The 238,265-nt window shown below is 38.3% G+C and overlaps 3 protein-coding genes and 2 long non-coding RNA genes across 25 annotated transcripts; 4 read left to right on the plus strand and 1 right to left on the minus strand.

Moving 5' to 3' along the window:
* The first annotated feature begins 8,712 nt into the window (after nt 1-8,712).
* Nucleotides 8,713-29,462, plus strand: LOC134534695 (uncharacterized). The gene is made up of 3 exons (XR_010075523.1): nt 8,713-9,567; nt 15,301-15,394; nt 29,345-29,462. It is a non-coding gene; the product is annotated as an uncharacterized LOC134534695 (long non-coding RNA).
* Nucleotides 29,463-47,028: 17,566 nt separating this feature from the next.
* LOC134534689 (uncharacterized) lies at nt 47,029-100,318 on the plus strand. Of its 11 annotated transcripts, XR_010075510.1 has the most exons (12): nt 47,036-47,163; nt 49,658-49,762; nt 49,871-50,000; nt 50,152-50,326; nt 51,331-51,412; nt 51,904-52,013; nt 53,507-53,787; nt 55,472-55,631; nt 57,032-57,157; nt 66,716-69,663; nt 74,072-74,257; nt 95,133-100,318. It is a non-coding gene; the product is annotated as an uncharacterized LOC134534689 (long non-coding RNA). The 11 variants fall into 11 exon arrangements; XR_010075518.1 differs by lacking the exon at nt 53,507-53,787 and having other exon boundaries at nt 47,029-47,163; nt 69,470-69,663; XR_010075515.1 differs by having other exon boundaries at nt 53,507-57,157; nt 64,025-66,841; nt 69,470-69,663.
* Nucleotides 100,319-108,169: 7,851 nt separating this feature from the next.
* Nucleotides 108,170-156,534, plus strand: LOC134534687 (mitochondrial ribonuclease P catalytic subunit). 10 transcript variants are annotated; one of them, XM_063373154.1, is made up of 6 exons: nt 108,170-108,419; nt 128,233-129,282; nt 129,707-129,962; nt 145,919-146,055; nt 150,692-150,887; nt 156,238-156,534. In XM_063373154.1, the coding sequence occupies exons 2-6, from the start codon at nt 128,246-128,248 to the stop codon at nt 156,379-156,381; spliced, it is 1,770 nt and encodes a 589-aa protein (XP_063229224.1). In that variant the 5' UTR covers nt 108,170-108,419; nt 128,233-128,245; the 3' UTR covers nt 156,382-156,534. The 10 variants fall into 10 exon arrangements, with proteins under 10 accessions (XP_063229224.1, XP_063229226.1, XP_063229225.1 ...); XM_063373151.1 differs by lacking the exon at nt 108,170-108,419 and adding an exon at nt 124,675-126,722; XM_063373160.1 differs by lacking the exon at nt 108,170-108,419 and adding an exon at nt 124,675-125,184.
* Nucleotides 130,249-142,875, plus strand: LOC134534688 (uncharacterized). Of its 2 annotated transcripts, none has more exons than XM_063373162.1 (2): nt 130,249-134,924; nt 137,157-142,875. In XM_063373162.1, the coding sequence occupies exon 2, from the start codon at nt 141,031-141,033 to the stop codon at nt 142,570-142,572; it is 1,542 nt and encodes a 513-aa protein (XP_063229232.1). In that variant the 5' UTR covers nt 130,249-134,924; nt 137,157-141,030; the 3' UTR covers nt 142,573-142,875. The 2 variants fall into 2 exon arrangements, with proteins under 2 accessions (XP_063229232.1, XP_063229233.1); XM_063373163.1 differs by lacking the exon at nt 130,249-134,924 and having other exon boundaries at nt 140,489-140,543; nt 140,901-142,875.
* Nucleotides 156,535-164,277: 7,743 nt separating the features above from the next.
* Nucleotides 164,278-171,782, minus strand: LOC134534690 (uncharacterized). The gene is made up of 2 exons (XM_063373165.1): nt 171,250-171,782; nt 164,278-169,720 (listed from the first exon to the last, which is right to left on the minus strand). The coding sequence occupies exons 1-2, from the start codon at nt 171,317-171,319 to the stop codon at nt 167,646-167,648; spliced, it is 2,145 nt and encodes a 714-aa protein (XP_063229235.1). The 5' UTR covers nt 171,320-171,782; the 3' UTR covers nt 164,278-167,645.
* Nucleotides 171,783-238,265: the final 66,483 nt, after the last annotated feature.

Genomic DNA, 238,265 nt, shown 5'->3' on the forward strand with positions numbered 1-238,265 from the left:
GCCCAGGTAAAACCTGCACAGACACACAGGAAAATAACCTTTGGGCACAGAAATTGGGGGAGCCATAGGCATGCATTAATAGTGTTGGCGAACACAGGACTCTGCGATGTTGCACGAGCGAGCAGGCGAACTTACGATATGTTCGGGGACTGTCCGGGGGTTCAGTGAATCTTAGGCTTTCACTGGGTCGACGGCGTTGTGGTAATGGCTGGAGAGAGACGGGGAGAGAGAGAGAGAGAGAGAGAGTCACTCACCTTATCACGCAGTTCTTCCCGGCTCGTTCGCTGTCTCTCTCTCACACAGGGAAAACACCATGAACAGGCGCCGCGACGGGTAAACTGAAAATTGTTTTTTTGTAAATGTAACTGACATACTGCTGTAAAATTAATGATATTTTTAATATGTTCATTTATTCAAAAAAAAACCTGCATCACTAGAAAATCGTGTACGCAGTAATACTGGTTTCGGATTCCTATCCGGGCATTTATGCTTTGTGTTGTCCCAGTACCTTCAATAGTTAAAGTTATTTTTAAACCATTCCCTGAACAGCTTTTCAGTATTAGCAGTGCACATAATAAGCATGGAACAATAAAATAAAAATCAATTGTTGAGTATTCGATTATCTTTTCAATGGTTAAAAACATATATGCTTGAGCGAAATATCCATCACTACATAGTATAAAACAAAGTCGCTTCCGAGCTCTCTGTCTGTCCCTATGTATGCTTAGATCTTTAATACTACGCAACGGATTTTGATGCGGTTTTCTTTAATAGATAGAGTGATTCAAGAGGAAGGTTTATATGTATAAAACATGCATAATATAGTAGAGAAACACTGATAATTTTAGAGGTTTCTTATGTGATGTCGTAAATAAACACTTTTTTTTTGCGCTTACATTGCAAACGCTAGCTGAACCCTACGAGATAGATCAAATTGATGTACTACAGTATTGCTTCTTAATTCTTTGAACCCGTCTGGACTCCCTCCTCGTAAAATGGTGTTGAAAGTAGGTTGTCCTGTTATTTTATTAAGAAACCTTAATCCACCTAAACTTTGTAATGGCACGCGTTTGCTGGTAAAATCACTAAAAACTTTCATAATAGAGTGCACAATACTCACCGGATATGGTACCGAAGAAGATGTATTGATTCTCCGAAATCCTCTGATTCCATCGGATTTACCGTTCCAAATTAAACGCCTACAATTTCCGGTAAAGATATATTTTGCAATGACCATTAATAAATCGCAGGGTTAAACTTTCAACGTTGCAGGCTTAGATTTGAGCGTTGAGTGTTTTTCACAAAGCCAATAATATGTCGCTCTTTCAAGAGTAACCTCTAAAGAAAACATGTTTGTATTGTCTAATGACAAAAAAACTGTGAGAGTTGTATATAAAGACATTCTGTAGTATATTCAGTATCAGCATTGCACCCGCGCGAAGCCGGGGCGGGTCGCTATAGTTAATATATAAAGTTAAGCGCAAATTTGCGTAAGAAATACTCAGTATTATCTCGAAAAACGTATTTCATGTATGAAAAAATAACTATATTAGTGTGTTGTGCAAAATTACAATATATTTCTTGCGGCAATAAAAATTATTTTTTGGCAAATGGTTTCCAAAGGAGGTTTTTTTTTTTTGTAAAAATTACATAATTTTCTTTTTCCTGTGTAAAGCTCGATTACCGGCGGGGATAGCCCCCAATGGCAGTCCTAGGGGAGGGGCAATGGGAGCAATGAATTTCTCTCCCAAATAAACCCCATAGTAACAATTAACTTGATAAATGAAATTTTTTTTCCAATGCGTCAGAATTGCGTTAAATAGCTTACTTTTCCAATTTTCGGACTCCCCATTCAGCTGGGTGGTATTCCATACTTTTTTCTGTGATTAAATAAATATATGTACTATAATAATTTTATTTCTTAAAAAATTTAATTCCTTGTATAATTATATTTCAACAGATTCTCTATTTTTTTACTACTATAACCCTCGTAGTTGTGGTCTAGTTGTATCTCGAAACATTAAGATAAGTACTGATGGATGCGAGGGGTGGGGGGGGGGGGGCCGGATATGACAAAAAAACATTTGGTCCTCCGCTCCCCCAATCCCCTCCTCCGAAGGTGGGTCCGCCCCTGCCACGACCCGCAGGTTCTCGCAGGTGGGACTCGTGGCCTGACGTTGCCACGAGCTGGCGGGCTTTTCTCCTGAGTGATTCCCGCCATTCTGTTGAAACAGCTGCCAAAAATCAGGGGCCGTGATTGTTGAGTGATGTAAAAGCCAATTGAGGTATTTCGAAGAAAACACTGAACTAATAATTAAACAAAAACAGCTGCAGTGTAACTTGAAGCACATAAACGTGAATGCTTAAACAAACCATACGTATTATCATTCACAAGAGAGAAAAATGTACTCGAAACTTCATTTGTGATGAATTATTATTTCTCATAAAACATAACTAGTTAATTAAAGGACGTTTTACTTTAGGTCAAAATTTAGCACTTAAAATGTGAAGTTTGTGTTATAAATATGGAAATCAGACAGCACGTTTAACAACTGCCCACACTTACATCAACATAAACACAACTACTTACTACCCATCAATGCTATACATGTAGGCTATGTATTCCAGCGGTAAATCAGACATGTTTCCAGTGACTGTGTCTTGTGGCGTAGTGTCTAACAGAATTGGAACGCATTCCTCACACTTTTCTTGCTAAATTTTGTGAACTGTGATACCTAAAGTAAAACGTCCTTTGATTAACATGTTATGTTTTATGACAAGAAATTGTCTTACAAATAAAGGAACGACTACAATTTTTCTCTTATGTTTGCTGACACGTATGGTTTGTTCAGCATTCACGTTTAAGTACTTTAAGTTATATCTGTAGCTGTTTTAGTTTAATTATTAGTTCAATGTTTTCTTCGAAATACCTATTTCGGCGTTTACATTACCTAACAATTAGGACCCCAGATTTTAGGCAACTATTTCAAACTGAATTTTGTGAGTGTTGCACACCTTCCAGACTTGGAAGTATTTCGTTCTAAATTTAATTACAAGTAAAACAAGAAAACCTTTTTCGTTATTTTTGACATTTAGATTAATAATATTAATTTTTGCAAACCACGTTATTCTTCCGGGTCACAACAATAACTGAAAAAAAAGGTGTTAAACTAAATTATTTCAATGAAATAACCTTACTTCAGCGACAGGATTTGCAGTGTTTGTAGAACTTTGTTCAGTTAGACATTACGCACACGGTTGGCGCTTCGTCATAAATAGTTTCTGTGTAACTGCAACTTCAAAGGCGTATATCAGTCTTGGGACACTTCTGAGGGCTACGAACACATTTTCATTGGGTGAACCCAGAGGTATGAGAGGTAGGGGTGACATGGCAGCGGGAGTGAAGTGATGGGAGAGAGCCTGGTGGCGATACCGGTGGATTCTCGGAGCGATGTATGTGAAGTGAAGTGAAGTGAAGTGAAGTGAAGTGGCGAGCGATAGACTGAACAGTAGCGGACCCACTGTCGAGCCCAGCTCCAGTAGGAGAAGTAAATAGTGTATTCATTAAAGTGTCATTAGTTTGTGGAAAGTCGTTCAGATTGTTGTAAATGAAGTACTAGTGTAATGATTTGTTGATAAATAAACTTAAGTTTATTAATTTGGGCTTTCCTTTCCAGAATAGTATTACCCTAGTAACACTAATTATTTTCCCTAACGGTGGCTAAGGCCTTTGCAACACGAAAATGAAGGAATCACAGACATAAGTAATGATGCGCAAGTGTTGGATGATTCAAGTTTTTTTTTGTCTCTATGATACATGGGAAACTGCGAGATCAGTATGGTGGGACCGGGTTTATGAACCAGGCTGCTCCCAAATATGTGTCCAAAATTTAACTGTTGCGACAAATCGCTCGATGGTAAATGTTTCGAGATTCACCATCTACTACTTCGGTTGTCACCATACGCAGAGAAACGTTTCGAACAGGAAACATGTGGCTGATAACGCCGTTTTCTTATCTCCGTGCGGTTTAACTTGTACGCTTGCACTTCAAGCAAAAATTTACCAGAGTATAGGAAAAGCGTGCGCGACGCATAAATTTAAAAACTATCGTATTTATATTCTAATAATGTTTGACAGATTAAAGTTACAGCGTGTATTAGAATTATGATTTATCCTGGCCGTCGAAAACGTAAGCCAAATACGCAATAAAATTGGAAATGTAACCATATTTGCGTTGCGCTATTGCACCTTGCGTAGTTTACCAACCGGTACTGAAAGGCTCGTTCTACAATGGCACGGAAACAGAGACGGATCACGTAAACGGAGACACATCTCCCGGAACATTGCACTATCGCGTCTGCTGCTTTCACAATGCACGGGAACGTAACGAATGACAATCATTGAGATTGCTTTTAAATGTTGAAAAATATTAATTTTACTTAAAAATATTTATATATGCTTTGAAGTCATATCACGGGCAGAATTGGGCTGTCGTCTCTCGAGGCGCGCGCATCTCTCTCGCGAGCTGTTGGCCGGGATGTGCCCTGAGACCTGCTGGGTTACCGGGGGCCGGCGGTGTAGCTGCCTGGGGGCGACTTGGCAGTGCCATCTGCTACCGACCACGTCCCGCGTCCCAGCCCGAGAGTTGCAGTCTCGCTGGAGGGACTGCGAATAACCAATAACCACTGGCCGGCCTGGCTGAGTCGTTATTACGGTTATTGGCCGTGAAAGGTAGCCTGGATGCTGATCGGCGCGCCAGCTGGCAGCAGTTTCGTCTGCGAAGGCACCGCCTGGGAGCTCGATGTGCCCTGGCAGCGAAGTGTAGACGAACTGCGGGCTGGAACTGGTGGAGCTGCGGAATTCTGCGCGCGTAACGTAACTGAAAAGCATCGGAGAACTGAAGGAAGAGACAGCGGTGTCTTCAAGTTGGGGCCCTGTTGGAGCCAGCGGTAGCCCCGGGCGGCGCATCTTGCAACCGACCTGGGGAATTTGGAGGACAAGAGGGTCTGGATTGGAAGACTTGCCCCCACGCTGGTACGAAAGATAATGCTGTTGACTGGAAGAAGGGAGATGAAGATGGAGCATCGCCGGGCTGCCTGGATCCTCCGGCCATCGAGCCAGGCCTTAGCTGCCGGCGAAATAGTGGGTTTACCCGCTTGCAGGGCTTGCCTTGCCGCCTTCTGCCGCCGTGAATATTGCTAGAACCGAGGCTGTCCCGCTGGCCTATCCACGGCTCCGTGGCTAGGGGAAGGGAATATTTGCAGCAGCCCATTTCTTTTTACAGGCAGATGACTGGCAGCGATCTGTGTTGACGAGTGAAGTCGCCCACCCCCGGTACCGCAACTCAGGATTGCGCAACAGATTTAAATGCGGTCCGAAATGACCAACTTTCCAACCCTCGCATGGTTGATTTTTCTGCCCCGCCCAATTCTTCTTGCCTGGACCTTCTTCCCTTGTCCAGTAGTTACCTGCATGTTAATTGATTCCCGCATGACCCGGTTTAGGGATTTTCCCTGTGTCTATGAAGGTTTTACCTGGGTAACATTAGCTAGCTTTTAGCTAAGATGTATAAGGGGTGTTAGTCATGGCATCAATTGCTGCCATTGCTGACCAATAAACCGCTGTAGCACATGATGCATGTGACCTTTTCCCGCATGGTAAACACAACATGAGTAAAGTTTATAGGCTTTAAGTCTGAGTCAAACTTAGGTACTCACCTAACCTGGACCCTCCCGCACACTTCAGATTTAACTTAGGATAAGAAAAAATCGTTTAGAATTTACACATATAGTAAAATCAAACGACAAAGTAATAATAGAACACTAGATATTCTTCTTGTACTTGAAACCGATTTTAACGTATTTAGAACTTAAACATGGCTACCACCGCAGCCAAGTACTCGGCTTCTATTGGTTGCACGCAGCAACGTAAACGGAATAGCTCATAACTGCCAAGTTCGTCCGTACAGGTCCGACTCCGTCTGCGTGCTGTTGTAGAAACTATGTTCCGTGAGAGCGGTCTCCGTTTCCTTATCATTGTAGAACTGGCCTAAAAGGTGATTTCTGAACATTTCGTATCTTGCGTTTCTTGCGCTGTGGGCTCGTGCGTCCCGTCAAAACACGCTAGTCCTCGCGTCGCGAAGGTAAACGCGGCGCAGGCGGTAAACAGGAAAGTCGAGAGTGAACTTGTTTCCCCCGCGGGCTGTTCCGAGAAGCCGGGGCGTCACACAATGAGCGGTAACGAACCGGCAGACCGCAATCGGGGTCATGTCTCAACCCGCGGTGCTTCCCCGGCTCGTTTGTCGAGCTCACGAGTGTGTGAGTGTGTGAGTGTGTGAGTGTGTGTGTTGCGTATGTGCCACGGGACAGGTCGTTAGCTCAGAAGCCCTCCACCACGTAAACAGAACATTTTATTTTTTCCGCGGCGTGATGGCAGGATATTAAGAGGTGGTGGGGGGAATGTGGGTGTACTTATTTACGCGCGTTAGAAGCGTTAGAATTTAAGACACTGGACTATTTTGAAATTTATTCCAACAAAAATTATTAAATTAATAATTAAAAATAATAAATTATTAATAATTAAAATTATTAATATAAACATGTGTATAAAATTAATCATTTAATTTAGTATAATAATTTAGATGAATTCAAATGATAATGAAAATCAATCAATATGCTACATGTTTATTCTTCTATTTTATTAAAGCACAATTTATAATTTCCACTTTTCTGTAATTTTTAAAAAGTGAAAGTTTTCTATTGCCGAGTTTCAAACCACGATTGATAAGTTTATAATTTGCGCGTTTCAATCACTGTCTGTTACGATACCTAACAAACGAATGGAAGAAGAACATTTATTGAAATAAATTGTAATACCAGCATACTTGAGTTTTTAAACCTTAAAATTACTCTTTACTGTGACTATGTATATTAGTTAACCAAACATATTCCAGAATAGTTCAACTATCATCATATAGTTTCATTTGGCACACAAATACGTTTGGTATATACCCTGATTTTTATGAAAGTGACCATATATGGGTTTATGTTCATACACGTGGGTTCGCCATCTTCCTGTGAAAAGTTTTCTGCATGGTGCGTGCGCAGCGTAAATATTCCCTCTCGTCATTTTTCCATGACGCGCCTAAAGAAATATAAACTCCAAAAAAAAAGTTTTTGAATTACGTAAGAAACAGTTGTGAAAACATTTGCGTATAGTCTGTTGTAATCAATTAAAGAAAGAATTTAGAAGTTTATCGCATTGTTAACGCTTAAGAAGCCAATGTAGCTGGCTTCACTTCTTTTTTTTTTATTAACACATACTTAGATAATCTTAAAAAAATCTGTAGGCACAAATGGTTCTAAACTGTTTTATTCAAGTGACCGCCAGTCGTACCAAAGCTTCAGCGCTTCCAAGATAAAAAAAATTGAGGGTATATTGTAGCCACCATATTAAAAATATAATTTGTACAGTCTTAACGGTCTGGTTTGTTTGGCCTCACTTTCGCTAGTGCGTGCATGCTTCATCTGAACTATTCCAACGGCCCTTGCATGGACCACATTAGCGCGGAGCTTCAGCAATCAGGGCTATGGTCTGCTTTAATTACGTTTCTCGTGTATGACAGTTTCCGCAAAGTGTTAGTTGCCTGGTACCCATTCCCCAACTGTTACTTGTACAGCATCGCATGAATGTTCGCTTACTGAACTCCGACAACCAAAAAAGGTGTTTGCAAACAGAAGGATCTGTAGACCGTTGGTGCTGTACTTTTGAGAACTGTAGAATTCGAGACTGGCAGCATTACACAGACCATACTTAAAGTCCGTGTTGACGGAGTGAACTGACGCAGTGGTGGACGACCTCCGTAGCGCAGTCGGACGCACACCGGTTTCCGGTGTATTTGTATCAAGTTGTGATTGTAAAAATTGGTGTACTACACACCAAAGTCAATTAAAATTAAAAAAAAAATTGTCTGTAATAAATCACAAAGGGGATGGTTGGCTTAGTACTAATTTAAAAATCACAAACCAGCTAAGAATTTTAGTAATATATAAGTGTTGGTCCAGCGGCAGAGTTCATGGCGAGGATTGAGACTGTGTTATCCATATTTGATTGTGACTTTACGACTATTTTGAATGACCTTGACCTTTAACCTTGACCTTAAAATTTTGCCTAACATTCTCCAAAATGGTGTACTAACAGGAAATAATGCCAAGTGTTATTCGAGGTGGGTCTTATTACCTGCCATTGGTTTTAAAATTCATTACACTTCACATACATGAATTTAAATTATTAAAAAATTTAGAGTTTAAAGGAAATAGGTATATGACATAAATATCTCATCACTAGCCGCAAGGAAATAAGTTTCTTGTTACTGGCCACACATTTTATCATCTGCAACATGCATAGAAAATAACTTATAACCAACACTTATTGTTTGTTGTAACAAAAATAAAATTATTGTTCCAGATTATTGAAGAATGGGCAAGAAATGCAGAGGACTTAGAGCAAAGTGGGACCAATCTACGATGCAAGAAGCCCTGAGGTTGCACCTATCCCTCACTTAACACATATTCAGGTTGCGCGGATTCATTTAGTGCAATGTGAATTTTACTGCCCCAATCTTGAATAGCATGTCTATAAATTTCAGTTAGCACGAAATCTCAGCAGGCAAAAAAAAAAAAATCGAGCACGACGCCACGAAGTCTGTTTCAACTTCTGTAAACAACAGATGTGCCGTGGGATACAATTAGCCAAACAAGGGAGGAAGAGATGCACGCGCAGGTCTGTCTACGCTATCGGCTGTTGTACAAACATCAGCTATGGCAAGTTAAATTGCGGCTATGGAGTGTAAAGAACTAAATATTTTTACAGCACGTGTGCCGCCGTGCTGTACCTTTGTCGCCTGTAACTGTACGTGCTTGATCACTCATAATGCATCGTGTTCAAGTATTTGTATTTGAAACAAAACTAGAAGTATTATGGCACACAGATTGTCATGAAGGCCACGCGTATGTTGGTTTCACTTTAGTTTTAATCAGTCAACTGTGCGCACAATCGTACGAAATAAGGACTCTTACCATGGGCGTATATAAGGGGAGGGTTCAGGGAGTCCGGAACCCCCCCCCCCCCCTTAGCATAAGACATAATTAAAATTAGCAGAATATTGATGACGAATAATATAATCTGTGCGCCACAAAATATTAGCACGCATCACAACAATGAACTACCTGTAAATGCTACGTGGACACTGCGCCATCCACATCCCCCCTCCCGACTTCTGCGCACCATTCATACTGCGCATGCGCAGCACCCGCCTCCCACGCGACGCGCTTACTGCGCATGCGCACAACAGTCGAGTCTCGCGACCTTGATAGAACCACGCGCTTTCGCCAGCCAACATGTTTTTTCAAGCCATATTTTGTTACTATTAAATGTCTACTCTTGAATAAAATTTTATTATGAAACGGTCATCAAACCAAGTATCACTTATAGATTTTTTTTGCAAGAAGAAGTAGATGGAGCGGACGCGGGCCCGTCCACAAGCATTAACAATGAAGCAAAGAATGGTAAGTCTTACAGTTGTAGCTATGTACTATATTTATCTGTAATTAATAACAGTTAACACCTAAGTATATACAGTGCAACCTAATTTTTATGTTACTGGGATTAACGAATTCTCGTAATTTACTTTTTTTTTTACTTGCATCGTAATTTTCCCTATAATATTAATGCATTGTTTTCCCGTTTTTACCCTTTCATTGACCATGAGAGTACATAACTTGATGCATGCTTTAAACCACATGAAGAAACAATAGAAGGGATTCAAATGCTTCTGCCTGAGATGGTCAATAAGGACTCCAGAATAAGCGAAAGGCTTAAAAAGAAATAGCACTTATTTTTAGGAGAAACTGAGGCAAATCAATTTTCGAGTGAGTATGAAATATGGCAGAATCATTGGGAACATATGGTGAAAAAACCATGCACCGCACTAGAAAGTCTAGATCAGTGCGAGAATCAAATTTTCCTACTATAAAAAATCTGCTTACTATTTTGGCCACACTCCCAGTGTCCACAGCAACCCCAGAAAGATTGTTTTTCAACCCTAAAGAGGTTAAAAAACTACTTGAGAAACAGCATGGGAGATGAACGACTAACTGGGCTTGCGTTGATGAGCTTTCATCGTTACATAGTTTCTGAACTGGATTCAGATGAAATCATAAATATGTTGGCCATAAGATGTAAAAGGCTAAATTTAATACTTTGAAGTTTTCAATTTTTTTTTACTTTTTACCTCTAATTTATTATTTTATTTTGAAGGCTTTTTTTATGCCAAATGTTTTAATTTATTGTAGTCTTTTTTATGTCAAAATGTTTTATGTTGATTGTGCAATATGGAAATAAATAAAAGCCGAAGAATCACAAACAAAGATAGAATAAAAACATCTATGTAGTTTTAAAAAAAATATTGATATACAATATTATGTTTATGTAATCTATCTTCTACTTTGTTACTTTTATGATAGTTAAATAAATTCTTTACGGACATTACTTACAAATTTTATTTTAATGTACTTAAAGTGACTATTGTTTGTATGTAGCTTAATTGTATGTAGCTAAACTAGTGTGTACCCATTTCATGTTTAAGTAATTGCTAAATGACTATGATTTGAGCGTTTAGATTTTTAGCTTTTACCCGCGGACCTCCCCCCCCCCTCCCTCATGTGAAAGCTATTGCTACGGCCGTGACTCTTACCAAAAGTTTATCTAAGTCTGGTGTTATTGGTTGTACTAGCGGGAATGTATTTGACATTAGATACCGGAACAGAAATTAACAGATTATTCACGTGGAAAAGGTTGTTCAATGGATGTTGCAATGAAAAAGATAAGCATTGGCCTGACAGGATTGGTGTGAACCACGTGGTGATACGCGAATAAGCACTTTAATTTTTGAAAAATTAAAATGTAATTTTCCAGACAGTAATATCGGTTTCACTGTCAGTAAAGGATTGTTTGGAAAGGTACGCGACGTGAGTTGAAGGTCACGCCCAGGCAGGCAAGTCAGCCAGCCGACTGACGATAAAGTACATAACCACGTATCTCTCGTTACATGTGGTGTCGTATTTGTCATACAAAGTGCGATGGGAAGCATGTAAAGATAAATGGTGTAACATATTTATAGTTGAGTGTAATTCAACGCAGTTATATTACGTAAAGTAATGGTTAATTTTTTTTAAGTTTTTTTCTCAAGTTCGGTGTCTTTAACTCCCAACCAAGTTGGATGTTAAGATCAGATTAAATTCAATAATGCGCACATACACATTTTGTCCGCTATGAATTTTATTTGAGTAGTCCTGATTTATAATTTTTATCCTTATGTTTACATTTTATTTGTCAAACCAATGTAAATATATACAAATATTTCTGCACTTATAAGTTTTCATTCTGATGTTATACATGTGGGCCTTATTATATGCTGGTACAGATAATATGGCCCAGTTACACTTATCTACATTTTTTCTTACATAATTTCCATTATCTATGTTATAGTCAATTTTGTACAACCCTCATGTAGCAATATAATCTGCGAACGTTTTTTATATGAAATATTTTTCTAAATATCCAATATTAAAATAGTTACAAGCAGTTATTTTGTACGTGGGCCTTATTTGCCCCTCCTACCTTACCTACCATACACAGAGACACGTGCTCTTCCTCTCTCTTTCTTTCTCTCCCCCTCCCTTTTCACAGCAATTATCAAACGATCATAAATATGCTACCTAATATTGTATATATTTTATACATTTGAAAAAAATTTCTTTGCAGTTGGTAGGTTAAGTCGAAGTGGTGACTCATCAGACCATAAAGATAAATACAATGCTCAGAAGTAAGGCCTCTATGGCAGAGATTAGAAAGGGAATATTAGGCACCCAATTCCTCACTTTCAGACAAAACTTAGAGAAGCTAAGCTACAGTGCTGATTTTTCAGTTATGCTGAAAACTATAGTTTCCTTTATAAAAATTCAACTAAGTAAATACAAATTACGAACATTCGAATTACATTTAATAGTGTTACTTAGTTTTTCGTATATTAGTATATAATATTTTGAAACAAAAAAAAATTGTTTCATCGAATTAATATTCCCAAGATTTTAAATAATATGTTCTTATTACTTAAACAATTACATCGTCACATACTAAATATATTGTCGACCTGCCACCTTCTGCTGCTGAAATGGTGATCGAGATGATGTTGGTTGCTCTAGGCACCAAAAAGTAGTTATGGTTATGCCTTTGTGCTAGTTCACAGCATGTTCGAGACCACTTTTTCAGGGTGTGACTTCGATACGTGACTGGAGGGCAGCCGGTGTTGATACCACAGAAAAACCACTGGCTCTTGTAGCCACCACGGATGCTATGTTAAATGGTGATCTAGTCTGTTACGAAATCAGATGCTCGGCATTCTTCTAAGATTGCCTTTATTGAATATAAGCATTCTTACATGTGCTCCTCAGTGCATGGCCTGGTTACTTTCGAGCCAGAGCTGGATGCGACATGCTTTTTACGGTCATGTCCCACATAGCATGAAAGCTTGCAGCAAGCTTGTCTGTTAGCTTGAATTTGGCTTGCTATGCAAGCTTGAAGCATCAAGCTTGATTCAAGCTTGATTCAAGTGCTCTGTCATCCATTGCGACCTACACTTGTTTTCGGCAAGCTTGACAAAGGCATGAATTAAACTTTCCATGCAAGCTTGACGCATCAAGATTGATTCAAGCTTGATGTAAGTCTTCTGTGAGCTATATCGATCCTTTTTTTTTCGGTAAGCTTGCCGAAGGATTGAATTTGACTTGCCGTGTTGCAGCCCTGTTGCATCCTGGGAGTTTAGTATTTTTGTTTCCGTTTCCATGTTCCTTTATTTTTTTCTGGCCAGATCTTAAATACTCCATATTACCGAAGTTGAATAAGGCTATAATATCAAGGTAAGTTACTGTGTAAATTTATTACTTTCTTAGGCAAATATATTGTTATTTTTTTTATAGATGTGTTGTGTTAATGCTTATTATGATCTACCATTCGTTAATTTAATTGAATACAATTCTTGTTGTACTTAACATGTGTTTATTCGAAAATAGGTCTGTTTTATAAATATTGTTTTTTTAGATTGGATGGTCGTTTTGTTTGAATTCCATTCATTTTATTTAAAAAAAAAAACAATTTATTAATGAAATAATCGTTTGACTCGTTTACACTAAAAATGAGCAAACCATACGTTTTAGGTCTTCAATTTTTTTCTCTTTTAGAAACCAATTTTGGGTACGGTTATAGAAGTTATGTTTAAAAATAATGCAGGTTACGGCTTTTTTGTGTTGAATGGCTAGGCTATGGGCATCTTAATTCGACACATGATAGCTAAATTAATATGATTTAGATTTATCCTTCCTTATGATAGTTATACCGATAAACCGTTACTTATCAAGGCACTAACACATCGGCCTAGCCAAAGGTGTTACAAGCTTAACCCCCATGAAAGGGTACCTATTACGATAGGCCTGCTTCAATTCGTTAACAATTAGTTTACTGTTTTAACATAAGTTTTTGTACATTAGTACTAACATTAAATTAAGATAATGGTTAGATAACTTCATTAAATACTGAAATCATTAAAACTTTTTGTTAGGGAATCAAATGAAGTGATTTTATTAATAACAATTTTTTATATAGGTAGATATGTATGTGGTTAATGAGAGTGGGTTATTGCAGATTTTTTAAAATATATTTAAGCATGAAGGCTTACTTAAATGATACTATGTAAAAAAAAAGTTACTTCCATTTTCTTACTTCTTACTACGTGTTTAATGATAATTTTGTGAAAGTTCATTGCCATTTATATTAAGTATGTTTATACATAGTTGTTTACCCTTGTAATAGTTGTTAGTTACATTCATAGCATTAAATTGTTTAAAAGTTGGCGAGGTTAGGAAATCTATGGAAAAAAAAATTCTCAAAAGTAGTGTTGAAGGTTATGTTAGGTGTATTCATTTAAAATAGGTAATACTTAACTTAAGTTCTCTAATAATTTAACAGTATTTCTATTAATGTATCTAACCTAACATCAGTTAGGCTAGGTTTATAAACTACACAGTGATTGATGCAACTCCAACTAAAGCCCGCTGCACACGACACAATTTTTCTTATAATATTGTACAAGAGATGTTATCACGGCTTGCTATAAGTTTTGTCACTTAAAAACTTGCTGGCTACGAGCAGCCCTGAGAGATCGGCTACTGGTTTAGCCTAATCTCAGTGTCCTATTTTTCATACGAGTTTCACTACAATATTTAAGCAGTGGCCAATCAGAATGAATCAAAACAATATTAGAATTTGGCGCGCAAGATTGGGAAACATAAATATGGAAGGAAAGAAGTGAACGAAAGACCAATTAACAACATTAATAAATTTTTACATGGAAGTTCTTTGTTTGTATGTGGTGAAAAGTAGTAATTACCACAATAAAAATGTTCATATTGCAGCTTTGAAAAGAATTGTTTTGATAACTTATTGTTTTGAAAATGCTCAGACAAAAACCATCAAAGTAGCCAGTATCATGTGCAGCGAAAACTTCTAGCATGGAAAGGGAAAGTACGTCATCTTGGAAACTTGAAAACTATCCAATACTAAAGCTTGTAAAAAACATTTTGTCGTGTGCAACAGCAAAATTATGGTTGTTTATAATAGTCAAAATCCAAGGTGTTAGGCCTATGAATTTTACGACATGAGATTCTATAAAAAGAACTCTCTATCGCTCGTTGGGGGCTAAATACATGCACAATTTCAGTAGCAACTTAAACATCATAGAAACATTTATGTTAGATTCAGTAGCAAAAAAAAAAAAATACATCGATCAATGAAGAGAGCAAAACTTGCCCAGTATTTGCGTGTTATTTTGTCTATGGCCATGGCTTGCAAATTCTATATAATTCCAATCCTGTCTCCCTAAGTTTCCTTACGAGGCAAAGATACCATTATAATTATTAAATGAGGGCTAAGAGACATAACTTTAGAATTTCTTGGTCTTTTTGAATAAAAAATTTATTAATGCATCTGTTGGACGTTAGAAAAGAGGCATTGAAGTAATTAGCTTTACAACTTATAATTGACCAAAATTGCACAGCTTAATTAAAAGTGCAGTATACTTGGAACTTCTCTTGCTAGATATAATTTAAAATTTTGGGGATAAAGTGTCTGAATTCATCTTTATTGTGAATATGGCTGATATGTTATTTATTTATTGGTTTTTGCAGATGATGTCCTGAAACTTCATAAAGTTACCCATATTGAGGTGAAGGAAACAATCTGCCTGTGGCTGCAACAGAGCAAAAAAAGAGTAATGATGAGGTAAAACTTTTGTTATTCTAATAACTTTATTTTAACAACTTTTTATTGTAACATTGAAAGTTGTCCATGATTGTATTTTTGGCTAGTTGCCTTTTGTATACAAAAAAATTAATTTTGAATTTTATTTTACAATTTTCAATTCTGATAATGGAATTTGGATTTCCAGATTTTTGTCTTATAAAAAATTAAGAACTACAGACTTTCATTACATGATATTTCTCATCTGTGTATTTCTGCAACAAAAATTAAAGTAAAATACATCTGGTTTTCGATTCAGTACTGCTTAATTTAACACTTGTTGAATTTTATTTGGAGCACAGTTTGAATGTAATCTTTACATAACTATGTAGTTTCTTTTTCTGCAATGTGATGATAAATTTACGTATGTGTTAATACTAGACTAGGATACAATGAAACCCCTTATTTGTACTGTTCGTGGGCACAAAGTAAAAAATGGGAAAATAAGGGAAATGTATGGAAAATCATTTTTTGGTCATATAACTGTCATATTATACAACCTAAACATATTGCACTATCATATAAACATAACTATTCCTTATTATGAGTGTCTGAAGCATATCTAAAAATAATAATTGACATTTAATCTTTAATCTCTTATTTACATTCTGTAAAGTGTAGGTAAGCATCTTTAAAATACATACGTACTTTCATACTGTAGTTGGCAATTAATATCAGATGTTTGCAGATTAAGAATATTGATAAAAATGTCAATACATAAGGATAGTTTACTAAAGCAAAAGTTACATTAAAAAAAACATACAGCAAGTTTTACAAAAACCTTATTTCAGTATTTAAAAAAAATTCGGTAAATATGTAGTGTACGGATTAGCGTCAGAAAAAAATTTTAAAAATCTGAAATAACTTTCATTATATACTCTTTTACGTCCTCTTTTCATTACAGCCTGCGGAGATAAGAAATTCCAATTACTTTTGGAGATAACGCCGTTCTTATTTTGCAATACAAGACCTATGTAATCATTCGACCGTCGCCATTTTATATTTTGCCGTGACTGCGTAAATGCCTAAATAAAAGAAATTTTCCATTAGGTAAGGTTTGTTACATTAAAAAATACTTCAAAATAAACGGAAATTAAAAATAATATCAATTAATTTTACTTGTTGTATAGTTTTAAGTATTTATAATGTAACTGACCTGTCCTAACAAAAAGGGACAAAGGTAGATTAGGTCAGGTCAGCTACATTATAAATACTTTGAAACTGAACAGACATTCAAAATAAGAAAAGTAATTTTAATGGTTGTTTAGTTTTAAAGTATTTATAATGTAGCTGACCTAACCTAACAAACCGGGACAAAGGTTGAACAGTAGGAACTCACGTAATTTTCTGTTTATATGATGTAGTCGTTCACCTACGTCGCGAAAAAAAAAATCATACTTGTAAACAAGCAACAATGTTGAATGCCGCATGAGTGCACAGGATGAAAATTAAAAAATTCGATATCTCCTAAAGTATTTGGAATTTCTTATCTCCGCCGGGTTTAATGAAAAGAGGGAGTTAAAGAGCATATAATAAAAGTATTTTCGGAAGTAGTATGTAAATGGGGCTCCGAGATCAGGGTCCAGGGGGTGGCGCCGAGAGCCGAGCCACATCTCTGACGTCACGTCCATCTCTGACGTCACGGCGGCCATCTTGGATGAGCGTAACGGGACAAGTATATCACGGCGGCCATCTTGGATCCGCCATTTTTGATGACGTCATTGTGTTCTCGAACATTCCGGCATTTTGTTTTCCGCCATTTTGAATTATGACGTCACCGTTGCAGTTTCCGTTACGGCCGCCATCTTTAAAATCTTTATTTATTATCCGATTTTAATGAAATTTTTTTTAAAAATTATAAAAAAATTAAATAATAAAATATAATAAAGTTTTTATAAAAAAACAAACATTTACGACACGGAGCTCGGAGTCCTCGGTTCGAACTCGGTGAGGGCAAAAAAAAATAAAAATGGCGACCGATCCTTCCCTTGTGGTGGATGCTGACAGACTGACTCCCACTACTTTTTTTCAAAGCATATATAACATCATCTAGTATGACGCCATGACCGCCATCTTGTCTTCGATGCTGGAAGCCATCATCATCATTGTATCGTCGGCTAGAGTGCGCTGATGACATTTTAGTTTGATTCTTATCCGCTAGAGTGCAGTAATCAATTATTGCTGTGACACCCGCCATCTTGTAATTCGGCCACCATTTTGAAATCATGTAATAATGTAGCTAGAAAAGCGGGAAAAAATCCAAAATTTCATTAAATAAATCACTCATTAACTTACATATCGATTCGTTCCGCTCCAGTCCTTGGTTCAATCCTCGATCGATGCAATAATGTTTAATTTTATGAAAAAAAATAATAATTTCAATAAACCATGTTCAACATTCGTAAAGAGACTCTAAATCCTCTACGACCACCATCCTATCAGACATCAAGACCACCATATTGGAAATGCGTAATTTTAATTCTAGAGATTCGAGAAAAAGTTGAAAATTCATTAAATAAATTTGTAATCTATATACTGATAGATTAGATCGACTTAGGTCCTTGGTTCGATCCCTGGCCGATACAAAACAACTTTAATATTTTAAAAAACTACCACTAAAGTGGCAGGTTTGAGAAAATAAAAAACACCACAAGTTCTTTTAAAAAAACTTTTATTACATACATACTACACTACTACAAGTACAAAAAAAATACACAGACAAATACCTAAAGCCTTGTGGATTCCTTGATTCAAACAGTCTTCTTAATAGATGAAGTAAGTCTTTTACATGTTCGTAAATGTCTATCCAGTCTATCAGGTCGACATATTGGTACACCACAATTTTCACACAAAGACGAATTATCGACTTCATTAAAAGGACAGTGTTATATTTCGTGTCGTTGTGCACTTTGAATATTTGCCAATGTTTTGTTACAAAATATACAGCTTGATTCCGATGAATGTACAGCCAGTCTATCACAATTCCTGAGGTGCCGTTTTAATCTTCCATATTGTACAAATTTGCTTAAACATCTGTTGCACTGATATTTAATGCGTTCAGAGTTATTACTACAATTGTGTATTACATAATCCCGTAATTTCAAGTTTTTGATCTTCTCACAGTACGTGCAGTCGGGTGATGGAACACCGCTGGATACTCCTTCCTTCATCAATGTCACTGGAACTGTTGACAACCATTGTAACACTGCTGACATGTTAACTTCTGAAGCCTTTGAGGTCTGTTCTGCGGAAGATGTTGCACGCGTCGAAATCTCCTGCTGTGCTGAGAGAGCAGGTGTAGCTGTAGACGTCGTTGTCATCGTGCTCTGCACTGATGATGATAGACCTTCGATCCAGGTTGCTGTAGATAGTGTAATGATGCCATCGAGTTCTCAAGAATAGCTAGATACAGGTCTATTATGTTATACAAGTCTAACTATCCGATCCGTTCATCACCGCAGCCAGAGACGGACTGAAGTCCATATCACCAGGGTCTCACTTATATAGTCTCATCAGCTGGTACAACACATGAGTCAAAACAATAACCAGGTTCATTATACTCGCACTTTACTTTCTCGGAGCATTTTTCATAATGAATATGTAAGCTATCAAGACGTGAAATTAGTTTTTTGCACTTATTGCACTGAAATTGTATTCTTTTAACATTATTAGAACAACTGCTTCTTTCATGTCTGCGAGCATTTGAGGTGATAGTAAATGATGCGTCACAGTATTTGCACTGACGCAATGTACGCTCTTCATTAGTTGAAGAATCCATTGCTGATGATGAAACTTCAGCTGATGGTGGAACAGCACATACCGAAGTCTCCTCCAGTGTTGTCAGAGGCGTTGCCAACGGGATCTGCTCCAACATCGTCGGCGCTGACGTCATGGTTCCCGTAGTCGATGGTACATCCTCCATCGAGTTCGACGTTAAAGTCGGTAAAGATGCCATCGAGGTCTCAAGAACAGCTAATAGACACGACTCATGCACCAGAAGAAACAAACTAGGCGATCCTTACACCGCCGACGTCAGTAACAAACTGAGCATCCTGTTGTCTAGGACTCGCTTATATACATGCACCGTATGGAATAATACGCTAGTCAAATCAAGAACCATCTACAATAACACTAGAGTCAAAACAACATTAAAAATAGAAGGACCATCAACGAAAAGGCAGCACATTTGGAAGCACCGTCAACGAAAATGCAGCACATTTGGAAGCACCGACAACGAAAAGGCAGCACATTTGGAAGCACCGACAACGAAAAGGCAGCACATTCGGAAGCACCGACAACGAAAAGGCAGCACATTCGGAAGCACCGACAACGAAAAGGCAGCACTTTTGGAAGCTCCATCAACAAAAAAAAAAGGCAAAAAGGAAGCACAAGTTACGAGATCTAAGTCTTAGTTAGAAATCAGAATACAAGAAATAAAAACATTAAATTCTTATAATTTAAATTATTTATTTTATTTCTTTACATTAAACAAATGCAAGTAAAACAAACCATTATTGTATGTAGCCAGCTTTCCTCAGTTCCATGGATCTACGAAGCTTCTAGAACAAAAGTTTACGAGACTGCGAGAATACAGGACTACAAGTCTACACGAGTACTTGACTACTTCTTAGCTCCAACAGTTCCAAATGTCTCCAGCAGCTCCAAATGCTCCAAATGGCTCCAACAGCTCCAACAGCTCCAAATGGCTCCAACAGCTCCAAATGGCTCCAAATGCTCCAAACGGCCTCCAAATGGCTGCAACAGCTCAAACAGCCTCTAAATGCTAAACATAGCTCCAAATGGCTCCAAATGCTCCAAAAGGCCTCCAAATGCTTGACAGCTCCAAATGCTCCAAATGGCTCCAACAGCTCCAAAAGGCTCCAAATGCTTCAAAAGGCTCCAAATGCTCCAACAGCTCCAAATGGCTCCAACAGCTCCAACAGCTCCAAAAAAAAGGCTACAAATGCTCCGACAGCCTCCAAATGCTTAACACAGTTCCAAATGCTTCAAAAGGCTCCAATTATCGCATCTGTCTTCGTCGGCATTTTCTCTTTTGCTCCCACTGCTCCAGCAGCATTATGTTATATGATTCCATGGATACTTTGTTACGTAGCTACAGGTCTACGAGGTTCCAATGCATCATGTTTACGAAGCTTCCAGAACACAAGGTTACGAGACTGCGAGGCTACAGGACTACGAAGCTTCCAGGACACGAGGCTACATGGCTACGAGACTACATGACTCTAACTGATTACAATAGCACCACTCAGTGGTGAGAGTTAGGTTATCTAATGCAAAGCAAATTGATGCAAGTAGTTCTGGCTGTCATCAACAGATGTAGCCACGTGTTGCTTGCAGGTAAATATTAATTAGTTATTTTATGTGGGATGCGGGATGCTCACTAACGATCGCAAAAGAAGGAGGGCTTCGCTAGACACCAAGGAGAAGGAAGTTCGTCTTACATGTTAATGCTTCGCTGATGTCTCATGGCATATTATTTGACTGAGTAATGGTTGTTTATTTCTTTAATTCCACCTGGTAAAAATATTGCAAGTTTCAATTTATTAGCAGAAATTCACTAATTAAATGTAACTCTGAATAAAATGACATGACTTATTAAGTAAATATCCTTCATGCAGAGATCGATTTCACACAAATAATCAGCAGCACTCGGAGAAAATCATTAGATGTCTAGCCAGGAATAACCAGAAGCACTTGGAGAAAACCATCAAATTATTAACAAGAATAATCGTGAGCACACGGAGAAAACGTAATGACAAGAATAATTGGGAGCACACGGAGAAAACCATACACATATTGAAAAGAATATTCATGAGCAAACATAATAACAAGAATAATCGGGAGCACACGGAGAAAACCACCACACGTTTTCTTTGATATCATAAAATTACACGGAAAAAATTTTTTAATAAATAATAAAAAATTTAAAATGTAAAAAATACAAAAATACATAAAACTCTGGCTTGTACTAGAACTCTAATTTTGCTCAACAATGAGAAGTTCACAAGCTAGAATAATCTGTTTATGTATTTTTGTATTTTTTACATTTTAAATTTTGTATTATTTATTAAAAAAAATTTTCTGTGTAATTTTATGATATCAAAGAAAACGTGTGGTGGTTTTCTCCGTGTGCTCCCGATTATTCTTGTTATTATGTTTGCTCATGAATATTCTTTTCAATATGTGTATGGTTTTCTCCGTGTGCTCCCAATTATTCTTGTCATTACGTTTTCTCCGTGTGCTCACGATTATTCTTGTTAATAATTTGATGGTTTTCTCCAAGTGCTTCTGGTTATTCCTGGCTAGACATCTAATGATTTTCTCCGAGTGCTGCTGATTATTTGTGTGAAATCGATCTCTGCATGAAGGATATTTACTTAATGAGTCATGTCATTTTATTCAGAGTTACATTTAATTAGTGAATTTCTGCTAATAAATTGACACTTGCAATAATTTTACCAGGTGGAATTAAAGAAATAAACAACCATTACTCAGTCAAATAATATGCCATGAGACATCAGCGAAGCATTAACATGTAAGACGAACTTCCTTCTCCTTGGTGTCTAGCGAAGCCCTCCTTCTTTTGCGATCGTTTGTGAGCATCCCGCATCCCACATAAAATAACTAATTAATATTTACCTGCAAGCAACACGTGGCTACATCTGTTGATGACAGCCAGAACTACTTGCATCAATTTGCTTTGCATTAGATAACCTAACTCTCACCACTGAGTGGTGCTATTGTAATCAGTTAGAGTCATGTAGTCTCGTAGCCATGTAGCCTCGTGTCCTGGAAGCTTCGTAGTCCTGTAGCCTCGCAGTCTCGTAACCTTGTGTTCTGGAAGCTTCGTAAACATGATGCATTGGAACCTCGTAGACCTGTAGCTACGTAACAAAGTATCCATGGAATCATATAACATAATGCTGTTGGAGCAGTGGGAGCAAAAGAGAAAATGCCAACGAAGACAGATGCGATAATGGGAGCCTTTTGAAGCATTTGGAGCCTTTTGAAGCATTTGGAGCCTTTTGGAGCTGTTGGAGCCATTTGGAGCATTTGGAGCCATTTGGAGCTGTGTTAAGCATTTGGAGCTGTTGGAGCCATTTGGAGCTGTTGGAACCATTTGGAGCATTTGGAGCCATTTGAATCTGTTGGAGCCATTTGGAGCTGTGTTAAGCATTTGGAGGCTATTGGAGCTGTTGGAGCCATTTGGACCTGTTGGAGCTGTTGGAGCCATTTGAGCATTGGGAGCTGCTGGAGACATTTGGAGCTGTCAAGCATTTGGAGGCCATTTGGAGCATTTGGAGCCATTTGAAGCTGTGTTAAGCATTTGGAGGCTGTTGGAGCTGTTGGATCCATTTGGAGGCCGTTTGGAGCATTTGGAGCTGTTGGAGCCATTTGGAGCTGTTGGAGCTGTTGGAGCCATTTGGAGCATTTGGAGCTGCTGGAGACATTTGGAGCTGTCAAGCATTTGGAGGCTGTTGGAGCTGTTGGAGCCATTTGGAGGCAGTTTGGAGCATTTGGAGCCATTTGTAGCTGTTGGAGCCATTTGGAGCTGTTGGAGCTAAGAAGTAGTCAAGTACTCGTGTAGACTTGTAGTCCTGTATTCTCGCAGTCTCGTAAACTTTTGTTCTAGAAGCTTCGTAGATCCATGGAACTGAGGAAAGCTGGCTACATACAATAATGGTTTGTTTTACTTGCATTTGTATAATGTAAAGAAATAAAATAAATAATTAAAATTATAAGAGTTTAATGTTTTTATTTCTTGTATTCTAATTTCTAACTAAGACTTAGATCTCGTAACTTGTGCTTCATTTTTCCTCTTTTTTTTTTTTTTTTTTTTTTTTTGTTGATGGAGCTTCCAAATGTGCTGCCTTTTCGTTGTCGGTGCTTCCAAATGTGCTGCATTTTCGTTGTCGGTGCTTCCAAATGTGCTGCCTTTTCGTTGTCGGTGCTTCCAAATGTGCTGCCTTTTTGTTGTCGGTGCTTCCGAATGTGCTGCCTTTTCGTTGTCGGTGCTTCCGAATGTGCTGCCTTTTCGTTGTCGGTGCTTCCGAATGTGCTGCCTTTTCGTTGTCGGTGCTTCCAAATTTGCTGCCTTTTCGTTGTCGGTGCTTCCAAATGTGCTGCCTTTTCGTTGTTGGTGCTTCCGAATGTGCTGCATTTTCGTTGTCGGTGCTTACAAATGTACTGCCTTTTCGTTGTCGGTGCTTCCGAATGTGCTACCTTTTCGTTGTCGGTGCTTCCGAATGTGCTGCCTTTTCGTTGTCGGTGCTTCCAAATGTGCTGCCTTTTCGTTGTCGGTGCTTCCAAATGTGCTGCATTTTCGTTGACGGTGCTTCCAAATGTGCTGCCTTTTCGTTGATGGTCCTTCTATTTTTAATGTTGTTTTGACTCTAGTATTATTGTAGATGGTTCTTGATTTGACTAGCGTATTATTCCATACGGTGCATGTATATAAGCGAGTCCTAGACAACAGGATGCTCAGTTTGTTACTGACGTCGGCGGTGTAAGGATCGCCTAGTTTGTTTCTTCTGGTGCATGAGTCGTGTCAATTAGCTGTTCTTGAGACCTCGATGGCATCTTTACCGACTTTAACGTCGAACTCGATGGAGGATGTACCATCGACTACGGGAACCATGACGTCAGCGCCGACGATGTTGGAGCAGATCCCGTTGGCAACGCCTCTGACAACACTGGAGGAGACTTCGATATGTGCTGTTCCACCATCAGCTGAAGTTTCATCATCAGCAATGGATTCTTCAACTAATGAAGAGCGTACATTGCGTCAGTGCAAATACTGTGACGCATCATTTACTATCACCTCAAATGCTCGCAGACATGAAAGAAGCAGTTCTAATAATGTTAAAAGAATACAATTTCAGTGCAATAAGTGCAAAAAACTAATTTCACGTCTTGATAGCTTACATATTCATTATGAAAAATGCTCCGAGAAAGTAAAGTGCGAGTATAATGAACCTGGTTATTGTTTTGACTCATGTGTTGTACCAGCTGATGAGACTATATAAGTGAGACCCTGGTGATATGGACTTCAGTCCGTCTCTGGCTGCGGTGATGAACGGATCGGATAGTTAGACTTGTATAACATAATATACCTGTATCTAGCTATTCTTGAGAACTCGATGGCATCATTACACTATCTACAGCAACCTGGATCGAAGGTCTATCATCATCAGTGCAGAGCACGATGACAACGATGTCTACAGCTACACCTGCTCTCTCAGCACAGCAGGAGATTTCGACGCGTGCAACATCTTCCGCAGAACAGACCTCAAAGGCTTCAGAAGTTAACATGTCAGCAGTGTTACAATGGTTGTCAACAGTTCCAGTGACATTGATGAAGGAAGGAGTATCCAGCGGTGTTCCATCACCCGACTGCACGTACTGTGAGAAGATCAAAAACTTGAAATTACGGAATTATGTAATACACAATTGTAGTAATAACTCTGAACGCATTAAATATCAGTGCAACAGATGTTTAAGCAAATTTGTACAATATGGAAGATTAAAACGGCACCTCAGGAATTGTGATAGATGGCTGTACATTCATCGGAATCAAGCTGTATATTTTGTAACAAAACATTGGCAAATATTCAAAGTGCACAATGACACGAAATATATCACTGTCCTTTTAATGAAGTCGATAATTCGTCTTTGTGTGAAAATTGTGGTGTACCAATATGTCGACCTGATAGACTGGATAGACATTTACGAACATGTAAAAGACTTACTTCATCCATTAAGAAGACTGTTTGAATCAAGGAATCCACAAGGCTTTAGGTATTTGTCTGTGTATTTTTTTTGTACTTGTAGTAGTGTAGTATGTATGTAATAACAGTTTTTTTAAAAGAACTTGTGGTGTTTTTTATTTTCTCAAACCTGCGACTTTAGTGGTACTTTTTTAAAATATTAAAGTTGTTTTGTATCGGCCAGGGATCGAACCAAGGACCTAAGTCGATCTAATCAATCAGTATATATATATTACAAATTTATTTAATGAATTTTCAACTTTTTCTCGAATCTCTAGCATTAAAATTACGCATTTCCAATATGGTGGTCTTGATGTCTGATAGTATGGTGGTCGTAGAGGATTTAGAGTCTCTTTACGAATGTTGAACATGGTTTATTGAAATTATTATTTTTTTTTTCATAAAATTAAACATTATTGCATCGATCGAGGATTTAACCAAGGACTGGAGCGGATCGAATCGATATGTAAGTTAATGAGTGATTTATTTAATGAATTTTGGATTTTTTTTCCCGCTTTTCTAGCTACATTATTACATGATTTCAAAATGGTGGCCGAATTTCAAGATGGCGGGTGTCACAGCAATAATTGATTACTGCACTCTAGCGGATAAGAATTAAACTCACATGTCATCAGCGCACTCTAGCCGACGATACAATCATGATGATGGCTTCCAGCATCGAAGACAAGATGGCGGTCATGACGTCATACTAGATGATGTTATATATGCTTTGAAAAAAAGTAGTGGGAGTCAGTCTGTCAGCATCCACCATGGGGGAAGGATCGGTCGCCATTTTTATTTATTTTTTTGCCCTCACCAGGTTCGATCCGAGGACTCCGAGCTCCGTGTCGTAAATGTTTGTTTTTTATAAAAACTTTATTAAATTTTATTATTAAATTTTTTTATAATTTTTAAAAAAAAATTCATTAAAATTGGATAATAAATAAAGATTTTAAAGATGGCGGCCGTAACGGAAACTGCAATGGTGACGTCATAATTCAAAATGGCGGAAAACAAAATGCCGGAATGTTCGAGAACACAATGACGTCATCCAAAATGGTGGATCCAAGATGGCTGCCGTGATATACTTGTTCCGTTACGCTGTGTCCTGTTACACTATGTCCCGTTACGCTGTGTCCCGTTACGTTCATCCAAGATGGCCGCTGTGACGTCAGAGATGTGGCTCGGCTCTCGGTGCCACCCCCTGGACCCTGATCTCGGAGCCCCATTTACATACTACTTTCGGAATTTTAAAATTTTTAAAAAAAAATATTGCCCAAATATGAAAATTAAAAATTTGATATCTCCTAAAGAATTTGGAATTCATTATCTCCGCAGGCTGTAATGAAAAGCGTACGTAAAAGAGTATATAATGAAAGTTATTTCAGATTTTTAAAAAAAAATTTGACGCTAATCAGTACACTACAAATTTACCAAAAATTCCAATGGTCATTTAGACATTTGAAATTGTCAATCCAACCAATGAATATATGAAAATCATCAATTCGGAGCCATGTAGCTAAAATTGCGCCTTTTGTCTAATCAAAACACAGTTTATGGGTCATTCCAGGGCCCTTGCACCCACCAACCATTACTTCTAAAGTACTTTAATTTCCTTATATTTTGATTCACGAGTGTATTTTATATGTATTAGAAACACCACAACTGGGATGCAGTTTCTTCAATCATTTCGCGATTTTTTACAATTTTGTTCAGAGTGGAAATCGGCACGCCTAACCTTTCAGTGATTGAAACACAAGTTTCTGTGTCATCGTTCATGCACTTAGTTGAGTTTTTCATCAATCTAAAATGTTTTCCTTGTTTTATACATGCTACCATCTTGTAAAAAACGTACAGATAAAAGTCAAAAATTTTTCCTTATTTACAATAATTATTTATTGCTGAAAAAGTTAGACGTTGACTAAGATTAACACCAGAAATAAATAATGTCCATAATTCTGTATGTATAAGTACTAACAAACATAAATAATTTCTATAAATTGTAGCTCTAGCGTCATGTGCTAATGTTTTCTCGAAGCCTGCCTTTACTAGGCCGGTGTTGGCAACTTGTAAATGCAGTTTTTAATTTCACGTTTCACGTTTATTCTCGGACAATTCTTTTACAGTTTCATCATAATGTATGGCGATTGCACCAAGTTGCTTGTGTGTTACGTGTTACATGATTTAACTAGCAAGATGGATGCAATTTTTGAGATGTAATTCACGTGAAAGTATTGTATTGGACTAAATGGGAGCCAAACGGGACCTGAAGAATATTGTGCTAAAATTGGGAATTGTAAATAACGGTAATGTAAATAAGGGGTTTCGCTGTAGTAAAATTCATAACAAGCTACATGAGTGTGCACAATTTAAAGATGTGCTAAGTGAGAGATTGGTTTAACTACATGTGTATTAATCACTTTGGCTATTATGTTACTAAATAAAAATATGTCTTTGCATCACCCATTTATTGTGTACTCAGAATTGTACACAGAATTTTAGCATGATCTCATTATTTTAGGTTGGCTCTTGTGGACATTGAGACTGTGTTTGGCATTTCATATGTGTTGGAGAAATCTTAGAAATAATATGGGATATATTTGGTAGCTAAATATGCCAAATCTAATTTGTGGTTCCAGTATATATCTACATGTCAATATATAACTGGCTAAAACAGTATCATAAAAGTACCGTAGACTATTGGTCTGTATATAGGGCGACCATTTTTACCTAAATGAGAGATGTGAAAATTGGAAGTCGCCTTATTTTCGCACGCTAGACGAGACAAGTGGTACTTCAGAGAAAGGAAGTAGCTCTGAAAATGACCAGAACTTTATTATGGAAAGTACGTTTAATTGAAAATAGAGTACACCAAAGCACACAAATCCATTTAAATTAATAAGTCGTGAAACTAAAACATATTATGATCAACTTAAAATAGAAAAACAAAAAACCTAAGTATTTCAAACTAGAGGCAGAATTTAATGCATAATTATTGTCGTAAGTCTTAGTACACACTAAGAAATAGTGTGACAATGCGGGCTATGAAATGTAGTTTACTCGGAACGAGATCGCGCACACTGCAACAATCGGCGAGCTATCGATAGTGGTCGGCGACGAAGATGAGACGTGTAAAAAGTTATATCTTTTGAAAACATCTTTTAAAAAATTGACACAATAAATTAGTAAGCAGTGATATTTAAACTAATAATAAGTTTTGGGTTTAAAATGCATTGTTTCTTACGGGACTAGAAACTTAATGTTAACAGCTTTTAAAAAAAAAATAGTTTGTCGTACTAAGAAAATGGTGGGACCAATTCATTCAACCATTTTGGACGGGAAATCGTAGTCATTGTGCAATTTAAATTTTAAATGAGATTCACTATAATTTTAATTACTGTACTTTCTGATTATAACTACTAAACTGCCTGACAACAACTTGAAAACCGATTCTGTTTCTCGTTGTTTTATCCTGTCATGTTTACTATTTACTACCTACACAAAGCACCGGGAACCGAACAGCTGGGCCAAAAACATCATGCAACGTTTATGTGAAATAAATTTTTCCAAATTTTAACGCCCTAGCCCTAAAATAACAGTGCGACAATTACACATGCGCGACGATTATATGATAAAACACAGTAAATATTTTGTAATTGTTTTCTTTTGACTTTTGGGGTAGGCCATTCAAACTTTTTTCAAAAAAGTAATGAGATGAATAGACATAATAAATTGTTATACATCAGTCAACACAGATAGGATTTGTCACACAAAAGTAATGACTAATGAATTTTTACATTTGTTTGGCCTCCTGAAACTGCAGGTTGCCTGATATTAGGGGGTCGCCTTACATTCGGGCCAATACGCACATATTTTGTTTTAGAGTATGTAATAGCATATGTATTGTCTGCCCTATTTTTATACTAGCCATGTTGTTGATTGTTAGTATGTAATTTGTGTAGTAAAATGTTAAAACCTTATGACTTAATCTGAAAACAACAGATATTTATTGAAATGCCAATAATAAGTAGAAGCATGTGTCATTGTTTAAATTTTTTTTTTGTAACAGGTATTTGCAAATGTGTTGGTTAATGTGATGCATCAATTTCAGTGTTTTATATATATATATTTTTTTGTTCCAAAGGAAACAGAAACCAGCAACAAGGACCAGCTGAAAATGATCCAGGCCACTAAAATTATATATGATACTATAGTAGATTGCTTATTGTATAAATTATAATATTAATAAATTTTTAGTAACTGTAATATGCTTTGACTTATTTCTCCTTTTGTTTGTCATCTCTGTTCTTACGTTATTTAATTTTGTAATACAGTAGACCCCTGGTTATCCGGTGTAATGACTGGCAAGGGGTCAATGGATGATTGAAAAAAAACTGTTAAAGTGATGTTTGGGGAAATATTTTATCCCGACCTCAAGAGAAACTCTGTAACACCCGTCCCTCATAGTTACACCCCAATTTGTTTTAGGAAAACAGTTTACTAATAAAAAACTGATTAAACAACCTCAATTTAAATTCTAAATAAAAATATAACTGTCTGGCTTTATCAGCAGAGCTGCTGTTGACACGCAAAATCTCAGAATGTAAAAGTTGGCTAAACACTCGATTTTTTTTAAAATAGACAATAAAAGAAGCAAATAGGTATTAAGGAAAGAGCAGAATACTTTTTGTTGACATTGTCACATTTACCTCCGACATTTACTTTGAGAAATTCCTTGTGAAAGTTGTATAAGATTTAGGCTTAAGTTTAATACATTACCAAATTACATAATACTATTAAGTTAGGTTATTGAATTCTTACAAGCTGTTTTGCTATATTTGTGTTGCACACATTTCAATACATCTCATAAGGTCCAGAACTTTATGTAACTTAAAAGGTAGAGATTTAATGAATGATGTGGTTTCTATATTCACATGTCTGTAATTAAATTATTAGTAGTAAAGATCATAACAATGAAGCAAGTGTATGTCTAGCATACACTACTTAAAACAATGTGTATTCTGAACCAGCAATTGAGTGGTCATCTTTCTTTTGAAGTATTATATCAATGACAGCAATTTTATAGTGTTAATGCAAGAAAACTTTGTAACTAGGAAATATGGAGTATGTTTTGAAGTGATAAAATGGCACTGAATCTGAATTGTTTGCATTATTGATATGCAACATTAAAACTCAATTATTTTTTCATTAAATTTTCTTCAAAATCTTAATATGTGCAATTATCTGGTATCCATATATAGTTTACTATGGTTTTAATAAAAAAAATTACAGTGTGTGTTGTTTTCTGAAACACCAAAATACAACAGAAAGTTTTGTAAATTATTATCTTTTGCATACACCTTTTGTGTCTCAAGCCTAAATCCTTTTTATTTCATCAACTTACCTAGCAATTGTTTAAGCTAGTATTACCACACAAATTGTAGTTGAATTCATTGCAGCTGACTCTGGGTAATATTCATTTTGGATATTGTTGACTGAACAATATATAAGCGAGATTTTAGGTTGTATTCTTTTACCCTTGCCTACCCTTGCCTTAAGGATATCATGGCAAGACTGGCACAAGTTTTTCGCGACAAACCTGGCGCAAGCTAGTCGCAGAAAGCATTATGCAAGCTTGTCGCGGCAAGCCTGCCACAAGCTTGTCGTGGCAGGCCTGCCGCAAGCTTGTCGCGGCAGGCCTGCCTCAAGCTTGTCGCGGCAAGCCTGCTGCAAGCTTGTCATGTGTAAACTAGCTTAGCTTGAATCAAGCTTGATTCAAGCTAACACACTTGTCGTGACAAGCTTGATTCAAGCTTGCAGGCTTGACATGGGAAGCTTGATTCAAGCTTGAATCAAGCTTATTTTGCTATCTGGGGTTAACATGACTACGCAGAGTTATGTGTTAATGGTGAATGTTTATTTATGGGCTCTCTATACTTCTACGATTTGATAGGACACACACGTTTGGCTTTCTGCATTGACTTAAAATGTAAATGTCCACACATGTAGTGCATCTCCACAACAATGACGTCGTCCCGACCATGGCCTCTAAACCCGTGCTCTGCACCGCTAGTACCAGATCCCATTTTCGGAGTGCACCCCTAGCCCAGCAGGAATGAGTCAGTCGAGCGCCTCGGGCGTGACCCCAATAGACTCAAAGAAATTTAAGGGCACAGAACCCTGGGGGCTCGAACCCATAAAACAATTAAGGGACAAGACACTAGGACATAATTATTAATTCGCAGGCATTAAACAAGTGCGTTGTAGCCACTCCGTGCGAGCACTGCATGCCCGAAGCGGACAACGAACCTCATTAACATTCACCGCGGCCACTGGCCTTAATTAAAGTGCCCGTGACAATGATCAAGTCTGATTAGGAGAAATCCCACTATTATAGTTCACAGGGAGACAATATGTTAATACATTTACAGTCGCCAACTTTATGCCACAATTCAAATAATTAAATACTCTAAAACAATTGTTAAGCCTTGAACACCCAATTACCAGGTGCTACCTTTTAATTGGGCACCTGGAACGTGTTTTTAGCTTATAATAGAGCAAATTAAGTTAATGTAAGTTGTTGGCACCGACTCACAAAGGAGGTGAAAGTTTCCCTCCCTTGCGAGGCGGCCATGTTCGGCAGTCTCCCACCACTCTGCGCCGGGTCAAGACGTGTGTCCGTGAGCAGCCTTCCACTTTGTTACACCGATCGTTCATTCTGTATTCACTTTAATATCTAAACCTTTTATTTTTACTTCATTGCTGCTCACGTCGACTAGGCGTGTATTTTGCGGACCCGGGCTTATCCCAACCGTTTTCCTTAGTGGTTCCGCACCGCGTCGCGGACCACGCCATTTACGGCACTGGCCGACTCCAGCCAACACGCTTTCGCTAATACCGCCGCGCATACGCCTGCCGGCTGCAACCACAAGTAAGTGTAAGGTGTAATTTAGGATCACGCTCACTGAGCCCCCTAAGACAGTTAACTTTCGGTACTGGCCGTCTCCATAGCACTTGTAACTGCGCCCCGCGAGACTGCCGCGGCAAATTCATTATGTTATATTAATGTCGTGTTTTGTTCTGTAATCAGTGTGTGTTAATGTAACTTTAAAACGGTTCAGACACCGCATAGCGCATTCGCATAGTGTTTGTAGGGGTTCTGCCACTCGTAAAGTACGCATAGGGAGTATCGAGTACCCATGCGTACCACTGGAGAAGTCCGTTAATTAAACGCAAATCAACATAACCAGTGTCACTTACGATTATTTCGCACCACCCTGTCCTCCACACGGCCGACCGGCCTCAGGGAAGTTCAGGTTAGATTTCAAGCCACGTACCTGGCGGGGCACGTGGGGGTAGAGTACCCACGACCCATCACCAAAGGCCTAGTGTTACACTAGCCAGGCGCCCCTCGGACAACAGCAGCAACGCGACGCCCGTAGCGCCCGCCAGGTACTTCCCGGGCCTTCTACAGAGGCCAGGTGACGGCAACACTAAGTACTGTATAACTAACGAGAAAATTGCCAACTACATAAGTTACATGCAACGACCATCCCCCAATGGTCACCCTACAACAAATACAAAAACCCTGAATACTAATGACATACGAAACGACCACTTGACACGTGAGCTACTAGTATTACTTATTAAGCAGAGAGATTGCTGTGGCATAAAACTGTAAGTTAATAACTACGCCATGTGGGTGGAACTAAATGTGGCCCCCCAGGCAGTATTAAATGAAAAGAATCGAAGCTACATTTCGCCAAAGCTGCGGCCCTGGACAGACGAAACTGAGACTGTTCTAATCGTTGAAATCTGGGTCGCGACATGCACCCTGAGCAGTTGCTCCGTTTTCCGGCACTGTACAGCATTCCTTCCCCTCCTTTCCCCTTCCCTCTCCTCCTTTCCCCTCCCTCTCCAACTTCCCCTTCCTATCCCCCCTCTTCATTTCTTCCCCGCCGCCTCACCAGCGCTCTCTGTCGAGTGTTTTACCAGGCCTATATATTCTCCGGCCCCTAACGTGCTCACGCCGAGTACTGCCCGTAGCTTTGTGTAATATTTCTGCGGTTGTATATGGGCATGCCACGGTGGCATTGGACACTTCTTGTCAAGCCGCATTATAAGTTCTTTCATGATTTTTTTCCTTCAGCTTTTTTCACCCCAGCGGTCCATATTACTTGTTTGCTACTTACTGCACTTCACCACCATGTCCGCTTTACTCTTGCATTGTTTTAATTGTATGAATGATTGTATTTATTTGCATCCCACGGGAGCGCCCTAGGATTTTCTCTATGATAATTATCAACAATTACGAGGGCTGTTTTTTTTTCAACCTCCGAAAGGCTATATAAAAAATGGAAATTTACGTAACGTAGTAATTCTACCACCAAAAGTACAGTATGGTCTTACTTATTTTAATACATAAAAGCCAAAACTATCGAGGCATTTGTCATATCGTAACACAAGCTTATCTATGCATGTTTCGAAGAAGTTAGCCGCCAGTGAATAGAGATAACAGGACAAGTGCCTTTATCTCCCGATCCCTCACGACACCACTGTGAGGCGGGTGGACTAATCGCGCGGCGCACTGGCTCCCGTGTCAAGAATTACCGCAAGAATATCAATAATGAGGCACAATACTCCGCACAATTAGTCCACCCGCCTTACAGCGGTGTCGTGAGGGAGCAGGAGATCAAGGCACTTTTCCTGTTATCTCTATTCACTGGCGGCTAACTTCTTCGAAACATGCATAGATAAGCTTGTGTTACGATATGACAAATGCCTCGATAGTTTTGGCTTTTATGTATTAAAATAAGTAAGAACCTACTGTACTTTTGGTGGTAGAATTACTATGTTACGTAAATTTCCTTTTTTATATAGCCTTTCGGAGGTTTAAAAAAAAAACAGCCCTCTTACAAACTGTAATCATTTATGTCATGTTCCATTTTGCTCTAAATGCATTTTATTATGAATAAATTATATTTTTTCTAAAGCCTTATATATTTTTGCTAAAGCACCAGCTTTCCACTGTCGTTGGGTTTTAATGTAAAAACCCCCTCCCCGCTTTGTCTTTGTCTGCTGTGGTCAGGTCGGCTACAACCCAAACAAAAATACAAAATAATTGCGTAAAATATAAAATGTCCCAAACAAGGGCACACATAGGTATTAAAATTACATGGCTGGTGAGTTCTGGCCGGCCATGCAGACTGCCTGCGGGGCCTGATGCAGAAAGATTCGAAACTTATGCTATTGAAGTGGTGAATTCAGATTACATTGGTTGATAGCACCCACAGGGTGATATGCGCCTGGTTTGCTTTAAGGGTAATGATCAACTATCAAGGCTACAGATTCCATGCAACTCCCCATCTCCATTCTCGCGAATACTTGCTGGGTGAAAAAGAGTAATGCAGGCCATGCTCTCAGACTAGTTGTGCTAAGACAGATAGTGGTCATTATTTATTAAATAATAACTAGAATTGTAATTTTATCTAATAAATGCCTAATTTAATTTTGAAAAGTTTTAATAAGGCATAAAGTAACAGTAACAACACTGGTCAATTGCCGCTCAGGCGACAATCAATACGCCAGTGGCGGCTAGTGCTCGTAGAATTACACTCGTTTGCCCTGCACTGCTCTGGCGAGGTGACAATGGGCCATAGCAGCCTATGCGTAATACATGAGCAATGACAATCGACAGCTGACCGCAGCTCTCCATAGAGACAGCCTGCTTAATGCCAAAGACTTCATAAAGGAAGCTAAAAATTTCTGGCAATCCATATAATTATAAACTTTGCCTTTTAGAAACTAATTTGAAAATTAAATGAGAGAAAAATCTTGTGGAATAAATTACTTGAAATAAATATGGCATCTTACAGTTTGACGTGTCCTGGCAACAGCGTCCAGTGCTGGAGTGGCTTGAGGTGGGGTGAAGACCCATTCGTATGCTGGCAGCTGCTCCTTGTCTCTCGGATGTTGGCACTTGTCTGAGATGCCTGCGTCCTGCCCTCTTGCTGGGCAGGGGAACAAGGAAGGGGAAAGGTCCTAGAGTGTAATCCTCGGAAGGACGATCCAGGAGGAGGGTCCTAGAGCATAATTCTCGAAAGGCCACTCCAGGGGAAGAGGGATGCTTGAGCATAATCCCGATGGCTGCTCCAGCGAAAGATTCCAGCGCGTAATCTCGAAGGCCGCTCCGGAGGAAGGAGAGAGAGAAAGAATGAGAGGACAGAAGGGGGGAGTAGAATGTATTACACCCAATTCTAGATTCCTCCTATATTTCCCCAACTTTCTCTGGGGTAAGTATCTCTGACTGGTAATTTTTTTTCCTAGCCTAAATTATTCTAAGTGTGTAGGGGAGGGTCCAGGTTAGGGGAGGACCTAAGTGTGTCTCAGGCCGAAGCCTATACACTCTACCATGCGGGTTTTTAACCATGCAGGACAAGGGCATGTGCATCGTGTGCTATTGGGGTTTACTGGCCAGCCATGGCTGCAATTTGCGCCATGACTGACACCCCATTGGTCGCCTAGCTTAAAAGCTAGCTAATGTGACCCAGGTAAAACCTGCATAGACACAGGGAAAAATCTTGGGCCGGGTCATGCGGGGATCAATTAACATGCATTAAGCAAGCATCATCTCCTGGACAAGAGGGAAGAAGGGTCCAGGTAAGAAGAGTTGGAGGGGCTGAAAAATCAACCATGCTGGAGTTGGGTGCTTGGGCCTTGCGGCCCGCATTTAAAGTTGGGTTCTCCTGGGTTATTATTAACCAGGGGCGCATTCGCCCCCAGGGGCGGGCTACTGCACTCGTCAGCCCAGCCCAGCTGTCCAGGCAGCCACAGTTAAGACAGAAGTGGGCAGACGAGCCAGTAAACCGGCTCGACCTGCGGTCGTACGGGGCGAAAGGCAGCCTGACATTGCACCATCTTCATCATCCTTCCAGTCAACAACCAACTACCTTTCAAGCTGGGTTGAGGGTAAGTCGTTCAGGCGAATGAAGTATCTTGCGAGTCGGACCCTCTTGTCCTCCAAAATCCCATGACGGTTGAAGGTCACGCCGCCCAGGCTACCACTGGCTCCAACAGGGCCCCAACTTGAAGGCACCGCCATCTCTTACTTCAGAGTTCTGATGCTGTTCAGTTCCGTTGCGCGTGTGTCAGTCCACAGCTCCGCAAGTTCCAGCCCGCAGTTCGTCTACACTTCGCATTCAGGGCACATCGAGCTCCCCTGCGGTGCCTTCGCTGACAGAACTGCTTCCTGCCACGCGCCGAGCTACATTCAGGCTACCTTTCACCCCGATAGCCGTGATAACGACTCCACAGGCAAGCCATTGGTCCGTGGACTGCTATTGGTTATTCACAGTCACCCCAGCGAGATTGCAACTCTCGAGCTGGGATCCTGTATCCGCCACCTGCAGGACGCAGTCGGTAGCAGTTGGCACTTCTAGGCCACCTCCCATTCACCCACATATCCCCCACGCACTGCCAGCCTTAGGTTACCCAATAGGGCGCAGGGAACTCCCAGCCAACAGCCCACGAGAGAGATGTTCGCGCCCTGAGAGACGACCCCCAACACTGACTGGTGCCGCCGTTTCTTCAAATGCTCGGCCGGGAGCGTGTGACAGCGATACCAGGAACTATTATGCTCCCATAACTCGCTATGTGGGAAGTCAATTCAAGATTGCGACCCCGTCACTTTATTCGAATCATTAGAAACGACGGCGGGGCGCGAAGTGTGCGATTTTAAGATTAATAGTGGCTCACGGTCTTGCAAGTAGTTAAGTAGCTGTCGCTGTGGTGCTTGGCTTTAATTTATTAAGTGTAGATGTCAGGCGGGGGGAAGGTCACCCTTTCCCCCTCAGTTAGGTGGCTAACTGATGTATGAAAGTGTCGTGATGTCTGTATTTAGAGGCTTGTAAAGTGTAGTGTCAAAAGTGGCCTAGTTAATCTCGTTGTGTGAGTGTAGTGTTAAGCTCCAAGGCCGCGCGCGGCAGCACAGTGACCCCCCAACAGGTATGTGCCCGGCCAGTCACCGAGGAGGCATATAATCGTGAATAGTGTAGAGTTCCGCTGTGGGAAAGAGGTTTGTTAAGCAGGCAACCGCGCGGGATTCTGTCAGTCCGCTCCCGCAGACCGCCAGTGCCCCGCGCGATTGCGCAGCCCCCGAAGCTGACTGTTGCTCCAGTCCCTCACCGATTCACTCGTTCAGGTTTCTCTCTCCATCAGCCGACGCGCCGGGACCTTTCATGCATGGCGCGAGGTTCCGAGGGTCACTACTCCTCTTCCCCTCCTGCCGACGATGTGCAGCTTTAGAAGTGTGTGTAACGCCCCGACTCGTCGATTACTGCTGCATCGCCGGCAGTGCCAACACTCCAGGCCCAGCGCGACGTCCAACTTGAAGTTCCGCCGTCACTCGATCCTCGGCAAGTCACCAAAGCAACCGCCCCTCCCGCCAGATGGTCCACGAGTTGGTATTTATGTATTTCCAACAAATCCAGCTGCTCATCACAGCTGGACCCCTGTATTCGCCACCGACAGGACGCGTTCGATTGCAGTTGGTCGCTGCCTCTCGGCACTTGCCATGCACACAAAATAGAGGTGGGTCGTAAAGTATTAACCTGATACTTTGTCACTGATACGCTCCTGTATCAGGTACGGCAAACGAGTAAACTTGAAAAGTATCAAGTACTTTAGTATCAGTTCAGAATTCGCCTGAAACAACACCACGGCCAATGTGCACAGAACCCGATCGCAGATGACGGTCACTTAAGCGGAGCTTGTGAAAGGGGAGGGAGCAGGAACGACGAATAAGGGATAAAGTAGGGAAATAATGTAGGGGAGGAAGCGCAGGGGAAGGCGTTGAAGGAGAGGCGCAAAGCGAAATTGTTACGAGTCGTTTGGTTATTGTCCCACATCAAAGTACGCTCATGCGCAGTGCGTGCACAGTCTCGTTCAATAATAAAACTAATGAAATTTTAATATTAAAAAGTACATTAATACAAGATATAATATTTATATTTCTGCACCTAACAGCTATTAAAAATGCAAATAAATTCTCAGTTGACACTAATAACAGATGTAATCAAAATATAGACTTTTTTTTTTCGAAAACAATTAGTAACTAGTGTTTTCATACATTAAAAGATTACGATTTTATCAAAAATAAAAAATAAAAAAAAACAGATATGTACATTAGTGAGCATACTATATCAATGTTTACGTTTCAAATGTTTCTTCAGATTAGTTGATGATGATATATAAATCAGTTTTTGTTTACACAAATTACAATTAGCAAACTTATTATTTTCCATAAAAAAATTCCACACAAATGAAAACTTTTTCCTGCACTTATCCATTCCTTATTTCACTATAAAGATACTAACTACAAAGCATGACAGCCCGCAACAATGTACATGGTGGTAATTAATACACGGCCAGGACGAACTGCAGTGAATGTTGAAATGATTGATACTGGCTGTATCAGGCGGGCATGAGAGTAACAGAAGTAGAGAATTACCGGGCGTGATGAATAATGTATCAGAAACACAGATACCTTTTTACGCTGGTGATGACAACACGGAGGATGTGTACCCTGTAACGAGAATCCTGATACCTTGTCGCTTCCTGGGACCGCTACTGCTCTGATACAAAAGTTTCAGATACTTGTAACAAAGTACATTACTGTATCAGTATCAGGTTGGAACAGATACCGAAAATTGCTGTAACAACTAGAGGTGGGTCGTAAAGTATTAACCTGATACTTTGGCACTGATACGCGCCTGTATCAGGAACGGCAAACGAGTACACTTGAAAAGTATCAGGTACTTTAGTATCAGTTCAGAATTCGCCTGGAACAACACCACGGCCAATGAGCACAGAACCCGATCGCAGATGACGGTCACTTGGGCGGAGCTTGTGAAAGGGGAGGGAGCAGGAACGACGAATAAGGGATAAAGAAGGGAAATAATGTAGGGGAGGAAGCGCAGGGGAAGGCGTTGAAGGAGAGGCGCAAAGCGAAATTGTTACGAGTCGTTTGGTTATTGTCCCACATCAAAGTACGCTCAGAGCGCAGTGCGTGCACAGAGTCGTTCAATAATAAAACTAATGAAATTTTAATATTAAAAAGTACATTAATACAAGATATAATATTTATATTTGTGCACCGAACAGCTATGAAAATGCAAATAAATTCTCAGTTGACACTAATAACAGATGTAATCAACATTAGGACTTTTTTTTCCGAAAACAATTAGTAACTAGTGTTTTCATACATTAAAAGAATACGATTTTATAAAAAATTAAAAATTAAAAAAAAAACAGATACGTACATTAGTGAGCATACTATATCAATGTTTATGTTTCAAATGTTTCTTCAGATTAGTCGATGATGGTTTATAACTCAGTTTTTGTTTACACAAATTAAAATTAGCAAACTCATTATTTTCCGTAAATAAATTCCACACAAATGAAGTCTTTTTCGTGCACTTATCCATTCCTTATTTCACTATAAAGATACTAACTACAAAGCATGACAGCCCGCAACAATGTACATGGTGATACACGGCCAGGACGAACTGCAGTGAATGTTGAACCTATTGATACTGGCTGTATCAGGCGGGCATGAGAGTAACAGAGGTAGAGAATTACCGGGCGTGATAAATAATGTATCAGATTCTCCTTCCGGTCGCACGGTCTGCGTACGCGGAGCTTTGTTGCTTCCTGGGACCGTCTGATACAGAAGTATCAGAGACTTGTAACTAGGTACATTACTGTATCAGTATCAGGTTGGAACAGATACCGAAAATTGCTGTAACAACTAGAGGTGGGTCGAAAAGTATTAACCAGATACTTTGGCACTGATACGCGCCTGTATCAAAACGGCAAACGAGTACACTTGATAAGTATCAAGAACTTTAGTATCAGTTCAGAATTCGCCTGGAACAACACCACGGCAAATGTGCGCAGAACCCGATCACAGATGACGGTCACTTGGGCGGAGCTTGTGAAAGGGGAGGGAACAGGAACGACGAATAAGGGATAAAGTAGGGAAATAATGTAGGGAAGGAAGCGCAGGGGAAGGCGTTGAAGGAGAGGCGCAAAGCGAAATTGTTACGAGTCGTTTGGTTATTGTCCCACATCAAAGTACGCTCAGAGCGCAGTGCGTGCACAGAGTCGTTCAATAATAAAACTAATGAAATTTTAATATTAAAAAGTAAATTAATACAAGATATAGTATTTATATTTGTGCACCTAACAGCTATGAAAATGCAAATAAATTCTCAGTTGACACTAATAACAGATGTAATCAACATATGGACTTTTTTTTCCGAAAACAATTAGTAATTAGTGTTTTCATACATTAAAAGATTACGATTTTATCAAAAATTAAAAATAAATAAACAGATACGTACATTAGTGAGCATACTATATCAATGTTTACGTTTCAAATGTTTCTTCAGATTAGTCGATGATGATTTATAACTCAGTTTTTGTTTACACAAATTACAATTAGCAAACTCATTATTTTCCGTAAAAAAATTCCACACAAATGAAGTCTTTTTCCTGCACTTATCCATTCCTTATTTCACTATAAAGATACTAACTACAAAGCATGACAGCCCGCAACAATGTACATGGTGATACACGGCCAGGACGAACTGCAGTGAATGTTGAACTGATTGATATACTGGCTGTATCAGGCGGGCATGAGAGTAACAGAGGTAGAGAATTACCGGGCGTGATAAATAATGTATCAGAGACACCGATACCTTTTTACGCTGGTGATGACGGCACGGAGGATGTGTACCCTGTAACGAGAATGCTGATTCCTCGACGCTTCCTGGGACCGCTACTGCTCTGATACAAAAGTATCAGATACTTGTAACTAGGTACATTACTGTATTAGTATTAGGTTAGAACAGATATCGAAAATTGCTGTAACAACCCACCTCTACCAGGAACTCTTACGTTCCCATAACTCGCTATGTGGTTGCCAATATAAATATTGCGACCCCGTCACTTTGTTCGAATCATTGGAAACGACAGCGGGGCGTGAACTTTTTTTAAAAAAAATTTTCTTAACCTAACTAATTACTAAGTGTATTTGGGAGGGGTCTGGGTAGGGAAGACGCTAAGTGCGTCTCAGGCCGAAGCCTATACGCTCTAAGCATGCAGGTTATGAACCATGCAGGAGAGGAAGCATGCATCATGTGCTAGGAGGGGATTGGCCAGCCATGGCAACGTTTTAGCCATGACTAACTCCCCTCACTGACTATTCTAAGTTAAAACTAGATAAGTTGGGCCCAGGTAAAACCTGCATAGACAATTGTGGCCGCCAGATTTTCATCTGTGTTGAAAGTGCGCGACTGTTCGAGCACTTTCTGGAAGTCAGCCAGGCCCGGTTTCGAGGCTGGCTGTTGTTGGGGCGCGGGCGGTGCAGTTGGCAGCACTGGAGCTGCGTCTACCGCCATGCTCGTCTCAGGTGCCGGGGCTACCTGCGGCCGGGAGAGCGCGGTCGTGCGCTTCGCCGGGGCTGGCGCAGCCTTGGCTGCCATGAGCTTATCCTGGGCAGGATGTCGCGGCCTGTCCGGCCCAGGCTGCTGGGGCCTGTCCTGAGTGGGTCGCGGGGGCTTGCCTTGGCCATTTTTGTGGCCCGTCGGGTGTTTTTTGAACCCCTTCTGCTGCCAGGGGTTATTTGCCAGCACTGGGTAGTCCAGCTCGTTGTAGCTGGGCTTGCAGTGCTGCTCCAGGGGCGCAAATCGGTTTCCACCTGCTTGCTGCAGGTAGTCGTTGAAGCTCTGGGGAGGAGGGTACCTCGGTAGACCCCAGGGGTTTTGCCGTGGGGGACCGAAGAAGCCCGGAGGGGCCCGTTGCGACGGTTGCGGCTGGGGCTGCATTGCAGCTTGCTTGTTTGCGCGCAAGTCGCGGCGAGACTGCTGCTCGCGCTGCTTGCGCACCTGGGGCGGGAGGTGCCTGCGGGTCTCTTTTTTATACACCTGGCATCCCTTGTAGTTGGCACAGTGCGCCTCGTGGCAGTGGGCGCACTTTTTGAAGTCCTGGTTGCCCCCGTTTGGGCAGTCGGGGGCGCGGTGTGGCCCGCTGCACCACCGGCACACAGGGACCGTGTGGCAGGCCTTGCCAACGTGATTGTAGCGCTGGCAGACGCTACATTGAGAGGGGCCTGAGGGGCGACGGTAGTCGTCAACACGCACGAGCATGCCGGCGAACTCTTTCAGGGCGTAGATGCGCTCAGAGTCGCAGCTCTGAGGCACCTCGATGACAAGTGCATCGCACTTCTCACGTCGCTGCCGATTCTCCAAGAACCAGTGGTTCTGGACCAGCAAATTCTGGGCGCTGAATTCCTCCTGGAGGAATTCGGATGGAGTGTGGCGGTGTACACCGCGCAGTACAAACTTTTTCGGTACTTCGTCTCTCTGAAGGAGGACGGAGTGTTGGGCACCGATCGTCTGCAGAGCTTTGATTGCCCTGTGGTAGTCTGGGACGGACACGACATTGATCTGTATTTCGTCACGGCCGCGGTTTTGGCACGTGAATTTATCGTGTACTGCCTGGGTGTATACCCGTGGGTACTGGTGCCCCTGGTCGAGGAAAACGAACAGGGGCTTGATGCGCGGCGCCCTCTTGGCGATATCGGTCGCGGTCGCGGTTGGTTGCTGAGGGCTGGGGGTGGGGCCCGCCTCGTCATCGCTGCTGCCCGCACCGGACACCTCCGTGTGCGGGCGCTTGGCACGCTTACCAGCGGCCACTGTCCAGCCGCTGTATTCGTCGCTGTTGCTCGGCCCTGAATGGGCCTCGCTAACTGCCATCTCGACAGTATCACTCGTCATTGTCCGTGGTCACCTGACGCTCGGGTCCACCCACTGACCGTCCCCCGGGGCTAGTTAGCCGGGTTCAGGCTAGGCTAAAGGGGATCTAACTACAAGAGTCTAGCGACAGCAATGCTACCGTCCTGCAACTGCCGATCCTCTCCGAAGTTGGCCGATCGGGAGCGCCTACCCCCTGGATGTTTGATTTCCAAGTATCTTTAATGTAACTATCCTAACCAAATCAACCGTCCACAAAGTTTTAAAGTATTTATAATGTAGCTAACCTAACCTAATTGACCATTAGTTATCATGTCCTTATCTGAAAATTACAATTTAATTAATAAATTTACTTTTATTTTCATTCATTATTCAAATATATTTATTACTTTTGAAATTATACGTGCTCGTATTTATTTTTACAAGTACAAAAAAAATTCGCACCTGCCGGCGAACCGGCAACCTTACGATTAATTGATAGCGCCGCTAAGCGCTCAGCCACGAGGCCATATTGACAAATATAAGTTTCAGATGACATATGACCATGCCGCCGGCCCCGGAACGAGCGTGAGCGGTGTGTCAGCCGGCCCCGGAACGAGCCAGTTGCCAGTTGCCAGTTGCAGGAAGGTAGCATTGCTGTCGCTAGACTCTTCTATCTAACTCCCCGGGTGTTGCCGAGTTTGTACACTTACGCCTGTGCGCATGTAGCACACAGGCACTTCTCAAAAATGCTGGGTAGCACTAAGAAGTGCTAACCACAGCTTGGGCGTCGACGATCTATAAGTTCACAGCGTCCACCTCCGCAGCGCAGCTGGAACTCTTCTTTTCAGCGTGAACTTCAGTACAAGCCAAGCTTATATACAAGTCGGTTACATTATTATTACAGTCAATATTTACCGATTTAGCCTTTGCAGCATGTTCTATAAGATTTCACTGACTGTCCTGATCATACTAATATCTGACTCTCGGGATGCTCCCAACATGAGTGGAAGCCCTTTCCTTCCTTGAGTAATGACACTATAAATCCCACTTATTTACATTCTGCAGCAGGCGCCATCTATTGGTGCCGGGTGCATCACCATCTTACAGGATAATTAGCTTAGGCATAGAGATTAGGTAAAAAAAAAACCTGCGGTGTCGGGGCAGCCATGTTTGTTTCAGGGATGAGCATGTAGCACTCGCACAAAGGGGGCAAGGCCAAATGCAGGACACGACCAGTTCTTTATTTCTCCATAAATGAAACAAAATTGAATCCGACTTATGAAAGCAGATATATTATGTGACGTGTACCTCCCATGATCACTCAGCCCAGTCCCCAATATCCATTCCTGCACATGTCCATGCAGGGTCTGTGGACAAAGGTAGGGAGAGCCCCTATAAAATCCCCCCCCCCCTTTCACAAACCTCGTAAGAATGTATATAATAAATTTTAATCTGGTGAAAAACTCCAAAAAGGGAAGTGCAATGTAAGAATGTGTGTGTCCCCTTCAGGGCATTATAGTAAAACAACAGTCATTATTTGTTGGTAATTACCACCTTCAACACTATTTGTTAGGGGAAGTTTAAGTATAAAATATTAATAGGAATAGTCCTAGCAAGTAACGAATTTCTACCATTTGACTCTAGCAGCTAATAATTATTCATAACATAAATAAACACATAAATCATCAAACCTCTTAAAATAATATTTAATTCAATTTAATTATAAAGGAATGCTGTAAGTCTACATAAAAATAGTCAAGTTTTGTTTCCATGGAATTGGTGCGAGGATGCTCCTACCCTTATCGCGCCCCTTTCCAGTCTCCAGCAGTCTGCATCCAGCTGCGGTCTGGAGTGCGCGCGGTTCGTGTCGTGGGAGAGCCTTCGGTATTGCCACTTTGATCGAGTCATTATGTTCCATGAGTAATTAAGTAGGAGCCATGTTCTATGCTAACCATCGTGGCTCCGAACCATTCCACAGTAAGAGATCAAACTTTTCAAATTACAGCTCAACCGCCGGGTGACCCTCCTGTGCGCGGTTTGCTTACTTACGAAACTGGCTGACTTCCATCCGAGATATGTGGGTAATTGTGTCGCGCACACAACCACCGACTGCACTATCATTCTATACAGCTATTGGTGTGTAGAATCCATGCCACTGTTATTCCAAGTACACGATAGGAAAAAGCCAGTCCCTTATTATTAGGGCAAGGATTTTGGTGTCCTATCCATTGCCGATCTGTGACCCAAATTCTGTGCATGTGTAGAGCTTATTTTTTCATTCATTTCGTTCAGATGGCAGACCTGCTTCTGGCGCCATTAATGCGTAGTAAATATTGCTGAAATACCAAATGTGTTGGTGTGTAAAAAGAAATTCTATGGTAGCGAAACCATTCTCGAATACAATTTGTATAATAATTGTCATAACAAGAAATAAACATAACATAAAAAGTGCTAGAGAAAAGTAGAATAACACCTTATAATTCGTGGGACGGTGCTACTATCACCATGAATTTTGCCATAACAAGTGTATTTATATTTGCCAAAATTTCGTTAGAATGCATTGGAACCAGTTTATAGTCTCACGCAGTGCACCACTGATTAAAACAGTTGCTTTTCTCTATTGGAATTGAACTCTCTCTGAAATATGGCCTGCATATCCCAAAAAGGCAGTGTTTATTCGTTACTTTCCTTAAAGGTCTTGGAATACTGGCCTAAACAGTTTATTTGATAACAAAACTGTCAAGACACAACCAATACATGACCTCGTAACAATGACGTCCCTCGCCCTGTGGTCCCTAAGTTCCTGTTGCGAATTGTCCTGAAACTCGCCCTGATTTGCCCGCGTAGCTCCAGTCGGAGAGATAGTGGAGTTCAGGCCAACGTGGCCGGGACCGGGAAACATGGGACCGGGATGGAAACTTGTAGAGGTTAGAGGTTAAGAAGAGGGTTGGAAGGAGAAGACGTTGCTGTCCGTTTTCACGAGCTACTTTATTCCGTCGAAGCCCTATCGCAGCCTGGCCGACACGTTGCAGGACGAACGTTCTCCCTCGCCGTGACCCGGACTCCCGGGAATACACTGGTAGCAACTTATATGCGACTTGATATGACTGCGGAGGCAGTCCCGTGACTAAACATGCTGGTTGCGAGAGTTCAGCCGTACAAAGTAACTCATACATGGCCTGATACGACTACGGAGACAGTCCCGCGACGAACTTGCTGGTTGCGAGAATTCGGCAGTACAAAATAACTCATACGCGGCCTGACACGACTGCGGAGACAGTCCCGTGACGAACTTGCTGGTTGCGAGAATTATACCGTACTGTGCGCGCGTCTCGAGTGGAGTGAGCGAGAGCACGCCTGCTCGGCTCGGAGTCTGCCTCCCCCTGCGTCGCTACGCGCGGGCCGCGGAGGAGGGGAAGGGGAAATAGGCCGGCGTGGGTGAGATGCGACTCGCGGCGGGCCAGGTGTGGTTTACATATTACGATCACAGCACTTGAAAATAAATACAAAATCATTTAAATACAAATTATTCAAGAGTTAAAACGACATTATAGGTAATTATACAAAAACGTAAACACAAGTTATACAGAATTATGCAAATATTACAAAATTATACAAAACGTAGACGCTCGTGAGTATTCACAGCAGAAACATAATGACACAATAATTATAAGATAGTAGAAATTATTTACAAAACATATGGTCGTTTGTGGACGTTCCAGAGCGCACGCGGGTGCGTCCCTGATCGTAGACACTGCACTGCACTTAGGTTGCACTAATTGGGAAAATACCTCCCTTAGGCCCATGTTGGTGGACAGGTACGGCCTCTACGTCGTCAACATTATGTATGATTACAATCGAATGCAAGTTCTTGATATTTATTTTTAATAATGATCTGCTTCAAATTACAACTTACGTTAAAAATTTAGGAAAAAAAAAACATTTTATCATACATCCTGACTAGTACTGGAAGCCGTGGGTCCAACTTTACTCGTATCTTTCACAATATCGGAAGAAACTCACTAATATGCCCATATTTGGTAGATATTTTTTTAGGTTTTGGGTTGGTTTATATTTCAATTTTTAAAGCAACATGTTAGTGTAAATACAACTTTATGTAATATTTGTTATCCTTTAAATTGGACCAAGATCTTCACAACGTTTTTAGGTAATAAAAATCATATCTATTAAAAAGAACGTATTTGTAGTTTTTGTACGTGATGCACGTATCTTTCTTCTATTTCTCTCACAACAGTGTTTGTAAACAAGCATCTATAAATATTTGCTATAGCATAGGTAATGGTAAATATTCTTGGACTAGGCTTTTTCAAAAAAATAAAAAAATATGGGACCTGACTGTATCCCGATATCACATTAATTAATGATTTCACTAAAATGGCGGCACATATTGGTCGTGACAGGTTAGAAGTTCTCAAAAATATCATTTTTTAGAATTAGTTTCGAGAACTATACCAAAACTAGAGTTATCCAATTTTGTAAATAAATAATGTATGTCAGGGCAAATACTGCTAAACTACATATTTACCTATGTCAGTTAAACTTGTGCAAAGATCAGGCAGTATAGGCCACATGAGTGCAGACACATTCTTAGGTAATAGTGAGTAAGGAATCTTGGAAGGGAGTGTAAGTGCTAGTGCTGTTTGTAAATCATACTAGAATGGTCACTGAAGATTACAATAGTTTCAAAGCTTAGGATGAAATGCTTTAAAGTTACTTAGTGAAAGATTTAGTAACACAACTTTTGCCCTTTTTTTAAATTGCTGCTGAATGATTTGTCCTTTGTATTCTAATTAAGGTTTATTTTTGTACTGTCACAGATCTCTGGAAAGGATTTTTTTTTTTTTTTTTTGAGGTCTGTGAACTGAGGTGAAGTTGGCTTTAACCCAGATTTATTCTGCTTCCCCTCCATTCCCCCACTCCAACTACACCAGTGGGCGGAGATAAAATACAGGATGCCACAGCAGTGGGCGGAGCTTTCCCCCACTCCAACTTCAAAGCCCGCTGAAGAGCACAGCAGAGGGCGGAGCTTAAGTACAGGGGGCCGCAGCCAGGGCCGCAACTAGAGTCTCTGGCACCCGGGGCATGAATGGATTCATGTGCCCCCCCTTTTTTGTACATACCACACCAATAAAGCGGGGGGTCCGGGGGCCCTCCCACGGAAAAATAGTGCTATTTAAGGTTTTTTTCTTACCTACATGTAACAGTTTCTGTGCTACTGTAACTTCCATGCAAAAACTTTTTTCCAGTTGCCAGTTGTAGTAGGAATTACAATGCAAGCGATTTCGGCGCCCCCACAGCTTTGCGCCCGGGGCGTATGCCCCGCTTGCCCCCCCCCCCCCCCCCCCCAGTTGCGGCCCTGGCCGCAGCAGTGGGCATAGCTTAAACACAGGTTGTCCAAAAATGTTTTAAGAATTATGACCCTCAACCATATAATATTACGTAATCACGAAATTTGGGTTATTACAATTTTTTTAAGGTAGAAAGAAAGTATGTACAAATGAAGCTGATATGCCAATATGATAAGTGAAGTGTCACCTTCACACCCAGATTTTTATTTTTGTGCAACACCCCGTACAGCACTGCCCAAATGCCTCTAAACCATTTAATATCACATAATCACGAAATTTTGGTTATTACAATTTTTTTAAGGTAGAAAGAAAGTATGTAGAAATAAAGCTGATATGCCAATATGATAAATGAAGTGTCACCTTCACACCAAGATTTTTATTTTCGTGCAACATTCTGTACAGCACTGCCCAAATGCCCCTAAACCATAATCACGAAATTTGGGTTATTACAATTTTTTTCAGGTAGAACAAAAGTATGTACAAATGTAGCTGATATGCCAATATGTTGAGTGAAGTGTCACCTTCACACCCAGATTTTTATTTTTGTGCAAAATCCCGTACAGCCTGCCCAAATGCCCTTGAACCTTTGAATTTCACATAAACTCAAAATTTTAGTTATTAAAATTTTTTTAAGGTAGAAAGAAAGTATGTAGAAATGAAGCTGATTTGCCAATATGATAAGTGAAGTGTCACCTTCACACCCAGATTTTTATTTTCGTGCAACACCCCGTAAAGCACTGCCCAAATTCCCCTAAACCATTTAATATGACATTACAAAATTTGGGTTATTACAATTTTTTTAAGGTAGAAAAAAAGTATGTACGAATGAAGCTGATATGCCAATATGTTGAGTGAAGTGTCACCTTCACACCCAGATTTTTATTTTGGTGCAACATCCCGTACAGCACTGCCTAAATGCCCTTGAACCATTGAATTTCACATAATCTCAAAATTTGAGTTATTACAATTTTTTTAAGGTAGACAGAAAGTATGTAGAAATGAAGCTGATATGCCAATATGATAAGAGAAGTGTCACTATCACACCCAGATTTTTATTTTCGTGCAACACCCCGTACAGCACTGCCCAAATGCCCCTAAACCATTTAATATGACATAATCACGAAATTTGGGTTCCACACACCAATTTACTTGTTGTATGATAGTAAGTGTCACAATAATTATTGTATAAAGAAAGCAAAGGTAATTTTAAAACTGTAAATGAATAACATTTAGCATAGCAATATCACATTTGCAAATGAATCATACTCAGCATAGTGAATATCACATTTGCAGGAGTCCAAAGGCTATATACTGTTTGGAAACAGCATGATGTTGCGCCTGGGCCAAGACATTCATCAGGCTGCCACAGGAAGGAAAAACTTCATGTATACAAAGAAGGTAAAATAATTAAAACCTGATGAAAAATGACAGTGTTGTTTCATTCCTTGTTTAAACTAATATATTTTGTGGTTTATCAAATGTCTGCTTATTTGTTTAATACTTCAGCGGGCCACAATAAACTGGGTTACTGCATCTCCGGCAGCGACCTAGCAAAAAATGCACGGACCATCGCCAAGAATAGATCCACAATAATGGGAAAGAAATTCCTGGTGATGGTGGAACTAATGATCTGCTGGTAAGTATTTTTTGTACTTACGAATAGGAAGAAAATAATATAAAAAAAGTAGATTTTCATATTTATTGTAAAGCTGTAATGACGTGTTGTCTGTTCTGTGTTCATACATATGTAGGCCTAGGCTATATTTATATATGTATTTTCCACGCAGAGACGCCCAAAATGGCACATGCTGAAGTTTAAGTTCAGGAGGATATTAAACCTCCTGCTGGAGTTAAACTGCAGCATCGTGGTCATGAAGGTTCCACCCATCCCAGCAGCGAGGCATGACCCAGCTGTGGATGAAATTAGAGTGAAGTTGAATGGCTACATCAGCCATTTAGGAGGTATGTAGTTATTATGTATGTACTAAGTTCATTTTCAATGATTAATTAGTCATATTTTTGAGGGACCATAGATAATTTTGAGAGGGGTGTTCCTTAACTCATATTTTTGAGAGACCGTAGATAATGTCGAGATGGGTGTTCCTTAACTCATATATTTTTTAGGGAGGTTATGGCCGTTTAGAAATACAAACGGAAGGTTTCAGTTTTCATTAAATTATAAGGGTACACTCACAAATATATAATAAATTAGAAACCTGGCTCCCTTGGTTGGCAGTACATGGGGATGTAGGACACCCTCCCCCTCTTTACTTGTCGATGACCCTGTTTCCATTTCGCAAGCAACACAGGAATATTGAGGTATGTAGGTACTAGTATTGATAACAACAATGCACACAAAACAATGCTGGACTAATTATGTAACCAATTGTAGCAATTACATGTACCTAAACCAGCAATGACTTAGTATTCTACCTGAAGCTACACATTTTTTCATCAAGACAAGATACACATTAATTTTTCCTATTTGTATGTTCAATTGTTGGAGACTTAAGAATTGTCTGTCAGTGTATTTGCAAATGTAATTCATGCTCTTAGTGTGTATAAGAAACCAGAGTTGTTGTTTGGTCTATGCCATTTAATAGCCTGTGCCATTGGGACTGTAAAATTTATTTGTTTTAAATACAGAAAAAAAAAGTTCTAATATTTATTTTGTACTTCATATTTATACACACTCAGTAAATGTAGTGGTACCAATATTTGCAGACATATTATTTTCCAGATGTACATGGTTGAAAGGAGATGCTAGTAATAATATTTCCTTATATTAAGTATCAGGTACTTACTTGATTTACTTTATATATTTGACTGATGTATGTTAAATGAAATTCCTTTCAATGACCTATATATATGTTTACATAGTAATGTGTACATTACTGTATAGACTCTATAAAACAAGATTTTGATTTACAAGTATAAATTTTTTTATACGTTGATTTTTGTTTCAGAGGTCTTGCACTTGGAAGTGATTGGCCTTGACCATTTGTTTGTTGGGGGAGATGGCCAAGTAAGATTGTATTACTATGAGCAGTAAGTCCTGTACCATATAATTTTCATTATATTTTGTTATGCTTATAATTTACAGATTAAATGCAACTATGTAATTTTATTGTTTTTTTTAAATGTAAGATGAAGTTTGTGTGTACAAAATTTTAGAATGAAACCTACAGTTCTAGAGATTACAGCATTTTCAATTTCAGTGTGTGTTATAACAATCCAAGGTAAACTGTAGAATTCATAGGACTATTTAGGTGATTGAATGTAGAAAACATGAAATATGAATGTCAGTCTAGAAGTTAACAATGAGACCAAAGTGAGTTAAAGTAACTATCGTAAAACTTTCTTTAAAATCAGCTGTGCACAATTCCTTGAAAACAGCCAGTGGAAAGTGATTTTTAATTAAGTTGTTTAATGTTGTTTTTGCACACGATATTTCTTATCAACTTAATAAAAATTTAATGAATTGTAACATGTTTATCTGATAAATGTTTTTAAGTGTTTTTTTTTTTATTTTTTTTTAGATATTATCCATGGACCAGGAAACCTGACCTCTTGTACTGGAACGCAAGAGGCATGTCTGCTGTCTTAGCGCACTTAGCAGATGTTCTGTGAGGCTGCATGATGACCATAGGTATGAGGCCATATGACCAAACTGTATTCTAATATGAAATTGGAAAACTTTCTATAAACACCACTAGCTACTTCACTTCATTGATTAAAGTGACCAGACTTTAGCATGATGTTTCATGAGAAGAATTTTTGCAAATCAATGTATTGATTATTCAAATGTATCAAAATGAACAGTCCGTGTTCAAATGTTGACATAGTTTTCCTAAAAAAATTTATTAGTCAGCAGTTCGTATCTTCGAACTCCTACGTAGGAGGTTTAATCTAGAACTCTCAAGAATGCTAAATATAACTATTTAGGTCAGTGTCAAATTGTATGTAATGTCAGAAGTGTGTAAATATTTTAATATTTATATACTTCATGAAATAAGAATGCTGACCAGTCTCATCCAGCAATGATTGAAGTGTAAAAAGCCATAAACATACATATGCCTAAATATGTTTATATCTACACAATGTTGATGCAGTTTCAAAGTGATATTATGCAATTATGCTTTTCAAAATTTTAGCCACATGTGCATACACATGGTTGCTACAGGACTAGAAAACCGGGAAATGTCAGGGAAATTAAAATGGTCAGGGAATTCCGGGAAATGTCAGGGAAAATTCCACGAATTCTGGAAATTTTAAAGTTGCGTATAATTCAAACAAAGCTTTGTTTTGATGCGTTCGTACCGCTACCGAAAGACTCCGCTAAAAGGCTGCTGCTTAAGGCACACGTTAACTACAACTTTTTTTTACTTGGTCTACGATTGTCCGTTGCAATAGGCCGTTACAACCACCCACCTTAACTTCTGGCCAATCCAGGCACTCGTTTGTTCACTAGCAAACCCAGGCCTTCATTTGTTCGTGTTTTGCTCCTTTTTTAATTTGCCCTTGAGACTTTGTATTATGTTCCGTTCCATGCAGTGAACTACAGAATGGGCATGGTGTTTTTTTATCTTTTGAAGGCTATTTTCACGTGGAATAAGGTGAATACAAAGCTTATTACGTGAATTTAAAGGCGTTGTTTCAGGTGAAGTTAGTTTTTGATGCGATCATGAGAAAATAAAGTGCATTTTGATAAAGAGGCAATACCAATTCTCATTTTGAAAACTACCAAGCTGATACGAAAACACGTGGCTTTTGTGTGCGGTTATGGTTTTTTTTTTTTTTTTTTTTTTTTTTCATTTTTTCTACCTATTTTTTTAAATTACTTTTTTTTTCAATCGTTATAATCCGTGAGTTCTGTTGCGTGACACTTACATTGTGTATAAAAAATATGCATAACTGAACATGTTTTTCCCCAGAATCGTTAGTTAACATTGTAAGATTGTAAGAGTATTGGAGTATTGCTTGTTGTAATGCTGCTTTTGTAATTCTCTAAGTAGGCCTGTTATATTGCTAGGTGTGAATTTGTAATAGTTTTTGTATTTGTGTAGTTATATTTTTTTAAGAATTCATAAACAATAATGTTTTAACCTAACCTGAAAATATTAAACTGTACTTTTTTTTTAGGTTAGAGATGTCGAAGAAAACTACTTTTAAGGAGAATTGGTTCAAGGAGCCACAGTTTCAGCATATCAAACCCTCTGCTAAAAACATAAATTCTGCATACTGTACTTTGTGCTACAAAAGTATTCAACTCAGCAATATGGGTTGAATAGCTCTCACCAGCCATGTCAAAGGAAAAAAACACATTCGCAATCCTGCCATCAAAATAACACAAAAAAAAACTTATTTTACCTCATGTTGAAATTTTTATATTACATTTAATCATATGGACGTTAATATTTATGGTATGTACTTCAAAAGAAAGTCAGGGAATTTTTCTCTTAAATTTCTGGAAAACAGGGAAAAGTCAGGGAATTCTAAGATTCTATTTCTGTAGCAACCATGATACAATATTCAGACTTCGCTAATGTTCATTTTTTCATATGCCTACAACAAACAAAACAAAATTACAATATGTATATTGTGATTGTTTCATGTGGAATTAGAGAGATAAGGTGATTGACAACTTTATAAAATAAATATGGCAATTTTTACACAACACTACCTACGTATAAAGGTGTTCAAAAATTTTCCTTTCACATACATTATGATTCCTGTGAAATATTTCTTGAAAATTCATTTACAATACTAAATATTAAGTATGAAAAAAAATGTACTTGGTGTTACTATGACATTAATTTAATGGTGTAATATGACTCTCACACTAATAACTACTGAAAACCCATTTAACCTTAAGAAGTTACATTATTCCAACTTACAAAAAATTTTCAGAAATTAACTGTGATACAAGCAACATGTGTTCTGTGCAACACACAAATTTTGAGCATTGTGATCATCAAAAAAGCAGTTTTAATTCTTGCCAAAAACATAGAGCAAATAGTTAATGTTATACAAGTTCAAGTAATTTAATGGTTTTCAGTGATAACAGTAATCTAAAGTAGTAAAATGATTCCATACACATTTATTGTATCATAAAGACTCCAAACTTACAAACGGTGATAGGTTTTCGCAAGAGAATAGATGCTAGCATGTTATTTGTAGCTAGCTGATGGCAATACTTAATTTGCACAATTGTAAAACCATGATACAATTTGCAGTCAACTGGCGGCATGTAATGCATCATTGTAAACAATAGGGAACTTGAAATTTTAAAGGCTTTTGAAGAATTAACCAATTTTGATTTCTTTTATTGGATTGTAATTACTATATCTAGGTATTTTCCTTCAATATCCTAAGATTGACCCATTGCATGTGATTTCTTTTTAATCAAAAATAAGCTCCACTCTGCATTACACAGCACGAGCAGAGCATCTACAGAGGGTACATTCATCCACCCGTAGCATCTTATCTATAAATACAACCATGATAATTTTTGCACATTTTTTTCACTCCAGGTTAGTACCGTTTGGATAACGTAAAATGTCATGGTTTAATGTAAAATAAGCAAATAATTACCCTCGTACAAAAAAATACAATTGTCTCTATCTTCCTGCTTAGAAAAGTGATCATGGTGAATAATACTGCAGTTTATAATTATTTTTAAAGCAGTGATTTTATGTCATGGAATATTTTTTAAAAATATGTTAAAGAACACATGCTGCATTGCTTATCTTACTCAGTAAAAAAGAATGTCCGGAGTAGCTAAGGTAACCACTTATAGTGACCCCAAACATCAGGATATTTGAGAGTTTTGTGTAATTCTACTTTTTTAGTATATTTTTTAGTGTATTTTCTTGATCAGGATAAACGAGGTAAGTAAAATTTAAAAAGCTGTACTATCATTACTACACATTTATTCTTGCAAGAAGGTTCCTTCCTTTCTGAATGTAGGCTACTTTCAAAACTTTACAAGTAAATTTAAGAGGGTTTTAAAGTGAATGGACAGTGTGATATAAAAAATGAAAGAGATTTTAGATTTTTTGCAATGTACTTTACGTAATATAAATGTTTTAACTCCCTATTTTACAGATGACAAAATAAAAGAGCCCAGTTTTTATATTCAGTACCGTTGTGGCATTAATGAGCCAAAAATTTATTAGTTTTGAGAAACATCTCTGATAGAAAAAAGATAATTTATGCAGTATTTGCAAGGCCGAAAATATGGCTCCAAAAAAAGTCTAATCCCCTGGTAAGTTGTGTCTTTTTTATTATTATTTCCTTGACATTTTTATATAACAATCTCAACACTTTATTTATTTTGATTGTCTTTGAGTAAATAATTTAAAACATGGTACTATTTAATCTGATAGTTGTAAATTGATGTGAGTTAAATTGCAAGTAGTTGTTAATGCGAGAGATTGAAAGACTGATTAAAAATCATGTGGTTAGCAGCGTGCACTCTACATTGCCAGAGAAAACCATATTAAATACATATTATTCTTTATTCACTCCAGGATTCATTGAATTATTGCATTTTAAGTTATAGGTTTTCTATGGATACGTAAGTTATTTATTCGTTGGTTTTATATTCTGCTAATTAGACACAGTAAATTTAAGTATTATTGATGTTAGTATAGGTATTATATAGTTTAATATTAATGTACATATTAATTATATAGCAGTTCGACTAGACCAAAGGGTTTCACCCTTTTGTTTGTTAACCCAGCGCTCTTAGCCACTTCGTCGCCATTGTTTGCTTTCCAAAATGCTTTACCTTCATTTCTGTTTGTATTGCTACTTGAGAATCGGTAATGCACGCGAAACTCGATAAATTGATGTAGTAGTCATACTCGCAGCAGCGCGCGCCACTACCTCGAACCCGCAAAAACTGCCATCTCGTGACTGTTAGGCCAACTACTTGAAAAGCACCCAAAAATAACGAGTGCTGTATGGGGTGTTTCACGAAAATAAAAATCTGGGTGTGAAGGTGACACTTCACTTATATTGGCATATCAGCTTCATTTCTACATACTTTCTTTCTACCTTAAAAAAATTGTAATAACCCAAATCTCGTGATTATGTGATATTAAATGGTTTAGGGGCTTTTGGGCAGTGATGTACAGGATGTTGCACGAAAATTAAAATTTGGGTGTGAAGGTGACACTTCACTTATCATATTGGCATATCAGCTTCATTCGTATACTTTCTTTCTACCTTAAAAAAAATTGTAATAATAACCCAAATTTTGTGTTTATGTAATATTATATGGTTGAGGGTCATTTGGCCAATGCTGTACGGTGTGCTTTCACCATAACCCATTTTTTTGTGATTCGATATGATGTTAAATTTTTATGAAAATTAAATTCCTGAAATTCTTAAAAACATATTTGGACAACCTGTGTTTAAGTTACGCCCACTGCTGCAGCAGCCTGTACTTAAGCTCCGCTGTGCTCTTCAGAGGGCTTTGAAGTTGGAGTGGGAGAAAGCTCCGCCCACTGCTGCGGCATCCTGTATTTTATCTCCGCCCACTGATGTAGTTGGAGTGGGGGAATGGAGGGGAAGCAGAATAAATCTGGGTTAGAGCCAACTTCACCTTTATGTCTGTGATATGAGTAGGAAAATTGTTTTGTCTTTATTTTATGCCTCCAGGAGCCGTGAGAGCGTGGGACGATATATTGTGCTACTGCAGATGGTTGAGAATGTCTTCAATGGAACACAAGGTTTCCTCTCCCTACATTGGAGGACTGTTTGTATCTCAACGTCTACACTCCTCCGGTTGGTTAAAATGTTTGTTGTCACACTCTTTATTTCAGAAAATGTCAATATCCATTCAATAAGTTTTTTTCCCTTAATACATAGTCTTTAAAGGAAGTCCAAGAAAAACAATTTGAAGTGTAAGGACATGGATTTTCAGTTAGAACACAGCATCAAAAGTATCAGAAGAGTTCATTTCTTGTTCTGGAGCCTGAGATGCAGGTGTGCCACAGTTTTTGACAGTCAGATCATTTTTTTAAATTGCACTAACCAGTGACTGTATCAGAAAAATTAATTAATATTTTGGGAAATTATTTCTTACATAAAAATTAATAATCAACTTTTTGAAATCATATTTTTACATTTAGTGATCTTATTTTTACTTTTTTTTTCCCCAATGAAAACAAGCTAGTTCTTTGTCAGGCAACAGAAAACAAAAGTATCTCAAACTTTAATCCATTCAAACTTTGATTTCCTTAGAAAGTTTGTAATGACACAGGTTACTGCCCTCCACACTTGCCACACAGTTTAATTAATGATTTAATATGTTGTCTCAGGTTCAATACTTTGGTTAGGTTTTCTGATCTCATTTAAATAACATATTTCTATTCCTTTCAAGAAGTATTATTGTGTTTGCCAATGTTTCATAATCATAATTTACATTAGTTCATGCTTTTTAATGTGTTCTGACAATTTGTTTGCTTTATGGTGAATAAGCCTCCAGGTGTTACTTTTACCCATTTGTTTATTTGTATAGTTGCATTTTTATGTGTATTCGTGTATTTAAGAATTGCTTGTTTTTGCTTTGTTCCAAAAGGAGCATTAACATAATTTTTCTTTGTACTTTTTTTTTGCCATGGTCCTTTGTCTGAAGGCAAGCAAGTGTGGTGGTTTGCCAGTTGCGTAATAGAGAAAGACAGAGAGTTCGTTAGCATTGAGAAAGTGACTGGTGTTGTTCGGGTTGCTGTTGCCATGCGCCAGTATTGGCTGGTATTTTTTCCATGTACATATTTTTTTGATTGGGTAAAAGTGTAGTCACCAGACCTTCTGATTTTTCTTGTAATTTTTTTCCAGAAAAGTCTCGTTGCGAGGGTTTGGTAATGTGTATACTGCTATATTTTGGTGAGGGCTGTGCTATGATTGGTTGGAGATGTCCTACACTTGTCACTTCCCTCGGGCGGTGTAGCCTCGTTAGTCAGCATCTGAACGAGGTACCGGAAGGTTGTGTGTCGGGCGGTGGCTCACAAATAATTAGTAATGTGAGTTAGAGAGAATTTTATGCAGCTGTGGTCTGGGTGCTACCTTATATAATCAACATTTTTTTCATCGTTTCGAACTGTAACTAGAATTTTTTGACCACAGTCGCAGGTATTTAGTACCACAACAAGGATTGAGTGAACTTCGTCTTTGTTCCGAGGACTGAGTCCTTCGGCTTGTACCATGAGTTTGTATGCATCCATGGGTCTTAATCGCGAACTATCTTTTAATATTTAGAGCCTGTCTACAATAGTCCGAACCTGTGCATGGTCCATGTCCTTATCCGAATGTGAGTGACGTCACATTGTCTCACCGAAAACTGCCCTGTCCACAATTGCAATGTCCGATGTCTGATATTGATTTCTAAATTTGTCACCAGAGCGCAGTAAATGTGCCAAACAAAATGTTTTTGTTTATTGTTTTGATGCTTTGTAGTTGGAGATTGAAATTATGAAAGTTGTGGGAGTTCAATATTATATATTTATTCAGTAAGGAAGTTTGCATCTTTTACGTTGAAAAGCGCAGGTCACAATCGGACAGCATTAATTAAAATGTCTTGCTCTTCTTGACTTACAACACCTTCCATTTCCTTCAATAACAAAAACAAACACCACGTTTTCAAACGGGAACCGTAAATTCAAATATCGTTAGTGTTTTGTTCTTTTTCTTTGTCCGAAGTACACAGGTTGGGACAAAAAGTTCAAACTGACGAATGTCTTCGGAACAGGTAGGTTCGGATCTTCGCCCACTTGACGCATGACGTCAGAGGGTCACGTGGACCAATCAGCGACGAGTTTCCTTCGGACACAATTTAGGACATTGCATTGTAGACGGGCCATTATCCTTCGGTAGTCGGTACCTGCAAACAATCACCACAATCAGTGTGTTTGTTTTGGAGTCAGTGAAAAGGTTATGTAGGACTTGCTTGTAAATGCAACATGGATTTGTTTTTGGTGGTTTGGAAATAGCGACCAGAATGACTTAAGAGTTTTCGTGAAATAATAATAAGAAAAAAAACGTTAAAAATCAGTTTGGGTCAGAGAGATGTTATTCCAGTATCCAATCATCTGCAGTAACATTTACTTGGGAACTTATATATGTTTTCATCGTCCAATTTATTTCTGCAAGTGTTCATGAAACATGTATTTTCACTCCAGGCCGAATATTTGGGCTAGCTCGAGAGGTCTGGGGTGCGACAAGTTGCTCGGTCCATATCATGCTCGTTACATTTGTCATTCTACAGCATATTTGTGTTATTGTTTTACTTTTGTATCCCATTGTGTGGTTATGGAATGAAATAGCTCAAATGTTAGTTTTATCTCTGTCTAGATTGGAGAAACTGATATTGTAAGTGCTAGGTACACTGTGTTAGTTACAGTGAGATTCCATAAAATTTTTTTTTATATAAATTTAATAAAATTTGTAGCTTTGAGACTGTTCTAAAGTTTCTTTCTGACTTTTAGTCATAAAAGATAAAAGGTTTTTTGTTATATTCTTTAGCTCATAATTATTTTGAGTAACTTAGTATGGTTTATAATTTGACTGTGTTTGCTGCCCAATCTTGATCAATTTATTTACAGTGCAAAAACTTTTTAAACTATCCAAATTATACGTCACACAGTGCTGCCATGATGCCTGTTTACTACTTTTATAGAGTAAACAACAAAACTTAAATTAATTTTTGTACAAGTAGTCCAATTCTGTTACACTTTTGTTCTTAATTCAACCATGTTACAGGAACTGCTAAATTGTTTTTATGCATCTTTCAAATGACCTATGTTAAAATTAAAATCATCTGAAGTAAAACTAGTAAGATGTTGGTTTTGCAAACAAGTGTATTTTTTATAAGCCTACTTCTGGAAATATATAATTATTTTCTTTAATTATTTAAGTTTCTTTACACTTTGTAATGCAATATCTTAAAATACATTTCAGGTTTTAATGTATGATTGCTCTGTCACTTGTGCCATGTGCAATTACCATGCCACAATTTTTGTGGTTTTATTTGCAAAAGATTTAGTGGTGAGACCACAACTTAAGTAAATATGTAGTTTAGCGGTATTTGCGAAGAAAAAAAAATGTTAAAAATCCAAAAATACTTTTATTATATGCTCTTTAACTTCCTCTTTTCATTAAACCCGGCGGAGATAAGAAATTTCGAAATACTTTAGGAGATATCGCTGTTCTTATTTTGCAATACAAGACCTGTGCAATCATTCGACCGTGGCAATTTTTTTATTTTGCTGTGTGTTCGTAAATGACAAGAGTCTAGCGGCAGCACCGCTACTTCCTGCTTTTCGCTGCAAATGCCAAGCCTTTCCGAAGTTGGCCGATCGGGAGCGCTTACCCCCTGGATGTTTTTTATTTTTAGGCGCGCGTATTTTCTCTCCAGTATAAACAAGCCACACAGACTGTTTAGTGTGTGTGCTTTTTACTAAATGTTTCATCATGTACCTATGTTTGTTTTCAGTTGTTACAGTGAGTGTTAAGCTATGAGTAACTGTAAGCAATTTGTATGTAAAGAATGTGGACAAGGGTATGATTATAAGAAAAATCTTCGCCAACACGTGCGGACGAAACATCCCGGGAAAGTTGACGACATATCTTTTTCAGAGAACAAGAAAAAAAATTGTATATTTAAGTGCAACAGTTGCGATAAAAATTTAGTCATTTCCGAAATCTAAGCTTCCATGAACGGAAATATCACACAAATCTTCAGCCACACGAACTGATGAAAAATCCCAGTAAAATTGTTGCCGTAGCTTTTAACCGGAAAAAAAAAATTTGGAATTCAAGTGCAAAAGTTGCGATAGACAATATAATCTTTTTCGAAATTTAAGTTACCATGAACGGAAATTTCACAGTGCGGAAATTGTTTCCACAAACAGTTTCAAGTGCTCATTATGTGAGTTCAGACCTAATACGAAAACGTCATTTCTGGATCTTCTGGTGTCGGAACACAGTGCTGGTGTCAAGTCCCAAGATCTCAAGTTTTCCTCTTTCGAAGATTTTGTGAAATGGAAGCAAAATGTTGAAAAGGAAACATTTTCCAGGTATGTGAAAGAACGTGGTTCAAAACGGTGTGCTGACAATTCTACTAGGCATTATTTTGTATGCCATCGTTCAAGCTATTACATGTGTCAAAGTACAGGTCAGAGGCACCTTAAAACTCAGGGCTGTAATAAAATCAATGGGACATGTCCTGCAAGCATACGAGTAATGGAATCTGAAGGTGGAATGTGTAAAATTAGTTACATTTCAACACATGTAGGTCATCAAAATTATATAGGCCATCTCAATCTCTCTGATTCAGAAAGATGTGATTTAGCAACAGACCTTGCCAGTAAGATTCCATTCCATGCCATTCTATACAGATAAGTGATTCAGTTTCTGATTCAAAACTAGAAAGAATTCACCTCCTAACCAGAAAAGACCTATATAATATCGAGCAGTGTTATAACCTATGTGCAGATTCTGTGAGACACAGAGATAATGGGACTAGCGTGGAGGCGTGGGTTAACGAGGTAAGGGCAAGTGATAAGTCGTGTGTTTTGTTTTACAAGCCTCAAAATACATTCACTGAACTGCATCCCGAGTTAAAAAATGATGATTTTGTCTTAATTATTATGAACAATGCTCAGTGTGACTTATTGAAAAAATATGGCAGTGACAGCATTTGTATCGATGGTACCCATGGTCTTAACAATTACGGGTTCGAACTGATTACATTACTCGTTTTAGATGACATGAGGCAGAGTTTTCCTTGTGCATTTCTAATATCGAATAGAACTGATCAACATGTACTATCAATTTTTTTTGAGTACATAAAAAAGAAGCTGGAATAATATGCCCCAAAGTTTTTATGTCTGACATGGCTGACTCATTCTTCAATGCATGGGTTTTAACCATGGAGTCACCGACTGTGAGACTTTACTGCTCTTGGCACATGGACACAGCAGCCTGGCGGAAAAATCTGTCAAAAGTTAACGGTAGAGAAAAACAGGCCGAAGTCTACAAACTCTCGCGAACATTGTTGCAACAACGGGACTCTGCTGCATTTGAAATGATGCTCCCTGCTGTAATAAACCGACTCAATAGAGTTTCAGACACAGCTGATTTTGGGGCATATTTAAGTGAGAACTACGTAAAAAATGTTCAGTCATAGGCATATAGTTTCAGGCTGAATAGCGGCATCAATACAAACATGCATATAGAACGTATGCATAGAACTTTAAAATACATATATTTGCAAGGAAAGACTGGATGACGTTTGGATAAAGCGATTTTTGCTATTATGAACTTTCTTAGGGACAAGCTATTTGACAGGCTAATTGTTCTAACTAAAGGCAAAGTGACCAGTAAACTTGTAAATATAAGAAGTAGGCATAGAGCGAGTCTACTTCTTAACATGGACTTGATTATCGAAGAGGACTGGTTGAAAAGTTTCATCCACATCTGAGGTAAAAGAATTGTATCACGTAAAATAAAACAGATTGGACTGCCCTTGCAAACTAGTATGAACCGAATGTGCCACATGCATCCATAAATATACTTGCACGTGTGTGGATTCCACTATCAAATGGAACATGTGCAAGCATATCCACCTGATTTGTCAAAAGAAAAAAAAAATGAAACAACTGCATTGAAAATGTTCAAGCCAGTGCTTTTACTAGCGATGGCAATTTATGTATTCATTTAGAAAATGAACTAGAATTTACTGAAAAGGAAGATATAGTTGCTGAACTCAACAAAACAAAATGTAGTACTTTCTTTAATATAAGTGGTGAACAAGTCAAACTTGAAGAAGATATGCACGAGATAATTAAAGGCATCTCCACTCAAAGCGAGGTTGAGGTATGTAATCAGACGATACACTGCAGCCATTAAAGCAACTTTAGCTGCAGTTCGTTCACAGAATGGATGCCTTTCAAACAGTCAGCAGGCTGTTCCGAGAAGAGAACAACTCAAACAAAATATAGTGCCACAGAGAAGACTGTTATCTACAAAACGAAGAAAAGTGAGTCATCGCGCTGGAATCGTGAAACCAAATGAAACAGAAATTCAAGACATCGCAATATCATTACTGCACAAGTGTCAAACTTAACTTATATCACTTAAATAATTGTAATATGCTCAGTGGTATGTTAGTATTTCTCATATTATTTATTCACTTTGTTAAGCATTTACAGTGAATTAATCTTATTCAGTATTATACTTATTATTTGAATGACGTAATATCTCAAATTATAACTATCCATTTGTTTAGGATAACCAATAAGCTTCATTTTGGTGCACATAGTTGAATAATATTTTGTTTATGATTAAAGCCACGTGTTTAGTGGGTGGCTGTTACATGTATAACTAATATTATTATATATATAGTACTTCAAATTTTTATTTTTATATTTCATTAATTTTACAAATATTTTTGATTTATTTTGTGTTTTTAAGTGACAAAATAGGTTTAAAAGTTTTTTAAATAATTTGTTTTTTGTTAGGGTGTAAAGTTGTAACGTGTGTACCTGCGTACACTTGCAAAGTATTGTACCCCTGAATTTTCTCGGCATACCACCTGCAACACAGTGAGCTGGGCAGGCTTCCCCCGAATAGACGAGACTATTCTTCTTCCAGCTCGTCAGGGAAGCCTGCAAGTATAAAAGGGCATGCGCCCAGACTATCGATAAGCAGAACAACTGGGACGTCCAGCCAGCAGGCTGCCTCGCTGCTCCGACACCGCTCGCCGGCCTACACCGTCAATCGCCGCGGAGTTGCTGACGCCCGAGGACCGACAAGACATCGACTGGGTGAGACCTCTCCGAGTTGTAACCCAGGATATAGACAGTTCATGGGGAAGCGTCGCTGGATTAAGCATAAAATCTTTCAGAACGAACATTAACTAAAAACGACGGTTCAGCCACAAGGGCAAAGAGGGCGGGCATTAGCAAACTCCGTGAGGGCCGAGTGAGCGGAAGTATTGACACAATCACGACACTATCAGGACACTATCGCGACCAGATCGCTACACAGTTTGGACACTAACTTTACCGCCGGTAACAAAGAATCGTAGCCACAAGAGACAGTGAACAAGAAAACGGACTTACGCATTACTACGAGAATGCGGAGAGAGCTTCACATGGTACCGGGGGAAGAGTAACTAAAACCAACCTATAAACTTTGACAGCGTTACATGACTAGTTGCGTGTATATAATTGTAACCTCTGGCAGTAACTATCTGTATTTGTGTTACGTGTAACATTCAGTAATATTAAGATTAGGTATGGTCCTTGTAACTTTGTAAATGGTATAGCCTTAGTAGTTGAAATTGACGGCGTTTTGATCGTTAGCTGTGACGAGTGCACGGCTCGCCACAATTAAGGGTTTTGTTTTGTTTGTTCAGGAATCGAGCACGTAGCGTTAATTTGTGCGTTTTGTGTTCTAGTGGGAACTTACCACAACAGTTCGTCTCCACGAGAACCCGACTTGTTTAAATGTTATGTCAGTTTGTGAATCTATGCTATTCCTTTTGGTGTTATTGCATTTGTCAATAAATTGTTATTGGATCGAATTTAACTTAGCAACTAATTTCATAACCACCCGCAAACGTCCCTTTTTCCTCCTTCTTGGGGTTTTCCTGTGTCCTTAGTAAAACCTGCGACAAAGTCTGTGTTAATTGGTGCAAATAACATTATATAATTATGCAAGTCATTCTCAGTATAGTTTAAAGATTAAACTTTCTTTTAAAGTGATGTAAATATTATTTAATTTTTTTAAAAACAACTCTAGAAAACAATATACTTTATAACGTTTTTTCACTACACTGGTCAGTGTTTGACAAACCTAAGTAAACTAAATTGAAAAGACTACGGTAATAACATTTCATATGCAAGTTGTTCTCAGTATTGTTTAAAGTTTCAACTTTCTTTTAAAGTAATGTTTTAAATATTATTCAATTTATTAAAATAAAACATTAGAAAACAATATGCTTTATAACGTTTTTTCACCACACTGGTCGGTGTGTGACGAAGCTTAATAAACTAAATTGAAAATACTTCAGTATAGCGTCAGATCCTGCATTAACATCATTGCACTCGCTGAACGTCCTAGCACGCCGCCGGCCCCGGAACGAGCGTGAGCGGTGCGGCATTTGCAGCCAGTTGCAGGAAGTAGCGGTGCTGCCGCTAGACTCTTGTTCGTGACAGCCTAATGAATTAAAATGGTCGATTAGGTCAGGTCAGTTACATTATAAATACTTTCAAACTAAGCGGAAATTTAAATAATGTGAATTAATTTTAATGGTTGTTTAGGTTTAAAGTATTTATAATGTAACTGACCTGACCAAACAAACCTTGATAAAGGATGAACAGTAGGAACTCACGTATTTTTTTTTACTTATTACTTGCGCAACAATATCCAAATAACCAATAAAACATTAAAATTTGAAACGTTAAAAACTCACCTAAGTTAGAGGCGGGTACAATTCCTTTGCCATTAGTAGAAAAAGATGTAGTCGTTCACCTACGTCGCGGAAAAAAAAAAATCTTACTCGTAAACAAGAAACAATGTTGAATGCCGCATGAACGCACAGGTATTGTGATGAAAATTAAAAAATTTGATATCTCCTAAAGTATTTGGAATTTCTTATCTCCGCCGGGTTTAATGAAAAGAGGAAGTTAAAGAGCATAGAATAAAAGTAATTTTGGAATTTTTAAATTTTTTTTTAACAAATATCGCCCAACTATGAAAATTAAATTCAATATCTCCTAAAGTATTTGGAATTTCTTATCTCTGCCGGGTTTAATGAAAAGAGGAAGTTAAAGAGCATATAATAAAAGTATTTTCAGATTTTTAACATTTTTTTTTTCGCATTTACCGCTAAGCTACATATTTACCCAACTTATTAACTAAGCAATTTGTGGCACTCACCGTTACATTCATTCTTCTCTCAGTACTAACGTCCCCAAATAAAAGTTGACTGAAAAAATTTATAAATAAGTTTTGGGTAAAAAGTATAGAAAATTGGTTTTGGATGAACTAATATAAGTGCTTTATTCTGTTGCATGTAATAGTTGTTGGAAATAACATGATTTATCAGTTCAAAAATTGTGAGTGTTGTTTAGAGTTTATTTCTTTTTCATCATTATTTCCTTATTTTGTTTCTCTTACTCTATTTCACATTTATACTATTTTTCTCATGTCTTCCACTCTCACTCTCTTACACTCTCACTCTTACATCATGCTCTCTTACACTCACTCATTCTCACACACTCACTATAAATTGTTGGTCTCAGCTGCCTGCAGCCATCTCCAATGCCATTCTTCCAGAGTTGGTACATTTTCACCCCGGAGGATTCTACAGCCTGTCTGGAAACAGTGGCTTCTACAGCCTTCAGTACCAGCTTGACGAGGACGTAGTGCTCATGTTTCCTGATTGGCAGACAGGAGCCTTGGGTAACATATTTTTTAACAAGCTCATTGCAGCTTATTCAAGTAGGTATTTAAAAAAAAAATTTCCTATTGTTCTATTGCTGAAATGTATATTCCAGCCATCTTTTATTTAGTTTTGTCATCACTTGTTATTGAACTAATTTTCATGATCTTGACTTATGCAGTTATTTCTTGAGATTTCATATTTGAATAGCTGTATCACTTTTAGTACTTTTAGCTTCTTGAAATGATCTTTTGGTTATTTCTTTTAGTCAGCTGTTACTAGTTTTTGTACAAATCGTTAATTGAAAAGTTTCTGGCTATATGTTTGTTGGTAACGTGTGGTCAACGATCCAATGGATGGTAGTACGAGCGTGGATGCTAGTTTAATTTTTTCGCCTTTGGTGAATTTTGAGGGTCTTCTGAGCTGGCTGCCAAACTCGATAATAAAGACTATGGGAAGATGGTTTCCTTCTAGTCATTTACGATCACGAATTAGGGCTTATCTGTCAGCACTACATCTAATCTGGTGCAATGTGAGACTTTACTGGGCAAACACCTTTTTTTTATCACCACCACCTGCAATTTGAATAAGGCCATTTATTTCGTGAGTTGTACATATCTACTTTGATTTTTCTTTAAACTCTGAGTGATCCACAGAAAGTCTTTATTGCTGCAGTAATGTCACGTTTATTTGAAATGTCGCATGATGAAGTTTGACTTCAATATTTTCAAGAAGTTTCTGAACTGACTGGAGTAACCCCGTTTAACAACTGACTTATTTCTGTTGTGTCGTCACTTCATTTTAACATTGCTTGTGGAGGCATGACTTGTAATTTGCAACTTCCAAACCACCTTTGGAAGATTGTGTGAAGTCAATTTTATTTTATGAATTAACATTTGAAAAAACATTTGTTATATCCTTTACAAGGAAATATCAACCACTTAATTTTGATTATATTTTAGAAAACTATGTAATCACGAAATGTTCAACAATTAAGGATCTTGGTGTTATTTTAGATTCTAAATTGTTTTTCCATAATCATGTAAACTATTTATACATGTCTTCCCGCAAAACCCTTGCTATGATCAAATTTATTACTTTTTATGCTACCAATTCAGACTCAATTCTCTCCCTGTATTTTGCCTTAATAAGGTCCAAATTAGAATATTGTTCAGTAATCTGGAATGACATCAAGTCGGCCGATGCAAATAAACTAGAAAGTATACAAACAAAATTAATTAATTTAATAAACTTAAAAAACCTTCCTTCACCTGCTTTAACTCCTCTTGGTGCACGTAGAGTATATTTAGATTCTCTGTTTGTTGAAAATTGTTTTAACGCTAAAATTAACTGTACTTATCTCCTGGAAACCACTGGGTTAAAAATACCACAGTTCAATTCTCGTTTATACCAAACATATTGTACTCTACATAACTTTAATGACATAATATACCGATTAGTTAGGAATCACAATAATAATCAATTGTCTAAACTTAAAAATTTATCCTCTTAACTTGTCCTCTACTCACATGTTATATTTTGTATTATCCATTTTTTTATATATTTTGTGTATAGTTTAATAATTATGTAATTAACATTTCGCTAAGCATTGTGTCATGTTATCTTGTCCTTTTGGTATTTATATCATTTCTGTTTTCATGTTTTGTGTTTATCCTGTGCTGTCTCTATTGTGATAGTGTTTGTTTTTACTTGTTTTGTGTTGTACTTGTTTTGTGTCGTGCCCACCTCTAAAGTCTCAAGACTGTCTGTGGGCATGTAACAAATTTAAATAAAATAAAAATAAATAAATGTTTTGTGATAGGTCTTAGCAAAGGTTCTGGGCTTGTACTACAACATGCACTTGACTGTAATAAATGTCCAACCTAAGTACATCAAGTAACTTTGTGGTGGAAAGAAACGTTACTTTAATTTTAAGACATATTTGAGGTATGGTTTACAGCATAGTTCAATTTTTGCTCAGCGCAAGTTTAATAATATTTAATTTCTTACTCTTGGATAAAACTTAACTGCGTTTTATGAATTTTTGGTTTTAACAATAGAGCTTTCATTGTATCATTGACATTTGTAGCTGGTTGATAACCTGTTCTTTTTTATTTTAGACGATGACAGACAATAGAATGTTTTCAAGCAAGAGTTATGATATTTAACATCTACCATGATTAAATTGGAAACGTGTTTGTTGAATGCGATCAATTATTGTTTCACCCGATTCGTCATTGCGTTTTCGAGCTATTGCTAAAATGCTGTCTTTCATTGAAGTTTCTGAACACAATTAATTATCTCTAGGTCTTTTTTTGTTCCATTATAAATTCATCGGTTATTTCTTCACTACATAAAAAAATGTTGTTTGGCCGGACTGTCCTTCCGTAAAAATATAGAATAGTTGCTTGACAAATGCTAGTGTCTTTTAGTACATCTCTTTGCATAAAGAAACATTAAGAAACCATTTAATAAAATAATTGCAATTAACTATGTAGTTTAGGGGCAACTGAATGTGTCTTTGTGCATTTTTTTATAGTAGTTCTACACAACTAACTTACATATAAAGAATCATTCCTTTTAGATTTCTTATAAAAGCTTAGTTTTTTTATTTTGTCATTTTTTCTTCAAGTTAAACGTTGTTGAAGGTTTCCTCTCCATCGAGGGGTGCAGTTCTCCCGGGGAACTACTGGGTTCAAGGACCAGGTGGCAGCGTTGTGATGGGCGAAGATGAAGAGAATCATTGCATCTTTCGGAGGCGACCCAGAGATGTGCACCATCGTGGGCTACGGTGCTGGTTCCCACAGCGTCTTATTGTGTGTGGTGTCTCCCTTGTCTGCCGGTAATGAGCAGTCGTCTTGTTTGTTGGAATCCTGTAGGGCAGTATCACTAGTGTGCTTGTTGCGCTTGTGAAACGAGGGTGTGTACTCTCTCTCTCCCACACAACCCACCTCCTTTTGTCATGATTCAAATTTATGTGCATCAGTTGTACCAAATTTGTGAAGAGCCCATTCCTTTGCATCTAGCCTCTTTGTGTAATCATGCACCATAACAATTTATCTTTTCCTTTACCTTGTTCTTGTTAGGACTGCATACATGGGTGCATGTTAATAGATAGTTTCTTGGATTTTTTTTTTTTGTTTTAGCTTTGAAGGTACAGGATTCTTGTTTGTGCTCACACCTTGCACAGGGAGCTATTAGGTGCAATGTAGTTAAAGTATTATATCTTTAGCGTTTGGTCGCAGTGGTAATGTATTACTATCATGTAGTGGTGCACCGATATGACTTTACCGATTACCGATTCGATTACCGATTATGAGAGCAATAATCGGCAGATACCGATTCAGTTACCGATTATAATGAAGAAATTTTTTTAAGTGTAATAATGCACACAAAATTTTTTATTCCCATGTGAATTTAATAACAAGATTAGGTAAAATCGAGAATACAGTTATAATAACAGTATAAAAATATATAAAATACACTATTAAGTCATTGCAAAGTGTAAATTAAATTATGTAACTTCTATTTATATTTGTTATTGTAAACAACTTGAACTACAGTCTAATAATTGTAATTTACAATGGGTAAGTTTTTGTTGCGGAAAACTAGCATTATTATTGACTATCACATAAGGTTGCATCAAGAAATTACCGTTTGACAATGTAAACATGTCGCTTTATTTTGTTCACTTGAGTTTATAGAAAAATGTTTCCACACTTCACTTTTTTTCTCCCTACTCGCCATCTCACTATAATTATATAAAAATGACTAAAAACCGATACTAGCACATGTGATTTTATTTATGTTGACTGAATATATAAAATTATAAATACTTTTTCACTCTTCACGTCATACAAATAACAAACGGATAATGTTACCAAAGACGCCCATAACGAGTTTGTAAAACGCAGTGATAAAAACTAGAAGGTATCGGGACCACGATTTTGAACCGCTACTATGACTCGAAAAGATCGATTGTCATAGAATCCACTGCAACTGTTTGTGGTATTTTGATTGCGTGCCATATATTTTACGTCTCTGGCTATAGGTAATGTACAAGGCCACTAAAAAAAAGGCGAAACGTAAATAAACGTGTAGGAAAAACGTCTTTTTTATTGTTCGACGCAATGAGATTTATTTAGAGGTTTAAAAGTAACGAAAAAATGTGTACCCGTATGTATTCGTTACTATAACAATTAGTACTCGTTACTTTCGTATCGTTACTCGTTACTTCTTATACCGCATGACATGGCACATGCTATGTTATGTAACAGCAACGAATCGAGTCGTATTTCGTACGCGTACAGTATGACGTCGCGTAAATAAAAATAAATCGAATATAAACAATTAAAAATATTTGATAATTAACAGCTTTTGTTAACCAAGAAACAATTAAATCTCATTAGAGCGGCTTTATTATAATATATCTTTTAAGATAAGAACATAAAACGTGAAAATACGCGATAATAAAAAACAAAAACATACATATTTATAATTTGTAAAAATACTTTCTTACGTTGTTTCTGTTCGAATCTAAAACTTTGTCTACACACACAATACCTTTAATAAACAGTAAAAAACTTGGACGACGAATTTCCAAATTATACTTTTATTAATAAACAAACATCGTTCTTTGTAATGAATAAGCGCGCGCATGCGTAAAACATACGAAAGATGCGAGTAACGAAATGCATTCGTGTGTAACGTTTCGTTACTCGTTACTAGATGCCACACCCGTTACTCAGTAACGAATACATACGGTTTGCTACAGCTCTAGATTTATTAAACTTAACGAAATATCTGTAATTATGATATGACGGAGTTAGATGAATTTTGTAATATATACAAATATTACCGTATTTCATCCTAAAATGTGTAACAAAATATTACACGGTAAAAACCTACTTAATTACGCCGGGACGTAAATAATCGGCAAAGTAATCGTTAAGATAATCGCCGATTACGATTAATCGGTAAGTACCCATAATCGCCGATTACGATTCATCGGTATCCGCATCGGTGCACCACTACTATCATGTGAATTCATAAAGGAACTTTCTTACATTACACAACATGAATTCAACAGAAATGAGAGACAGAATAACAAAATGAATAAAACCCACGTGACGACACATGATGACAAAGACTCAGTGGAGATTAAACATTGTAAAAATGGCAGAAATGAACATGATCACTGATCAGGAATGGGCCACTCAAAGATGTTAAGATGTGAAATTTCAGGAAGAAGGTTCTAATGAAAATACTGGAGGAATAAATTGTTAATAAAAAATTCACCAATGACAATTCTATATCTATTTTTTCTATACTTTTATTGTTCCCCAGATATAGTATTTTAATATGTAATTATTATTTTATTATTTTGTTCTAATCTTTGTTAATTTTCCCCTCTCCTCTCATGATTTATGTCCTTTACTATGTATATTATATTCTGATGGTATATTATTTGTGATATTTGGAACTGTAATTGTTTGTTATTATCTTTAATTGTATTGTAGTTTGTGTCTTTCTTTGTGTGTGCTGTAGTCCCTGCAGGCATGTAGTGCCTGCTAGTGTCAGTTGACTATCTTTTTTTAGTGCCTACCTGTTAGTTTTCTCAACGGCTAGGTTCAGTAACCTTAAGTAACAAGATTATATGATGAATTGAGATAAAACTGAAATAAAAACGAAAAGCATCATATAAGACCAAAAGTTAATACACCATGAAGCACCAAAAAGTAACTAAAATAATGAAATTAATCAGTATTTTTTGATGTGACAATGTCTAATAAATTGATGAATGCCGGCTGCACGCACAAAAAGTGTCCCATAACGCACATTGTCCCACTACGGATGTCCCACTACGGATGTGTCCTGTTATGCTCATTGTACGCATGCGTGGCATCTCTCTTCCACTCGATTGGAACAACCATCAATTTGACTTTTCAATCATATTTTCGTCATTTGAATTATATATATTATGTAATTTAACGATTGTCCACCGATTTTCAGCACAATCGGTACGGTTATTTAAAAGTAATGTTGAATTTTCAAATACGTTTTTATTAACTGCAAGGACATTTTTATTAAATCCTACGTTTAATTTCACGACGAACAAACCTTGTCGTTAAATGTGTAATTGCGAAAAAGCGTAAAACATTCTCAACAATCTTGAAGTTAGTATAAACATGGCGGCCGACTAGCAGCCGACAATATATTTTTAATTTCCCGCCTACCACTATAAGAAATAAACATGGCGAACTACATACGTTTTTAAAACTTCCACAATTTTTATAAATATATATATTTATATATATATATATATATATATATATATATAAATAACATCTGAAACAATTGTTTCCAATATGGCCTCGTGGCCGTGCGGTTAGCATCGCTGATTACCAATTCAAAGGTTGATGGATCGAATCCCGGCCGCTGCGATACCTTCATTTTTGTACTTGTAAAAATTAATACAGCGCGAGCGACACTACGAAAGTAATAAATATATTTGAACTAATGAATGCAAATTAAAGTTAATTTATCAATTAAATTGTATATTTCATTTCACTCCTTTGTATCCATACAAAATAGTGATAATTCAATAAAAATGATTCAATTTTATTGATAAAAGTATGCAGAGGTAGATATTATCATACAAAATATAGAAAAATTTAAAAAAAAATTTCTTCTTCAAAGAATATAATATTTTTGATGCCTAAATGGTTTGGTTGCAAAAACCTATTACGGCTCAGTTTCAGGCCGAATATGATATTTCATTTTCTTCTGGATCAATCATTTCATCAATGTTTTGTTATGACGTTGTCACGTTAAACTATCGTCCGTAAACCGACTTTACAGACAACCAATTTTTTTAATTAAAAGTTAATTCTTATCACAAGCTTTTAATATAGCAAATTCCAATAATGTAATTCATTTAGCATGGAGTTTGTACCAAAATGTATGTAGTAAATAGATAGATTGGAAATTTTTATCTGAGTCATTAGACATTCTTATTACAAACTAATTATATTGTGAAAGTGTATCATTTATTAGACAAAATAAAACTCTGTGAAATAAGTTTCACGAAACATTAATTATAATATTGTTGAATAAAATGCTATCTTTATGAGTAAATAGAATTCATAAAATAAAACACAGATATCTCCCATTTTATAAATGAAATTGGCTAAAAATAGAACCCAAAAATTGTGTGTTTGGTAATCTTGTGATGTTGGCCCATGCCCCAGGCTTGTTCCATAGAGCCGGCGCTGTGAGCGGTCCAGCGCTGCGGAGGAGCGTGGTAATCTGTGACCAGCTCTCCCTAGTGGGGAGGCAAGCCGTGTGCTGAGCTGCTTCGCCGACACGTCATCTGCAGCTGTATGATGTGGCAAGATGCCCAGGAGATTGCTACCAGCTCTCTCATCTGCCTCAGGGTGAGTCCATTCGTGCTGTAATTCAGCATGTAAGACGAGTATGCTTTGAGTTGGATTCACAATCTACTAACTACAGTCACTCAACTAATTCCCACTTGCAGATAACCGCCACTTGGATCCGAGTGCGCTTTACTGAGCCTTCACGCCACGCCGGAAGCAATGGCGTGGAATGTTGAGGTTTCCTCTGGAAATAAGTATTTGCCTGAATCCCAGCATTTATTGCTTCAGGACCAAGCAGCCTCTGCTGTAACTACTCTCAGTGAACTCAGGTGCTGATCGTGCTACCTGACACTGCGACACACCATTGTGCCCGAGCTGGTGGCAGACCAACTTCCCCTCCGCTGCCTGCACAGGCACTTCCCCCACTCCTGGCTTCAGTCGGCCGGCTGAAGAATACGCCACGTGAGGGAGACGCTTCACAGCAAAATAAATGTGTGGAAATTTTTTCATCGTAAGAAAATTATGAGAGTTTTTCCACCGGTACCAATTTTTTTTATATACCATATTATTCAACATTTTATACTCTAGCTGTGTGAATATTAAGTTTTTCTTATGAATTGCACACACACCATAAAACAGCTGTGTAAAACCATAATATGTTCTGAACTTTAAAAATCATTATAACATTTTGAGACAGGTTCATTCATCCTTTCCCTATCAGCTCAAAAAAAAAAACCAAATGTTTTTATCTGTTACAGGAAGCTGTAAATTGTACTACACGAAAGGCCTTACAATTATGTCCTGAAGACAGTCTTTATAGGCCTCTTAAACTTCTCATATGTATTGCTTCCAATCTTCAAAGAAACTGCTCGCTTTGCCCTGAATCTCTTTTTATGTTGGTCCTCAATCCACACTTTCAGCAGTTAAATTTCTTTCATTACAATAAAATAACCAAGAACCATTTCCAGCATTTTTAACGTACACTTTGATTTTGCTTGTACAGTAAAACCTCGCTCATACGGCCTCCGGTTCGTACGTACACCTCGCTCGTACGTACAGATTTTCAGAAACCGTGAAAAATGAGGGGGGGGAAAAATATTAACAGTGTAAGAAATACGTTAAAGTTAATTTAAATACAGTTCCAACCTGCAGCATTTATAACAAATACGGGCTACATACACATTGCGTCACAGTAAAAAATTTAAAATTAAAGGCCGCAAATTGATGGAAATTTACCGTCAATAGCGCGCCGTACGTGGAGAAAGGTCATTGTACTCGATCAGCTGTTGTTACGGCGCGGCGTAGCCACCGGCTGGCTCTCTTTGTTCTCTGAGCTGCACATGCGCAGTATAACTCATTCAACGCTCCGCCCAGACTTGTGACCTTCCATCAGCAGCCAGCCAATAGATGCGAGCTTAGCAGAAAAAAGTATAAGCTCCACCTCCCGTGTACCAGTTTTGTCCAGTTCTAATACCAGTTTATTGGTATACGCACCAGTTTTCTCAAAAGTTTACGTTCATCTTGATGTCTTGATACCAATAATTAATTATTTACGATCCCCAGAAATAAATGGTTAGTTTAAAAAATATGCGTCAACTGTACAATACTTCCGAAATTATAAAATACAGTAAAACCCCTTATTTTCACTTTTCAAGGAACCCCAAGGAAAAAGTGTAAATTGCGGGAAAGTGTAAATTGTGGGAAAGCACTTTTATTGGCAGTTAATGCTAAATTTTAGCTTAAAAAAATGTATCAGCATTTACCTATTTTTAATTATTGTGTTTAAAGTACTAACAGGAATATTCAGTTCCTTGGCCAAAACCACTCGGGTACCCACATGCTTGTCAAACTTCTCAATAATTTTAATTTTATCTTCAATAGATAAAGTATTTCGTGGAACTTTATACCTATCCATCTTCAATCAAAATCTTGCCATAAATAATATTGTGAACGATAAAAAAACACGTGCTAACCAAAACGGACGTTGACTTATGTAAACAATGAAAGCCATCATAGATATGTACTGTACATAATGCAGCACTACTAAATATACGTACTGTGTATGAGCGCTTTCCGGTAGTATCGATAGCTCAGCGCTTCGGACTATGCTCTGCTACGAGAGTGCTCTATGACACCATAAATAAAACCGTTTGTGGTTCTGCTACGAAAGTTCTCTATGGCAGCAAAGATTAAAACGTTAGTAGAGGAGAGGCACCATAGAACTTGTCGATACATCAAAACGAAAGGTTACAGACAATAGGCGAACTACTTCAAACTTTTCACATCTATGACTAACGTGACGAGTATTTACATTTTTACCGTGTTTTGAAACGTACATTCCGGATTTTTTGGTTACGTAGCGGTGTAATTTCAGGGAAAATGCAACACGAAAGTTAATGTACAATAAAACGGACCTACATAAAATGACGTTATTTGCGGGAAAACGTAAATAACGAGAACGTAAATACGAGGTTTTACTGTACGTATAAAACAGTTACCAATGTCTCGTACCAGTATTTTGGCTAAGTTGTGACATAAATACAGTATCAAAACTTACAAGCAGCCACATAATTTCATTCCCGTTATGTTTATACATTCGTGAGTTTACGTTTTTACCTCGTGCATTTTAGATTGTCTCCTGCTATAATTACTTGGACTTTTACACGCCTGGGCTTAAATTATTACAGGTTTAGAAATAAAAGCAACTTTTCATGTTATAAAATATGTAGGTATATTTTGCGATTTAAAATGTTCATTCCCGACTATAAACGTTACGTTTTTCACGATGTTTTTAGTAGGGATGTGTGAAAGTGACTTCATCCACACGAAATGAAAGTGAAAGAAAATGTATCAAGTTTCGCAAAAGTGAAACGAAAATGAATTTTTCTATGAGATAAATCTACAGTCAAACTTCTCTGAAATGACCCCTCACGGTTCCCAAGAATAGGGTCGTAATAGAGGGGGGGTCGTAATAGATGTTTTCCGAAATTTTCAGTTCATTTCAAACACCCCCCTAAGAAACCAGCCGTACAATGGCAGGATGCTGTCACTCACAATGCTAGACGGCTTCGCTTTAAACCCACTTCAACCTTCATGACAAGTCCATCGCCCTACAGGCCACCTCTAAAGAAAAGATGTCAAGACAGTTTATTTTTACTGGTTAGTTTACATGTACGTTTTCTGCTTGCCGTAGTTAAATAAACTAGAACCCCGATGTCACAAACCCCGGATTTAACGAAGCAGTGATTTTACGAATACATTCTCTGGAACCGTCAAAAAATTGGACTTTTTGACCAAAATGTGAAAATCAGAAAAAAATTAAAAAAAAAAAAAAAATGAAATGAAATGAAATGAAAGATAATTAAAATCTGTTAATTTTAACACACAGGGTATTTTTGTGTCTGCTTTAATACTTCCAATAATGTTCATGTAAGAATAACAAAAAAATAATGGGACATTTCCTTTAAAAATATGGCAGCAGTAGGTTCTGCAACGCGAGTGGGCGCACACGAAGCTCACCCGGCTGGCTGGTGGCAGCGGCTTCATGACGCATAAGCTCACCCCTCCCTCCCCTCGGTAACATTCTTCAAGGCTAGCTCATCCTGCCCAGACACACAAACCATCTAGTGTCCTCCCTCATAACACCCCAATTTCATTCTCCTTTGAAAAACCTTCAGTGAGAAAATGCTCTTTTCACCCTCCCTTCTCCCGTAAAATTGGGTTATTATGAGGGAGGGGTAAGACCATTGTAAATATTTTCGGACCCCTCCCTCCCCACTAAAACAGGCCCAAAAAAAGTATGTCAAAATATGTCACTTTTCACACCAAGTTCGAGTTTAGTCATCTCTGGCAAGGAATGTAGAATCCCGATGATGCGACCCCTCGCGGTTTCCGGAAAAACGGACTTATAAACGGAATGGTCGCAATAGAGAATTTGGGCCAATCCCCCCCCCCCCCCCCCTCTTAATATATCCAAATACATAAAATACTCGCGCTAAAGGAATTCGCGTCACGCGAGTTCGGCTATGCTAGCCGGCTGGTGGTTATTTTCGTTCAAAACGTGGCGAAGGAACTTGTGTGGATCAGGTAGAAAACATTCGGCTATATACGAACGATATAAAAACAATGCTATCTTGAAATGCTGTGACATGTTTTTGGAGTAGATAATCACAGCGACAGACCGACAGTATGCGCTCCCGCCCTTGCCGTCAGCGATGTTTATTTTGACAACTCAAGCAATTATCTTTCCCACGTCCCTTCGCAGCGTAAAAAAAAGAAGAAAACACATTGGAATGCAGATGGAACAGTAACTATGCAGTAAAATAAATATATTTACGGCCCTGCTAAATTTTTCTATTCAATAAAATTCGAGGTATTAGTGATTTTTCAGCAGAAACTGCTGTGTGACTAATAAACAAATTGCATCATAATAACTTAAACTTATAAAGTATTTATTAACGGCGAAGGACAGTCGTATAAGCCCATAAAAATATTTATTTTACCGAGAATGGACTATACAACCTGTCTTTTGTCACACGCGGTGTGGGAGGGGAGGAGGATGCTGGCCGGACGAGTTTCTTACGCTCTCGCAGAAGCTACAACAGCGGCTTTTCGTGCGGGCGAGTAAGATAACATGACAGCTGAGACGGCTTTTCGTGCGATAGTGGACGCGCCGAGCTTGGCTAGACACTGCCGCGTTGACAGTCCAACTCTCGCCAAGATAAATGTGAACACATAGCGCCCAACAAAGTGTAACAGACTTGTTTTTCAGCCGATTTTACTCAAATTTTCGACTTTCTCTGCTCAAATTTTTCACCGTATCTCAAAAAACGGTCGTATAAACAGAATGGATGCATCAGAGGGGGGTCGCATCGGCGGGATTCTACTGTACCGAATAAAATCAAGCTGCTGTCACCAAACAAAGCATAAAACGGGCCAATGCGTGGTCGCTGCGTTATTGCTTGCGCGAGAGGCAAGACGTGGAATGTTAGAAGAAAGATAAATGCGGGGGGAGACAGACGGCAGCCTGTGTGTTTCCTGCATGGGGAATAAGTGGCCTTTTTTTTTTTTCCCCCTGGGAGAAGCAACCTTTTTCTATCAACCCACGGGAGTTAAAACAAGTCGGCACTCGGCAAGAGAAACGCAGTAACACGCTACTCACCACAAGAAACTTATTTTCTGTCCGATTTTCTTAGGATTTTCGGCAATTTTTTCACGGTTCCTTGAAATCGGGTTGTAATAGAGAGGTGGTTGCAATAAATGGGGTCGCAACAAAAAGGTTTTACTGTATTCTTAACGTAAGCTAAGTGAAATTTTTTAATTAACAAAGAAAAAAAGTGCCCCAAAATTTGCTCTTCAGTAATAAATTCTATTACATAAATCATTTAGGTGCCTTTTGATGTATCTAAAAATGACAAGTTCATAAACTCATGTTTGATGACATGCTAGCAGGATACAATATAACCTCAAATGTCATTTGAAATTTTCTACAGATGACGAACCAATAAAATGCTTGTGTTACTCCAGTTTAAAGTTGAGATGCACTAAAGCTACATGAACTTGTTTCAGATTTAAAATTAGGCTTTTCTAATTATTCCATCATCTGTTCTGTTTTGGCACATCATGCCTTCAAGTTTAGACTACTCAAATTCATAAACAAACATTATGAAAATTAAAAAGGTCTTCATTTTTTGCCCTGATCCAAACCAGTGCTTGAGTTTTACATAGGTAGTTTAATAAAGTCTGCTAAGCAGATGATAGGTTTATTTTTATGAAGTTGCATTAGTAAATTAAAAATAATGCCAATAAAACAAAAATATTCATTTATATAAAACAAACATCACTGCGTTGCCTTTCTAGGACTTGCAGCCACTACAACTAATACAGTAAAACCCCATTTATTGCGACCATCTCTCTATTACAACCTGATTTCGAGGAACCGTGAAAAAATTTCCGAAAATCCGAAGAAAATCGGACAGAAAATAAGTTTCTTGTGGTGAGTAGCATGTTACTGCGTTTCTCTTGCCCAGTGCTGTACTGCCGTAGGCAGCGCATATCTAAAAATAGATACCACTTCCTGTCAACCGCTGTCAGCGCTTAACAACCCCCATTCCACGTCCCTTTGCCGGCAGGGTACAGATATTGTAGTGGCTCTCCTCTCGCACCGATGTCTCTCTTGGGTGAGAGCCAGGTATCGGGTGGAGAAGGTCCAAGCTGCTGGTCTGGCGGCAGGATTCACACTCGGCTGGTATGCAGGCGAATAGCTAGTGGGGTGAGGGATGGAGCTAGGCTATACATTGAAGAATACTGTCGGTATTTTCACGGAACTTTTATTGACCTGAATTGTAGAAACAGTTCAATTTGTTGCCTGCATCGGCTTTTACAACATACACTGAATTGAAACACACGGTACACCCTATCGTCCAGAAAGGGGAGGGGGAAGGGAGACAAATTCCCTAGGCCGAGATAGGTCCTCGGCTGACCTAACCGCGAAGGAGGGGTGCGAGCAGCAGAAAACGGATAGCCAGTAGTTCTGCTGCTCCCCCTATGATCGTCCTATGGTCAGTGGGCGGAATCCAGCCACACTGGCCGTCGGGCCGATCAACTGACTCTCAGGTGGATGACCTCGCCTTTATATAGGGAGAAATGCGCGGGAACGAAGAAAAAGAAGGGAGGGGCGAACTGACTCCTCTTTGGAAGGGATGAGATGCGCGCGCACGAATCTCGCTGAAATTTCCCTGCCCTGGTGGTGGAAGTATAAACTAGATATTAATAATTAAAAAGAAAAGATAAACGTGGCATAAATAATTATATGTAAATACATATATATTCAATCCTATGTATTAAAAAGTATTTAAACTTTCTTTCACAACTTAATTAGTTAAATTTATACTTTTATAAAATATAAATACAGTTGGTAGATCGCCGGTCACAAGATGGCGTCACAATGTACATGTTTAGCTGTGGCAAGAGAAAAATATACATTTGTTTACACAACTTGTCCATATTTACTATTATATTTTGAAGTGCATTAATATGTGTGGTTATAGCGACGTAAAAAATAAAGGACGAAGATGGTTGGTTGCTTTAATGAATTATTCTATTGTTCATCGCTTTGTTTATAACCTACGACGTCGCACAGATTCGTTGCCGTATATTACGTGAGTAGGCCTATTGCCGAAACATTTTTCCCTGAATTGCTTCTGAACTTCTTAAAACTCGTTTTGGGTTTAATTATCACGTAAAGTAACGTGATATTTAATATAGGAAGGGCGGGCACGCGTCAATATTTTGTGGCAACGTTTTTACGTTTAGATTTTTGCGAGTGTCTAGTGTGTTACGCAGTTAAGGCAAAGCTACCTGCTGGATTTCTCTTGATTTTGATTACTATTGGTGACAATGTTTGCTTAGTTTTTGAAGTCCGATTTGGTATATTTTCTGGCTTGAATTTGTAAACTATTGTTGATGACTTACGCAAGTTTTTTTTTCTTCCAATTTTGTGTATTATGACTTAATAAATAAAATATAATTAAATATTAATTACTATTAATACAATGCAGGGAAAACCCTCCGGCCGCTGCGTGTGAACATGGTAGTCGGCCGCTCGCTCGCCCTTTCTCACCCTCTCCCCGTACCGTGCGCTGCAGCCAATCTCGAATGCTGCTTGTACTTGTTAACAATCACGTTATCTGCTTAATTTTAACGAGGAGAGTAAAAATATATTAAAACTGTCAGCAATTTGATAAAAGCTTCATGTGTCCGCAAAACAGGGCACAACACTGGCCCGCCAGTTGTTTTCATTCAAAACGTGGCTAAAGAACTTGCATGGATCAGGCTGAAAACATCCGGCAATACGTGTAGGTTATAAGGAATCTTGTTATGAATTGAGATGTTATGTTTTTCGAGTAGATATACACAGCGACCGACTGTATGCACGCCCGCCTCGACTTGTTTTAACTGCCGCAGCAATGTTTATTTTGACAGCTCAAGCAATTATCTTTTCCCATGGGTTGATAGAAAAAGGTCGCTTTACCCAGCATAAAAAAAAAGCTACGCCACTTATTCCCCACGCAGTGTATTTAACACAGTGTATTTAACTACGGCAAGCAGAAAACGTATATGTAAACTAACCAGTAAAAATAAACTGTCTTTTGACATATTTTCTTTAGAGGTGGCCTGTAGGGCGACGGACTTGTCATGAAGGTTAAAGTGGGTTTAAAGCAAAGCCGTCTAGCATTGTGAGTGACAACATCCTGCCATTGTACGACTGGTTTCTTAGCGAGTAGCGGTTTGGGAGGGGAAGGGGGGGGGGGGGGTGAAATCAACTGAAAATTTCGGAAATATCTATTACGACCCTATTCCTGGGATCCGTGAGGGGTCGTTTCAGAGAGGTTTGACAACAAACACAAATAACTTACTAAAACACTAATCTGCGTGAATAAAAGTAGGTACGTTCTTTGTTTTGTGTATACGGTAAATACTAAATAGTGTACTAACAGTTCTGGAATGTATGTTTTACGAATATAGTACCTACACTACTGTTTGAAAGCAAATGAATCAGGTAATTTTTCAAATATTGAGAGATTTTGTTTTGATACCTAGGCCTACTGTAATCACGTTTGAATTTTGTTTACTTTATCGGCCATGTTTGTTCACATTATGATTTTACCATATTTTCATTATCGTGAGTTTTTTTTCATCACCAAGTAAATTAATCTTAACGGAAATATTTTTCTAATTAATGTCTTTATATGATTTGCATATGTTATTACGTTGAGGGCTACTCGGCTGTGGATCCCGACAGTCTCTGATGGAACTGGGCGCCACCACGTGTAAGGGCACGTGGACCCCGGCTAAACCTCTCTCTCAGGGTGTGACGTGACCCGAGCGAGGCGAGTTACCAGCCCTATTTCTGTTGCTTGGAGTATTGACTGACCCTGCCTAGCCCGATCTTAAGGCGCCGGGTACGCCTCACACCTAGCTATAGTAAGGAAGTACCACGTGGTCAGTAAAGAATACTCACAGTACTAGATTTTATGCCTTTTATTCCTTCCGCCCGATCTCACATACATGATTACGTTACACTGTTAAAATGCCGAGGCACGGACCAGATTAGATGAAGTTAGCTCACTCTCGTGGCTACACACAAAGTCTCTACGTAGGAAGATTAGTGAAAGTCTCTAAGCGAGAAATACGATTAGTTAAACAGCCCGCCGGTTGAGAGACGCCCCGGGGATAAAAATGAAAATGTTTTTGGAGATTACTTTACATGCCAGAATTACTCAATCAAAGTTTAGCAAGAGATGAAGTCCCCGGGTTGCAGACGCGTGCGCTCCCGACCGGTGGTGATGACGGACTGACTCGAGCGCAGCGTCGCTCGCGCTAATATCGTGCGCCAGCGATTGCGCCACGCACGGGCAGGGTTACTCAGCGGCCTCTTGCCTCGACGGTGGAAGAACACAGCAGAAAGTTCTTATACACTAAGGTGGCTCTTTCGAGACCTTTCTAGCCTTGTCCAAGTCTGTGCCTGTTCGGGTTCGCCCGGGCAGCGTCCCTAACTCCGAACAACAGCGACACAAGTGACACTGATGACACACCCAGCACTGGGACTAGAGAATAAGAATTATAAAGGAGTGTATATAAAATAAATTCAGAAAAGGGGCGTCGCACTGACTCGAAATGCCTCCTTGCAGTCTGGCACACAGTTTTAACACACACTTCCACACACGCCCATGTCCGTCGGTGGTGGACAAAAAAAGGGGGGGGGGGGGGGGAACGAAAAGAGAGGAAGGGAACGACGTCTGGCCAGGCTCAAGGGGGCGGAGCCCCGGTTGACGTCAATTGCCCCCCTCCGAAACAGCCTGGCATGGCGACGCTTCCCTCCGCTTGCACCGGCTTTGGTCACCCTCATTCCATGCGCCGTCACCCCCTCCCCTGACTGGCGGGGGGCGTGGCCGGAGATTGTACCGTGGTGCGGGTGTGGGCACTTCCGTCGCGGCGTCCGCCGACCCGCCCGCTTCTCTCTCGTCATCAGTCGGCTCTTCCACCCTCACGCTGAACGTGGAGTCCGCTAGAGAATAGTGGAGGGGCCATAGCGGTTCTTCCGGTGATCCGGGTCTACTCTCTGCCTCATCCGGTTCCCATATGAGTGGTTGCGGCCCAGCTTGGCCTCCTAACCCTCCGCCCATGTCATGGAGGAACCCCCTAAATGGAGAGACCTCGCCTTCCGAGTCCTCTAACATCTGTCGCGGCCGGGTCCCCGCCGCCACAACAGGTGCCTCCAGCCTTGCCTCTACTTCCGGGAAACCTCTAAACCCGCCCCCTTCAGTGTCCGTCGGGGTTGACGTAATCGGCCATGCGGTTTCTCCGCTCTCCGTCTCTCCTGTTTCCTCTACCCCCTCCGCCCCCTCTTGAAGCGCCGCCACTCCGCTTGCCGTCTCTTTCCCCTCCTCCGCCTCCTCTGGCCGCGCCACCCCTCCGCTCGCCGTCTCTTCCCCCTCTTCCGCCGCCTCTGGCCGCGCCTCCCCTCCGTCCTTCGGCCCCTCCGTCCTTCGGCCCCTCCGTCCCTTCAGCCCCCTCTGCAGCCAATGGCCGCGCCGCTACCCCGCTCTCCGTCTCCCCCGTCTTATCAGTCTCTTCCGCCTCATGCGCTATTCTGATATCGTCCCTATGGTATTTGGCGGCCCGCTCTGAGGGCAGTTTGATGGTGACCATCGTAGGGCCCGCCCTTATGACAGGTACGGGGCCTATCCATTTGGGCGCTAGCCCGGCACAGTAGTTCCGGTGCCCGGCGGAAAGCGGGTGCAGCCTTGCATACACCATTTGCCCTGGGTTCAGGTCGGGGGGTGGGTGTGGGGTTTCCGGCGTGCGTTGCGTCTGATATGCTGTCTGGTGCCGCCGCGCCGCGTTACGCGCCTCTGACAGCCGCTCCAGCCTGCGCTCGTGCGTTTCTACTTCCTGCCCCGCCTCCCGCTGCTGCCTCACGTGATATTCCCCGGGGAGGGGAAGGTTCCACCCCTGCACCATGTTGGCGGGTGTCTCTCCCGTTGCCGCGTTCACACGCCGCCGGAGGCAGTAAAGTATCTGGGGAATGTGGGTATCCCATTGCGAGTGGTCGTCAGCGAGACGGAGGCGTAGCTGCACCTTGATCTCTTGGTTTCTCCGTTCTGTCGGGTTGGCGCGGGGGTGGTATACGGGGGTGGTGTGTAAAATCACCCTCCACTTCTTCCCCAGCTGGGTCCACGTCCGACCAGTGAATTGTGTGGCATTGTCGGTTAGAATCACCCTAGGGTAGCCCCACCTAGGAAAAAATTCCGTCTCTAGGACTCGCGCGATGGTGCCGGCGCGGGCATTGGAGAGCGGGTACGCCTCTACCCAGCGGGTAAAGCAGTCGGTGACGACTAGAAGGAACTTTTTCCCCTTGGCTGAGCGCGGGTAGGGCCCCATCAGGTCCAGTGCGACCGTGTGAAACGGCTCCGTCGGCTGCCTCGGTACTTGCTGGGCTGTCCCGTCTGACCGGCGCGTCTTACGGCGCTGACAATGCCGACATCTGCGCACGCTGTCTCTCACAAACTTCGCCACCCCGGGCCAGTGGAACAGTCCTCGGACGTCACGAAGTGTCTGGTCCGCCCCTGGGTGTCCGGCTAGCCGGTTGACATGCATCATATCAAAGATTTCCCTCCGCGTGGGTCCCGGTGCGAACGTCCGCCATGGATCCTCTGTCCCTTTCGGGCGTGCCAGCATCTGTCCGTCAACCACTCGGTATCCCTCGCAGTTAGCCTCTCCGCATCGTCGTACGAGTTCCTGCGTCTCCGCGTCCGTCAGCTGCACCGCCTGTACGTATGCGTCAAGGTCATCCAGTTCGGCGCCCGGTGGCAGTGTCGGCGTGGTGTCGGGGATAACCGCGCAAACGGCCGCATATGGCGTGGGTGTTTGAGCCTGGTTAGTCTGGCGGGCGCTAGTGGGCGGCAACAGCTCCTCCCAATCTGCGTCATCTCGGGCGATGGCAGTGCTGTCCGGGTCGCGTGACAGCTCGTCCGCTAGCTCATTCTGTCTCCCGGGCACATGCTCTACCTCAAAGTCTAGCGACTGCAGCAACATGGCCCACCGCGTCAGCTTGGATCGTCTGCCCTGCATCGTAGCCAACCACTTCAAACACTGGCTGTCCGTGCGCAACGTAAACTTCTGTCCTTCCAAGTGCGGCCGATAGCGTCTAAGGGCCCAGACTACCCCCAGACATTCCCTCTCGTTGACGCTGTATCGCCTCTCCACGTCACCGAACTTTGCGCTGGAGTATTCTATGACTCGTGGCGCCCCTTCTTCATCGAGTTGTAAAAGTATTGCCCCTATCCCTTCCTCGCTTGCGTCCGTCTGCACGATCAAGGGCTTGGCCGGGTCGAGGCGCGCTAGTAAGTGACAGTTAGCAAACCTGCGTTTCAGCTGGTCGAAAGCCTTCTGGGTCTCGGTGGTCCACCTGAACGGCCGCTTGGGTACCAGTTGGTCCGTCAGGGGGGCGGCTACAATGGAAAACTCCGGGATGAAAGCTCGAAGCCAATTGGCTAGGCCGAGGAATTTTTGTAGCTGTTTGCGTGTGCGCGGGGGCTCTTTGTCTAGGATGACGCGCAGTTGTTCCTCTGTCGGTCTGTTACCCTCCGCGTTGACAACTAACCCCAGAAAGCCCAGCTCGGTAGTTCCTAGATGACATTTCTCTCTGTTGCAAGTTAGGCCGTGGGTAGCTAGTCGTTCTAATACTAGCGCTAAATGGTGTGCGTGTTCCTCCCACGTTTGTGACCATATGATTATATCATCTAAGTATGCCGCAGCGAACTTGCCGGAGTAGTTATCCAGGACTTTCGTCATCATTCCTTGGAAAGTAGCGGGGGCATCTTGTAGGCCGAATGGCATCGCACAGAATTGGAATCGGCGTCCGTCTGGTGAGGTGAAAGCTGTTTTAGGCCTCTTCCGGTTTTATAGGCACTTGCCAATAGCCCGATTTTAGATCCAGAGATGAAAAGATTTTTGCGTTACCCAGCCCTGCTAGGGTGTCAGCTATGCTCAAGAGGGGTGGTGGTGCGTTTATAGTGATTTTGTTGATGGGTTTAAAGTTAACGCAAAAGCGTAACTTCCCGTCCTTCTTCTCCGCCAAAACTATTTGGAAGTTATAGGGACTCTCGCTGGGCTCGATTATCCCGTCTTGGAGCATTTCTTGGATCTGTTCAAGGATGGCCTGCTTACCTACGTGTCCGTAACTGCCAGGTGGGATGAACATGGGTTCATGAGGATAAGTCGGGATGGCATGTTCAGCTAGGTTGGTACGTGTTAACGGGTCCGCGGCCGCGAACACACTGCACTGCTGATCTAGGGTGTTTTGAATGCGTTCACGGACTACCGGGGGGACCCCGTGGCGGAACTCGTCGAGACTGACCTTGGTTACTTTGGGTGGTATGGGTTGCCCCAGTCCGTAGACGCTCCGTCGTCCCCGGGTGCCGACGTGCACGCACCCGGCCCGGACGTCGATGTAGGCGTGCTGTTCGGAGAGCCATGGGAGCCCCAGGATGACATCCTCCTGCAGCTGCTCCACCACCACGGCTGTCGTTGTTGACAGCTGGTCCCGCACGTACACCTCCAACGTCGTGACGCCCTGGGTGTGACAGGCGTCCCCTGTCGTGGCCAGGTGCAGGCGCCCTTCCCTGGGTTCGAACTTGGCGGGGTCAACCACCCGCGTCGTGACGCAGTTATAGCTGGCGGCGGTGTCAACGAGCACGTGAACAGCGTGCCCGTTGACGACCACCGGGATTCGCAGCAGGTTGGCTTCCGCCGCGCCCACGTGGCCCAGGAGTGGCCCTGTCGTTGTTGTTGGTGGTGCGGGGGAGGAGAACTGCTTTAGCTCGCCGCCCCCTGTCGCCCGTTTCCCGCCTGCTGACGCGCTGCGAAGTCCGGCCGGTATTTGTTGCGCACCGGGCAGTCTTCGTGCCAATGAAACGTGCCTGCCGGGCACGTGTGGCACTGTGGTGGTGGGCCGGCGCCGATGGCGCGCGTCCGCCACGCTGGTGGAGGTTGGCTGCCCTGGCCGGCCCCGCCGCGTCTCGTGTTGCCGTCAGGGTCGGGCGTGACGTAGGGCACCAGCGCCCTAGCGTCTGCTGTGGTCGTGGTCTCGGCCTTAGCGGTAGCTGACGTAGTTATTTTGGTTGGTCTCGCGGCTTTCAAGTCCAGCTCCACGGCGCGGGCGTACTGGATGAACTCTTCCGCCGTCAGTTGCGTCACCGCGCGTAAGTGGGGGCGGATCTCCGGGCGCATCAGCTCAACCACATGTTCCAACATCTCCGTGGGTTCGCTGTCAGGGAACAACCGCTTGTACAGCCGCACCTTCTTCACGACGAAAGCTTCCGCCGTCTCCGTCTGGTGTTGTTCGAGACAGTAAAGTTCAGTGCGCGCCCTCATATCCGCCTTCACGTCTGCGAATCGCGCTTCGAAACGTCTCGTGAAGTCTGGCCACGGCATATCGTACTCATGCACGATCTGCCACCACGTCTTCGCGTCCCCTCTGAGTGCGTTCCCCACGCGGTCCGCCCACTCGTTTTCCGGCACTCCATACCGGTCCAGCCGCCCCCGGCACGTGGTTAAGAACTTCCGCGGGTCGTCACTGGTCCTGCTGGCGAACTCGGGGAGCTCCACGTGGCCTACTAGCGTGAGTCTAGCCCGTGGTTGGTCCGGGATGCGGTCCGTCGTTCCGCTGGTGTCTTGCGCCGTCTGTCTCACGTGTTGGCACCACTGACACGTGTACCACTCGTCTCGTAGTGATGTCACCTCGGGCTTAGTCAGACACTTGGTGTGTTTAAATGCTCGACAGTTCCTACACCATCCTCCCTCCCACGCCTCCCCGTCACATTCCATACTCGTGCATTTCCTGTATTCCAGTCCGTGATGTTTCGCCCGCACTGTTAGTCCCTGCACACGTGGCCCGTCATACTGTCCCAAGCATACACACGTGTCCGTCCACGAGACCCCTGCTGCCCCGCCCATCTGACGTGGTCGTGCGCAAACGGCACAGTACATGGCATTTAGTTGAAACAGTTCGCTTGCCTGGATAGGGTCCGGTCCGGGGTTCTGTCCGTGGTTGTCCGACATGGTGGTGTGTGGTGGTGAGACAGGTGGGCGTCTCTCTTCTCCTCGCTACGCGCGCGACGCGGTTGGCGGTACTCACACACACACTCACCGTCTGGGCAGCTGTTTTCGCCCGGGATGCGATCACGCGGCCGCTCGCTGGGAGTTCCGTGGGCTGTGCGCGCTCTTGACCTGGTCACGTGCCATGTGGCCGGCCGGTCCGCTATCTTCCAGGCTCCCGTGTTTCGGTGCACAACCGCGTAACTCACACGCTCTGGTCTCCGCGGAAGAGGTAACTCGCCCCGCGCTCTTGGGTGCCAATTGAGGGCTACTCGGCTGTGGATCCCGACAGTCTCTGATGGAACTGGGCGCCACCACGTGTAAGGGCACGTGGACCCCGGCTAAACCTCTCTCTCAGGGTGTGACGTGACCCGAGCGAGGCGAGTTACCAGCCCTATTTCTGTTGCTTGGAGTATTGACTGACCCTGCCTAGCCCGATCTTAAGGCGCCGGGTACGCCTCACACCTAGCTATAGTAAGGAAGTACCACGTGGTCAGTAAAGAATACTCACAGTACTAGATTTTATGCCTTTTATTCCTTCCGCCCGATCTCACATACATGATTACGTTACACTGTTAAAATGCCGAGGCACGGACCAGATTAGATGAAGTTAGCTCACTCTCGTGGCTACACACAAAGTCTCTACGTAGGAAGATTAGTGAAAGTCTCTAAGCGAGAAATACGATTAGTTAAACAGCCCGCCGGTTGAGAGACGCCCCGGGGATAAAAATGAAAATGTTTTTGGAGATTACTTTACATGCCAGAATTACTCAATCAAAGTTTAGCAAGAGATGAAGTCCCCGGGTTGCAGACGCGTGCGCTCCCGACCGGTGGTGATGACGGACTGACTCGAGCGCAGCGTCGCTCGCGCTAATATCGTGCGCCAGCGATTGCGCCACGCACGGGCAGGGTTACTCAGCGGCCTCGTGCCTCGACGGTGGAAGAACACAGCAGAAAGTTCTTATACACTAAGGTGGCTCTTTCGAGACCTTTCTAGCCTTGTCCAAGTCTGTGCCTGTTCGGGTTCGCCCGGGCAGCGTCCCTAACTCCGAACAACAGCGACACAAGTGACACTGATGACACACCCAGCACTGGGACTAGAGAATAAGAATTATAAAGGAGTGTATATAAAATAAATTCAGAAAAGGGGCGTCGCACTGACTCGAAATGCCTCCTTGCAGTCTGGCACACAGTTTTAACACACGCTTCCACACACGCCCATGTCCGTCGGTGGTGGACAAAAAAGGGGGGGGGGAACGAAAAGAGAGGAAGGGAACGACGTCTGGCCAGGCTCAAGGGGGCGGAGCCCCGGTTGACGTCAACGTTATTACTATTCATCTTCGTGGCTGTTGTGTTACCGCATGTAAAACTAGGGCTAGTTGGCATCATTCATGTTTGATTATATTGATGCCTGTATAGATTGCGCACATGTAGTTGAATATCAATATCAATAGCTCGCTAATTGCATGCAACACGCATGTTGTCTAGTGCCAAGTAAACTACATTTGATAGCCTGCACTCTTGCGTGGTTAGTGTGTACTATGACGATAGTTATGCATTAGTTCTAGCTCACATTCTGGTCATAGTTTTTGTTTTTCTATTTAAAGTTGAATTAAATATAGTTTTGTTGCATGACATTAACTTAAATTGTTGGTGTGCTTTCGTATATTCTACTTTTTAACTAAACATAATTTATTTGAACAGATTTTTTTTTACAAATAACTTTACCTTAACAATAATGCTTTTCTTGCATAAAAATTGCACTCATACTTTCCAAACTTTATTTTAGTATAAAAGATGTGACGATTATGCGATAAAACACCGTAGTTTTCCTTCACTTTATATTTAAGTTTACTATGATAACTATTACTATCTTAATGTGCTTGTTTCATTGTCTCACTTGGTAACAAAATTGTAACATTTTCTCAAATTAACAAATATTAAAAAATGGAAATTTGTATCATTGTGAACTTTTGCAATGAAATTAACACAGTTAATACTCTAAATTACTTAGATGAGCTGTCTGATTAATTTAATTTTAAAATTATAAGTAAACTATATAAAGCAAACCCAAATACCCTCTTACCCTTTTAATTTTATTTACTAGATTTTGAAACTAACCTACCTAGGAAAATTCAGCCTTGGTAACTATAAAAATCCTGTATTTTTGTTTGTAAATACCAAACCAACTTTTTTTTTCAAGTGAAGTGTAGAAGATAAAATATCAAAAATAATTTACCAGATTACATAATTTTTAAAATAAAAAGCTGCAATTTATATATATTTTCAGAATATGGTTAAATGGACAGCAAAATGTTTATCCTATCTTGATTAGCTTGCTTTGGTGGGCAACTGCATTAGCTGGTTGTCTGTAAGCATTCTAGGTACTGTGTGTATGGACTAACAAATTCTTTCTTCTATTCTGCTAAACAAACTTTTATGCCCACTTTTATACCCATCTGTATAACAGAATGTATAGCAAGATTTGGGCATTGTGTGGGGTTGGCTTAATGGCCTTATGTTTTGTAAAAAGTTGTGGTGCACCGATGCGGATACCGATGAATTATTGTAATCTGCGATTATGGGTACTTACCGATTAATCGTAATCGGCGATTATCTTAACGATTACTTTGCAGATTATCTACGTGTTTCATTTAATCGTAAGTCTTATCTAAATAGGATATTATGATACCATTTGTTGTGATTCAGATAAATTATTTGGAATGAAGTGAAACGTTTTTAATAATACGATACATACCGCATTTGTGCAAAGTGTTATCTGTACTCAGCCCGGCGTAAATAAGTAGGTTTTTACCATGTAATATTTTGTTTGACATTTTAGTACGAAATATGGAAATATTTATATTTATTGCAAAATTCATCTAACTCCGTCAGATCTTAATTATAGATACTTCATAAAGTTTAATAAATCTCATTGCCTCTAACAATTAAAAAATAAATTTTTCCTACACGTGTGTTTACGTTGTGTCTTTTGTTATGTTTCTTGTTTAGTGGCCTTGTACATTACCTACAGCCAGAGACGTAAAATAGACGGCATGCAATTAAAATACTACAAGCAGTTGCAGTGGATTCTATGACAATCGATCTTTTCGAGTTGTAGTAGTATGACAATCAATCTTTTCGAGTCGTAGTAGCGGTTCAAAATCTCGGTACCGATACCTTACTGAGTTTATCACTGAGTTTTAACAAGTGTGGAAACATTTTTTCTATAACTTAAGTGAAAAAAATAAAGCAACATGTTACATTGTAAAACAATAATTTCTCGTGGTGTTGGTAGTGGACTGACCTGTCAGCAGGGATACACTACTACTAACCTGTGAAACCACAACAAGCGAATGCATCCTGATAAATTAGTGGAGAAGTGTGCTAATGTAATCACAGATGGAGATGATTGTGTTACAGATGGGGTAATGAAATTGGCTCAAACAAAAATAACAGACATCATGGAAAAGAAAATACTGTATGATGTGAATGACACAAGATCATTAAAACTGACACAGTTAATAGCTGAAATGATTTGTGAAAATATGCAGACTTATCTGGTAGTAAATAATAATGGTTTCAGACACCTCATGGCTAAGACAGTTCCTAGGTATAACATTCCTTCCAGATAACACTTCACAAGTACTGTGATTCCAAAGATGTACCTAATCTTGTTATTAAATTCACATGGGAATAAAAATTATTTGTGCATTATTACACTTAAAAAAATTTGTTCATTATAATCGGTAACTGAATCGGTATCTGCCAATTATTGCTCTTATAATCGGTAATCGGTAGTCATATCGGTGCACCGCTAGTAAAAAGGAATCCTAGTTAATTTTTAAATATTATGTAGTAGTAGTTTTTTTTCTTCTTTTCTTTGGAAAATTATTTTATTATTTTTCAGTGACTAATATTTGAAAAGAAAAATTAATTGCTTATCATGTATAATATTTTTTATTGAATGCCAGTTTATCTAATAAATGTTCTTTCATAACACCAGATAGGTGGTTCTCTTCTAGATGTGTAGTTTGATATTGCTGATATTTGGTTTGCTGTTGTGAATGAGCTATCAGCTAAACCGTTAAATCTTTAATACTTATCATTTTAATACATACCTTTCTGGGAACTTATATATAGTAAATATATCTTAAATTTACTGTGGAATAATTACTCATGTATGCGGAAAAATTGTTGTTTATTAATGAGATAATGCAGTATATATTTTTTATCATTGAATGTTTATATAACAGCATTAACTTTCCTTTAGCATTAATGTAGTCTTGCTTGTATGTACATACTATTAGTATTTACGAACAAAACCATATCAGTGCAGTTGAAATAATGTGCATTTAATTTGTTCTTCGCTATCCTAATACTAGCTAACCTAATACTAGCTAATTGCATTGTCTTCCGCTCGAGAAAGCTGAACCAAACAGTGGAAGAGTGCCTCTGTGGTTAGGTTTTTTTCAGGTGTTTTCGTTTCCCCATATCATTGCATTCATTCACTGCACCATCTTGCCATCATTCCCAACATGTCGTGGATGACATTGATAATGGCGAGATTTGTTACTCATTCGTACATTCGTCCAACTAGTGAAACTTGTAACCTATGCATACACTCAATTTTTAAAAAAAGCTTGATTACTTGTATACACTGTTGCACACAGAAATTATATTTGGTGGTCGTCCGCAGAATGGATGGTACACATTTGATGCTACTAATAATTAAAGTCTTACGTTTTATAGATTAGGGCTCTTAAAAATATTTTTTTAATTTAGAATGAAATACAGTAGAGTCTCGCTAATCCGGACCCCGCTAGTCCGGACATCCGGTTAATCCGGACGGATCTAAAATAAAAAAAAATGATGAAAAATAATGTTGTGACAAAGGATAATAAGAAAATACATTTCTAAGAGAGGGTCCTCTTGCCCTCAGTTGCCGGGAGTCTTACCGCTAGTTTTCCGCTCATCGTCTGTTTTCCAAGAAATGACTCGCTCTATACCTGCGAGTGGTTTTGTTTTGTTCCCTTCAGTCGATGGTTACTCGTGCTGGTGATAGGTGTTTGTGAAAGTTATTTTTATTCAGCACGAGTGTTGTATTGTGTGCACTTATTAAGAGCAACGTAATGGCTACTAAACGTAAGAAGGTGAATCTTTAACTAGAATCGCGCAAAATTTAGGAATGGGAATACCAACTATTTCTGATTGGAAAAAATAATTGAAAGAAATTGAAGATTTTTTTGCCAAAATGGTGAGTAAAGACAGTCTGGGTAACAGAAGCACGTTAAAAAAAAATTAAACTTTAGACGAGGCTTTGTACATCTGGTTTTGCCAACAAGGTGAAAAAGTCGTTCCGCTGTCGGGCGTAACATTACAAGCGTTCGCGCTCAAACTCAAAAAAATTAAATGTTAATTAATTGTAATTTTAATTTATTGTATTATTTATATGTTACATACATGTGTACTTAGTTTTTAAGTACTTTATAATAAAACACAGTTGATTTTTAAGCATAAAGATTTTTCTTTAGCCTATAAAACTTATTTTTGATACATTTTAAAGTTGATTACGGTTAATCCGGACTTTCGGTGATCCGGACAGGGTCCGATCCGGACAAGTCTGGATATGCGAGACTCTACTGTACATGCACTTTCATAATAAATAGTAATTTCAGTAAATTCTATACATAATAAATAATGTTGCTCTCAGTTTGAAATTGTTTGTCTTTATATTGCTTATGTACCTGGCACTTATTGCAATGTGTTGCAGAAACCTGAGCCATGGTAACCACTCGTTGCCACTGTCCTCGCCAGAGAATCCCCGGTAAATGGAGACAACCTTGAAGATGGGGGTTCGACTGTGAGAGAGTGACACTGTGGGAGCAACTGATCCTGCTCTTCGCAGTACGCGGCCCACGCGAGAAGCAATGCTGTTGTTACTAGTGTTTACTTATATTTAAACAGCAACTTGAGGGATCGAAACTACTTTGTATTTCAGATCAATCATATTTTGTATTAAAACAAAGGAAAGCATACTTCATTTTATATGATTGTGAAAGTACTTCACATAATCAGGAATTTCATATTAAGAGTATTTGTATTAATGAGGGTTGACTGTATTTATTATTGTTCACCTACCATTCATGGTCTTAATAATTTTTTGTAATGTTTGTATTGGAATTTTCATTTAATTTATTTTAAATTTCTATTCAATTTTGTAGTGGATTTTTTTTTGTGTCAGAAATGTAAGTTTAGGTAATTTTGAACTGATAAAAGAATAAATTCACACTTAAAGAATACAGTAGAACCTCGTTACTATTAGAACTGACAATGGCGAGAAAATGAAGTCAAAGTTAAGATTCCTGAACCTTCTAAAAAGGTCTTAATTGCACATCGTAACTCGAAAACTGTGCTTTTTAGTGAAAAAGGCATTCAATAATACTTGTAGCAAATTAAATTACAAATGATGATATTTTGTATCTGCAATGGTTTTCATTTTAATCGAGAATGAATTGGTCTGATGCATGAGGGAACAATGGAACACAGCTAAGATAGCAGCTGGGGCCACAGTCGCGACGTGAAGGAGGGAAGTTAAGTTAAGCGGAGATAGGAAAATAAAAGAAGTGCAAGAAGAAGTCTGCGTAATGGGAGGGGCAAAGGCTTCCCATCCTGTGTAGGCTGGTTTATTTTTAGATTTCCCCCTATAGTCAAAAGCCAGGGCAGCAGCTAGCTACTAGGGGAGAACCTTGGCTGACATAACAACACATAGACGCTCTCTACGGTGCTGTATGCGCAGCTGTGAACGTAATCAGTTTATACTTTTATACTCGCACATAACACCACATAGAATTATATTTAACAAGCTGCAGTACCCAGCATTGCCCGGGCTGAACATAGGGTGAAGGGGAACTGTTTAGAGATCAGATGTAGTTAGTAATTGTCTTCTTAATTTGAATGTCAACTGTACAAAATAATTTATATCACTTTCAGATCCCGACAGACGTTGTTCTGCCAGTTTATAGTTATTTACCTGGTCTGTATGTAATCTAGACTCTATAAAGCAAAATATAAAAAAAAAAAACTAAAAAATAAGGGATTGCTAATATTGAAAAGATTCCAATATCTAGCTAATGCTCGGCATGCATTGCAATGCCTCATTCAGTTTTGTTTTGTAATATGTTTGAAGTAGTTACACATATACAAATAATCTATCCATGTCTCTAAATATATATTTATCTCTATCTACATCTATAGTCCTATATATCTATGTATCTCTCTATCTGTATTTATCTCTTTATATCTACATATATACCTCACACTATCTCTATGTATTCTATATGAGGGTACTGATTGCTTTGTTGTTAATATCACACGGGTGTTTTATACTTTTATGGGAAAATTAAGAATGATAAGGCATCTAGTGCGTGGCAACAATGTTAATAGGCAATAGAAAATAAACTTCTAGCGCCTGCGGCATTGTCAACACACACTTCGTATGTGTACTGCATGTTGTATCTAACCCCCTCCAACGCATTTGATTCTAAATTGGACTTTTAGTAAGGATCCCTAATGTTATTGATAATATAATATAGCCTATAGCCTTCCTCGATAAATGTACTATCCAACACTTAAAGAATTTTTCAAATCCGACCAGTGGTTCCTGAGATTAGCGTGTTCAAATAAACAAACAAACAAACAAACTCTTCAGCTTTATAATATTAGTAGTATTAGTATAGATTGATCCCAAAGTGGAAAACTCATTAGTGTTTGTTGCACTACTTTTTGTAAACTTAATATTGGCTCAATATGTGCTTTCATTAGCAAACAAATACAGTATTTTTGTTTGTATTATATGATATGCATTCAAAACTCATGTCTTTTAATCTAAACAAAATTGTCACTAGAATTTACTATGCAGTATTAAAATTTTACATTTATCATGGTGAATTAATACAAACTAAGAGAATTACACACCCTTAATAAAAAAAAATTTGTCTGGAGTCATTTGTTTTAGTTTGTTCACACTATTTTTAGTGACAAAAGTTTCAACTTGTTGCAATGTGGCTAGGTCTTCAGTTGTTGCAATTGTAGACATGTTGCACTTATAGACCAATAAAAATTGCTAATGTTATCCAAGGCTTCCATGAGCGCTGCTCGAGTAGGGATGTCACAGTCCATTCCTCAATCCCCTTCATCGTCTTCTGAACTAATTGAGTCCTTGTTCGTAACTAGATCTATTAGTTCACTAATCAGTCATTTCACTGCTGTGACAAGTCTGAGTACTGACACAACTTGCATTTTCTCTGTCAAAAATCGCAAATATTCTGGCTCTTGCATTTCACCTTGACCTCCCTCCTTCTGTTGGTTTACTTCGTCTGTCTCAAGCTCATCAACATACAATTCATTGGGGCCGTGGGGATTTTGACAAAAGCCAGCATGTCTGAAACATCCGGTGGTGGCTTCTGGCGTCACCTTACCCCAAGAAACGACTAGAGCACGGATTGCATCTAGGACGTTCCACTTGACAAGTTCTTTTTCCCGTTGATAGTTTTTGTATTAAGGAATGCACCAACATCGTACGGAAGTGATGTTTCACTCGGCGAAACACGCCCTGATATAGAGGTTGTAACACTAATAGTGTTTGGAGGTAAGAATACAATTTTAGTATTCGTAAGGGTCAATTTAGGATGTGCTGGGCAATGGTCGTAAAATAACATTATTTTTCAGTTTTTCACACCCATTCTGCTACCAAATGAGTGTAGCCACTGTTTAAAAAGTTCCGACATCATTCACGCCTTCTTGTTGGCTTCATATGTACACAGAATGTTCTTTACACCATGGAACGCCCAGGGATTTGCCAATTTACGAATAACTAATGGCTTCATTTTATCGCTGCCATCCATGTTTGCACAAAGGAGAATTGTCAAGCGTTTTTTCTGCATTTTCTCCCTTTACATTGCACACCCTTAACTGTCAGTGTTTTGTCAGGTAACAAATTATAAAACATACCTGACTCATCAGCATTGTACACATCCTGAGGTTCGTAGTGTTTCAAAAGTTCACTCAACACAGGATACCAATCGTTAACTTGGCTGTTGTTAACAGAACCTGATTCACCTGGTATTTGATGCTGAACAATCCCACGCCTTACTTTAAAACGATGCAGCCAACCTTTGCTGCACGTAAAATCATCAATCTTTATTTGGAGAGCCAAGTCTGATGCTTTTTGTTTAATCATAGGCCCACTAATTGGCAGTCCAGCAGTGCGTTGCTGTGTAAACCATTCAAAAAGAACCTATTGAAGTGCCACATGGTCGGACTCACGTAAACTTTTCCTATTTCCGGGGACGCGACCTTTCAACATTGCATCTTTTATTTTGTCCTTGTTCTGTAAGATAGTAAAAAGTGCTGACGAGCTGTCATATCATATTCTAATTTCACTCTTGCTGACGTATCCTAGTTCACACTCTTGACATTATCACAAATTTTGTGGATAAGTCTAATGCTTTACTTTTTCTGGAAGCCATTTTTTGATGCAAAACTCAACAGAAAGTAATATGTACACTATTCGGGAGAAGCACAAACACTTAACTCCAAAACCTCCCTGAGTCCGAATATTTATGGCCAGTCTCGCCTTAAACGTGGCAGGTCTGACACTTTTTTTTTTTTTTTTTTTTTTTTTTGTGAAGCTTCAGATGCTGCTGAAAATTTTCTTCGCCCCCTGCCAAATGTGCCTTTTTAATCTCCTTTGTTCAATGTCAACCTTCAACCTTCAACCTTGGGTAGAGAGAGAAAGAGACAGCGAGAGAGAGAGGACAATGCTGGGGAATAACGGAATAAGGAAAAGAAAAGCGGGGAAGTAGCCATCGCCTCAAGCGAGAGAGCCATTAGTGAGAGAGAGATCATGTTAGTCACCACAACCCCACTCACTGCCCTCCTCTTCCCCCTTCCCTGCTGCTAGGGAAAGTAGTGGAACGAGAAACAAGGCACATTGCTTGTCACCAGTCACGCCACTTCCTTCCTCATCACTCTATTAGCTGTCTTTGTGTTAACTGCGTGAACATTTTTCAAAATGTCATTCAAATCACTCATACTTACGGAAGGGCGAACAAGGACACACTCGTATTACCAGACAAATTAAGTATGATTTACGTGTAGTCAAACTGATGGTGCATTACAAAACTCTCATATCTTCAAAGGTCTTGTAGTATCCCGTACTTGTAATGAGGTTCCACTATAGTTATATTTTTTTAGGTATTTAAATTATAATTTTTAACTTCTAGAATTGTATAGTGCCACAGTTATCTATATTAATTATATATAGAGAAAGATAGATAGAGAGAGAGAGAGAGAGATGGTTTGTCTGTCTGTAAGAGATAGACACAAAAACTACTGTATAATTAGAGACAAGATCTTATGGTTTTATTTTTAGTCCAATTTCATTTTTTTTAAATTTTCTATGTTATTGTTTTTATTTTTATAAATAGTGTATTTGTATGCTGCATTTGTAATTAATTGGCCTAAAACATACATTCAGAACCGTAAAAATAATTTGGCGAGCATTTGTGGTTTGAAGAGTGATTCCATAAAAGATGCACAATAAAACAAATTAAATTATTTTTTTTATCTATGTTTTTGGTATATTTTTTGTTGCGAAATAATGATTTTTCGATTAATCTATAACATTAAAAGATACTTCTAATTTAGTGCTATTATTTTGGTGTTATTTTATCGCTATTCACTATATAATCTTGTTCCTATGTACGTATAATGTTCAAAATTTGTCACTTTTATAAAGCTGCATTATTCCAGATGGATGTAGGTTATGTTATATACCTATACACATATATGATATACTATAAAAATTTATGAATAAAATGAGAGAAAAATTACCAAAATAACTATGTTGTAGATTACAACTGTTTTACGTTGAAATAAAATAAATCTTGAAGACAACTTCCACCGTGATTCCCCATCCCTGTGCATGAAACACCGCTATGTATCTAGACTGTTCAATGGCAGCAGGCCAAGAGGACATCACGAAGAACAGTGACATTCAATTTAATATTAGTTTTGTATTATGTTTATGAAAAGAAATCTTGCGCTGTTAAAAATGTTATTTTCTATTGCCAAACTGGCTAGCACTGCTAGTTAATTTATGTTTTTACAGCACTGGAAACCTTCATTAACATTTTATCTCTTTTACTGTCCAACAATAAAATTATCTCTATGTCTAGATCATGTCATCTGATACTAGGCTTGGGCAAATATTAGTTTTTTGATGCTAAGTGAATTTAAAATTGAATGTTTAAAATAATCACAAAGTTGAATTCCAATTTAAATACTGTTCTTGACGAAACTATATTACATTTATTTTAGAAAATACAGGATTGAAGTTAAAAAAAAATTGTTAAACATATGTAATTTTTGAAATTATTAAATTATTAACTAATTGGGCCCTATTTATAACATCATTTTCTAAAAATTATAAAATAACCAAACCATGCATAATATAAATTTTGAGCATTCATAAAAACAAACAGAGTGCCATCTTTGATTTTTTTAAGTAACAAATTTTATTGACGGAAAACATATATACAACACAAAAAAAAAATATATAGGTATATTTTTAGGAGCAAATTTTAGGGTTCTAAGGTTTTAAAAGCCCTACACATCAGACATGAAGCTATGCATCACAACTAAAGCTTCAAATAAAAGGATTGGCAAATTTTGTGGAAAAGTGAAATCAAATATTAAAAATAACTTTGATTGATCTGTGTAGTCATAGTTTTGCATAGGCCTACCTACGGCTTAAGGCCTTGGATGGTAAGCACAATTACATAAATAACAAAGTAACAAACAGAAATCAATGATATTAAAACAATTGACAACAAATACAAAAAAGAGAGAAAAACAATAAGTACAGCATACAGATAACAGAAGATTGTACATGAAAAAACATAAATGTGAGATTAAGATAGTAGGATTTTTAAAGGGAAATAACTATTATACTTATTGTAATTTGAAATAGTTATGTATAAAATTTCATTAGTTTTACTTAATGTGCATAATAAAGGTCTCTGACAACTCTGTATTGTCAAGTAAATAAATACAGGTAATTTCATTAATGTAGCAGTTATAAATGCAGCATCTAATGATTCTCTTCGTGAAGATTAAGCCCCTATAAGGAAGTGAACATCAACCTTTTAAATAATATTAATGTTTTTAGTCTATAATATTGCTTAGTTTAATTCGTAAGAAGTTTCAACTTGTCACTGTCTGTTTTAGTAAGGTTATTCCAAATAACACGAGCCATATTCTAGTGTAAATCACACCAAAGCTTTATATGTAAAGACTAAATAATGAATCTACGTTAGTGTTAAAAGCATTAAAAGTAATATTTTTAATCATAGCCAACATTTTATTAGCATTAGATCCAAGTGCTTATTTGATTATGAAAGAAAATTTTATAATAAGTAAGATACTGAGGGCGTACGGTGTTATGGAGAAATTATCGGAGCAAATGAGTGGGCGCCACCACGTGAGTGGGCACGTGGACCCGGCGAGAGACTCTAACCCAGGGCGTTACGTGGCCCGTGTGCGGCGAGATACTTGGCCCTCTGGATATTGAACGCGCCGCTCTCGACCCTACCTAAGCCCGCTCTCAGCGTCGGGCACGCTTCTATCACGCAGTGGGCTCTCAGGGCGTCCCACACGCCGCCGACCAGGTTGGGGTCCCACGTGGTCCCCCGAACACAAAGACACGTAACACAGTTAATTAGTTTATTGTACTCACGATTTATCTCCGTACACGTTCCTTCACTGGTACAACTGATAAAAATGCCCGGGGCACGAATCGGCTTTTAAGTGAGGAGGCGAGCCACGCACGTGGTCGCCTCAAGGCAGCGACACGACCGCCCTCGGCTGGCGGGTGAGATAGACTGGGATGAGATCATGGTTTGCAGGTGGCAACATGGCGCCCTTCGCGCCGAACACAATGACCGTTACACACACTGCGATTCCGTGCCCCGGCGAAAGTTAAGTAAATAGTAGATTACATTAATAATTATATAGAAATTACTGGCAATTTAAAATAAATTAATGTTTACGTAGTTATTAAGAATCATTCTAAAACATTTCTACCCTCGTCCAAGTCCGTGCCTATTCGGGTCCGCCCGGGCAACGTCTATAGTTTTATATTTAATTGTAATATTTAAATTGGAGAAGCACATGATTCAACTGCAACAAGACACTGGGGCAAAAGAATAACAGAAAAAGGGTTACAATAATAATTAGCATACTTAGGGGTGCGGCACACTGCGTCTAAGCGCCCTCTTGCTGTAGTTCGTGGCGCGCAGTTTGAATCGCACACGGCTACGTACGTTACGACACAAATGCCGGGTAGGGAAGGTGTTGGGAAAGGGAACGGAGGATGATCAGGCTCGTGGGGCGAAGCCCCGGCTGACGTCAATACCTAGGTCTCTGAGACAAAACAATTTAAAATAGCTTTTATTATCAGCAGGTTTACAATCTAATAAAATACAATATTTTCTTGAGAAAGTTATGGTGGTAGTATTTCTGTAGGTAAGGTAAATAAAATTACTAACATTACACTACCTATTCAAGAACAGAAAAAATGTCACATTAAAGGTAAGTTCTGAAAAGAATTTATTTTTCTAAATATTTTTGATCTGCAAAAAGGAAGGCCAACCAAAAAATTTAATGCTTTAGTTTATATAATCATCACACACCAACATCATTATGTGGGCCCTGTTACTAAAGTCATGATGGCTTCCCCCCCCCCCCCCTTTTTTTTCTAACAGAGATAAAAATATGTTTTTTACTTTATGTATATTGTTGTTACATTTTTTTTTAACCTTTTCTCAATTATCTTTAAAACACATTAAAACTAGTTTTAAGTCAGTGTTTCGATTGACAACGTAAATTGATTTTGAATAATGACAAATAAATGAGTAAGTGTTCTGCACTGTCAACATGGTGTCACGTGAATTGGTGGTGGTTTTGTTACTCACCGTTGTAGATTCAGACACGTTCTGTACGCACAGCATATTCCGAATAATATTACTCTGGTGTAATATTTTATCGGTAATTAAATTTAGGGCTTACTGTTTAATTGTTTAGGCCCCATTGCCATAGCAACGGTAGCACCGGCCATGTGGGGGCCCTGATAATCAGTAAAGATGTTGAAAAGAAGTGGGTATAGTGTACCACCTTGAAGAACATTAGAATTTGCAACATGTAGGATTTAATATTGTTGATTGAAACAAATAAGTTCCTGTCTTTCAAATAACTTACCAAACCATGTGAAATATTGGTCACTAAATACTATATTAGACCTTTTTTTTAAAATTAATATATGGTGGATTTCTTCCATGTGATATGTTTTTCGAATGGCTTCTTCAATAGTATAATGACCTTTAGTCAGGGGTGCCCACAAGGGGGGATAACGACGCAGACTGCGTCATTAAAATTTCGGGGGGGGGGGGGGGGGGTGGTGGTTAAAAGACGAGAAAAATGTATATATTATTTACAAAATTATAGCTTCTAATGTGAAAATACGATTCTGGTGCTTTGATAATTGAAAGGGATCTTGTAAATCAAATTAGCAACCCCGCACTTTCCTCAACAAAAGCAGTTTGGCATCTGTCGGTTCAGGATGGAAATATTACCTGATATGACCAAAATTATTATTAGAAAATCAGTTTTAATTAATGCAAAATGTGATAAAATATAATACTAAAAAAGTATAATATTATAAAATAATTGAGTAAATCATTTAGAAAATGGCATAAAAAATTCGGGGTGGGGGGGGGGCGCATCATTAGATTAGGGGAGGGGGGGTGAGTCATAGTGTTTGGGGGGGGGGGGGGCACCTCTGCTTTAGTTTCATGTATGAACAAAGTTTGTTTAATCAATTTTACATTCACTTGTACCCTAAAGTTTGTTTTAGTGTCTTTTCTCAAATTTGGGACTTTTGAGAACTGTTTTTTTTTTTGGCATATGCAATTTTATTGATCATCATAGATCATTCTGCAACCACTGTACAGAGCTGCCAAGAGTGTCTCCAGTACAATAAGCCTAGGTAAGATGTAGGAGAAATAAACGGCAGATTTTAAAATTAAAAAAAAAAGAAGGCATACTGCAATCTGCAGTGCCAGGGTATGGAAGTGACTTAAATTCCCTCGTGTTGAAAGACAGACCCCCCGTTTTGTTGCAATGCGCGGTACTTCGAGGAGTCACGTGAGTACTCATGACCGTGCGACTCCTACGCCGGAGGCAACGGGAGCACTTGCCGAGACTACTGGAATATATACCACGTGATAACACAGAAACTGAGCAGATCTGCCGAACTAAAGTTTTAGTGAGCGATCAATGTTCAGTTGTGCCACCACGGACACACACTTCCAATTGGTTAAGGTGTATATTTGGTATATATACACAAAATATAAAAAATAAAATATCATTGTGAAAATAATATAAGTAGTCAATTTTTTAGTAAATTTGTAACTTAATGTTCATTTTTAAGATTTAAATAAATATAAAACCAATTACATTTCAATAGAATACATATTACTGTATTTATTTTGAAGATATAATTGTTTATTTTACATAAAACATCTTAATATCTGACCATAGAAAGTATTCCGTGTAGTTAATATTTACGTGCTAGATAGCGCAGCAAACGAACGTGGAGATGCTTGGTTTGAAACACGATAATATAGATGTCAGGCAACTGGGTAGCCTAAAATTTGTAAAAAAAAAAAAAATTGAAATATTAAGTCAATTAGTATAAACAATTCATTCCTGAACTCACGCAGAGGATTTGTATTCTATATACTATGTTAGAATACTCATAAAATGTTGGAAGATTTTGTTTTTATTAGAATTTTACCTAACTATCCGGTAAGAGAATAATATATTTCTGGTCAAATTTTTAAGTTAATTGGTTACAAAACTATGTTAGTGCATTGCACATTGTCAGTCAAACATGCTTATGTTTCAACTCTAGGTTTGTAACTAAAGTGTAAAAATTACTACCTATTAATAATGAGGGTTATTCTGTTTCATGTTGGTTGGTTGTTTCAAGAGCGCGCACACGTTTTTTTTCTTCTGGTGTTGTCCAGCAGTTGACTGCATTCAATTGAGAATATTAAAAGTAATTTTTGCCATACCTGAATGATAGAGTTGAGTAAACTTTAGAGCTGTAGCAAACCGTATGTATTCGTTACTGAGTAACGGGTGCGGCATCTAGTAACGAGTAACGAAACGTTACACACGAATGCATTTCGTTACTCGCATCTTTCGTATGTTTCACGCATGCGCGCGCGTATTCGTTAAAAAGAACGATGTTTGTTTATTAATAAAAGTATGATTTGGAAATTCGTCGTCCAAGTTTTTTTACTGTTTATTAAAGGTATTGTGTGTGTAGACAAAGTTTTAGATTCGAACAGAAACAACATAAGAAAGTATTTTTTACAAATTATAAATATGTATGTTTTTGTTTTTTATAATCGCGTATTTTCACGTGTTATGTTCTTATCTTAAAAGATATATTAATATAAAGCCGCTCTAATGAGAGTTAATTGTTTCTTGGTTAACAAAAGCTGTTAATTATCAAATATTTTTAATTGTTTATATTCGATTTATTTTTATTTACGCGACGTCATACCGTACGCGTACGAAATACGACTCGATTCGATGCTGTTACATAACATATAGAGGTGGGTCGAAAAGTATCACCCTGATACTTTGGCACTGATACGTGCCTGTATCAGGAACGGAAAACGAGTACACTTGAAAAGTATCAGAGACTTTAGTATCAGTTCAGAATTCAGCTGGAACAACACCACGGCCAATGAATACAGTACCCGATCGCAGATGACGGTCACTTGGGCGGAGCTTGTGAAAGGGGAGGGAGCAGGAACGACGAATAAGGGATAAAGAAGGGAAAGAATGTAGGGGAGGAAGCGCAGGGGAAGGCGTTGAAGCATTGAAGGAGAGGCGCAAAGCGATATTGTTACAAGCAGGGCTGCCACTCATGGGTTTTTCCACCCAGATCTGGGTTTTTCCAATGGTGTTTGGGTTTCTGGGTTTTTAAATAATGAATTCCAACAATTCTAGGTTTTTTATAATTTTAATTATTTTTATACCTAAAACAATAATAAAGGTAGTAGCTACTGTATCTGTTGCAATATCTGTTTGATAAATGCAAACAAGTCTATGTGTTTCACACACAAAAATACATATAAACACAAAACTAGTTTTCAAGAAGCTAAGTCGAATATTAAATTAGACACATTCTTCAAAGAGGCTTTCAGAACAAAACCAATGCAACAATTAACCTTCAAACCAATCTTGTAGAATCAGACTCTGAATGATGCAGTTTTATAAAAACAATTACCGGTTTAAAGGATGCAGTGATGGTGTTTGTTGTTTTGTCATGTATATATTTGTAGGTTTTTTTATGATATGTACTGGTCCAAGAATTACTTATACAGCCATTTTGCTGCAGTGTAATTTTCTTGTATTGGTTGTATTTAACCATTTTCAGTCTTGTAAGGTAATTAATTGTTTTATATTAAAACCAGTTATGTTTATATTTTTGAATTAGTACGCAAACATTTTCAACGATAGCATTTTAGACGCATCTGGGTTTTTTACCCATGTGTCTGGGTTTTTTTGTAGGTTATCTAGGTTTTTCATGAATATCAGAGTGGCAGCCCTGGTTACAAGTCGTTTTGTTTATTCTCCTACTTCAAAGTACGCTCAGTGCGCAGTGCGTGCACCGTCTCGTTCAATAATAAAACTAATGAAAATTTAATATTAAAAAGTACATTAATACAAGATATAATATTTATATTTGTGCACCTAACAGCTATGAAAATGCAAATAAATTCTCAGTTGACACTAATAACAGATGTAATCAACATATGGACTTTCTTTTTTCGAAAACAATTAGTAACTAGTGTTTTTATACATTAAAAATGCACGATTTTATCAAAAATAAAAAATAAAAAACAGATAGGTACATTAGTGAGCATACTATATCAATGTTTACGTTTCAAATGTTTCTTCAGATTAGTCGATGATTTATAACTCAGTTTTTGTTTACACAAATTACAATTAGCAAACTCATTATTTTCCGTGAAAAAATTCCACACAAATGAAGTCTTTTTCGTGCACTTATCCATTCCTTATTTCACTATAAAGATACTAACTACAAAGCATGACAGCCCGCAACAATGTACATGGTGATACACGGCCAGGACGAACTGCAGTGAATGTTGAACTGATTGATACTGGCTGTATCAGGCGGGCATGAGAGTAAAGAGGTAGAGAATTACCGGGCGTGATAAATAATGTATCAGATTCTCCTTCCGGTCGCACGGTCTGCGTACGCGGAGCTTTGTTGCCTCCTGGGACCGTCTGATACAGGAGTATCAGAGACTTGTACCTAGGTACATTACTGTATCAGTATCAGGTTGGGACTGATACCGAAAATTGCTGTCCCAACCCACCTCTAATAACATAGCATGTGCCAGGGGGGGGACACTTCATAGGGTATAGCAAACGCATTTTTCTAGTTGCTATACAGCTTTATCCAACATCTGAGCACAAAAATTATAATCAAAATACCACGTTGATTAAATAATTAATACATTTGTTTTAACATTTTATCAAATTTATGGCGTAAATTTATATTGTTGAAATGAAAATAATATATTTACTTAAAAGAAAATAAACGAGTTTTCGTTGGTACGTTGAACCACTTGTTTATTCATCAACACCATAATTAATGGCGTCGGCGTTGAATTAAGCGATATTAGGTTTAATATAAAATTTCTAAGGAAATTTTGTTTCAATCATGTTGAAATAGTAATCTCGTAAAATAATATCAATGATTTCATGAACTGCTTTATAAATCACTGTTATGAAACATGCCTGATTCAGCTACGTGTTGTGTTAACTACTGCTACAACAAGAGAAGAGATAATAATAATTAACTTTACTTTACGTTTCCGCTTGACGAAACTAGGTATGTGTAAATTATTAAAACGAAACAAAATAAAAGTTTTGTGTAATTAAAATAGTGATGAGCATTTTGTTTTCATGCCCTACAGAATTTCCTCTTTTTAGGTAGTGTGTAGTAGCACATTGAGGACAAGCACACAATACATTAATACCTAGGTACTGTTCTAAATGTCAGTGAGTCTCAAATTCTGCTCAAACTTGCTACTTATGTACTTTAATTAGTCTAAATGTTTTGTATGAATTTTATTTTTAGGTCGAGAGGGAGGTGTGGGTAAAAATTTTGTATTGCGTATCCAAGTCTATCCCTTGATACTAATGGCATGATCCTGTGGTAATGATTCTTGCTGTTTTAACATTAATTAAAACAGCAAGCATCATGTGCCACCGGATAAATCATACATGATCATGCTAGCAGGATCAAGTGATAAACTTGGATACGTGATACGGAACAATTACCGAGGTGAGGGTTGCGATAAAATGAAGTGTCTTTTAAATTTTTATGTTGAAATTAAAGTTTTTTTCCCTTAACAATTGATATACACCTGTCTTCAAGAAGTGAAGATACGAGAATGATTTGTACTTTCACCTAATCCATAAAGAATTAGATGCCATTGGTAACAGATTCATTTCAGTTTTTGTGGAAAAATTGTACAACTTAGGCAGTTAAATTTGCCAGAAATACACATTGCCTGTGTTAATGTTTAATACTTCTGCACGTTTTTTTATGCATTAGTTTTGTTTGAGATTTGTAATGCAATTCGGTAGGTACCTACGAAAATCCTAACCTTAACTTCAATCAACGTGATTCTACTAGAACAGAAATTCTTTCTTGGACATAAAAAAATGCAGCAATTTAATATAATCCGAAAATATGTAACATGTTATATGCATTTTAACAAATGTTATGATACGTAAACAAAACATTTTAAACCGAAATGAGGTTAAGGCAAACACTGTCCCGAAGGTAAGAAATTTACTTATTGTTTTAAATTTATTGCTCTCCTAAATCATTTTATGTTACGTTTACCGATATTTAGTTAAATGATTTGCTTATAAGGGAAAAAAAATAAAATCAATATTTTTATAAATATTAATGCATGCACGAAAAAAGTCACAAGCTCGCCAACATTCAGTTGAAGCTGCAAATTTCCCTACTATTCAAATTAGTGTTTTAAGCATATTAACTGCAAATTGTACTTTCTACGATCAATGTTGTATTTAAATTAAAATTTACCTATAATTTGAAACGTAAGTCTTACTCCAGAAGGTACTTTATCTCGGTTTTAAGCCATTGCAACTTCGTTTTAATGTTTGTCAAGTTTGCGTTTTTGTATAGCAACTAGGGCATTTCAGAATAAAAAAAACGTAGAACTGCAATAGCATTGAGTGTCCACTCTGTACTAGTACTTTATTTACTCTATGGCATGTGCCATGTCATGCGGTATCAGAAGTAACGAGTAACGATACGAAAGTAACGAGTACTAATTGTTATAGTAACGAATACATACGGGTACACATTTTTTCGTTACTTTTACACCTCTACTTAATATAATTGTGTTAAGGCCCCGGACACATCAGTATTAGTATTTTACATAACAGTTTAATTTTATGTATTTCAATCTGACTAGCTACAATCATATATTGTGATAAGTATTTACAGTGACTTTGTCAGTAGGCCTACAACCTAATCCAAAATATGGAAAGCCTCTGATTCTGAGCTCATTTAAGTCCTTAGTTATTATTAGACCAGTAAGAGGGTAAATGTTGAAAGTCATGGCTCATTTTTAAAAAGATCCTATAATAGAGTTTATTTAATTACTTACGTGAGTAGTCCTGTACCAAAATCACTCTAAAACTCACACTATCATTTTTTTTCCCACAGCACTGTTTTGGCTTGCACTGTTGTCGGTATTAAATACCTACTATGTTTTTCTGGTAAATATGTAGAGTCGCGGTATATGCGAAAACAAATGCTAAAAATCCGAAAATATTTTTATTCTATGGTCTTTCACTTCCTCTTTTCAAATCAACCGGCGGAGATAAGAAATTTCCGATTTTTAGCATTTTTTTTTTCGCGTATACCGCTACTCTACATATTTACCGTTTTTCTTCATTCTGTAATTCAATTGCATTGCAACATTGCATTTCACGATGTCATACATTTCCCTCTACTTTATTTCCAACCAATTGAATCCGGTATTGTGTTATGACTTGACCTATAATTAAATGCAGGATTATCCAACATGACAGTAGTAAGAGACAAAAAAAATTTTTCAGTTTTCTGTGATGGTATCCATTTGATGTTACAATAAGCCGTTACTTTTAATGTCATCCAAAAGAGAATAACTTGGAGTGAAGATAATGTGCAAAAATAATTGTGGCTCTATTGATAGATAAATGCTACAGATGGATGGGTGTACCCTCTGTGCCCGCTCCACTCATGCTCTGTAAAGCAGAATGGAGCAGATTGTCAATCAGACTCTATGGTTAAGGCTAAGATCCTTAGTTTTGCAGTCACCAAGAAAATTATTTCTGCCATGAATATCGTAGTAGATAAAAAAATATATAAACTGCAGAATTGTAAACAAAACTTTAAATTTTGTAAATATGATGATTAAAATTTTCTCAAAAAATGCTTTCTTATTTAATTTTAATTTTGAAATTTTCAAAACTAAATATTAGGTATATATTTAAACGGTACATGCCTGTTACTTTGCACACAACTTAAAGGAGGTACAATGAACAATTCTGCCGTATAATTTTTTTAATACAACGTACAGAATTTAAATAATCTGAGTACAAAATATTGTGATTTAACTGTCACTTGCCGCACATGAAAGGAACGAGTTCAACAGTTTGCCGCTAGAGCTCCGATTAGTTCCGAGTTTACTCACTAGATGCCTCGAACATCGCAAGAGTTCAGGCGGGAATATTACCGCTTCGAAACGGTCAAAACACAACACTAGTATCATCAATAGTAATCAATGAATTGAAAACCGTCTCACGTTGTCGACAATTTCTATAGATATATTTGTCAGCTTCTCAGTGATGTAAATTATAATTAATATGCTTCACTTGTCGTGACAAATTTATTCAAAGAATATTTTTGATTTAAAATCATCTAACTACAATTACTGAATTGTTTTAGTAGATAGAGATTTATTATAATAGTTGGGCGCCTTAAAAAAACTTATTTTGGAAATATTAAAGTGCTAAATATAATATCTAATGTCTAACCTGTTTCGTTTACGGGCATCTACGTGAACGTCGCAAATTACATTTATTACAACATTATTTCACATATTATCTTAGTGACTTCATTATGTATTTTGATATGACTCTTTACCGTAACACATGAATGAATCCTGCAATCACGGTGTATTAAAATAATAGCAAAATGGTTTCATATAATAATATAACTTCCAAAATCAATTTAAATTATTATTTAAACTTCTATTCAAGAAGACAAATATATAATGTTGAAGATTTTATTAGAATATTTCAATAATTATTGTAAAAAAATTGATTTGCAAAATGACAATGATTTTGTATAAATTTATTTAATTATATTTCTTTAGTTATAATTTATTTAATTATGTTTCTTTAATTATATTTGTACCTCGACTTTAGCTCTGGTAGTATGGGCTATACCTCTGGGTGTCATGTTACATAAATGAGTTATGATCAAAATATTAATAGATGTTTAAAAAAAATTAGTAACTGAAGGACCAGCCGCCTATGGCAACTTCCTCCCATAATGATTTAGTTATGTATATAACGATACGAAAATAAGGCACAATCTCTCGATGCTGTCGTTCAAGTATGGTTAACTAAAGGTCGTTTAAAATTACCTTTGGTTTTTAACATTGGATTTTTCACTACCCAAGCATTTATTGTATCACTAACCTTGAGCATTTTCGTTAGTTACACAAGTTCGTTAGAAACGCAATTACAAGGCAGTGGTGATTCTTTTTTTTTTTTTTTTTTTGCTTCTGGGGTCATGTAAAATTATGTTTTAAAACAAATATTGGTCAAAAAGAATTATATGTTTTTCAATTTAACTTCCGCTACATTATTTGCAACTATAAATGATCATAGAAACATAAGTTCCACGTGCGCGCACACACGCACGCATATGTATACATGTAAATACTTTTGAACAAGTGAAATGAGGAGTTTTAGCAAATAAATATTCAGGTAATTTTCCAAAATACAATTTTAAAGACCTTTATACTGTGTTCTTACATTTGCAGTTAGATTTATTTAAATTCTTTGGCAAATATTACAATTTAAAAACTTTTTTAAGTATGTCCCGTAATTTTTTTAGGTAATTTTATTTGTGTTACAAGAAACCGAAGACCTTGCTGAAGTAAAATTATTATGTATATAAAATGTGTTGAAATGGGTGTGTAATACTTCGATGAAATTGATACAGAATTATATGAAATAAATTTCTATTGTTTTACCAGCCTTTGAGCTATCTAGTTTACGTGAAATTGTTATAATTAAACTTTAGGGCCTAAATTTTGAATTGCTCGAATATGCAAAAAGTAGTTCCCTCGCTCACATACTGGCCAATACAAATTCCAACCCACTGCCAAAAGGGCTGGAAACTTGAAATTTGGGTCGCAGCCTCAATGAGGAAATTCGGGAAAGTACCAATTTTTATTTTATAATTATTAAAAAAATAAAATTAAGAAATAGGCATGCACCTTTAAAATCGGCGTATACCTTCTTTCGGAAGAACGTTGTTGCAGAAATTATTGTTTACTTCTCATGCTTGTACAAATTGAACAGTACTGTAAATGTATTTGATGACATAAGCAATAATAAGTTATTAGCTGATATTGAACACAAACAATTTTTTTCGTGACCAAAAAAAATAAGGTTCTCTGCTTGGCGAGTGATAAAATTATACTAATGTCAAAAATATGTTATCGGGAAAAATAAATGAAGTTATTTTATACCACTGATTCACTACCCATAAAATCAAACTGCAAAGTCTTTGCAACTGGTATCTCACACAAGAAATATAAAACATATTCGTGCTTCGTTTTGTATAAAAATAAAACACATCATATAATATCGGGAGACAGCCTTGAAAATCGTGCATATCACCAACATGGCCAATCAGACTCATAGTAATGTTTATGATGGCAATATTTTCGGGGTAGTTTTACGCTCAAAATTAATACAAAACCAAATCAGCAATCCTTGTATGATAATTTATAATACTACAAAAAATCTTCCATTTCCTTCAAATTGTATTGAGCACTAAAATAATGTTTTACTTTTGGCCCAGATTTTATTTGAAGATACTCTGTACAGTTACGCTTGTTTGCATTGTTTATTTATCAGGTTTAAATCATGGCCAAATTAATTGAACTGTAACACAATTTATTTATATATGTGTGTCTGGTTTGGAATCAGTATGATGTACTGAAAAACTATGTCCTATCAGTGTAATGAATGGTTGTACACTTATAAGCGTTGAATATTTATGAAAATTTTATTTCTTTGGTTTTTAAAGCCGCAGACTTGTATTTTATTTATTTCATTTAGACAACAACATGCGTCCGTGTTTTCTACATGGCACGCTCTGTAATATTTTGAATGTTATAGTAATTTTGGCTTTTTAAAATCTGTGATTTATGTGCAGTAGAGTAATTAGTAATTTTTTATAATTTCTTTTCATATTTTTAATGATCCATTTGCTAATAGTATATACACTTCTCCATTTATTATAATAAACACATATTACATTATTGGAATTCGTTCAGAATGGGTATCACAAGACAACAAAAACTATTCCCCTGCATAAGAAAGGTGATAATACCAGTAAAGAAAATTATCGTCCGAGAGCAATTACGTCTTATATCTAGGGACACCTGTATTTCGCGAATACATTTCGTGTCAAGGTATTTTACAAAACACTGTAGATTTTTCTTGTAATTATTGGCTGTGGTCGGTGAAGGCTGTTTTCCCGCACTCGACGGGGCCAATGAGGACTTTGTTACTGTACTGCTGCACGCCCGCAATTCGCCAAACCTCTAAGGAAAAAGCTACAGTTATGTGTGAAATAGCCTGACACGAGATGTATTCGCGAAATACAGGTGTCCTTACTTATATCGAAAAATATTTGATCACTGTATGATAATTTTAAGTATGAAAAGTAAAACATATTTTCAAATTTAATACATGGTTTTTCATCAACTCTAAGTACTAAAACACATACTGCTTATTTTCTACAAAATAAATCTATACACGGCAACTGATTATGAATCAATTGCGTTTTTTTATAAAGCATCTAAGGCCTTGATTGTTTAAATATATTGTTGGATAAATTAACTAAACTAGGAATACTATCAAATGCACAAAAATAGAAGAGTTTGATCTTAATAACATAAAGCATATTCTATCTATTTAGCACAGCCTGAATAATTCATTCCCCATTGTCAAGACTAAAATTAAAAAAACCGCGAAAGAAGCAGAATAAAATAACTATCTCATTGTCTTTGCGGGTGACTCAAACATCATACAAACAAAACGAAATATTCCTAAACGCAAGAAAGCATATTTTAAACACTGTAAATAACTTAGATTTTAAATCAAATGATAATTATCAGTCTGTAAAATTTAGTTAACGATGAGTTGGAAACAGAACATCAAACATATATCATATGTGTTACTACCAACAGAGAACTCTCACAAACAATACAATTCCTTTCTGCGCAACCTGCAAGCTCCGGTACCTTCTGTAAAAACAAATATATGTAAAACTTTTCCGGAAGTCGTACCATGGTAACGACTGAAATATGAAGCCTCACTTCTAAATCTACTTAGCTAGAGAACAAATTGTATTACATTATTTTCATAAAATTAACACCTACATACGAACAGAACTAAAATCTTTCATTAATTTTTTTTAGTTACGTGATATTTTTTTTAAGTTATAAAGGAATCCAACTTGAACAGTAAAAAAGAAAGGCTTTTAATGAACAAACAAAGTCATTATAGATAACTGTTCAAACCATTTAAGATTAATCCTGTTACATAAATTTTTATATTTATATACATCTAATGTATAAACAAATCTGAAAAAAGGCAATAAATTCCGATTGACTTCATTATCGAACTAGAATAAAACACAAAATACACTTGCAGAGAACCACCAAATATATTGCGTAAGTGTTTCTGCAATGGAGTTAAACTTTAAAATTGCCCTTATTATTTCAAAAAAAATAATTTAAAACTCCAAGCAAATGTAAGAACACGTCTTCTAGATATAATGGAAGATTATAATGCCGTGTCCGAATTCGCCTAAAGAATATACTTGTAGATACTTTGGAAGTGACTTCGCAAGGCTGTCAAAAATGGACGTGAAGTATGCTATGCAATACGCAAGTAAATTAATCTGTGTAATTCTCGCGTACTTCCAGTTGAAAATACGTTTTCATTTGAAAAATGTTTGGTAATTTTTATGTATCATTTAAATAATTTAAGAGATTGTAAAATAAATATAATTTATTTTGTATTTGACTGGTATAAATAAATAAATTGACAAAAATAATTTATGGATGTTTAAAACGAAGTTTCAACAAACACATGTACTTATTTAGCCTACCGAACGTTACTACAAAACAAAAGTACAACAATAATGTAAGTTGCCGTAAATTCACGTGACAGCGATGAAGTGTTAAAAAAAAGGACTAATTTCACATGCGTTTAAAAATAAAATCTAAAAATCTTTTTCGGCTGGCTAAACATTGAACCTATCCAGATTCGTCAAAGGCAAGCTGGACAGAGTGGCAAAGGGATTGGAAATCTAATACTCGCTGAGGCAGAGTACACCTTTCCCCCACCCCCCTCTCCCTGACCGGTCGTAAACATGACTCCCCGCTGGGCGATAAGAATTCTGAGAACAGCGTCCTCTTTCCCACCCCCCTCCTTTTTCCAACGCGTCGCTACATCGTTCAACCGTACTGCTAGTGCGCTCTGTTGAGGACGTAGATAACTACGTGTGTCTTTGCCCGCTCGCGAGAAACTCAGGATTTTAGCCTTAAGAAAAATCACATATAATGGACCCATCTTCACAGGATTATAAAATTAAATAAATATGAATAAAAATACCTAACTCAGGATTTTTGAATTTTTCAACAGTCTTTAAATTTTTAAACTAAGCATGTTTTACGGTTATATGTTGTGATGCATTAGAAAGGAGATATCTGACTGCAAATTGTGTCATGGTTTCACTATTGTGCACATAAGTATCGCCACCAGCTGACGAGAAATAACGTGCTGCCTCTGTTCTCTTGTGAAAATATTTATTAGTCTTAACTAAATTTTGAGACTGTATGACAATAAATGGTAATACTTGGATATGGGGGCTTTTTTGAACTGTAAGAAAAAAATCTGAAAGCATGGTTTTCACACACTACACAAGTCCCTAAAATTACCCTGAAAGGATTGTTTCTTAATTCTTTCTGGTTTGTGAAATATATCAGTTTAAAGCTTAAATTACAACTGTGTTTTCACACTGCTGCAGTCATTCATTGTTTATCCGTGATCATGTATCTCTTCGTTTAGCACAACTGTGGCCAACTATGGAGAATTAAAAATATGCTAATTTTTCCATGTCATATATTGAAGTTTTTCCCTAGATCCTGAAGGCTTGATCCTGATGGGATAATTCTGTTAGCTTGATCCTGTGGTACATGATGCTTGCTGTTTTAGTTCACTACATCGGAAGATTCTGCACATTAAAGAAATTGTGAAAATAAGAAAGAATTATGATTGTAGGTTGAAAAAAAAATCCTAAAAGCAAGAATTAGAACTGGCTATCTGGTGCATGCAATGTTTGATTAACACGATTCCCAAAATTTGTGCTATGCACTGGACACATATTGCTTGTATCACTGCTGAGATTGGCTGAAGCTAATTGCTACTCATTGCTTAAGGCCCCTTAGAAATGGAATAGCTGGAATAATTTTACTACTTTTAAGATTAAATTTGTTTTCACTAGATATTTGTGTGAGCCATATTTTGTCATTAAAACACCAACTACACTTCTTGATATATTATATTTATGTCATAAATGTTTGTTTTCCAAGAATTATTTCACAGAAATTGTTGTAGATGTGATAGAATTAAATTATGAACATAATGGTATGTAATGTTTTTGTAAATATTGCCACATTTATTTCATACAGTTGTCAATCTTTTTACCTCTCTAATTCCACATGAAATCATAACCCATAGTCACTATTTTGTAATTAGATTTTCTTTGTTGCAGGCATATGAAGAAATGAACATTAGCTTTCAATCAAATCCTTGGATGACCCATGTAAATCAACAAGGATTTAATCAATCATATATATAACTGCCATTTTTTGCACTGAGTCTTATTACCGGCCACAAAAAAAAATGTTTGCTGTACCGATCAATATTTAATTTTTGAATGAATCTCATTATGCAGTACAATATGTTTTTAAGTTATATTATACATGATACAAGGACTAAATTGGAACTAATACAGATTTATAACAGTCATAATAGATTCTCTTGCAAAACTGAGTCTACAGGGGCCTCTTTGCTATCAGGTTGATGCCTAGTTGTAAGAAATTGAAATTCCAGTTAGATTTGAGAAATACATTTGTAAAGTAACACAAATTCCCTCATAATAATCCACAACTTAATACACTTTGAAAGAAAGTAAAATAACAGCATTTAACAAAGTTATAATGGTCCTCTTGCCAATTTTTTTACTAACTACATTGATAATCTTAAACTAGTATTGTTTATTATCAAAACTTATACCTACCTAAAAAAATGTCTACATTAAGATCATAACTAACATTTGTAATTATTTGATACCAGGTAGTAGGTATTTACAAGTTCCATATGAATATTAAATCATCACTTGTAATAAGAACCACCAACATATCATGGTTACCATCTTCTCTTTTTTGCTTGCCAGGAATGTAGCCGAAAATAGTAGCCTAATGTAAAACAGCAGATAACATACATACATGGCGTTGTATATGTTTTGGCTGTACACTGTATACGTAATTAATAAATGATGCTTAAATAAGTATATTAATAATTTTATATTTTTTAAATTCAAATTTATTTAAAAAAAAAAAAAAAAAACTTAAATCAAGCTTTTCTCTCACAACCTTGGGTACCAATATGTAAAGGCCAAACTGATTCATTACAATTGCAGCGTACTGGGCGGGATCGCTCCGTCCCAATAGGCTACAAAATTAAGACGCCCAAAATGAGGAAGACAAAATTAAACACCTAAGCTGGATTAGGATCCAGAGTGTGCCTTGTTTGTGACAGAAAGACAAAAATAGAATTAGGGGGTCGGGAGTACAAATTTATTAGAGACTAGAGACTAGATAAATGTTAACAGACAAAGCTCCAAAAAGGGCATAAGTGTATTCCATTACACACATTTCCATAGAAAAAGCTTCATAGCTTAAAATATAGACAATGACTTGCTGATCACAAAACAAGACAAAGACAACGATTAGATCAGCGCGAAACAAGCGCACAAGAATTACAAGAGTTACGCCCGGGTGTTTAACATACAGATATCAAAATTTAACATACAAAAAGATAAACATAATTAACATAGGTTTGAAATGTACAAAGTTATGTTACAGGAAGCGTGAGTTTTGCAATAGTCTGCACAAAGCAAGAAAACAAAGGCAGAAACGTCACGCGAACCCTGGTCTAATAGGAAAGTAACAGTAGGCATCCGAGATACTGGAAGCCGACATGGCCGGGGGTGGATCACACATTCTCGCAGTGACCTTCAAGCAATACAAACGTAATAAAAGAAACTAAATTTAGAGACAGCGAGCCGAAATAGAATACAAAATGAAGGACACTGACTTTTACAAAACTATGTTACTGCGCAGCTGCCATGCGCTCAACAGAACCAATGCAAATCAAACACTCAGGCCATGTCGGAACTCTCGTTGCACCCATAGGGCAGTCCGCTCGCTACATTTATCAGCCCAAGCCGAAGCTACCAAACACTAGACGATGTTACTCAGACAAGCGGTGGACAGAGAAGAAGTGTCAAACCAGGTCCTCCGCCAGTTTAAGGCATCGCAGACAGACAAAGCGCAAGCGCACGGCGGATGAAGGGAAGTGAGGGGAAGACAGCAAGCGAGAAGGGAGGTCGGAAAGGGAAAGAAGGAGGAGGAGGGACAGACCAAGGAGAGGGGGGGGGGGAAGTCGGCACGCTGCACAATAATAAGATATACTGAAAATTCTGACATAACATTTGCAGTATAATGGTATGGCTGAAACTATGGAAGTATGATTTTGTGAGTTAAGGTGGATAAAAAGTTATTTTCTAGAAATGTGGTTATAATGACACTTAAGATGACAATACTGCCAAGATAATTATGGATATGAACAAAGTGGGTTCCTGTTTAGTGCCACATAAATGTAAACCCTGTGAACGTCATTTCCTGCTTATTACAAAAATTACGGCTCTTTCTTCATCAAACATAAAATAACATTATATAGAGAATAGCATATACAACTTAATACAAAAGTACAAAACCATTACAGAATATTTTAACAGTCCAAAGTGGTAATTTTTATTTATTTGTTATTGCAATGTATTCTGTAGAGGCTATGGAACAAGTCCACTTTACATAGCAATGTGGTCATTAGAGACAGACATTAGGTCTTGGCGGATAAGTGGTCATGTCACTAATTTCCTACCAAAGAGATCTGAATCTGATTCCCAGCGGGTCCTTACTGGATTTTTCAACAGTGGAAAACATAGCGAACAGAGCCGTGGCAGTTGGTATTCTCAGAGTACTCATTATTTCACCCATTCATTCCGTCAATGCTCCATGAACATTTCATCATTCTTTATGGTTTCTAATGTCCTAGATGTCACTGAGTTTAAAGCTTGATTTATTTCCATTAGAGACAGACTCATACACTTGTCGTAGCCCCGGATATCACCCCCGTGATGCGGGTTGCGTAGTATTCTCGAGGAGGGTTCAGGCCTCGTTGCGGGGGAAATTAACACTATCCGAGCTACAATGATGTTTCTACAGTTTGACCACAAGTATTTATTGAGCCCTTCGCGTAATCTAGGTACATGGGCAATCCGCGGCACAACACCCGTCCCTCCGCGGAGTGAGGCTCAGCTGCACGTGTTTGGGGTTGGGCAGGCGCCAAGTGCGGACTGCACCTCCTGGTTCTTTATGCGAATGATGAACTGTCTCTGCCCCTTCCCTATGATAGTGAGAAACCAATTAAGTTGGAACGCCGTCGCCAGCGACGTGAAGCCCGTCCCGTTGCGGCACGCACGTGCCCGCCGATGCGCGCAATGTCCCGCCTCAACAAAACCAAGAAAATACTTATTTACAATTAAATTAGTTACAATGACGACCGATAGCGTAATGCCCGTGAACGTGAAAGTCCCGATCGCCCGGATACAGTTTCACCAGTTCTGGCTCACGTCTCGCTGCCGCACTCGTCTTGCCGTGCGACCGCCTTCCTTGGCCGCCAGATGACTACTCCGTCGTTGCCCTGCGACTCTCGTCCCAGGACACGTCCGTCTTCTCCGGCCGCCAGACTCCGGCTGCCCCCTCCTGCCGCGCGGCTGCCTCTCCGCCCGACCTCCCCCCCTACTCGCGACACGTGCAGCGCTCGGAGAGATACCGGGTGTTGGCCTCGGCTTCGTCGCCCGGTGACAGCAATTAAAATAATACTTTAGAAAGACATATAACAATAATAAAATTACAAAAATTAATGAAAAATAATACATTAAAACAATACATGACCCCTTATTAAATAAAAAGTACATTCTTAATATATACAAATTAAAGTGTCACACTGCACGGGCAGGGGTGGTTCAGGAGTTGGCGTAGCATAACTGACTTTATGAGCAGGGGAGACACTTGGGTTGACGTCACACTTAAGTCAGGAAACATGGGGAAACAGTCATTGCTAATTATAAGAGTCCAGGATCCTAGCCCAGCTGCTCCTAAATGCAATTTCTACATATAGTAAATATGTTTTTTAATGATTTATTTAAGTTTTTATATGTACATGCAGAGTTTGGGGGAGGGGATGTAACAAACCTCCCCCCCCCCAGCCCCCCCAGTTATGAAAATTTTTGCAATATATCAGTGAAGACAGTACAGTATGTTACTGTCTGAGAAGTCACCTTTCCTGATAGGTACTACTTTAGGCCCATATGCCTGTGTGTGTGTGTGTGTCAATAGGAATATGTTTTTTTTAAACACTGAATCACTGTGCCGTCGTCCGGGGTCTCGGGCTCGAGTCCCGGTGTGGCTCCTAGTGGGAAAAGGCGGCTCTTGATATGTATTGTCCGGGTGGGCGCCAGACTAGCTCGGTTCTAGTCGTGAATTTGGGGTCGTGGATGTATGTGCCCCTGCGTGGCCCACTAGGGCCGGCGGCGGTGTTGCGTGAGAGGGTGTTTAAATAAGAGACGTGGAGTTGAGGTGGCGGTGTCGTACCTTTTATTCAGAGGGTCGTACACAATACAACACTCTACAGAGGTCCCCGGGGAAGGGGAGGGGGGTTTACTCGTTATTCCGTGGCGCCATATTGTTTGTGTTCCGCAATACGTGGGCCTCGGACGCTGTTACGTCTCATACGTCTCACTGGTTACGCGGGTAACGTAATTTCGTAACACAAAGGCGGGACACAAAATACACTGAATTAAGGGGGCGCGCACAAGTTACGTGGCACTCGTTACTCGGGTAACGTAAGTTAGTAATACAAAATACGGGACACAAAAATACACTGAATTAAGGGGGTGCGCACAAGTTACGTGGCACTCGTTACTCGGGTAACGTAAGTTAGTAATACAAAATGCGGGACACAAAAATACACTGAATTAAGGGGGCGCGCACAAGTTACGTGGCACTCGTTACTCGGGTAACGTAAGTTAGTAATACAAAATACGGGACACAAAAATACACTGAATTAAGGGGGCGGACGGTTGGAGACGGCCAATCCCGTATACGAATGTCTCTGCGCGGGTGTTGTGCCCACTGTGGTAAAACACGCACCGCAATTAAGTTTGTCCAAGTTCCCTTGCGGGTTTGTGGTCAGCGCCGTGCGCGTGACCTTAAGTAAAGTTCTGTAAGTTGCGGGAGGCGGCCCGTGCCGTATACTGAAGATCAGCCCCGCTGACCAAGTGTGGTGCGGGGTGTCTTTAAACTGATGCGGTCGGATTAGGTCCTGGACCGAAAAGAGGGACCGGGTACTCACGGAGAGGTTAAGTAAAAAAAGGGGTTCTGTTAATTAGTGACTATATTTACCGGACGTTACTTTCGATGAAGACAAAGGCTGTTGTCCCTCCGTGGGACGTAGGTCCGCCCCGGTCCGTGAGCTGCGGTGAACTGCCGAACTGGCATGGCGTCCGAGGGAGGCTCGGCCTCTCTCGCGCCAGGCTTGACCTCATTACGCTAGACTCCAAACGGGTGTGTCTGGAAGAGACTTTATTGTCGCTAAAATCCTAATTTAATGTTCCAGGAGGAATGGGTACGGTTCTTCTCTTGTCTACTCAGGTTTTCGCGGTTTTGCCTTTAATCACTGTTCGGCTCGCCTGACTCGGGTGGGCCATGGCCAGGGGTGTGTTCTGTTAGCGGGAGCGTATACTGGCGGGTGCAGGTCAGGCTCTGGGGTGGTCGTCGGCCGGACGACGTCAACTGTATGGTATAATTTTTTACCCTGCCAACTCTTCTCACCTGGACATTTTCCCCCTAATCCAGTAGTGTTCTTGCTTGCTTTAATGCAAGTTAATTGATCCCCGCATGACCCAGCCCTTTGTCAATACAGGTTGAACCTGAGCTACATTAGCTTGCTTTTGGGTAAGCTGTAGAAGGGGTGTTAGTCATGGTACCAATTACTGCCAAGGCTTACCATTGAGACTTAGAATTTTGTCGCCAAGGCAAAGGATAGGAAGGTGCAGATTAATTTATGTGACCCTGGCTGGAAGCAATTTTACCAGTTACTGGTAAAATTGTGTGACCAACCGTAATTTTTTTATAATTGTTTGCTTTTAATTTAATATATATAAAACAGTATTGATGCCATCCCCACTACCTCCATTGATTTTTACATGATTTTTATATGGTTCGTGATCTCAGGGTAGGTTCGGCCTAGTAGCTAGAGGTAGGGGTTAACGCAGTAGGGCCCCCCTAGCTGTTAAGGCCACTCGGGACGCCTGAAGAAGAACACAAAATTACTGATTGATGCCTGATGAATTTATTATGGCACAGCCCTATACATAGTGCTGCCCGTCCTGGCCGTAATGTTTGTCCCGAATCGAATAGTCTTACGCGCAGCCACTTCCTCAGTGGCAGCTCACGATTTTACTGCGCGTGAAGGACCTACTCTTGAACATGATGCGGCGGTTACAGAATAAACCCTAACATGACATATTACACTCTGACTAATAAAACACTTCACTTTTACACTTTACGTATTACACTGGGCTAATGACACGTAGGCCCGTAACTCCGGTGACTCTACCTGACTCTTGGACTTGTCCCAGATATTGACTCGTTAATAAGTTTGGTGGCACGTGTCGCCTACTGGCTGCCCCGTGCGGGCTGAAACTAAGTAGCCGGTCGGCTAGGTTGTCGCGTAAAGCGCCGACGTAACGTCTCGTAGACTCCCCACAGTACTTACGTATTATGCTGAACACTCGTCTTGGAGCACTGATTAATTTAAGTGAAATACCACATGGTAAATTGAGGCCGACCACGGAACTGTACGAAAAGGATTCAGAAAGATTACGACTATGGAAACTACATGGAGGTGAAAATAAAAGTTGCTGGTTCCGTATTGCGCGGAGCTGCCGGCCTCCCTGAGCTCCTGAAGGACACTGCCGCTCTTGCCTCGCGCGACCCCCTTCCCCCGCCCGACCTCCAGCGAAAACGTGTGCTTTTCGCGGGAATCTGAAACGGCCAGGCTCGGGACCAGGCGCACAGTGAACATAATTTTTGAGAGGACTGAAATATTAAATGATGAAAATAATGTCTAATAAAAACCTGTGGAAAATATACATAGTTACATTTGTTGTAGTTCGGCAGAGAGATATGCCACACCCGGCCGGATCCTTCCGCCGACTTAGCACTTGTTGCCTGGCGTTCGCCTCGTTGCACGCTCTACACATTGGTGCGCGCACGAGCGCGTTCGGTGCACACGCCTTTGCGAGACGTTGATGAGGCATAGCGGTCAATGCGACATAGAGGAGCTTGGCGGTTGGCGTCAGTATAATATGTATACTTGTTTCCTTCTCTATTATTTTATTTTTAATACCGAAGGCAATGACTGGTTCTATAAAAAAAATAAGGAAAATAAATACAAGATGAAACAGAAAAGCTTCAATAAACACAACCAGCTGGACGAGCCGAATATTATTTTTGAGGTTATTTTTTTGTTGCTGAATTGTATAGAATAATATTTTTACAATATTTTTGATTCAAATTATCAAGCGACGAGACTTTATGCTGTGCGAAAACAAGGATTCTGAGGAGGTGATTCAAGAAACTACAAAACTTGGCTAGTTTTGTACTTGATTGTTTTCAGAACTTAATTAAGAAAGCTACGCAAATGAGGCAGTAACAGTATAATCACATGATCGTCTGCGTGCTGATGATTTCCTTGTGACACTTTTGGATTCTCCAGCTCCAGCGCAGGAGCGTTTTACAGAATCGAGAGGTTCAAAAAATGAAATTATTTTGGCGTAGGTAATTAACTGTCAGATGGCTGCATTAGAAACTAAAAAGATATAAACATAAAAATCAAACTTATTACGTCCTGTTAAACAGCATTTCGATATCTGAAGTAAATAACCAGTAATTAGCCATTTTAATGTTATGGTTAGGTTAGGTTAACTACATTTATAATTATATAAATAAAATATTGTAAGAAAATCGTGTGAACGTTTGGTAAGACTAGATTAGCTAAATTAAGTATTGTTTGTTCATAATGTGTGAAATACATTTTATCTAAACTTAACCTACAATCTTTTTCTTTTTTGCAAGAATCGACAACATGTGCAAAAATCTATACGCGGAAACATACATTAATTATATTTTAAACCATCACAAATACAATGAAATACATAGATTACCAGATAAGCCACTTTAAGACGACTGTCGACTACTAACAACATACAAATATATTTTCTTCAGTGTTAAAATTGGTGAAAATCATATGAACATACTGCTGGAAAATAATTATATTTTTAGGTTATGTAAAAATACAATTATATTTTTTCCATTGTACATATTTATTAATACAAATGTCAGGAAATAAAAAAAAGTATTTATTTCTTAATTTTTGTTTGCTTTCTTGGTATAATTGCCACTGCCTCATACATACACCTGCTAAAACAATTTTTTCAGCTTTAAAACATTTGGATATTTAGATTTAGTTATTACCTGAAGTTTGACTACAACCCGGTAGTAATAAGTTGTCCCCCTACTTCACTCCCCCATACCTTTGAGCTTTCTCTTTAGTTCCCTTGCCCTTCTCACTTCCAACAAATCCCCCCCCCCCCCCCCATGTCCCTCCTCTCCTATCCTGTCCTGGCGAGGAACTGTTTGCCTTCACACCCTCTATATCTCCCTCGGTACCTTCTGTGTAATTTACTTACCAGCTTTTCCAGCCCCCTTCCCCTTGTCCGTTTTGGGCAGCCTCAACAACCTTCTCTCCAGGGACATCTCAAGGCCAGGCAAGCCGGGCAATCGCCCAGGGTCCCGCGTATAGCAGGGCCCCTCCCTAGCTCTTTTAATATACAGACACACCTGTGAATTTGAAGTGGTATTTCACCTCCGTTCATTATACGTGCACTTTCCTTCCCCTCTTCCCTTCACCTCTTTCCCTCCTCTCCTGACATCATGCATTTCTGTCCCCCTCTTCCACTTCCTGCCAATCCCCTCTGTGCATGCACGGAGGGGAGGTTGTGTTGTTGTTTTTTCTGTGGTTATAAACTGGTCTTCACTTCTACTCGCCGATGAGCTAGACTAAGTTCGTTGCTTGATCTGGTGGGGGTATTTTGGTAGGAACACCAAACCAGGTGTGGCCTCAAGATGTTTGTTTCTTGATTACTTGCATGGTGGTTGCAAATGAACTTTACTTCCTCACGTTCCCTTTGTACTAAATTACGTTTCGGCCAACACCTTTCTAAATTATGGCTTGGTATAGACATTTTGTGTGCATTGTGGCACTGTACTTGTAACTCATTTGTCCAACTATCACCCGAGAAGCCATGCTGGGTCAGGTGAGTTTTATGTGCTGTTTCATAGCCTTGTGTTTAATACTTTTCCTTTTTTGAAGGTTATGGGCACCTGCTTGGCCCGAGCTATTTTCTGACATGTTTTACGTATTTTGTATGTATTTTGTGTTTCGTATAAACGAGTTATTTGCCCGGTTTTAACTTCAAGGCCCCGTTTGTCTGGCTAACTGCCATATTTGCCTTATAGGCTAGTCATGTTTTATAGAATCTATACTTTACAACCATATTTATAATGTTACTCGAGTCATTTTATTATTTTATTTCTATAAATTAGAATTAGAAATGCTGAAAACTGTTTACTTTGCCCAATTTCACTCTGTAATGTCGTATAACATTGAAATCTGGGGCAATGCAGTAGGAGTTGGTAAAATCGTAAAAATACAAAAAAGAGCTATCAGAATAATAAAAGATAAAAAAATCATCTCACTTTAGACCAAAATTCAAAAAACTTAAAATCCTGACTGTCATAAATGAATACATTCTGAATACCCTTTTATTCATTCATAAGGAAAAAAAAAAACAATTAAAAAAAACATATATATTCACACATATAACATCAGAAATGCTAGTAAATTGAGGATTTTTTAACATAACACTAGGCGATTTGAAAATGGACTAAATTACATGGGAGTAAAACTTTACAACTTAATATCACAGAAAATAGCTAACATAAACAGTTTACCAGTATTTAAAAAAAAAACAGTAAAACAAATACTTATAGAATATCCTACCTACTCTCTGACGGAATTCTTTAATTTGCTTGATAATAGAGAAATTTAATTGTTAATTTGTTTAATGGACTTGTGATAACAGCTGCTTCATGTTTTGCATAAAGTATCAAGTATCACTATACAGTTCAATTGTGTAACATGTTCTGTATTTTTTTTGTAACTTGCATTATCTAAATATTAATGTTTGCACATACATATTTGTATGTAAAGGGAACTACATGTATAATGTGACATGTTCTTGACTCCATGTGGGATCAACGGAACAAAAATACAAAATAAAAAAATAAAATAAATAATTTGCATGAAAAATAAAGTTTTTTATCACGCCAAGTAAGTATAACTTCTAATGTGAATGTAAGTACATGCATCCATTTTTTTTTTTTTTTTACTGTATATTGGGTTCCTGAAACTTGCGATCAATATTAATGGCCTATTCTCCATTCTGTTTAACTTGACTTTTGTATGTCACATAAATCTTGCCCAGTAATAGTTCTCTGTTGGCCTTTCATTGTTTCTGTGGAAAAAGGTCTTTATATTTTTCTGTATTTATATTTGTTGTGATGTATTTAATTATTTATAATTAGCAAAGCTCATTTAAAAGAAAATTTTGCTTGGAGCATAACAAGGTTGGATTCATTTTGATAATCTCTCTATAAGTACCTCCATTTTTTTTTGTGTTTTTCATAATGTTTGATGTTACCTTTTTTTCTCGTAGTAGGTTTTTAAATTTAACTTTTATTGAGAATACTTTTTTTTTTTTGCAGTGTCACCTTCCAAATGGCATCCAGTATTTCAAAATGTTCACTAGCACATTTGAAACAGACTGCCAAATACTTAAACTTTACTTTCTGCTTAAGTGTTAATCATTTGTTGAAAAAGAACTTTGTGTCGTACAACTCAAGGTTAATAAGCTCAACACTTTGCTCAAAGTGGCATCTCCGCCCAGTTTGCCGGATACACAGGACTCTCTCGGACCTGAAAGTGAGAAGAGAAAATGCACTTTTAGAAACTGATGGTTTTGAAGAACAACAACCGTGTGATGTCGTCCAAAGGAAATGGAACACAGAACAGAAACGTGTGCTTGATGAAGCAGTTTCGAAGGATAACCCACCAACGTCAGCAGAGTGGCTGGAACTCAGAGAGACCATTTTAGGTATGACAGGTTTCATCACGGAGAAAAACATAGATGCTCTAGTGATGGCAGCGTGCATCGCGAGCAGAAAACTTGCCGTGGGCACTAGCTACATCAAGTACCTGTGGGCCGCGGGTAGGAGCCTCAACATCGCCACTGCTAGCGGCTTCCTCAAGTTGTGCAGCGTGTGTAGCGAAGAATCGGTCGTCGACGAGGACTTGGTTTTGTCAGTGTACAGCGGCCTTTGTTCGTCGTGCCCGTTGATGGATGCGCAGACAGCGCAGAATGCGATCCTCGCACTGTGCCTCACGCACCGCTGGGAGGAGGGCTTAGAGTTGCTAGAAACTGTGAAGATCACAGCCACTCCGAACATGCTGGTTCTCAATTCAATGGTTAAAGCAGCGTTCAGTCACAACCGGCCCGAGGTTGGTTGGAGCCTGATGGATGAAATTCTCCACTTGAACAGGAAACTGATGCCCATGGCATATTTAGCTTGGTTAGATTATTGTGCCGGGCAAGATAAGGATAGTGGTGTTAAATATCTGGATCAGCTTCTCACCTACATGGCCCTTAATGATCTCAGACCAACCAAAGATGTTGCTTCCAGGTTAAACGACTGTTTTGTTGACTTTTCCACGCCTGATACTAAATGGGTTGGGACTTTCACAAGTCTTATACGCAAGTAAGAAACGTTTTAGTATGTATATATTTTAGAGCATGCACTTTTCATTTTGAAATAAGTTTATACCATAGAGAGAATAGATTTTGTACTTTGTTGTGAAGTTCACCATTATTTTACGCTGCAGAAACCAAAATTATTTTTAAGCTTTAGTAATATGTAGTCAAGATATCCAGTTGATGCTGACTGGTTGAATATTAGTGCAACTGTATTTCAGTATGTTTGGGAACTATGCAAGATGAAATTTTTTTTGATATTACAGCATTCTGATATTTCTAAAATAATTGAATGTCTGATAAAAATTTAAATTTTAACAAATTTTTTTAGATCATCTGCATTTACATTTGTAATCATATTGTATAGCATATTGTTGGAATGGTTTTAATTGTACCTATATTTTGTATATGAATGCGTGTGTGTTTTGCAGGGGCAAATGTAAGTCTTGTGGAAATTTACTTCCTCCTGTCTCTTTGACGGCCGAAGAGTTTGGAAAACTCCGAGAAGTATTTGTGGAGCAGGTGTTGATTGGTCGTAATGTGTTCCTGAAGACAAGTCCGGCAGAAGTGGAGGAATTCAGGCGTTTCCTGCAGTCTTGCCGCCCCTACGACGTTGTTGTGGACGGGCTGAATGTGGCATTCTCAGGAGTGAAAAGCAGTCACAATCCTAGGATACTTGCAGGGTTTGTGAGTATGATCTAAAAATTGAGTATTCATTTATTGTGCTGCTCATTACGTTATTAGTGACCGTAGATATAGGGAATGGTAGCTTTCATGAATGAACTGTAAGAGCTTAAAATCATTAAAGGGCTAAATTTGAAATCTTAAAATTGAATAAAGAATGGCCATTTTTTTTATTAGTTTATGTAAAAGAGTATTTTACATGTCTTCTGGTTGATTACTTTAGCCTTTATATTATTAAAAAATGGCTTATTATTTAATATGTTTATGTATGAGATTTAACTGAAGATACTGTTGTGTAAATATAAATGTGTTAATATAATGTGAGGTGACCTTGCTTAATATCTGGCCACTGATCAGACTATGGTTTACTGTTTATGAGAAAATTAAATTTGGTTTGTAAATAGGCTAGTCATTTATATAAGTTATATTTGTTAACTAAGTCTGGCTGAAAGTGATACCGAAGCAGTCATGCAACTGGGAGAGAGGGGGAGCTGATGAGGCATGTGCCCCGAGCACCACATTTGGGGAAGGGGGTTAGGGCGCTTAACTGGCAGAGTAATTTTTCTATAGATATTACCTTGAATATTGTAGTGGTAGAACATATTAAATGTTGGCAGGCAGATGAACTGAATTGTTTGTATTAAAAAATATATAAATGTGTATTGTCAAATATTTAATAGAAGATGGTATTTTTTGCTTACCACCCAACTTGCGATGGTATGATGGTGGGTACCACTGAGTTATTGTACAAATAGGTACCATCCAGATTGTACGTCTGGCAACACTGCCGTGGGAACCATGGAGGGAACACCCCACCCGACCTTGGAAAGTTGCGAAAGTTCTCATCCCTGCTCTGCCCTGGCCCAACTGGGCACCAAGTGTCTGAACTATCTTCAGCTGATCACAACCACAACTCAGTAGGGTCATTTGCCCGGGAATATCTTTTCAAGTTTGTAGCCCTTCTGTTTTGTCAGTTAAGTTAGTTTTGCTGTTTGTGATTATACAATCTCGCTAACTGTTTAAATTATTTTGATATTTGTTTTTAATCATAAATATGTAATAAAATACCATCTGGTGTAGAATAAAATATATAAGATTAAAAGAAAAGAGCTAAAGAGTGGGAAAAAGAAACTCATCAATATTTATTCTTATCATATTTGTATTTTGAATTAGAATCAGAAAGGTCAAACAGTTCTGCTAATGCAATCGGAGAAGTGAAAGAATTAGCAGAAAAGCTTAACCTAGATCCTCTTGAAAGAAGTATGGGGGAGGAAGAAGAAGTGAATGTTTGATGAAAAGGGTGAAGATAAAAGTTATGAATTCTCAGAAGAAAAAGTTCAAAGTTTTGATTATACAAATGATAAAATTTGATTCTGAATGAACTGAGGCAAAAGTTTCAAGCCATTCAAAACATTTGGCTACCTCAATGGAGCTCATTTTGAAACAATGAATGTAGAAGAATTGAAAAACCAGGCACTTGATTTAGCTATCATATATAGAGAAGACTTAGACAGGAACAAGCTGGCAATAAAAGTGGAAAGTTTTAAGTCTTATTCCTTGGATTTAGGCCCTAATATGAAAACAGCTACTACACCTGCAGATCTTCTGCCATTAACATATAAGAACGGACTTAAAGCCTGAAATGAAATGAAAGGCATTCTAACAAACTAGATACCTATAGTAAAATATTACCTATGAAACTTAACAGGACAACTACTACTTAACAACCTGAGCATTATATCAATAGAGCACAAGATAATTTCAAAGCTGTTTTTTGAAGACATTCTAAAACGTTTGCAGCCAAAAAGGCCAGTAAAGTTAAGTGTTAGTTCAAATTTTGTGTTCGAAAAAATTTTTCTCCCACTTTTTCACTATATTAAGAGATTTTGTAAAATGTCTAAGTATAATACTGAAGACAACAACTTGAGTTAACTCTGTTATTTGTAATTTTAGCCCTATTTATCATAATTGAATCGGGAATTTGAGAAACAACATAAGTCCACATTTTGGCGAAAATGAGTTATCAACAATAACAGTTTGTTGGAGGGTAGTTGTACATGCTGGCAAATGACCACGTAGGTCCACACAATCATTGCATAGATATAGCCTTCTCTAATTGCTATGTATTTGAGAAACAACACAAGTCCAGGACTTATGTTGTTTCTCAAATACCCCGCTCAAACACCACAAAGCACCCATTTGCTTGATTCCTGTATAGCCATAGATTTTATTGTGTTAAGGCCGGACATGCCTCGCCATATTCAATTGTTACATTTATCACTATAACCAGCAATTAATGTGTATTTTGTAACTCGATTTATAACGATAAGCCATAGGATATAACTTTACTATGAAAGAAATGTGCATTTTGTAACTTCATTTTTGGAACTACAAGTCATAACATTGTGCATTTTATAAATCCAGTGTTGATCTGCTGCTGCTGCTGTTATTATTATTTCAGGAACAGTCCCCATTAAATATTGCATTTTTATATATTTTAGAACAGAGCTGCCACATTAAAAATAATAAATATATAAAAACTATAATCATCTTATGAAATTTGGTAAACTCTAATTTATGTTATGTCGTAACGAAACATTCTATACACAGAACAGAAGCTGTGATGAAAAATTATAAAATCCAATATGGCAGTTCTTGGCTGGCCTCAAAGCTATTCTCACCAGATAGCACTGATGCATGGTGAAATATTATTTGTCTATGGTACTGTAGTAATGTAGTTTCAACACCATAGACAAAGAAACAGTTTGATGTGTTTGTTGTTGTGCTTAAGATATGGAACCTTCCAGTGACAATGAATGTGTGACTGACAGTAAAAAGCGCAAGAAAGGGTGTCGAAATACATTTAGATATAAGTCTGAACAGATAAAAAGAGCACGTGTAAAGTGTGAAGCATATTGTCGCGGGTTGAAATTTTGCAGGGTTGTTGAAATCAAATTTAGGGACTTTACTGACGGGACTCTGGGCTGGCTGCTCTGTTCACTCGTCAGCGCAAGTGGCGTGACCATGTAATTGGGGCACGGGGCCGGCGCGGCGCGCTGCGGGCTTGCAGAATTTTGTTTGTTCGTTTGGCCGCGCGCTGGCGCAGCCACGGGCCGCAGTTACTGGGGCGCGCTGTCGTAACAAGCCGCGCGGTGTGGCCTGCACATTGGGGTAGAGGGGGGGTAGTCTTCCCAGATGTTCTAGTTAGTTGTTTAGTAAATTTGACTTCAATAACGAGCTTTTGTTATGGTAGGCGCGGCAGGGCGCGCGAATTTAAGCGCAAGTGATTGGTGACTCGGGGCTCACTCAGGCGGAGGCTATGCGTCTCACCTGTGGTCACGAGTTGTTAGTTCGTTCGTGATGTAGGAATTCAGGCTCACTCAGGCGGAGGCTATGCGTCTCACCTGTGGTCACGAGTTGTTAGTTCGTTCGTGATGTAGGAATTCAAGCTTTCGGGCGGAAGCTATGGCCGACGCCAGAGGCCACGAGTCGTTTAATTTAAGTTAGGTCATAATGTAGTCGTCAAGCTTTCGGGCGGAGGCTATGGCCCTCGTCAGGGGTCACGCGTCATAGTTTTTAAAATGTAATGTTCGTTCGGGATTTCAAGGGCAGGAGAGGCCCCTACGTTATTTTTTTAAAGTAATCGATCAAGAAAGGCTTTTCGGAAAATGTGAGTATGGACTTATCTTTGTTTTAATTTTAAGTATTAATTATGATTTGAGGTATTCGGAAGGACTAGGGAAGTGTTTAGTGAAGTTCTCTCATTCTCTCTCTTGTAAGGTCGTTCAATCGTTAAGGAAGTAAAGAGATTATTGTTTTAAATTGTAATCCCGCTATTTAAATGTTCTTTAAAATGATGTTGAGTATTTGACTTTAAGAATAAAATAATTTTAATTAAGTATTATGTTATTTTGCAAAATCTCCTTAGTTCAGCTCTCACCAGACATCCTGTACGGGATGACGAACCTATGATCCTAGGTACAGTAAAGTATTTTATGAAGTTAAGACTAGTTGATGCCAAGCGAGTTGTTTCTATGTAAAGAGCTACGATTCTCTCCCCCCTCTGAAGGTGCACGTGACAGAAATGGCGGTGGCACCGGCTAGGTGCACGTGACAGAAATGGTGGAGGCGCCGGGTAGGTTCTATTTTTGGAGAGAGAGAGAGGTAGATTTTTATGTTTATTATTAAGTTAGTTTCAGCTTCTGATAGCAGGTTATTAAGAGTTTACTTGAGGAGAGGATTACGGAATTTAATCTAAGTGGAGGAAGTCTTTGAGATTTTTTTTTGACGTAACAGATGTTTATTTGAGGATACTTGTAAGGATAAAGTTTATAGTGATAAGTTGTTTTAAGTCGTTGAATTTATTGTAGATTTATATCGGGGATTATTACGTGAGGAGAATACGTTATAAGTTAAATGCTTATTAGAGATAATGCAAGTGGTTTAATTTAATTGAAGTTCATTTTAAGATTGTAGGTTAAGAGAATTATAATTTAAAATAAAGTTTTTTGTCGTAAATAGGAATTATTTTCAAGAGAAGTTTGTTTTGTTTTCGTGCGCGTAGGAGACGAGACGTACGAATTAAATCAGTCGAGGGAAGGATAAACGTTAGAAAGGAATTAAAGAGAAAACGAGAGTTTATGTAAAAGAGAGTTATAGAATTTATAGTGATGTTTTGTTTTAATTAGAAAAATGTTGAGAGTTGTTTCAGAACGACACGTCAGTGGACGTGGCAGAGTGAACACGTGACGGGGAGGTGCTGAGACCTAGCGGAGAACGGAGGAACCGCAAGCGAGGGTTGGCGCACCTGATGGAATTCGGTGACGTCACGGGCTCATACGGAGACGTGGACGGCCGTGACCTTGTTTTGATCAGCTGTACGGTAACTTAGCGATAAGAAAATAGACTATTGGTTAAATAAATTTAAATTTAAGTGTGTTTTAGAAGAAGAGGAACTTTCAGTATGTAAGTAATTTATTTTAAGAAGTGTATGATGTATAGGCTAGAAGTGTTTCGTTGTAAGTTGTTTATGTTTTTGTTAGTTAAATTCTACCTCGGTTTTAAAAATATTTTTTTGGGATTTGTAAACATTATTAAGGAGGTACACTATAAAATCGATAAGCATTAAGAAAACTGGGAAGGCTAGATTTTGTGTGTAGAGGGAATTTACTCCAAAAGAACAGAGAGACAAAATTAATGTTTTCATTAGGGCGAGGGACCCTAAGGTGAGGCGTTGTGTCCCTGGGAAGAAAGGGAATTGTAGCGCAGACCATAGGAGATGGGCTGACTACGGAATTAAGGGTCAGGAGAATCCTGAGAGTTGTGAGTAGTTTGGGGCAGGAGTTCCCCATGGTAGTACCGAAGTGGCTATCCTGTATGGGATAGGGTACCATTTCAATGAAGTTTGTTGGTGGGGTTAGAATCCCTTGTTGTGTAGTGGGCCTATAGCAGATAGGCACTACAGTGAAATTTTTGGTTATTTTGTGAGGTAAATTCCCTGGAGGTTAAGTAAGATTGGATTCAGTTAGGAAGGAGGGAAATGAGAAACATTGCTGTAGAGAGTTAGTGTACTTGCCTAATGTGAAATTGAATTTTAATAAATTAATTAATGAGAAAGTTTTTCTGGTCAAATAATAATGGAAGGGAATTAATTAATTTTTTTGAGTAAGGTGTTTTAAGTAATGAAATAAAATAATGTGAAGTAATTTGAATAATTGGGGAGGAATTTCTTTAAGAGTTTAGATAATTGTTTTTGAATTTATTGAGATATTCAGCCAGTGGAGTTTGAGTGTGAGAGATACAGTGAGATTTTAAGGAAATCGGTTGTTTATTAATTAGGACAAATGAGATTTTTTGATTAAGAGTCAGTAAGCATAGTTAAATTTACGACATAATATTTGTTGACAGTTTACAGTTATTAAGGAGAAAACAGAGTAATCTATTTATTTTTATTTTAAGGGTTTGAAGATAAGATTATGAATTTTTTTTTTTGAAAGTTTCTTGGGCATGTTTGAATAATTTTTATTTGGATTTTAAGAAATTACAGAGAAAATTTAATTGATTTACATTAGTTTGGAAGTATGGAGGTTTAGTGTTCGATTAGCCCTAACTTGATGGTCGGATCCCAAAAGAATGCCGTAAAACCGATAGCCAATTGAGAGGAATGCGGTAGGCACTTGTGTAGAGAGGGGTTGTGGGAAAACTCCTTGGGACTGATGGCAGATCAGGGGCCCTAAATAGTGTGTGATGCTGTAAAACCAGTGCAGGGAAAGCCTGGTATGCTTAAATTTTTGGGCACAGGTTAGGTAAACCTGGGGTTCCATGGGATTTAGTCATGTTAGCTGCTGTGAGACATTAAGATTTCCAGGCTCCATAGTAAATTCAATGTAAATTTTTGTTTTCTTAAAATAATAAATTTGTTTTTAATTTATTTGAGATATTTGATTTGTAACAGTGAATACAGACCCCGAGGAATAAGAGTTGTCATGCTGTGAGAGGAGAAGGTGGTAGGCCTAAAAGGGTACAGGCACCACAGAGGTTATGTGCATTGCATAATTTAAATATAAGGAAACTTGAGAATTTGAAATTTTGTTGTTGGTTTGTACACCCATAAGAAGAGTATAGGCAGAATTTTTATTGTTATGAGATGTCTAATTTAATTGAAAAGAAGAAAGTTTAAAGATGCAAGGTAACATTATTATTGTAATAATTGAAAGAGATTAAGAGGTAGAGAGAAATAGGCAGTTTTTGTTTGTAAGTACTAAAGTTTACAAATAGAAATTTAGTAACTAAGAATGAATAATAAGTTAAGTCTAGTGTAAAAGTTTTTTTTAAGTTTGTTAAGTTAAGAGTCACAAGTAAATTTTTTTTAGAGAGAATGTCTTTGATAGGAAGTATTAGAAACTTATGGGAATTTTAGGGTAACATAAATAATGTAGGTAATGAATAATAAATAGATGGTAGGTCTTAAGTTAGGATTAACATTTGAAGCAGAATTTAATTAAGAAGAAGGAAAATAAATAGGCCTAATGAAAAGAACAAAAAAGGATTTTATGGTAAAGCATTTTTTTAAGTAATAAACAATGAATAATAATGTTGTTTCAGGGTAATGTGTACTAATAATACAATTTTTTTTTTAGGACCAAAGAACAGGAATTATGTAATTTAAATTAACATGTATTTTTGAAACTGTTACAGATTCCTTAAGATGAGCTGAGCAGCAGTCCAGTTTACAAGATGACAAGAGTTCGAGAGACAAGATACAAGATCACTGAAACAAGAGCCAAGACTGAAGATTCAAGAGAAGAGAAAGCTGGCAGCCATGGACTTACAAGTGGAGATTAATAAGGTCATGTAAAGTTTTATTTTTTTTTTATGGAAGACAGTAACTGGAGTTTTTTTTTTTGTTATAAACATTATTTACAGAACTTTTTAGGTTATAGTAATGTAATGGAACTAGTGAGTTGTGGTAGCTGTCAAAAAGAACTAATACCTTAAGTTTAATTTTTAAAGTTAATTTTCTTAATTTACAGAGGGATTAGTAGTTTTTTTTTAAACCTTATTTAGGTTGGAATTTAAATACAATAGCTTATTATAAATGTGTACGAACAGTTCAAGTTCACAGTACTGATAGGTAGGTCAGATGATCTTATTGATTTTGATGATTTGTTGTTTTGAGTTGATTTTTAAGTGTTGTGAATTAGACAATGAAATAGTTCTGAAAACTTAAATTATTTCAAGCTAAGAAATAGTAAAGTTAATTGTAACTCAAAGGACACCAGAATTTAATTTTTTTTTGAATTAGTAATGTTTGAAAATTTTATACTTTACAAGAAAGGTTATAAACAAACAGATCGGATGGAACAAGGATGCAGTAAATCACAATTTCATTTAGAATTATTGATTAGCTTTTGAGGTTATGAAGTAAAAGTAATTATAGTTTAAAAGTTTGAATAAAAAAAAATGTTTTTTTTTATTTGTTTGAAATAGAAAGTTTAAAAGTTAATTAGTCATGATCTAGGTGGGTGATGGGGTGGGAATTGGCCACTCTTTTTCCCTATAACCTCCCTAACATGGCCTTCTATTACAACTAACAGAAATAAAGAAGAAGAAAAATGAAGAATTATTAGTTAGAATGTTTCTTTCATGAAGATACCTGATGAACTTTTACTGTTTGGAAGAATAGAAGCAAGGTTAGTCAGATATTTTTACTCAGAAGAAGAAGAAGATAAAGCAGTTTTATGACTCGACAAGCCAGAGATTGGTGTTTCCCCTCTGCGCTTCTATTGACTACGTTGTTTACTCTCATGGGATAGCTGGTTCGGCACCATGGAGAGAGATTGGTGGGCATTGTGGTTGCCCCCAGAAGAAAAGAAGAGTAGAAGAGGTTATGGGTGGGTCATGTGAACTGACCTTCAACCCAGTTACTTCGTGGGGACTATTTGCTGTATAGAGAAGATCAAGACTCAAGAGTTAGGGAAAATCATTGGAGGTCATGTTTCCCTTCCTTAAGTTTTTCCTATCAAATTATTTGCCTGATTAGATTATGCTAAGGGTGGGATACTTTATGTTAGCAGTTGAATTAATTAATTTTATTTTTTTGTGTGTTTGCATCCTTGCCCCTCGATTGCAGTTTAGTAGTTAGTTTTGTATTTGTCAGGCGTGATGGTAATGCCTGTTGATGATGTTTCAGAATTGTAATCTGTTCGTGATGAGGATGGCACAACTCCGAAGCAGATGTGGGGAGAAGTTGTGAGCTGCCCTGGAAGCCAGTCCAGTAGCTGTTGGAGTTGAGTGGTGTTTGCTGATGGCCAGCCCAGGGAGCTACTCTTCTCGACAACACTGACTTCGAGGAGTTGCACCAACCTTCACGAGATAAGAGTTTAATTAATTGAAACACTGTAAGGACACTTAATTTTTTTTGAAGAACGAAAGAAGTATGGTAATAAACGGAAACCGAAAAAAAAATAATAATAATAATTATCAAGAATTTGCACATTGTTTAACGAATACTGAGAAACTAAGAACAGTAATTTAATTTGTAAAGAGAGCTTCACTAACAGAACAATTTTTTTTAGAATTGAGAACTCGAGCCTCTGAAGGTTCCTGTGAGAACAAACCAGATAAAAGTTTTACCTTTAATTTTATGAATACTTGTTGTTTTAAAATAAATCTTATGCAGAATCTAGATGTATGTTCAGACAGCAAGGAACTAAGAAAATTATTATTTTTGTGAAATGAGGAATTTATAGTTATGGTTTAATGGAAAAAGACAATTTGTAATTTTGAGGTAGCTCGATGGGGCTCGAGCTCTGTGAGGGGAGGGTTATGTCGCGGGTTGAAATTTTGCAGGGTTGTTGAAATCAAATTTAGGGACTTTACTGACGGGACTCTGGGCTGGCTGCTCTGTTCACTCGTCAGCGCAAGTGGCGTGACCATGTAATTGGGGCACGGGGCCGGCGCGGCGCGCTGCGGGCTTGCAGAATTTTGTTTGTTCGTTTGGCCGCGCGCTGGCGCAGCCACGGGCCGCAGTTACTGGGGCGCGCTGTCGTAACAAGCCGCGCGGTGTGGCCTGCACATTGGGGTAGAGGGGGGGTAGTCTTCCCAGATGTTCTAGTTAGTTGTTTAGTAAATTTGACTTCAATAACGAGCTTTTGTTATGGTAGGCGCGGCAGGGCGCGCGAATTTAAGCGCAAGTGATTGGTGACTCGGGGCTCACTCAGGCGGAGGCTATGCGTCTCACCTGTGGTCACGAGTTGTTAGTTCGTTCGTGATGTAGGAATTCAGGCTCACTCAGGCGGAGGCTATGCGTCTCACCTGTGGTCACGAGTTGTTAGTTCGTTCGTGATGTAGGAATTCAAGCTTTCGGGCGGAAGCTATGGCCGACGCCAGAGGCCACGAGTCGTTTAATTTAAGTTAGGTCATAATGTAGTCGTCAAGCTTTCGGGCGGAGGCTATGGCCCTCGTCAGGGGTCACGCGTCATAGTTTTTAAAATGTAATGTTCGTTCGGGATTTCAAGGGCAGGAGAGGCCCCTACGTTATTTTTTTAAAGTAATCGATCAAGAAAGGCTTTTCGGAAAATGTGAGTATGGACTTATCTTTGTTTTAATTTTAAGTATTAATTATGATTTGAGGTATTCGGAAGGACTAGGGAAGTGTTTAGTGAAGTTCTCTCATTCTCTCTCTTGTAAGGTCGTTCAATCGTTAAGGAAGTAAAGAGATTATTGTTTTAAATTGTAATCCCGCTATTTAAATGTTCTTTAAAATGATGTTGAGTATTTGACTTTAAGAATAAAATAATTTTAATTAAGTATTATGTTATTTTGCAAAATCTCCTTAGTTCAGCTCTCACCAGACATCCTGTACGGGATGACGAACCTATGATCCTAGGTACAGTAAAGTATTTTATGAAGTTAAGACTAGTTGATGCCAAGCGAGTTGTTTCTATGTAAAGAGCTACGATTCTCTCCCCCCTCTGAAGGTGCACGTGACAGAAATGGCGGTGGCACCGGCTAGGTGCACGTGACAATATACTAGTTGGAGTGGAAAAGAAATCCCTGCAAAAAACAGGGTGAAAATTGCAAGTAAGTTAACTATATGCATTTTGAATCCATAAGCACGCCATGTTTTACACTTATTTATAAACATTCCTGAAAAAATATGTAATGTTTGGTTAAATGAAATTCTGTTCAATTCAGTTGCATAAAAAACGTTTAGATATTCATAGATGTTTTGCATATTTTGTTTAATTTTTTATCAAGTTTTATCGATATAAAATTTGTGTACGTTTGTAGAGTTTTATTACATTTTTTGTGAGACAACATAATGCACATAAGTACTTATAACAATACTTTAATGCACAATGAATTTACCTGACAAGTTGTTAGTGCACAAGGAATAATTGCAGAAAAATTATGCTGTCATTATTCTCTGTGTTGCAGATGCAGACGAAAATGTTTCTCGGTTGTATCTCCACCACAACAAGAAGAAGTCTTTAACAAATTTACAAGTTTAGATACCAAAAATGAACAGGATTGTTACCTCCAGAGTCTTATTTACACGAAAAAGGTGATGCGACGTAGACATCGCATTTCAAAGGAAGCTTCTTCAAAACCATTAAGAGGATGTACATATGTATATGAGATATCGAGTTCAGGAAAACATCAAGTATGTAAAACAGCTTTTTGTAACATACATGCTATCTCGGAGGAACGTGTTCGTAGATTCTGTAAGTTGCTCTCTGAAGGTAAAAGTCCACATGATATGCGTGGGAAATCAATCCCAGGTAATACCAAATCAGGGTTGGTAATATATGCTATTAAGCAGCATATATCCTCTTTTCCAGTTAAAATATCACACTACAGTAGCAAAGAATACCACTACTTAAGCGAGAAGCTAGACGTCAAGATCATGTACTCGCTCTTCCAAGAGAAGTACCCTGAAATGTCAGCTGCAAACTATCGCTTCTATCTGAAAGTTTTCAGAGAGCATTTTTCTCTGTCGTTTGGACTACCCCAGGTAGATACATGTGCGACTTGTGAGGAGTTGGATATAAAACTTAAAAGCCCCTTTTTAAACCAAAAAGCAAAGAAAGTAGCTGAAGCAGAAAAATGTGTGCATTTGCGTCGGGCTAAGAAATTTTCAGCGAAAATAAAGGAAATCAGCGAGATAATCAAAGCTGATAAAGCGGGTGATTTGGGAGCCATTTGCATAGATTTCATGCAGAATTTACAGTTGCCTTGCATTCCAGTCCAGGAGGTGTTTTACCTTAGACAGTTAACCATCAGTGTTTTCTGCATACATAATCTCAAAGATGGCAATGCAACTTTCTTTGTGTACCATGAGGGAATTGCAACAAAGGGGCCTAATGAGGTATGTTCATTTGTTTTGGAGTTCTTGAATACGTCATTGAAGGGAGTCAAAGAGTTGTACATATTTTCTGATAGGCGCAGCGCACAAAATAAGAACCATACATTCATCAGAATGTTGTCTGCTTTGACTTCTCTTAAACGTTTTAGACATATCGAACATTACTTCCCAATAAGAGGACACTCTTTCCTGCCCTGCGATAGGGATTTCTCAGTACTCAAGAGAAAAATCAAGAAGTACGACAGAGTGTACACCATCAAGGAGTATGTTGAGATAATTGTAACTTCATCCTGCAAGAGATCCTTCACGGTTGTAATAGCAGATTCCATCAGCATTCTCGACTTCAAGCAATGGTGGCCCAAGTATTTTAAGAGGAATGTGCTGTCACAAGAGTCCTATGGAAAATCTGTGCTTAGAGACCAGAAAACAAGCTTCAAACCAAGTCAGTTCATGAACTTCAGTTATGCAAGTGACAATGCTGGACTTGTTGTGGCACGACCATTTATTGATTCCCTTGTCAAGCACCATTTTAGGGTTCTCAATTGCACACTTGCGGACCTTGTTCTTCCAAAAAACATGGTGTATCCTGCAGGTTGCATCCCTATCAACCAGAACAAAATAGATGACCTCCGCAAGTTGCAAAACTACTTGCCACACACAGAAGATTGCCAGTCATTCTATAATGAATTATTCTTGTGGCCTACATGTGTAACTGAAGTAACGCAAAACCAGCCTGATGATTAATCACATCAATGTAGACTTTACCGCACATCATCAGCAAATAGTTCATTTTGAAGAGGGACGTGTGCATACTTATTTGTATTAAAAAGTGATCTCTCAATGTTAAAGTTGGTGTAGGCCGCATATAAAAAGGTAGATCTAAAAACCTACATCGTATAGACTTTCTCATATCAGCAAGATTAGTTCATTAGGGACTGAATGCATTTATATTCATATAATTATAGGTATTTTTTATGTTCTAAGCAAATTTATAGTATTACTTTGTGTACGCAAATAAATATTATGTTTTGTGGAATATTATGACTACCTTAAAGCAAAAATAGCACATTTCAGAACAATATATTTTGAGTTTATGTAGGAAATTAAGAAACAACATAAGTCCAGCATTTTTAAATATAGTTTTTGGGGAGTTGTAAATACAATGTATTTCTTTTTTACATTAAAGAGAAGTAAATTAACGTTGTAATGTATCCATAGTATCACATATACATTTTTTGCCACATGCCATTGACTATTACATTTTATTCACTTTCTGTAAAATCTGTTGTTTGTGACTTATGTTGTTTCTCAAATGCTTGATTCAATTAATTATCCTGTTCTGTCTGTTGATTCAACACACACATATTCTTAGTTCATATGATAAACTTTTTAATTTCATTTGCAGCATTTATGATGAGTGTGAAAGATTATATGATACATGCTACTCTAAGATTAACTGTTAATTAAATATCTAAGGATTAATTTGTATTTTATCTTTAAATAAAAATGAAATGACTGCAAATCTAATTACCTTCTAAGTAGAATAAACATTATTTGGAATATTGGAATTAATATGTGGTGGCGATATGAGGTGTTGTCAGGAAGGGTTTTGGTTGGTTTGGGTTGGGTTGCGGGGGGGGGGGGGGGGCAAGATGAGCCCATGTATCATCCAAGAAGAGTAGATTTACTTGTACTTATTAACATTAAAATATGTGAGAAAAACAACCATGAATTGGCATAATGAGTACAAACTAACATGATACATTAGAAAATTTATATATATATTAACACCACCATCCAGATCGGTACAGTACTAGGGGTTAGGTAGGGGAGAGTAGGGTATAACGGGGTACTTAGTATAAATCGCTTTTATTTATTGTTTTAATATTGCGGTATCTGTCTGAAACCATCAGCATGCGTAGATTAGAATGTGAGTTTAATTCTGCAACTAGTACTGTGTCTTCTAAAATATTATTATTGCAGAGATTTTTTATTATTTGAATGTATGCACACTACCCTGTTTTACCCAACTGCTTGGGTAAAACGGGGTACAGAAAGCAGATTTTGAAATGATTAAATACGTGCATTATAAAAAATTCTGAACATCATGTAATATGACAAATAAATAAAATTGTCAGTAAAAATATGAGAATTAAAAAAAATTCAATTATAAGCCTTCACCTTACATGTTCCTCTGTATTTGCAGTAAAACTTCACAAAAACATTGGTTTGCGGAAAATCACAAACATTGTTTGAACAACAATAACACAACACTGTTAATTTTGAGGAAGTGGTTCGTCTAATAGCAAAATCTAATTATGTATAACACACCTTTGCATATGCGGTTAACCCAAATATCTGACAAAACATATGATTGTTTAATTAGCCTAATATGGCTTAGTAGGCCCGTCAGAACACAAAATAAGGCCAGAGTCTATATTCAAAACTGGCAGAAATCACATTCAAATGGCCAACAGTCATCTGTGTCTACACCAGCACATCCTTCATGGCTCCAAGAATGACACTTTAAGCATTGCACCCAACATTCGGCTGATTTTGAAGTGGAGAACTGTTCAGCGCAATATATGCAAGGAACGTTATCATCATCAAACACACGCAAAGTTACTGTTGGTATGGATTTGTTGCTGTCTTCTTTATTCTTATGTTTTATAGAACTGTTTTGAGATTTAGACACACCAGCATTTATCCTTTTTAAAGATTTTGGTGAAGCTGACTGAATAATAATTAGTTCGTTCTTATATGGCGAGTCAGTCAGCACAGCTGCCTTGCCACGTCGTCGTCCTCTTCCTTATGCAGGTTTCTTTTGGCATGGGTTATCGGCATCACTGTAGTCGGTGGAATTGTGAAGCTACTGTTTGATGAAGCATTTCGATTGTTTTTATCAGATAGGCCTAAACGAGATTCAGTTGGTGAAGATACCAAACCAGATGTCCCAGGAATATTACCAACACTGACATTTCCATGGGACTCTGAAGGCCTTGTGTAAGCTCGGTCAGTTGTTGCAGCAGTCACTGGAATATCACCTACACTGTCATTTCCACTCAGTTCTGAAGGCCTGGAGTTAGCTCGGTCAGTTGTTGCAGCAGTCAGTGGAATATTACCGACAGTGTCATTTCCACTCGGTTCTGAAGGCCTGGAGTTAGCTCGGTCAGTTGTTGCAGAAGTCAGTGGAATATCACCGACAGTGTCATTTCCACTCGGTTCTGAAGGCCTGGAGTTAGCTCGGTCAGTTGTTGCAGCAGTTAGTGGAATATTACCGACAGTGTCATTTCCACTCGGTTCTGAAGGCCTGGAGTTAGCTCGGTCAGTTGTTGCAGCAGTTAGTGGAATATCACCGACAGTGTCATTTCCACTCGGTTCTGAAGGCCTGGAGTTAACTCGGTCAGTTGTTTTTTGGGTGACTGTATAAATGTACTGTAGGTAACTCTGTATAACATTTAGTATCCATAAAAAAACTGTTTTTAATTTTAAAAGTCATTTGCACAATTGATCGAAAAGATGGTTAAAACAGGAAACTGGTTGGGCAGAACGGGGTACTACCCCGTTTTACCCATTACCTGTGTACCCTGTTTTACCCTACATGCAGGTTCTCAAGCAAAAACGACAACAGAAAATTTTTAACACCCGTCAATTACATCGGTTACTATGGCACAACATAGCAAATATAATACTTTACTTGAATACAACTTACCATAAAATATATCTGCAACCACTGATTAAATATTGTATAGCCAATACATGCTAAACATTTTAGTGAAACATCATAAATTTGTAATTTCCATTATTATGCACGAAAGAATACTGTGCGACACTTCATACTACCTCACTCTAGTGACGACGTGTAGAGGAGTAACTTACCAAACGTACACACAGATAGCAGCACGTGTACGGAAAATAACAGTGGTACCCCGTTCTACCCAACTACCCTGTTTTACCCAACTCTCCCCTACTGTTACATTTTTAAAGTTATTGCTTTTATCTATATGACTGTTAAATATTTGTGTTTTTTGTTCTTTTTGAAAACTTCTTTAAACTTTGTTTTATAAATGTTTTGATACTGTTTTTATAGGTGCATGCTGTTGTGAAACACTTTGTCTCCCAGTCAAAGACAGTTCTTGTTCTGGGACGGAAGCACATGGCAAAATGGCCGCGAGACACCATGAATTATGTGTACAGGAATGCCCAAGTGTTCCTTGCACACAATCTGTAAGCTATCACCTTTAATATGTTCAGGTTGGCAATATATATTTGTGATACCTAACTTTACTGTAATGATTAGTGTCTTTGTCTTACCTACTTATTGCATTCCTAATTTTTGTTTGTTTGTATGTACTGCAGTTGGTTTTGTGAATATTGTGCACTATTTTTTAAGGATGCACCACCAGAGCATAAGGTCCTTTTTTTGAAGAGGGAGGTGAAGTCAAAAGGGGATTGAAACTTCAGTGTACTATACATACCAATATGGTGACCACTATTGTTTACAATTGTCTCAGCTGTACCTGTATTGGAGGTTAAATTGGAGAAAAATTTTGACTTATAATATTACATTTGTATTATAAAGATTCGTTTTGGAATTTTTTTAATATATTGACGTTGTACCTCCTGTAGCAGCTAAGCCCTGTCCCGACCCTGTCAGTACCAGTTCCCGCTTGCGGAACACACCCCTCGCACAGCCCGCACGAGTCAAGGGCGGCAACTGTGCAGTCGGAACAAAAAGCAGATAAGTGCCGTCACTGTGTCCCCTACAGAGAGTGATCAGGAATAATTATCATTTAATTTTATTTAATATTAATTGCAGCCAAGTGCATCACTTCATTTTAAGGCAAGAAACAAACAGTCACCATTTTGACTCAAGTGCCTAAATAAATTATTAAACTTATAAATAACGACAGTCATATGGAGCCTTTGGCTAATTGCTTTCAACCCAATCATTTGTTCAGTGATATCTTTATGTATTTTGTATCTAAGTAGTATGTAAAAGAATTTGCTGCATTTTTCTTTCACATTTTGGCGTGAGGTGAAACTGTCTTCCTCCCTCGCACCACCCCCTTCCCACAGACTTGATCAGGCCACGATCCAGGGCGGATGCGCTGTCCCATGGGGAGCCTACATCTTTGTGCTACTTATACGTAAATCTGGTAACTATAACTTCATCAACCTAATTCTTTTTCTTTTTAGCTCCTTACGCGTGTCTGGGACATTTCGCAGTGCCGGGCCTATCCCGCCCACCTTAAACTTCACCTCGCCACGTGACCCTTCCCTTTCGCCGTGGGGTAACCCTCAGTTCCGTAGTGAGACTGCCATCAGGGTAACTAATACTTAACGTAGATAAGTAACAAACTCAAGTGTTTTGTTACATGTAGTGCACTATTTTTCAATGTCAGACTCAAGTGTTTTAGTGCATGTAGTGTTCTAAGTGTTCTTGCTAATTCCATGTAACTTTTCACCAATGCCACGTGCTGATTAAAGTTACGTTAATCCAACTGAGAACTTCTCGTTCCGTAGTTTTAAGACTACTTTGTTAGGGATCAGTGTATGTACTATGCTGTGTAGGGACCATGTACCCATCACTTAGCTACAATTCCCACTAGACACCAACCAACAGCTGAGGGCCTAGTGGGACCACACTGGGGTTGACAAAACCCACACAGCAAACTTGGTTAGTTGCAGACTAGCCTGGCACCCTCTCAGAGAAGCAACATCAGAGCACCAGAAAACCCACTAGGCTCACCCCGCGTATCGAACACGAAGCCGCGGTAGATGGCATTATATAAACTTATTAACCGGTAATATTTTGATCAAATTTTCTTCTGATCAGCTTAACTACAGTCATTAATAAAAGCAGGTGTGCACGACTAATGACGCTGCCCATGTCAAAAGCAAATATTCATAATAATGTGACTTTTCCTCAAGATATATTTAATTGTAATGAAATAATGAAATTGTTGTGGTGTGTCAAGTATTGTATATGCATTGCGAATTACAATTTCACATAATGAACACGCACAAACCCAGTAAATCAAAAGAACTTTTAAATTGATATGGATATAATAATAATAAATGAAATAACTAATTAAGATGGAAAATATTATTTTTCAGTAGACACAAAACTTTTACGTTGAAAGTTCAAAGAGGTCACAAGCATACATTTTATTACAATATTGAAATTACTGTTTAAATAGCAATATGTTTATGTCTATTTATTCAAGTAACTGAAGTTTCACTTAATATAATGTTTAAATGAGATACCCTTGAATGCTTGGTAATACTGCAATATTTAAGTGTGAATTGATGGGGTTGTATGTATGGACACCAGAAAACACTTTCACCATACTAAATTGCTGCAAAATACTCAGGGTTCGGTAAAGCAATGAAATCTTTGTCACAGGACCACCAGGTAGACAGTATAGACTACAGGAAATGTTAGCTACAGTAATAGAGGATGAACTAGAGCTACAACTGTAGACGTCAGGAACTCGGCTACAGCTGCTCCTCCATGTTGCTGAAAACTGCTAGTATATTTTTACAGTATCACCAAAGACAATCTAAGATCAGGGTGCAGTGCGCCATCTGCGACACTGCCAAAACTTCCATACTGGGATAACGGAAACGCCTGACATGGAAGTTCACAACAGCTTCGCCATTACACCCTATATTACAAGTGTCGGATGTCCTGAAAATTAACTGATATGGAAGACCACTAAGTAATCTGCAATCTGCGGTCTTCTTGTATCCTGTGTGGGGTCCCGTGGGAATTGGGACAGCCCCACACACAGGAGAAGTCTTACCCAATGTATGACTAGGAAGGGACTCTTTCCTTCGCTTGCTTAAACTGCATTATTACCAGAAACTTCCAAGTCAAACTGAGTAAGGCACCAAAGAGAAACATTACTATGAGAAATATTAGATGATATAATTTCTACCTAGCAAACTGTGTTCAGGTGTAAGTTCATGAAGAAATTGTGCCTAGTGCAGACTCAGTACAAAAGGTAATGATTCAATTATAAAAATAACTACAAAGAACACACTAGGAGAAATTAGACTGTAAATAAAAGTTAACAATCCTATTAAAGGGCAGCTTGCTATAACTTTTGGATAACTTTAGTATAAAACATTACAATAATTAAAATTAATATATCAATACATGTGTAAAATAACTATAACAAACATCATGTAAACATTCTGATATAAAAATAAATAAACATCCGCCATATTGGTATGTGAAATTCAGAAAAAAAATGGGGGAAAAACAGCTTCATGTCTGACAGCTAATGCTACATCTGTATCCTTTCCTAATCTCTGTATAACACTTAGTAAAATTTAACTTCATCACATTTTAATGAACCTGTTTGGTTAATTGAATTGTAAATATTTTTTGGGTTATCAAGGTTTCCATATTTGGCTTATCAACTACTACATAGGTACATCAACTTTGCTATTTTGAATTTAAAAAGTGATTCAAAAATTTATTGTCCATAATTTATGTCATTTAATTTTGATGATGTATTCGCCTCAAGATGTACCTGTTATTTTTATGCAACATTGCAAGGGTGGAAGGTCACTTTTATCACAGCTTGTCATGGCTCAAGCCTTTTGTGCATCCCATCCATTGCATGTGTTAACTGCTAATGAACATGACTGTACTAACTCATTCAGGACTTGTACTTATGTTATTTATGTGAAAACATATTTATCACTATCATAAGTTAAATTATTTTTCACAGAGAATTGAGTGTTTTTTGCCTTGCATTATGTTTGTCAACAAATAGCAAATTAAATTTATATATATTTTTATTGCTACAATTGTTTATTTGCAGCTATAAATAGGATAATAAACCTTATCAGTAAACAATTGGTATCAGTAAAATACGAGCACCGAAAACTTTGTAACTTTGAACAGGGGCAGATCCAGAAAGAGAGGGGTGGGCATGGAGGCACCAGAAGGGTAAAATATGCGCTGGGTAATATGACTTCTGAAGTAAGGAATATATATTACACTAGGTCAAGACTACTGCCCCTCCACTCCAGAAGTCAGACCTGGATCTGCTACCGACTATGAGAAACACTAGTGATTTTAAATCACAAAGATGTTACGGACAAATTTTCAAATAAAAACAAATCATTTAGATTTTTTGTTTAATGCTAATAATAGAAAATTAAAAAAAAAAAAGATTGGAGAGTAACTTAATTTCAAATAAGAGCCAAGGTGGTTGAGTGATCCGATGACTTGACACCATTTTTGGTGGGCTCGAACCAGAATTTTTTGCAAGTGGTTAATGTGGGGGAGTTTCCGAAAACCGGTGGGTTGTCTGGGGGTACTCTTGTTTCCTCCAATTGTTCATTCTGTCAGTGATCCATTATTATCTCATCACTGTTCATCGCCTCTATTGACTCCCATTGTTGATTATGACACTAAGCCCATAATTAATTAATTCATTCATTTAGTCATTCATATTCTTAAAATATGTTTTTTTAGTTTAAATTCTTGGTACTGTGATGTTGCTAAACTTTTTTTGTGGTATCTGCAAGGTTTAACTTGCTGTATGACAAAGAGTATTGATATTTTGGTTGCATTCAATGAAACTAGACAGTTAATAATTATTATAGTCAGTAATCAGTGATTTGGTACCTAAAAGTGACTTGTGCGATAGATTTATTTAGAAAAAACTTGTTAATGTTGCTGTAAGTCTAAAATATTTATGAGTGTTTTCACCATACATGTAAGTTACGTGTGAAAATTTGCTCACAATTTATATTTAGTATCAATCTGGTAAAATTTATTCAGTGAAACATTTTTCTTGCATGTTGCAAAACTAACACGGTCTTGGTTGGTGTTTTCCAGCTCTCAGGACGATCCATTCCTGCTGTATGCGGCCATGCATGGTGGTCTGGGGACAGGTTTTGTGTCGCGGGATCTGATGAGAAGCCACGTGTTTCTCCTGAAGGATGCGGCGCTGAAGTCCAGCTTCAGGCGTTGGCAGCAGCAGCATCAGTATCAGATCATGTACATTGAAAAAAATGGGAATGTGAAGATGAAGGTTAGGGAAACACATACGTAGGCTACATGGTCAAATTATAGTGTTAAGGATTTCTATTTTAGTAGTTGTATATAATTTTTTTTAAAGCAAGTAGTCCTCCTATTTGGGCCAGATGACAATAGCCATCGTATGCATTAACTGGTTTGTTGTATTTTGTGTTTATTCCATACATGATCATTCACTGGGGGGAGAGAAAAAGAAACACAGGAATGTATCAAGGAAACTGATAACAACCTATGAGTTCCCGGGTAGCCTGGAGTTGGATATTCCTAAACACTTGCTTAAATAATTTAGGTGCTGGAAAACTAAGTAAGTTTTAGAATAAAATGTTACTGACGTCGATTAAATACTGAAATAATGTCTCAAGACAATTTTTGTTAATCTAGTTTTATTAATACTTAAAGATTCACAGTCAACGTGACAGCCATCTTGCGACCTCGAAGGCCAGTACATTTAGAGTATACCACTTTAGCACATAACCTCTTCACAGACTTCAACAAAAGAAACATCTACGTTGACTGTTTGCAGGTTCCGAAGAATAATTACGTATTGTATTACTTTAAAAGACAGTTTGCACTAATGTCCCGTGTTTACTCATAAACTCAAGGTACTGCAGAAGGATGCGGCTGAAAACGAAGCTTAAAGTCTCGTTGCGGGCTTCACCAATGACTGTGATTAAAACTTCTATTGAAAAGTCCAACTAATAAATAAGGTGATCTTATACGTTGACACCGGGACCACAGCCGCAAAATGCTCTCTTCAACTACATAATTTTATAATTTGTGAGCCCTTGCCCAGCCGCGACATACTCGGTGCCTCGTCCAGACACAGACTAGTGAAAGAGGCTAGGCAGCTACATCCAGCCAATCACAGCACAGCCCTAGTGCCATCACTTTTAACCAATCACAAAATTACAATTATAAACTACTAGCCAATCATGGCACATGGTAGCAGTGGCCCAACAAACTCAAGAATCTATTCTTACGGTTGCTGTCTATCTGTATATATCTCTCTCGCTCGCTCTCTCTCTCTCTCTCTCTCTCTCTCTCTCTATCTCTCTCTATCTATCACTCATCTCACACCATTGACTACACTATTGTATCAGCTTTCAAACAAAGAATCATGGCAAGAACAAAAAAATACAAAAGAAAAACTACATTACCGTTCTTATTTATGAACCAAGAAACACAAGCAATACTTAAAAATTACGTTAAGGCTCATAAAAACAATCATTTACAATCAAACATGTAAAAATAAGGCCTATGGGCTTATTCCCTGCAAAGTAAGCAAATCATCAAAATAACTTAGGTAGAAAGCATGAAATAATGTAAATTATGATCATGCTTGTATAGCAAACACATTAAGACTTCAAAAAAGAAATAAATATATGTTATTTAAATTTTATTAGAAAAACTAACCAGAGTATTGAATAGAATAAGACAAGACAGTAAATTGTTAAACTATGTAGCAAGTGGGGAGGGCAGTAACCCGGGTTGTTACAGAGTACATGCCTATGTGTACTTACTACCTGAAGTACCTGGTGTTTCCCGGGTTAAAAACATAGTGCTGATTCTTTTAATCAAATAAATCTTTACAAATATAACAATGCAATAGCCATTGCCATGGAGACAAAGTAAGAACAAACATTAAATGTGGTAAAAATTATTGTTAAAAAATGTGAAATTTAGATTTGTAATGCCCCCGCAAACCCCATTGGGAGATGATTTTCAGAAAACCAAATTCTCATAGATATCTCTGTAATTTAAGGAACATCCTTGCTTAGTTTCAAGTCTGTACAACATATAGGTACCTACATGAAAAGGTGGTAATTTTAATGTTTTACTCCCTCCCCAACCCCCTTCATGGGAGTTGATTTTCAGAAAAATTCATTCTAAATGGATGTGTATGTAGCAAAAGAACTATACGTTCCAAATTTCAAGTTTGTAGGTCTTATTACATATACTTCTGAGGAATTCGTGATGAGTGAGTCAGTATGTGGTATTTTGCTATATGTCTTCAGAATATTTATATATATAGATGGAGAGATAGTAGTATATTTTAAGGGAGCCTGAATGTAATTTTGGTCTAATTTTTACTCAGTTCTGGTTGCAATCAAAACATTTGACTGTATCATGCAAGAAATACCATGATCTGACTAACTATCAAAATCCTGTAAATATTATTCATACAGTGATACTTGCTAAACTATTTTTTTTTAATGAGTTTTGTTAGGTTAATAAAAAAAAACTTGGTTTCAAGTATTATTTTAACCCAGTTAAACATTTCATTTGCATGACATAAAATTAGTATTTTATCTGTGTATGTATGTAAATATTTTTACTATGTTAAATGAAATGTTTTTCCTGTACCGTAACCTGGGGTGAATGGGGACATGAGGGTGAATAGGGACGAAAACTGGGAAAAACATTATTTATAATATATTTTGCTTAAACTAATGAGTATTAAATTTATATATAGTAGACTACGTTAAAAAATTGTTTGTTTATCTAAAATAGCAAGTGCAATTGTATTTTGTAGCTTTTATTTCATGTTGGCAGCCCTAGTTAACAGCTGTTGAATTGGGAGGCCATATTGTGCCATCACAAATGTTGTTTGCTACAAGCTTATTTCAGCTTCTATGTTTTCTTGAAGTAAATGTCAGCTTTTAGTGTAGTCTGGTAAGTTTTTACACAAAAAATATTAAAGATCCTCCTATTTTTAAAAAAATTATCAGTTGATTTTTATCAAGCTTGTAATTTCTTCATAAAAATGGGGTGAATGGGGACATAAAATCAACTTGTACAAATCACTTACAAAAATTTTGTTGTTACAGTTTTTGTTATTAGTCATATTATTAAATTAAATTTATTATAACTAACATTATTCAGTTCTATATTTTGTTTTGTAAGTTGTAATTTAGGACTTTACTTTCTTTTTCAGTGATTAAAATGCCTAGAAAATACAAAAGGGATCCTCGTTCAAAAGAGCATCGTCCTATAGACAGGAAAAAGGTGAATCTGGCAGTGCAAGCAGTTAAAAATGGCATGACTATTAGGAAGGCTGAAGAAAAATTTGGAGTTTCAAAGTCTGCCCTGCATCGTTATTTGAAGCAGTTTAGAGACAATGAAGGTAAACATATTGATTTCAAGAGTAAAGGTGGTCAAACTTTGCTCCCTTCAGATTTTGAGAAGGATATTGTTGAGTGCCTCCAAACTTGTGCTGGATGGGGATATCCTCTAAGTGCGTTCGACTTACGCTGTTTTGTCAAATACCACTTAGACAGAGAGGGCAAGACCATAGCAAAATTCAAAAACAACATGCCTGGCTATGAGTGGGCACTTCGCTTTTTAACTCGACACAAAACTGACCTCTCTCAAAGATTATGTCAAAACATTAAAAGGAGCAGAGCAGAAGTCTCACCTCCTGTCATCAATAAGTTCTTTGATGAACTAGAAGCGACTGCAGATGGCATACCATCACATTTAATAATTAATTATGATGAGACAGCACTCTCCGACGACCCAGGCCGGCGGAAACTCATTTTCAAAAGAGGCTGCAAGTACCCCGAACGAGTAATGAATCAGAGTAAAGCAAGTGTGTCTGTCATGTTTGCTGCAACTGCTTATGGGAAGATGTTGTCTCCATATGTGATTTACAAGTCCACATATTTGTACGATTTCCTGGAACCTTTTACAATCGTAGTAAGTCCGGTTGGATGGATGGCAACTGCTTTCTCGACTGGTTCAAACGAGTTATCATCCCATACTGTCGTCGATTCGAAGGAAAGAAACTTCTTATAGGTGACAACTTAAGCTCACACTTATCTCCTACAGTAGTCAGATTATGCGAGGAAAATGAAATCTTGTTTGTTTTCCTTCCTCCAAACTCGACACATCTGACACAGCCTTTGGATGTCAGTCTATTCAGGCCTCTCAAGATGAGCTGGAGAAAAGTTCTAGAAGAAACGAAGGCCAAGGCTCAAGGAAAACACAAGCCATTTGATAAGAAATATTTCCCTTCCCTCCTGAAAAAGACCATGAATTTGATGGAGAGGGAACTTGAACATAACATCCAGGCTGGATTTGCTAAGGCAGGCATTTTTCCTCTCAACAGGAAAAGAGTGCTCGACAAGCTACCTTCTGGACATAATGAGGATGAACAAAAAGAACAGACTGTAGACAGCAGCCTAACAGAATTCCTAAAAACTATGAGGTATGGAACTTCTGATGAAGAAGTAACAAGGGGCAGAAAAAAGAGACTAAATGTCCCTGCAGGGCGTAGTGTGACAGTTGCAGATTTAGAGGGATCTGATACAAGTGATTCTGAATCAGAACATGTGATGTCAGAACTTGATGAATTGGTTTTAAATAGACACGCATCAAGTGAATGTGAGATACCTAACGGCAAGGAAGGAGAAAAAGATCCAACAGAAGGGGACTGGGTAAAAGTCAGATTTGCATACGATCGGGGCATCAAGATTTTCATAGGAAGGATAGTGAAGAAATTTGAGACGGATGAGCACCGGTACATTGGAACATTTCTGCGGCAATCAACCAAGTGCTCAAACATATTTGTTTTTCCCAATGTGCCAGATGAAAGTGACTTCTCAAAGAATGACATTTTAGCTGTCCTGAATGAACCAACTGTGCGCAGGGGACGTTACTAATTCACTCCAAATCCACTTTCGACTTGAACTCAGTGTAAATTTGAGAGCAGTTTCATGATTCTTATAATTATTGACATGTGTTCCAAATATTATTAGTATGCATTGATCATTGCTATAAAGATTTTTTTTTTGTAAACAGATCAAAATTGTCAACATTTCATTAGGAGCCTCCTTTCATTAACTAAAATAGAAAATACCATGTAAAATTAAATAATTACTATTTCCTTATTTGGTACAAATGTAAATGTCTGCTTGATGCTTTGTCTGTTCACAAAAAAATTACATTTAAAAGTTACTTGTAAAAACAATTAAAAACTGTCCCTATTCACCCCAGTTTACGGTAAGTAATTAAAATATTAAATTAACTTAGCTTGAAAAAAGTTCAATGTTGTTCCAGTTTTTGCTTATTAAAGCAACAGTGTTTAGGAACTGAAATAGTATAAAATACTTATAAAGATTTTATTATAAATATTATTTATACAGTGTCTGACATGACCATACACAGTAAAAAAAAGAAAGGAAAGTTAGAAATTTTGCTTGAAAGCAAAATATAAAATTGTAATTGATCGTATTAACATACAAAGAAAAAATATTGCTGGCTGATCACGTTTCTTTCAACTTAAGGATACTTATGCCTTTCTAAGAATGACTCTGTAACTAACCTAATATAACTGTTTTTTGCAGCATCCAGTGCAGTTCAACCCTAGCGTCCAACAGGGTGATGGCGGATCATGGCATATTCCTTTTGATGAAGACTTCTCTGCTCAGAGCACTCAGTCCTTAGAACCTCCAACATCCTGGTTGTGCTTGAGGAAAATTACTTATTAGAAGTGCAGGTTCATAAAAGCAGCATAATATGATGCCAGATTTTTTAAAAAATTTTAAATTATAACCTACACATTTGTTTGGTCACTAAGCTACATCAAATTGATGTAATGTTGTTGATTTATTTGCTCATTAAATATAATTTTTTCAAATAAACATTTTAGTTTTAAACTTTTAAATAATGAATTTTACCTTTTATATTGGTTTGCTGAGTTGTGGCTTTTTGAAACTGTCTTTAGATGCTTGAAAAAAACAAACAAAAATTTTAATTACAGTAAAACCCTGTTAAGAAATTTTTCAAGGGACTGGATGCTTAAAACTTCTTAACAGGGAAAACTTCTTAAAAGGGAAAAGTAATTTCCAACGTAAAAATATATTTTACTCAAATGACATGTGCTGTATTCACACAAAAATACACTTACTATCATTGGCATGCTGGAATAACGGAATAACTAATGACATTTTTTATCAGTAAATTGAATTATTAAAACTGTATTTAATTTAATAAGCACATTAAAATTAGTATTATCAAAACACTAGCAAAAAAAGCAATAACTAACATTTATTGTTTTAAAAAATATACGCAAATAATTCAAAGAAAGTAATAGCTGGCGGTATATGGTTTACTTTATTTCGTCACATGACTTGAATTGGCAAATTGGTGTACTGATGGAACAGCCTCTAGTCCCTGAGAATGCAAGCAGGTGATTGGTCGTGTGGCGTGCGGCACAGGTTTCGAAGATCGTTGGCGTTTCTCATTCGTCAGTTAAGCCACGAATGGGGAAAATGTTCTGCAGGTGGAACAGCCTCTCAGTCCAAACAAACGCAGGCATATGATTCGTCAAAATACACACAAGTAACAGCGTGTGGCGTGCGGCACAGGTTTTTCGATGGTCTTGTTCTGTTCAAATTAACTACCGTATTGGCCCGAATATAAGGCGACCTGCAGTTTCAGGAGGCCAAACAAATGTAAAATTAATTTTGGTAGAAATTAATGTGAAAATTCATTAGACATACGTTTTGTGTTGATAAATCCTTTTTGCATTTATGTATACCGCATAACTTTCCGTTTCACGTAAGCTACGTATTACTATTTATTAGTGTGTTAAACGTAACAAAGCAAACAAAGAATGCAGCTTGCCGGAACAAAACAAGTGGCTAGCTGCCATGGTGAAGCATACGGCCATGAATAACTTCGGTGACGTAACTGCGAATATTTGTCCATATTATTCTCTGACAGAGAGTCTCTGTCCTATGAATTTTAAAGAATAACTATGATAATTATGTTGTTTGAAGGGTTTTTATATAAATAAAGTGTGGATTACTGTGAAATTATTAAAATAGCTTTTGAAGCAACGTACCAAATTCCTGTAAATATAACGTCTTCGTGCGTGTTCGGCAATGTTCGTTTTACAACAAAGAAATATTGTGGAAGGACAGTTGGCAGCCGTGAATTTTCAAACATTACATCCGAAATGTTCTTAACATTTTCTGTTTGTAAACGTAAACAATCGTTCTGAAAATACCTGTGATATTTTAGTACAAATATTTCCGTTAAAAATCTGAAATGAAATTACCATAAATGTTAGCACGCGGTTGTACACAAAGTACAAATATGAATTGTGTAATAAAAGGTTGCCATTTTGAGATGCTTCAACATTCACATTTTTACTCAAGAACAAATATTTTAATTTTTAATTTCAACTTAAAACAATTGTGAAATACTGCAATATTGGGTGGATTTATAGTTTTCCCCGTGTGAGGTAGTGATGTTTTAGTTAATATAAAAAATTGTGAACATTTTGTTTAACAATGTTTGTACTGTAGCTTTCAGCTTGGTACTAATGTTAGCGGTGCTGATGTCTTGGGTGCGAAAATAAGGCGTCTTCCAATTTTCGCATCTCTCGTTTATGTAAAAATGGCCGCCTTATGTTCGGACCAATACGGTATTAAACGTTTGGAAATATGTAAATTTTTAAAATTAACCTTAAAAATTGTTCCAAAGCTTAAAGATAAATGATATTATTTTATTTTTTCCAAAAACGCTGAACGTTATATGCGGGAAGCATATATAAAGACAAACGTTATGAAAGGGAAATATTAACATAGGGATATATGGAAGTGATTAAGGGAATAAATTTTTGAACTTAATAAATGGTAAAACGTATTACGCCGGAACGTCTTAAGCGAGTCTTACTGTATATGTTAAGCCAAAGTTGTACTGTAAATATTTTCCACAGTTATAAAACCATACAATAAAAAATATGTAGATCTACATACGTACTGTTTTCAAAACGTGCCGGGTCATAAAACTCCGGGCTGGTTGAATTACCTTCATTCTAGCAAGCTGGCAAGCGGGTGTTTCTTATCTCTTTGGGTGGGTGCGTGCGTGAGCGAAGAGGAATGATGAAGAGGGTTCGGGGGTGGTAGTAGGACTACAGCTGCAGTGTTGTGTTACTTCTGTGTTGATGTGCTAGTGATTCACACTTCCTGGAGAGTGTATAGTCACTGCCACGCACAGTTTACATTTCACATACCGACACAAGAATAACACTTCAAGCATCTCGTTTAAAAACACAGAGATCAGAGATAGAGAAATACAGGTAAATGTAGACCATTTAACCATATATTAACGTATAAATATGTACATAATACATATTTGTACACTAAATTATTGTCTACAAACTGAAAGCATCACACGTTGGAAGTAAATGTTACTCTCTATCACGTGTCAGCGTGTGTAGTGGGAGTCGGTGTACATACTCTCGGGCTGGCCGGAATTTTCCGTTTACTTGACATAGTGAAACAATAAAACTACTTATAGCATAAACATCTTTATAGTAATTCACGTCCGACGCGAAAACCAGCGGTGTATATGTATACGCAATGCGCGGGAAAGACTGACTATAATTAGCTCTCTGACAGACGTGCGCGTGCATGCCTACAAGACGTGTACAGTCAGGCAAAAGCAAAAACACCTCGTTCCAGTGCGGAAATGTTTTGGATATGTTTTGTAATGTTTTAATTTTTTGGAAAATTAGTTCCGGATTTCAGGAGTTCCGTTTGTGGGAATTACGGTTGAGGGGTGCTCTACTGTAGTTAAAATTGTATAAGCCAAAGGTTTTAGGTTTAGGTAATATTTAGAATTTATGCAGTAAATTTTAACAGATTTGATATTATACCTACAGTGAAGCATTGCTTATCCAAATTGGGGGTATTTTGATAAACTATATTTCTGATAACTGATCAGTTTTTGGATTTAAATATACTAGGTTTATATGAGCACAGTGAAACAAATCCTTACTAATATTATAAATGTGAAAGTAACTCTGTCTGTCAGTCTGTTTGTCTGTTTGTTTGTTACCTTTTCCCGACTGAACGGCTGAACGGATCGTAATGAAATTTGGCAAGGAGATAGATTATATCCTGGGGATGGACATGGGCTATCTTTTGTCTAAAAAAATAAATTTTAAACGGGTTAAAAAAATATATCTTAATTTTATGTAACGTGTGTCATAGATATACAAACTGTTAGTGTAATTCCTCTATGTCTGCCGAGCAATAGCTTTCAAGCCATTACATTACGTTTTGCTATTGTAAGGAACTAAGTAGAGAGTAAGAAAAAAATAAAGATATTGACAGTTTGTAGTGTCGCCATATTTGTTTCAATTTTCAATACTGTTTTTGTATATTACAATTTAAATTGCAGAAAAAAATCATGTTTCATAGACGCATAAACAGTGAGTGTGTGTCATTTCTCTATGTCCACGAGGTCTCGCCGCGTTATTTTCTCCTTGGGGCGAACCCGTCCGCTTACTTAAATAAACAGCTTTTATCGTTGAATGATTTCATGATTTATTTCATGAAAATCTGCTCTCATAAAAAAGTTAGTTTTATAGACATTCAATAGGTGTCTCGCTCTCTCTGAAGATCAATCTATGAATCGTTACAAATTTATTTCCTTTATTTTTTTAGTTTGATTTGATACAATATTTCACTAAAAATCAATTTCTACCCATTTCTATTTTCATTTCCACATTACGAAGTTTCACTTCTTCCACGCGGAGGGACTCCACACAATATTTTTGCATGCAATTAAAAACTATTTTTTAATGATGCCAAAGAAGTATAACTTCTCATGCGCGTACCTAAGTACACGCACCCATTTTTAAAATTTAATTTCTTCTATATATATTTTTTCTCCCTACCTAGGGCACTCATAATTCTTTTAAATTTCACGAGTATGTTTTCAATGTCATTCGAGTTGTACAATTTTTTTTTTGTCAAATTGGTCATTATTTATACTTTGTTTCATTTTGGAAACATACGTATTTTATGTATTATGACAAATAAAAAAAATTAGTTTCACTAACATTCTTAGGTTTTTATTGTGTGAATAGTTTCAAGTTTAATATTATGCAGGTACATAAATTCTTAAACTTATAAATTTCTTTGAAATTGATTCATTATATTTGTCAATATTGTTATTTTTTTTACAGTACCTACTTATTTGCAAGGAGTTTGGTTTAGTGTTTATAATTTATCTGCTGAGCGTCAAGAGTCTTAGGGCTGCTGATACAGAAGACCAGAAATATTTATCAATTATGTAATATATTGTTGAAAAATTTGAATTTTACTATTTCAGGAAAGTTGATTTTTTATTAATTAGAATAGTTACGTGTAACTGCCATCTTCCTTTATTTCATATTAAACATTATGTTTGGTTGAGTGTGAGATAATTTTTTTTATGTATGTTTTAATTTCATTTTAATTTTTTATATATATATTCTTACCTACCTACTTCTATTAAATTTCAAGCTGATGTTAATATTGTCATTCCAGTTGTATAAATTTCAGGAAAGTTATTTTTTTTATTAATTAGAATAGTTACGTGTAATTGCCATCTTCCTTTATTTCATATTAAACATTATGTTTGGTTGAGTGTGAGATAATTTTATTTATGTATGTTTTAGTTTCATTTAATTTCTTATATATATATATATATATATTCTTACCTACCTACTTCTATTAAATTTCAGGCGGATGTTAACATTGTCATTCCAGTTGTATAAATTTTTTTGTCAAATTAGTTGTTATTTATACTTTTTGTTTCATTTTGGACTATGTTTTTTTTTTTTTTTACTTAATTAAAAGATTTGTGGTGTGTACAGGGAGTGATATCTCTATTAATTTCTATACTCCTTTGGATAAGCGGAATATTGCCACCACAGTTTTACATATAAACAAATCCTACAAATGTTTTAAACATTATGACAAATAAATAGTTTCACAAACATCCTTAGATTTTTTTTTTGGTGTGTATAGTTTGAAGTTTAATATTATGTATGTACGTAAATTCTTAAACATAGAGTTATTTATTAATTTATTTAGATAATTATTCATAGGTAGGTAATAAGCTTTCTATTTGTCAATATTGTTATTATGGTAGATAGGAGTACAGTAAATGCCTACATTCTTATATTCCTTTATATCTCTTACGATTTGGAGTGTTACCGAGCCATTCGGGGTCCTAAACAGGTGGTTAAAGCCCCAAAATTTCGAAAGTTTAAACAATTTTAAAAATCTATCTCTTTCGATTTTAAGTGTTTTCGAGCCATTCAGGGTCCTCGTACCCCCCGCCCCCCTCTGGGAACAAAGCCCCAAAATTTCGACAATTTCAGGAATTTCAAATATCTATTCTTTCGAGATGGAGTGTTCCAAACCATTCGAGGTCCTGAACATCCACTTTACGCAAAAGTGAAAGCCCCAAAATTTCGAAATATAAGAATATATATAATTGGATGTTGGCATGTATGACGTCGATAAACTCTTACACCGTTTGACCGATCGCCATGAAAGTTGGCACATCGAAGTGTTTTTATCATGGAGAATATTTTTATACTAACAAATTTTTTTGTAACTCGCCGCTAGATGGCGCTGTAGCGCATCAACTTCTAAACCTTTCAACCGATCGCCATGGGTAAACAGAAAACCATAGCTCACAGATACACAAACAGTAATTATGTGTCATTTCTTAATGTCCACCACACTGGACATATCGCTATCCATTTTGCTGTAACTCGCGGACCATATATCACCCGGTCTTCAGCCCGGGCAAAGCCGGGTACTGCAGCTAGTAGTGATAATAAACATAAATATATGTTTTTTGTGCTACAATGCTCACACAAGAACTAATATGTAAATAAATTGCACTACATAAAGGAACACACAAACAATGAAACAAGAAATCAATTATGTAAGGAATAAAATGATCAAAGAAATCTGCAAAAAATTAAAAGTACTGTAGGTCTACATACATTTTTAATAAAGAAGTCCAAATTTTCTTTTGCTTCAAAGAGGACACATTTTATCTTGCTGCTGAATCTGTTATACGTTTTGATGAAAGCAGTGGAATAGAATCACACTCTTCTTGTTGCTCCGCTCACAAGCCATTGACTACGTGACGTGGGTCATGTTGGCCACTCTTGGCAAGGAGGGGAAAAGCGCACCTGCGCTTTGCTAACAATGCTTGCGGCTGCTTGCGAAAATCCTGCAGTGCATGGCTCACAAATTTGACTTAATTTTGCCTTGGTAGGCTTTCAGTTAACCGGTCTATTGGTTGACCAAGGTTCATATAATCGATGCTCACTGTACTAAGAACGTTATGATTTTTTTTTTGTCTTTCAACCTTTTTGTAGTAATGATTGATTACATAAAAATTTATTTAATATAAATGTTTTGTATAGTATTTAGAAAGTTTAAAATTAATAACATATTTGATACTCTACATGGTATGGAATTTTTTTTATTATTGTTATTCCAACCACTGTTTTTTTAACCACTTGCAGTAATCATTCCTCTTATCATAAATTGTTTTTAGTCCAAAGTTTTGGATAATTTTTAAAAGATTTATAATTTATTTTTAAAGATTTTATAGTGTACCTAATTTGTAAGTGTGTTAAGAATTATTTTACCCTTTACCCCCCCCCCCCCCCCCCAAATCCCTCACCCTCATCCAATTGCTTCTAAGGGTAAAACAAACAGTTTCATCCTTAGAAGCAATGGTTGGTTGGATCAAAAATTGTTTCTCACATAAGTTTAACATAGTTTATAAACAATTTGAAAGGATTTTATAGTGTATTTACTTACTAAGGGAGTTATTAATTTTTTCTTCCTTCCTACCCTGTTATTTTCCACTCCTTGCAGTAATGTTGGACTTATAGAAAACTATTTTGGACAAGTTGAAGATAATATTTTAAGGTTTCACTATAAATAAGAACATATTTACCGTGTTTTCTTGCATAATCATCGCACATTTTATTCTAAAATCAAGTTTGAAAAGTATGGGTGTGATGATTATGCGTAAAAAAATTTTTTTGTTAGATAGTTATTCATAAAAACAAAACCCATTCATGGAAAGTACGTTTATTTAAAAAGGGAAGTATAAAAGAGCACGCCAAACAATTTAAATTAATAAATCATACAACAAAAACCTTTATTCAACTTTAAATTGAGAAACATCTGTGATCCAAATGCAAGCAGAACGAACGCGTAACTACCCTAGTAAACATGAAAGAATGCGGGCTATCAAATGTAGTTAACTCAGCACCTGATAGAGAGCGCACGTTGTACGCAGTCGGCGAGATTGATATTCGGCTATGTGTGCGCGCTCTATACGGGAAGCAACATAACCAAATAGAATGTGTGCGTTGCATGCACTCGGCGAGATATTGATATTCAGCTACGTGCGCGCGCTCTATACGGAAAGCAACATAACCATACATTATGATTGCAACGAGCGCTGGCTACAGTTTTGTACGGCATACACCACGGCGACGCTGATGAACGGATGAAGGTTATAACGTTTAAAAAGTTTTTAAAAGATAATTTACACGTCAGACAACTTCGTATTTCCGTTAATTAAATGAGTAAGTGGTAATGTCCGAATATATGTTAGATTTATATTTTAAAATACATTGTTTTATACGGAAAAAATACCCACACAAAGCGCTCGGAATCTAATAGCGGGACCAAAAACATTATGCGACGTTTACACGAGAGGATTTTTTTAATCCAAATTTAGACGTCCTAAAATATGGGTGCGACGTTTACGCGCGTGCGACCATTATGCGATAAAAGAGGGTAATAGCGTACTTAGGATGTAAATTATAATTTTTTTATTTTTTCTACCCCTGTTTTTTAAACCCTTTGCAACAATGTTTGTCTTATCAAAAATTGTTTCAGGCAAAAGTTTGAGATAAAATTATAAGATTTCCAAACAATTTTAACAGATTGTACTAAGGAAGTTAATTAATTTTTTTTCTCCATCCCATGTTTTTTACACCGCTTGCAGTTATGGTTGAACACATCAAAAATTTAACTAGGCAAAAGTTTTTGGTACTAATCCTATGAGTTTTAATATGTTCAAACAAATTTTATTTTGCCATTTTATGGGAGTTACAGCAATTTCTTTCCTTTCAAAAAAATCTTCTCCATTTCTACACATTTTGTCAGATTTTTCCCACTAAGAACTCAGTCGAGATTTTCTATTACTTTATTTTATTTATCAGTTTGGAAATGATTTGTGCAAAATTACTGCAATTATGGTGTCCATAAAAATATGATATATACAAGGACTGTAAATAAAGTAATGGCAACATACCTGGAAGAAAGACTAATCTATGTGCAAGCAAACAAACATTACATTTCTTCAGTATAATCACCAGCACAGTCTTGTACCTTTTGCCAGATGTCGGTAAACTGTAGGATACCGTTAGCAAGGTGTTGTTTGTTGATGTCAGCGACAGAGATTCTTGCTGCTCGGATCGCTAATGGCACGACAGGAAATTGGATGCCTCAAAGGGGTTCTCTCAACTTAGGAAACAGGTCATAGTCATAAGGATTCATGTTAGGTGAGTATGGTGGGTGTTCCAACACCTCCCAAGACCACCATCGCAAAAGATAATTTACTGCTTGTGCAACATGACAGCGAGCATTGTCATGCAACACGTTAGGGAGCTTGTCCCGTAATAAACATGGACATTTGCGCCATATAGCTTGAATGTTGTCTACCATATATTTTGGGCTTTATGGTTCAAAAAGCCTTTATTTTTTTTATTTTTTGTTTGACCAATGGGAAACAATTGTGTTTCAAACTTGGGTAAATTTTTGATTATATATTTAATTGTAAGTTTACCAAGTGGTTCGAAGACTACTTTAATATTGGAGGTCCTGTCAACTTAAGACTTTCTATGCTTAATTAATGGTGCACCTTAAGTACTTCCCACCCTATTATTTATTTTACTTTGATTTTTTAAATTAATTTATTTGTGTTTTGTGGATCCCATTTGAAGTCAAGGTGTAAAATGTGTATGTACATTCATTGGTATTTACATTGATTTAAAAAAATTTACAAACATGTTAATTTCCCAAAAATGTAATGTACAGTACATCTCATACATGATATGATAATGTTACAGATAATTTTTGATACAACTATTTTTAGAAAGAAAAAAAAAAATTATCACTTTATACAATCAATGTAGCAATTACTATACATAAGATGTCAGGTCAACAAAACAACAGTTGTGTTTGTCTATTTTCTCTCAAATTAAATGTTTTCCTTCATTTGATACATCAATTGAGCTTTACTCAATCTTATTTTTCTATTGCAGACATAACTCTGTCCCTTGATTCATACTGTATATTTTAACTGGGTTAACTTAAACTTTTCTTTCATGGTTTACATGTTCTGACTTGTTTTTCAGCCAAATTTTATTCAAATTTCAAAACATTTGTTATCATAGATGATATCAAAGAAATGATGCTATTAAGAACCTGCATCATAACAGACAGTTCTCAGCTCATGCCTGGCTCTGTATGTATGTGTGTGAGACTTCGAAGAGAAGAGAGCAAAATGAAGGGGCAAAAATATGTTAGTTATCACGCTCGTGTGGTCTTCTCCACACCATTAGTGAGATATCTTTCATTCTTCCACCTTGCCGGCCCTTTGTGAGGCTAAACCTTTCCCGAGTCCACAGATGTACCGATAAAGTCAAAACCATACTAAAATCTGTTCTGTCATGAGCCCAAATCATCAAAATGGTAGACCCATGAGTAGACTATATAAACGCTTATCTGATCATTTTCGTAAACATTAGGGGATGTATTAAATGTATAGGTGTGTTCCAAATGAAACTTAATGATTGTGAAACTACCCTGGAATATATTGGGTAAACTTCAGGGCCAGAACTAGGAGATTCGTTAGGGGGGGGGGGGGGGGGGGCAAAGCTTAATTTGCCGCCCCCTCCTTACCAACATTATAAAATACCCTTTTTCGTTAGAAGCGGTGGTTGAAATGATACCATTCACTTATACATAGTTGAGAACTTTTATTTATCAAGTACACTAATTGGAAAACTAATACAATTACATTTTTTATTATAATGAAATAGACTGTTATCAAACTATTGTTTATTGTTTGGACAACAGTGAAAATTAATGTCTTACCAATAAGTTTATTAAGTACTAAAATTACATAAGGAACATGTGATTATGAATTAAGTATAATATTGTATTGATAACCATACAAAGAAATTCAATTCAAAATTTAATTTTTCGAGCATGATTAGCTGCAAAAGTGTTAATAATATCATCAAAATTGATCAAAGCAGCTCGTTTGTGTTCAATAGATATAATACTTAGATTTGTTAATCTCTGCTGGCCCATCGTGCTTCTCAAATAGCTTTTAATAGGTTTAAGTTTACTAAAACGTCTTTCACCTGATGCAATTGTAACTGGAAGGGTGAGAAACATTCTCAGAGCAGTAGTGTTAGGATGTGCCTCCTCCAGTTTATTTTTGTATATAGGGGCCTAAGGCTCAACATTGTTGATGCTGAAGCATCTTTTAATTCATAGTCTACTCAGGGTGGCCACTCTATTATTAAAACCAAATTCCAGACTTTTTCCAGATTTTTCCAGGTTTTCTTAAGATTTTCCAGGTTTAAAAAAATTGACATATATGTGGCAAAAAAATATATTTTGAAATAGTTTTTCAATTGTTTTGATTAATGTTGTTTACCGACATCAAGGACACTATAACAATAATCACTTTAAGAATTTATTAAAACCAAGAATACTCACCAATCAGTGAACAAATTACAAAAACATTTTGAAGTATTTTGAAGTGTTCTTGATATAAAGTGTTATTTTATTTAAATAAAAATCGCTGATACAAAAATTCTCACTTTTCCACACACATGAACCATTTAAAGTTTTTTTATTTCTTCATCAATGAGGGCTGCCTCTTTTAAGGCATCATTCATTATTTTCGCCTTTTTTGCCTCCAGTTCCCTTAGATTTTTTTGAGCTTCTCTTTTCTTGTCCCTTTCACTTTTTTCAGCCTCTACCTTCTTTCTTTTACTCTCCAGATGCTCCTTATAATGCGCACAAGAATTCCTTGCATAGTGGATAAGCGATTTAGTAATTTGCACATGTTGCACACCCTTAAAATTCATGACAGCATCATACACAATTCTTTGTGCAATAAGACTATCCTCAGTTTGATTTTCAACCAGACAATCCGAATTTACGGAAAAACCACGTTCCAAAGCAGCATTTCCATGGGAAAGAATAAGCAAATGCTTGATAAATAGTAGTAAACTTGGAAATGATTTGCCAGATTCCACCATAACCTGCACGTAGAACAAATCTAGACGCTGATTCTGGCGATGATAAGACTTCATGGCTTCTCCCACGGAAGCTATCTGGATAAATTCTTGGTATTCTTGCAGAATCTTGTCAGCGGTGGACCCCGGGATCTGTTGCTTTTCAACTAGAAGTTCCAAGCATGCTTTAATTCTTTTCTCAGCAAGGTTTGGTTTACTACGTATCAACTCAGGGTTGATACAGGAGATTTGTCTAGTAAGACTATATGCAAGTGGAGAACGCTGCAGAACCTTTTGAAGGAAGCCAACATAAAATGATCTACAGTCATTTTTAAATTGTAGCACAACCTTCTCAGCAAGCTGACCTCGTACCTTCTTCAGAGCATCTGTAGCTGCAAAACCAATGTCCACCTGATTTGCCAGCAGAAGGTTTTCATTTTTCGACAAGTCAATGTTTGTAATTGATTGAGCACTTTCGATAACCTCTTTTCTAACAACTCTCTTAAGCACAGTGGTTGTGAGTGCCTGAAGTTCTTGATGCAAGAATGGTGCCATTGGGTCATCACTCTGAAATTCTCGTAGAAAGGGTTCTACAAGTGATGCTCCAGCAGTGAAAAAGGCCAGTTTGGCACCCATCATCTCATCCTTTACAGCACTACAAATAATCTTGAAATTTTGGGATTCTTTAAGAGCAGGAAAACTTCGTTTGAAGTGTGAATCTTTAGGTTTCACTTTGTCCTTTATTTGCTTTTCGATGGCTTCAACATAAGTCTTCATATGTGGCAGTAGTTCATAAGCTCTTTCAGCAACTTTCTTATTTTCCACCCATCTCACACAGCAAAATTTAAGGGGGAATACAGTGCAACCTGTGCAAGATGAGAAATCTGCTCTCCGCAGAGGAACATCCTTGAAGTGATAATAAAGCGCTCTTAAGAACCCGACTACACACCATCCTGTCACTTTTATTCCTTCTTTAAACCCACCATGTACAACATGAAGCCCACAGCTGCCAATGTTGATTAGGTCAAAACCTTCACGACCTATTTCTTCACGCAATTCAGTAACTAGATCCTTAGATAGCTTCCAGTTCACAGAGGGCCCATCCATGGACACTTGAATAATTTTTCTCAAATTTTCATGTCCTAAAACATTCTTGAGTCCCTTCAATAGATCTTGGGCTCGAGTAGAGCTTAGGAAAACTGACGTGAAATACCTAGACTGCACCATGTTGAGTTCTTCATCCCAGAAGCGGACATGTATATCCATTTGTTCACGCTGAACAACCTTGTTTAGGCTTTCATCAAAACCAATAACAATTTCAGATGATTTTTTTACCAGCTCCTTCAATTCTTTTTCAAAATATGGAGCTATGCCATGGTTAATTAGATAACCAATCTTCGAACGCTGCAACTCCATTTTTTGAGTGACCGCACAGTCAGGAAACATGAGTTTCATGACTGATACACTTTCAGCTGCTTTACGAAGTGATGTGTGACCAACAATAGTGTGAAGAGCCCACAAAATTTCCGCCCTCGTAATATGTTCCCCCAAAAGGAACCTTTGAAGAACATTTCGATTTGGAGTCTCGCTGGTATCGATAGTTGATACCAAGTTATCTACAGATGACTTCTGATCAGGATCGACATGATTCGCTTGTTCATGTCGTGCAGCAATACCTGAAACAATAGAACATGCACACTGTTGTCTGCTCCCTACCTTGGGGAAGGAATAAAATCAATAAATATGCAATAAATGTCTGCGCATAAACTTATTTTACAGTATCGCATACTAGAGTTTAATCCCACCTCGTCTACTCTATTTTGCGATACCAGTCTTCTATTTTGCTAATTATTCTCCTCTGTGTTACTTTTACGCAGTTTGTAGCTTTGTACAAACTGTTATATTTCACGATTCCAACAAGTTGCCACGTTCACAAAAATATTTTCCTTAAAAAAACTGTATCGGAAAATAGAGTATAACCCATCCGCTCAACTCTATTTTCTGATACAACTTTTTCTGTATCAAAGAAAATGTAGCAATAGACGTGGTTTCGAGAAATATAACGTGCAAACTTAGTCTAAAAACATTCAAACTGCATATAAGACACACAGAGAACGAGAATAATTAGCAAACAAATACTGGTATAGCAGGTACTATCCGACACCGTTTTAATTTTTACGAGCAAAAATATACCTTCAATGTCCTTACACTAAAACATACGGCACTTACATGGCTGACCTAATCGCAAATGTTCTAGAACGCCACAGCATAACAATTATCTGATAATTATTTTTCATTTTATTTTTTATTGGTATTATGTATTATTTATAAGCATTATTTTTATGCAGCTGACTTAACCCAACCAACCTATCACTTTGTTTTCCATACCTTCTAGAACACGATACAAAATACTTTCGTATATTAAAATAACGTTTTTACATTTAGCTAATTTTTTTTATGTAGCTGACTTAACCTAACCAACCTTTCACTTCTTTTTCAGTACCATTCAGAAAATGATACAAAATACTTTCGGGTAATCAAACAACTATTTTTTCCGTAGCAAATTTTTAATTTAATTTTTCTTTGTGTAGCTGACCTAATCTAACCAACCTTTCACTTTCTTTTCAACATCTGAAAAATGTCTTCAGGTGATGCATTTTACATTTAAATATATTTCCTACTTACCTAACCTTGCATAGTCATATTGTCTTTCCCTACAATGTGCCCCGGCTGTTATTCAGCTACCAAACATTTGCCGGCATTTCTATGTTACACTGTTGCCACACCTTTGCTTATTTTTTTTTTTTCAAAATCAATTATCGCATGTGGCTACCAACACTGCCGCATTTTTATTTACTTTCATACCTACCTTCATCGAATGTGTCATGATAGTTCCCCTACTTCCGGAATCGAATTTTAGAGTTGACCCTATTCTGCTCGCAACCATTTATTCATTATTAAATTATTCATTTTTGATTGGGGGACATGATTTGACTCGCGATATACTCGATTCCGCGATCAATCGGGGCGCGATGTGCCGGGCGTTTACTGTACAACGTGAAACTATAGGCTGTATTTCAAATAAATTGTAAGCAAATGCACACACTCGGCACTCTCATTAAATCTATAGAGTTCAATAGACTCTTCAAGCATTTATTTAACACAAAACAAAAATATTAATAAAACACTAGTAACTGTAACTTACCTTTGCTGCAAGACGGAACAGCTTCATGGTGTTGACCAGGATGAGTGGAAAAAAATTCAGTAACGTACATACAGTAGAACCCGTTTATAGTGAACCCGCCTATAATGAATTCCCGTTTATTGTGAATTTCCGTCTCAGTCCCGGCAAAATGATGTGAGGTTATGTATTAATTTATTGGATATAGCGTACAACTATTGTCAATGTTGATACGTTTTCCCGCGTACCACGAACCAATTTTGCCGACATAATGCACATTTATCTCTATATTTTCATATTATTACAAGTTTTTTTCTCAAAACGTCTATTTTGGATCACATTGAAGTTTTTCTCCGCAATACGCTACTCGATTGACCACCGTTTATATTATAAACAAGTCGTATTCGAGTGGCCTCGGTATGCTACGTGTAGCCAGAAATGGTGATCAGTCTGGTGAAAATAAAAAACAGTTTTCCCTGCATTGTTAAAGAATGGGCGAACGCGTGTACATTTAATATGTTATCAAAATTAAAAATAAATTACCGCCACATAAATACGTATGTACATTATAGCAGCAAATTCAATATTTTTACGTCTCATTTTTATCATTTACGTTTCGGACATTTTGATCGAGTAAGGTTCGTAAGACTACCACTAGATAGACCTCTGTGGACTAAATTTTTCCATAGAAAGTGAGAAAATTTCGTTCCAACTTTAGCAACTGCGATACTAAATGATACGTAGTGATCTTTGATGCGCCAGACTCGTTATTTTTCGTTTATTTACTTTTGACGGTAAAAAGAATTTTGTTTTATTAAGCTGCAAATGTGCTTCAATAAGAAATACGTACATAAAAAATGGTGAAAAACGCGGTAAAAAACGTAAGGCATTATCTGTGCGAGATAAACTAGACATTATTGAAAAGGTAGACTTTAACCCCACTGTCCCGCACGTGTTAATAGCAAAGGAACTGGGAATTACAACATCCACATTAAGTACAATATTAAACAAGCTGAACAATCTTTTTTCTCAAGCTGCGAATACATCACAGAGTACCTTGACGCCGTCCCCGCTACCTCTGAGTATTTAGACGTGATTTTGTTCAGTTCGTGATCTCAGGGAAGGTTCGGCCTTGTGGCTAGAGGTAGGGGTCAACGCAGTAGGGCCCCCCGAGCTGTTGAGGCCACTCGGGACGCCTGAATAATAACACAAAACCTCTTCAGATAGTTGGTGAATTTAATACAGCACAGCCCAATACATGGTGCTGCCCGTTCTGGCCGTAACGGTTTGCCCGACGCGACTAGTCACACGCGCAGCTCACTTCCTCAGTGGCGGCTCACGATTCTTATGCGCGTGAGGGGCAGACTCGTATACGTGACGCGAAAGTTACAAAAGACACTCTGACATGGCACACGATATTTTGAAGCACAATACACTACACTAATACCTAGCTCTGGATAAACTGGGCTAGCAACACGTAGGCCCGTGTCTCCGGCGACTCTACGTGGTGACTAGGTGTGTCCCAGGGACTGAATCGTTATTAAGTTTGGTGGCGCACTGCAGTACGACGGTGATACATAAGCCCTGACATGACGAATTACACTTAGGCGAACAACTATTCCGCTAACACATTACACTTGATAAACTGGGCTAGCAACACGTAGGCCCGTGTCTCCGGCGACTCTACGTGGTGTCTAGGTGTGTCCCAGGGACTGAATCGTTATTAAGTTGGATGGCACGTGTCGCCTGCTGGCTGCCCCGTGCGGGCCAAAACTAAGTAGCCTGTAGGCTAGGTTGGGCGTGAAGCGCCGACGTAAAAACACATACTCTCCCCACAGTACTTACGTATGACGTAAACACTCATCTCGGAGCACTGATTGAATTAAGTTAAGTACCTCATGGTAAATTTAGGCCGACCGCGGAACTGTACAAAAGGTTGAAAAGAAATTACACTATGGAAAACTACATGTCGGTGAATGCAAAGGTTGAAGGTTCCGCGTTGCGCGCAGGCTGCCGGCCTGGTTGAGCTCTCGAAGGACACTAGCGGTGTCGCCGCGCGCGACCCCCCTCCCCCGCCAGCCCTCCCGCGGAAACGTGTGAATTTCGCGGGAAACTGAACCGGCCAGGTTCGGGACAAATCGCACATTGAAACATGATTTTGCAAAGACTTAATTATTAATTAATAAAAAATAATGTTTAATAAAATCCTGTGGAAAAACATAATTATAACAATTTGTTGTAGTGCGGCGGAAGGATATGCCACACCCGGCCGGATCCTTGCGCCGGTGTAGCACTCGTTGTATGGCGTTCGCTTCGTCGCACGAACTGCACTTTGCTGCGCGCACGGGCGCGTTCGGTGCACACGCTTTTGCGAGACGTTGATGAGGCATAGCGGTCTATGCGACAGAGGAGCATTGGCGGTCGGCGTCAACCTATTAAACGCCTGAAAAAAGGAAAATATGCAGATGTTGAAAAACCATTAATAGAAAGTTTGTACATGTATAGTGTATTAAAAATAATATCTGCATTTGCTCATAAAACTGTTGCTTTGAGTATTTTCATTCGTTATTTTCTTGTCTTTTAGACCTATGTGTAGTTAAGATTTTGCTTTTGAGTATGTATTGCCAATATAAAAGTTTTCCCAGATATAAAGTTTCCCCTCTATAGTGAACATATAAACTACTCCCTTCAGATTCATTATAACAGGGTTCTACTGTATTTCTATCTTGGCATGACTTCGCATTTTGGTGAAATTTCGATTTGGCGTGGCTTAAAAAGGCACCTCTGCCCATAGTATCTAACTTAAAACTTTTCGCACAGATCTTGCACTTTGCGCTACCTTTGTCTTTAGGGTCCTCGGTGGCCCACGGAAACTCCACCTCATAGCGACAGGAATATCTCGTTGACATGATCCTAACCTCCCTCCTGCATTCACTGCTACAAGATACTCATGCTTCCAAAAACTACAAACAAAAAAAATTATTCACGTTCGTGTTCCGCTAAACAATCGACGCACCATCGCCATCTTCTAAACCCTCCTCATACCTCACAAACGAAAAAACTGCGCAATACGCCAATAAGAATATAAGAACGCATATAATTTTGTCATTGGTTCCTACGACCGATCATTGCAACCAACTGCTGAATTCAAACTCATGTACTACCATTGTATTACCCACACATTCGTGGAGCGTATTACTGTTAGAAACGATGTTTATGGTGGTAGACCTGGGTAAAGTATTTTTTTTTTATTTTTTTCGTTAGTCATTTAGAACAAGTACAGGTACGAAAACACGAACGTCTTCAAATACGTAAAATGAATGTTTTGACTTCCCGTTAAGTCGTAAAACACATAGATATAGTAAATAAACAGCTGAAAAATTAATTAAATTCGAAACTAAAGCCGACGCAGTTTCTTGCAAGTCAGACGCTGCGTGTAAAAGCGGGGCACACAAACGAACTTTTCCCTAATGACTAGTAAAATTCAAGATTATTTCCAGATTTTTCCCGGGTCCTTTCCAATTCCAGACTTTTTCCAGGTTTCCCGGTTTTTCCCGGGTCGGTGGCCACCCTGCTACTGTTAATGCATGGTGCTTAAAACTTTCAATTTCAAATACGAATTCTTCTTTGTTAAGATTGGCACTGTGTTTACTAATTCTGCTGCTTTGAATTTAAATCTTCTACTTCCATTTTATGAATTTGAACACCACTTAAAAATCCAAACTATTGGTTAATGTTCTCCGAAGCCTTAAACCTGTTACTCAGTTCCATAATTAATCTGTCAATGACTTCCAACATTACTTGATGTAAGTTTTTTTGACATACGCCATTGCTAAGCACTTTTTCTGTGGAAGAAAACTAAAAAATAAAATCAATAAATAAGTAAAAATAACCAAAAGACAAAAAGCACAAATTAAGCAAAAAATTGCTGTTGTAAACAGGATATAAACACCACAAAATATTCCGTAACAGGAATATGGTCAACAAACAAATAAAATCAAAGAAAAATGTACTAAGAGAACGAAAAAACCCAACAAATGATGACACAAAAATATTGAACCCAAAAAAATTCAGCACAGTGTTTGAAACGAGACAAAAACACGACAAAACGAAAAGATGAAACAAACACAATAGTTTTTACAAAACAGAAACAAGCGACGTTTCGGGAACTGCTATCTGCTCCCGTCCTCAGGCAGAGACGCACATGGTACGAAAACACAGGAGCGACTGAGTAGGGGCTGGAAAAATGAGGGTATTTATCAGAGAAAGGGCTACATCTTGCTCAGCCAAGTGATCACCCGCACAACGGGTCCTTGAGATGCCAGCTCTCATCGCAGTGGTTTTACTCACTCCAGACCAAGAATTATGGTAATACTTGTTTCTTAGAGTTATCGTAAGGGGGGGGGGGGGGGGGGGGTTTGGATGGACGAAAAGGAGTAATTTGGGCGCCACCACGTGGAAGGGCACGTGGACCCGGCTACGAACTCTCGGCTCAGGGCCGTGACGTGACCCGTGTGGGGCTAGGCTAATCTCCCCCCTCGTGCGTCGTGTTCGTGGGCTCTTGAGGCGTCCCACACGCCTCGGAACTCAGGGATTTATACACGTGACCACTGAACCACACATTCTGAGCTAGTGATTTTATTACCAGCGAACTTGCACAGGCGAATTATTACACGGCACGTTACAAAAACGTTAAAAGAGTTTTACGTAAAGTACTAAAAAAAACACCGTTGTGGGTGATAACCAGTTTATAGGCTGACCAGGTCACTGCGTGGCCTGGCCTCGAGAGTCAATCACGTATTAAGGCCTCTTCACAATAGCGCGGCGCGGCGCGATGCGACGCGTAGCGATGTGACATCATTCGATACCAACCAATAAGAGTTAACATCGCTAGCAGCAAACGTGAGCACAAGCGACAAGACTGCCTTGCCGCGGCGGGCGACATCGCTGATGACGTAAGAGTAAACAGCCAATCGCAAGCAATAATTCGGAGAATAATAAGAATATCAGTTGTTAGTAAACAAACGGTTGAAATAGAAGGTAATAGGTATCTGAAAAGTGATATTGATGTAAAATCATTTTCTGATGCAAGGTACCTTTAAAAAAAAAATAAAATCAGCCAAATTCAAAACAATTACAAGAAGTGTCTGTACTTACAAAATCACAACATCTGCACTAAACACGCAAGTTAGCAAGTTATACCTTAGTGTCATCGACAGTCTTTCTGTTGGGCTCAATGGTAGGCGGTGAGAATTTTTTTGTAACATTGGACCAACAATATGCAGCAACACATCAAATTCATTAGGGGACATCCTCATGAAAACGAAATAGTTGTCACTGTCTCCTAATCGCATTTCTGAGATAAGATTATGGTAGTCCTTTTGACCCAATCTATTTGCATTTCTATGGCTTGTGTGCTATCTTCTGTTATTATTATTATTATTATTATTATTATTATCATTATTATCAAGTAATAATAAACACAACAACACTCTCCGCCTGTGAACATTTACTGCATGGCGATTTCTATTCATGTCTCTTTTCACCGATGCTTAATTACAGTACACTTGCATATGCAATGCCAGACAAAAAAGAGAAAATTTAAAAATACATCCACAAAGTTTGTTTATATTTACTTATATGTTATCAGATGTCGCCGGCAGATAGCAGGCTGTTTTAACTTTTTTTTTTTTTTTCGCCAGTCGTTATCGCGCCGCGTCACGCGATTGTGAAGTGTACAGCCAGCGACTTCACGTTAGATCGCGAGCTATCGCTTCATCGCGTCGCCAGATCGCGCCGCGCCGCGCTATTGTGAAGAGCGCTTTACGCGTACGAAATATCCGTAAACGGAAAACAAATATTTAGGCGAAAGAGTCTACACCTGGAGCAGGCCTCGAAGAAGTTACAAGGTTTTAGATTTATTTAAAGATGCTACGGAAACTAATGGATCAGTGAACAAAAGAGATGAAGTCGACGAGGTGCGCGGGCCGCTCCTACTCCAGGCGGCGAACGGAAACAGACTGACGACCATAGAACAATAAGGGTTATAGAAGGTCAAGTCAATGGGTCGGGTTGGGAACAGAGCGATCGTAGCGCCTATGTGGCGGTGGGGCAAACTAAACGATATATATCGAATTTATTAGGATCGATTGTTATTTCAATTTATCTATTATTATAAAATATGATTTATATCGATATCTATTCATTCATGAGGTGGTAGCGATAGTCGACCTTTGTTTTTGTTTATATATTTTAATGAGCTGTTGATTCAAAATATTGTGTTCCTTACCCATATTACACATTGCTGTGCAATATTATTATGGTGAAGGAAAATACAACTTACAACGCCAAAAAATAATGTTTCGTACAAGAAAATGTCATTAAGCTTGTTGTGACATCACATATACTGTAGTTCTATAAAGTTACGAAGTTTAGATATTTGTTTAGATCTAGACTCGTAATATTTTTATTTCTTTAGATCGTGATTCATTAGTCACACTTTTATGTAATCAGGCGCAAGTCGCAGAAATTGTAACGTAATTAATACCAATTTTTGAAAAGATAGATCATGTTTCATAGTGAGTAAATGTGCATATTAACCAGCTAACAGTACCTCGAGCGCCAGGAGCATAGGCGTGCCTACAGGGGGGGGGGCCAAGTGGGCCATGGCCCCCCCTAATGTAATCACTCAGATCGGCATTTTCTCTAATGCGTTCGTTAATATTCGTATATTCCTGGCACTGTGACACTCAAACTGTTTTTCAGTGTTGCAGCGTGCTAATTAACAATATTTTTTAACATTTTATCGTTCTGGAAATACAGCCGCCTTAGTTTATTTTAAACATGAGGTCCCTTAAAATGGCCAAGCAAAAAAAAAATTAAGAGGAGTTCTGTTGTCTGAATTGCTGTGTTTGCATTCACTAAAAAGTTCATTTCAAGGTAAATCTGGACCAAGCTATTGGAAAATTCAAGGGGGGAAAATGTGTAGGTACCCTTTAAACATTGTCTATGGAAAAAAAAAACATATTTTCAAGATTGTTAAAATTATACGGATATAAATGTTAACTAGCAAACATATCTCGTTGATACTGCACAAAAATATAAACACGGCAATGAGTGAATGTATTTAGGCTATATAACATTCTAAATTCAGCTTCTGATTTAAAAATTTAGCAGGGCCCCCCCTAATGGAAATGTCTGGGCACACCAATGGCCAGGAGGCGCTTGACACCAGGTCGACCAGTCTTCTCTTTGCCGCAGGAGTAGCAAGCTCTCCGTACCTCGCCGCCTTCAACTATTGGTAAATCTGATCTTGTAAAGATGAGTTCAGTAATAAATCTCACATGTGTGAACCTTGAGTTTACCTTATTTCGACCATGTGTGTTCCTGTGAAGTCACATGGCATGTGGGACGCCTAGACCCCACTTAGGTAGCGAGTAGGGAACATACACGAGAGAACCAGCGTGCCTGCCATTGAGAGCGGGTGTTAGGTCCAGCTAGTTAGTTATTTTGGGTTGTGTCTCATCGCACTTGGGTGACGTCACGCCTAGAGGAGGGAGTCTCGCCAGGTCCACGTGCCCACTAACCATATGATGGCGCCTAAGCACCGAAATCTCCATCTCTCTAAAACATGGGCGTAGCCTGGTTTATAGCAGTTTTTTTTTTTTTTTTGGTGGTGGTGGTGGGGTGGGGGTTTAAAATAAAAAATGTGCAACATAAATATTCACGTGAAAACAAAATGCACCTACAAATAATAGAATTAATCTTCTGTAATTGGATAATTGGCGGCGGGCAGCAGTGCAACGAATTCAAAATATTGATTTAGCAATAGGTAATTACTGTGGAATAACAGGTGTTAATATTAAAATGTAAAATTTTAAATATTTTAGGGGGTGGGGGGAGTTGGGAATTGAACCCCTAAAACCTACCCCTGGCTTAAGGCTATGGTCAAAGACACAATTTTAATTTATGGGTGCCTACCCTTTTCATTCTCCAAAAGCATGCCATTAGGCTTCTATGTAGTTCAGAACCAATGTTTGTTAAATTAGGCATTATGCCTGTGCCTTGTATTTTTATGTATCAATGTCTGCTTTATGTAAAGAAATATATCAACCTTTTTAATTTTCACAAAGACATGTACTTACATGTACAGCACAAGAAATAATTTTAATATCAGAAATAAATATTGCCATTTTAGTAAAACCCAAAAAAAGTTTTAAGAACACTGCAATTAAGTTGTACAATCACATCACTTTCTGAACTTAACTAGAAATGTAAATTGTTTCCATATGTTTCCAGTTTTTGAAAGAAAGGTTACAAAAAATATTACATTCCTTAATAATAAAAAGTCGATAGACTTTTTTAATCTCGTTTTAAAAAAAAATGTGCAACTGAAATATTTAAACCACTGACTCATATTAATAATTCTATTAGGGAAGATATTTTCCTTGATAGGATGAAATTCACCAAACTGTTTCCCATACATAATAAAGGAACTTTTACATCTGCTGACAACTATAGGCCTATATGGTTACTTCCTATTTTTTCAAAAAATTATGAAAAAATTATACATGCCAAATTAATTAATTTTCTAGAAAATAATATTCTCAGACCTAAGCAATTTGGCTTTTAAAAAGGTAAATCTACAACTTTGGCTATGTACCACTTTGTAAAAAATATCCTGAACAACTTGGATTCTGGCCTCTATGTATTTGGAGTGTTATGTGACCTTTCTAAGGCTTTTGATTTAGTTAATCATGAGATACTTCTTAACTAATTATATTTTTAAAATATAAGATGGTACATACTTAAATATCAGTCATATTTACATAAAGCAAACAAAGTTTTTTAAAAATGTAATAATGATATAAATTATTGTGATTGGGTTTATATGAAAAAGGGTGTACCCCAGGGAAGTGTTTTGGGTCGTCTGTTATTTATATTATATGTTAATGATTTACCTAGCCAAATTACAAATGTAAATCTCATATCATTTGCTGATGATACTAATTTAATTGTATCAACAAACACTTTACTTGAACTGAAGACTGAAACTGAGCCAAAATTTAAAATCATGTGTGGTTGGTTTTATGCTAATAACTTGAAAATTAATATTAAAAAATAAAAACAGGATGTAAGTATTTTCGAAATATGATCAATTATGACATTAAACAAAACAATATTTTAGGGCACATTATAAATCGACAAACAAATCTGACAGATGCAATTAAATTTCCAGATGTAATAGTGGACAAAACAAGAAATCAATATAAACTTAAATGTTATAAATCTACAATAATTGCAAAGTTTGGGAACTAAATCCACGTAAAGTTCAGCCAAGTGAAGCTGTTAATATTTAAAATTTAACCTCAATACTGCCTATAGTTTGAAGACAAAGTTGAGGTTAGTTAGGAAGAAAAATTAAAACTGAAAATTTTGAGCAATACTGCATTGCTAATAGATAAAACTTTTAATAATTCATACATACTGGATTTGCACTTGTCGTAGGCTACATACAATACAAACTGCATAAATAAAAATCACCCAATACACTAAAATATGTTTACTGAATAATCTATTTAAACCAATATGTTATAAAAAAACTCATAATGTTATCAAACGGTTACAGTGTAATATTAGTAAAGTAAATGAAGTTAGGTAAAATTATCATACTAATATAATAACAATCTGATTTAGTATACAAAGTTTTAATTTTTAATAATTCTTTACACATAAAATTACATGACATGTACAACAGATTTTAACGAATTTAGTAGTTATTTTAGGTCCTCGAACAGGGCTGTCCAATTACAATCAAGCCGAGGGCCGCATGAGAGACATATTTTGGGTTGAGTGGCTGCACACTGTTAAATTTTGGCTGATGAAAATTTATATAAATGAGAACGATGATAATTAAGGTTTTACTCTCTGATTATGTGTTACATAAATAAAAGTAGCAATACAAACATTTTTAATTTTAAAAATATATACAGTTATGTTAACACACGTTAACGTACATGATAAGACTGTAGTCTGCCCCTGACAACGTGCCAGAACACAAGACAACACGCAGAGGGACTGTCCGAGTGCAGATATGCTACACAGTCAGCATTGCGCCCGGGTACCAGTGGTGATCATTGCACGAAGCTGGACTTTGTGGTAAGACTGTTGATCGCCATTCCACATACTTTGTCGTGTCAAGAAGCTCCTGAGCCACGTGTTTAGAAACTGGTGAAGAAAAATAGTGAAGTTCAAATGTATGACTGAAGCATGTGTGATTGGGCGGAGACCACAATCCACGGTGTTTGAGCCTAAAATTGTTAAACACTCTTGGAATAGGCAAAATAACATTTCGGCCCCATTGTCAGGAAGTGTGTAAATATAACGTCTTGTGATAAATAGAGAATTTGAAACAGAATGCATGGTGGAACATTGGCTGTAATACAAAGGGGACACTACACATTTGAACACTTCAGACATCCACAGAAAGTTTGTAACTCAAGACAGTGTGGATGCTGCGGAAGTACACAAACTCCTCGGTAACTTCTTAGTGAAAAGTAATAGACAGTGAATGTTACGTCTGCGTAAACGGGTCCGTCACAGACACTAACACTTCATAATTCAAGACGGGGCGGACGCTGCCGAAGTTCACGACTCCTCCATAGTTGCTTGCGATAATGCAAGGGATGATGAAAATTACGTCTGTTTGAATTCACAAGTCTCCTAATGAACTTAGAAACAATCTACTCATGTTCCCCTAGTATACACAATATATTGTAACTTCCCAAATGTTTTTGGTAATGTGTATACGAATCAGTATTTTACGTCAAACTTTTATGAAAGTGTCTAGAATATGTTAAAGACATTCCAGTATTGATAATCTATAACTGAAGGCACTAGTTTTAAAGTTAAGTTTTTAAAACTTTGGTTTTAGTAAAGGTAAGAATAACTATGCCATGGCTTTGTTAATGTCACTAAAGTAATCAAGAACATTTTTGCTTATATTCCAGCTAATAACATTTAAGTGTCTGCGGCAAATTAGGTTCGGATATTTTTTTAAATAATTTTGTAAAGCCTTATTGTTTTACAGCGTACCTTATTGTAAGTGCTCCATTAGCTCTTATATTAATATTCATAAACAGAGGTGGCTTACTGCGCTGTGCACAAAGAAATTAAGGGTATTGCGCTTTATGTTTTAAAGGCACTTGTAGTAAAAAGTGAATTTGTTTCAGAACGGGCTTTGTCGAACATCCGTTTCTGCTGATTGTAAAATGATGATTCATATAATCAACTGATGCTCCTCAGTATTTGTAAAGTGCCACCAGTGTGTAACAATAAATACCATGTATTAGATGCATTCGTGCCACACTTAAGTATTTCCCAGGTTTCTCCCCCTTGTTTCCCTTGCCCTGACAGTGGTCAGAAAAGGGCTAACAACACATATGCCTGGAAGATGTGTAGGATAGAGCATTGAGAGTTTCATTATGGCACCACATGTGGTGGAAAAGTTACGTGAGATAGAGCTCAATACACTCCAAGTCGATTTTCTGGTGAGTTTAATAATGTTAATTTTTATAGTTTTTTGACATGCGGGCCGCACAAGTAACGTTCGTGGGCCGCATGCGGCCCGCGGGCCACCTATTGCACAGCCCTATCCTAGTATATCAACAAAACATTACTCTACAAATGCTGCAAAAAAAAACACACACACACACATTTGCATTTTAGCATATGGGACAGGTACATACGTACCTACAGTTCCTGTTGAATAGCAACTAAACATTAGCTACAATTTCTGAGCAAACGTTTATGTAATTTCTATTTAGTGTATTGGATAGTTATACTTCCCAGAATGACACTATAGGATACTACTTATCCCAGGCAAAAATTAGTCATGGGACACTTGTAAAACATTACCCACCTTCTTAAAAGTTACCCCTTGAAGATGGCTTTTACCATGATCATAAAAAGTCACAGGGTCAAACACTGAAAGTTGCTGGGTTGCATTTACACACTGGATGCTTTCCAATGGGCAGCTGTACGTTGTGTGTTCACATGTGTCCACGGCTCGAAATGAATACTGTTTGTTTTGGCACCCAATAATAGATGTAGACACATTGTTTATAGAGATGAGTTAGAATGATCATTGGCTCAACTCGCATGTTTATGGGCAGGTGTAGATTTTCAACGTAGTGCGCACTTTTAGAATGTACCTTTTATTGTTTGAATTTCTATGAAGTACTGTAGTATAATAATTATAGTGTTTTTTGTTGGTAATTGTTTTGTGATATTTTGATATTTTTTTAAAACTATGCTGTTATTCTAACTTCACGTGATAAATCTGGTTCTCGCATTACAAAATTGAAATCAGCGTACTTAAAGAATTATGAGTTATTAAATAAAACACCAAAAATAATCAATATTACCACCACATAAAATATAAATATTGAATTGATATAAATAATAAACTATAAAGCACTTTTATGCAGAAAATTAATAAAACTTTATACAATAGGGGGTGGTTAAACTTGTGACAGAAATATACACATATGCCAAATGTAACAAATAAAGCACTGCTAAATGTAATCATACATCACATGTAATGAAAAAAGTGTGGATAAAAGTGCAAACTGTGAGAGTAGAATGCATATTACACATACATATCTTAATGAAGCATTTATCCCAAAACAAATGTGTAGCACAGAAACTAAAAGGTATGCATATGACACATTAATAAAACTAACCAAGTTAGTTCACTCTCTGAACCCATATATTAAATTCATCTTCTTCGTATACAGGAAAACGATGTCTCACAGTGCCCGGCAAATAATAACAATCTGGAACGCAACATCTACGAGACATTTTAACTGTAAAAAAATTAATCAATTTCAATTATTCCACACCCGTTTTATGTTTGTACTTGAAAAAACGTAAACAAACGATTTAAGCTGTCTGTCTCTTTCTAACAACGAAACACTAGCGATGCAGTGGAGGTGGGGCGAACTAATACACTCTGTAGTCGAATCCATCTATATAGTTGACATGGCATGCTGACGACTGACGAGACCAGAGGGGGACGCGGATTTGTGTCGAAAAGAATAGTGACTATTCCGTCTAAGCAATGGCAAAAAACGGATTTGTGTCGAATCGGAATAGTCACTATTCCATACAAGATTTAAATCTCACAAGTTGCCACGGACTTGTGCCGACCCGGAATAGTCACTATTCCGGTTCGACACATTTCCGTGTAGTGAAGATTCCGGGTATGGTGGAAGTCGGGTTAGTTGTATGCGGAAAAGTTTCGAATTTTTTTCGTTGGAATTCATGTAGTTTGGTCAAACATGGTCCGATCCGGATTTTATTCGAATATGAATTTTTCAAGTAGTACCTACATAACGACGTTAGAGTGCAGTGTTCGCGTGGTTTAGCAACGCTATCTGTCAAGTTACTCATAACTAATTGTTGAAGCTCATTGCGAATTATCACTGAGCAGGGTGCGCCAGTATACTCTTTTCCATTTATAATTTTATAATTTATTATGTATCTCGGTTTCTATTTGCACACATGATTTATTTTATGCCTGTACTTTTTAAGTGCATAAGTTGTCAATTCATACACTGACTATGTTTCTTTATTTTCTGTGCAATACAGAATAAATTTTTACTTTTAAATATAAAAAATAAATGTCTCTGAAACATCAAAACTGCCAATCTCCTGTTCCACAATACCAGACCAAAAACTTGAATTATAATCGGTTGACACAGCTCGACAGGAGTTCTAGATCACGTACGGCATGTATTATGTTGTATAATAATATGTTGTACATATTTATAGTGTCCCGCACATGGTGATGTGATAATTGAATCAATTATTTGAGAAACCCCATAAGTCACAAAAAATGTGAAAATGAGTTATCCATCGATTATCATACTACATAGTTAGTTCTACATACTAGCAAGACACCCCACATGTCCTCCAAATGGTAAGCATGATATGCATCAGAGGCGATCACACAAGAGAAAGAGAAACCCCATAAGTCATGGACTTATGGGGTTTCATATCCGAATAGAATTAAAGGATTTATTTACCAACAATATCTCTGTCTGCTTATTATTATACTGAAGGCCATGACTTGATTGTATTTCGTTTCTCTATTGTCAATGGTTTTTTCTTATTTGTTTACAACTTAATGATGGATTCAAGTGAAGATGACGTTGCTCAACAATATAAACGCAAAAAGAGGGCATACAAATTTACAGAAATACAAGAATTCAGTTATAAAGGAAGCAAGACTGATAGGTGAAGCATATATTAACTGTTCTGGAAAAAATATATTGCTGCCAAGACTCCAGGTGAAGACTGCAAGTATATTAACCTCTCTCACGATATGTCTTTCTTGTAGTAGTTAAGCCAACACACTATCATTAAACAAAAATGAATATGTTTGTTTAATTTAGATGCAGGCGAAAATGCTACACTGTGATATCAAAGCAGGAACAAGTGATAATGTCTAAATTTCACAGTTTCGAGACAAAGAACAAGCAGGATAGCTATTTACAGAGTTTGATATCTACTACCAAAGTGCATCGGCGCAGACGACGCAAGAGAGCAGAAGAATCATCAAAACCTTCACGAGGTTGTACATTTGTTCATTAAATCTCAACATGTTCAGGCAAGTACCAAGTGTGCAAAAAAGCTTTTGTAAATATGCATGGAATAACATGATAGAGTGCATAGACTGTCGTCATTACTTTGTGAAGGCAAATCATCACGAGACAAACGTGGGCTAAATGTTCCTGGGAATGCCAAATCAGGTACTGTTATTGATGCTGTTAAATCACATATTGCCTCCTTTCCTGTTAAGACATATCATTACAGTGCCCGGGAATATCATTATTTGGATGCGAAACTTAATGTTAAGATCATGCACTCTTTGTACAGACGTGACTTTCCTGGTCAAACAGTAAGTTATGATTACTACTTGAAAATTTTCAAAGAAAATTTCTCCTTGTCTTTTGGCCGTCCGCAAGTTGATAAATGCTGTAGTGTGTTTTGTATCCATAGTCTAAAAGATGGGAGTGCTTATTATTTTAGTTTCCCATGAAGGAATGGCAGGAAAAGGGCCTAATGAGGTCTGCACATTCTTAATGAGATACATTGAATCAGCTGTAAGAAAAAGTGTGAAGCATTTGCACATTTTTTCAGATGGTTGTGGAGCACAGAATGGAAATCACACTATAATCAGACTCCTTTCAACATTGACTACCACAGGCAGATTCGAAACAGTAGATCAATATTACCCAATGAGGGGTCACAGTTTTTTGCCGTGTGATCGGGATTTTGCCATACTGAAAAGAAAAATCAAACGAAGAGACCGGGTGTATATGGTTAAGGAATACATGGAAATCATGCTCAACTCTTCCAATAAACAGGCATTCCTGGCAATATTGATTGAAGATTCAACCTAAATCATTGACTTCAAAAGTTGGTGGCCATTCTACTTTAAGAAATCAATGTTGTCTGCAGAATCTGCAGGAAGAAGCATACCTAAGGATCGAAAAATAACTTTGCAACCGTCAAAGTTCATGCACTTCTCACACACAAGTACTACACCTGTTGTAGTAGTGGCTAGGAACTATATTAATGGACTGTTGACAAGTACATTCCACATTCGCAACACAAGGACGGGAATGATTGCCCTCCCGACAACTACAGCCTATCCTGCTGGGAAACGTCCTGTTCAGAAGAAAAAGATGGAGGATCTGCAGAAATTGAGTATGTACCTACCTCATGATGTGAATGTGCAGCAGTTCTATCAACACCTTTTCAACTGGCCTACATGCGATAGGGATGTCTCTGATGTTGCATGAAACATTATAATGTAGCCAACAGTGAAAAAAACTTTTGAACATCTTATGATGGGTTTTGAGGGTTTCCTGTAAGAGTAATGTTACATTCAAAACAATGTCATTTGGATAAAGATTTTGTATGCATGTATTTTGTCTTATACATTTTGTTTGTATATTAGTAACAAAAACTAACAAGTTATATAATAAACACTGCCATCTCTTACTTCGTAAAACCCCAAAATCGTACCCAATATCCTATAAGATTGAGTAAACCCATAAGTCCATGACTTTTAATAATTTTTATTTACAAATCCATTACATTTATGCTACATTATTTTATTGTATAGGTTGGGTAACAACACTAAATTAATTATCACTTTGATAAAATAATCATTTTTACCTTCTTGTTTCATGTGAGCAGTTTTATTTTGTTTTCCTAAAGTTTGCTCTGATGGACTAATGGGATTTCTCAAATAGTTGATTCAATTATAAAACTGACTTAGTGGTAGACGCGTGAGCCCTGTTTCATTAAATATACTGTATTATATTTACTAACAAGTTGAGTAGAATTCATACAGTAATGCTATTATTGTAACATTAAGCCGATTGCAGGTTCAGCTTTTTTGAATTATGCAAAAAAAAAATATAAAACGTGTTACCACATCATTACTGAAATTTTAACGAATTCAAAAGTTAGCTAACTTATGTGAAATTTATGTTGATAGATTTATATTTAAAATTTAAATTAATTTGCCGATTCTCTTGCATCTTATATAGCATAAATATTTTATAATTCAACTTCTTTTTAAACAATTTTAATAAAGATATTTAAATGTATGCAATTTTGATGTTGCCACACATTTATTTAATTAATTTTTTAAGTAAGATTTTAAAATAATTGTGTAATTTTGAAGTTGCCAATATACACTTTTTGATTGAAAAACGCAGATTTTAAAACTAATTTGCAAGAGTAGGCAGCAAGTTTTGTTAATCTTTTTCGTTCGTTTCTTGATGTTTTAATGAGTTGCAAATAAGGCGGAAAGTCGGTTTTTAGGAGAAATTTTTATTGTTATTTGTTTGATGCTTACTTAATTACTATCAATTCAAAACATTATTTTTGCAACACGATAAAATTATAGTTAGGTATATGTGTGTTTATAGTTATTTATTTTCTGTCTAATAATATAAAGCGAGATTTATTATTATTATTATTTTTTTTTTACAAAGACCATCGTTGGAAGAGAAGATTTTCTCAATTTTGGGGGACTCGAAAATAGTACAAAAAAATAGCCTACTATGTTAATGTGATGAAAACATTTGTTTCAGTTGCAGTGTCTAACATTCAGGTTTCTCCTGATGTATAGGCCTATTTGATGGTTTTGTGTGGGGTAGGCTCAATGTGTGTTAACTGCCTTTATCTAAAGTTATTTGAAAAAAAAAATTCTTAAAAAACTCTAATAATTTAGTAAATTCTTAAGCTACAACAAATACAAATACACCATCTCAGAAAAAAAATTGGTTGTCTGTAAGGTCGGTTTACGGACGATAGTTTAACGTGGCAACGTCATAACAAAACATTGATGAAATGATTGCATACTTTTATAAATAAAATTGAATCATTTTTATTGAATTATCACTATTTTGTATGGATATACAAAGAAGGAGGGAAATGAAATCTACAATTTAACTGATAAATTTACTTTTATTTGCACTCATTATATTCAAATATGTTTATTACTTTAGCGAAGAGATTATTTTAACTATAACTTTTATACATGTTTGCTATTTAACTTCTTCCAAACTGTGTTATTCTGTTAAGGATACGACAGTGATAGGAAAAGTAGGAAACGAATGGGAGTGTTTCAAGTTTAATGTGCCTCGAAAAAGTCAAATCGATGGTTGTTCCAATCGAGTGGAAGCATACAATGAGCGTAACGGGACACAGTGTAACGGGACAACGTGCGTTACGAGACACTTTTGACGTGACAACATCTAATAAATCGATGAACGCCGGCTGCAGTACCCGACGTTGCCCGGGCTGAACACAGGGTGAATGGGACCTTTTTCGAAAAAAGATGTAGATAGTAATTGTCTTCTTAATTTCAATGTCAAGTGTGCAAAATAATTTATATCACTTTCAGATCCCGACAGACGTTTTGCCAGTGCATAGATATTTACCTGTATATATCTCAAAATTGGTAGTCTGTATGTAATCTAGACTCTATAAAGCACTATAGACAAAAAGCTGAAAAATAAGAAACATACTAATATTGAAAAGAAAAACCATATCACTGATAGTAGAAACGCAGTTTACATCAACATAGAGACCAAAAGACATGTATATTACTAGAACATCCATTTCAATAAATAAATCAATTTTAGTTTTTTTTTTACATCATAGTATACACAAAATAAACAACTACATATAACAGTTTTTCGAAATTCACTGTAAACAATATTTTAAAAGGTATGTCTCCACAGAACATAAAATATAAACTTCAAATAAAATTAGAACCTTATATAAAACTCATGAACAGTTACTTCCAAAAATATTTTTTTCTCTCGTTTAACTTAATGTTTTCGATGTTAGAACAAATTTGAACACAACAGAACATTTTATGGCTAATCGTCCAGAGTTTCAAAGAACAAAAATATCTTACTTCAATTATATTTACATTCATTTATCCCTTGCTGTTTCCAGCTCAGTTTTTAACGTCTTGATTGCTGTTTCTCTACCAAGCTTTTTCAGCTTCCAAAATGTAGTCTGGTTCTCTAATGGCTCTGCCTATGCTTTGATTTGACACCACTACCTCAGGAAGTAAACACCTACGATAAAATCTAGTCAGTTTCGGCAACATTTCTGTTTTCCACATGAGCTTATCTCTTTCTGCTCTTTCTACGTGTAAATTCTGACGAACGCCAGACATTACTATGAAGTAACAATATTCGCGCTTTGTTAAAGTCCTTTGCAGCTGATAAAAATAAAGGTGTGAACGTTTAAGTATTAAACTTCCATCGTCATTCACACGTAGAAAAAAACTTTCTTTTTCTTATTGCAGATTCTTGGAGCCCTTGGTCAACTACAAAAGGCACACACTTGATTTCAACAATCGCATTTTCTTCGACCACAAGTCCGTCGGGGCTAGCACTCAAATCTCCCTATTATAGATCCAAAAATAAATCACATTTCTGTACAACTAATCCGGTTTGTGCTTGAAACCTCTGAATGGCAAAAAGCTCATTGCGACGACCGTATTACATTGCCAGTGTCGAAAACGGGGGCTTGTTAAGTAGGTAACTGTTTAACAAGATTTGAACAGGACGTAGATTCTTTCCGGCGACAAACAACGCAAAAATGACTGGCTTTTAAGCGCACACGTCTCATTTTGTACCATACCTCCAATCAGCTTGCATTTTTGTTCGTTCTACGATATTATTTCTTTCTTCCAAAGTGACTTGCAGTGATGGGATGCAATCAACATTAATTACATAAGTTGTTTTGTCACAGAAATGATACTCCTAAATATACTAACATTGTGCACCTGTTAGATGTTAGACATGCAATTATAACATGACATTATTCTAAACATTTTGATACTATTCATTACTGTTAAATAAAACTATATAAACGTTAATTATATAACGTTTTTCAGTCACATTGTAGCAAATATAAGACGTGTGTATAATCACAATGGCAGTAGGCAAAGTCGTCACCAAAACTCAGAAAATCTAATTTAGTACTACTTTTAATGTAAATAGATTCTTACATTAAGTGAATTTTTAATAAAAAGTTTGTTTTACGTATACGTCTAAAAAAATATATACACATGGTAAAATTTTAAAATGGAATAACATAAAGAATATTTTACAGAAATATTTCTGGATTGTTTTCTCAGTTTCAGTTTTATAATCTATTGTCGCTGGCAAATAAGTGCCAGCACGTGAAATTGACAGTAAAGATTACAAAAAATTTTATAGACATAAAATTGCATCCTAATAAAAATGGTATTTATAGCTGCATATAAAAATCAAAATTGTCCCGTATGCATCCGCACTTTTACGGTTAACATTGTCACTAGCACACAAGTGTAATGTATCATTAATAAATTTTCAATATATAGGCATATAGAAATTATTTTTAAGCATAAAAGAAAACCTTAAATCCGTTTGAAATGTGTTTAGAGCAAATATATTTTTTTTTCAACTATTAATAATGTTAAAAATGAATTTCCAGAACAGTCAGTTTTCAACCTTATTTTAAAAGTTTTACAGTAGGTCACGCATAAATGTCTCATATCCATGTATGCATAAAAATAAATATAACACTCAATGTACATAGGTACCTTTTTTATTTTTAGCATACGTGCCAGAAGCATTTTCTTTTTTGCGGATTTCTTTCGCTTTGACAATTTATTGTGGCCGTTTCTTGAGGAATTTTGTGCTGCCCATAATCGCACACTGCGTACCAAGACTTGATAAAACTTCGTTGAATAAGTCACACGTAGTCGAGCGTTGCGAACACTAATACTACACAAGAGAGAATGAGTGACCTCGGTGAGACGCTGGCGTCACACACCTTTCCCCATCCCTTCCCATCATGCTCGGAAGCCGAGGGCGCAGCTGAGCATCCCACTCTTAGATTGCAGTATGGAAGTAAATGGGCGCATTCTCTCTCTCTCTAACACACGCCGATTGCCGTTAGCACTGTCCTTGTTTCTTCGTGCGTTGTTGCCAAATATCAAACGAAATTTAAAATTTTAATTTTTGGACCAAGCTTTTTTTCATATTGTATAGAATCAAAATACGCATCAGGCAATGCTTATTTTGAATACTTAACAATATTTTAAGTGTCCGAAAAAATTAAAAAACATAACTTATTCGCTGCGAACTGTTTTGAAGTATTCCGATATGTTTCACATAAAAAAAAAAAAACCTACATGTGTATTTCATTCAGATTTTTTTATTAGTAAATTAATGCCTTAGGACGCCACCGAACAAATGTTAAGACAAAAAATGTACAGGTTTCACTTAAATAATTTTTTTAATATATTGAAATGCATTTTCTCACAAACTGACACATCAAAAAGTTGACCCGCGGAAAAATTTTTTTCTATTAAAGATAGATGGGGGACGAAAGCGAGAAAAATGTTCACAATGAATTGAATTAGTTTTTAAAAGCAGCGCCATCTCAATTGCTTCTACAGTTTCCGTGGAAATAGCTGTTAAAGATGTGTCTTATCAGTACAAGAGCGCGCGCTGCAGTCGTAAGAGGAAACAGGGCCGTGTGTTTAGATAAGTGGGGTTCTGTCCTACAAGCAATTTCAAATACATGGCTTCCTTAGTCAACAAAAAATATTAAAATCGATTCTTGAACATAATATTTAAAATGTATGAAATAAATACGAAGGAATTTAATAGCGATCATGGTACTAAATTTTGAATTATTTTTCTATCCTTCCCACCAAGCATCTTATCAAACATTGTTTTAGACAAAGTTTTGGAAAATAATTATGATATTATTACAAACAATTTAAACAGATTTGATAATGTGTCTACTAAGGCAGTTACGTTTTTTTGTCCGGTGAAAATTTTTTTCGAACCCATGCAGTTATGGCTGGTCGTATCAAAAATGTATTTAGAAAACATTTTTCGGCATTAGGTAATCCGAGTTATCATACGTTAAAACGGATTCGATATTATTCATATTATGGGAGTTGTTGCGATTTTTCTGTTTTTCAAAAAAATCTTCCCCATTTCGAACCAATTGTTCGGATTTTTCCCATAACTTACTCGACCGAGAATTTCCATTACCGTATTTTATTTATCATTTTGGACATGACTTGTCCAAAAATATGGCATTTATCGGGCCCATGAAAATGTGATATATATATATTTATATATATATAATTATATAGGTATATATATGGGATTTTTAGAACAGAAAAGAAAACTATAAGAAAATTTCGTCTACAATAGGTAGTTTTTATTTGAAATTTACATAAAAGTGGCATTATTACAAATTTATATGTTTAATAGTATAAAATATTATAAATTACGATATGATTTCTTAAAATGCTTCTTGTTCTATCCAAATTACAAAGACACGCATCTCCTGAAATTCGTAATGTGTTAAGAGATTTGGCAACAGCGCGCGCCATAAGCCGTGTACTGCAATCTAAGAGTGGGACGGGCTATAGCCACGGACCTCGACGCCATCAAATCTTTTTCTTAAAAAAAAGTCTAATTGACAGAATGTGAGTGTCGCTAGATTTTTTTATCTACACGGCTCTACCAAAAATATCAAAGTTTGAAACAAATGTAATCGTTTGTGCGTCTTCAGAAACATTTGAATTTTCAGGAGCAGCCTAAATCTATAGATAGCAAAAACTATTCTGTGTTATTTTTAAAACTCGCTATTAAAATAAAATTTTATCAAGTGTGTGTAGATATTCAGATAGGAATTTGAGATCTCTTGTCATAATAAATGTGAAGTTAAAAAAATTAATAAGCACTTGGTTTAGACAGGATTGTTTCGAAGAAGCCTCGGTGTGCATAACAGTGTGACATAAAATCATCCTAAATTATATATGAAAAAACGACCACAGAAAAAACTATTTAAAGTAATGTACAAATTTAATTTGTGAAGACGAACTGCGTAAGCACAATTTTTATTATTTTTAATGCATGACCATCATGCTATCAGTTTTTGTATTTATTAGCTGTCCTGTAAAGAGTTAAACACTAACCACTGAAGTTGTAAATGCAGAACTGTCACTACCCCGCGCGCAAGGCGTGTCCGTCTCCCTGGCTCACAGTCGCGAGGGGTGGGTGACCTTCCAGGAAGGAGCTGGCAACACGGCAGCCTGTCTCCGCCACCTCCCGCGTCAATCTCTCCCCCCTGTCACCCCTCGTAAACAACCATGTGCTGGGCCAACACCCTCGGCCTGCTTTCTAAACGGAGGGAGGCGTGTGACGTCAGCAGGAGTGGTCCTAGCCTGCCCCGGCCGGCAAGGGTCGAGCCTAGCGCGCGCACGTGTTCCTTTCCTTCTGTAGCTTGCCAGAGGTCAGTTTTTGTACAGATTTCGTGCTGAGCGGTCAGTTCACATGCTGGTTCACTGCTTTGTTACTCGATGTCGGTTTTTGCTGCAATTCGAACCGAGCTATCACTTAACATTCCGTATAGCCGTTGTGTCGGGATGTGGGTTTCTTATGTGATTTGGAACTGAGAGATCAGTTAACATGCCGTATCGCTGTTGTGTTACCGAATGTAACGAACTATAAAACAAAAGCATTTATAACCAAAGAGAAAAAATAAATATAATACAGTAAAGCAAAGGCCTATTAGAATTATATTTGAAATTTCCTGCAAGAAGCATTAAATTTACAAGTCACTAATACTCACGCTATATATAAACATGTATACTTACATACATATACATCCACTTTCAAATTTATAATGCTATTGATATTTAAACTACCATATATATTGGAGAAGGTAATATTTAAATGTGTTATGCATGAATGTTAAATTATGAATTCTTTAAAAATACTTGAAAACATTTCAAGGGGCAATTTTCTCTTAAAAAATAAAAATGCCTGATTTTAAAAATCATCATTTAAGGAATTTAGAGGAAAAAAAAACATTTTTAATTCGATTACATCTTTGTTTCATGTATAGAATGTTAGATGGTCATATCTTCTGTATGGGCCTTTTTGTAGATAAACATGAGAATTCTGATGCATAGTGTAAGAGAAAACGATTTTTTATTTGTTTGTTAACTTTACAAATTAATACAGGTTAACATAAATTGCATTTAAATTTACATTTTTTCGGTAACTCTGATAACTAAAGCTCATTTTGGTTCAAAATTAATATGTCTATTTATTCGTGAGACCATGAACTAATTACGTTGGTACATAATTTTTAGTTATAGCTTTATAAACATTACTAAAAGTTTCGTAGTATTATTTTTTCGTATTATTTTGAAACAAAATTAACGAATATTAATTCTCATTACTAAAATTATATGCCCAGAAAAGTAGTTGGAAATAGGGGGTTCAAGCACAGGCGCAGGAGCCAGGAGCCCGCCATCTTGGATGACGTCATCGGCGGCCATCTTGGATGACGTCATCATGACCTTTGACCTTGACCTTTGACCTTGCTAATCTATGCTAATCTATGCTAATCTATGCTAATCTATGCCAATCTATGCCAATCTACGCTAATCTATGCCAATCTATGCCAATCTATGCCAATTAGTATGCCAATCTATGCTAATCCATATGTTAATCCATGCTAATCCATATGTTAATCCATGCTAATCCATATGTTAATCCATGCTAATCCATCCGCCATTTTATATTTCTAGAAATTTCCACCAAATTCGAATCGTGACATCACCGTTGCACTTTTCGTCACGGCCGCCATCTTGGATTCGAATTTTTTTTTTCGAACTTTTGAAATTCGATGTAATCATCAGCCGCCATCTTGTTTCGTCTGCTGGTGGCCGCCATCTTGTTTTCGTCTGCTGGTGGCCGCCATCTTGTTTTCGTCTGCTGGAGGCAGCCATCTTGTGACATCATATAGTTCTGTTGGTCGCCACCAGATAGCAGCAGGGATTATTTTATTTTTTTTTCTTTAACTAAAATAATTTCAGTGCCGAGGCTGGGATTCGATCCATGGGACGTGAAAACGTCCAGGATGTCGTGGTTACGAGGCGGACACCTTGACCACTAGACCACGAGACCAATTGGGATATGGTGGAATAAATAATCTATATATGCCACGTACTGACGTCAAGTTTTATGATAAAAGGGGGGAGGGTGTCTTTGCCTTCCCAAATGCATGAAATTCAAATTATTATTATACCATCGCCATCTTTAATTCCAGCACAGACTACCAGATGGCGCCAAATTCAAAATATTAGTTAGGGAGTCGGCAGGCAGGTGTCGCATGCCGCCATCTTGGTTCTCAAGTTGGCTGGTAGATGTCGCTAGTATCGCGCGCCAAATTCAAAAATTAGTTGCCAGAGGTGCCGCCATCTTGGTTCTCAAGTTGGCTGGTAGATGTCGCTAGTATCGCGCGCCAAATTAAAAAATTAGTTGCCAGAGGCGCCGCCATCTTGGTTCTCAAGTTGGCTGGTAGATGTCGCTAGTATCGCGCGCCAAATTCAAAAATTAGTTGCCAGAGGCGCCGCCATCTTGGTTCTCAAGTTGGCTGGTAGATGGCACCACCGTCGCCATATTTTAGTTCATACAATCGATACCAGATGACGCCACCATCGCCATCTTTAGTTCCTAGTGTTGCTACCAGAGTGTGCCACCGTCGCCATCTTTAATTCCTAAAGTTACCGCCGGAGCACGCCACCATCGCCATCTTTAATTCATAAAGTCGCTACCGGATGGCACCACTGTCGGCCATCTTTAATTCAAGGTATTGTCGCCGGATGGTGCCAAGTTTGAATTTACAAACCTACAAGTGTTATGCAATGTGTAACCAGTCGAGATAAGTTTGGAACCTGTAGCCATATTATTATTATTTATTAATGTATGTTTATTAACAGTGTTGTTAAGTAACGAATTACAAGTAATCGGATTACTTGTAACGATTACTTTTCAAGTAATTTATACTTGTAACGAATTACATTTAAAAAATGTAATTCGTACTTGTAATCGGAATACAAAACATTAATTGTAATCGATACATTAAGGTAATCGATACTTTATATTTACTTGCCGTTACTTTTATTCTCGGAACGTATAATGAATACAATTAAGAACAAGAACACTTTTGTATTAGTAAAGTTTATATTTTTACGCTTGTAGTGCTACGATCGTATACACAACATATATAATCAAAAATGAAGAGCCAAAGTGACTTTCAGTGTCTCCAACATTACCCTATCCTAAAATCTGCATTTTTAAAATTTAACACATCGCTGCCGTCAAGTTGAGCGTCTTTTTAGTGTTGGTAAAGATGTTTTTGCCATCAAGAGAGGGAATCTATCTGATGAGAACTTTAAAATGCAATTGTTTTGTAAGGTCAATTCCAAAATTTAAAGAGTGTTACTTTTATTACAGGTAGCTACTTGTATGAAGTATTTTGATGTTACTCAAACAAGTTTGTCCTCAAATATTATTCATTTAATTAAAGATAATAAATTTAATCATTACATGAAATCATTTTTTAAAAAACATATATGTATGTTTATTAATGTAACAAAGTGTAAAAAAAATTGAATCATAGGTCAGTTTTAAAATAGTAGCGGAAAGTAATTGTAATTGTAATTGTAATTTTACTGATTACTTCTATGCAAAGTAATTTTTACTTGTAATTAGTTACATTATCACCACAGTAATTGTAATTGAGCCCAATTACTTTTTCCGAGTACTTTTAACAACACTGTTTATTAAATATGATAGAGTATTTATAAAATATTGGTGTTGTGTAGAGTCTCTCTCTCTTCTCGTAGTGGCGGAAGACATCTCGAAGGTAGTGTTAGAATTTATGTATTAAAGCAATCACTTTAGCTGAGGAGACTAATAACTTATAGTTACAATTCAATAATAGCGGCAGTTAAATGTTTTGAAATTAAAGCAAACAACGTAAATGTTAAACACATATTTATTTAAATCTTATTACAAACAGCAAGGGGTAAGAACAATCGATGATTTAAAAGAAGTAAATAACGAGTAATAAAATCACATAATATTCACACACTACACATCATAGTGACAAAGGCAACATTAACTCGAGACCCAATTATACATAGTAGTATGGGTGGTCGAATAGCCAGAATTTAAGTAGCTGAACATTACAATGGGCGCAATGGAATTTGCCATACAGTTTTATACATTTATCCAGGCGGTTTCCATAAGTCTTTAAAAGTTTGTTGAAGCTAGGACAGTTTCTTTCATTATGTAAATCAACAATGTTGGCACTGCACAGTTCACTAAAGATACTTTTTTGTTTGTCTCCTAGGACGTATACTACATCTCCTTCTTCAGGGTTGACGATGTCACATAACACTGATGAGATTTGGTCAAAGCTCACTTCACCTTCGTTCCACGAGAGTCCATGCACTTCATAAGTCAGTTTACGATTCTCGCTTTGCGACAGCCTGTCTAGTTCGGACCAGTCACATGGTGGTTTGAATATGTATTCATAGGTCCTCAATACATCACCGTCCTCGATGAACATTGCTGCAAGTTGCTTAACCACATACCCCTTTTGTGATGTGAGGCACTGAATGTTGCAGAGAAATAATGACATTTTTTTGTCAGTACTCACGATAACTGATGTGTGAAGCTGTGCTAGCTCTGCAAGGCTGATGCTAGTTCTACAGGTATGACTGCAAGGCTGCAGTGCTGATGTTGTCTCTAGGATGCTGAATGTCAGACTGGTTGTAACAACCCTTGGTGTCGTAGTACACACAAATTTACAATTCGTCTTCATCACTATCCCCCAAGCCACTATCCGTTCCTTCATCCACATCTTCGTTCACCTCTTGCGCTTCCTTTGCGGCCTCGATGCAGGTCATAACAGCATGATATAAATAGGTAATAAATACCTCTTCCTCAGGGAACTCAGTGAGAATGTTGAGGGTGGAGGATGTAAGGTGGTAATGTATATCATTAAAGTCCATACCTATGTAGCGACGTACTACATCCATTACAAATTCCCGAACATCGTCCATCGTAACACTGTTTAAATTACAATCGCAAACACTCTCCGCGTAAACACTGGTGGAAGCCATGATGATAGGAGCGTGGTTAGAAGCAGACTACCACATTAGTGAAGCGATGCTGTGAGACCCCAGAACTCGCTCGAAATATCCTGCACAACACATTCCATTAGCCCGGGAATGTCACAAACAACATTTACAAATACCCTGAGTGGCTCTGTGTGTTTCCTCCTACCCGAACACGCGCTGTTGTGAAAGCCTCTTCCCAAGCACAGACGTCACTCCCGCAGCAGACAAAACAGGCGTATGCTACAGGAGCTAGAACAATTGAATAGCCAAATATATATTTAGACTACCCAACTTCATAAATGACATGAGACAATTCCTGTGCGATAATCATACTTTAAATAATGCAATGTATGTATAAACAATAATCATGACTAAGTACTTGAAAAAAAATGTAAATGAGGTGTTATTCACCTTTAGCGCTTCTCGATTTCTGTATCTGCTACCCACGAATTAAACTGAGACGGGAAACCCCACCATTTCACAAAAGACCGGCCATTTCTTCGTTTGAGAACTTTTTCCACCAAATATGTGTCCGGATACATCGTAGGCTGGATCTCTTCAGCATAGAAGCCACCACGAATAGGCTTGTGGTCCAAGTCTTCGAGGTAGTAGGTCCTGGGTTCCGATTCACGAACATGTGTCACACGGAAAAGTTCAGAACTCCAATTCATCGTGAAACCTTTCTCAAAGACACCTTTCTGCTTGGAGATTCTCACAATGTCACCAACATTAGCTTTATGCTTGCGTGTATCTTTCTTCTTCGTGTTGGTGAATACAGTCCCAAGCAGACGATCATCCTTTACATCTTTAGGCTTCATTTTCGTGGTAGAATGCACTGTGGAATTATATTCACTTATAAGTTTCGACAAAAGATCCAACCATTTGTAATTACCATTAACTGTGAACTGACGCCACATCTTGGTGCGCAATGTTCTGTTAAACCTTTCTACTACAGAAGCTTTAACATTACTAAATGTGGAGTAGTGATTGATACCATGCTTTTTCATCAAAGCCTTGAAGGCTGCATTGTAAAATTCCTTGCCAAGATCTGTCTGTAGGTGTGACGGTATGCGCCCATCACGCAGAATGTCTGCCATAGCCTTGGTTACATCGGCTGCATTCTTCGATTGTACAGGTCTGGCCCAGGCAAACTTGCTATACACATCGATGACTGTTAGCATGTACTTGAAGCCCTTGTTTATTCGTGAATATGGAATCATCTCAACAAGGTCTGCCTGAAATAAATCAATAAGACCATACACTATAACCTTACGACGTTTGTAGTTCCGTCTTGCAGGAGCATGAAGCTCTCGGGCAATCCCAGCTTTACTCATGATATGTAACCTGCTTCACGCAGTTCTTCCAGAATAGAGAGTATTTCGTTATCGTGACCACTATGTCCGGCTGATTGTGAAGCCAGTAACAAGCGAAGTCGAGAAACTAACTCGTTTGGATCATCCCAGTAAATATAGTCTCTTTTGCGCTTCAAATCAAATGTTTTTTGCACTAGTCCACTACCTTTCCGCTGCGACCCGATACCTCCAAACATGTGGTATATAATGCCGAATTTTGGATGTTCCAATGTCTTATACTGTCCAGTCAAAGCATTATTATTTTTAAAATATCCATTCGTGATTTCAAGTAAATGTCTATACTGTTTTAAGGCCATGTCGGAGTATACAGATGGATCTCGTGTGAATAGTAGTTCGTATAAGCCAGGTGCAGCCCGAAAAACTTCATCATTCACACGTACCTCACTTTTGGGGAGAAAGAATATTTCTGAATTTCCTATAAACCATCTGTTTTTGCGACGATATACTCCATATATGACATCATTTACTCTAGGGTTAAAATTACTTAGATATGTTTGTGCTTCATCGGTATTGGATTCATCTGATGTAGTAGGTTCAGAATTCTGATGTTTCCTATACCATAGATTCAGTGGTAAATCATCATCGCTGCTACTAGATGTAGCCTTAGGTTGAGGGTTTTTAAAAGTAGATTGTAAGGGTTCTTGTTTCACAATGGGCGCAGGTGCTACCTTTTCAAGTCGGGAAGTAATTGGTTGAAAAATAGCTTCATTGATTTCATTACGCTCTAGGCGAGCCCGTTTTGCTAATAAATATTTAGCACGTACATTCTTAATGACGTGGTCTAGCTTATCTGCCTGGAGCGACATAACTGAAGACAAACGAGATAACTGAAGTCTTATATAGCTCTAAACCCGAACCGATAAAAGTGAGGACAATCGCACTTGTGTACCCAGCTTTACATCCTACGATGTCTTAGGCTTAGTACGGGGAGCTATTGGTTTAGGAGTCGCAGGCTTCGGTAGAGCTATTGGTTTAGGAGCAGCAGGCTTCGAACCTGTATTGATGAGAGAAAGTAATTTATGTATATCATTCTTCATGCTATCGACAGTGCGAGCCATTTGTGTAAACCGCTGAGTGTTATCTATGCTACTTACACTTATTGTCTGGAAAGCATCTGTTAAGTTTGATGTTAGCACATCTTTAACACTAGTCAAAATCGATTCACGCAACTTTCCTTCAAATGAAAAGAGCTTATTTTCCAACACCGAAGTAAACATGTCACTTAATTTTATTAGCATTTCAGAAAGATTTTTATTCAGTTGATCCACAGAGTGCTGCTTATTCGTTTCCATAGTATGCAAGTAGTTGGTAAGCTCTAATTGTACACTTCTCATGTTAGTGAGTGAGCTATTGAGTCCAGTAAACCATTGCTTCAACTCATCCGAAATGGTTCTTAAGGTATGAGTAATCAATCCGGAAATACCGTCAACATAGTTTTTATTAACAGCATCATCAGGATCTTTAGGTGTAGCCACGCGTTTCAAACGTTTACCATCCGCACTGCATTGTCCATCATATGTAGGAATCAAACACGACTCATACTGACGTTTAAGACTCCCACCACCAAACTTGGAGACGCTATTGTTCATTCTTCAATGATGCACAACTATGAAGTGGTCGAAACCGCAACGATATCGTCCTTTAAGTAGGGGACTGTCCTTTACAATCACCAGAAACCCATGCTCATGTTTCCAGCATAATGAGCACATATCTTTAAAAATATTAAATGTCATGTCTGTGTTTACATGATCATCATAAGCGTGACGTAAATTAAGTTCGTCCATGCGGAAAAGTACTATAAAATTCGCGTTATCGCGGAGCAAATGTTTGGGTATACAGCTATATGTCTGACACAGGTATATGCAGTCTACCTTGGCATGTCTGCCCATGGAAAAGTACTCTTTAATTATGCCTTGCTTCTCGCATGCAACATCGTCGAAAATAATCACCGAATTAGGCTTCGCTTCGTCAGGGGGCACCACATTGGTATTATCGTTAAATGGAAAATACTCCACTCCTTCCACCGAGCGTAGAACATTGGCTAAGCGCAAGTACTTTGGCTGTTGTAGTGATTTCGAGTATAGGTACACGTTTTCGAACCGAAGACCGTTTGGTTCCTCTAGTAAACTCAGTAGTACACACGTTTTTCCGCAGTTGGATGGGCCTGCGATTATGCATCGAACAGTTGAGGGTAATAAAGACCCATGTCGCGAATCACAAGCATCTACTTCATCATCATTAGTGATGCATACTGGTAACGACTCGCTCTGTGCTACGAGCTCCATGACACTGAGTGTAAACCTATAAAACAGGCATACTTATAAAGAATACTATCAGTTCGTTGTTATGACTCGAGCAAGAAGGAAGGTACAGAAAGGTGGAGGGTTAATAAATTCTGTTATTAACAAGCTACCAATTGAATTACACCTGCCAGGATATCAATACTGTGGTCCAGGGACGAAATTATCGAAACGACTAGCACGTGGTGACTCAGGCATAAATTCTCTAGACAAAGCATGCAAGCAGCATGATATTAGCTATTCGCAAAGCAATAATCTAAGTGACAGACACATAGCAGATGGTATATTAGCAGACACAGCTGCGCAAATTGCAAAGAATTCAGGGACGAAATTCGGGGAGAAAGTTGCGGCTTGGGGTGTAAATAAAATCATGCGTGTTAAACGTAAACTTGGATCGGGCATAAGACACAAACCTATGAAGAAAAAACAGAATAGGAAAGCACCCATAAAGAAGGGTGGACTGTTGCCCTTTATTTTCCCAGCATTGGCTGCGCTAGGTAGTTTGATTGGTGGAGCTGCAGGCATAGCCAAATCTGTTAACACTGCTAAGAACCAGGTGAAATTGCTAAGTCAAAATGCTCAGCATAATGCTAAAATGCAGGCACTAGCACACATTTCAAAAAACGGGTCCGGCCTCTTCTTGCAACCTTACCCAGTGATGGGAGGAGGAGGAAGGCAGAAACCAAGAAGCAAGAAGAAGGGAAACAAGAAACAATAATAAATAACTTACCGAAACGACCTCTTACCAATGTAGACTTAAAGATAGCAATAAAAAAATTAAAAATTCCCTACTTTAGAGATGTGTTTATGAGGAACAACCTACCAAGAAAACCATGGCATAACGAATGTGCTATTATTAATTTAGATTCCTCTGAAGGCCCTGGAAGTCATTGGGTTTCCTTTAGCAAGAAGGGTCTGAATGTTACATATTACGATAGTTTTGGAGATTTACCTCCACCCCTGGAACTAAGACAATATTTGAATCCATCAAATATAACCTACAACTATACTAGGCAGCAGAGAATAAACTCATGGAACTGTGGTCATTTATGCATACAGTTTCTGCTCTCTGTATATAAGAAACACAAGTGAGAGTTTAGGCTCACAGTTCAAAAACGAGGGAAAGTGGCACCACATAGAGAGACGTAATCGTATAACCTGAAATGTCGATTACGTTAATACTAACGGGAAACAGTTCGGAACTATGTTCCACACACTTTCCTCCATTGGAACTTAGTGGTGGAGAGTGGGAAATGGCTCTTGTCGACTTTCACAGCTATAATAGCATTCCTAATGTACATGAAACAAACCATTATTTTCGTTATATCTTAAAGGGTGAAGAGCAGTCCCACGAGCTAATTCTACCAACAGGCAGTTATGAAATTGCGGACATTGAGATGTATGTGAAACAAAAGCTACCAGCTAACATCATCTTCACACTAAGAGGCAACCCCAACACACTACAGTGTGCAATGTATAGTGATGCAGCAATAGATTTTCGTGCAAATGATACTCTACGAAGCATGCTTGGCTTTGAAGCTGGAATCTACAAGGAAAGAATAGTACATGAATCAACACTGGCTGTGAATATCCTTCCAGTGAACGTCATACGTATTACAACCAATATCGTCGGCAACAGTTTTCTCAACGGAAAGGTAAACAGCACGCTACATGAGTTTGCTCCACTTGTACCACCCGGATATAAAATAACGGAACTACCAAAAAGTCTCATTTATACTCCAGTCACCGTCAAGAGAATACAGGAACTGATTGTGCGGGTTGTTGACCAGGACGGTTACCTAATTAACTTTCGAAACGAACAAATCACTTTACGTCTACATCTGAGGAAATATGGGCGTGAAATACTTTAATCTGTATAAAGGTAGGGGAGTGACGAAACCTAGAGTCAGTGGATCACGAGACCTCAAGCGACTAACACGTGTAAACGTACGCTTACTTAAGAATTTGGGGTATAAAGTTAATCAAAATGGCCGATAGTATTTTAGAAATTGAACAGCCGATACAATACGATGATGACATTACCAAAAGTGAATACCATTCTTATAGGCCATTCCTACATGGTCCCTATGAAGCAAGCTCTGAGGTAAGAATTTCAATACAAAATGCTGATATCTACACTCTAATCTCCAAGAGCATTCTACGCATACGTGGCACTTTCACCAAGGCAGATGGTACAGCACCGGATAATGCAAAAATTATAAACAATGGAATAATGCATATGATGAGTCGGATAGCATATGAGCTGAATGGTGTTCAGATTGATGAGTGTCGAGATGTGGGGACTGTATCTACCGTGAAAAACTACTTGTCACGCACAAGTGATGAAAATGGACTTAGTGAAATGTCAGGGTGGAGTCTCGAAGAGAACTACAGCCTTCCTGTTACTGCAGCTGGACAGTTTGAGATTTGTGTGCCACTAAACCATCTGCTCGGATTCGCAGAAGACTATAAGCATATTATCATAAATGCAAAGCAAGAGCTAGTGATAGTATTGGCAAATACATTTACTAATGCCATTGTAGATGTAAGTGTCCAACCACAACAAGTGTCACTAACTCTAAATAGCTTCGAATGGCTTGTTCCACAGATCACTGTTTCACCATCCCAAAGAACACGGCTTCTTCGACTGGTGGAGAAGGGAAAAAATATCGACCTAGCTTTTAGATCGTGGAGCATAGAATCATATCCTAGTTTACCACATGCTCAAACAATTTCTTGGAATGTGAAATCGAGTTTTTCCACAGAGAAGCCACGGTATATAATCGTAGCATTTCAAACTGCTAGACATAACACCATTAATGCTGATAAATCGAGATTTGATCACTGCGACGTAAAGAATATCAAAGTATACCTCAACTCAGAAAGCTACCCCTACATTGATTTAGAAAACAATTTCACTAATGGGTATTACTTACTTGCATATAACATGTATGCAAACTTCCAGTCGAGTTTCTATGGACGGCAATGTGCACCGCTTTTGACTCCTCAAAGTTTCAAAGACAGAGCAACTCTGTTTATGTTTGATGTATCTCGCCAGGATGAAAGGATTGCTTCAAATGTAATAGATTGCAAAATTGAAGTTACAACTTCAAAGAACATCCCTGCTTTAACTCAAGCCTTTGCGATTATACTACATGATAGACTTGTATCGTATAACCCAAGAGACAAAACTGTTAAAATACTGACCTAGAAAGGATATTGGCTTAGTCTCGTCTCGACCGCCATGACGAAATGTGTAAACCTCCAAGGCTTCTCTAGTCAGTATGGGTTTATTATCAAGGAACTTAGCATTGCAGATGAAGAAGGAAATGTAATAACACGTAACTTTCAACCTCCATTTAAATGGCGATATCTCACCAGGAAGCATCAAAAAACAAATGCTTGGCTCACTAGAAATTTTCATGGTTTACATTGGGAACACGGACTCTTTCCTTATGCTTCAATACCCAACATATTGACAAGTCATCTGACCGGACCTGTATTGGTTGTAGGAATAGAGCAGAAACGGTGGCTGGCTAGCTATTGTAAGCATAATGTGCTAATATTAGATGTACAAGCAGAATATGACTGTCCATCATTGAAAGAAATAAATAAATTGTACACGTGCAATAATACATGTCCAGGTCCGATCTCAAGACACAATGCAAGCATGCTTAGGGCTTGGATGGTTGATCACCGCGTTGGAATGTTGGAGGGCGTCAGCAAGGCGGTGGGGACAACAACGGAAGCAACGGTACATGTGACTGGACTGGAGGGGGGTCCTAACGGTATAAATTGACATCAACACCCTAGACACAGCAGTCAACTCATAGTCGAGTGGGTATAGTGCTGCTGCTACAAATTCAAGCAAATGCCGTTCGATCCGTCTGCAAAGTATGCGGAAGTAACGCCGGGATTTCGCCGTGTGAACTACATCACCGAGGATGGATACTTTCAACTAGAGGTCTGCAACTTCGGTCATCACTGGACCAGTGATTGTGACGAGGAGGCTCCGGACATCATCGAGACATCCTGCAACAAGGTAGATTGTGTCGTCCATTATCTAAGACCTGACAGTACATTCCCTACAACATTAGAAGCGCTTAAGGCTGCATCAGCGACTGAAACTATAAGCTCGGAACCAGACTATTCCTCAGTAAGGTGCGAGTTGCGGCGCAACACCGATCCGGAGGCAGTTATTAGTTGGAAGGAACAGTGTGACGGGTTTATTCACAACACCACCTACGTTAACCATCATTGGTACACATCCTGCAGCTTTCTACTGTGTAGACTCTACCGCTTCACACCCTTCAGTTAAATTTGTAAGCTAAGAAGCAATTTGAAGGTTCGTGCGGTTGTTATTATGTCTTCACGCCATGACAATGATTTCAACAGCTTGTGGCGGAATACGTGTGAATGTATTAGGACCATACCCTTAGAGGACATACCAAGTGAAGCAGAGGATGAGGAAACATTTCTACACAATTGGTTTGAAATCGAGTACTGCAGACAACATGGGCGACGCTGGTCACGTGAAGAGCCGTGGGGACGATCCCCTGAGCGTGATCGTTCGCCAATAGAGTTCGCACATCAAGTTTTTAGAGATGTACCTACAATTCAACCTGCTCGTGAACCAATGTTACCACCAATCATCGCTGTCGAACCACTGCCAATTGCATCTCGTCAATCACCTCCTACATCAATCAAAGAGAGACCGTCACCTCCATCAATTGTGGGGAGACCAGCACGGACATCGCATCTCATGCTAGGAGCAAATCTAACGTCTAACTTTATAAACGTAAGTGAATCAGCAATTAACATCTCATAGAGTATAGTATACAACTGAAAACAATTTTAACAATGGACTGTTCTAATAAATGCTCTACTCTATGGAATTGCATAACAGACATATTTATCCAAGTGATACATATATTTTTAAATACGACCCTCGCCTCGTGCGATGGCAGTCGAGCTGAAACTGTGGTGGTGTAAGGACCTACAGCAGAAGTAGTTAACCAAGATGTCTAACTTTCAACCGAACATGATATACTCCAGTGTAACGCCCGGTCTAGGTACTGTTGATTACAGTGAGTCTATCGACGGGGTTTTAAAACATTTTTCGGAGAGATGTGACGCTGTGTTTCACGTGAAACAGGTTTTAAACCCAGGACCTCAAGATACACCTCTAGAAGTTATCAACTGTCTGGGCTATGGACATTGTAGTGTGAATATGATGAGAGACGATACAGTTCTCCCTGCAACACCTGAAGAGGTTTTCGCACATGCATTCAACCTACCAGCTATTCGGTCACCACCAGCATCTGCATGTGGCCAGACTTCGCCAGTACAGACATCAACTGCCTGTACCCAGATGGGTGCTACATCGCCAGCACCTACTACATCAGTAGCAGTCCAGCCTAAACACCGGCGTCAGCTTCGCCTTCCTACATCTCGCAAGAGTCGAACCCGAGATCTCAGTCATCTAGGTCCGATCAGTGAAGACACCACTCAAGTATGTTCCACAGAAAACACTAGTGATGAAAGAACTGTTGAGATTGCCCGTGTAGCTGTACGTTCATTACTTCTGGAACTATTGAGCAAAGTATAATGTTATTTATATCAATTTTCTCTTTAATATGTATTTCAGAGTTTATTATACTCTATGTAACTTGTAGTTATGCTTAATATTTAGGGATTGGGTCTCGAGTTAATGTTGCCTTTGTCACTATGATGTGTAGTGTGTGAATATTATGTGATTTTATTACTCGTTATTTACTTCTTTTAAATCATCGATTGTTCTTACCCCTTGCTGTTTGTAATAAGATTTAAATAAATATGTGTTTAACATTTACGTTGTTTGCTTTAATTTCAAAACATTTAATTGCCGCTATTATTGAATTGTAACTATAAGTTATTAGTCTCCTCAGCTAGAGTGATTGCTTTAATACATAAATTCTAACACTACCTTCGAGATGTCTTCCGCCACTACGAGAAGAGAGAGAGACTCTACACAACACCAATATTTTATAAATACTCTATCATATTTAATAAACATACATTAATAAATAATAATAATATGGCTACAGGTTCCAAACTTATCTCGACTGGTTACACATTGCATAACACTTGTAGGTTTTTAAATTCAAACTTGGCACCATCCGGCGACAATACCTTGAATTAAAGATGGCCGACAGTGGTGCCATCCGGTAGCGACTTTATGAATTAAAGATGGCGATGGTGGCGCGCTCCGGCGGTAACTTTAGGAATTAAAGATGGCGACGGTGGCACACTCTAGTAGCAACACTAGGAACTAAAGATGGCGATGGTGGCGTCATCTGGTATCGATTGTATGAACTAAAATATGGCGACGGTGGTGCCATCTACCAGCCAACTTGAGAACCAAGATGGCGGCGCCTCTGGCAACTAATTTTTGAATTTGGCGCGCGATACTAGCGACATCTACCAGTCAACTTGAGAACCAAGATGGCGGCGCCTCTGGCAACTAATTTTTGAATTTGGCGCGCGATACTAGCGACATCTACCAGCCAACTTGAGAACCAAGATGGCGGCACCTCTGGCAACTAATTTTTGAATTTGGCGCGCGATACTAGCGACATCTACCAGCCAACTTGAGAACCAAGATGGCGGCATGCGACACCTGCCTGCCGACTCCCTAACTAATATTTTAAATTTGGCGCCATCTGGTAGTCTGTGCTGGAATTAAAGATGGCGATGGTATAATAATAATTTGAATTTCATGCATTTGGGAAGGTAAAGACACCCTCCCCCCTTTTATCATAAAACTTGACGTCAGTACGTGGCATATATAGATTATTTATTCCACCATATCCCAATTGGTCTCATGGTCTAGTGGTCAAGGTGTCCGCCTCGTAACCACGACATCCTGGACGTTTTCACGTCCCATGGATCGAATCCCAGCCTCGGCACTGAAATTATTTTAGTTAAAGAAAAAAAATAAAATAATCCCTGCTGCTATCTGGTGGCGACCAACAGAACTATATGATGTCACAAGATGGCTGCCTCCAGCAGACGAAAACAAGATGGCGGCCACCAGCAGACGAAACAAGATGGCGGCTGATGATTACATCGAATTTCAAAAGTTCGAAAAAAAAAAATTCGAATCCAAGATGGCGGCCGTGACGAAAAGTGCAACGGTGACGTCACGATTCGAAGTTGGTGGAAATTTCTAGAAATATAAAATGGCGGATGGATTAGCATGGATTAACATATGGATTAGCATGGATTAACATATGGATTAGCATAGATTGGCATACTAATTGGCATAGATTGGCATAGATTAGCGTAGATTGGCATAGATTGGCATAGATTAGCATAGATTAGCATAGATTAGCATAGATTAGCAAGGTCAAAGGTCAAGGTCAAAGGTCATGATGACGTCATCCAAGATGGCCGCCGATGACGTCATCCAAGATGGCCGCCGATGACGTCATCCAAGATGGCGGGCTCCTGGCTCCTGCGCCTGTGCTTGAACCCCCTATTTCCAACTACTCAGAAATTGTTTTGATTTCTTAATAACATTGGATTTAAGTGGTTTCAAATGCATAAAACTATCGCTAAGACTGTCAAATTTAACTTGCTCTTTCCCCACAATGCCAGTAAAATAAACGAGCATGCTTAGTCAATGATACCACTGCTTGGTATCAAATAAAAATTTATAGTATTTTATACTTACTGATTAATAGGTTTCTCGGATGTATATTTCAATTGCGTGGTTTAATACTGAATAATCTTATAAAACACTATTCAAACGTCAGAAAATTACTTACACTTCCTCTTTATATTGGCAGAAAAATGTTTACTGTTAAACTTCATAATAAACGTAGGATAAGAAAGATTGCTAAATAACTATATTTTCTATGTAAACGCAATTAACTGACCCTGAAATCTTAATAAAGGTCAAACCTACACCAATAAATGAAAAATATTATACACTATAAACCAAATTTGTATTTGCTCAACTGGTCTTGTTAAAATGAATGCATTGTTTCAAATAATTATTTTCTTTATTTTAAGGTGTGCGAGTTGCATTTCTAGTCAGACTACATACTGAAGGAAACAAGCTGTTATGATTCTAGAACTGGGAAACATCTGACTGCTCCACTGGCACACCCAAGATTATGTGATGATGCCGTTCCAGAAATATTTCCCAACTGCCCTTCTTATTTGTCAGCACCTAGTCATAGTCGAGAAAGCCCTGAAATAAAAATAATTTTTTGCAACAGGAGTTAGCACATGTTCAATTAAACTCAAATTTTTGTTATTTCATTTTTTGAACAGTCTGTCCACCTGGAATTTGAAAACATACATTTTAATTATTTCCCTGTAACTTGAAATTCTCAATTTGTGTATTCCATTACACCTCATGCCCATAAGATTCTTTTATGAACCCAGGAAGAAATAATTTTGCCTCATTTTTACACAAAAAAAATTGCCCGTTCAACAATAATAACAAATAAAATTTTAATTTCTTGAAACACTACAAAGTAAGTATCAGTTACATACGAGAGAAGAGTACTTTTTCTCTGGTTGACTAAATTCACTTGAAACCGTATTATGACTACAAAGTGCACTTGTTTTTATGGTCATTATAGCCTTTTATCGTCGGATGAAGATGATGTTTACATTTAACCATTAAAACAAATTACTGCTAAAATATACTAATCACTATATACTCTGCTGGTATTGTAACAATATACTGTGAAATATGTTCAAAGTTTGTTCTGTAACAGCAAAACTGTCTTCAGCAATTATGAAATGTAATAAAGTTACGTCTTGTTATAATATCGTTTATTATGTGTAGGTATGTTTTTATGTTATGTAGCTATATTCAGTCATAAACTGAAAGTCCATTTGGATCTTTTTTTCGTAACCTAACTAAAACTAAGCGTATTTGTTTGGGAGGCGTCTGGGTTAGGTAAGACTATAAGTGCGTTCTAAAATAATTCCAGTGGTAATTATTTTGCTTTATAAACATATTGTCAACATAAGTTTAAAAACAGCCAAAACAGTTTATGGATAATAAATGGAATGACAGAATTTTTTTTTAATTACTTCAGCAGAGTTCGTTTGTTTCGATGAGCTTAGTCTAACTGAACTAGCTTCTTGACAAGCAACCTAAAATTCATTAAAATAAAGAAAATATAGTTTGCTTCGGTGGCCTGCTGTCGTGATAAAACAGTCTATAACTGTGTTTATTAACGAAACTAGCACTGCTGTGAGTAGAAACGTTTTTACAAAACATCTAAAGTATATTTTAAAAGCGCACGTTAGAAAATGTAATAAATAAAAGACTATGTCTATAAACTTTAAGTCAATTTCTTAAAACCGTATTATAACACTCTGATACGTTTTTGTAATGGTTATCTTAGCCACGCATTTTCATTCTTAAAAATATCAGTTTTAATAACATTATACGATTAAATTTTAAATTATTGACGAATACGCTTTAATGAAATGTGTCTAATACTATATTAGACAAGCTAAGATTATGTGTGTCGATTTCCTCTTCGAGAAATTACTGATTTTGTACTCCGGATTTAAATCGCATGACTTAACTAGTTAAATTTTAATCCACAATTACTTTTAATTAATGCTATATGTGATGTCCATACAGTGAGACAGAATTATAAGAATATAAAAGTAATAAAATAACAGCGAAAAGCAGCTAAAACGCTGTGAAACAGGCGCGCCGTAGAGCGGAGTGAGGGACCACTCTTGATGTCACGCGCTTGAAAGCAGGCCTTGTGTCCAGAGGGTGTTGGCTGGGCCTCTCGGCCTCAATGTTTCCATTACAAATAACCATGCTGTCAGGGGCGCAACAACAGAGGGGGGGAAGGGTATTTTGCCCCCCCCCCCCCTTCTGAAATCTTGAAGTGGGGGCAAATGGGGGCAAAGAAAGTGCTGTGTAATCAATTTTTAGATAATAAAACTGCTTAAATAGCACCATTTTCCACCTTCAAATAAAAATTTTTCCCGGGGGAGGACCTCCGGACCCCCCCCCCCTCCCTCTGCTTCATTAGGGGGGATAGATGATTCTTTATAAAAAGGAATATTGCCCACCCTTTGGAAATTTAGTTGTTGCGCCCCTGCATGCTGTGTCTTTGTTTTTAGAGATAGAGTATCAGTCCCGCTGACTTTTTTTTTAAAGAATTCAACTCAATCAAGGGTGCAGTACAGCTGTTTAAGCGATTTAATTAATAGCCTGAAAACTATGATACTTTGAATATTATATCACATGATATCACCATCTTGAAATAAAAAATTAAACTTTTGAAGCCATAGCACTGTTAAAGGTCTTCAAAATCTACAACAATGTTTTTGTTTGACGCTATTATCACAAAAATGGTGGAAATCGCGCAATAATTTGTTTTGCATGTAAATGCCTATCCCGCGGCCGGAGTGAATTTTGTTGAAGCCCGGCCTTACTCGCGGACAATATATCACCCTGGGTTCAGCCTGGCAAACGTTGGGTACTGCAGCTAGTATTATATATAAACCATATGGACATTAATTATATTCTATTTAAACTCCATTTAAAAATAGTTACAGGTAAAGGTGTATGTGACTGCGTACAGTGAAGTTTGCGTAAGAATTGGTGTGTAGATAATTTTTAAAAGTTGTAATATGTTCACATTTCCCGTAATAGACGCTTGGGCACGAGTTTTAGGCCCTTGACAACGTTAATTTGACCGCTGGGCGGAAGGATACCAAACAAGATAAATAATATTGTTACGATCGCGCTTGGCTGCAGTGCTGGCGTCGCCACGCTCGTTCGGCCTGTCTGCGCCCCCTTCCACCCGCATCCTCTCCCTGGTATCTCGTGTCATACTATCGCGCGACATCCTGACCGTCGCAGCGCGCACCTGCCTCAGATCGGGTTACTTAAAAGAGGCCGCACTGCGGAATAAAAGGACTCAGACGCCTTTATCGGCGTTCTTAGAGCAGCCACCGCGTCCTTCGAGGACTCACGACGCGTTTCTGGGCATTTCGACGGCGAAGGTCGCGAGATATCTCGGAGACATGCCCGATTGTTCTGGATGGGAACCCAAGGGCTATTTAAGGAGGTTGGGCCGACCTTCGAGTCAGTCAGTCAGTCGGTGACTGAGTGAGTTCTCCCGCGGCGGAGTTTCCGGGCGATAGTGCCGCAGGTGCGGCAGAGTGGCGAAGTCCTTGGACGAAGGTTCCAGGGCAGGGAGTGAGTAAGTTCAGTGGAGTCGGGAGTTTTCCCGCGGCGGAGTTTCCGGGCGATAGAGTCGCGGGCGCGGCGGAGCCGAGTGAAGTTCCGAGTGAGGCGTCGTGTGGGATCTCGGCGAAGGGTGTGACGGCGGCGGCGGAGTGCGGCGACGGAGTCCCGCGGCGGAGACCCACGAGGGGTGCTGCGGCGAGATTTGCGCCGGAAGTGCGGCCCAGCGAGGTGTGTAAAACGAGTGACTGGGGAATTGGCATTTCTTTAAGTGTAGTTAATTATTTGCCAATTTAGAAGATTATTTGTAAGTGACAAGTAGTGGTAATAAATAAAACTGTGTGTGTGAAATAAAATCTATTAATTGGGCTATCCTTTACGAACCCGCAGGGAAATCGTAACAATATGATAGCACAGTGGTAGAGTCGACTATGCTTAATAACATACCGAAAGTTTGCCGCTGTAGACCTTGTGCGTATCACCGAAAATTTGCAGTTAAGCCCTAGATGACAGCGACTGACAGCAGTTCATTAAAATGCTTTCCATTTACGCACTCTTTACCGTAGACTCTCGATAGCTTTATGAAAATAATCTTAAAACACTACTACACACATTTATAATGAATAAAGTTCTAAGTGTTAATATAAAAGGTAAGAAAAAAATTGTTTCATTAATGAAATAAGTTTTTTTACATCAGTCAAGGAAATAAAAATATTATTCACTTAAAAATAAAGGGTTTTACGAAAATATTTCTTAAACAAATGTTGTTGTATAATTCTTAAGCTTAACAGCGACATATCTCTTAAAGGTCTAGCTTAATTTATTGGATCACTAGAGCCTTCCGAGCGTATCAATGTCGTCTACGCACTGCGACAGAGCCACATCCGCAAGCGCTGGGGCCACTTCCACTCCCACGAAATAGAAGAGTTTTAATCTTTGTAAAATTTGCTCCAAACTGAAATTTGAAACAGTAGTAACATACACGTTTTCTAGCAACATGTGAAATGTTTACATCCGCAAACCTTGCGCGTAACACCGAAAACATGTAATTAAGTACTAAATAATACTTTATTGGCAATTTAACAATATAGCACTCCTTAAACGTAATTACTATAGTAGACCTTCATAAAAGCAAACCAAAACTAACTCAAAACATTAATCTCTATGATTAAATTTAAAAACCTTTCACTACGTTTGACTAAATATGCTATGAATTCAATAATATTAGGAGAGAGGTGTTATGCAAAAAAAATGGCACAAATGGAAATACGCATGAAAAGCCCGATGTGAAAACATTAAATAAAAGTAGTTGCAAAGTTCTTAAGCTTTACATTAGTTTATTTGTTGAGAGTCTGGTACAATTTGTCTGACCGCCGAAGCGATCCGAGCCGCGTAGTGTGTACTACTGCGAGGTTGCCGAAGATGGCTCAGGTCGGGACGAATTTCGCTGTTAAGAAACAAAGGTTTTTAATACATGGAAAATTATCCCAAAGAAGAAACTTTGTACAGTTGTAGAATGACCGTTTCTTAGTAACATGTAAAAAGTTTCCCGATGTAACCCCTGTGATCACACCAATAACGAGCATTTAAGTCCTAAATGATAATTTCCCAAACGATCCACAAAATTGTGTTTCGTAAATAATTTAATAACTCCATAAATACTTTTTTTTAAGTAGGCTCTCAGTATACAGAAAACTTGGTTTTTCTTCAAACGCCATACTTCTACGGTAATAGGAATATGAAATCACTACAGACAAGATTTTGTTCCGTTTACTGTGGTGAAACCAGAGCTAACCGAGAAATGACCGAGCGTCCCGGAAAGTTGTGATATTTGACGATATTTGACTATATTGCGCGAGTAGCACACCCGTACGTGACAGAGAATGACTAGTTTCCTTAACCGTTAGGATTTCTGGGACGAACACCCTCTCACAGCTAGGGTCATAAAATAAGGTCAAACTCTTGCAAAAACATCCACCACCGCTCTTTGCCACTAGCAATCCAACGACGTCAGCTAGGCGCAGCACTCATATACATTAACTTATAAAAAAAACTAAATATGTAATGCTACCTATACATTTTACAACACAACTCGTGTTTTATTTATTTTCTGAAAAAAAAAAGTAATACCTATTATTATAGGAATTATGTTATAAAATGAAAAAAAAAAAAAAACTCAGAGTACATTTACGATGTATCGTTTTATTAAATTTTTATGTAGCAAACTGATTTTAAAGAAGTAAATATATAATTTTTAATATTTTCGAATACAGACTACATTAAAATTTTGCATTGTTATGATCGAAAATAAAACGATATATCAGAAATAAAAAAATAAAAAAATAGTTGCTACAAAAATAATTTTTAATAATAAAATTGTTGTAACAGAATAAATCCATGCAGATATAAAACCAGAGGTCCTCTAGAGTTTTTCATTTACAAGTTCCAAGCAGAAATCGTTTATTGTTAATTTTATTGTATCAAAAAAATTCATATAAGAAAAAAATGCATAATCTCAATACATGTAACATAAATACACCCTATCATATGAATTAGCTATGTTTAAAGTAAACCCTAAGTAAGACCAAGTTGAATGAGTGTCGCAGTACGCAGAGTGTCGCAATGCCGCGCTGAAACGGCGGTGGCCGTGAGAGATCAGTACGGCCGCAGTACACTGCAACGCTCGGGCCGCTTTAATAAGCTAACTAATTACGTTAGACTCTTTATAAATATACTGTCTTAAAGCTAAAGGTATAACCATAAACATTTATTTGGACATTTTTCGCATTGGGCTCTTCAAATTGGTGTATATCGTATTTTTATCTGGGTGGCAAAGATAAAAAAGTCATGAATTAATCGCTTAATATCATATCTTTAATATTAATAATATATGATTTTTACAACATTAATTGCTGCATTAGAGTCTCAAGATTATTTTGGTAATTTTATGGACAGTCTAAATTAAAAACTGTACAAATGGGTAGCATTTTAATGGACTGATGTAAGTCGCTGTCATCAAGGACTTAAATGCAAATTTTCGGTGATACGCACAAGGTATACAGCGGTAAACTTTCGGTATGTTATTTTATTAAGCATAGTCAACTCTACCTACTTGTAGCTGGCTTTTTGTAGAATGATGTACAATAATTATTATTGACAGAACAATATAAGCATTACATGTTCTTCCGCCTGTATCAGCAGCAATGTTGCACCGATTGTACAAAATTTATTTTACTCTTCAGACAACTAATGGCAGTCTTGAAATTTTCTGCAAATTTGCAGCAAAACCAATTTGATAGTATAATAATTTCAATCAGACTTACTACAAGCATATGAAAGCACACTTGTTATAAGCTTGTTGCAAGCACTTCACTACTAGCTTGCTGCATAGCAAGCATCTCATGACATCTAGTGGCAAGCCACTGACAGCTTGGCATGGTAAGTTTGCTGCAAGCTGGTCATGGCAAACCAGCTGCGAGCTTGTCGCGGCAAGCCAGCTGCAAGCTTGTCATGGCAAACCTAATGCAAGCTTGTCACGGCAAACCAGCTGCAAGCTTGTCATGGCAAACCTAATGCAAGCTTGTCACGGCAAACCAGCTGCAAGCTTGTCATGGCAAACCTAATGCAAGCTTGTCACGGCAAACCAGCTGCAAGCTTGTCAAGGCAAGCCTGCTGCAAGCTTTTCATGGCAAACCAACAGCAAACATGTCATGGCAAACCAGCTGCAAGCTTGTCGCGGCAAGCCAGCTGCAAGCTTGTCATGGCAAACCTAATGCAAGCTTGTCACGGCAAACCAGCTGCAAGCTTGTCATGGCAAACCTAATGCAAGCTTGTCACGGCAAACCAGCTGCAAGCTTGTCATGGCAAACCAGCACCAAAAATGTAATGGCAAACCAGCTACAAGCTTGTCGCGGCAAGCTTGCTGCAAGCTTGTCACGATAAGCCAGCTGCAATTTTGTCAAGGCAAGCCTGCTGCAAGCTTGTCATGGCAACCAGCTGCAAGCTTGTCGCGGCAAGCCTGCTGCAAGCTTGATTCAATCACATTATGGCAAGCTTGCTGCAAGCTTATCATGGCAGGCTTGCTGCTGCAAGCTTGTCAAATGTAAACTAGTTAGCTTGAATCAAGCTTGATTCAAGCTAACACACTTGCCATGGCAAGCTTGATTCAAGCTTGTAGGCTTGTCATGACTCACGGTAAGCTTGATTCAAGCTCGATTCAAGTCTATTTTACTATCTGGGTAGTTAGTGGCTTGACCTAATCATCACCTCTAATTCTAACAAAGTTGTGTGCCATGGATATCTCCCTGCACCGGGTCTATCACGCCACAATTTATTTACCATGCTTTTCCATTCGCGCACCTAAGTTTCTAGCTACAGAAATATAAAAAATTTTTCAAACTGATTTGCTTAACAAAGTGGTCTAGTTATTCTTATAAACCCGGCGTGTGGTGCGTCCTCCGTCTGCACAGATGACACCGGCATCTTGTTATTGATGGCTCGAGGGGATACTTGCTTTCAGAAAATATAAGGGAGCTATTAAACGCGACGATGAAGAGTCAAATACAGTTTTTGAATCCTAGCATGTTCTAAGAAACAGTTGTATCCAAGATGTACGCAAGGCTAAATTGCTTACACCAGCCGGCTCACGGCTCAAATAAGGCGTGATTTAAGAAATAATGTTAATGCAAACAAAGCTCCAACTGCGAAAAATGTATTAACTCTAACGATTGCAATTCTCATTTCCTAATAAATTTCATTCCTGTGGCACCTGACATCCAAAATAAGGCTACCAAAGTCATGTTCATAATTCAGAAAGTCAGTTGTAAAAAACATAATGATACGGTTCTTTTTAAGGCCCGTTCTACAATGGCACGGAAACGGAGACGGATCACGTAAACGGAGACGGATCTCACGGAACAGAGTTTCCACAATGGCACGCAGATGGAGACGGACCCGCATGGATTAGCTCGGCAATGCTGAGCTCTTCCGTTTACGTTGCTCCGTGCGACCAATAGACGCCGAGTGTTTGGATTTGGTGGTAGTCATGTTTGTTTATGTTCTAAATACGTTAACATTTGTTTGAAAAACTAACATTTTTAGTGTCTTTATTAATTTGTCGTTAATTTTATATATTTGCAAATTCTGCCCGTAATTAGATTTTAAAAAATAATATTTTTTTATTATTATTTATTAATCTTGAAATGCACTCTCAGGCCCGTTCTACAATGGCACGGAAACGGAGACATCGAAAACGTAAACGGAGAAGGATCTCCCTGACATTTCATTGTCGCATCTGCTGCTTCCACAATGAACGGAAACGTTACAAATGTCAACCAATGAAAGTGCATTTCAAAATTAAAAAAATATGAATTTAACTAAAAAAAAAAAAATATATGTTTGTTTTAAAATATAAGTACGGGTACAGGGACTATTTTAGATTTTTGTATACAACATGTACAGAACCATGATTTAAATAAAGTACAGTCAATATTTAAGCCCAATTTCTTTGATGTAAGCATACTTTCATCTATAGGTATGTGACTTTTTTTGTATTTAAATTACGTGGAAATAAACCTGATACTAAGATTCTGTTAATGGCATTTATAATCCTATTATGAAAACGTTGATTTTGATGATCTCTGCGACCCTTGCGAAACTCCGTGGATAGTATTTCAACTTCAAGTCAAACTCATAGCTTTTAGCTTCACTGCCAGGTGGCAGCATTGCTCAAACAGGATAAGCCTGCAATCTACCGTCATTTTATATGAACTAGTTTTAAAATATCAGATTCGACAGAATTCCGGATCGGTATGGTTCTGGCGTACAGGTTAGTCACTGGAATTTCACCTAAAATATTTCGACACTTTTCCGTGTGCTATTTGTAGATGCTAATAACAAACAGAATAGTCACTACGCCGTTTCGACACAATTCCGTCATTCCTACGATTGTGCGGAATATATACTATTCCGTGTCGGTACAAATCCGGGCCACCTTTCAGAATTTATTTCGTAGACGGAATAGTCACTATTCCGTTCGATGAAAATCCGTTCTTCTACTTAGGAAATCCGGAATAGTCACTACGCCGGGTCGAAACAATTCAGTCGCCCCGACCAGAGCATCATGGCCGCCGGGAAGGGTTAAGTTCCCGCTTTGTTACCGGGCAGCCGTCCGGTAACATACTTAATCAAACAAATATTATTTAAAAAACAAACATAATTTAAGTACACTTATTTATAATTAACAACCTTTAGTTATGGTGTTATTTCTTATTAAAGTTTAAAAACTATTGGCGGGTAGTTCTGCGGATGCCCGCATGGGGCACTGCGCCGTCCTTACCATGGAGGTAAGAAGTTAGGGAGTGGTTGTTTGGCGTGGATGCTGAAGTCATTTTGCTTTTTGGGACACGCCCACTAATGCGACCAAAACAAACGGCGAAAACAAGTTTGAAATGGTGTTTTTAATGAAATAAAACAATGTCGTGTTGTGCTTATGCCTTATGGTTGTACGAATAGGCTAGCGAAAAAGCAGACGGGAATTACATTTCACAAGTAAGTTTATATCAAACCAGGAGCTTCTATTATTGAAGTGGTGAGATGAATAAGAGAAGACAAGACATGTCTCAAGAAAGATGAAATAGTTATAGTAGCAGGTGGAAATTACGTGTTCAAGAAAGAATCAAAAAATTCGTGTTGTGCTTATGGTTGTACAAATAGGCTAGGGAAAAAGCAGACGGGAATTACATTTCACAAGTAAGTTTATATCAAACCAGGAGCTTCTATAATTGAAGTGGTGAGAGGAATAAGAGAAGACAAGACATGTACCCAATTGCAGCTATTAATTAAATAAATAAATAAATAAAAATAAGATGAGATAGTTATAGTAGCAGGTGGAAATTACGTGTTAAAGAAATAATCAAAAACTGTGTATCTCAGTTTGAAATATGTATTACCTTCATTATGTAACACAAAAGTGGTGGTATGTACAATCCCACACAAATTTTAATTGATGGATAACTCATGTGTAAATATAGGGATAAGGAAAACTAATGAAACAATTCTGACTCTGTTGAAAGTACAATTTTGTACGAGTAGGTATCTTTTGCTGATGACACAAATCTTATAACTGCAGAAAATATATTGGAAATAAAAAATAAAACTGAATTTGAAATAATTAACTTGAATAAGTGGTTTGATGCAAATAATTTAAAACTTAATATAAATAAAACAAAATTTATTAAATTTGGTAATAAAAGACTTCTCGATCAAGTATTATCTGAATTTCAGAATCAAGCGATGTCAAACTGAATCAACTAAATTCTTGGGCTTACATATTGATGATAAATTAAAATGGAATGAACATATCAATCAAACTATTCATAAATTAAGTAAAGCTTGCTACGCCCTCAGAATTCTTAGCCAAATTATAGACAGAAATACTCTACGAACTGCATACATTGCACTTTTTCACACACACATGGTATATGTAATTGAAATATGGGGTAAGTGTAGTAATAGTATTAAAATTTTTAGATTGCAAAAAAAAAAGCCATATGTATTATATGTTTAGCTGATACAAGAGCCTCATGTAAAACTTTATTTACTGAGTTGAATATATTCCCTTTTTTTTCGTAATATATTTATAGGTTGCTCTTATTTGTAAAATTGTAAATAATTTTGTAGAATCTGAACATACTGGACCATATATCACAAGATATAACTATAAACTGAAACCAAAATTCCACACTTAAGAGGTATAACACTATTTAATAAACTACCTAAAGAAATTATATTACTACAAAATTTTAATGAATTCAAAAAAGTTGTTAGAGAATACATCAAAGGAAAAAAAATATTTAGCTGGTGAAATAACACCTTGTAATGACAATATAAATAATATGTAATTTGCTATATAATTAATAGGACACCCTACAAATGATTCAGAGTATATTAAATGAAAAATATGTTTTGTTTGTTGTGTTGTGTAAATTGTGAAAATTATAAAATTTGTGATTATTTGTTGAAAGTGTAGATTAGCAAAATTCATTATAATTGTAAACTTGATTATTTTATTGCAATTTTAACTATGTTTAATTTTTGTTTATAATGTGACAAGGTCGATATCCCTTGAGGTGTTGGCTCATGTAGGGATCTGCAGGTGGATTGAAAAAAATAAAAAAAATAAAATAAAATGGATTGTGTTATCTGCATGAAACCATAATATATTTTCCATTGATTTTTGTTGTCCAAATTATATACATTTATGTAATGTCTTGTTATTTGTTAATAAATTATTTTTTACTTCAGTACGTCTTGTTTTGTAGTTGATTTCGCATAATTTCACCCTATTTTAAATTTGCAACACTGTGCTACCAGCTTGCTTTTACCAAAGCCCAATAATGTACCAATTTTATCGTCGATGATTATAAGACTTAACTTAAAAAATATGGTGAGGAAATGGATGAGGAGAAGTGATTTAATCTGTAAAACATTTCACTTTTAGTTTTATGCAGTGTGGTTTAGTATCATTTTGTTCTAAAATTCCCTCGGCGTAACTTTTCCGTAATTAAAGTAATAAAAATCAATTTCGAAAATATTTCTTTCGAAGTAGTCAAATATGGATAGTGTTTGATTAGGCTAGGTTAGTAACAACACTAGATTGTAGGTTAGGTTAGTATAGCTACATTAAAAATTCTGTAAAATATTTTTAGTGTTTTTCAGGAATTACCAATTTAAGATGTACCAGTTGCCAGAGGGAAATGCTGAAAATTCATTAATTGCACAGAAAGATAGAGGTGGACTAACATACCCGTCTAAGGACGTGCAAAGTATTTGTAAGACGAAAAGACATTTTTTTCCTCTTTGAATCAGCATATGCATGACATGTCCCCATTGAATAATCATATTGTTTATTTGACAAAAGCAGTTTCTGATAAGTATGTTTGTATAAGGTTCAATTATTTTGCTAAGAATATAATTTAAACTTGTGATTCTGCTCAAAAGATGTTTACGAAGACAATTTTGTTTAAGGGTCAATGAGAATTTTTGCAGTCAAACTTCTAGTAGCTATATATATGTATTCTTCCTTTTGAGCTTCAAGTGATCTTGTTATTCCATTCAAGAATAACTGTTTTACCTATTACAAATCAGAAACATAAGTATTTTTTGTATTTATATGCAGTCTTAGTAAGTATTGATTGGTTATTGCTACATAGTATTTATGTGTGTCATCAAGTAAGGGCAACCAAGAAAAAATCTTGACAAAAATAATTAGCTTTCCTAGAAAAAATTTCTATGAACTAATTTTTGCAAATCTATAGTTGAATGGATATGAATATTAGGGAAATTGTGGGTAAATGTTGCCCCCTATGAAAACTAAAAATACAAAAATATAATTTTCGAGTTAAATATATCTTCACTAGCATTTTATAATCCTCACTGATCTCAGAGAAGCTTAAGGCACACATTCAAGGCTAAAATTGTGGGATGAAAAATAATTAAAACGTAGACAGTATAAATATATAACACTTGGAATCGCTATAGTAAAAAAAAAAAGTTGCAAATGTAATCACTGCAACATTGCTGCAGGTAGGCATGTGTGCCCTCTGTTATTACTGTTACTTTACAGTACTGGCTCCTAAAGTGAAATATTTGTGCAAAGGACTAATTAAGCTCTGAAGAAACTACTGGTATGTTTACTATTGCGTGGCCACTGCAATAAATAAATAAATATATAAATAAAATGCAAAAGTTGTAGCATTTACATGTTAATATAGGCGAGTGGGCTCGAGACAGCTAATCCATCCATACACATAGGCCTAATAATTATGACGAGAATTTAAATATCAGTTAATTTGTTCATTTCGTTTACAGTAACATGTAGGTAATAAGCTAATATCTTTAACATTGTAATAGTCCGATAAATGAAATGACGAAAAAAAACCCTTCTTTAACCACAAATAATGTAAACAAGGGTACTATAATGTTATTGACACAACATACTGCCTAAATAACATCAATGCACCCTACCTGAATGCTGTTAAGTAAGCAATAAATTAATTTTATAACCCATTTCGTCATTACATATATCGGGATTTATTGCCTTATTTCTACTAAAAAATCACACGTTACAGTCTTGCAACACAACATTATAGGTATTTCATTTCATACACTTAACAATATAAACTTGCACATATACGCCGTTGGTAGCTAATATCGGATTAACAAAATACAGTATTCTGCATTTAAATGCATTGCAACCAGTGATGTTTTGCTCTCACAAGGGGGCGTGGTCGTTTTTTGTCATGGAGTTAAGAAGTTAGGGAGTAGGTGTGTGTAATCTCTGCTGTGTTAACAGTTGAAGTCAAAACAATTACTTGTGTTGTACACGCGGCCCGCGGCTACGAAACTTCTGAAATGTAAATACTTCTTCTAGTTCTCCTCGAATTACATAGAATGCGCACTCGGTGTCCACTGTGCACTCCACTCGGCAGGCGCACGGAATAATAGCCGCCGTCCGCCAGGTAGCACTACTGTGTAGTGTTTACTCTTACCAAATACAGTAGAGGGAGAATACAGGACAGCTCTATACTAATAGCACAGCCGCGCGGGCGAAGAGCGTCAGCGCTGCTACCTAGCGGCTCGGCGTGATAACAGCACCCACGGCCATGCATTCCAAGCCTAAAATGTATTAAATTCAACTCGTCATTGCACCTAGACTAATCAACAGATTCCTTTGAAAAAAATTGTGTTGACCCTCGTATTCTTTGCGGCCATGCAGATGTAAATTTATTTGCTGAAAAGTTAGTTGCTTTCGATGTAAAAAATAGTTAACAACGAACAGCATATTTTCAAGAAAAATTGAAGTAAAAATTTTCAAAGCATTCTATTGCTAATCATCGTTCATTTAGGGAATTATCTAATGAATTAATTAAATTATCCAAATTTTTTAGCCACTAAATACTATTGATTTGCTATCGTTCAACAGCCTATTGGTTAAAAATTTTTTTTTTATGAATATGTGCAATATAATGAGTAGGTACAGTTGTTCATATAGTGTATAATACGTATATAATAATTATATGTACAGTTAACAGAGATTTGAGCACGATATTATGAAATTAAATAACATGGACATTTAAATAATATTGAAAATTAAAGGGAGATGAAAAAATACATAATTTCAGTATGACATAAATATGTAGAAGTACATAGCGTTTGACACAATGTAAATAAACAATATAATCCTTAAATTAGAACTCACAATTGCACCATATTAAGCTACAATAAATATTAAATATGTATTAATACCTTGTTACTTAAAAATAATAATATTTAAATAAATGCATTATTACAATGGTACCAGAGCTAGAACAAGTTTTACAAGATTCACTTCCATTGTAAATGAAAAAGGCAAATAATATACAAGAGACGAATATGCTTGTAAAATTTTATCCAGCGGTACCTAGGTAGCAAGAAGTTTATTTTCCCTGATAATACCTTATAACCACTGCTATGCTAGATATTTCATAAATTTACATGTGCATGACTTTTTTTGCTTTTTTGTTTTCTTTACTCCGGGTTCTCCCACATTCATCGTTTACATATTTTATAAAACAATTGATTATGACATTAAAATATTTGTAAACAAAAATTTTGAAGCATTCGTCACACATTTCGATTTCAGTGGGTTTTTCAATCAATCTAATCATTTTTAATTTGACATTCCTGCAAGAAATATTCAAAATATTTAAAAACATTCATCAAAAATCGCACATATTCTTGTCGACAACAACTGAATAGGCTTTTTAGGGTACAAAAATTTTGCATAATCATACTGTTTCATAGCTATATGAATGTCCTCTAGAGAGTAAGAATTTTCGTTCGATGAAATTTTGTTCTGGCATTCAGCATGTGAAATTTACTACAGGCCCAACCAGCTACATACTGCTTGGTGCTGTCCCGACACAGATCTACATTTACCGGATCTCCACTGTCGACGTTGGCAGCTAATCACTCATTGAGTCATTGCTGTTTGTCTGTACCAACCGCAAAGAATGCGCAGAATTCAAAAAATCACTTTTCTTCAAAAAATGTTTGGCTAAGTCTGATACGGGAAGTGGGAAATATTACAACTCACGATAGTATGTTTTTGTAAGAGAAATATTTTGACTTGGGGAAAATTTTTACATTCTCTAAGGCAATAGAATTTTTAAAAAATTATTTAATAATAATTCCTTTCAATTATGACGGTTACTCTTTGTACTTGAGCGAGTTTAGTTTGAGAGGTTTTCGTATGGCGCGGCCGTGGTCGCGGCAGCTAGGGGTTGTCATCACGCCGAGCCGCGAGAGCGCAGCACCGTCGGTTTCTCGCGAAAACGAGCGAGCTGTCCTGTATTCTCCCTCTACAGTATTTGCTCTTACTGTTTAATCATCAGTTTACTATTCTAATGAGTACACGAGTACAGCCTGTGTTTGTTACGTGGATCACTCATTAATTATTATTTATCATTTTATTTTCACGAGTTGACAGTTGTTTTGGTTCGTTAATTGCTGTATATGTCTGTCTGTATGATGTATAAATGAGTGATTAAAATTAAAAAGCCCGATCCTGAAAAGGATTACTCGATGACTTATATGCAGTCGCCGACAAAACATTCCTGTTGTATTCCAAAAATTAAAACTTTTGCCCACTCTTATTTGTATATTTTTATTATTTTAGTTTTTTTACATATTTGAGGTATGTTACAAAAACTCCCTTCATTTGTTGATTTTAAAACTTAACATTTGAAAATGTTTTTTTAGCATTTATTTGGCGTCTTCAGAAAACATGTAAGTACGGATTTTCAAATCCACCAGCATGAATTCCGTGCAAACAATTTGTGCAATTTACTTTATGGCTTAAAACAATAAATAGTTTAGTAGTTTTCCTGGCAATTATAACGTTCAAAGCCATAATTTGTCATAAAAAATGTTAAATATTTTTTCATGTGTCTCTTTAATATTTTTGTTCGTAAACACCTTAAATAGCACCATTTTGCACTTTCAATCCAAATTTTTCCGGCGGAGGACCCCCGGACCCCCCGCTTTAGGCTTGGGGTCCATGAATGATAGGGATGTTGTGTAATCTGGCACCACCACTACTAAAGTTCTGCGCACGCCTATGCCCACTCGCCTATATTAACTTGTACATGCTACAACTTTTGCATTTTATTTATATATTTATTTATTTATTGCAGTGGCCACGCAATAGTAAACATACCAGTAGTTTCTTCAGAGCTAAATTAGTCCTTTGCACGAATATTTCACTTTAGGAGCCAGTACTGTAAAGTAACAGTAATAACAGAGGGCACACATGCCTACCTGCAGCAATGTTGCAGTGATTACATTTGCAACTTTTTTTTTTACTATAGCGATTCCAAGTGTTATATATTTATACTGTCTACGTTTTAATTATTTTTCATCCCACAATTTTAGCCTTGAATGTGTGCCTTAAGCTTCTCTGAGATCAGTGAGGATTATAAAATGCTAGTGAAGATATATTTAACTCGAAAATTATATTTTTGTATTTTTAGTTTTCATAGGGGGCAACATTTACCCACAATTTCCCTAATATTCATATCCATTCAACTATAGATTTGCAAAAATTAGTTCATAGAAATTTTTTCTAGGAAAGCTAATTATTTTTGTCAAGATTTTTTCTTGGTTGCCCTTACTTGATGACACACATAAATACTATGTAGCAATAACCAATCAATACTTACTAAGACTGCATATAAATACAAAAAATACTTATGTTTCTGATTTGTAATAGGTAAAACAGTTATTCTTGAATGGAATAACAAGATCACTTGAAGCTCAAAAGGAAGAATACATATATATAGCTACTAGAAGTTTGACTGCAAAAATTCTCATTGACCCTTAAACAAAATTGTCTTCGTAAACATCTTTTGAGCAGAATCACAAGTTTAAATTATATTCTTAGCAAAATAATTGAACCTTATACAAACATACTTATCAGAAACTGCTTTTGTCAAATAAACAATATGATTATTCAATGGGGACATGTCATGCATATGCTGATTCAAAGAGGAAAAAAATGTCTTTTCGTCTTACAAATACTTTGCACGTCCTTAGACGGGTATGTTAGTCCACCTCTATCTTTCTGTGCAATTAATGAATTTTCAGCATTTCCCTCTGGCAACTGGTACATCTTAAATTGGTAATTCCTGAAAAACACTAAAAATATTTGACGTCGACCCAGAGGCCACCCTAGCTCCTACAGGCCGTTATGGCGCGTCACCGCCTTCTTCTGTGCGCGGGCGTGTGCGGGAGCCAGTGGTGCCACCTTCATTAAATCAGTGTCCCTCCGACGTAGTTTTTTTTATGTATATTTTCTTTTCTTTCAGCAGGACATAATTTTTATTGTAAAAACTATAATATCATCCATCATGTATAATTTAAATTAGAAGGGTAAATAACATGTATTTTAATATGCACGGGGTGAACAAGTCGCGGGTTCCCGTCCACGAGGACGTGAGATGCTGCACGAGACGCGCGCGGGGAGGGGGTCGGCGCGAGCAGAGGGCAGTCGCGTCTGGAGAACCGCGGAGGAGTGACGTGTCGGCCGCGAGCTCTCGCCAAGACGAGTGAAACGGGTGAGCATAGAGGCCTCCGGGCTTAACGTCAGTGACGCGGGGAATAGATCAGCAACAGTCTTCGAGTCGTGTCAGGCAGTTCGAAACTATGGAGATTAGTATGTAAACTATTGCCAAGGGGTCGCCTTATTGTAAATAGTTTAGTTTTCTTTTTATTAGTGTTTCATAATTTTTTCCTTTCCTCTCGTATGTATGTATATATATATATATCTTTATTCGCTTGTATAGTCATGCATTGCCTAGGATAAAATAGTACCATTGTGTCATGGACGAGACCTCGCCATTTTAATGGGACATTTCAGAAACTGTGTCCGCAGGTAGTGCTTGCCTGAATTCGCTATAGGACAGGAAATCAAAGCCCTGCCGGTTTGGGACAAACGCCATCGGTTAGCGCCGCGACGCCGGCGCCTACTACTTCCCATAGGCGGCCGTGTAAGGGGAAATTCTCGTGTAGTCAGGCCTCACCTAAGAACGGTCGTAGGCGGGAACTGCGATAGCCCCGTGCCAGTGCAAATAGTGGCCAATAAAAAGAGTGAGTGCCACGAAACCCTATGTAGTTTCATTATTAGCAGGCTAGATCCTCTTAACTGCCACGCGGCCCGAAACCCACCCCCAACTGAGCTAGCCCAAGAACCTACACAACCAATAAGGGGATCAGCCCGCTCGACGACAAGTGGCCCCCAACTAGGTGGCAACGCATTCTCAAACTTTCAAATTTTCAAAACTTTCAATTTTTTTTAAAAACTTTCAAACTTTCGAAATTTTGTCTCAAAGGGCGTAATTTGGCAAAGTGCGGGTTGCCAAGAACACGGACAAAGTGGGCGGAAAGGACATCACGGACATTATATGGACTGGAGTAGCGTGCGACGTAGCGCGAGTTGCGTCACGCGAACGGCGCGGGAGCTGCCTGGCGCGGCGGAGCGGCGGAAGCAGGCGGAAGGAGCGGCGCGGGAAAGAGATAAGGAGACGCATCCACGCCGGGATCAGGTTCACGCGGGAGAGAGATAAGGCGGCGCGACCCACGCCGGGCTCGAATTCGCGCGGTATCGCGCTGCGGCTTATCGCGCGCCGAGAGGCGAGTTCGCCGACCGAGCCGAGAAGGATCGGATAACCAAGTGAAGCCGGGTGACGACCGGAAAAATGGAGGGACCGGATGAGACAAAGGCGAGGGTGATGGACACGTGTGTGGGGTGTGGACTTCCGTTCAGGGGGAGACACGGACAGGACCTTTCGTGCGAATGCCCATGGGGACTAGCGGACGTGAAGAGTAGCGGGGAGAGTAATGACAGACAATCGGGGAGTCATTTACCGGGTCACCGCGACGAGGGCGTTAGAGAGCCCATAGGTCATGGTCATCCGAGTATAGTGATGCGAGTGGTCGAGGTGGCTAGCCCATTACCGGAGTTTGCGGGAGAACCGCACGAAGATCCGAGTGCGTTTGTAGCCGCGTGTGTGGACAGGCTTAGGGGAGTGCCACGAAGGGACTGGGTGACGAGAGTGTGTGGCCAGTTACGGGGCCGGGCGGCGAAATGGTGGACGGACACGGGGGACTATCTATCCGAGTGGGGAGAATTCGAGCGAGCACTAGAGAGGCGGTTCAACGGACCACTGGCACGAGCCGAGTGTCAGCGACAACTTTACAGTGTACCACAGGCCGCAGGGGAGAGCGCCGAATCATTTATCTATAGGAAGGTGCGGTTGCACCGGCGAGTGGGGCCGGAGAGAACAGTGAGCGAGGTCATGCCCGTAATATGCGAACAGTTGTTGCCGTCGCTACGCCCTTTTCTGCGACGGGCCGTGGACCTAGAGGTATCCGAGTTCGTGGAGCTGGCCCGGGAGACTGAAATGGACTTGGCAGCAAGTAGGAGGGAACTCTGGGCAAGAGAGTCACGACGGGAGCCTAGGATGACACCAGTGATGTCACAAGAGACTGTGACACCCGAGGACGCAATGACATTGGTCCGATACAGGGGCGGGGCCACACCACAAGGGCAGAGGACGACAGGGGGACCCACACGGGAGACCAGAACACGGTCAGAGGAGCGGAGTACGAATCAGCGGACGAGTGACAACCGTCCACCCAGGTGTCAGTATTGCCGCAGCCCGGAGTATCACTGGCACGCGGAGTGTCCAACCAAGGCGGAGTTGTGGAGGAAGATGGAAAGGGAAGGACGCCATCCGGGAAACGGACAATAGGGGGCAGGGACAGAGTCGGCCACTGCCTCCTAGATACGAACCCGGACAACATGACAGAAAAGACCTCACCGAGCCCGAAAACGAGTCAGCCCAACGACGCCCGCCATGACACCAGCCACAGGGACGAGAGGAACACAGGGACGTCGCCCGCCAAAAGTGACAGCCCCACTGGGCAGCTCGGAAGAGACACGAGGGACCACGGGAACCGCAGCATGGACGCCACAGCAGACGGGGGAGCCAGTAGCAGTCCAACAGCAGGGGACAGGTCACCACCAGAGGAGCAGGGGGCTCCTCCAGCACAGCTGGGACAGCTGGGCACGGACCAGGCGGCGCTGCTCCGGGTGCCAGTGCTCCTGAACGGCCGTCCCGTCCACGCGTTGGTGGACACGGCGGCGACCCACTCTTTTGTCTCCGCCCACCTGGTGCCGGACGAGGACTTGGAGCCACACGAGGACGAGGTGCAACTGGCAACGGAGGGGACAAGCGCGTCCACGTCTGGACGCGCACAGGTAACCATCGGTGTTCGTGACTTATTCAGTCGGACTAGCGCCCTGGTGATGCGTGGACTGCGGGAGGAGTTGATCCTGGGCCTGCCTTGGCTGGTCCAGGAGGACGCCGCCATTGACATCAAGGACAGTAAGTTGCACGTGGGCCGTCAGGGGCGCCGAACGCTGTACGGCGTGGGCCGGGCGGGCCCTGTTCCTCCCTCACCACAGATCCAGCTGGCAGACCTCACTCATGACGTGCCACCAAATTACACAGGGTTGTTCGAGGGCGTGTTGTCGCAGCAACCGTTAGTGTTCGCGGCCACAGACATGCTGCGGCGGACAACGGTGACGGAACATGCCATCCCTACAAAGCCACACAGTCCCATATACGTAAAGCCGCGGGAGTTTGGACTCAAAGACCGTCAGGTAGTGCAGGAACAGATAACCGAAATGCTCCAGAACGGAGTAATAGAAGCTAGTGAATCTCCGTACAATAGCCAAATCGTCATGGCTAAGAAGAAGGACGGGACCTTGAGGTTCTGTGTGAACTTCAAACCCGTGAACTCTGTCACCATACCCGCCCCACCACCACTGATAAACATTGCAGACGCGTTGGCAGGCTTGGGGGACGCCCGTATATTTACGTCACTTGATCTAAGGTCCGGGTATTGGCAAGTCCCCGTCAGGCAGGAAGACCGTCCTAAGACCGCGTTTACGGCCCCGGACGGACGCAGGTTTCAGTTCCGAGCCATGCCGTTCGGGCTGATGGACGCCCCCTCGACATTCCAGGCCATGATGGTCCGCGTCCTGGATGGGTTCGTGGGCGACTTCGTCACGGCCTATCTGGACGACGTGATCGTCTGGTCACGGACGTGGGAGGACCATGCGCATCACCTGGCATTGGTCCTCGAACGGCTGGCCAGACACGGGCTGACCTGCGCCCCGCACAAGTGCCATATCGGGGCAACGGAGATCAGATTCCTGGGGCATGTCGTCAGTGAGAAGGGGTGCCGCCCTCTCCCGGAGCACCTGGACCTGATCGCGTCCAAGGCGGCTCCACAGACGAGAAAACAGCTGCAAAGACTCATGGGGCTCCTGAACTGGCTGCGGTCCTTCATACCGGACTTCGCAGCGGTGACGGCCCCCATGACGGACTTGCTATCCCCCAAAACAAAATACAGGTGGACCGCGGAGGCCGACCGCGCCCTGGCTACTGTCAAGCGCTTGTTCAAGGACAGTCACACCCTCGCACGGCTGGTGCCGGGCGAACCCCTGTACCTACAAACGGACGCGAGTCAAGTAGGTATGGGGGCCGTGTTGTACCAGGTCGGACCCAATGGCGAGCGACGCGTGATGGAGTATTCCAGTGCCAAATTCGGGCCGGCCGCCCGGAACTACGATGTGAATGAACAGGAGTGCTTGGCAGTGGTGTGGGCTGTCAAGCGGTACCAACACCATCTGGAAGGGCGGGAGTTTACTCTTAGGACGGACAATCAGTGTTTAAAATGGTTGAACTCGATGCAAGGGAGGAAGAGTAAATTTACCCGGTGGGCTGTGACCCTCCAAAACTTTGCATTCACAGTGGAACACGTGCCAGGGAGGACTAACCAACTTGCCGATGAATTGTCACGACATCCTAACCCAGAGGACATCTTTGAGGACGAGGGCACGTGGGACGATCTGCTTCCTCCGTCAGGGCGCGCACCCGTCACGGGAGACCAGATGGGGCCCGCGGCATTGTACGCGGTAACACAGGAGGAACCAGTCACTGAACCCGAGGCAGTGGACACTCTCTCCCAGCTGATTAGCGCCGTGCAGCGGGTTCAGCGGGGGGACGACGTCTCGAAGGCCGCCGTGGAGGCGTGCGGGAACCAGGTGGTACCGGATCAGCGCTGCGTGGACGGGGTCCTGCAGACGCGGGTGCCGGGAGGTGGGGATGCTTGGCGAACTCACGCCCCGAAGGGGGCCCGCGCGGCCATACTGGGTTATTTCCATGACCACCAGCTAGCAGGCCACCCCGGGGCCGAACAAACCGCGGAGGCAATCAGGGTCTCCTTCCACTGGCCCGGCATGGGACACGATGTCCGGGAATACGTCCGACGCTGCCACACTTGCCAGCAGCGCAAGGCCCGGAGGACAGACGGCGAGGAGCAACAGCGACCTCGCCGCCCGCAACACCCATTCCACACACTAGCTCTAGATATCATGGGGCCCTATCCCCGCAGCAGCAAAGGCAAGCGCTTCCTTGTAGTACTAACAGACCTGTTTACCAGATGGGTCGAGGCCTATCCGGTCTCCAACGTCCGGTCGGGAACGTTGATAGCGCTGATCGACGGAGAGGTAGCCCCTCGCTTCGGGTACCCAGCGGTGCTCCTATCGGACAACGGATGTCAGTTCACGGGAGCCCGCTGGAAACAGGCCTGCAGAAGGTGGGGGGTGAGCCACCACACGACGCCGACGTATCACCCGAGGGCCAACCCAACCGAGAGACGGAACCAAGAGATAAAGGCTCAGCTCCGTCTCCGGTTGGGAGAGGACCATTCAAAATGGGATACCCATTTGCCGAACCTCTTATACTGTCTGAGGCGTCGTACGAGTGCCGCCACGGGTTACTCGCCGGCAGAGCTGGTCATGGGGCGGAACCTGGCGCTGCCAGGAGAATGCCGGGTAGAGGCGGCAGCCACAGAAGCCGGATGGGGCGAATGTCTCAATACCGAGCTGACCAGAATGCAGGAGAGGGCTAGGCGGAGACAGGAGGCCTATCTACAGCAGACGACACCACAGTCCACTAGACCCCCCCCTACTCTGAACCCCGGGGACCAAGTGTACGTCCGACAGCATCCTCTGTCGTCAAGGGCAAAGAACTTTTGTGCAGGTCTAGCCCCGAAATGGGCGGGCCCCAGGACCGTTCTGCGACAGGCGGGGGCCACATCGTACTTAATACGTACACCAAGCGGGAGGCCCGCAAAAATTCACAGAGACCAACTGCGCCTAGCCGCGGGGGAGAGACAAGCTCCAAGGGACACGGACAGGGGAGAGGGGTCTGCCTCTACACCAGTCACCGACGCAAACCAAGCCAGCCGTGACATGGACGGAAGGTGGGACGAGGACATGGCGGGACAGAAAGAACAAGGAGACGTGACAGAGACGCGACCGGCAGCCGACACAGGGGCAGCCATGAAAGGAACGGAGACAGGAGGGGCAGAAGAGAGCGTAATGGAACCAGCCAGGACATTTGGGGAACCAGACGAAACGACCGCCGACACAAACGTGATCCAGTTCATCACGGAACCGGACACGGACGGGGAGGACGAGGAGGGGAAAGACCCAGACACCCCTCTCTGGCCCCTCAATACGAGTCTGGCGGACTCGTCGTTCATTATGACCGTCACCGAACCAGACTCAGATACAGAACGGGGGGACACAGAGGGGATGGAGGAAGAACTGATGGGGGTCCTGACAGGTGAACCAGGATCTTCGGGGTGGTCTGCCATCCCAACCACGAGGATGGGGGGAAAGGGCAGGACATTAGACCCCAACTGTTCGCTCAGCCCCTCAATTTCCAGAAGCGAATCTGGGGAAAACTCCCGACCTAGGAGGATACGGCGGGTACCCACCTACTTACGGGAATTTCAGTGCAATAACCTACCAAAGGCAAGCCACCACACTAACACAGGATCCCGACTCAGTGTCATGAGTTTACTGCCACCCTTCGCGAGACACCCGCACACGATACACACCAGAGGCCAAGACACTTCCTACCCTCTCGTTTCTACGATCAACGAGTGCAACGGCAGATGCGATTAAGAGACGTTGACGCGCATAATGGCCTTGTGGGAGGGGGGGGGCATTTGACGTCGACCCAGAGGCCACCCTAGCTCCTACAGGCCGTTATGGCGCGTCACCGCCTTCTTCTGTGCGCGGGCGTGTGCGGGAGCCAGTGGTGCCACCTTCATTAAATCAGTGTCCCTCCGACGTAGTTTTTTTTATGTATATTTTCTTTTCTTTCAGCAGGACATAATTTTTATTGTAAAAACTATAATATCATCCATCATGTATAATTTAAATTAGAAGGGTAAATAACATGTATTTTAATATGCACGGGGTGAACAAGTCGCGGGTTCCCGTCCACGAGGACGTGAGATGCTGCACGAGACGCACGCGGGGAGGGGGTCGGCGCGAGCAGAGGGCAGTCGCGTCTGGAGAACCGCGGAGGAGTGACGTGTCGGCCGCGAGCTCTCGCCAAGACGAGTGAAACGGGTGAGCATAGAGGCCTCCGGGCTTAACGTCAGTGACGCGGGGAATAGATCAGCAACAGTCTTCGAGTCGTGTCAGGCAGTTCGAAACTATGGAGATTAGTATGTAAACTATTGCCAAGGGGTCGCCTTATTGTAAATAGTTTAGTTTTCTTTTTATTAGTGTTTCATAATTTTTTCCTTTCCTCTCGTATGTATGTATATATATATATATCTTTATTCGCTTGTATAGTCATGCATTGCCTAGGATAAAATAGTACCATTGTGTCATTGACGAGACCTCGCCATTTTAATGGGACATTTCAGAAACTGTGTCCGCAGGTAGTGCTTGCCTAAATTCGCTATAGGACAGGAAATCAAAGCCCTGCCGGTTTGGGACAAACGCCATCGGTTAGCGCCGCGACGCCGGCGCCTACTACTTCCCATAGGCGGCCGTGTAAGGGGAAATTCTCGTGTAGTCAGGCCTCACCTAAGAACGGTCGTAGGCGGGAACTGCGATAGCCCCGTGCCAGTGCAAATAGTGGCCAATAAAAAGAGTGAGTGCCACGAAACCCTATGTAGTTTCATTATTAGCAGGCTAGATCCTCTTAACTGCCACGCGGCCCGAAACCCACCCCCAACTGAGCTAGCCCAAGAACCTACACAACCAATAAGGGGATCAGCCCGCTCGACGACATATTTTACAGAATTTTTAATGTAGCTATACTAACCTAACCTACAATCTAGTGTTGTTACTAACCTAGCCTAATCAAACACTATCCATATTTGACTACTTCGAAAGAAATATTTTCGAAATTGATTTTTATTACTTTAATTACGGAAAAGTTACGCCGAGGGAATTTTAGAACAAAATGATACTAAACCACACTGCATAAAACTAAAAGTGAAATGTTTTACAGATTAAATCACTTCTCCTCATCCATTTCCTCACCATATTTTTTAAGTTAAGTCTTATAATCATCGACGATAAAATTGGTACATTATTGGGCTTTGGTAAAAGCAAGCTGGTAGCACAGTGTTGCAAATTTAAAATAGGGTGAAATTATGCGAAATCAACTACAAAACAAGACGTACTGAAGTAAAAACTATAATTTATTAACAAATAACAAGACATTACATAAATGTATATAATTTGGACAACAAAAATCAATGGAAAATATATTATGGTTTCATGCAGATAACACAATCTATTTTATTTCATTTTTTTTATTTTTTCAATCCACCTGCAGATCCCTACATGAGCCAACAGCTCAAGGGATATTGACCTTGTCACATTATAAACAAAAATTAAACATAGTTAAAATTGCAATAAAATAATCAAGTTTACAATTATAATGAATTTTGCTAATCTACACTTTCAACAAATAATCACAAATTTTATAATTTTCACAATTTACACAACACAACAAACAGTACATATTTTTCATTTAATATACTTTGAATCATTTGTAGGGTGTCCTATTAATTATACAGCAAATTACATATTATTTATATTGTCATTACAAGGTGTTATTTCACCAGCTAAATAAATATTTTTTTCCTTTGATGTATTCTCTAACAACTTTTTTGAATTCATTAAAATTTTGTAGTAATATAATTTCTTTAGGTAGTTTATTAAATAGTGTTATACCTCTTAAGTGTGGAATTTTGGTTTCAGTTTATAGTTATATCTTGTGATATATGGTCCAGTATGTTCAGATTCTACAAAATTATTTACAATTTTACAAATAAGAGCAACCTATAAATATATTACGAAAAAAAAGGGAATATGCCACTCAGTAAATAAAGGTTTACATGAGGCTCTTGTATCAGCTAAACATATAATACATATGGCTTTTTTTTGCAATCTAAAAATTTTAATACTATTACTACACTTACCCCATATTTCAATTACATATACCATGTGTGTGTGAAAAAGTGCAATGTATGCAGTTCGTAGAGAATTTCTGTCTATAATTTGGCTAAGAATTCTGAGGGCGTAGCAAGCTTTACTTAATTTATGAATAGTTTGATTGATATGTTCATTCCATTTTAGTTTATCATCAATATGTAAGCCCAAGAATTTAGTTGATTCAGTTTGACTTATCGCTTGATTCTGAAATTCAGATAATACTTGATCGAGCAGTCTTTTATTACCAAATTTAATAAATTTTGTTTTATTTATATTAAGTTTTAAATTATTTGCATCAAACCACTTATTCAAGTTAATTATTTCAAGTTTTAAATTATTTGCATCAAACCACTTATTCAAGTTAATTATTTCAAATTCAGTTTTATTTTTTAATTCCAATATTTTTCTGGAGTTATAAGAAGATTTGTGTCATCAGCAAAATATACCTACTCGTACAAAATTGTACTTACTACAGAGTCAGAATTTTTTCATTAGTTTTCCTTATCCCTATATTTACACATGAGTTATCCATCAAGTCAAATCTGTGTGGGATTGTACATACCGCCACTTTTGTGTTACATAATGAAGGTAATACATATTTCAAACTGAGATACACAGTTTTTGATTGTTTCTTTAACACGTAATTTCCACCTGCTACTATAACTATCTCATCTTCTTTCTTGAGACATGTCTTGTCTTCTCTTATTCCTCTCACCACTTCAATTATAGAAGCTCCTGGTTTGATATAAACTTACTTGTGAAATGTAATTCCCGTCTGCTTTTTCGCTAGCGTATTTGTACAACCATAAGCACAACACGAATTTTTTTTATTGTTTCTTCAACACGAAATTTCCACCTGCTACTATAACTATTTCATCTTTCTTGAGACATGTCTTGTCTTCTCTTATTCATCTCACCACTTCAATAATAGAAGCTCCTGGTTTGATATAAACTTACTTGTGAAATGCAATTCCCGTCTGCTTTTTCGCTAGCCTATTCGTACAACCATAAGCACAACACGACATTGTTTTATTTCATTAAAAACACCATTTCAAAC

The sequence above is a fragment of the Bacillus rossius genome, chromosome 8, assembly GCF_032445375.1.
Source record: "Bacillus rossius redtenbacheri isolate Brsri chromosome 8, Brsri_v3, whole genome shotgun sequence".
NCBI lineage: Eukaryota > Metazoa > Arthropoda > Insecta > Phasmatodea > Bacillidae > Bacillus > Bacillus rossius.

What these genes read in the sequence shown, in the direction of transcription:
- LOC134534687 (XM_063373151.1), top strand. Translation starts at nt 126,568, where the DNA reads ATGAACTTTACTTCCTCACGTTCCCTTTGTACTAAATTACGTTTCGGC. An exon ending in GAGAAGCCATGCTGGGTCAG is followed by an intron (nt 126,723 to 128,232) that starts GTGAGTTTTATG and finishes TTTTTTTTGCAG; the next exon opens with TGTCACCTTCCAAATGGCAT. An exon ending in GTGTTCCTTGCACACAATCT is followed by an intron (nt 146,056 to 150,691) that starts GTAAGCTATCAC and finishes GGTGTTTTCCAG; the next exon opens with CTCTCAGGACGATCCATTCC.
- LOC134534688 (XM_063373162.1), top strand. Translation starts at nt 141,031, where the DNA reads ATGCGACGTAGACATCGCATTTCAAAGGAAGCTTCTTCAAAACCATTA.
- LOC134534690 (XM_063373165.1), bottom strand. Translation starts at nt 171,319, where the DNA reads ATGTACGTTACTGAATTTTTTTCCACTCATCCTGGTCAACACCATGAA. An exon ending in TGTTCCGTCTTGCAGCAAAG is followed by an intron (nt 169,721 to 171,249) that starts GTAAGTTACAGT and finishes CTATTGTTTCAG; the next exon opens with GTATTGCTGCACGACATGAA.